Raw genomic sequence first — 262,227 nt, forward strand, 5'->3', positions numbered from 1 at the left:
TCCATCATTTGGTGGGGTTCTTCTATAAAGAGTAAAAGTAAAACACACAAGACAACGGGCGATCGAATTTAAAAGCCCTCCAAGAGATAAAGGGAATGGTGAAGAATGTCAGAACAAAGCCACTGTGGTCACCCCTGTCTTTTAGTTGAATTTAGAGAGGAACATTGGCTCAGTCACACAGAGCCGCGGTTGCGCCGTGCTTTCACAAAGAATTGAAAATATTTTCTGAACGGAGATGCTATGACCTAAAGGCTGCCTGTCGGTCGGATTATTCAAGTGGCTCTCACACGAGACTCTAGACAAGGCTGCATGGAATCGGGGCGGGAACTCAAGGAGAGGAACATGTAGGGTGCCTAATGCATAGCTCGCACAAAGAAAATGTTCATATTTAATGCTCATCATTAAGGCAGCGTTTTGAGCACGGAAAGACGCCTCTGCTATTTTCCCACACCCCTTGAGCCAAGTCCTTGTGACAGCCCTCCGCTGCATCCCCGGCAAATTATCCGCATGAGCTGCGGCGAACAAAAACCGCCCAGTGCGGGGGGGAGGTGAGGCCGGGCCTCAGCTCCACTCCTGTGATGGGGAGACACGTCGCTTCGCATCAGCTCCAGCCCTCCAAACAATCATCTGCAAGTGAGGAGAACAAGACCCCTCCGAGGGGAGAGGACAGTTGAAGAGAACAAGGCAGATACGATAAAAAACAGATAAGAGGTAGGTATGCTTGAGAGGAGAGAGGAGGGTGGGAAGAGAGGAGCGCTGAGGCTTTACCAGAGATTTTCCGCGTCCCTCCCCGATGAAGTCGCGGCGGCTAACTAGCAGCGCCGCGATGCTGGTGTCTTTCAAGTGTCTTTTTTTGCAAAATGGATTACAATAGCCTTTGGCTTTGAACCGCATCATGAACATAACATGAAGATTGGTCAGGGGAATACTGAGCTCATCTAAGCGTACATATGTTCTCAGTGTGAAAATAAATCATTTGACACGCAACTAAATGCATGCAGCATTTTCAACTGACACATTCATTATGCAAATGACATTAAGAATCGGCCTACCGATGTCTGAGCCTCTGAAATGTTTCAGCCAGTGGTTGGTGCTCTCTGCTGGACGTTGCTAAGCTTGTAGGACCTGTGATCTCAAGGTACAGTTTTGCAAAACCTCTGTTTAAATGTTTAGAAAAGTGCCTGTGAGTATGGCCTCTTTCTCAAGGATATATCCTGATGGCCAAGGAGACAAGAGAAAAATTGAGTTACACCAAAATAAACCTGTCTTCCAAGATGCATGTGCTCCAAGTCTAAATTGGCCTATTTAAAGGCATAACCATAGACAGCCTTTTGAATAATATTGACTTGCAAACTATGCTGAGGTCAAGGACAGGAAGCTAGAGCACAGTAGTTTGCACAAGAGTGATGGAAAGTAAACCAGGTACATTTAGGATCGCTGCAAAGTAAAAGGTCAAGCAGTCCGCTGCTTCTACAAACAATGAACAATTGGGTTTCTCACAAGAAGAAAATAATCTCACAAGAAAAAGCTTATCTGAGTATTTTGTAGCAAAATTCAATCAATGTTTTGATACTTATTTGCCACGTTGAAGAATGAATTACATTTCACATTGAAAAAGAATTAAACTGTCTTTTACATGTGTGCATCATTAACCTTTCACTTTTAAGTTGTGATCACAAGAACGATGTGCTCAAGAGGAGGATAAAAAATATTGCAGCATGTTACCAAATGAGGGACCTGCTTTTGTCTTGTGATACTAAATGTAATTTTCATATCTTTGAAAATAGAATGATTGAGTAAGCCTATAATTGTTGACACAAGAAAACTAGTAGCTTAAATTGCCAGCAAAATAAAAATGATTTCTATTTCTCAAGCAATATCACATAACACTGTTTCATTAATATGCTGTGAAAGAAGTTTTACGCTAACATTTTAATGAAACAGCACTTCAAAAGACGTGATGAGGTTAAAACAATCTTTTGTATTCTATTGTAATAACCTATATGTTTTAACCCTACAGGGCCTAATGAGACTCAACCACTGGTCCAGTATTTATTGAACAAACACAGGGTACGTGCAGCCTGTCTGTCTGAATCATTGCTCTCTTGCTGCGGACTACTCTATACAGCAGAGCGCACTATCCATATTCATGTGATTTTTGCCGGAAGGCACTGGTGTCTTCTAAAAATAGCGTGGTGAGAGAAAGGGTCTCACACTGTGTATCCTAACATTCATAAGCCCAGTCCCCGCGATTCGGTGTAAACAAATGTCTCTTTGCCGAGATACATACTTCATGTCGTTGAGTAAACAGTTGTAAATAATTGGTGTCTGACAAAATAAAGAGGTATTCGAGGTGCATAGCGTAAATCAACAGAGTCATGCATTCCTCATCTTCTTTTACTTGTTTTGCGCACCTCAATAAATCTTTAGTGGTCCATTACGTCTTTAAGTCTGTTTGCAGGTACTGTATGTCTGCGTTGTACATCAAATGTCTGTTTTGTGTATAGCGTGAAAAAATGAGTCCAAGTCTAAGTTAGGAGAATTGGTAATAGTCCATTTCTTTGTAATATATATATATATATATATATATATATATATATATATATATATATATATATATTTGAGGGGAAGAGCCAGTACCTTTGAATCCTCATTGCATGTGCCTGTTCTTCTTGTTTCCCAGGAAAACCAAGGAGTTGAGTTGGTATCACCAGTAGATGGCGGCGGACATCAATCTGCTGCTGATGAACAACCTGCTGACAACAGTCTCAAAGACTAAATAAACCATTTCAAAAGATTTGAAATGATTTGACCTTTTGAGCTATACCTGGGCATTTGGACAATATTGATTACCTCTCTGTAAACAGAGTTTAATTGATAACCTGTTTGCTTCCTTGTGCGAAAGTGACAGTTATCTTTCTTTCACGTTAAAGGCAAAATCAGGCTAGACTTCAACATCTCTTTCTTAACTGTCTAAACAAATAAACACAGATACGTCAGTTGGGCTGAATTGCTGTTTTTATGGAAATAATAAATCCAAAAGCAGTTAAAAAGAGAAAATGTAATTCTAACTGAGGAATGATAAAATGAACTGTGACGGTAACATCAAAAGTCATATTTAATTTAATTTTTGATTTGAAACCCTTAAAAAAAATTATGTTCTATAATTAGCTTGGTTCTCGATCAGTCAAACGTAGTCAGATGTAACTAACAACATTAGCAATTACCGCTAACAATCTGTAACGGAAGCCATTCCTGCTGGTATTTTGCTATTCTGAGCCAAATCATTTACATACAGATTGTCTTTGTCTAAAAGGAAAAGGAAATGCGTTGCAGTGTATGCAGGCCCACACTAATGTGCCGAAGAAGCAGGTCATTTCCTTTCTGTAGAAGTGAAAGTTTCCGCAGGCTCTCCTCGGACTTCACTAAAACCGGACATGGAAACTGTGACAGTGTTCACGTCATCCTGGGAGAGTAAAGAGGTGGCATTGTAGATTTGGCCTTCCCCGCATCTTGTTGCCGAGGGCGGGCACAGTACTCTGACATCATTCTGCGTGCTTAAGTATGGATTGCAGACACACACACACTTACACACTCACGCTTTCTCTCCCTTCTTCCTGAACTGTAGCACGGACATGTGTACAGACACATGCGGCCCCACATGGTGAGAAACATGTGCCCTGCTGAGATCTGAGCTTTGTGGCCTTTGAAAATGCCAGCTTTCAACTCGCTGCATGATGCAAAGGACGCCCAGCTGTGGAAAGCATGCAGCATTGTAGCTCTCTGGACCAACCAGGAGCAATAATTCATAGATTTAATCAATTATGGTTTTGATCAGAGGCAAATTGGTGGTTTATTTATCGTTCAGCACTGCTAATCATAACATCAGAACACGTTACGGCAGTAGTGCAGGGCAGCAGATGCAGCTAATGATTAAACAACACTTCATAGATATACCGAGTGGTAGGAAGTGATTTGGCATGGAGGCTTTGTTGACCTAAACCAGTCCACAGTCACAGCCGTTTCCGAGGCCTAATGTCAACAACAGACCCAGGCCGAAAAAAAACCAATATGCGCATTTCACTTTTTACGGGCCAGCATGACAGCTCAATTACAGCTAGCAAATGGCATTCGCTTCCCGGCGACCTTTTTAATGTACAAGGTGCGGTTAAAAAAACCCTCCACTTTTTAAACTTCTCATCTTTCACAGAACACTGAGCTCATAAAAACAGCCTTGTTTATCCGACAGACTGCTCATGTGTGTGCATCCAGGACTTTGTAGATGAAATCAAAGCACAACGAGACTTGCACATTTTTGACAGCACTTACTCAATAAGACAAGTCTACTCCTCCACACACGAAAAGTGAAATACAAGATATTCTACTGTAGCCTCACCTCTTTGACAAAAAGATCTTAGAGTTTCATTTGCAAAATAGGAGGTCTAGAAAACCCATTATTTTAGTTTCAAAGACACCTAATTGGAACATAACTTTGATTCAGCTGAACTCAGCTGTGATTTGTGCAACCCGCCCCAAGACAGTCAATCAACGACTGAACACGTTGCGCTCAGGGACAATGTTGGAATTGGGAAGATTGTTTATATTTTTATAGAGTAGTTTTTAAGACACTATGGTGCTTTAGATTAAAACTCTTTGTTGGTTCTTTGAAATTAACGTTGAAGACGTTTCCAGGTTCATCACAACCAAAATGGCCTTCAATGAATTTGCTGTCTGTGGAACTACCTTGACATTGGATTTCTCCTCTAAAACATGATAATTTAGTTGACAAATGATAAAGGATGAGATCATAAATTGACACTTCTCGAATAAACAATTTGCTCTACAGTCCACAACTTAAAATAATATCTAAAAGACAAGGACAAACTAAGTTGAGTTAATCGGGACTGTGGCGCTCCTCTGTGGTTTGGATGCTGGTTGTGTAAGTGGATCACAGAAAGTAGAACAGTTCAAATAACACAGACAAATCTCCCTCTACAGGAACTTTATAAAGCAACAGACTGTTGTTAGACTCCTCAGCAAAACTATACTGGCTGATATTCATTATATAATTCAAAGAGCTCTGATCTTAAGTAAGATTTCATTGTATGAAAAGTCATTTCAAGTATCAGAATTGAGGACAACAGATGAATTCAGTCCCTACTTGTTTAAGAGTAATTCATTGTATAGAGCTCTTTATATGTATTAAATTAGCCACAAATTTCCACCACAAACATGCTCCATCTGACAAAAAAGTAGCTATAACTACATATGAGCACGTTTGTCTCGGAACAGCACAGAGCCTTCACAAAGAATCATTAGGACTTTCCCTTTCAGATGCACAGGGAGGCTCTGTTGACATCAGGCTTTAGATGCGAGCAGCAGCATGACTGAAGCCGAGATGCATCTGAATCAAACAGACAGGGAGAGCCTCTATCAACTTATGTTTGAAATAAAAGCATCTCACACATGAAAGGCCGGATCTCCATGGTTTCCCTTGGAGCCGGGCCGCGTTGCCATGGGAGTGGAAGGCGCTATTGCTGGAGGTAATGACACAGAAAGGCAGGCAGGAACACCTTTCTTTCCATGGACCGTTTATTTGGCCATGAGTTTAAAAAAATCCTTGTCATCACAATTGAGCTCTCCAAAAGCGCAGCAAAAGAAACTAGTTTATTTGTAATTCTTGTTTCTGTATTTATTCACCGTAACTGCGTCAACATATGTGACCATGGTCTAAAGTTAGCAGTGATAAAACATGTCTCATGTCCTGCCTCATGACCTGTGCCATGGCAGACGGTCCGCTTCACTGTTTCATGGCTATTCAGTAAATATTGTGCAAGCCCCATCTTGATTGTACTAATGCATTTAAACATCCCATCATCACGCGCCTGTCCACGTGACCACTGGGGGCAACCGATAAATGAACACACGACTGTTGTGTAAGGCATCGTGATGAGTTATTATTAGCCTCGACCTTTTCAATGCTCAAACAGCCCGGACTTAAGCGAGTTAAAACACCTCTGTTCTGTTTATATAAGTCTGATCCGACGCGAGGAAGTCAAACCGACACTATGTTTGGTTGTTATGTGCTGAGCAGGTCACGCTTGGACTCGGCTCCATTCAGGTGCCGAAGGGGAATGAGTGGGTGGTGTAACACCGGGCAGGTGCACGGGCCCAGTGATGAGTCTGCTACGTGCAGATACGGCATGGTTTGCTCTCGACCTTATCGTAACTGGGAATTTCTATACAGATAACAATATGTTGGGCGGTTGCATCAGGTTGTGCTATTGTTAAAGAGACTTTGTGACCCTACTTGTCCGACCCGTCGGTCCGCTGATGTGTCAATAAGGGGGGGATATTTTTATGAAGCCATAAAATCACTTTATTCAATTGTAGGCAAACATTCAACTGCCCTTAATTAAATACTGCAAACTCCAGTGAGTTTAGAGCATCATCCAGCGTTGGCAGTGTGTGTGTGTGTGTGTGTGTCTTTTTCGGTGAGGTCTGGTATCATCTTACGTGATGTGTCCTCAACACGGCCTAATGACGCAACTCAAATACAATGCATAGCATGCTCGTGGCTTCTAGTAATCTGGTGCAAAGCTGACGATTTAATGCGGTGTTTACCAATTTAAAGAGATGGGGAATAAACAGCGATGTCATGACCCTCAAACAAATCACTCACAGCATCACCGCTGACGTCACGGAATATTTTAGACCTCTTCAGATCATTTGACAGATTTGTTTAAGATTAAATTTAGCTTTTTGAAATGATTTATCTTTAGTGTATTAAGTAAACATGACGTGTGGTGTGTGCAATATTCTTAACCAGTAGAAGACAATTCTCTTTTAAAGCTCAATCCCTTTCCTCAACTCACAAAAGACGCGCCGTACTGCAAATGAACATCAACTTTATATAACTTTATAAATGTTATGTCCACGCAACACGCCATTGGAATTTTTGACAGAGCTGGATAACACATGAAAAAAGGTCTACGTCATTCCAGTCTTAAAAGCAGCGGTTCCCCTGAGAACATTGGAAGGTGGGGTGAAAGACCAAGTGGTGACTAAACATGTTTGCAGTAACGTTATATGTTTTGGCACAATATAGAGGCCTGGTAAAACAGAAGACGAGATAAGGAAACTGGTTTGAATAGACCCATGTTCACTGGAAAATGGAAAAGTGAGATGTAGCAGGGGAAGGGGATAGCTCGCATTTCTTAGTATCAAAACATTTTCTTTACAATCAAAAAAAAAGCAGGGAACAAAATGATGAAACAAAGCTGTTGTACATACAGTTCAACACAACATTGCTAAATGGCTTTTTTGTCAATTCCACCCCATTACTTTGTAAAAGGCATCCAGGTGAATGAAGGTAACCAGGCAACAGTTTTCAGACACTTGAGATCAAGCCAGTGCACTTCCTGTGTTCTGCATTTGCATTTATGACTCACCGCTCCGAAGGACACACATGTTTCCTAAGGGTAATACAAAATAAATTCTACTAATCAGCTGTAAGTACAAAACACTGTACACTGCCACAATATTTTGTTTCCATTTCTCGGTGTTAAACTAATATATATTCTATTTAAATGGCAAATAGGCTTGTTCTATTCAGACTCATATGTCCTGCTGAAACCAATGTGATACTTTAACTAAGACTCAATGATCATTTTGGTTTTTTAAGAGAAAGGCATTTTAGAAAGAGAAAGGTGGAGTACCTCTAATGGTTGAATGTACAACGTTACAGCAAAAGGTCAAAACCGAAGACGCGCTGCATTTTAGGGGGTAGAAGTCGAGCAGGAATCGAAATTGCTTGTGGTTTTTCAATGCTTTCACTGGATAACTTTGTCGTATGGGTGGCACCAGCTTGGATCCAGGCCCGACTGCCGCTGTAACCAATGAGCTCCATAAAACCAACACTTCTGTTTGTCTGGAAGGAGATAGATCAGTGGAAATACCTCCCCAATCCTATCAGGGGTTGAGCAGCAAGGGCAATCACGGGTAAATTCTCATTTATTGCAAGTTATTTCACAGCTGAGTCAACACTCAATACAAAAGTGTCCAACAGTTCCCTGTCTCCGCAGACTGAGGTATTGTTAAAAATTATAGGTTGTCTGTGTGTCTTTGTCAGGGATGAGAGGCTCCTATATATTACACAAACACAAAGGGTTTTGTGTTAGGCCTTGTATTTTAGGAACACAAAACCCTTATTTCCATCAAAACAATTGAGAAGGGATTGCAGGTATTTGTGGCGACACTAAGTCTGTAGTTAAAAAGGGCTTTTTTTAGTGGCGCCAAATCCGAATAGTCAAATTTAGTAAAATATTGGCATGATAAAGCATGCACCATTGCAGACATTATGTTTTTCAAACCAATACCTCTTGCAGAAATGGATATTCTTCTATGTATTTCCTCACATGTATGTTGTTTTTGTTGCATACTGTGTAACCAGCAGCTGACACCCCCCTATCAGAGCTCTTCTGGGCCCTGAGGAACCGATTAATCTTTAACTAGCATCTCTAGTGAAAGCCGGGGCTTTTAAAGCCTGATCTTTAATGCTGAAAAAAGCAGGATATACGAGCCTGGAGTCTCCATTAAGGGCTTCCGCTCTGTTCTGTTCTTCAACATAAATTGAATATGTTCATTTATGTGCTGCCTGAATCAAAAATGGCTGTTTGATTTCAGACACAGTTAAATTCTTTTATTAGGCCATTTGGTTTCCTATTTGCTAAATGGTTTTCATTTTCATTGAGAGGTGGGGGTAGAAGTTTGTAATGCCTAGTAATGTGAACCAATGGGAAAAATAAAGTACTAAATCTAAAAGGAAATAAAGAAGGAAAATAGTTCTGATTGATATCTATCAACAACCCGGCCCTGAATGTGACAATGTGATTTTAAAAAAATATATATATATATACAGGTATGTGTATTTTTAAAAGCAGACAACAATGTCCTTGTGAATACAACTTCTGTATCATAGGTGGAGGGAGGCAGACGGTGCTTCTTTTGTACACAAACTGAAATCATGCATACGCAACAGGGAACTTAGTGAAATTTTTAATCATTGGAAAGGTCACAAAGAAAACAACGGCGGAGGGAGAAATACGAGACGCAGTTGTCTCTGATGCTGATGCTGGAACCACATTAACACACAACAGGTTTGTAAACGATAGCATTATCATTTGTGTGTTTGTTTGTAGGCAATTATAAGGTGCGGATTGACTTGTTATTGGTGGTTTTTCAAAAATGAACTTAATCCTAATAGAATTGGATGTGAAAACTGATTTGGCTGATGAAAAAAAAAGCTTGTTTGCATTGTCTAATTTTTGTAGACATGTATTAAAGACAAACAACGTTCATGCTTTCCATAATTTAATCATTATAAAAATTCTGTTTTACAGTACAAAAATGAAAATAAATAATTCAACACATAAATAAGACTTTAAGGAAGTGCTTAGGTCTATGATGTCACAATGCTAGAAAGAGGCAAATCACAGTCACCCAGGAGATAATCTCTTTTCAGGGTGGACATTTTATTCATCACTTTAAAGCGAAGGGACAGCTGGCAGATGTCTTCCTCTGATATGCCATCGAAGAAGAAGTCCTCGTTGAAGATCGGATTACGGCTCTTTCTGATCACCGTGCTGCGTTGCTTTTGGACTTTCCCGGGGACCAGAGAGAGGCTGACGCTGCAGTTGATGATCTTGGGGTCCACAGAGAGTGGATAGAGGCCTTCCGCGCTGATCAGCCGGACCCGTAGTCTTTGGTTATCCGTGCAGTACTCTGCTGAGAGTCTCAGGCTGCCATCTTTTCCTATGGGTGCCATTCTCTCCTTCATTACTCTCTCTCTGTGCAGAGTCATGTCCGTGGGGAAAATGTTGGGCGGCGCGAGGCTGCAGCTGCTGCTCGGCGGGCCTTCAGCTAACCCGTCTGATGCCCTCCTCATGACATTGGGGCTATTGTCTGTGGAGCTGCCTTCATCTGTGGACAGGGAATTGTTCCTGGACACCATTGCCTTCCTCATGTTCCTTGACAACAGCAGTTCATGGCTCAGCGCTTTGAAGAGGGAAGACTTGGCAGGGCACCTGGTCAGCAGGGGCGAGCTGAAAGGAGAGGACTCAGCGGAGGAAGCGGTGTCGCTGTCCAGCGTGGCTTGCCAGTTCAGGGTGTATCCCCTCGGGGAAAGCCTGGAGGTCATGCTGCTAAGGCTGTACGAGGAAGGTGAGGTGGAGGGCGAGTTGGAGCGGGAGACTTTGGAGCACGCGGCGGATCGACTCCTCGGCAGCAGCAGGGGAGAGGAGCCAGGATCCGAGTGGAAGAGGGACTCCTTTCTCCTGGTGTGGGGGCTCTCCAGTAAGGTGCAGAAGCCATAGCAGGTCTGAGCTTTGGCCATGTGTGGAAGGGACAAGGCAGCCTGGCTTTGGGGATCTGCATTGGTGGTCTCCTCATCACTGCAGCCGTCATAGGGGCTTTCGTCCACACTCTCCACCTGGATAATGTGTGGGTTCCTGGGCTCATAACGAGTCACCTCTATTTCTGGGCTAGGCCTCTCGCTGGGAGACCCCTTGATAAGGCGAGATGCTCGGCTCGGGTCCGGGCTCTTCATCTCCTGCAGGGATGGGAACGTGGGGGGGATGCAGAACTCTGGGATGTTGTCGGGGGTGATGACATTAGGACACAGAGAAATCCTTTTGTTTTTTGGGGGGTTTTCTCCAAACATGATGTCACCGATTTTAAAGCTGAGTTCTGCTGACGGGAAAGGCAGGTTAGATCTCTCGACCGACACTCGGATCTTCTCCACCACCCACATGGATCCTCTGGTAGAATTACGGGAAACTCTGTAAAATTAACAGAATGTGCTTTAAGGTTTTTGCATTTTTTTTGGAAATGACACATAAAATGATGTCAAAATATCTAAGATGGTCTTTTCGCAAGAAGGTTGTTTTGTCTTACCTTGTAGTCTGAAGATATGTCAAATCCACAAGGTTCTCCTGAACGGGACAGACTCACGGCTCCAGTCAAAAGGCTGTTTTGAACACTGAGAGGTTCTCTCTTGGGACAACCAACACATCTGTGGCTGTTTGAGAGATGAAGACAGTTTAAACGAAGCAGGAAACAAGTGGATGTAACACCCGCCCCCTGTGCTGCATGACCAGTATCCTCCCTCCCGCCTTGGCCACTGGTTACCATGGAAATATCTAAACCACAACATAGCTTACTGCGTAGTGAGATAAGCTTACTTTTTTTAAAGTGAACCACTCTATTTAAGCAAATTAAAGGCTTTCCATTCATGTATTCCATTTATGCAAATGAGATGGTGTCTAGAAGCTTCTCCTATAAACATAAATAAGGTGATCCAATAAGATAAGAATTCTAAGCAATTTTTAAATGTAAGTGCCATTTCCTTAAAGGCTAAAGTTGCTTGGCTGTATTTTGTAGAGCTACTGGTCAAACTTCAAATTGATAGTGTTATTTAAATAAATGTATCATTGGTTCAGTGATCTGGTATTAGAATAATGTATATTTGCTCATTCTAGTGCTTCATTAAAGTTTTATTGCACTTATTTTTTTTAAAGAAATATTTAGATGCTTAGCAGATTTCTATTGCCACGTCATTATGTCACATAGAACCTTCTACATAGAATGTGCATGCAAAGGGCCCAGTGCTGCATATGTCTTAAACCTTTGTTGAAAAAAGATCATGTCAGTGCTACCCTCTTGTGGTGGTTCACAAAGCAGCTCAGCTTAAAGAAAGCCTTTATTGGAACAGCTGTGACCTGGCAGCTCCACAACTGCTCAAAAAAATATTTTGAAACAGACTTAATCATCATTCCGTGATTTAGGGTGGGAACTGGAGCCAATCACACTTCAACAGTTGAACTAAAAATAATTAAACAACTGTGCGTCAGTGCGGCTTGTTTGAGTCTATTTGATATAAGATGCAACAAGGATGTCCTTTTTTGTCCCTTGGCTTTCCTTGACTCTCGATTGGAAAGTGACAGGAGGAATTGGAGAGATCCTGTTAACGAGCTCTGCTCTGGCCTGGCCGAGGTTCAAGCGGTGTACGTTGATTACCTTGCGTTCCGAGGCAGTAAAGAACAGAATGAATGAGAGCTAACAATACACCGGGAGCGTGTCCTAAATAGGGAACTTCTCAGAAATGTTTTTCCATTCAAGTCACATCAGTTGTGTTAGCTTCTATTCAGACATATTGCACCTTGCAAATACTTGACAATCATTTCATTTGTTCATTTCAGGTTAATTATTATTATGTAATACATATTAACCGTATTATTATAGTTATTATATATATATTATGATTATCAATATTGTTATCTTAACTTATATTATCAGCATGCGCACTAATGGGCCTGAGGAACGAGTTAACATGTGTCAAAGTTGGTTGTTGTCTGGTGTCACAATCAAGGTTTAAGAAATAAGAATACCAACGCAAACCATGTACGTAGATGATCATCGTCTGAAAAAGTGAAATAGTTTTTAGTATGAAATATCAACCATGCATATTGATGTAAAGGCCATTAACATTAACAAACCCTGATGCATTTTCTGAGCATGAGTTTATTTTTGAATGAATGCTTGAAGGATTCCACTAGGGGGCAGTATATACCCAGGTATTATATCAAAAATAACTACGGATGGGGGAGGGTGGGGGGAGATTTGGGGCTGATGGATTATTAGACACTCAAAAATGACGAGACTCACGGAGCTGCTAAAATGTGCTCTTCAAAAATCAATTGGAGTAGTTTTCATGGTTGAATGAATCAGTTTGCTCAAAATACTGTAAAATACCCGTTATTTCATAAAATGGTATCATCTTATTTGCCGAGTGCAACTATTTAGATGTTTAGATGCTATTTATTTTTATTGAGTGTCATGTCAAAGTGGGACACGGACTGCTGAGGCGACGTCTGCATTCGTCGCACAGAATTCCAGGCGTCTTCGACACATTGGAGGAGTCCTTTTCAAATCCGTGCGGTCACCGTAAAAACGCCGACGCGTATCGACGTGACTACCGGGCGCGCGCGTGCTGTCTCAACCAGCCCCTGCTCACGAGCCTTCAAAGCCCACCTTGATGTGACTGTACGTGATTGTCAGAGCCCCCGGTTACACGGAGGAAACCACGGGGGGCCTGTGACGCCGCTTCCTTTTTTTCTTTCGGCGCATAGATAATCTCCCCCCCCCCCCCCCCCCTCTTCCCCCCTCTTCCCTCCATCTCTCTCTCTCACCACTGTACGATAAACGAGGAGGGGCTTGACGCGGAGGAGGCAGGCAGGCAAGCAGGCAGCAGGCTCATCTGACCCGCGAGCCCGCATCCGAACCAGGTCGCATGCGTTAACGAGTGACACGCGGACAGGTAAGGATTTGACTTTTTAATTCCGTGGTTTTTGTTTTCTCTTCCGTGTGTGTGTTTTTAAACCTTGGCGCTGTTGTCCGTTCGTCCCAATAAAAGGGCTATAACACCGCGGGGGGGGGGGGGACGCTCGGCGTTGGCTCAGCAGAAAGCGCTGGAAACATTTGATATAAAACCAGGCGACCCGTCCTTCCCGTGATTAGTGCGATGTCTTCCAGCTCGCCGTCTCTTTGGATCCAAACACCAGCCGCTGTGCTTCATCTGACGTGCCGTCACAAGCCTGTCACATCTATTCCCTCCGCCTGATGTGTGGCTGTCTGCTTTTGACGTTGCCCGACGAGGTAATAAGGCAATACGTCGTTGACCTATTTGTTGCTGCTGCGTGTGACATCTTTAGCCACCGTGCTTCGGTGCAGACTGGACGGGCAACTAATGCCGCCCACCTCCGGCATCCTCTCTGCCCTGCGAACAGTAACTTGGACTTGACCTGAATGTTATCTGGATCGGCTCGGCATCAAAGCTGTGTGAGACCGTGGTGTGTGAGCTCGGATGCGTCCTCTGGTGATTTACAGTGGGCGGACAGAAATGTGGGCAGAAGAGGCAGGATGGGAGGGGGGGGGGGGCTGTAATGGTCAGCTTGGTCCAGCTTAAGAGCTTGCCAGCCTTCTAATTCTTTCCCTCGGTGATTAAAATCTGCTATTTCATGGATCCCTGTGGGAGAATGTCTTCTTTCTTCTTCTCTTATGTTACCCGATAGCTGCTTCGTTACTTGCTGAGGTCAGAGTGCACGCTCCCTCCAGGAGGGGAGGATGTGCATCCCCTGGGCCAAGGGCACGACTCCTTAACCGCTATAGGCCTGCCTGCTGCCTCGTGCAGATGTCTGTGTGTGTGTGTGTGTGTGTGTGTGTGTGTGTGTGTATGTGTGTGCTGTTTTACGAGCCGTGACAGCATTAAATGTTAACCCAGCATGTTTGGTGGCTGCACTGTGCACCTCAACAGCACACACGCTGTACTGTACATTCGTTTGCGGAACAAGCGTATCGGCGTTGGGCGGACTCGCAAGGCCGAACCGCATCACATCTCGGCCTCTTTCAACAGTCTAATTACTGAAAAAGCTCCTGGCGGCTTAGACCACAACTGTTGGAGTAGAACAATCCGCCCCAACCCTCTGTAGTGTAGAGCAGCGAGGCATCTTGTAATAATAAGGGTCAATTCAAGGATGCGCATGCCGTGAGGGGGGGGGGTTCAAACCGATATTGATGAGTGACATGTCTTGTCGGAGTGATTTAACTAGAAGAGTCAAGCCTCATGATTACTTTATACTGAAAGGCACCACAGAAGCGGTAGAAGGTGTAAGGCACCAGTGTTAATAAAATAATAAAATAAAATAAAATCAACCTACAAACAAATGATACTTAATGGTGTGTGGACAGCAAAGTGGATTTGTATCATTTCCTTATACGACGTCAAGAATCAATCAAATGCCTGACAGCTGTATTCTGGTTTGACATGTCCTGAAAACATGCAGCGTCCAAAACTAACATCCAATAGTGTGGACAGCTGATGGTGTCAGACATGCACAATTTTGCTTAGTCACTGAAAGGTATTTAATGCCTTTTACAATACTGGTCACAGTAAACTGATTTACCTTTAATAGAAGTACTAAAATTAAACATTTTTATTATTACAAACATTGTCAATTGTGCTTAATGCAATGTTCAGATTAACATATAATACAGTACCTTAGCTGGTAGCTGCTCATCGTCCTTTGTATTGATCCATGTGTGATTATCTGCTGCTTCTGACCTGACAGGGTTTAACGTTGTTTGTGTAGAAAGACTACAGCTACAAATGATTCACCCTTTGTGAAAAATAGTCTCAATCTGAATCTGAAATAGACTCAAGATACCAATACTGGCCGTACACGTTATATTTTAGTTCAGTATGTCATATTATCAATGGAGGTACATGATGACTCACGTAAGCATCCCCTGTAGCCTGTAAAAACAAGATTTGGTCAAATGTGCCAATTGGGAATAATCTCCAGATTACAGTGCTGTGGAGGTTTTATGTGTCCTAAATACCCTCCCTCATAACAGAATGGGGCTGGATTGTCTATAGGATTAATGTATTTATGTTTTTGTATGTTGTGTTTGTGTATAGCGCATTCAGATCCAATATTTTGTGGGAATACTGAAGGTCCGTAAGTCTCAGCAGTGGAGCACTGCACCTGTTGGTTCACAGGTTGCACCCTTTGCTTGTCCTTGTTTCATACAGAAGCGGACCGTCCCAATCGGACGACTCTGCAATGAGCACTGCACACTTTCCATCAACAGAATACGCCGATATAATTCGATCACAGCACCGGCAATGTCACCAGTTCACATGCGGCATGCATCTGCCAGCGGCATGCATCTGCCAGCGGCAGGTGATAAAAGCTTGCTGTCTTATTAAACCCAACACTAGATACTATTCACAAGACCCAAGGTTATAAAAGCCCAGTTTGTTAGCGGGTGCCAACAGAAAAAAAAGTTCAAACTAAAAGTATAGCAAAGTCATGGATTCTAAATCTTCTCCTGCCCAATCTTTTGAAACATTAGAGGCTGCACTTTGTAGTAGTAATTAAACCAAGCGCTATTTAAACGCGACCATTTTCCTACTCATTGCCTGCTATTGAGAAGGCCATTACCATGGTGATTCCGTATTATGGGAAGCTATTAAGGGTATCTCTGCTACAACAACTTTTCTACCCTCCTTTACCCTGTGCCTAATTCACCGGGATTCTCAAGTCTCAAACACGGTCTTTAAATGCACCGCATGCTCTAATTAAGTGCTTTAACTCGGCGTTCTTTGAAATTGTGCAACCCAGCGAGAAACATGCAATCCTTTTGCGAACCCTTCCATAAATAACTCTTAACGAAGTCATACATTCCCGAGTACATATTTTTGAGAACAAGCAATTGTTTAAGACAAAGCCTTGACTGTACTTCCGTGTTCACTAGAAGGTCTTCCTCTCAGCTGTTGCAGTTTCTTCGTCATCTAGAATACATTCCCGGTCGGAATTCCCCAAGAAATGTTCAGCGCGGGGGGGTGGGGGGGGTTAAGACACATTGGAGAGCGGGATTGTTGAACCATATTTCATGCATGAGGGTGCAGGAGGTGGAAACTAAAACACGCACCATGCTGTCGCCGTGACCCGCCCTTTGTGTTTTGGTGTTCGGGGGTGAAATAGATCTCTCCCATGTTCCTCTCTGCTGTATCTGCGTGATCACAGCCTCTTTAGGCCCTGGCGCGCCTCCAGATGCGTTTCTATAGAGCAAGAGGCAGATAATAAGCGTATAAGCGGGCAGCCGTGCTCACTCCTCCACCAGCACATCCATCTAATGTGCTTTAACCGCAGCAGATTACTCGGGCAGCAATATGTGCTCATTAACATTTGAACGCATTCCCAGATTTCAGCTTGATTTTTACATCAGATTAAATTGGCTGCACCTTTGATTGTGTTGGTCATTTAAATCAACGCACGTATGCCAAGTCATTCAACTCTTGATCGCGTTGTATCGACAGCTTTATTGTTAGCTAGAATTTTATTGTACTGCTTTCAACTTGAAGAATCGTTAAAATCGAAAGCAGCAAGTTTCGTCTTTCACTTTTGATCCAATCAGCCGATCAACTATGCTGGAATTGAGCATAATGCAAAGATCAAACAATAGGTGAAGTGCCACCGCGGACAACACGATCCTCACAAAGAGGCCCGTCTTGCTGGTCAGCAGCATCTTACTGCACGTGTGGTCTGCACTGACTTCGCTGCACTTGAGATGCTTAAGCAGCAGGAATCAAGAAGTGGGTCATTAAATGCCGGCGTGGGGTTCTTCGGGTCAGGGCCAGCGGGAAAGCCATCGGCACGTCTCATCAGCAGGTCAAATGAGATGCCAGTTTGAAGTCATACACACAGTTTATGGCCGCAAAACTGGGTTAGCGGCATAAAAGAAAAGTAGTGTGTACTTAGGGTTCCCTGAGCACCAGCTGTTGCCTGTCTGCTTACCTTTGAATTCATTTGACTAAATGTTTGTATATTTTTTAGTGTGGTTCATTTAATAAAAATGCACCTAAGCTCTTGTGTGCTTTGGGGTCGGACTTTTTGGTTGAATTTGATTTAGCCGCGAGCTAGCTTTTGGCATGAGATTTATTTGTTTTGTTGAAATTCTAAATAGTTTGCTAGTGTGCAGTCGGTGTTAATGCTATTAGCATTGAGTTGTTCTTGTGTCAGACGGTAAGTGTGCAACTAACACTGCGTCATTTGGTTGCGTCTCGGTTCTGGTGTTACGGAGGAACACTCAGATGATTAGGAACATGAGCCGCTCTGCCTGAGGCAAACACATTTTCCGTGCTAAAGATCATGGGATTTACCGCCTTCTCTGAAAAGGCAGTGTCTGGACTATTGTTGGATTTCTTTGTCGCTGACATGTTTCTTCGTGTAGCAGGTTGGAGTGAATACAATTCGAATCCATTTGGCCTTGTAGTGCATTTGAGTGTGAGGAGCTGATACTTTTTTACCTTCTTTTGTTAAAAAGCCAAATGCTGCTTTGTGCTGTGATAATCACAGAATCCATAGTGCTTGTTCAGTTATATGGTTGCCTGTGAAAGCCCATTGTACAAAGTCTAGTCTATGTCTAGTGCTTAGAGCATCGACCTGTCTCTTTGCTGAGAAGCACATCTAAATTAACACAGTTTTGTTAATTCACAGTATCTTCCTGCTGGTTATGATGCATAAATGAATCTGGAGCGTTTCTGAGCAATAAATTGTTGTTTTTTCATTATTTGGGACCTGCTTCTGGAAGCGTTTGTTGCCCTCATCAGCATGCTCGGAGGTTTTTTCACTGACAGGGGGTCTCCCAGGAACGCCACAGGAGCTAGAGGTCAATGGCAGTGGGGCAAAGATCCTAGGGAGCCAGGCACTTGCCATCGATCTGCATTAATGATGCAGCACAGTCAAATGAAGCTGAGTGGTCCTGCACCACAGCACGGCACGCTTAAGGCAATAATCACTCAATGAGACATTTTTCTTTTTTTTTAACACCTGTGACACAATTGTTTTGACTTATTGATAAAAACTCTGTAAAGAGCAGCTTTTGAATACAGTCATTTTTTCCTGCTGTGGCAGATTGAAAAGGGTGAGAGGCTTGCACAGTGTTCAGAGAGAGGGAGCAAAGGCACCGAGGATGGATGAAATAACCGGCAGATAAAGTTAACCCGATGGTGCTGCCGTTAAACGCCACCGTTGAGAACTCGGTAGCAACACATTGCGGTTAATTGAGGGCTGTCGGGTCCTGCGTGAGCTCACGAGCTGTCAGCCGTTTTCTTGGGACAGTGGCAAAGACTCTCCTGTCTGAACAGCAGCACTGCAATTACTGCTTTCCTCTGCCTGATCCTCTGCAGGCTGCACGCGCTGCTGACTGAGCAAGAGCTCCCTCCCTCTCTCTCTCTCTCTCTCTCTCTCACTCTCCATCTCTCTCTGTCTCTCTCTCTCTCTCTTCACACGGCTCTGTCGTGTCAGCACCTTGAGTCTCAAAGCAGAACTGTGGACTTCTCTGACACACTCTTGTCAGAATCATTTCACTTAGGCCTGGCGGAAGTGCTTTTAGCGGCTGGATGCTGCACAGCGTAAGTGATTGTGTTACTTTAGCCTTTTCCATCCAGCTCATCAGCAGGGCAGTGACCTTGTGTTGAGGGCCCAGGGACTCTCTGGTTACCCTCAGTGGAGGTCAATAGCTGGGATTACAATCTTTGCTCCATTTTTGCAGATGGAATGATAAAGTTGACCCAGGAGACCATGTAATGATTTATGCTCTTCATAAATCTTTTTCTCACAAGTACCATTTCGCCTAAACCTGGAACTAGAAAGGGCCAGATAACGTGTGCTGTGTTGCACAAAGCTGTAGGCCTCTACTAGGTAAGAAAAGGAATATCAGGTCAACCAGTATTCAGGGAAATGATTGGATAAATTGATTGATTCAACTGAAAAATGCATTACGTTGTTTCTGCAGTGTTATTCTCCTTCTACAGATGTTAGTCTAGAGCTGAAATGCATGCATTTCTCTTCTGTGATGACCAATAAGTATGAGGTAATCATCGTGATATCTTTAATAATGAATATGTTTTACATTGGAAATAATAAATAAATGAGCATTGTCAAAGGGGTTGCTGTCAACGACAAAGCTAAGAAAAGTGTGTGGTATTGGTGAAATGCAGAGAATAATTTCCTCACAGGGATTAATAAAGGATTCTTTCTTACTGATATGTAATGTAAGCTATTTCTTGAGGGTGTTGTTTTCACATGTGGGAACTTTGTCTTCATTTGACATGAAAAGAAGAGATTTATGGTTGGTGTAAACTATTTGTAATGATACTCAGCCCTAGTGACTAATTACTCACATTTGTTAATCGTATAACTGTCGCATTCATCTGCCCTCATGAACGTGTTGACTCAACCTGGGTTTTGTTACTCATCCTCTGGGTCGAGTGTGACACGTTGTCGCTGGCCAGATGGCACAAAATCACTGCAAAGGAAGACGGTTTAATTTGTGGCAAGTATTCATTATACAACATCTCGGAGTATTTTTGTTTGTCGGTACGTTGTTGTTCTGAGAGATGAACAAGAGCTGAATGTAAATGTTTCCTTCCATCCAAACTGACCGGGTTTGTGTTCAATGTCTTGTAACTGTGTCAGCAGCCACTGAAGTGAGAGAGATGTCAACATTCTCCTAAATCAAATTTGAATATATTATTTTTTTCATGAATCATGCATCTTTGCCTTTTGGTGATATTGTCTAATGCTGGGTTGGTATGACATGCTGAGAAGCTGGATTAGACCTTTGTTCATCCTGAATGTCGTGTGATTTTGTGCGTAATTACACTGAAAAGAAATCAGTGTACCATTTACAGAAGAAAAATGAGCCGAAGCAAGCATTCATTGACTTCACGTTAAGTATAATATAGCTGCATCTAATATATACTGCATCTTGTGACCTTTACAACGGAGCCAAAAAAGAGACTCCAGGCCATGTGAGCTGATGGCATCGTCGTTAACTAAGCCTATCGTATCATGTGTATATTTACCATTTGATTGTTTTCCGTTCTATTGTACACTTTAACTTCTTCCTTGTGGCTATTCTGCTGTAACACTAGTTCAACCTGCTTATCAATCTGTGCAGTACCAACACAAAATATTAATAATAACAACCAGGTTATTTCTATAACCGATGTTCAATTTTACCGAGAGCTCTAAATAATGTTAAAGTGAGTGAGGCGTCACAGGAAGTGGTCATTGTTTCGATGACGCCTTGCCATATAGCACAATATGATGGGACAGTGTTTTATTTGAATCATCTTGGAAATGCCCTAAATAGAGCAATCCTGACATGACTGCTCAGCTGATCTCAGCTGCTAATAACGGTTTGCAGTAGTAAAAACAGTGGCTTTGTTAACTAAGTAATGGCTCAGTAGTTTGGATTTCAAACCCTCAATGGTAAGAACTGTAGCAGAAACACAGCCGATCTCAAATTTCAAAGGAATATTTGGTTCACAGTGGGGACCACAAAATATTGAAGCGTTTGTCACGTTTCTATCAATACAATTGGCGTAGATGAAGGGGACGCTCATGATTTGGATTTACTGAGGACACTGTGTGTCACCTGATTCCATTACCCTTGAGCACACATGGATCAGGGCATTATATCTCGCCTTCTACCCAAGCGGCGCACAAAAAGCTTTGTTTCCATCTTCTGTTCAATCTGTGAATGCAATATGAGGGATATATTAAAGCATGATGCAATCTGCAATGTTAAAGACAAAACCCGAATCACTGAATAAGAATGATCTCATCTGAGCAATTGTCATTACTAAGTGGCTCTCGTACAATAAACAGTATTCATTTTCATCAAGGAAACTTCAAAACATGTTCTCTTGACGCATTTCTAGTGGCAAAAAGAATAAGAAGCGCATCTAATATTAGAAAAGGATTGAAGTTGCAAACATGTACCTTTTCCTCGGCCAAGTGAAGATGCCGTGAATAATTTTAAAGCATGACGGTGTAGATTTCGTGACACCATTACCATCTGTTCACTCCGCCAGTGACAGCTGTTAGCGTCTCTCTATGTCGAGTCTTCGCTTTCCTCGGACAGGAGATTGATGGACCTGCAGCCAATAGAGGGTAGCCGCCCACCCGCAGCCGACATGCTACACCCACGAGATGACATCCTCTCACTCCGCTCTGGCTGTGATGGAGTCATATAACATAGCCAGGTGTGTGCGCCAGCCTCAGTTCAAAGGTCATGCTCGGGCTAATGATCTTCCCGTCAAAAGCAGAATGAGCTGGCTGATGTGCAGCATGGGGCCTCTAGTTATTCTTAAATGCCTCTCATTATCCGCCGTGTCTTATTCGATATCCAGGCATTCTGCCTTTTTCATAATCTAAAAGCGAAGTTAGCGCTGCCAAAAATGGGATTATTGATGGCGTTTATTTAGTGACTGTCAGAATCAGGACGTGAAGAGGTCGCACTGGGAAACATGTACTGTTTACAGTTTGATTTTATTTCTCTCTGCCTGGGAAAAGGCTGTCATAAATGAGGGGAATCTCACGGAGTGAGACACTGTGAAGCTTTACGAATTCCCCACTGGGAAGAGGGACAAAGAGGCGGCGCAGGAGGCTGTGCTCTGAAAGGGCAGTCGGCACGCATCTTCAGGGGGTACACAGCATCCTCGACACATGGCACAGGCTCAGAACCATTGCTCACTCTGCACCGGGATGGTTTCAGCCTCCTCGCCCTCCTCTTGGTGGAGATAAGGGTCATAAAAGATATTTTAGGAGGAAATGATTGGTGTTGCCACTGCAAAGATTTAGTTTTTACCCAGAAGTCTTTTAGTGAGTGAGATGTTAATTCAAACCAGCAGCACTAATGCTGTGCTGCCAATATCTTGTGTGCATGAACCAGACCTGCACATCCTGGATATCTCAATGAGATGGAGCTGTCTGCATCTCTTTGGTGCAGAACTGGGGGACTAATTGAATTTACACATCCCCCTCTGTAGCTTCTCAGCCCTATGGGAGTGCACAACTAACCATTTGGAATCTCTGTTTTTCTGAAATGGGGACGTGCAGGCTTATCAATTGTTCACCTGTGCAGCCAACTGCATGCCACTTTTATTTGCTTTTCCATAACACATAGCATAGATAGATACGCATAGATACCAAAGGATTAGAATGTCGCCACTCTATAAGTTCCAGACCTTTTGACCTCTAAAGACTGTGTTCCCGTGGCAGCTGGTGCCCAGATGTACCACACAGAGTTGCATTACTGGCTAACGATAGAAGAGTTCAACATTAAAAAGCTGGCAGATGACTTTTCCCCGGGAACCAGAAATACTTGGATGAAGGTTAAGAAAATATGTGGACTCGCATAATTTGGGATGGGCTTGGATAGATTTTATTTCACATTTATTACAACATCTACTACTATAACTGAAAAATCGTCTGTTTTATAGACCTTTTCTTGTTGTGAAAGAGAGGTGTGAGTTTAAAGCCTAAAATTAAAAAAATGTCAAACCTGCCTAACAGTGGGAAAGGAAGAATACTTAACCCAATGAAACCCAGTTTACTTAACTGTAACGGCAGAAAAATGAAAATGACGAATGCACGCAGAAATGAAAGCACTGAAATGTGTGTTTCATGAGTATCACTGAAGGTCGTGCCTACCTTCCTTCTCTGTGAACACTGCATTCATTTGACTCTCGCTATTCAGCGAATAAAAATCAGTTACAAGCTCACATAATCAGACTCTAACTATATTTCACACAACATGGCTGCATTTAAATGCTAAACTGTGGCATCAAGGAAAGAAAGCTGAACATTCGCCCTCCGTCAAACATTGGTAAAGCTGTGGCGAAACATCGGGTGTCCCTATCGATGGTTATGATGAATCCCTGCATCAGTCTGGGGTGCTTCCGTGGTCCCATTCATAAATCACATTTACTGCTACATCTGTAGTGCCCATGCTAATGAAGTAACACATAGTGCAGGGACTCAGCATTGATTTCATTTCCTGCCTCTCTGGCTGCTCCCTCGGTAGCTAGATGGAGATTACACGGCGCTGTCATAAAAAATAAAAAAAAACAAAGAGATTAAAGAATCGGTATCCAAGTGGAGTGTCACAGCTGTGTGCGCTGCCTCACAATTAGATGCAGAAGTTGAAGAGAGCGAGAGGCAGAGACGGCACCCACTAGCACCGTGGGCCTCCTCTCTTTTCCTACAGATCTTCGGAGCGTAACATTTTGTCTTGTTAACCCGGGCTTGATGTGGGTGTTGGCAGCTTCTTTTCTCTCCCACACGTCTCCGCCAATGATCCCTGTCCGAGATCTGCGGAGAGGCAGCAATGAAACGGATGGTTGTCCAGTTGTTATAGAACAGAGGGGGGCACAATTCGTTGCCTGCATGCATGCTTTCTTGCCTTCAAACCCATGTGTTCAGCCTCTAGTCTGCCTGCCGGTCTTGTGCAAAATCAAGGATTTTTTGCTTTTTCTAACTATTTGAATTTATCTTATTTTAAACTGTTCAAAATGTAGTCGTATTTTTGCTTGTATCCAAATCATTTTTAAGTTTGCTGTAAACTTACTTTGGTTACATGTTTACAAGCATAAACTGTTGTTCAGCTCAGCTTTAAAGACGGTTTAAGGTCGGTTTCATGCAAATGCACTGTGGGAATAAACACCTTTTAACACATTTTATACACTAAATTATACCTTTACTAAGTGAAAAATAATCAATGTATTCATCATTAGAAATATCAAATGTCGATATAACAAGCAACATTGTAAGGTTAATTATTGGTGGTTTAACAAAATATTTGCACATAATCTGTTGATAGATAATCATTTGTAATGTAAAACTCTTCATGCAGGCAAGTGCTACAAACACATTACTGGTTAAAAGCCATAAATATGCTTTAAGGGTTTTTGTGAGATCCCATTCTTTCTGGAAATCATGTGCTGCTCAATTTGGGAATTGTGGTGTTTTTTTTCTACTTCTTACCCAATAAACTGCTGGGCAGTGTGCCTCCTGACTTACCATACAGCAGGAATGTCCTCATGATATTCACCAGGCCTGTCACCATTAGAATAAAACCAGTCAGAAGGAATGAACTGACACACATTTTGATCCGGATCCACGCTGTAGCTGAGGCTTTTCCATTCATCCGCTGTGTCTCCGCTCCCTCACTTGGGTAACAAGCCTTAAACTGACTCCTCATATGTGTAGGTTATTGTATTTAACAAATACATATGGATAGTTATTGTAATGTAAAAGGATGAAGAATCCAAAATGTTTACTCACTCGGCACGCCGTGCGTGCTTATGTCCTCTGTTTTGTGCCGATGAAGAGAACGTCAACAGCAAATTTACTGCATGTATTGGATCAAAGTGACATAGTGATATGCAAACCTGTCCCAGCTAGATATTTAAGGAATTGGCTTGTTGCATTTATGAATTTTGATTTCAGACGTATCAGACGTTTCCTGGGCTTATTTTCTGCCTTTCAGTGAATATAAAAGTTTGTTGATAATGTTTTCGACAAAAAAGTCCTCGTTCATTCTATCCATTAATAACTTTAAAGATCCCCAGTGGAAAAAACAAAAGCTACCTATAACGATTAATTGATCATGCAAAGATTATCTTCAGAACAGATGGAGAGAAATGCAGATGTTGGACTATTAGTGATATGAGGATAAATAGCATCACACCTCCTGTCACATCACATGTCCTGGGTAAATATATTTTCTTTCTGTTATTGCTTTGACATCCAGGTTTCATGCTTTCACCTGGTCTTTATTAATATTAAAATCCACACTCTCTGTGGGAGATGATTGCCATGTTCTCATCCGTGCTATTGCTGCATTCCTCAATTAACGATATGTTGCTAAAAGCTATCAGTGAAAACAACATTTTCTCCTAACCGACAGTTGATGCGATTGATACTGCTGATGTGTGTTTACTGCAGATAATGAAATGTTATTGCAGTTAATCAAAAAGCAGAAATAATAAGAATTCGTATTATCGGCTGAATGAATGCCCCCCACTTAAGTAATTAGAAGTCTGTGTCAGCATTAATGAGTTGTGTGGTATGGCTGCAGAATTCATTGAGGTAATCACTGAATCGCAGAAAGCATGACGCTCCATGAAAAACAGCTTCAGTTACACAGTCGCTGGGGCCACTCATAAGTGACGGCGATCAGCTATCTCGCTGCCCCGAGAACGACCTCAGGGGTTCACACTGGGACGACCGGACCAATTAGAATGTGTAATTTAGCGCAATGCTGAGACATTGTGTTGTCATACTGTACAAAATCATATTTGTGAAGTGTAAAGTATGTTTTTCTGCATGCGTGGTGGGAAAACCTGTTCAGCCGAGTGAGCAATTAACTTACCATAGCCAGAGATCACGAGCAGATGAAGAGAATGTGCCATGAAAGAGACTTTTGTAGACTTCTACATCAAAGTGCCATTCCGCTGTGTGAAGTAGGTGGAACGAGCTGCTCAAAACATTCTGTACCACAGGTCACACTATCTGAGATGATCGCTGTGAAGGAGAAGTATTTCTTTCAAGTTGTTGGTTTTATGCTCTATAGAGTCAAATATGTATCTACAGCCAGCCTAGTGGCTTGAGGATGTGTCCCTGCCGTTTGGTTAATTGGGAATAATGTGGACCGTTTCCATTTGACTCTTAAATAGATATTCAGAGTAAAGCTGAGGCTAGTGGTAATTCCTTCAGTTTTTTATTTTAAAAAAACAAATTATTGTACACATTTGGATTTTCAATTAATTTCCAATTAAAGTAAGATGAAAAGCCAGGGGTCACACGATTTAAGATTCCTCATCTGGGGACCATGAATAATAGTCCAATATTTCACGCCGGACCAAAGCGGTGGACCAATTGACCAACCTACAATGCTGTGAGAATGTTTAAAAATAGACTATATATTATTTGCAAGTACACTCACACATTGTAAATGTCATCTGGAAAATTCTACAATACAGTATTTTCTTTATATACCACATATTTTGTATTTCTAAGCGATAAGACCGTCGCTCCTACATTTTAATCACTTTGCCTCAGTTGCTTTAGTCGGAAAAGGCTTCAAAGCTCCTGGTCTCCTGTGGGCAGCACTTGATTAAGGAAACAGAAAAATAGCTTGACAATTGTGGCAGGTATTTGATGCTATTGTTCTATCACAGTAGGGAAATATCTCCAACAGAGAGGATTGTAACTACAGATGTCAGCTCTGAGGTTATTATAGATGCTAGTTTGACAGTGTATGAAACAGTTTGAGTGGATATTGTGATGAAAAGTGTAATTTGACTGCAAGTCAAGATGTCAGTGTTTGTTGCTCCAGAGATCATTTTCATTCCTTCAGGGTATATCGATCACTGAGTGGATTTCAGGTAAATAAACAGGCTTGGAGTTTGGTTAATATCAGGATGCAAAGCAAAATTATACAGGCTGATTTTTTTGTTACATTATTTGCGCCTGAACACACACACTTGCAAACAAAAAAGTGTTTTTGTACCACTCAGTGAAACCTGTTTCTCTCTTTTATGTTGAAGGGGAAAAATAGTCTGAATTGTGCAGATCAATATATTTCTTACAAATTTAGTTTTTGTTGTTAGCATCAATCGAACAACATCTTCGCCTCGCAGCCTTGTCATGAAGTTCCATGTGTATCTTCATATGGCCACACCAAGGCTGTGGGAATTGTTGCATTTTAATATATTCTTCTATCAGCATAGTGTAAGTGCCATACAATCCAAGAGAGGATTATTTGACAGCGTCTGTCAATTTGAGAAGTGTTCTTATATTTGCCTTGTCTGTCACAGTTTGGGTTAATTTCCTGTTTTATTTTGTAGTTTCCTGCCTCTTGTGTCCCTGGGTTAGCTTCACTTCCTTCCCCGTCCTGTCATCCCCTGTGATTGTCTGCCGTGTCCCTGATTGTTTCCACCTGTGTCCAATCACCTGCACCTTCCCAGTGCATTTAAGCCCTGGGTGTCTTTTGCGCCTTCTTGCGTCACTGTACGTCGTTCGTGTGTGTGGTCCACCCTGAATGTCATCGGCCTGTTGCGAGTTCTGGATCCCTGTTGGCGTTTGATTCAAGTGTCTTTGTTTGGAAATCTGCGTTTGGGTCCTGCCTACTTCGACTGTGACATTGTCCTCAGCAAATGACCCGTCTTTGAGGGGCGGGGAACCATTTTAACTACGGGGAGGTAGATCATTTTAAATTTTTTTGTCACTGGACCATCTTGCCCGATGCTCTATATTTGATCATTGTTAATCTAGTTCTGTAAAAGGGTTAGTTACTCGTTACTTAGTACTTATTGAGGAAAAATTGTTGTTCCACAAAACGTGAGAATATTATGAAAGTTAAAAACAGTGATTAAAGGGGACCTCCCAGTCTGCTGTTTACATTTTCTTTCTCTTCTGCAAAGTTGTTATGCACCGTAACTTTCTCAGTGTCAGCGGTTTTCCATCCAATTCACGAGAGAGGCACTTCCACAGCTTTGTCTTTAAATGCATCGAAGCCTTGGCAAATATGCATCCTTTGTTTGTGCAGTTTCATTCACCCTTTAAATCTGGTTCGTGCTTCCTAATAATCTGGCTATCGTGACCTTCATCAGCAGCTGCATCCAGAGAGATCTATTCATTACTGTGTATTTACGGGTGTTTTAGCCACCACACAACTGTTAATATAAAACATTGACTCTCTAATAATTCAGAGCTGCACCTGGAAGCAAATGTATTAAAAAAAACAACCCTCTCACACAGCGTCTTGCAGAGTAACTCCCCATGTTACTCCAGCAAAGTGCACCTGCTTGATACTGTGGAATGAGCCGCATGTGCGCCAGTCTGGGAATTTATCCATGACGAAATACTAGTTGGATGCAGGACATGTTCTTAAACTCTGCTTTTAAGCCATGTTCACTACAGATGTTCACTTATGCCTTAAAACATTGGGTACATCCCGGTATAGTCCTTAAATCAAGTTTTTAATGTCAAAAGTATTTACTTCAAAGTCACATGTGGCTATGGGCTTCTTTAAGAACACATTTTACCTATTATTTCCCCTTTTTGGCATTTGTCCTTGGCATTTGGACCACTTCTGTCTGAACCGCCCTTCAAACCTACTTAACCTTTGATCAAACTGCAATATCCTGTTCCCGGTCATTAGCTCTGCTGCGTATGAGCCTGACGATGGGCCTCGCATTCAGCCGCCAGGCAAAGTGCACGTAGTGAGTGAGTGCAGTGTGTGTTTGTCTGCATCCACAGAAGATGTTGCGCATCCAACGGCCTCTAAGCTCATTACAGTAATCATGTTAAAGAGAGGAGAACTGGGGAACGCTTGACCAGCAGCATGTTTGCTCTGGACCTCCCCAGCGAGACGGAGAACCTCTCGCAAGAGGCTCGGGCTGAGCTGCCGGGAGCCGGCCCTGCGCACGCCTGCTCCTAATGATCGGCTGCTGCTGCCTCTGTTTGTGTGAAACCCACACTGGGCTATTCAGCCGGACCCTTGATGTCATAATGACCGGCTTGTAACTGTAAGGCCCTTCTGTACTACAGTCATGACTTCTGATCCATTTGTTGGGGTTCACGCTCATTTAGTAACTAGCAAATCCGGCTCTAAGCAATTGACTCTTCTTTCTTCATGGATGAAGCACAAGTGACGGAGCACAGATAAAGACACATTATGCATTTCTACAGTTATCTTCAGAAAACTGCATAGACAGCTGAGTGAAACCACTAATTAGTGCAGGCATTTACAAATGTTGCAAGAGTGTGTACAAGAGGGGTCTTTGTTTGCTTTTGCTTTTATTTTGTCACAAACGCATTAACAATTGCGTCTATTTTGCATTTTGCCACTTCTGCTTGTGGCCTTGTTTTATTTAGTACTTTCCGTTGTGGACCATCTTCTGAAATGAGAATCTATTACTCTCCTTCATTTGATCTTCAGTAGAGACAGTTTGTCTCTTTAATCACTGAGTGTGTGTAACCATTAAAGACATTTAAGAAACCACTAATGGAAGGAGGCCATGGCCTCTTATCATTCAGTTGTTTGCTGGGAAACTGCACCGCTTACTTTTCTCTGGTGCTGACAGAAGTCACCTGACTCCGGGATTTGCCCAAAACCCGGGTTACTATGGTAACCAGCAGATGTGGGGCAGGAAATAGTGAGACTGAGTCCTTAACCGGGCCCGGCAGCAGCCTCTACATGCTCCACTCTGCATCGTGAGGCTCCTCTTCCTCAGTGTGGCTCCAGCTGTAAGAAAGGTCCAGAGGTCCAGCACTGTGTTCCCCATCTGTCGCCTCAACGCCGAGCAGGAAACATTCACCAAAAGAATTTCAAGCTGTCAGCGGGATGTTTCTCATCCCTTGACCCTGTTTCACAATATGCTAAGTAGGCCCATGTTGACTGTGGTTGACCAGATGTTTGTGTTGCGGATTTAGGCCGGAGATGTTATTTCCTATCAATCAGAAACACTTGGATGCTGTTTTTTTTGCCTGGCTTTACTTTATGTCTTTTACTTGGTCCTTTATTACATATTTTACATTTCCTAAGCAGATCCAAGGGCTTCAAAATAAACTGCTGCTGTTTTTTCTGATACATCAAAATGATCTTTTATCAGGTTTGAATGGAATCATATTATAAAGTCTTCGGATATCGCGATGGACATCTTCATACATCGATCATCTATCATACTAAACATACAAATCTCAGAAAATCAACCAGTGCTTTTAATGTTAATTTTCTCAAATGGATAACTACCAATATCCAGTAAGTAAAATGCATTTATCTTATAAATCACACTTTGTTGCAGCATAATTTACCAGAAAAAACTATTTGTTAAAAACATGTATGTCTTTGAAACATTCTTCAGAAAAGTCTTCTAATTCATTGGGAGGCCTCCTGTGCGCATCCCACTTTTGACAGAAAGCTGTTGCACATCCCTTCTCCAGCCAATTCAAACATTTGACTCCGCACTGCTTTTAGTCCTTGCTGATAGAAAAACAAAGCTGCAAAGAGCTGCAAGATGACACTGAGCTTGGAATGTACTGACTCCCTAGTTAACTAAATCATTTTGGGGGTGGTTGTTTGCTTTTGCCTCTCCACTTTTATTGTCTGTTCTAGATGTTGACTAAAAGTTGACGAAAGCTGTGTGGTTCTCTGCACATTCTCTCTGCCTTTCCTTGTACATACAACTGTTCCTCACTACTCAGTGGGGATCACTGCGGGAGACGGCATCACAGACAGCTTCTCATTCTCACAGCACAGTATGTTACAATATGTTTCTCTGCAGAACCTTCAAAGCAGTTCAACTGAAGTGACACACACACTATCTATTGTGACTCAAAGTCAACACCCTTAATCTCATTTCTGCACAACAGTTCCATGTAATTGTGACGGGATAGCCCAGAGGCTTTCCGTGTGAAACCCGGGGATTTTTCCAATATAGCAATGTCCTGTATATAGATAAGGCAGCCTCCAACATTGGCGAAGCTCCCTCGACATTTAAAAAGCCGGCTTTCGTTGAGATGCTGAAATCACTAACGAGTGCCCCCCTACATCCAGATGACCCTGGAAGCAGTTGCAGCCCTAAGGGCAGAGCAGACATGGCTGCTGCTGTCAAGCCTTATATGTCCAGGAAAAGGTGGGCACAGCAGCAGCCATGGCAACTGTGGGCGAGAGCTGCTGATCTGGAAACAACGGGCCAATAACACGGCCTCTCCCTCAACCTCCTCTAATGCAACAACATGGTTTCCTTCAGCGTGGACAGGTGATTGGTGTGGTTTTGGTAAGCGGTAAATCGAACGGTCTGCTTAGCTTTCTGTTTAAGGTTTCCGTCTGTACAGCATGCCAGAGGATATGAAACGCTTGCAACACTCTTTGGAGAGAAGCCAGCGTACGCTCCGTCCCACTGCTCTTGATACTGTAATCAGCATGCAAGTGGTAGTAAGCGGATGGCGAGAGGCTCAGTGATTGGGAGGCAGCGCCGGGCGTAGAATGGGCTGTCGCCTGATTTGACAGGACATGACACATCGGGGAGATGAACTGATTGTGGAAACCAGACGTGTGTTCTATAATACTCGTGCGATTTGAATATGAAAGGAAATAAAACCAGTTTGGTTTGAGTTTTTTATGATTTGCAAAGATTTCAGTCATTAACTCGCCCATGATTTGATATACAATTCATTCAATATGTTTTTTTTGGGACTCCGCTAAATAAGAAAGTATTTAGTGTATTGCTACTTTTCATGAGGAAAGGCAAGATCAGCGTAGTCAGCCAGATCAATGCTGTGTGCAGGTTTGGTCTGTGACCTGAGACCTTTTGCAACTGTGATGCAAGGATTTCATGAGCCTGTCTCTTCGTCTGCCTTTTACATATACGTATATGCTGTAATGAGTGTCAAATCTACTACGCCTTTGATCCTTTTTTATCTCTCTGTCTGAATTTGTCCGCCACCGCATTTAGATGACGTCATACTTCCAGGTTGTGTAGTAGAGAGGAGAAACGGCAGCATTATTACCTACTGTATATTCTCCCTGTAGGTTTAAGCGACACGACTGAAGGAAATCTATAGGACACGCTTTTTGATTTGGGGGAGGGGGGGGGGGGGGGGGGGGTAGTATCACTGTTCAGAAATAGACATTTGAAGATGAATACAGTGATTCTGGATTAGAAATCACAGTTACAGTTACTTGAAGGTCATGTTCATTTTGTTTAATTTTATTTTCTCTATAGCATCAGATCCCAGCAGAAGTCATTTAATACTCTTTCAGGGATTCATGGTTAAACAAACGGTTAATAATAATTCAATGATTAAGTCCCTTGTTGTTTAAAGCAAATCTGCATTCACCGATGCATGTGATGAAAGAGAATGTTTGGGCGGCATCTGTCCAAGCCAACAGTAACCATCATTCCCAATGAGTACCCCCCCCCCACCCCGCCCACCCACATGCACGGACTGACTGAGAGACTAGTTTATTGGTGGAGTGACTGCAGCTGCTGGGTGGAGCTCTCCTCCTAGAAGCGATTTCTGTCTCCATCTGTTATGAAGCTTGTTTCTCCCCATCTCTAAATGAGGGATGAAGAAGGTACGTATTAAAAATCTACACGAGCTGTCAGACTGTTTGAAAATCTAAACCATTAATAGCTCTGACATCACTGAGCCTACTTCATGTAATGCCCACTCTTACATTCTTCTAAATTAATCAAGGATTTGCCATCTAATCTGCAAGAGTTACAATTTAAGAATTGTTATAATTTCTTTAATCTTCTGCTGTTGTAGGTTTAGTGAGGACCATTTTCTTTATCGAGGGGGAAGAAACAGTTTCATTCATTGCACTGCTTCTGCTCTGCATCCGTTTGAAAGATTGCTGCTGGAGGACGCTTTACTTCCCCGGATATTTTTAGCGTTAGAGGAGCGGCTCTCTCCCCTCCCCGCGGAGGGCGAGATTCATAGATTCTGTCAGCATCCATACCCTTAAAATTGCATTACAGCAGCAGGGTGTGTCGCCAAAAGATCCAAAGACCGGTACATCGCGGAACGTTTCATTTTTAAATGGGGCTGAAAACGAGTGGCTCCACAATTAGTGAGCATGGGTTTGATGACTTTTTTTTATCTGGATTAATAACCACTGCTTGACTAACACCATATTAAGTGAAATAATACCACGCAAGCCACTTGTGACAGCTTGTTCATTGTAATCCTAGTGAACTATAAAAAGGGCCGCTCCTGTAATAGTTGTGTTGAGCTTGAACGAGGATCCGTGAATCGATGAAACGTATGGAGGAAGTGATGAGGGTGAATGCAAAAACCTTTGACTTATGAATTATTTGAGATGAATTCAGGTTGACTCCAGATTCTGTGGGTGCTCTTTGTAAGTAAATGAGCTCAAGGACATTTGATAAAGAGAATAATAAAGTCCCTGCAAGGCATAAGAAATTGACATTTAGAAATGTTCTCCTGGAAATGCTTAGTTTTGTTGTTTTAAATAAAATGTTAAAAGAAAGCAGTGCTTTAATAAATTTTTTTATACCTCCCGCTCCTCGTAAAATAAAATCAATCATTCTTTTGGCGGCTTACGAATAGTTGACTTTTCGCATCGTTGACCCTTAATCATATCATCCTCCTGTTATTAATGTGGTGAAGGCAGGATCATACAGAATAATGTCTCCGTGGCCCCATGTCGCTCCTTATATTACAGCCCCTGGCTATAAATATATGTATAATAATTTGCTATATGGTGGTTGTAAATCATGTATGCCTCACGATTGTAATAAAGATGTATTTATGCTGATTTATGATTGATTAATGCCCACCTCTTGTGCGCATTGATAGTGCTCTGGTTCACCCAATTCCAATTTAGAAGAGACACCGTCAACATTATAATTAGATTTTTCGATTTAGAAACGGCTTTCACATCCGGTGGAAATGACCTTGACACATCTCTCTGTTGTGGAGATTTACGGAAATACGGTTCCTGGGCTGCAGCAATATTGGATTTTAAATACGCCGACGATCACAACCACAAGTCTTGTTTGCTGTGATGGGACCCTCCCTCGTCTGTGTTCCAGGAAAACGTAATGGTCTCCAGAGACGTGCCACGATCCCACATCGCCGACCTTGCTTTCAGTCGGACAGGGATAATAGAAATGGCTGAGCGTCAGAGCAGGATGTAAAGAGGAGGAAAAAAGAGGTGCGTTGTGGAGCAGTTCGGCCAAGTGGCCTTTTCTCTACGCTCACATGACGTAATCCCGATGTTCTCAACAGTCCTGAGAAACTGCTGAGGTTTGAATTACTCTCAGCCCTCCATCCGATGCCACCGACATACTACATGCTCAATTTAAATAATAGTAATAGTCCACCGTTGTGGGGACACTGGGCGTAGTACACGGCGATCCAGTGAAGGCAGCCGCCACTGTGAGCTTTGGGGTTGGTTTCGATTTCATCACAGCTTGTTAAAATCCATTATTGTCTCTGCTGTGGAGTTGCCACACCGATCTACTTTTCACCCCTGAGTGTCTGCTTGTGTCTGCTGCCAGACGCAGCAGTTTACCAGGGCGTCATTACTGTTTCTCCTGTTTTCATTTTAATGGGCTGACCGTGAAAATCCTGTCACAATGTAAGGGGATTGTTTAGATTTGGCATTTTAAGGAATTATTAATTGATGAAAGAAACAATAGTGCCGTTACATCTGATATGCTGCCGACAGTCTCGCATAGAACGGATGACGATTTGTTCCATAAATAGCGTATTTTTCTTTGAACATATTCTAAGCAGATTTGAAGAGCGTGCGTGTTTCAACCGTTTGAAATCATGTCCGTGGATCCAAGCAGCAAAGGCGTGTCTACTTCAGAAGAACAATTGATCTCGGCTTTTGTTGTACTCTGCATGTCTTTGTCTCGTCATCCACACTGCATGCGAAACACACAATTATTTACTCTGGTTTTACAGGAAATTTAAAAAAAAACGCATAATTGAAGCACCATGCGCAGCATTGTTTGCATACATCCTCATTTGGACACCGTTGGGTGTATTCAGAGTCTCTGATGACCGGGGTCAACACTGTGGAGCCTCGTTGGTTGTTGTGTGACAGACTCGTTCAGCGGTTGCAGCGACGCGTCGCTCTCTCCGGCTCTTCGGCTCTTCGGCGCTGTTGATATTACAGTCAAATCATTAGAGCTGGATCCTCTCCAGATGGCTCCTGCCTTTCCCGGTCTCGAATTGAATTGTCCACATTTGGCTGCTCTTTGGCCATTTTCAAGTCTTAATATTTAGAGTTTTGGAGACTGATTCAATGCAGGACTCTTTCATGATGGACTTTGGATTATCAGGGGAGATTGTGTTTTCAAATTATATTTCCATGTCTACCTGGTGATGTAGAAAATGTAATAAAATAGATAAGACTGAACACATGGATCCATGCTGTAAAGAGCAGAGCTAATGAGGAGCTGGCTGCACTGGAGTGTTTGCACGAGGATCGTAGTGAAAAATGTGCTCTCACACTAGCGTAAGCTGGGGGATTATCCTTATCCTCTTGGGTTTCATCATGTGGTTTTTGCAGTGCTTACGCTCTGAAGTGACTGATGTTACTCACAACAGATATTAAAGTGACTGTTGCTTTAGCTGAGTACACGCACAGTCATATGTAGCAGATAGCAGTTGTCTGAGGTAATATTGGCCTTTGGTGCCCTGATGAAAAACACATTATTTGCACATTTTATATTTTAGGCATACCTTTTTGGGTGCTATCTTGTTGTAGTCAGTCTGTGTTTCTAAAACTGCTCGAAAAGAAGAAAATATCTGCATAAGCGCTGGATGACAAAAACTCCGAGGGGGAGAGAGCTCATGCAGCGCAGTTTGTCCTCCCCACTCTGTATGAGGAAAATCCTCCAGGCTGTTGGACAGGAACACATGGCTGTGACGGAGCCACAGTCATTGGCTGGCTCATTCACTCATTCATTATAGAAACCTAACCTTTCAGATTGTCTCTCCTCAATTTGAACAGGGGCCTGTGGATGAGCCGTGAATCCAGAGAACAAAAAAACTCTTTTGTTTACAAGTTTGGCTGAGGTTTTGAAATCGGGTCGGTGTGAATACCTGAACTTGAACCATGGAGAGGAATACCATTTTATTTTTAGGGTTGAAGTTAAATGTAAAAGAAACACACCAAAATCTATTTCTGCCAGTTTCTCAAATGTTAATATATGCTGATGGTTTTCTATGACACATAAATTAATATATTATAAAACATAGGAAATTTCAATACACCAATTTGGGTGTTGAAAAATTGTGGAGGGCATTTCTTTGACCATATCCTATATATGGGCAATTTTTCAATTAGTCGATACAGATTAAATGAGAATAATCATTAGTCACACTGCTATAATATAGAACTACAATACAGTATAGTAATTGAGAGGTCGAATCCATACTGATATACCCATCTTCTCCAATATACCTTGGTTAGCTTTGAATCTGTCTCATTTCTGCTCGTAAAGAAAATGTAATAAGTAGATTTTTGGTCTATAATTTGGTTAAGAATGAGGCAGAGAGCCCTTTGAGTATTGATGGCCCTATTTATCAGGATCATCCCTCCTCCTGTTGGAGTCAATGTAAAAAAAAAAAGCTCCACAGTATCAAGTCGCTTTCCCTTTTCGTGCGTTCCAGTCTCAGGGTATCTGAATAGATTCACCCTAATTGCGGTATGTGACAAAACACCCACTGATTTTCTCACAGTGAAGTCAGCTTCTGGGGGAGAGTGCGATCCAGGAGAAGAGAAAATAATGATGCGGCGGCGGCGGGATGTAATTTTCTTTGTTTTCACTTGGCTCCTGCTGACGATTAGAGAGATTTGCACTAATGTCCTTTCCCCTGCTGGAAGGTTAGGTTGCTTGCTTTAGTTCAGAAATCCCTCAACACACACATACACACACACACACACACACACACACACCGCAACCAGGCAGAGGCTGCACTTAACCCTTTAATATGGGCACGTAAACAGGGACGAATGAGTACAAGCGTAACACAGGCGGTGTATTTGGTGTTTCAGCCAGAAGTATGACTCAACACACACTTATATTATATATTTCCCAGGTGTGTTGGTCGGTGAGGCCATTGTACTACCTACCAAGATGGTGGCCCTGTCGCTGAAGATCTGCGTACGTCAGTGCAACGTGGTGAAGACGATGCAGTTTGAACCGTCCACGCCCGTGTACGACGCCTGCAGGATCATCAGAGAGAGAGTCCCGGAAGCACAGACAGGACAAGGTTGGTGGATGACGTAATCCGAACCTAATGCCTACCTAACGTAGTCCGCACGCTGTGGTTGACGCCGAACCTTTGTGTTTCAGCGTCAGATTACGGCCTGTTCCTGTCAGACGACGACCCGAGGAAAGGAATCTGGCTCGAGTCTGGTAGAACCCTGGATTACTACATGCTGCGAAATGGAGTAAGATTAGTCATATAGTTTGGGGGGGAGAACTGTCGTTGTCACTTATCATCTCTTAAAGTAATGCACATGTTTTATAGGGAACTGATATATTTATGCCCCACTGCGAAGGGGTTTTGGATGTCATCGTGCTTCCTCTCCTGTATCCTCAGGACGTTTTGGAGTACAAGAAGAAACAAAGGCCGCAAAAGATCAAAATGCTGGACGGTGCAGTTAAAACCATCATGGTGGACGACTCAAAAACTGTCGGGGAGCTGCTTGTCACCATATGCAGTAGAATAGGTCAGTTATGCTTCAATATGAATCCTGTCAAGCCAAGCTTGAATTATTCATTTCATTTTGTTTTTACTTCACACAACTCGACTGCATACTAAGCAGCATTATGTTGATGTGTTATTGCATGTTATTGAATTCAAATTCAAGCAGTACTTTGGAGCAGTCATACGCGCTTGATAAAGTCCTAATTACTATTTTACTTAGCGCACGATGGGCATGATTTACCAAGCTATAAAACAATCTTGTTTCTAATAAATGCTCGAGTGTTCTTCCTAAGGCCCAGAACGTGCCATCCTTTCCTGTCACAGAGGTGTTCCCTAAGCTGTTTATTTCAATCACAACGGGCCTGCCATCAAGCTCAATTGTGTGAAGAGGAGAGGGATGTGTGCCTGGAAGATAGCTTTATTGGAAAATGTTTGCTTGGAGTGGGTCTTTTCTGCTTGGCTTCTCCTCCTCCTCCTCGGCTCCCATTTTAGTTTGTTGGCTCTGTGCCAGCATCCCTTCACTTCTGTTTCAAAGCAGACAGAAAGAGATACAAAATAGAGAGTGCAAAAAGAATTGCAGGGGCGCTTCCTCCATCACGCCACTTGTTATCGTGCCAGTTTTGAAGCATCTCCTCCTCTGAGAATTTCCCTGGCTCATTTGCCCCCTTTTCAGGAATCACCAACTACGAGGAGTACTCCCTCATTCAAGAGGTGACGGAGGAGGAGAAGAAGGAGGATGGAATGGGGACGCTGAGGAAAGACAGGACGCTGCTGCTCCGTGACGAGAGGAAGATGGAAAAGCTCAAAGCCAAACTCCACACGGACGATGAGTGTGAGCTCGCTGAAGCCTCCAGAACTGAGAAATTCAAAGCTTATTCGTATTCTTATTCTTCATATCTTTTTGCATTCGAGTATCTGACTTAACACCATGATCTGGACATCTGCTTTATCTCTCTCGTTTAATTTAATGCATGGACATATCAAAGTTGAATGGAATTACGACTGTTATCGTTAGCCCAGAGGACGCATTGAACTATATGATTCGCATTTGAACTTCAGCTGAGAACTTAACTTACGTCTCAGCAGAAAAAGATTTTCACCTCCCTGTGATTGACTGGTTGATTGTCTGCTCATAGTCTCACTGCCTAGTTAGTATTCTCCTGCTGTGAAATCTTTATGAAGCAGATGTTGATTCATTTCAGCCCGTGTAACGGAGTGTGTGTATTGACTTGCCAGTGAACTGGCTGGACCACAGCAGGACGTTCAGAGAGCAGGGACTGGAGGAAAGTGAGACTCTGCTGCTCAGGCGCAAGTTCTTCTACTCGGACCAGAATGTGGACTCGAGGGATCCAGTCCAGCTGAACCTCCTCTATGTTCAGGTAAAACAATTATGAACACGTTCATGCTGCTGTAGCAAAACAGCTCAACTTCGACCGTATCTACTGTCCAGATTCTTAAAATCTCTCAAAATGCCACTCTGACTCATTTGGTGGCTTTAGAGACTTAAAAACAAACCACATGGCTACTTTCCAGACTCTGGGCTTAAGAATTGAATATGTTTCATAGAATTATTGTTGCTCATAAGGTCCAGGGGGTTTTCAGAGGCAGTGAGTCATGTCAGTATCCAAACATCCTAGCGTTGGCCGATTTCTCCAGCATGCAGCATAGACTTGGTTGGTTGGTTGGAGGGAGATGCATTCTACATTTGGAGTTAGGCGTGGTTAAGGAGATGTGAGTTAATTCAATAAGGCTCTTTCTCTCTCGCTCTCTATCTGTCACCATGTTTTTAAACCGAAGGCACCCTGCTGGCACCAGCTCTCCCACACAAAATCTCTGCCCTTATTCATATACATCAGGTCTGTGTAGTCGTATGAATGTGGCTCTTTTCATCCTTTCTATCCCTGCTGCCTTCCTGAATATGTTCATAAAAAGGATCCAGCAACCCCACCCCCCCTTCCCGCTGACTCCTGCTGCTGTCGTACCTTCGATCTGTCTCTCTGTTCCCGTTTTTGACTTTACTTTTCATACCCAGCGTTTCCTTCCCCTGTGCTCACTCTTCATCTCCCACACATTTTGACATAATCGCACATGTCTCCACCCTGTTACCCTGGCAAACATAACAGCGCGGTACATATCATGCTCTCTGCTCAGCACAGACTCATATTTCCTTTCACATTAACAACCCCGCCCCTCGCCCCCGCCTCCCCTTTGCCTCTCTGTTAGCCTTCCCCATCTATCTTTCCCTCACAACCGCTCTCCGAAACACACTGGGATCGTTACACGGGCACATCAGAGACTGTTCACATGGCAGAAGCTCTAATTTGTCACTGTTTTAAAAAGGGCAAACAGAGCCAGAGGAGGGATCTTCAGCAGAGTGGAACATACTCAGGATTGTCTCCCGCTTTGTGTCTTCTTTTTTTACACTGTTCTTTTTTTTCTCTTTTCCTTCTTCATTCACAATTCCTGTATTTCTCAGAAACTAAACTGGATTGAGTAATATGATTCAGATTGTGTGTATGATGACATTACTGCTGGCTCACCCTTTGACGGAACTTCCCTGCGAATCAGCCATGATGTCATATGTTTATTAGTGATTTGTGGATTTTTATGATATAAAACCAACAGCAACACAGACTGCACACACAAATACACACATAGAGCACATTTACACATTGCCTCCTGACATTTCATTGTGTTGACTTCCGTCAATAGTTCTGTAAGATCTTGTGAAACATTGTGAAAATAAAGGAACCAAGGATTAGAATTGAAACATCAAACAAGTTCAGTTACAGAGCTGGAGCTTAATGAGTCCCCAGGATGCTCCCGAATAATCTTTTATTTTGGATTTGTCTCCAGACAACAACTGTGTTGTCTAGCTCATCAATTGGTTAAGTCATTTAATCAATGATGCGTTCCATCCAGAAAAAACACTGTGTGCATTTGGTCTTCTAAGTCAGCATTCACTGTGAAGGCTGCATTATGCGTGCCTGCCCATGGTGGACTAGCTGAGGTCAGTGTTAGAGCCTCAGGCCGTGTCACGGCCTCCGATATCTTGTGCATCACTTGCATGCAAACCCTGAAATATACTAAAAACCCTTTATTGCTTGCCATATCCGCTTTGAGAAAAAAATCAAGGTCTATCCTTGTTTTCTTGTTAGTTAATAATCATGATTTGGAAATAATCCATCAAATAGTTAATTCAATGCTGAAACTTTATGGATGGAGCCAAATTGGATAATAGAATATATTTTGTATTGGAAGAAAGTATGTTGAATAGCCATCAGCATTTTGTATCTTTTCCAGGTTCTGAGTATATGGACAATGCTTTGCTCTGTATGTGTTATTTTTTTCTTTAGCTTATTGACATCAACTGTTTCATTCATGTTGCACTGTAACTTGCTCATTCCTATCTCTGTGATGATCACCTGACTGGCAACGTCCAATCATATTCAGTAGGTGTCATTCACATAGATTTTTTTACCTCCCTGTACATACTTCTAAACAGGCTAGAATCCATGCTGATGATCTTCTGTGTGTCATACCGTCATTTACCGACCGACTGACACAGTTTTTATGATGAGCCCATTTGGTTCCTCGCTGCCTGGTCACTGTCGCATTTACCACTCCATAAAGCCTGATGCTTTTGCCAGTCACGGAAAATAAGAGCATTTGCATTTACGTCATAGGTCATCAAATATTATACGTTTTATTTACATATGGAAACTGAAGTCGAGGACGCATCTGTTTGCATCCAACAGAACAGTAATTTAAATCAGATTTCAGCACGTCTGAGTTTCTTAAAACCAGGAAACCCGGACCTGGTTTCTGAAACCATATTTATTATGCAAATGCATAACTCCAAAACTCCAAAAACATCATGATTACTATGCACTTTAGTATCTCCAGCAGTGACCTGTGTGTAGCAGCGTGAATGGCATGTATGTCGTCTTGTGTTCAGTAAGAGCTTACTGTATGTACTCCACTGTGAAATGCACTGGGGAAAAGTACTTGATTGTGAGTGGAGGTGATTGTTGTCCTCATTACTGCACTAAGCTTCCCGCTTATTTTTTTGTTGATGTAATAGGACGCAACAATGAGCCAAGTCCACGCTGCGCAGTGATATGCTAATGCTAAAAATCACTGCTGGTGTCTTTCGGCTTTTGGGGCCATTAATTTTGCAGCAGAGTACTAGAAAGAGTGAGTGAGAGACGAGCAGACGGCCCCCTGGAGAACACACTGGCAACCATTTGAAAGATGCCTTGAAAGGTTTCTTCCTTTCCATTCACCTAAATGGGGACGATAATGTTGACAGCATTGTTGAAAAAGCATTGAAATATAAGTGATGTCCTAACAGCACCAAAGAAAAGCACAAGCCTTCTTTTTCTTCTCTTTTGCTTGCTAGAAAATGGATCTAGTCATTTTTTACATTCTGTAATGCAGATGGAATATTATGGAAGACTGATATAATTCTATATGTGTTTTTTACACTCAATGGGCTGTGATGACAAATTGTCACATTTGAAAGCCAACAGAATAGCATTTATTGTCGTGAACAAATCTTATTTGGCTTAACTGTGTGGTTGAATCTCAGTGATGATGTCCCTGCTCTAGAAATACACTTCGTCATTCACTCCGAAGACATCCTCGCTGAAGCAGCAGCACATTCAAAGCACTCAATAATGTGCTCATTATGGAGCTCTGTGCATTTTGGATAAGTCCCAGGCGTTTGTAGTACTATCCTTTCCTGGATGTGTGTTTTTTTGCCTCTCACTCACTAGCCCTCTCCCTCTCTCATCATGTCTCCTTCAGGCTAGGGATGATATATTGAATGGATCCCACCCTGTCTCCTTTGACAAAGCCTGTGAGTTTGCAGGCATCCAGGCTCAGATCCAGTTTGGACCCCATGTGGAGCTCAAACACAAGCCCGGATTCCTTGAGTAAGCTTTTCTTATCAAAAAGATACGCTACCACCTACATTCATAACTAATGTTCAGCATGTTGTCCTACTTTTCTATTCACAGCTGTGCATACACAGCAATTATATCCTGCTTCAGTACAGGCCTTTGCTTCAGGGATTTCCTCCAGTGGAAAGCTTAGGGATGATGTCAACTGTTTTGATATGTAGGCTGTAAGGCAAGAATGACCTCATATGTGAAGGCATGTTAAAAGAAAAGTAAATGTCCGTAACTGAAAACAGTGTCATGTCATTTATCTCTGTAGCCTGAAGGAGTTCCTACCCAAAGAGTACACCAAGCACAGAGGGTCAGAGAAAAAAATATTCCAGGTATGTACACTACAGGAATGTTGTTTTGAGGCCCTTGGAAATTATACTATTTGTTCTATGATTAGACATAAATTGACAAAAATACAAAAAATGTAGATTACTTAACGTAACATTTATATGTAATACACTAGAAATGCTCAGTCAATCAAGCAGGTGGAGCGGTGACTTGAATTGTTTTTCCAGGACCATAAAAACTGTGGAGAGATGACGGAGATTGAGGCAAAAGTAAAGTATGTGAAGCTCGCCAGGTCCCTGCTGACATATGGAGTGTCCTTCTTCCTTGTAAAGGTGAGAGCTAAAACCATGCTACTTGCTTACATTAACACAAAAAAAATCCCATTAGAAACTAATTACATCTTACATTTTGCTTTCCTATCATTATACAGAAGTACAACCACAATGGTAGAAAGAAGTTAGTCAAGGAATGCACAGGCAGAACATCTGAGAAAATGAAAACAAAGGGGAATAGTAACACGATCCATAAGGTGTTTTAGCTTTGACCTAGTTCAACTTTGACTTACCATGCTTGTTTTACCGCCATAAAAAAAAGTGGTGATGGCAGTGAGTGTAAGTCCGGCCACTTGTCTTTCCCTCAGTACATGAAGTACAATGAAATTATAACTGATATTAAGGGCTAAAGATTGAAAAATAAAACCGGGGTTTTCTTTTAGTAATTAATGAGCATTACCAATTGAATGATGCACCTGTTTATAGAAAACAGGTGCATAGTCCTGCTGTACTAATAAGAGGCAGCTGTGACTAGAAAGCTGCTCTGATATGCACAGTGCTGTCAAACAGGTGCGAAAGCTTATTGAACAACACAAAACCCCATTATCGCCACCAATCACGAGCCTCAGTGTGGGAAGCTCGTGCGTTTTTCCGTTCAGCAGCACACTCTGTGCCTTCGAACACTTGTGACAAAGGCAATTCTGTTCCGTTCTGGTTTGGTGGGCACGAAAGTGGAATGGAAGTGCAGCATGCGAACGGTATGAAGTCACACCGGCAGCTATTATTAAACGCTTTCTGACAGCAGCCGATTTGATTATGAACCAGGGAAGGAGAGCGAAGATGAAGCGTGCAGTTGTGTGCTGGGATCCTAATGGACGACAAATGAATCGTTTGACCCTGACGTGGAAGCAGACTGCCGGGTTCACATTATCTTTACGCGAGGGTGTGCGAGTGCAGGAGTGCGTGTGCGTCAACGCGTACGAGCGGCGTCTACACTCGATGAGGCGATGCAGTGATGGAGATTTCAAGACTGTTAAATAATTCACCCCAGCTGCACTCAGCTTTTGATGTCAGCAGAGGCAAAAGCACAGACCTGGCTTTGTTGAGGCACATCTGAGAGTTTATTGTAACCTTCCATTTCTCATGTGTCAGTATTTAATCACTGCAGGTTTTAGGCAGGCATTCCCTCTTGTAATCTTACCATATGGGGAAATGCTGTAGATCGCAGTAAATTAGCCTGTACATTTGTGCAATATACAGCCTGTCAGGATCGCGTGGAGGAGCAGGCGGAAGCAGGACTCAGGCGCAGACTTCTCCAGGTTTCCAAAAAAAAGTGATCTTTATTCTATACAAAACCCAAACGTGCTCCCACAGCGAGGGACATATAGACAATGACACGACAACGGACAACAGGCACACAGGGCTTAAATACACAAGGGAGGTGCAGGTGATTGGACACAGGTGGAATCAATCAGGCAATCACAGGACAAGGCAGGAAGTGAAGTTACCCAGGAACACAAGAGACATGAAAACTACCAAATAAAACAGGAAGAGAGACCAAACCGTGACAGAACCCCCCCCTCAAGGACCGAATTCCAGACGGTCCTCAAGGGGAACAGAACCAGAGAAACACAGACAAGGGGAGGGAGGGTGGGAACCCAACGATCTTGGGCCGCGCAAGGAACTCAGGGTGATGGCGGCCACTCGTCGGGTCCTTCGGGGGGTCTACCGCTACGGCGGCCGGGCTTCAGGGTCTCGGGGGGCCGACCGCTACGGCGGCCGGGCTTCCGGGTCTCGGGGGGCCGACCGCTACGGCGGCCGGGCCTCAGGATCTCGGGGGGTCTGCCGGGTCGGCGGCCGGGCCTCAGGGTCTCGGGGGCCCTGCCGGGTCGGCGACCGGGCCTCGGAGTGGCGGTGAGCGCCGAGCTGTGCGGCTGCGGCGTCGTCGCGGCGGGGGGCGCCGAGCTCTGCGGCTCCGGCGTCGTCGCGGCGGGGGGCGCCGAGCTCTGCGGCTCCGGCGTCGTCGCGGCGGGGGGCGCCGAGCTCTGCGGCTCCGGCGTCGTCGCGGCGGGGGGCGCCGAGCTCTGCGGCTCCGGCGTCGTCGCGGCGGGGGGCGCCGAGCTCTGCGGCTCCGGCGTCGTCGTGGCGGGGGCGCCGAGCTCTGCGGCTCCGGCGTCGTCGTGGCGGGGGGCGCCGAGCTCTGCGGCTCCGGCGTCGTCGTGGCGGGGGGCGCCGAGCTCTGCGGCTCCGGCGTCGTCGTGGCGGGGGGCGCCGAGCTCTGCGGCTCCGGCGTCGTCGTGGCGGGGGGCGCCGAGCAGTGCGGCTCCGGCGTCGTCGTGGCGGGGGGCGCCGAGCAGTGCGGCTCCGGCGTCGTCGTGGCGGGGGGCGCCGAGCAGTGCGGCTCCGGCGTCGTCGTGGCGGGGGGCGCCGAGCAGTGCGGCTCTGGCGTCGTCGTGGCGAGGGGCGCCGAGCTGTGCGGCTCCGTCGTCGTCGTCGTGGCGGGGGGCGCCGAGCTGTGCGGCTCCGGCGTCGTCGTGGCGGGGGGCTCCGGCCCAACCCCTGACCCCACCCCCCCTTCAAGGACCGACTTCCAGGCGGTCACAAGAGGGTGGGAGGGAGGGGCCATCGTCGGGGGCCGTGGGGGCGGGGGAGGAGACTGGACTCTGGGGGCCGGAACGGGCGGAGACTGGACTCTGGGGGCCGGAACGGGCGGAGACTGGACTCTGGGGGCCGGAACGGGCGGAGACTGGACTCTGGGGGCCGGAACGGGCGGAGACTGGACTCTGGGGGCCGGAACGGGCGGAGACTGGACTCTGGGGGCCGGAACGGGCGGAGACTGGACTCTGGGGGCCGGAACGGGCGGAGACTGGACTCTGGGGGCCGGAACGGGCGGAGACTGGACTCTGGGGGCCGGAACGGGCGCCGACGGGCGTCTCGGCGCAGGAACGGGCTGGGGCGAGCGTCTTTGGGCCGGGTCAGGAGCCGGGGCTGGAGGGGTTCGTATCCTCCTCCTCCTCGGGCTCTTCCTCGGGTTGAGGAGGTCCCTTATTTCCAGGCACGCCTTCTGATAGCCCCTGGGACCAAAAATGAAGTTCGTCTTGCGCTGGAAAAACGGGCTCCTCACATCCAGGTATTCCGGGCCCAAGTCGTACCAGGAGTCTGCTGAGTCCTTCCTTGGTCGTGTCATTCTGTCAGGATCGCGTGGAGGAGCAGGCGGAAGCAGGACTCAGGCGCAGACTTCTCCAGGTTTCCAAAAAAAGTGATCTTTATTCTATACAAAACCCAAACGTGCTCCCACAGCGAGGGACATATAGACAATGACACGACAACGGACAACAGGCACACAGGGCTTAAATACACAAGGGAGGTGCAGGTGATTGGACACAGGTGGAATCAATCAGGCAATCACAGGACAAGGCAGGAAGTGAAGTTACCCAGGAACACAAGAGACATGAAAACTACCAAATAAAACAGGAAGAGAGACCAAACCGTGACACAGCCTCCCACTTGTCTTGTGATTTCTTGCATATTTCCACCAACAATAAACAAGGTCAATTTATTTAAAGTAATATCATACCTTATACCCACTTCAGATTAGAAAATGTAACTTCCTGTTTGAAATCAGCCTTGATAATTATGACGTTCAAGTATCATGTCCTAAAACAATGGACGTTTTAAATAAACCTTTGTTCAAAGATATCATGAATAGTGTTATCTGTCCTTGTGTTCAAGAGCCCCGAAACCAGAAGCCGCTCTATTATTGGCCTTTTGCAAGGTTCTCAGGGTGATGAAAAGTATTTTGAAAACCCCCGTTTCTACAAACCGATAATTTTTGTACCGTCCTCTGCCCCTCTGGAGGAGAGCCAAGTGTAGGCTCCGGCTCTGAAGTGAGCTGTAATAGATTTTCAGTGGGCAGAGAGTGGAGGACATCGCAGCTTCTGAGGCAGCGAGCTTGTGGAAGCACCACGCTGTTGTGCTGACGGTGACTAAACCCTGTGGAGACTCTGCTCAATAAAGCAGCAGTTAAACAAGGCTGATCTCTGCTGGGTCAGTTCCCAGCTGCCCTTCTCCTCCTCCAATCGGGGCTGTGAGCCACAGACACAGCCTGTATTACAACAGCACATACGCACAATGGCGCAAGGTTTTTTGCATCAGCGCCTTGAATGAATCATCTGCGTAGGTGTAGGAGGCACCGACGTAAATGTGGTCTCATGTTTTCCCTATCTGACAGGAAAAGATGAAGGGTAAAAATAAGCTAGTCCCGCGGCTGCTGGGGATAACCAAAGAGTCAGTGATGCGAGTGGATGAGAAGACGAAGGATGTGGTGCAGGATTGGCCTCTGACAACAGTCAAGAGATGGGCTGCCTCCCCCAAGAGCTTCACCCTGGTACTGTGTGACTCTTTACATGAAGATCTCAGCATTACTCACTGATGTCATATGTTATACAGCCTACACACATACAGTACTCACTCATTCTGTGAGCAGCGTGATTTACAAGGCTCTGCATCCCGTTTTTATCTTTTCTCTTTCTTTTACAAAATACAAACAGCGTCCTAAAAATTGTTGAGACCTTAGACTCCAATATTGAATGTTTTCAGAACCCTAGCGATTAATTTCATCTGAGGTAACAATAGAAGCCGGGGGGAAGAATGTGCCAAATATGGATGGATTATTTATTTGGATGTTTTTATTTCCAGCTACTGGAAAGGAACACTCCATTTAAAGATTAGTTAATTATGCAAATTAAAGAAAAAAACATCAACATTGATTTGAAGGGAAAACTTTCACATATTTTTGAAGAATGCTTTGAGGTTAAAAGTTTCCTTCGCCAGTATTGCCAACCACATGCCATTCTGAATCAGGTCTGTGGAGAAATTGTTATTATTAGGTTCAGAGTATTTTAGAAATGCCAGATCGTGTTCAAATATTCCCCTGAATCTCTGCTTTGTTCAACACATTACACAGGATTTTGGAGAGTACCAGGAAAGTTATTACTCGGTCCAGACTACAGAGGGAGAACAGATATCCCAACTTATTGCTGGATACATTGACATCATTCTTAAGAAGGCAAGTAATACAACATTTCATTTGTGTCTTTTCGTTACACATGTTCAGCCCATATGGTTAACTGTAATGTTTCCCTTCTTTTTATAGAAGCAGAGTAAGGATCGTTTTGGCCTTGAGGGGGATGAGGAATCCACCATGCTGGAGGAATCGGTGTCCCCTAAAAAGTGAGTGGTGCTCAAGTATTATCAAGGACATTATTGACCATTCTGATTTAGCAAACGCAGTCTAGTTATTCTTCTCTTCTAGTTAACCATCTCTGTTTTTCATCTGCATCTGTTTACATCTCTGCCAGCAATAACTCCAAAGGAGGTAATGTTAGTATTTTAGGTATTTGTATTTGTTAAACATAACAAATGCCCTTTGAATAGAAATTAAAAAATATATATACTTTACACTGTTCTCAAAACTCAAGAATACAATTTGCTAAATTGCTCGGATTTGTGTTCATGCAGATCCATCAAAAAACCTACCTAAAAATCTCAGACTCAAGGCATAAAATGATCATTCACCCTTCACCATTGAGAACTTAAAAATATTGCACTGGTGAAGAAATCACCTCATTCAAAGCAATTGTTTTTATCCATTTATATCTCCCAATTGGAAGCCGCCTTATTTCTTGTGTAGCTTTTTAAATGATGGAAATTAATGTAATGCGGACGGACCGGAGCTCTATCACACAGAGCTTGGAAATTAGTTGTCACTGGAAATCCACATGGGCTCTTAGGGAAGCCACTTTCTGGCAGAATGGGGCATCATATTTCTGCTGCTTATGTGCCAATTGACTCGTGTTGTGGTTCTCAGCACAAAAACATAATTGCTCTCTCAAAACAAGCCATAATTTACCAATGGAGTCACGAGCATCTGTTGAACTGGGAAAGGAAAGAGATTAATTTTTTACAATGCTTACTTACCGTGTTAACAGTTTTTAGGGTAATAATTGTTTCAATTAAAATGTTGTCATTTAAATTAGAAACAGTTGCCATGTCCTCTGGGGCAATAATCTACGTTTAAAGATACGCTCACAAGTAACACAAAGAATAATGTTTAACTCCCATCTAATACATCTATATCTACTACATTATGTTTAAATGCAGAGTTTCACCTCTTTATTACTTATCCTTCCACTACGCACATGCTTTTGGACCCTTGGGTCCTTATCTTGGACAGCATCTTGCCCATGCACTCTGAAATTATGTCATAATTGAAATTGTTGAAATTTATCAACATGCACGTCTAACTTCTTTTCTTTCTGTTCAAGGTCCACCATTTTGCAGCAGCAGTTCAATCGAGTGGGCCGTGTGGAGCATGGCTCAGTTGCACTTCCAGGAATAATCCGGTCCGGCTCTATTGGCGGTCCTGACACCTTCAATATGGGCACAATGCCCTCTGCCCAGCAGCAGATTACCTCAGGGCAGATGCACAGAGGACACATGCCCCCCCTGGTGAGGAAGAGCATTTCCACTTCCACAACAAAAATGTCTTCTTCCTCTGTTTTCCCCATATTTGGAAATTAAATAGAACCATCCAGCTTTGGGCCAGTCTCCCAAATTAAAAAAACTGCGTTAACTACCAAAGACTAAGCCAAAGGAATGAGAAAATAATGTAGCACCGCAGCTGTTCCCATTTATTTGATCTTATGATAACACAGTGTCAAGGTACGTCATGTAAAATCATGTAAATGTGATTTGCAGTTTTTTAAATACTTGTGGTCCCTGCTCTCAACAATAGAACGAGGGCATTGAGCGAGACATGGAATGAATATATATACACTAATAGCACATCCGTGTCAATAAACAATATATTGCAAGAACGGGAGTTTCACAGATTTCCCAAAACAAAGTACATCACCCATTGTGTACTTACATTGCTTATGTCATTTACTCTTTGTGTGTCTCTGTTCCTTCATGTTGCCAGAGTCTGGCCCAGCAGGCCTTAATGGGCACCATAAACAGCAGTATGCATGCTGTGCAGCAGGCTCAGGCGGACCTGGGATATGTAGATAATCTGCCTCCACTGGGCCGTGATTTGGTGAGTCTCCCACCCACTTACTACAACGTTTAGAGAAATACTCACGAGTAGGTGCAGCATGGATAGATATACCGTACTATCCCCCTGAGTTACATCATCAATTACAGAAACCCCCTGAGGTACACAAGATTAGAAAGAATTAAGCATTTGCATCACATCAAAGTCCGTCATATTTGTCCGATATAATTAGGATACCACACTGACTGTAAATATAGAGGCTGTATTTAATACTTGAGTGTTTCCAAAGCCGTAGGTGTTGAACAACCCTGGTCCTTTAATCCTGCATGAGAAAGTTTATTTGAGCAGAAAATCACCCACTGTGATGAAAGCCAATAGCTCTTCTTTTCCTCCTCCTTCTCCTCCCAAAGGCATCCAGGGTTTGGGTTCAGAACAAAGTGGATGAATCCAAACATGAAATCCACTCTCAGGTGGATGCCATCACTGCTGGAACAGCATCTGTGGTCAATCTCACTGCAGGTGAGTGCCCAGGAGAATAGTGAACAGCATTAGTACTCATCATCAGCTGCTGAATTATGTTTTAGGATGTCTGCACTGGATAATATTGTAAAAATAAAGATGATCTCTGAATTATTACCAATGAGTTTGATGGCGGCCTTTTGATTAAAAGTGCATTTCCTTTGATAGATATTTTGAATGATGAATCTACATCTGAATTTTTTAACTGAAGCTCAACTTTCCTGGCAGTGTCTCTTTCTGCTCCCTTTGTCGCTGGATACAATGCCGGTGGAGTTCCTGCCAATCTATTGTAGGGTTTTAATCTCACCTCGCCATCTGTTTGCTTGCACTTAAACACCCTCCACTTTCTAATACAGATTTTTCTCCTCTTCACGGCCACTTGCTTCATCAAGTGCTCATCGCCGTGGAACCACCTCAAATAGGCACTAATTAAGACACTGACACTAATGTGTGCGTTATTGTATATGACACGCACGCCGCCCCATGTATTAGCATGGCGGCAGCTCAACAAATTGAGATGCAAAGCCAAAGTGTCCTTTTTTGTAATGATTCCCAGGTGAGCCCACGGAAACCGACTACACGGCGGTGGGATGCGCCATCACCACAATCTCCTCCAACCTCACGGAAATGTCCAAGGGGGTCAAGCTGCTCGCGGCATTAATGGGCAACGAGGTGGGCAGTGGACACAAGCTCATGGGCGCCGCCAGGATGCTGGCCGGAGCCGTGTCGGATCTGCTCAGCTCTGTTGAGCCTGCGGCAGCTGAGGTGAGACGCTGATGACTGCTGACCTGGGCTTCGCTGTAATCCTGGTGGCCACAAACCACAAAACAGCGGTGAACATGAAGTTCTGTTTTGTATCAGTGTCCCAATGAAGATTGAAAGTAATCTGGGATTGTTTTTGATCCAGAATTCTGTTTTACATTATTCATCGAGGCCTTGTTTGAGAAACCGGCCAAGCCAGAGTAATGGATGTGCTGATGTCATTCTCTCACAGCCCAGACAGACGGTGCTGACTGCAGCAGGAAGTATCGGACAGGCCACCGGGGACTTGCTCCGTCACATGGGGGAGGGCGAGACCGACGAGAAGTTCCAGGTTGGACGCCGCCCACTCACTGTTCCTATGACACGGCCGGCCAAACCGGAAGATACACACATAACCTCAGACCCCCATTAGTAACAATAATACACATTCAAGTAATCACCTCAGCCTTTATTATTAGACTGTTACTTCATGTGAATTTTACAACAAACGTTCACAGAGAGAGTTTATAGAAGTAAAACAACAGTACAGCATCTCCAGTAACACAATTACCCTAAAAAACTGATTATATGTATTATTCACCCTACCCATTATTACCTATTGTTTAAGATTTTTACTGCTGCACTACTGTAATTATTTTTGCATTAAATGATCAATGTTTCAACAAACGAGTTAAAAGCATTTGCTCTCTCCTAGTCCCTCCACTAACATACATGGCAGCTGTAGCATATTTCCATGAAGGACAATGATTAATATTTTGCAGGACACTCTGATGAACCTGGCCAAAGCAGTGGCCAATGCAGCTGCTATGTTAGTCCTGAAGGCCAAGAACGTGGCCCAGGTGGCCGAGGACACCATATTGCAGAACCGGGTGATCGCAGCTGCCACTCAGTGTGCCTTGTCCACCTCACAGCTGGTTGCTTGCACCAAGGTACTGGTCTAAATCTTGTTCATCTCTCTAGCCAAGTAGGTAAAGGACACGCCGAAATGCAGGAAATCATGAAATTAGGGTGTGTGACACTGGCCACTGATGTCCTGTTACAGATGTGCACCATTGGTCTTTGTGCCTGTGTCTTGAACAAAATAACTGAAATATTCATTATATAAATATCAATTTACCTTTTCATTTTTCTTAAGGGCTGATTTATTGTAGTTTACGGTGACTCGGCCCGTCTGATATCATAACACTCTTGAAATCATCCTCAGTTCCTGCTAATGACTGAATAATGCGTGTGGTGCAGGTGGTGAGCCCAACCATCAGCTCCCCGGTGTGTCAAGAGCAGCTTGTCGAGGCGGGAAAGCTGGTCGACCGCTCCGTGGAAACCTGCGTCCAGGCCTGCCGCTCGGCCAGCGGCGACGGCGAGCTGCTGAAGCAAGTCGGGGCGGCTGCCGGCGTGGTGAGCCAGGCCCTCAGCGACCTGCTGCAGCACGTCCGCCACTATGCCAGCTGCGGAGAGCCCATCGGGCGCTACGACCAGGCCACAGACACGATCATGAATGTGACGGAAAATATTTTCACCTCCATGGGGGACGCTGGTGAGTACAAAAATGAATGGGGTGGGTAACGTCCAGCTAAAGATGCTTTTTAGTAAAGTTGGTTGTCTCTTTAGTTTACCTTTAACAAAATTCAGGTGCTTTCACTCGACCTGTTGTAATGTGTTTTGGACAGCGCCGTTAGACATGTGAAATGTCGACAAAGCTCAGGCTATTTGTTATGGTGTGAGGCACAAGGCTGAAGAATGTCCAAACCCAGCCAACTCTCAAGGGGTTGTGAGAAACATGTCGACCAAAACCGCTACAGAGCTCTCAATCTGGTCTTAATCAGCAACAGGGAGGCTTTGAAACGTAAAAAGAAACACACGAGGAGGGGCATTTTTGGAGGGACAAACTTAACTTTCTATAAATCAACATTTCCAATGCCATTAAAAGCAGGACACCTAAATGTCTTGTCTTTCGCAGACTTTTCTAGATGAGCTATTTTTAAAGCGGATGTGTGGGGAGATGTTACAAATATTACAAAGACTTACTTACTTACTGTATGAGAGAGTACAAATCACCTTCAGTCACTTATGTGAAAGTTAAATAAATTGTGATAGCGAATAAGCAAAGATTGTCAACTGTCAAACAATCAATCATACCGTTTCTTGTAAAATGATTGTGCTTTTAATAGCTCTGGTTGTATTAAGCTCAGTGTACAGGATGTTGGCATAAATTCCACATACGGTGCATCCTCCCTAATTTACTCACTGTATGTGTAACAGGTGAGATGGTGCGTCAGGCTAGGGTGTTAGCCCAAGCAACCTCCGACTTGGTCAATGCCATGAGATCTGATGCAGAGGCAGAGGTTGATGTTGACAACTCCAAGAAACTGCTGGCTGCAGCCAAACTTTTGGCTGACGCCACCGCCCGGATGGTGGAGGCAGCTAAGGTATCAGTGTTCAACTAGTATTGTAATGTAAATTCTTCTTATTACTGTGTCTATTTGCTTTCTTTCACTAAAACTTTGCCTTTTCTCTAGTTTGATTAGTGATTTATACCTAATTCAGAATAATTGATAGTTAAGTTAACCCTATAATATAGATTTATAGCTATATAACTGTCCATTTTATTCTGTTTTTCTCTCTTTGTAGCAGCACTGCCATGGTGTTCATCTATCTTTAATGTCATATCCTGAATGCATGCAAAGATGAACTCAACTGACCTGCCTTCATTTGATGCCGTATGCAATACTTTTTTGCCATCAATGCCGACAATAAAAATGCTGCCAATGGCACAATAGATGTTTTGGATCTGTGGCGCATTAATAATTATATCACCATTATCACAGAGGAAGTGGGAATCTTGCGCTGACGGTTTCCTTGGTAACTGCCAGAAACACACAGATCCAAATGCCCATCTGCATCTATTGCACAATGATTAACTGCTGATGGGTCTGAATAGCTATTGTTATATCCTGTATTATATGTGTCATTGTCATGTGTTTATGTGCTCTCAGGGGGCGGCTGCTTACCCAGAGAATGAGGACCAGCAGCAGAGGCTTCGAGAGGCAGCAGAAGGGCTTCGTGTAGCCACCAATGCTGCAGCTCAGAACGCAATTAAGAAAAAACTAGTCAACAGGCTGGAGGTGAGTCAATGTGTTCTTGTCTACAGTGTGATGTTTGACCATGATTCAAACACAACACCATTCCATGTTTGTCAATATCAACAAAGACTTCACGTCTATCTTTCCCACACACATTGTTTATGTCTTTATTATAAAGATAATAGAGGAAAAAGGAACGAAATCGCACTACCAATAATGAAATCCCAATAAAATTATGGCCAATTTGTCTGCGTTATTTCTCCTTTTTCCTTCGCAAAGAGCTATGAATCCTATTAGTGCTGTAGTACCTGGCACCCAGGGTTCAATTTCCTACGCACACAAACTATATTTAGGTTTGTTCTGTTTGTCTTTTGATGCTTTTTATATGGAATCATTTTGAATAAACACATTATACAGAACTGGGATCAGCCTGCTATCAGACATATAACTTGCGTCAGATAGTAATGTTTCTAATGGTCGCCTCCATCAAGCAGATGTGTGAGTTATCGAAGACTGTGGTTACTGTAATCTGCAAGCGTGCACGTAACAACAGTCCCAGTCACCCCTTAGGACCCCTAGGGGCGTGACCCCTTTCAACTTACCTGTTGTCTCTTGACAGACTTTCATCCAGCTGCTGCGCAGATGTGCACATGCTTTGGATAGAAATTGCTTCTCATACGTAGCATGTCTCTTCTATATGCAGTTCAGTCTTGCTGTCTTTTTTCATCCTTGCCTCCTCATCGCCTCAGCAAGGAATGTCTTCTCCCCCTGTTTTCAATCTTCTCATCACTTCAAGGCTAGTGTCCTGTCTATGAATTAAAGTGAGCTCAGCAATGGGCTTTTAGTGCTTCAGTTGTGGAAGCATTACACCGGGAAAAGAGTCCCATGAGATAAATATTTAGCACCGCCCACCCACCCATTTCCCTCTTCTCAGGGTAACAGTGCACAGAGCAAAAGGAAATGTTACTCTCGGCCAGGCACCAATCTCTAGCTTTAGCTGAAATTATGTCCATTTGTATCATCTCAACAGATAGCCGCTAAGCAAGCAGCGGCTGCAGCTACTCAAACCATTGCAGCTGCCCAAAACGCTGCTGCTTCCAATAAAAACACCATCTCACACCAACAGCTAGTACACAGCTGCAAGGTATGACCACTATACTTATGAAATCCTTTTATAGAAGATGGGGGTAATATTTATTATGTGCAACTCTTTTAATCATGATGATCAAGAATTTACTGTTGGTATTTTCAATGCAGGCAGTAGCAGATAGCATTCCCCAGTTGGTGCAGGGGATGAGGAGCAGCCAGGCTCAGCCCGAGGAGCTCGGGGCCCAGCTCGCCCTCATCATGGCCAGCCAGACGTTCTTACAGGTGAGACCTTTCACCGTGACATAGTCAGCTACTATCATACTCTCTGCCATCAGATTCACACACAGAAACTGCTTCTTTGCTTCTGTCGGTTTGTCACCCTGGCGCAGCCTGGCAGTAAGATGGTGACATCTGCAAAGTCAACAGTCCCGACTGTGGCGGATCAGGCTGCTGCTATGCAACTGGGACAGTGTGCCAAAAACTTGGCTACCTGCCTTGCCGAGCTCAGGACGGCAACCCTGAAGGTATCGAACACCGTTAGAGAAAGTGTATTCTTAGTGATGTATGAAATGCGTTGGTATCCATGGTTGGTTGGTAAGCTCAGATCTCATTTGGAGATACCAAGCACAGCATATAGGCTGACATCCTGTCTGCACTGCACTGCATAATGGATTGGTGCTTGTGAATAACATTTGCTGTATTTGTGTGTGTGTGTGTGTGTGTGTGTGTGTGTGTGTGTGTGTGTGTGTGTGTGTGTGTGTGTGTGTGTGTGTATGTGTATGTGTATGTGTATGTGTGTGTGTGTGTGTGTGTGTGTGTGTGTGTGTGTGTGTGTGTGTGTGTGTGTGTGTGTGTACGCGTCGTTTTAAGGCCCATGAAGCCTGTGGTCCGCTGGAGATCGATTCGGCCCTCAAAACCGTACAGACACTGAAGAGTGAGCTTCAGGATGCAAAGATGTCCGTCATTGATGGTCAACTCAAACCTCTTCCTGGGGAGTCGGTCGGTAGATAACAGTAGAAACATCTGCTTTGAAGTTCAATAGACATACTTGCCGGAGGAGATCACAGCTAGGAATCAAATGGTTCATTTGTCTGGGTGTTTTTGCCCCCACAGTTGGAGAAATGTGCTCAGGATTTAGGAAGCACGTCTAAGGCTGTGGGCTCCTCCATGGCCCAGTTGCTGACATGTGCTGCTCAGGGAAATGAACATTATACAGGTAAGAAAAGTGCGTTCTTACGCAGACAGAACGCAGGTCTCAGCAGCAGGATTGCTCTCAGTACACAGACTGTTTCTTTAAATTGTGCCAAGTGTGTGTGTGAGGATGAAGCAGGCAGTGCAATTGAGACTCCTTTATTCGTGAAATCACTATTGTCTTAAACTGAGCCCTTTAAATCCACGGTTTGGATGTTTTGCCGTCATTTCTGGCCAATTGAGGATCTCAGGGGAGGAGAGATTAAGATAGAGAAAATAATTTCTTAAAATAAACGCTCACCCTAGCACTTCATGCTGTGTCCTGTGGTGCTGCTCTGTACTCATTAATCTTATTTTCACTAGATTTAACATTCCATCAGCAAATGGCTCCACTTGGCTGGTTAATACAATTTGATGCAATGTGCTGCTTTTCTTCTTGGTTCTGTTCATAATAAATTAAGGGCACTTCCCATGTGGAGCCATATTTATTGTATTATCTAATTTTTTTAAACAGTGAAGGCACTTTAGGCTCACAGTTTGTTGTCAGTGTGTCACAGCCCATGACAGCTGATTTTCACAGTGCAATTATAGAAAATACAAATACCTCCCAGTGAGTATTGCTTAAACAGGACTCCTGCAAAGTAAAAATAATGAGATTTAAGTTAATGTTAATAGTTTTCTCACATTTATACATACATATATTTTCTTTATATCTGTTGAGTATTAAACCATTTGTTTAATACTCAATGCATTCAGGTTGTCCTCATCAATTTCTAGTATTTACTGATCCTGTTATATACTGACTTGGATTTCCTCATGATTTTCCATCTATATTGGTTCCTGTGTGAAGTATAACATGTCATTTAATTACGGATGTTTGCAGGTGTGGCTGCCAGAGAAACAGCACAGGCTTTAAGGACATTGGCTCAAGCAGCCAGAGGTGTGGCAGCCAGCACCAAGGAGCCTCAGGCATCAGCTGCGATGCTTGACTCAGCTCAGTGTGTCATGGAGGGCTCGGCCATGCTGATCCATGAAGCCCATCAGGCCCTGGTTCATCCAGGTGACGCTGAGAGCCAGCAGAGACTGGCACAGGTATTATACCTCCTAGTAACATATATGATATTCATGTTCTGATCATATTGTTTGCTCTAAGCGTTGCTCGTTTCTTTCCTGCCTGTTATTCCTCCTTCAGAAGTGGCAACGTAAGACTGATGTTTCTGCTGCAGCCCTTTGGGGGACAAACATATTGTTTGGCTTATATCTGTGACAGCAGCATAAATTAGTGACAAGGATTACTGTGCAGCGCAGTGAGCCCAATTTACATCTGAGATGTTTTTCCCCTTATAGCTTTGCTCTGGGAATTTGTGTGTCACATTGTTAGAATGACTATTGGCAGTCCATGACGGAGCGCTGTGCTGTGTTTCAGGTGGCCAAAGCAGTGTCGCACTCCCTGAATAATTGTGTGAATTGCCTGCCCGGCCAGAAGGATGTAGACATGGCCCTCAGGAGCATTGGTGAGGCCAGTAAGAAACTGCTGGTGGACATTGTAAGTCCCATCTCAATTTACCGTTGCTTTTGATGTATTGGCACAAAACACATTAGAATATACCACCCCATAACAGAACAGGTTACCTCCATCTGACATTGCCTATGACCTCTGCAGTGTGCCCTAATTGATGCGCTTCTTGTCCTTGAAGCTACCGCCCTGCAGTAAGACATTCCAGGAGGCCCAGAGCGATCTGAACCACACAGCAGCTGAACTCAACCACTCTGCAGGCGAGGTCGTCCACTCCTCCCGTGGAACCAGCAGCCAGCTGGCCGCGGCCTCTGGGAAGTTCAGCCAAGACTTTGATGAGTTCCTGGATGCCGGCATTGACATGGCGGGACATACCCAAGTAGGTTTCTGGATCATACTAACCCCCAACACACTTGAAACAGTTCAGTGGTGATCCACAATCAGCAGTATTTTACAAACAGAGAAGAGTGTTTAAACCCTTTAACGGAAGAAAGACTTAAATGCAGAGTGGCCAAAATCACTTTCTTTCCAAAGCTGTTAGTCATTTTGTTAATCAGACCTTTTCCACAATCACAAAAAATGAGATCTTGTGACGTTCTTCTTATTTTGTTCATTCATTTGAAATGATCTTCTGGGATTGGAGTTGATGTAGCGTGCAGTTATAATCAGACTCTGCTGATTGAGGAAAGAGGATAGAGATGGTAGAGTCTGAAACACATTCTTACAATACTTTATCCGGTTGCCGATACTATAAATACTGTAACTTCCCGTTAACCTAAAGTGTGCTGTTTTATTTTCGTCCCTAACCTCTTGTCATTTCAGTTCCTGTCCTTGTGTCCTCCTGAATTCTCATTCACTACACCTGCGTTCAATCCCCTGCTCCTAGTTTCTCCCCCTGCCAAACCAACACAAATATACTCCCCTGCTTCCCCTGTTCTGGTGCCCGATTGTCTTTGTTCTACTCTGTATTTTCATCGTCTTGCAGCATTTTCTCACATGATAGTTGCTTGTGTTTATGAATTGGCTTTGTTGACGTTTTGGGACTTCTGCCTTCTCCCTGTTGACTTTGTTTGCCTTTTACTTATTGCCTTTGTGTGTATGACTTCCTTGCACCGAGTAAAAGATCTTGCCCACTCCCTGACCCCGTCTCTCCTGTGATTTTTCTCTGCTTATGAGTCTCTGCTTTCCCCCGAAACCGTTCCAAGACACCAGAAATCCATCTTAGAAATCACCTGTATATTCCCGTTTCTTGCTTTTGCAGAGCAAAGACGACCAGATCCAAGTAATTGGTAATCTGAAGAATATCTCCATGGCGTCCAGTAAGCTGCTGCTGGCTGCCAAGTCTCTGTCCGTTGATCCAGGTGCAGCCAACGCTAAGAATCTTCTAGCTGTGGCAGCAAGGTGGGATCTGAAGCAGATACCTGATACACATCCAACATTCTCTTTTCTCAGGGCCTGATGGCAAACTGAGCCAGATTGAATATATTATCAAGTTGAGAGAATTTCTGGTTTTATACTTACATTTCACATAAATCCTACCTGCTGTATCTGTATGTCCCCTCCAAGCTGTCTCTGTTTGGCAATGCTAGTTAAAGTATGCAGTGAGAAGCCAACAGCTGGTCCCCTAGGACTCTGGGCCTGACTGACTTCTCTCGGTCTAATTAGGAAGATGGAAGCCTCGGCTGCATGCCTGTCTGTGCTTGACAAAGCTGAACACAAACTCCACTCAATCTCGCCACTCCGGCCTTAGCCTATTGCATTCGAGAGGTCGGCAGTTCCGTGCTTGATTAGAGGAGCTTGCATCATGTGTGAGTGAAGCCAGGCTGTGGCTGCGTGAGGAGGACAAACGTGTGAGCTAAAATGATCCGTGTGGCCTGTGTGTTTCAGGGCAGTGACAGAGAGTATTAACCAGCTGATCACGCTCTGCACCCAGCAAGCAGCAGGACAAAAGGAGTGTGACAACGCCTTGAGGGAGTTGGAGGTAGCCGTCCTTGCATACACTGGGCACACCATGTGCCACACACAGACTTTCCTTCTCTTCAGGACGTTTTTTTTTTTCGCCCATGTTTGTATTCAGGGAAACTAGGTGCTTTTTTCCCTCATTCTTTCTTTCAGCTATACCCTCATAAAGCCATTAATGTTACATGGACATTAAACTTGTTCAACCAGAGCTTTTGTATTCTGAAACATACATTTAGTTATACTCAAAAAACTCGCTGTCAATAAGGCATTTTAAAGCTTGAGTATCATCATGTCCTTTCTCTGAATGAAGCGGCTGATGAAAGTGTAATATCATAGCAGGGATGTGTCGGGTCTGTTTTAGTTTGGGTCCCTATCATCTCTGTCTGTGTATAGGCGGTCAGAGGCCTTCTAAATAATCCAAACGAGCCGGTCAACGAACTCTCCTACTTTGACTGCATCGAGAGCGTCATGGAGAATTCCAAGGTACAGGCTTTTAAAATAATTGTGGAAATGATATACTTAAACTGTCAGATATTTTACTTAGTGGGCAGATGAGGATTTAATTTGCGTCTCCACATGCCTCAGGTTCTAGGAGAGTCGATGGCAGGTATTTCACAGCACTGTAAGACAGGCGATGTGCTGGCCTTCGGGGAGAGCGTGGCTGTGGCGTCCAAAGCTCTGTGTGGGCTCACGGAGGCGGGAGGACAGGTGAGATCAACGATTCACTCTAAATTACCAGGCTTCTGTTTTGGTCTGAGCAGCGTTTTTTCTTACCGTAATGTTATTTTTTTTGTATATTCTTGAATACTTGAATATTTTAATTCAAACAACACATGAGTAGAAATTCAAAGATCCTGGCTGGTTGGAATCGATTCATGAATTTAAACTGTAGCAGGAGGACTTGGCGTGACGGCGCCGCAGTGTCATCGGCGGTTTTACAGACGCTGTAATATACAGTCCTCACTTTCATGCAACATCCGGTTTGTCTGGAGAAGGGCATCTTCTGACGGAGCTTTTGTTCAGAGGGAACAAAAGCTCTGTCTTCTGCACAATGTAGACAATCTAAATCGATGATGGGATCTATTCATGTGTTCATCTACTTATGTTTGCATGTCAGATGTTGACTGTCTGTGGAGGTTGTTTGCTTGTCCGTGTCAACAAGGTAAGTCAAGGAAGACAATAGAGAACCTGTCTTGTGACATTAATAACCCTCTTCTTCTTCTCTGCCTTGTAGGCCTCTTATCTCGTAGGCGTGTCTGATCCCAATAGTCAGTCAGGCCACGAAGGGCTGGTGGATCCCATCCAGTTCGCAAAGGCACACCAGGCGATCCAGATGGCTTGTCAGAACTTAGTAGATCCTGCTAGTAGTCCCTCACAGGTAGGCGGCTCCATGTGGGGCGTGAAAACATTACAGGGGCCATTCCCTGCCATATGGAGACTTCTCTGTGTAGATCTCTTGTGATTAAATCAATGTTTTCTTTTCTCTTGTCAGATCCTGTCGGCAGCGACAATTGTAGCCAAGCACACCTCAGCTCTCTGTAACGCCTGCCGCCTGGCTTCTTCTAAAACCTCCAACCCCGTGGCGAGGAGACAGTTTGTCCAGTCAGCCAAAGAGGTGGCCAACACTACGGCCAACCTTGTCAAAACCATCAAGGTCAACTCCCCAACTGATCAAAACGTTGAGTGTAAATTTGTTACAGAATTTCTCCGTCACGTAAGAAGCTGTGTGTGTAACTCAGCCGCCTACACAAATATAACTGGAATGGGCAAATATTCATACGGCGTTTTCTTGTTTCAGGCCTCCGATGGGGATTTTTCTGATGACAACAGAAACAGATGCCGCGTTGCCACGGCCCCACTCCTCGGGGCTGTAGAAAACCTGTCGACCTTTGCCAACAACCCGGAGTTTGCAAGCATCCCAGCTCAAATCAGCAATGAGGTTTTCTTCCATTTTGATGTTTGTTTGTAACGTCCTATTTCCAACGTTTTTCTGCATTCACTCCACAGTCCCTGATTATTTATCTGAAACGAAATGAAAGGCAATCTTTCAGCAGTTCTTCAGAGGCATCGCACTGAGAATCTTGAAGGTTCTCTTAGAGAGATTTCCTGAGTATGTTTGTGACTTTTTGCACTCAATCCCATTCCAACTGATGCTTTCATATGAGTCAACACCGAAAGGTTTGTGCAGCGAACACAGGAGGAATTGCATTGTGGTCCAATTTTACTTTTTCTTTTAATATCAAGTAAGGAGTGGAAAGATGGATTTTTCTTTTCCAATCTGCGCGGAGCAGTTGTAGCACGGTCCTCTAAAAGCTTTATGGCTGTAATCTGTTGAAAGGCAGCGTGTAACGGCACTCTTTCTCAGCACAGCTGCTCTAATCTTCAGCTTGTTCATCTAATTGTCGAGGGAGGCTTAGGCTTGGATCATGAAGACGGAAGGTGTTTCTCCCTGCATCTGTGTAAAAGTTTCTAATCTCATCCTCCTCTTTGATTGCATCTTTGATCTCTTCAAGGTAGTCAAGGAATTTTAACAACTCATAGTGAACGTGTCTGGCTATTTGCTGTTGAGCTGCTACCTGGGATGTTGTTTCACTTGCCCCAATCTTTTCATTTCCACAGGGCTCAGCTGCTCAGGAGCCGATTGTGCGTTCAGCTCGCTCCATGCTCGATAGCTCCACATACCTTATAGAAACGGCCCGCTCGCTCGTCCTCAACCCCAAAGATCCTCCCACATGGTCCATTCTGGCCGGACACTCCAGAACCGTGTCTGACTCCATCAAGAGTCTCATCACCTCCATCAGGTTGGTGTAAATTCCACCGACCATAGTCCATAATGGTTCGCTCACGAATTTTAGTTTTTTTCTGAAGACAGAGATCTGATTCTCAGCTCAGCTGAGCAATAAATTGCCACAGTTGTTAATATGTGAGAGTTCCTGCTGTAATAGATGAGAGAATAGCGGTGGTTAGATGATGAGCCACAGTGGCTCTGCAACACATTTAGTAGTTCCTGACCCACTTCTATCTTCATTGTCATCCTGCCTATTTTACATTTAAGTAAACAAACAAGATATACCAGGTTACTCAGTGAGCTGTCCCTCTGCTTTTTGCCTGTATGCTGAGCTAATTGGCTGGTCAAAAGTGGGAAAGAAGTAATTCTCCAAATGTCTATCTATTTGTCTAAATTAAATGTGGCTTTTAGTTATTTATATATGTTCAGTGTATTCTATATTTATAGTATAGTAATGTATTTTTCAACATTTCTGTTGACAGGGACAAGGCACCTGGACAGAGGGAGTGTGATTACTCCATTGATAACATTAATAAGTGCATCCGGGACATTGAGCAAGCTTCCCTAGCTGCAGTTGGGCAGACATTGCCCTGCAGAGATGATATCTCTATGGAAGTGAGTTCAAGTACCCCATCAGCTCTATCTTGTTCGAGTGAAAGAACATAATGGGATTGCTAGTCTCTCTGTTATGATTTATACCGTAATGCTGTGCCGTCGTAACTCATCAGGCACTCCAGGAGCAGCTAACATCGTCTGTGCAGGAGATTGGGCATCTGATTGATCCCGTCTCCACAGCGGCCAGAGGCGAAGCCGCCCAACTCGGACACAAGGTGCTGCTGTGGCCGTATATACCTTCATCCCCTTTGGATTTAGGAGAGAAAAAAATTGTTCAGTCCCTTTTTTCTAACATGTAATTCATTCAACATCAGTCTGCATTACTCGTTCTATCAGGTGAGCCAGCTGGCAAGATACTTTGATCCACTCATCGTGGCATCAGTGGGCCTGGCCTCTAAGCTGCACGACCACCAGCAGCAGATGACCATCTTAGACCAGAGCAAGACCCTGTCTGAGTCTGCCCTGCAGATGCTCTATGCTGCCAAGGAAGGCGGGGGAAACCCAAAGGTACTGAGTAGTTCTTGAAGCTGCAGGTTGTTTAATCTACAATGACTACTATTTCAAGGGTGACCTGTGATAATATGCTACATTTCAGCAGGTCAAGACAGTGATGCTGTTCTGTTGGTCTCCTCTTGGTTGAATGCACTTATTGAAAGTCGCTTTGAATAAAACCGTCCGCTAAATGACAAATGTAAATGTAATCCAGTCATGTTTTCCACAGTTTGTCTTTTTTTTAAGAGGATCATGAAAAATGCCTGCCTCAAGTATAAATGTATTACATTTTGTACTTTTGTAAAATGGAGTAAGTTGTACAAGTCTTTACAATCGGAGTAGTCCAGCCAGTTGAAGTGTCCTCTAGTGAAACACTGCCTACTTACCAGCTGTAGGGACAATCTGTAGCTGTTGTCAAGCTGATAAATGTCCTCCTGGCTAGACCGAGAAAGTGTCACAGAAACGTTAATTAGCTGACTGTGTCCCCAGGCGTCCCATACCCACGATGCCATCTCCGAAGCAGCCCAGCTCATGAAGGAGGCTGTGGACGACATCATGGTGACTATGAATGAAGCAGCCAGTGAAGGGGGCATGGTCGGCGGTATGGTGGAGTCCATTGCTGAGGCCATGGGCAGGGTGAGTAAAGTTGTGTTGGTCTCTTGATGCAAAAAGTGCATGTTTGTGTCATAATATCTCATGAGAAGTCCGCTCAGGTGGTTTTTAATGGATCGCAGGTTATCACTTATTTCCCAACTTATTTGTGGAATTTGAAAGCAAAATGAGCCTTCTGTGAAAGTAAAACCATAGTGAGTGTGTTGAGAGTGTGTCAGTGACTCTCGTGAGTCCAGGAGATGACGAAGTTCTAAATCCGCAGCCCACTGGTGAGGTTATCTGTCATCCATCCTGCTGGGGGACACGTCACTGTGTTGACAGTAATGTTAATAATTGACGATGAACTGCTCAAACTCGCGCTTGCCTCAAATCTTATGCTTCATTTTTCTTCTTCATTTATTTTAGCCTCAGCTTAAACATAACAGAGCAACCATCATTAAAACGCCATTAGCATATATTAATGTGGAAGCATTTTAAAAGAATGGCAACATTAAAAAAAGGTTACATGTTCTCACTAATGTTTTTTTAATTGTAAGAAATTATATGAATTAACATGTCGAACTATAAAAACAATGTGGATTGCAAAAATGTTGCACATCCGATACATTATTTATCTTTTTAGCTGCCTCTAAATGCATCACCGACATTTGGACTAAACAATAATGTACCTATTTAAGATTTTGGCTGTATGGTGTCTAGGTCAATTTATTAATATGTTAAGTCATTTTTCTTATATACAATTGCTGTCTGGCTGAAAAGATTACAGCAACATTGCAAGTCTTTGCTACATATGAGCCAGCAATAGATAAATAACTTTACAATAGCCTATATTGGAGTGTATAGGGCCCCCTTCATGTTAGCTATCTACAATAATTGGTTAAGTACTAAAGAGCTGCTTTTCACAGCTGGAGGAAGGAACACCACCTGAACCTGAGGGCACCTTTGTGGACTACCAAACCACAATGGTGAAGTTCTCCAAAGCCATTGCTATCACTGCACAAGAGATGGTAAGATATTCAGACCTGACTTTTTGATCTACAGTGGTAATATTTGTCAGTAGGGCCACATAGACATTAATTTGCCTCTGCTGATGGTGTATTTTCTCTGTTGCCAGATGACTAAGTCAGTAACCTGTCCTGAAGAGCTTGGCGGCCTTGCCTCACAGGTGACAGTAGATTATGGTCAGCTAGCACACCAAGGACGCCTTGCTGCAGCCACTGCAGAGTCAGAGGAGGTGAGAAGACATGCTCTCTGTCCTATGAAGTACATGAAGAAAACTACATGCTTAAGATTTACCAAAAGCCATTAATTTATTTGAAATTCAGCACCTGAAATATCCGTTTACTGCAAATCTTTCATGTGTATTTTCATAGGTTTCATATGCATTCACTCACACATTGATCAGAGCAGATGGGGCCTGTTTTTAGAAATCACGCTCCTTCCTCAAGGCTGCTCTCCGACATCTCTGTGTGAGCTCAAACCGAAATGTATCCTTCTTGCACTCATTTTGCACTCATTGCTCCAATCACCGATATAGTGTTTTCTTAAAGCTTTTTTCTGTAATTCCGAAGACAAAAATGTGTGGAAACATTTTACTAATACGCACGCAGCGCTTACCAATATATTGTGCATAACAGGCTGCTAGAAACCCTGCTCGTTACCATAGCAACATTGTGGCTCTACAAGTCTAAAAGCCTATACTGTAGTGTAGCTCATAATGAAGTACCACCCGACCGTGAATCCCAGTCTGTCAATGAAAGGTTTAGTGATAGAATTCCCTCTCTGGGGGTGCTTGAAATAATTTTCATCCACCCACTGGATACAAGACACGCTAGTTTAGGACACTGACGGGAATAAAAAGACGTTTTTGGTGTAAGTTGATACCCGGGTATTCTTTTTAGGTCGGTTACCAGATCAAGACACGGGTGCAGGAACTGGGCCACGGCTGTATCTACATTGTCCAGAAGGCTGGAGCTCTGCAGCTTAGCCCCACCGACAGCTTCTCCAAGAGGGAGCTCATCGAGTGTGCCCGTGCAGTCACGGAGAAGGTGAGCCGTGTGGACTGAGACTGATACTGCAGCCGCAACTCAATCATAAGGGAGCTAATGCTAATGCAGTAAGGCGTATAGAGTTGGAAGAATATAGGTTTAATGTATGTTATTTTAGGTAATAACGTTATTATATTGTACCAGTCATGCGGGTGATGGGAGCATGGTCTCCTGATTACCCCCGCGCTGTGCGGCTAATGACAGTACTCATATCTTCCTGCTGCGACCCTGGGAGAAAATAACCATGCCGCTTACACATTCTTTCCACTTTGAGTCTATGATTGATTCAGGGCTCATACCAAAGTTGAACAATTTGTGGTGTTTTCTTTCACACACAACCTGTTCCTCATTTAAATGTACCTCCTTGGGGTTTCCTTTTATATGCAGCATTCTACAAGGGAGATGCGTGACTTCAGGCACAACTTAAATGTGATTTTGCCACAAACTGATTTGATGCGTGTTTAGCACTGGTGTTCAGCTTGTCCAGATCGTTCATTTTAAAAATTGTCAACCTTAATGAAAATGTTCTGTTAACACCCATCAAAGAGGAAAATCTGCTAGTAAATTATTGAAAATGTGCATGGCATACACCTGTGAAAACAGTTTGTTTGAAGGACCTCTGTGCATAACTAATGGTACCTTTGACTTGTTCCAGGTGTCCTTGGTTCTGTCAGCACTGCAGGCGGGAAACAAAGGCACCCAGGCCTGTATCACAGCAGCCAGCGCTGTTTCTGGCATCATCGCTGACCTGGACACCACCATCATGTTCGCCTCAGCTGGAACACTCAGCCCTGAAAATGAAGAGTCTTTTGCAGACCACAGGTGCAATGTCTTTGACCAAGACGTGTGTTTAAATGAAAACTTCTAATCACCAAAAAGATAACGATTTGGGATGTTGAGATGTGATTCATAGGTTGAGCTCAGAGAAAATATATCTGAATTTTTCAGTTATTTTTACACCACAGCTCAATTTTTATTTTGATGACTCACTCGGTGCAGTTTGCCAATGATGCTCAATATTCTGATACATTTCACATAATAAATGCAAATTGAAAATTTCCCTTACTAAATACACTTTCTGTTTGAAAAGCAACAGCATCCTTTTATATGGGTGGTTCTTGATTGTGTGACTTTGGAGCAGATTGTGACACAATGTGTCCCGTCCCTCAGGGAGAGCATCTTGAAGACAGCCAAGGCGCTGGTGGAGGATACCAAGCTGCTGGTTGCTGGAGCTGCGTCCAGCCAGGAGAAACTGGCCCAGGCTGCACAGTCCTCAGCCAAGACCATCACTCAGCTCACTGAGGTGGTTAAACTGGGAGCAACCAGCATGGGCTCAGAGGATCCCGAGACACAGGTGATTAAACTTTAAAACATCAAAGAATATATAATACAATACAGATGTTTCAGCCATATGTAGTCACAGTCGCACGCCTTTAATTTCAGAATAACAGAGCTTGGTTATTGCTTTTTAATTGAATGCTCAGAGCTTTACCATTGTACTATATTGTTACCCATTATCATTATGCTATTCTATTCTCCTATTCTCTTCCCTATAATGAATGTCTTCTATCTTTCACCCACCTTTAGATTCTCTGCGTAATTGCAGATTCATCTGATACACATTGGGCCTCCTATGTCCTCTGTGTGTGTGTGTGTGTGTGTGTGTATGCGTGCGTGTGTGTGTATGCCTCTGCCCTTTAAGTCTGAAGCATCATGACAGCAGTAGGAAGGATTGATAAGAGCTGCGGTGTTAAATCCTCTCCCCAGGGTGCTACTGATAAACCTATACTCTGACCCTTGTGCTGTATTCATTCCAGCTCTCTCTGTGTCCTCAGGTGGTTCTAATAAACGCAGTGCGGGATGTGGCGAAGGCTCTTGCTGAACTCATAAGCGCCACCAAATGTGCCGCTGGCAAGCCAGCTGATGACCCATCTATGTATCAGTTGAAGAGCGCTGCCAAGGTAAAGGATTAGAGAGATTTATTTTACCTCTGAAACAAGGATTTGGTCGTCTTCTGAAAACGTCGTCATAGTATTTATTTATTGTTCCCACAACTATCATCACAAGAACCGCACAGAACTATCTGTTGCATGGGGTGTCTGATGTTTTCTCATCTACATGGAATTAGGGCCACCCATGGACATGGTTCTGTTGACAGATGTTCCTCCAACATATGGTGCCCTCTAAATGGGACCCTCTCTCCTAGCGATCGTGTTCCTGGAATTCCTAACTTAATGTTGTCCTCTTTGCTGAATGCAGCACTGACAGAACAGAATGTATCACCATTAAAAGAACATCGTTTTTTTCCATCCTCGGTGTCAGATAATTAATTATTGGAAATCAAACTATTGTAAAATACTCTTAATTTGAAATGCATCCTTTTTTTTGAGCAGCCGTCTTCCTTTTACATTAGAATTTCACCTACAACACACATACCCAATTCTCACTGTATTGGAGCCAGTAAAGGAGGCTACCTTTTTAATGCAATGTTAGCTGAGGAGAAAGAGCTCCCTCTCCTGGTCTGACTGAGTAGCCTCTTTTCTTCCTTTCTTTCACAGGTCATGGTGACCAATGTGACGTCTCTGTTAAAAACAGTGAAGGCCGTGGAGGATGAAGCGACTCGTGGGACGAGGGCACTAGAAGCCACTATTGAGTGCATCAAACAGGAGCTGACGGTAAGAGCTCCTCCCGGGCCGGAGCGCTTCATGGTTATCTTTTGAAAGTCTAGGGATGAGACACAGCTTCTTTGCAAAATGCGCTCAAAGAGGGTTAGGGATATGTATGTCTATTATTCTAAACAGGGGAGCTATTTGTTCTTCTTGCTTTATTATCTGTCCAGCTCCTTTCCTCCTCTTTCCCTCTCAGCCCCTGTAGGTTTTTCACAGCTCTTATCAGGGTCTGGGTAGCAGATGCAGGCAAAGTGAGAAAGGAAGACGATTTTAAGAGCTTGTTTCTTGGTAATTTTCTCCTAATCCTTATCGAAAAGGACCCCAAGCCTGAGAGGAAGCTTTCCCAAGAGCCATATTCAACACAATCTACCCAGCTCTTGATTCTACAGCAAACATTGTTCTGTCTGCCTCGCATGTTCACTTCTTAATTTCTTTTCTTAGGACATTCCCATCGATTTTAAAACTACTACTAATTTTCACATAAAGCGGACTAAAGCGGTAGTGTTTGAAAGCACCAGAGTTGCTCTAGAAATACTCTCAATTTACTGCAGCGGGGCCAAATCAGTCATCGTTATGGTTACCCCTTGCTTTACTTTGTCGGTCCAGTCGGGCAGTGCAGCCTGGGCCTCCATCAGCATGCTACTGGTGTTGGCTCCCAGCGGGGACAGGCGGAGCAGCAGGTCCAACTGCAGTTTGGCTGGAGGCCGTGATGGAGTCTGAGTGGAGTTTGCACGTCCAGTAAAATGTCACATTTTTGGAGGAAATCAGACGTGACGACAAGCGTTATGAATGAATATGTATAACTAGCCAATATTCTTGTTCATAGCCTCAATTTCGTAATTGTGCCTCTATATGACCCAAAACCAGTTGAAACGTCCTGATTAATAACTTTAACATATCTGATCAACTGTCACGCCTGTTATGCATCCAACTGACTGTGTCTTCTGATCCTCATCTTCTGATCCTCATCATATCAGGTGTTCCAGTCCAAGGACGTCCCAGACAAGTGCACCACACCTGAGGAGTTCATCCGCATGACAAAGGGCATCACCATGGCAACGGCCAAGGCAGTGGCTGCAGGAAACTCTGCACAGCAGGAGGATGTGATCGCCACCGCCAACCTGAGCCGAAAAGCCATCTCCGATATGCTGACATCCTGCAAGGTGCTAATCCACACCGCCATGCCAGAACAGGCCTCACACAGACATCACCGAGCTGCCAGGGAACACGTGAGCCCGGCCTGCTAAGAGCAGATAGGACGGCCAATAGTGACTCAGTCACTTTTCAAATTCATCAGGGCTGCAGTTAGGATTTCCTCAGTGACTGCACTTATAAGACAAATGCAGCATAGACTATGCGGTTGAAAATGTAACTAATGCAAATAAGAATAATATATATTTATATATACATTAAATACAATAAATACAGTATATCATTATTTCAGGATATTAAAATGCAATTGTTGTGTACTTTCTTTTAGCTCACAACATTGTTTTCTCAACCTTCTAGCAAGCAGCCTGCCACCCAGAAGTTGGTGAGGAATTGAGGAGCAAAGCCCTGCAGTACGGCTCTGAGTGCACAGCCGGATATATCAACCTTCTGGAGCAAGTCCTGCAGGTTAGAATGAGACAGTCACGTGTTTCATGAATAAAGGATGAAAGTGGCTGGTTCTTTTGTATGTGTGTAGCAACAGTGGATGAGTGGATAGTGATATTTACTTTTACAGAGTGAGGTTTCACACGTCTTATCTGCAGGATTAATCCTATAATATTTTAAATGTGTTCCTTGCTTCCTGCCAGTTGTGCTTGGGTTTAATGTAGCATCACTTCAACTGAAAGAAGAAGGCTGGTGATATTCTAATGTTCTGGTTATTGTCAACAAACCAAAAATAAATGTACCTTCCAAACCGAGAAATGATCTGTGTAGCCAAAGCCCGCTGGATGGTATTTTTCTGTACCACAGACCTCTATAAATAGGCCGCAAAACTGAAAACTCGCTTTATGCCCACTTCACACGTATAACCACGTTCATCTTAGAAATACCTCTACAGAGATCTGATTTCAATTCTGAGCACGATGTTGCATAAATCAGCAAAACCGTCTTACCTAATAACTCTCCTCATGCGTTATGTGAAGTGTGTTAAAATGTACAACTTAGTTTAAAAAAAAAGGTAAATTACCTTGATTCATCATTTTCAAAAAATGTTTAAAAAAAAATTCATGGATGTTGCTATACTCAAGTTAATTAATCATGTTGCCACAATAGTCTTTACATACATTTTGTAAAATTAAAATAACACAGTATCTGTAAATGCCTTTTATTTCAGCTAAACTTTGCACTCCACCTCACTCCTGCCTCTAATTCCTGAGTCGGTGGGCTTTTGTATCTTCTCAGGTGCTGCACAGGCCCATCCCAGAGCAGAAGCAGCAGCTGTCCTTACACTCAAAGCATGTGGCGGCGTGTGTGACGGAGCTCGTCCAGACAGCTGAGGCCATGAAAGGTGAGGCCACACACTCTCACACAATGCACATAAACAAAGCTCAGGCTTAACAACCTTTAGTTACTGATGACCTCATTCAGACAGACCAAATGGCCCATTAGCCAAATTACATTTATGTCTGTTTAGTATTCCAAGTGTCTCTGGGATCTTATAAAACAGAATAATTGTGTTTTATTAGGAGACAGAATTTTACAGAAGCTTGTGTGCCGTCCATAAAAGGTTGGCAGCTGATTTAGATTTTACATTTAGACGTTCAGCCACCGCAGTGTCAGTCAGCTTGAAGTCAGAGGGGTTTCCATGAGAAAGCAAGTTCGTTTCATAAAATGTAAAAATATATATGACAGGATTGTGGAGAAACTAGAGATTAGTGAGAGGAGTCCTAATCCTCTTGTGCTTGAATGGTATGACGGTGTGATTGAGTCAAGCCACCAAACATGTATGCATCTGTAATAAAGATCATAACAATTATTACTGAATTTTAAACTGGAACAATAGAGCGACTACCGTGTTAATGAAGCTCTGCAGTTCGTCTTGAAACAGTGTTTCCCATGGAAGCTGCATTGCTGCCTCTGACAGGAGTAATAGATTGTGTTTGGATGAGAATTTGATTTCAGCGTACAGCCTGAGACCCTGCGGGGCGATCCACTCCACCTCTCTAATGTCCCATGTGCTCTCTCTCTCTCTCTCTCTCTCTCTCTCTCTCTCTCTTCCATTGCTGCCTCAGATGGAGGTAAGTGGGATGTGGTGTGTTTTGTTCCTCCAGATCACCTTTCACAGAGTCAGAAGGGTGTAGCGGAGTAGATGGCTTGGGGGGGTTGGGAGTGCGGAACAGATTTCCCCGGAGCTCAACATAATCTATGAAAACATCGTTCCATCTGCTTTACCAAGCTGTTCCCAAACATCTCCGTTTTACGGGCACTTAAAAAACAATAAAAAGAGAGAATGATCCATCAAATGTGTATTTCTTCTAACTTTTAGTTTATCTTGTTTAACTTCGAGGCATTACTGTCACAATGCAAACTATTCTTTGGACTGTATGAAGCAAATTTTCTGCAGCTGACGTAAGTGGAGATTAAGCATCTCTGTGAGGCCTGGATTGTGTGCATCTGTTATTATTGAAGCACTAATTTGACGAAATAACATAAAATCATCAGGGTCATAGGTTTATTATGAATTGGCTTGTATGAGTAATTCAACAATTCTCTGCTGTTTTGAAATTCTATTCTTGGATATAAGTGTGGGGTCTTGACCTTTTGGAGTCATGAGCCGCCTGCTGTTATCCAAGTTTTAGTTAATCACTAATGAAACGTATATATTTTACTACTTAATACTTTTAATTAGTATATATAAATTACATTTCGTAATTATTTTAGCCTTAGTTTGTAAGCTAATATAATTCTATTCATATAGCTTAACAATACAGTCACATTAATCTCCTCCTGTTGCAGGAAGCAAAGGGAAAAATAAGAATATGGAACTATTTTGCATCAGGTCCTTTTTACTTGTGCTTGTTTATACAAAAGCCAACGTCTTGGCATGTGTCGACCCTTTCAGGCTCAGAGTGCGTGGACCCAGAGGACCCGACGGTCGTCGCTGAGACTGAGCTCCTTGGAGCAGCAGCGTCCATTGAAGCTGCAGCCAAGAAACTGGAGCAGCTCAAACCCAGAGCCAAGCCCAAGGTAGAAGGGTCCCCTCGCACAGCGTTTTGCAATTAATCAGCGGGCCAAAGTTGGAAGAAAGTGACACTGCCTTTGAAGTGAGTTGTGTTTTTCAGTAAGCGAGCTGGAATCTTCATACCAGAGAGAATTAGTTTACACTTACCGTATTGGCTCAGAGGTGGGTTTAGTGAGCTAACGTATCACGCTGAGAAAACGCTCTTCAAAGGCACTTTTTTTGAGTTGTTGCCAGGAGACACAATTACAGTGATGGAACCTCAAGCTTTTTTTGGACAGAGTTCAATTGTGTGATGAACTGTTGTGAACCCCTCCAAAAGAGAAGGCCTTCGTCTTATTGAAGATATTTTCTTTATTTTACTCCTTATGTGCTCCTTATTGCTAACTTGAACTATGGGAGTATTTTTTCATTATTTGTCCCCCTGGGAGATGGTAGAGATAGTGCCTTTTGAAAGTGGCATAACCTTTTTATTGTTGTGTACACAACGTAGGGTTGTGTTTTTTGTGTGTAGTACTGCACGGCTGTGTTGTTTGTTTATTTGTCTCTGGAGACTGGATAGTTGGATCCCATTGCTCTTCCTCCTGTGCCTGTAGTGCATTCCTCGTTTTCTACACCTCTTCCTACACACCATGTGTTTTTGTTAGTTCACCCCTCTGCACATATAATATATATTATATCTCATACTATGATTCCACAGCTAGAGATTGCATTTATGAGGACCTTTTGTGTTTATGACAACGTATTAGTGAGTTAGGCTTTACCTCTTTTTAGCTGTCAATGTCTCCCTCTAGTGATCTAACAGGAAAGAAGCAGTGCAATATTGCTTTTAATGGGAGATGATCTCTGGGTTTTACGACATTTACTTCCTCATGTAATTACATCACCACGACTTACTATCGGCTATATACAAATATTAAAATGTAAAAGTGTTGAGCCCACTTGAACGTCTGTGTGCCAGCCCCTTAGATTGAAGCGAGTGTTATTTGTCTGAAACAGATTGGATTATTCTTCATTCTCCTCTTCACTCCCTCTCCTCTGTGCTCCTTTGTCCCATGCACACTTTGAGAAAAGCAGGGTTCTTCTACTCCCAGCATGCTCCCTTGTCCCGCCTCTCCACCCCGCTCCAAGCCCTGGTGTTTACCTGGAAGCCTTCTCTGCAGGGCTCTGTCTGATATGTTTGATATATTAGGTTGTTAATAAGTCCAACTATATATCAAACATATTCCTACAGTGTCCCGCCCTGTCTCCAGCCACATGTGCCTTGTGTGTTTGTGGAGATCTGTGGCCAAACACATGCTGTCAACTGCTGAGGCAGAGATGTGTTGGCTGTCTCTGAACTAATGCACTGGGATCGTCATAATGGTGTTGAGTTCAGGTTTGGGAGATTGGATACCATGTTTGATTGTGCTGATTGTGAAAGATAAAGTAGAACCTAGGTTATTATTGACTCTGAGGTCACTCACTGTTTTGTGAGTTTTAGAAAGATGGAATGGGCTACAAATACACTAAAAATATTATACTCGATGGATATGTTATAGTCTACTTTTAATATTCTCTGTTTGTAAGCCCTACTTCTTTAAAGCCAATAAACCGATTGTAATTTAATTAATATTTCCTTATTCTTGACAGTTGATAAAAGTCTTGTTGTGGAGTAAAAACTACAGTTGATTGGTTAACGAAAAGTTTTACATTTTTGTTCATGTTGTTAAAATATTAATGGCCCTAGTTGACACAGAGATAAGAAGCTGTTATTATTGTAGCATACTATAGTTGTAAGTCTAAATGAATGTGTGGTTTTATCTTCAGCAGGCAGATGAGACGCTGGATTTTGAGGAGCAGATATTAGAAGCAGCCAAGTCCATCGCCGCGGCGACGAGCGCTCTTGTTAAATCTGCGTCGGCCGCTCAGAGAGAACTGGTGGCCCAAGGAAAGGTCAGTCAGAACACGTAAGATTCTATGTGTTACCAATAATACAAAACATGATAAACAAAGTGTCTCTTATCCAATGTCAACTTCAGGTGGGATCCAATCTAGCAAATGCCGCGGACGATGGTCAGTGGTCACAGGGTCTGATTTCAGCTGTGAGTTCCCTTCCACACATTACGATTAAAACCAAATGTAGCCCAGCCCCAAAAAACGAATCCCTTTGTCCCTTGCTGTAGGCGCGTAGGGTGGCCGCAGCCACCAGCAGCCTGTGCGAGGCAGCGAACGCCTCAGTGCAAGGCCACGCCAGCGAGGAGAAGCTCATCTCTTCAGCCAAGCAGGTCGCGGCCTCCACCGCTCAGCTGCTGGTGGCCTGCAAGGTGAAGGCTGACCAGGATTCTGAAGCCATGAAGAGACTACAGGTGACGCCGGAACACACAGCCTCCGCATGTCCATGGAAATCGCGCACGGCACTGTTAGGTGCTAACTTTTGAGATTTCCTGTTTTTTTAAGGCCGCCGGCAACGCAGTGAAGCGAGCTTCAGACAACCTGGTGAAGGCGGCTCAGAAAGCCGCGTTTGACAAGACTGAAGATGACAGCGTGGTGGTAAAGACCAAATTCGTTGGAGGCATAGCTCAGGTAAGACAAAATCTATAAAAGTGATCTGGCTGGAAGCGAAATGTGGTTTGCCCTTTTACCTTTGTGCGTCTCGCTTATGGTGACGAGTTGTTGGGGATTAACAGCCCATCAGCTTCTGCTCAAAGCTGTTTACTAGACACCCAGCGCTGCAAAACAACATTTCTCTTAAAAACGGCCTTCTGTCTTCTCTGCAACAAATTGAAAGTTACTCCGAGGCGCCTCAGGAAGCTTTACTTTTCATCCTGATGGATTAAGATCCTGTTTCAGTCGGTGATGCAGCCTCTCTGGGCATCAATAAGGCTCACTGTCTCATTGATTTGGATGACTGTAGCTTTTGTCTAGTTTTCTTTTTAATGACAACAGAGTGAGAAGCATCAGTATTAGCTGTTGTTTTCTTCTAATCATGAGATCTCATGAATGCCTGGAGGGAATTTGGCAGGAACATCAGTGGAACTCATAAGAATTTGATGGTCACTGTGACCTCACAAAACTGTATTATTTTGCCATAACTACATGCCAATTTCACATTAGTACCTAATAAGATAAATGCAGTTGTGACATTTTGGACTTAACTGGTTGGCGGAGACATACTGTTATAAAATGATATAACCTAATGACGATTATCATATTAATGATCACTACTATTATTCATGTGTATTTTGATTGATATATACTATATAGTACAATGCGGTACGAAAGTGCTAATGTTTAAATACTTTCCTCTGCATGAATCCCCACCAATCATATCCACCTCAATTTATAGAGACACTATCATGAGATGATTTATTGTCTCCAATGGGTTGTGTTTTGAGTTCACAAGCTGTGGGAAGTTTGAGCTGATTTTCCTTTCCAAGCGATCCACAGAAATGAGATTATGCTGAGTGGAAGGGACATTTTCCTGTCAGCTGTTCTCGTCCTCCTCAGATCATTGCCGCTCAGGAAGAGATGCTGAGGAAGGAGCGAGAGCTGGAGGAAGCCCGAAAAAAGCTGGCTCAGATCCGGCAGCAGCAGTACAAGTTCTTGCCCAGCGAGCTGAGGGAGGACGAGGGCTGACGGGAAAACGGGTTGTGAGCCGCGCTGATGACACCTTCTGTTCCCGGGGAGATGTTGCCGACGTACGATTGGTTGCTTCGCTCTCATACTTCCGAGGAATATACAGCACTTGAGAAACAGGCCTGTTTAGTGAGAAAAACGAGTGCCTGTGCCCTGTTGTATATTTGTGCATATGTATGTATGTAGGTGTGTGTGTGTGACGTGTGTATGTATTTGTCAGTGAACGGCATTGGCATTCAGAGATCAATATGGACATGGTTGTCCCTCTAAGCAATTGAAGACGGTGGGACGAAGTTGTTCGATAAGCGTATCATTGCTTTGTCAGTGTCGCTGCATAATGAGCGTAATCGACTGTTAAAATCACCAATCGAAGATGTTGCACATGCTGAAATCCTCTATAATCCCTGAATGTCCTATAATTATTGAAGGTTTATTGCAAATATAAAGAAACTGATAATATCTATGGCAGAACAAACCTAAAGCTCCATAGCTTGTATTCTAAATGTAAAATAAATCCAGGGGTTCATAACACAGGCAGGAGGGGAGTGCCTCATTTCACCACTGGCTTGCACGTACAATAATGTTTATAGATTTCAATGAAATTACTAACAAATAGAGAAGGATAGCGCGGAGAGATGCTTATATTTTACTAATAACAATGTGAATTTGAGGTCAACAGTCGAAGTAGCAACTCCTTAGAAATAAAAGAATTACGATTGAACTATTTTGTCCCGCTTGACGCCGAACAATGAGGGTTTCTGATTGATTTTAATAAATAAAGAAAAATAGAGAATTATACTAGCTATAAAGAGTTATTCTTGGCAGGGTTTTTCTTAAAGAACAGACAGGTGTTATTTAGAGAATCTGGACTATATTTGACCAAATGTCTTATGCTGCTTAGAACATTACATGACATCATGTGACCCTACCGGTCCTTCCCCCACATACACGGAGCTGTTCAAGGAATACATGTTTACATTACTTGTCATGTTTGTTCTCTCTTGTCTTTGTGTTTTAATTCCTCTCATATTGACACTGACCAGATGTTGTTGGGGTACCCACTGTACAGTACACACACACACACAGTTATTCCCCACCAGTCACCGCCCTGCCATGGCAAAGGCATTTCCACTTTAGCGCGACTGTCTAGAGCAATACGTTACGTTGACTATCCCGGCGTGCTGAGTCTGCGCTGCTATTGGTTGTAAGATTGCTTATGTGCAATGATATTTGGCTGTGGGCTTCTGAATGAAGCGAGCACACATTATGCACTGAAGTTACTCATATGCATATAACATATGCACCGAAGACAGCAATTAAAAGCTTCCATTATATTACTTACGGGACTACAAATTAGGAGGAAATCGCCAATTGAGGACATTTGTTGAATCCTTTTTTTCCCCTTAGTATATTGATTTATAATATATTACAAATTAGAAATTTGAAGCCGTTCCTCTCCTCGGTCTTTCCATGTCAGTGTGTGGACAGCATTGTGTACCAGTGCCTTACTCAGTGTGCCCTGCGAGCAGCTGAACATCGGGCTGAGCCTGAGCCTTGTCCTCTCTGGATCGGAACATTGTGCCAGTCGATTCTTAAACTGTCACCTAGTCCTTTGCTGTACAATTCAATGCCTTGGCCGGCGGCGCACTTACAGACAATATTCAAATTCTGGTAGAAAAGGGGCACGTGTGGCACATGTTAGAGGACTGACACTAGACTGCATTCCATGGCAATTTGTGTTTGAGGTCAAGAAATTGTTCAAATAATTATGTCACGTCTCTCTTAAATGTTTGACTTTCTTTTTTCATTGTCTAACCACTATAAAAAAAATCTGTAAATGTAAGAATTACCCTGAAATATATTGTCTAACTGATTTGTCCGAGTATAAACGGAAATTAGAAAGATGTACTAGCTCTGTTATGAATAGGTGTTGTGCTTTCTTTAACAGACTGCATTAGTTTTATGATTTGATTGATGCAGTATGTATGATATCCATCTGGTCACAAAAGTATTTTTTGTATTCACCAAAAATAAAGAGTTTCAAACAACCAGTGCCATTAAGATTATGTCATGTCAACCCATGTTTAACAAAGAAAAAACGCCGTACCACATTCTTTCCAGCAGGTGTCAGCACTGTGCTTCAGAGTTCAGTGGAAAGGATTAGTGGATGTTTGGAGAAATATGTTCTAGTGGAAGGATTGGCAGTGTAAGCCAGGCCAAATATGGACATAGTGGATGTGCTTTTTTTTCTCTACCAGACCTTGAAGTATGCAGCGATTCCCGTTCGGATGCTTTGGTCTTGAATGAGAGTTCGCATCCATTTCTCACTCCGGGATCCCAGTTACACAGCCAAAAACCTCAGAGATCCCTAGAAGTAGCCTCATATTGACAGGTTGCGGATTGGCTGCTGGTGATTATTCATTAATTACTTTGCGTCAGCAGCATACAGATGGCAAAGTGCGTAAAGGGTGGTTATAGAGGGTTTGCTAATGAACACCATATTTGGTTGTTTGATTGTTTTGGTGCCATGCAAGGCCGGGCCACACAGTGGAGAGGGGAAACTGAAGCCATGTGCTTGACTGGGATTGCCCATCTACTGCTCGCCTTCTCTCTCCCTTCAGAACCACAAGAATGTTCCTCTGGTTTAGCTGGACATTTGTGTTGATCTACCAAAGCCTCGATACATGAATGATGTGAAGTTGACTGGTCCTCCTATTGTCCTCAACTCAGTGATTTGAGACTGATTAATATAGCACTTTTAAAGCTTTTACAACAAACATCTTTAATTTAAGCACTTTCCTTAAAAATGTCTGTTTTTCAGAAGAAGCACTGTGATGGTTCAAAATAAAAATAAAGAAAATTTTAGTTAGGATTTCTCACCCATTCAATAGATCCACCTAGCGGTTTCCAGAGCTTTCTCTTTGTTTTTCTATTGGTCGTCATTGACATGTCCTATTTTCCTGCTCATGGAAGAAGGTCTAGATGCACTTTGTTGACCCAGGTCTAATGCCTAATAAGTTGTATGAAGCATGTTTCAAACCTAAAGAGCTTTGTCAACATCCCATCGTTTGCAAAGATGCCAGAAATTTTGAGCTATATTACATGAAAATGTGCACTCGTGCACGAGGCTTCTTGCATTTTTAGTTTGAAATACAGGTGCAGATGCAAAAATTTTGAAATTTGTGTCATTCCTAATTCGCCACTTAGTTTCAGGTTCTCAAAACAAAGCCTTGTTAAGCCACGGCAAAGTCATCTATATCTAAAATCCATATATTGATGTATTTTCCAGTCTAAATAAAAGGCAAGTTACAAATTTTCCTTGAATTTTCAGCATTTATCACTTGCAAATTATTCCTTTTGAGGAATTACCTCTAAGCTCATATTACCCGACCCAGTTCTGTTAGTGCAATGATATTAAAATGGGTTTAGAGGGTATCATGTTCAGCGTGGAGAGAGAGAAACAGTTTTCTCCACATGAAGAGAAAATGATGAAAGAGGATGTGAGGTTTGGAAAAATGCACAATGGGAAAAGCTTTAGCTTTGGGTTGGGCCATTTCATGAAAGTATGCTACTGAAACTTCACAGACTGCATCGCAATCTTGCAAGTGAAATACCCCAAAAATATATTCTATAATAATAAAAGTGTATATATTTAATCTCCAGTTCAAGAACCCCTGCTCCTCAAGTTTTTTTAAAAATGTTTTTTGAAGTGCATGGGTTTAGCCAATAAATGACCGTTTGAACCAGCATTGTTCTTCATTAAACAGCTGTAATTAATGTTTGGCCTTGGTCCATTTGGACATAATCCAGAGCCAAAGACGTTATTGCAAAGTACCTCATCAACTCGAGTTAAAGTACCTAAACTTTTTTAAATGATTTAATTACCTTCTTTGTAAATTAAATTAAACTATTCTGTCAAGTTTCCTTTAGACTCTTCATGTTTCAGGGATGCACACTATGTAATAATGTGTGCATTATGGACTATGTGTAAGAATACTTTTGTGCATTTATATGCTCAGAAAAGGCTGAAGAAAAGCAATGGCAGCAACTAGGTTTAACTAAAGGTCATTGTGCGAAATGTGCCAGTGGTTTGGTCCTATTCACATACCAGGGTTCGCTTACGTAAACCTGGAGGACAGCAGCTGATAGATGTCAGAGGCGCATTTACCTAGGTCTACAGCACATGACTATTTTAGGTCATCAGCATGTTTCGTTTCAACATATTGGCTCCATGACGTCTCCACTGTACACCCTTTGATTTATTGAGAATAGTGACCTAGAGATATAACGTCAGTGCCGTTAACTTACATGGAAATGGTGTGTTCTGTGATTTTACAGAGTTAAAAGCCACGATGTTGCAGTAATATTCCCCCCTAAATGTTTGATCATGCTGTTTCAAATTAGCTACCAGAGAGATTATGTGAGAAACCAACTGGGCTGGATTTGTTTAGATAGAAAACATGCTTTCTATGGGATGGTTCACACACTGTTTCTGCTCATCCAAATGTCAAAGAAGTAATAGATTGAGAACAATTTTAATTGCAAATTGCAGGAAATGTCTCACATTCCAGGCCTTCGTGTAACAACAAACAGCCACGATTCCCCCGTGAGATAACAGGTGAGTGGTGCTTTTATGTGAAGCATGCGAGTCAGTGGCCATCACATTCAGGGTGTCCATCCACTGCTGAGTGACAGCCTTCGCTGTCCGTTTCTCCCATGACGGCAGGGCGGCTCCTTTAGCCTTCCTGCGAGGAGGCCAGTAATGTCTCAGTCAGCAGCGACAGCAGGGCTATATTGGGCAACAGCTGAGACTCGAACCCCCCGGCTGCTAATTTTGGACGACTCCACAAGTAACATCAGGAAGATCCATCAAAAGCACGTGTGTGTGTGTCCAGCGCGCCCGTTCTTCCAAAGTCCGGCTTTTTTTTCTCGAGTGATTCGCTGTGATTTTTTTTTTTTCTCGGTGTCTGGGTCTTAAGCATTCGGGGCCTAAGCTTCACGAACAGGGGGGAGCCGCCGGTCTCAGACGGTGCTGCCGACTGGAACTGATCCGCGGTGTTCCTGGGATTTAAGCTGCCGAGAGTGAAATGTAACACTAGTCCCTCCGAACCCTCAATCTTAATAAGGAAACTTTGCTCGACACCCTTTAGATGACGGGCCACATTTCAGCAGAAAGAGAAGCCCTTGTCTCCTTTTCTTCTCTCCATGCTGCGGCCTCCTCGCCCGCTATCGAAGCTGAATAAACACTCCACTTAGTGCTCAGCAGATTTCAACACACTGATGCCAGTTTTCCTAAGAAAGGATTCAGTGAGGGGACTGGCCAGATATTCAGTAAAACGTTATCCACACTATTGTGTCCTACATGGAGCGTCTGCCTGTCTGCCCTTCTTTTGCTTTATTTACTCAGCCAGAGTATCAGTTGATTACCTTTGATTGACCGAAAAAGGGTCTTCCCGGTCACGTCGAAAACATGAATATTTTAAAGTATACTTATTGGATAATGTCACACTTAATGATATATCATTTACAGGGCTGATTTATATTTACTTTTTCTAATAGAATGTTAAATTCAGTACCATTTTTCATGTTAGTGATTGGGTATGTTATCCAAAAACGTCATCATTTCTAAATTCTTTGATGGGAGAGATGTTTTCTTCAGGAAGACTAATAGCATAAAGACCCTCTTATCTCATCATGTGCTGTTATCTCTGACCTGGAGGCCTCGGATGTTGGAGCAGGATTGAACTAAACCACACCCGATGAATGTCTATTTATTCTTTCGTCCCCGCACTCAAGCAGTTGTTTCATTTTGGACTTCCGAAGTGTTGGTTCCCCCCCCCCTGGCTGTTTGGTGAGTCTAAGCCTGCCTGCACAAGGGCCACGCCATCTGATCAAATGTTGGGCTGCAGCTTTTTCATAAGGCCTTTATGAGAACGTAGGTGCCGCCGAGCTCCTGTGGCATTCCTCGCTGCAGGGAGACCGCTGTGACCCAGACATGCTGAACGTAGCCGTCGAGCTTTTTTAAACAGCCAAACAAAACCACGCTGGAATGTCTCATCAGCGTAGAGCCGCAAAAGCCTCAACCTGGTTTTGAAGTTGATGTGCTCACATTGACGCTGCTCTTTCTCACTGGGATTTGGTTTTCTTTTGACAAATATGTAACTCAAATTGGTCCTGATGATTATTACTCTCCCTGAAGGAGAGCTTGGGTGGATTATTGTTGTTAAAAGGGAGCTGTATCGCAAAAAAATCAAGAGAGGCAACATAACACACTCCCATAGAAGTCCAGCATCCTGCTTCTCTTGCCATTGTTTGGTTTATCTGCACCAGAGGGCTCTGACAGGCGGGACTGTAACAGTGGCTGAGCTGGAGGTGCATACCAAGAAGTTTTATAGCCCTGTGGAATGGAAAGAAATATCGAGTGCGTCTTTGGACCTCACAAAAAGCCCCCGCAACTTAGCCCTCTCGCCTGTGTGCTCTGCCCCGCTAACGCCAGAGAGCCCATATATGGACACATGTATCAAAGATTCTCCCTCTGTGTGCAAACACAGAAACATGTAGGCCTGTGACACCAGGGGCAAAAGATTGAAGGCAAATATTTAAAGAAGACTATTAACGAGATGCTGGGCAGCTGTGGAATAGAAAGCAACAAGCGTTATGTTGTTAGAGGTTATTAATAAGCACAAAAGAAAGGACACTGAGCATTTAAGTCAACATCTGGGCATTTTTAACATCCTCTGATCCCTTAAAGGAAGAATATCTGAGGTATCTGCTGCGCTGTGGAAGGAATCCCTGATCTGGAACAAGGAGAAGATAAAGCTGCCTGTAAACAAACATTTCCTTCCCTCGTTCCCTTTAGTGTGTAAATAACCACAAAAGACGGGCAAAAAGGGTGGTTTTACTGAATCAAAGGCCGATTGTTATTCCAGGATGTCAGAAAGATTTTCATCCAGTATTCCTGCTATGACATGTCTAACCATTTGGACAATTTAATTTGGCCAAATAATTCTGGCGTGGCTTCTTGCACGAGTCTGAAATGAGTCATGACGGTTCCCCCCGAAATGTTTTCTCTCCTCCCCTTTTTTAGTCTAAGCTGACTGAGCAGCATCAGATACGGCTCACATTCTTGCCTCTGTGTGTGTCTCCATCTGTAGAGGAGGAACACAAACAAACAGAGCGGAGGAGTCCTGCCGAGGCCACAAATATATTTCTCCATTATGACTTTTTCCCACATTTGTGTTTGAGGGTGCTGGAAGCCTTCATTTGGGCTATTTTTTCCCCTCAATGAGTCGCAGCTTCTCGCATTGAGCCACTGAGGCTTTTCTGCAAACTGGACATTTACGTAAATTGCAACTTTGACTAATGCATCCGAAGAAAGATAAGCCCAAACGTGGAGATTTCTATCAATGTGTGAAACAAAAACATGTTGCGCCCCATTCCTGGATGATCTGTATCACAGAGATGACGGATCCTGTCATTTAACAGCAGCTACTTGTACGGTTGGATGGAGCACCTGCAGCTAAAGTCTTTGACCTCAGGAATTTGACTAACATTGTGAAGCGTGTCCGTGGTACAGATTGGGAATTATTTTTTGCACTGCGCTCTCTCAAATATAAAGTTTGAACGGAATTACGATTTAGTGAGGAATAATTGGTTGTTGATTGATTTTAAACCCCATAGTCTATCACCCGGCGGATTACGTCACTCCGAGGTTTTGTAGCCGTATTACAACTGTCCATCAAGTAGAACACCGCGGCAGTTCCTGTGGCGAGGTTGTGGTGTGTGTTCCCACCTGTGCCCTCTTATACACCCGTTTGAGACGTATAAGCAGTATATGTCAGAGGAACATAACTGGGACTAAACCCAGCGACACTGGGCCGTGGACTGGGCTTGGGTTACAGCTCAGGTTACAGCCCTCTCTCTTCGCTTTCCCTACGCTAAATGATCATGCCCCTGCATGGAGCTATCTAATTCCAGGGGTACGTCCCGAAAGAGCCAAGGAGTTGTTTCTATATATACGTCTGGGCGATGTCTGCAGAAATCCTCAGATGGCATTTGACGAGGAGGCCGGCGGCTAGCACTGTGCTTCTCAAGAGGATCACGGGCCGCTCACAACGCGGAGGGACAGTTACCCTCAGAGCTCCTCTTCGGTGTCCGTCGCAATCATTAGAAAGCAGCCCCTAACATGTCAGAAGGCCTTTAGCTTCACATTTAATGATATCATTTTACTATTGAGCAAGGGCGTAACCTTAATGGTTTAGACATTGGGGGATCGGGGGGGGGGCTGAAATTAATACTCTTCCCCATATTTTTTTTTGTTAAGTGCATTGAGTACAATTCTATATTTCTATATGTAAATTTGCATTTAGGACAACAGCAGTTTCGAGGACTACATTGAACATTTAAGTGGACATCTAAAGGAATGAAAGGAGAACATATATTTTACATATTTTCTGCTGTAAATTGGGAGGGGGGGGGGCAGATTGATATTTTCTCAATATTAGGGGGGACACAACCCCCCCCCCCCAAAGAATGAGATTTAACACCTCCATTTTTTAATCTGACAGGTATTGTGACTGCGGCTCAACAGACAGACACACCGTCTCTAATGTGGTGACATTTTAGCCTGCGGACAAGGGGTCTCAAGGGGTCTCAAGGGGAGGTCTAATGCAAACACAACAGCCAAGCCCCTCCCTGGGCAGCGACCGAGGTGAAGCGGGCACTCCTTACGCATAGTGGGTTGTCACTGTCGGCCTAACAGATTAACTATGACAGGGTTACAGTATTAATGTTAAAGCTCCAGGAAAGCCGCCGTGTCACTTGATTTGGCAAAAGGACAAACTGCACCACCACGTCAAGGCCACAAAGTAGCAGAGTTAAAAGTTTGACGCTTTGCTTATTAAATTGCTGTAAATTCTTTCTTTTTAGGACATGATCTGTGTCCATGAAAAAGGACAATTGTTGTCTGCTTTTACACAAAGTGTGCAGCGGGTGATTAATTCCTCGCTCAGTAAGGTGACACTGCATCCTCTCAGCTGTTTGCTGCCTCGGAGGATGACCGGGGGAGAAGATTCTAGGCTTTTTTAAATGAGCCGGTGAAATCTCCTCATAACAGACAACCTTTTAAAGAGAATAAATGAGTCATGATGTGTCTGTTGGCAAATATTTGGGACAGAAGAAAATGGAGAGTTAAATGACAAACATGTATTAGTGCACAACTCAAATTGTTCCTGTGAGTTTCATATTAGTTTCAGGAACAGCTCAAATACGATAACATGCATATTGTACATAGGCGTCAGTGTTTTTCTCATGCTTTCATCAGCTCCTCTGGTCGGAGGCTTTGGAGGCCTTGAGAAGCAGATTTTTTTTCAGAGAGCACAAAATTATATGTGTGGAGATTGTTTTCACTTCAGCAGCCACGGAGCAGAAACTCATGTGTTTGAAACCTCACCACAGCCTGAAATACTAAAGACTTCTCATTACATAGAATGTGAACAAGAATACTTTATGTACTTTTGCTCCATTTTAACTTGCAAGTGCCTTTTATTTTTCAATATAACTCAGAATGAAGTAGTTTTTCAATAATGTCTGGACCGAGGGAGTGACTTGAGACTCCTTTAATCAAAGCAAACGCATTTGAACCTGTGCTATTTGTACTCTGCCACTCGTTAACGGAAACATCAAATCAAATAAAGCTTATTTTCATTCACAGAATGCCACAGCAGATCCAGTGTGCCACCGCAAACCTCCCCAGAGTCCATGACGTGAAAAGGCTGTTTGAGATAACTAAGATCTAATTACAAATCACGCTTTCTGTCAGCAGTGTAAGCACATTGATGAAGACCAGTGACTCTGAAGATGTTTATTATGACCACAGCATAAAGTACTAAATGCACACAGTATCAAATATGAAGACTCCCTCTACATTAAATTAAGTACATTCCTTCATTTGGTAAGCGAGGCGTTATCTTGGTATATTCTGAGACTTTTCTGTGCAGCATCAACCTACCATTTTATTTTCACTTGTAGCAAGAAAAAGACCTTTTCCAAACATGTGATCCAAAAGTCACATTCATCCACCAATTTTATTCTGCTTAAAGAGAAAACCTCATCTATCAAGAGTACGTTTCAATGCTAATTACAATTATTAAATTGTCAGTCTGTTATAACATGGACTGGTCCAAGATGAACTAAATAGTGTTTGTATTAACTAGCTGTTCAGTTAATACAAGACAAGGCCGATGTCTGAATTCTCAAGACAATATCTGCAAACATAGTGTTTACAATATTCTATGAGAAAATTGTAAACACAATAATACTGTGTAAAACAGACCAAAATCTGAAGGAGACAGGATTTATTTTAAGAAAGATATGTTTTGGACCGTGCCTTCTTGACACAGAGTCATGGATCCATATTACAGACGAAGGCAGGTGCAAGAAAGAGAAGGAGGTCCTAAATATATCCCTGAGGGTTCTTAAGAAGACCAGAAGACACTTGGTGTGTCCTCAGTCACTGCCGTTGTGTTTGGAAGTTTCATAAGATATAAGTGTATTTCTTTCATGTTTTTCAAAATGGCTAATGTACTAATGTAATTATGTCTACATTGTAATAATAGAATATCATAGAACTGAACTGACTATAATGCTACACACTCATACCGATTCAGATGTGAAACTTACTTACTTAAATGTGCTACAAATGAGCTGAAATATTCTTCCTCTGCACTTTGCAGTCTACATTTCTTAAAAGCCTGAAATTAGCAGCCCTGCTGCTGAAATCGCGGTATAAAAGTGGTCCTGGCCGGCTGGTACAGGCCGCCGTGCCACCTCAGTCTAATAACTCATCAACAGTTTCAGAGAGGATATCCGATACGTTATCAGGTAAACACTTCCCCAGACTGTGAACAATGCCACGAGGGCTCGCTGGCCTTATCGAAAGCATCTCTTCCCTCTCTAACGGCACACTTGTCACACTTGCCCTCAGCTTAAAAACCCACCCACCCAAACAAACTCACACACACACACACACACAGACGTTTTAACAGTGCCTAAATGTGAACTAAAGCCAGGTCAACTGTTACAGCAGCTGTGGTCCCACTCAGCCTGCAGGACAAGCAGTTCATTCTGTGAAGATAATTTACATAAACACCATGTATTATTCCAGCGTCCAGTAATTCAGTAGAAATTCAAAAACCTCAAAAGCCACTCAACATGGACACAAATACCACATGCTGCATTAAAAAAAAAATGTGTTGCCACGTTGGTAAAAGGAAACTAGCACGCAGAGAGTGAACTTCGTCCCGTCCGTGCATTAAATGGCTTCTGCAGCATTTGCATCAGGAAGCCTTTCCGTGGGAGCTGCCCGATTGTCCATCACACCCCATATAAAGGCGCATCAAAAGTCCAACGTTTTGCGAAGCGACGAATCGCAGAGCAGAGCCTTAAAAAAACGCCCGGGCACCCACACACGCCCCCCTCCGAAAAAGTATTGGATGTCCAAAAGAATGCAGTCACCCCCCCCTTGAAAGTACATATTTGACAGGGCACAGTCAGGCATAGCCTGTACTCCAGCTTAGTGTTCAGTCAGGCACAGACGCCCCAGCCGCTCTCCCGCTCCCTTCTCGCTGTTTTCATTTGGACGTTTTGTTGGTGCAGAACAGAAATAAGCAGCCATGGACGCCATCAAGAAGAAGATGCAGATGCTCAAGCTCGACAAGGAGAATGCCTTGGACAGAGCTGAGCAGGCGGAGGGGGACAAGAAAGCGGCGGAGGACAGAAGCAAACAGGTCGGTTCATGTGTTGTTTTTTATTTGTTTTTCTTTTTTTTGCGCAAAATCCATAAAGATCCATAGAAAGTAGCAGGAGTAGTTTAAAGCAGCTGTGGATCCATTACTTTTTATGGATAATCCCAAATTAGGATTAACGTTGAATTTGGAGTAATCAACCAACAGTTTTCGGCGGATGCAATTTTATGTTGGTAATTTAAAAGGTTTAATTAAAAATAATATATTCAATAATTGCATGCTAATGTTTGTATTGCTTTGTTAAACTTCACGATGTGTTTTTCTTTAATGTGCATGTATAGTTAGAGGACGATATAAGAGAGTTGGAAAAGAAATTGCGTATATCTGAAGACGAACGCGATAAAGTGTTTGAGGAGTTCCAAACTGCTGAAGAAAAGTTCCTGACCGCAGAAGAAGTCGCTACCAAGGTACACGATGCCGACGTGCATGAGCTTCCCTAACTTTTCTTCTCTCTTCCCTCTCTCCTGTCTTCTGGTGTCCTGTCCTGTCCTGTGCGTCCCTCTGTACGCGCTCTTGCGCCTGTGCGCGTTCACGCCACTCCTCGCTGATCACCTCTGATAATGCTCGGGCACTGAACCCCCCCCACCCGATCAGCTTGAAGACGATTTGGTAGCTCTGCAGAAGAAGCTGAAGGGAACTGAGGATGAGTTGGACAAGTACTCCGAGGCTCTTAAAGACGCCCAGGAGAAGCTTGAGCTGGCTGAGAAGAAAGCCGCTGATGTAAGTAAGGAAGGGGGTTCACGACGGCACCATATTCCCACAGCTTCTTCACAACTTCATTTTCTTCAGTTCAATTCCCCCCCCCTCCACCCCCTCCCCACTGATGAGCTATTTAAAGGAGCACATGCATAATCACTCACAAGTCTGCCCAAAGAAAGTCCGATTGGCGGTTTAACTGCAACACCTATTGTGTATTTCAAATCCACTGAATCCGTAGGATGACTCCTGGAATTGATACCCATAGTTTCTATTGCGTGCTCGTGGCCTCGGGTGCGTTCTTTCGTACAGTCTTAAGGGCTGGATTTAGTGTTTTTTTTACAGAGTGAACAGTAAAGTGACCCGATGCAGACTCGTCCGAGCGCGCAGGGAGCGAGCCGCGTGGATAAATATAGCTCCACCGCTTTATATGGTCAAGATCGAGCTCGCGCTGCGGGCTGCGCTCCCTCCTGACCACGGGGAGGAGGGGCAGGAGTGTGGAGGGGAGGGGGGGGGGGTGACACATGAAAACTAAACTATGTAAATGATTGAAATGTGGGCATGTTAGAGGTTGCCACGTGCTTTGGAGAAAATACGCTTTAGGTCGCCAGAGAACTGTTTTTCACTACAGTTTAAAACCCCGTGAAGGCCTCATGGTCGGTGTGACTGTGCGGTGCAGCAGATGCTTCGGTCACAAGAGTCAATCAGGGGAATCAACGTGGGAGCGTGGTTTAGTGGTTTAGAAGTGGCCACTCGGGATAAAAACAATCCTTTAATTGGATTCCCCGTGGCGAGTTACGCCTTGGTGTGACTACTTTAAAAAAAGAGTCAAGTGAGTTTTAGCCTGCCCTGTCATACATGATGCCGTATTCACATCCCTTAAACCCTGTGAGCCCATGTTTCTTTTTTTTCATAACATTTAATGTAAGAAGGTGTTTATATTGCTTCAAGCTCAAACGAGTTGAACTAATATAGTTTTAAAACTTGTTTTCCATTTTAATATTCACAAAGGGCTTTCTGTGGTTTTGACCAAGTCTAAAATGTAGTCTGTAGTTACTGTATTCTGGGACGACGCACAGAACGGCCTGTGGTCAGTTACAGTATTTTACTGCCACTTGCACCACACTGAGTTGACCAGCAGATGGCGCGATGGCTCCGGTAGACAGCTCCAAGCGAGCTAACTACATTGGAACTAATGGGTGTGTTCTGGTCCAAAAAAAATACATCGTTTCTTTGCATCAATTAAATTTTCAAATTTTATTATTTATATGGCATAACTGCAGAGGGTCAATCTTTGCACTGTAATTCATAATAGTTCATTTTCGGGTCTATTTGTTTTAATTTTTTTAGCAGTACTTCCTGGACAAATCGACAGGCATCGCAGACAGCGTCTCGGAAAGCTCTGCACGCGCCTCTCAGCGCAATCAAAGACGCCCCCTTGACCTCGTCCATTGACTCGGAAAAATCGCGCCGCGGCTCAGAGGAGCGTAGACTTGAAATCCTTTCTGAGACAATTCGTTCTTAAAACAATGGCCGGAGCTACATCGCTCGAGGCCGTCAAGCGAAAGATCAAATCTTTACAAGATCAGGCAGACGGTGCTGAAGAGAGAGCCGAGACGTTGCAGAAGGAGTTGCTCGCGCAGAGGGCAGCCAGGGAACAAGTAAGCATCCATAGATTGGTTTCGGGGGGTTTCTTTTCCATTTTACCGCGCTTGCAGACAGTGAGGAGCTGCTTATTAAAACGCAACATCACCCGCTCCTCTTAAAGCGCCCCCTGTGCGGGTTCGTTTCGCTGAGATATTGCGGGATTTCTGATGACGCACCGCGGCCCCGCAAGATGTGATATTTTTACACGGAGTAGCCCGCTCCGATAGCCTTCTGTTCTCGGCTAATTAAGCGTTTATACTTGTTAACCTTTACCCCCACTCCCCCCCATATTACTTTACTTTTTTTATAAAGAAAACACTACGTCAGCGCGTCGCCTTTACAATCGCCCCTCTTTTCTTTTTCTTTTTTCACTTGCGCCTCCTTCGATGCACTTTGCGTTCCCCGGTCCTCATTCAACCTGCTCTCCGGTGAACTCTCGTTTATTCGCCGCTGCTGGCGCGCCAACCGCAGGTTACACATTGCAATAAATCATTTGTCAGCAACCAGGAAGTCGAATAAATAGTCCGGGGCCACATGCAAGGTGCCAGTCTGCTCTGAGAGTTTGCGCTCTTTGACATGCCCTTATAAGGACAATAGGTGTTCACAGGAAGAGCGTGACCTAGAAAGGATACATACTATAGCGGTGTGAGCTTGTTAAACCATTTGAATGGAGATGGCAGCGTTGCTTCAGGCTCGTTGGTACTTCCTCGTTCCATCAGATGCACTTTGGTCAAACGCTGCGACGTCACAAAGCGGAAGTAACGTTACAAGTTTGAATGATTGTGACGCTGGATCGCTTCACCCGTTGGTTCGACAAGTGATCGGTGGGTTTTTAATTTGAAGTGTCTCCTACGGTTGTTATCTCCCCAGGGAGTCCTCTCCCTGCGTGCCCTGAGAGCACACCTATACCGATGTAATTGTCCCGTTCTCTCAGGGGTCTAGTAATGACCCCTGAGAGAACGAGACAAGAAGCGCCCATCAGCTTGGGACGTTGTTATTCTATATAGTCAATTAGGAGCTCTGGGACAAGCAGGGCTCCCCCCCTTCTAACGCAAGGTTGCTTTCAGAAACACTTCAGCTCACCGGTGATTGCAGTCACCCACATAAAATACAATTCCCCCACTTACCCTACCTTCTTTGGGCTCACTTGTTCCTAATTTCCATGCTGTTTGTTGAAGACGCCCCACCACTAGATGCCCACTCACTCGCTCCTCTCCCCCCCCCACAGGCCGAGTCCGATGTCGCCTCCCTTAACAGGCGTATCCAGCTGGTTGAGGAGGAGTTGGATCGCGCCCAGGAGCGTCTGGCCACGGCCCTGACCAAGCTGGAGGAGGCTGAGAAGGCCGCTGATGAGAGCGAGAGGTGGGTTTCTCCTCCCGTCTCTTAGGAGCCTCTGTGCTGTCACACTGGCTGTGTTGAATTCCTTAACGTCCCCAAATTCAGTACTTTGTCCCTTTGTCAGGCCAGGAAACATTTAGTCCTTCACTTTAGAAGGATGTGTTAAAGATTTAGCGGCCAACGCGACCTTTGTGTCCTCGTTGGCTGTGGGCTCCTGATTCTCTAACGTCCGTTGATACGTTTGCTCCCTCACACAGAGGCATGAAGGTCATTGAGAACAGGGCCATGAAGGATGAGGAGAAGATGGAGCTGCAGGAGATCCAGCTGAAAGAGGCCAAGCACATTGCTGAGGAGGCTGACCGCAAATATGAGGAGGCAAGTTGTTCAGCCATCGGGCAGACTTTGTAACATTCGGTAATTGTGTGACGGACTTGTTAGGAGGTGGATTTTCAAGATATTTGTTCAATAATATCTTCATTTTCTAACGATATTTAACTTTCACATTGGTCCTGCATTTCATAAATGCATGAGATAGCCCTTTGTTTTACTCAAGCATTAATAGGAAATATACATTTAACCATTTAATGCATTCTTTATAAAACAAAAAATACAATCGTAATCAGTTGTGGAATTTTTACTAATACATTTACCAAGAATGCATTTGAGGTAATTTTTTATTCAGTAAATCTATTTAACATTACTTTCTACTCTATTACATACATTTTCAATTGGAGCTGTACTAGTTGAGTCTTTCACTTACACTTCACCACCAGTAGTCGTAGTAATATGAAATGTATCTTCCTAGAAGAAGTTATAGTTGTTGACAAAAAGTTTACGTTAATAAACACATAAAAAATATTATAAAAACTTAAACTACATTATAGTTATAAAGCATTTGTTAAATATTCATCTTAATAAATTCCTGGGGGGCATTAGCCAAGTGTTACCAAGTACCACGTGCTCTTTTTGTCAGACTCATTCGTTGCATTGTAACACTTTGTTGTGCTGCACCTAAAGGTCGCCCGTAAGCTGGTCATCATTGAGGGAGATCTTGAGCGTGCAGAGGAGCGCGCTGAGCTGAATGAAGGGTAAGAGGTCCCACCTTCACACGCACTGAAGCTGCACTTCCACTTTTGCATGTGCACTAGCATTTCAACGGTTGAGGTCTGAGCACCAATACGCAACGTGTACGACTTGGTATCCATTCAGGCCGTGTGCCCTGTGTTCATACTGTATGTGCTCATTATTTGCATGCTCTCACTGGTTTGAATGGTTTTGGCTTGCACGCGTACGCCGCACCCATAAACAGGCGGACTCGGAGAGGGGAAGAAGAGCTAAGGGGCTTGGAGCAAGGCATGAAATCACTAAACTGCTCCGTCACAAAGGTACTGCAAACAGGAACTAACACAGATCTCTGATGCATAACTCCTCCCTCTGTCCTTCATGCTGTTAAGTGTCCCCACCGCTTCGCTTGCTGCACCTGCCTCTTCTTTTCTACTCTTATATTCAGAGTACTTGGACTCTTTTATGTCTCTAACATGCCAGAGACTGTACAAGAATAACACCACATACGCATGATATAAAGCATGATATCTATATTCATATATATATATACATATAGCTTTAAACCAAATTAATTAAACCAAAATAATAACCCACTACTTTTTGTCTCATCACAAAAACAATTCTCACAGTCCTGCTCCATTAAGGCTTGTTTAAAGCACTCGTTGAATCCCTGTAGTTCTTATTTGTCTTGTTTCCTCCCTCCCTCCTTCTTCCTCCTGGTCCGTGTCCACCTCCGGTTCTGTCCATCCTCGCTTCCCTCCTTCTTTCTCCACCCCTTCTCCTTATCCATCGCAACTTCATCCCCCTCATCTAAAACACCAGCAAATGCTCCGAGCTTGAGGAAGAGTTGAAAACTGTGACCAACAACCTGAAGTCACTGGAGGCCCAGGCTGAGAAGGTGAGTGCGGCCTTCTGGCCGGGTGCATGCTGTCAGACTCCAGCCTTCGGGAAGCCGGACTTCTTCCCTTGAGTTTTATTTCTTAACCCATCCATATCTGTAAACATTTATGAACGACGCAGAACCCATATGTCTGACACCTGTCATTGTTTTTTTTTTGTCCCACAGTACTCACAGAAGGAGGACAAATACGAGGAGGAGATCAAGGTCCTCACCGACAAGCTGAAGGAGGTAAAGTTTCATGAGTGTGGAGCTGCAGGCTGACCCCCCCCCCCCCCCCCCCCCCGTATGACACTTTGAGCGTCGGACTCACTCCTTGGTTTGTCTCTGTAACACAGGCTGAGACTCGTGCTGAGTTTGCTGAGAGATCAGTAGCCAAGCTTGAGAAGACCATTGATGACTTGGAAGGTAGGATTTTCTTGCCCTCCTCCCTGGAAAGCCACTTTGTTGGTTTTGAAAGGGTTATTGTGTCAGTGGTGGTGCCATGGCAAAAAGAAAATCTCTTAAGCCTCTTGTTTGCTTTGCTCTTAAACTGTATTTCTGCTTCCGTCTTGATGCCGTCATTTTCCAGACGGCATCATATTTATGTGTGGTGACCATTAGTGCAGTTGGTTTGTTTTCTAGTATTTTATGGTAGGACAGACCCGCTTCATGTTCATCAGCGATATCAGGCTTGAATGTTGACTTGGTGGTCAAGGAGTCACGCTTGGAATGAAACATATGGTCCATTTCTTCATGACGCTGAGGGATTTTTGCACTTCCATTCAGTCATTTTCTGGTGTAACTTTGTTTTCCTTTTTTTCCCCCCCCTTCGCCTTCAATTTTCTTTTCTGTCACCTCTTCCTATCTTTTTCTCTCTCGCCAATGTTCTGGATGCTTCACCCTTCACCTCCTCGCCCTGTGCTCCTTCGCCTCTTGCCCCCGTCCCTCCCCCTGCACCCCTCGGGCCCACCGATAGATGAGTTGTATGCCCAGAAACTGAAGTACAAGGCCATCAGCGAGGAGCTGGACCACGCCCTCAACGACATGACCTCCATGTAAATTTCAACTCGCTGCGCCTGCTTGTTTTTTTTCCTCCGCCCCCCCTGCACCGTAACACCAGCTACCTCGCCTTGCTCTCCACCCGTGTGTGTCCGTCTACTCGTAGCGACTAGCACATACACCCCCTCTGGTCTCACAATAGTGGTAACGCGTGTTTGGATGTAGTCTTAAAGTTGAATGTGTTCAGTCTGGTTTCTCCTTCACACTTCTGCATTTGTGTGGTTATGATACTGAAGGTCCTTTGTATCAGTATCATTGATGTTTTGAGAATAACTATACACTGGACGTGTACTGTTATGGATTGCCGATTTGGCATTCAATGCATTTTCTACAGATTCCAAGATATTTTTAAATATTATATTTTTACATTCCGGCAATGCATGGGAGTCGAGTTTTAAATTACTCGTATTCGAATCCGAGGTTATGAGTGTTTTGTCCCTTTTCTTCTACTAACATGGTCTACTTCTGTCCAGAAGAAAGCCCCCCCCCCCCCCCCCCCCCGGTGTGTTTTGCGAGAGCCCCCCTTTAGTTCTGCGGTCGTACCGGTTGACGGTTAACTCACAACGTAGCATCGCTTGAGCAACAAACCTCCCATTCTAATCCGAGGAAGGCGTTGGTCCGACCCCCCCCCATGGTCGTGTTTGCCGGCATGCGCTAACCTCGCGATGCCCCCGCCGTCGCGCTTTCTGGTGCGTTGCGGTGCACGTCTCCGGTTCCCGTGGGTCCCACGCCGACCCGCTGGCTCACTGTGCTTCTTCTCTCCCACTCAGATAAATATTTCACACCTCATCAAAGACGCCTCCTGCCGGCTGAGCGGCATCTGTCTGCTCCCTCCAGCCATCTCTCAACTTCCCCGTCCCCCTCTGTCTTTGCTTTCCTTTCCTCCTCATGTTTTCACCCTCAAGTCAAAGTCGATTGCATCCCATCACTTGTACAGACTCCTAGAATCTTTCTGCATTGTGTAAAAAATAAACGTCCTTCCTTCTATGTAAGCTGTATCTCTTTACTCTGTCCTTTTTTCCTTTTTTTCTCTTTAATTTATTTATTTTCAAGTGGCTCGAATTAAACTAAGTAGCCTTGATTTTAAGTCATGATCCTCATTTTTTTTCTGCATCTCAACGATAAGTTTCACACGGCTTTTTTGTGTTCTTTTTATTTCATTCAAATTCTTTCTGTGAAGCTGAGATATGAGGAATATCACAGTAGGGACAGAAACCCAGAACAACTACAGGTACTGGACTGAAAGCTGAGCCAAGTTGTCTTCTCTCTTAGCATTCGAGCCTGAAGAACGCAGGCACTTTTCAACATTAAGTAATGCCTTGAAAGACTTGAGAATTGTAGGGAGTTATTAGTGTTGGATTGTTATCGGGAAGATTGTGGTGAAGTAGGAGAGTAAAGAGTGGAACGGTGGAGTACAGAACAGTGTGTAAGATTTGAGCCTCATGTGGTTGCTGGAAAAAAATGGAGTTAATTGCTATTAGTGATTATGAGACCTGGGCTTTGTATGATACACAGTATCCTGTCATCTATTTGAATAAATAAACAATCACATATTCTGAGTGTTTTTATTAAAGTTGTCACCATTACTTTTGAAACGTCATAATTCAAGACGGACTGCAGGTTAATGAGTGAGCCTCGTTCTCACATTGTCAGAACGCAGTTATTGTTTCTATTTCGTTCCCAAACTCACCTGGTTCATAGGTTTTATTATTAAGCTGCCATTTGATCTTTTGACCTATTTGGATTAAACTTTCTCGTCCTTTTCACCCCACACACAAAACCGCCTCTCAAGAACAAGGACATCAAAACACTGCGTGTTACTTATTGGCTACTCAGCTAGTGTCGGTGTGTTTTATACATTTTAAGAGTTACTGATGGAAAAGGTAAGTGTCAACAGGCTTTTCCTCTTTTCTCCTGACTTCCTGTCTCTCTGTTTTTCTACTTGCTTTCTGACTGCAAAGATCGCCTCCACCATCAACTTCAGAAAAACCGCCTTCTCACTAACGAACTGCGCTTGGCCCTGAACGATGACTAAACTGTGTGGATGTCTCACTTGTTTGTTATGGTTTAATGTGTGTGTGTGTGTGTGTGTGTGTGACAATCTGATCCAGAGCAAGATCCAAAGTTCTTCCGTTGGCATCGTCCACGTACGATGCTCGCACTGCTTGAAATCTGTGTTGCTGTTTGTGGAAATGTAATTGAAGTATGGTGACAATCAGGGACATAAATGTACAATGTATTGTCTTGCAACGCGGTAATATAATCTAATACAATAATATATATTTTTAATGGATTTCTGTTGTGAACTGTTTGCATGGTGGCTTGCACATCCTAAAAGGAGCCGTTTACTCAAAGTGTTTCTCTCGTTTTCTGTGTGTGTTTAGTGACCGTAGTGATGTAGCCTGCTTGATTATTAATGCAAGCTAACCAATAACTACTGCTTGATTGTGTGAGATTATAACTTCTCCATTTGATGTTCTAACAGAAAAACTGTCACAAGCAAAGGAAGAGAACCTCGATATGCACCAGATGCTGGACCAGACTCTAATGGAACTGAATAATTTGTGAAAGCACGGTCTGACCCCACATGCACTGTGGTTTTTGGCTTTTTGTACATGCACCTTGCAAACCATAAACCTCTCTCCTCAAACCTTGCCGATGGTAGAGATGAAACGGCTAAATGCATTTCCTATTTCACCGTCCTGCCTTCAGCGGAAGTTGACCAAGGAGCAAAGCTAAGGGGAAGTAAAGCTTAACAATTCCCTTTGATGAGGCCTAAACCCGACAAATAAATGTCATTTTTCGCAAGCCAGTTTTTAATCTTGTAAGGATGTCCGCGTTTTGCAATCCTTGAGAAAGCTTTTTTTGACCAGTCATTTGGCGGTAACATTTGTAAGTTGAGTTTCTATTGCAATGTAGCTAATCTGGTCCGTTCCATTCCACCTAGATTATGCACATACATATGGACAAAGTGGAGAAATGTTGCACATGAATTCTGTCTAATATATGCCCTCCTCCCAGAAACTTTCTTAACCAGTCTTGGTATAACTTGGCCATGCCTGTCATCTTTTAAACTGGTGCTACTGCATTGTTAAATCAATGCATTGCAGTATATTCTTATCCTTTAAAACCATGGTTCAACATTTGTCCATCTTGTCTATACAGTCATTTGGTTGTGCATTGTTTTAGCATTGTATTAATGTAGATGTGTCATGTGATTATCATATCTGAAATTTATAAATCATGAAAATAAAAAGGCACGTTTTGAAAGTTTTCTAACTAGTCTACATAGTGTTTTGTCCATCCAGAGGTTACCTTCATGAATGACAAGTGATTGAATCAAACCTGATGCAATGCCCAGGAAACTGAAGACTTTTCGTGAGGTTTTTTTCCTTGCAAAAGAATTAAGCAAAGGGTGAAGCTAAGGACAGATGTGTACGATTTAGAGGGGTTTGCAACAGTGATAGGAGTAGTTTTTGAGGCCTGGTTAACATGGGCAGACAATATCAGGAAAATAGAGGGAAAATGCTGAAGTAATGAATGTGATAAGATGTGTGGCTGGTGTGTGCCTTTGATAAGATCTGTGTTAGATTACAACTTTATAGCATCTGGATCAGCAGCCAAATATCATGTTGGGAACTTAGATGGAATTCAGGCACAGACAAGAGGAGTATGCAGCACTTAATGGAACACATTCTAGGACATTTCTATACAACACATATATATTAAATGTGGGAGATGGCCAATTGTACATTTTCTTTAATTGGGCAGTTTTCTGGTATTTTCCCCATCATTCTGTCAACCTAAAATCCCACTGCTTATGTATATTTTATGGTTAGGGGGTAAATTTGTATGTTTTTTGATTATTTAGTCAAATGTGCCTCAACATGAAACAAACATCTGAATAAAAATGATTACGTTCAATTCATTTTAGACCATAAATACCAAAATCAATTTATCAAGCAGCACAGTATTCGTGTGCTAGTACCAGCAAACCAGTCCATTTCTTTCCACTGGCAGTTAAATGCTCCATGAACACAAACATAACAAAAACTTATTGCAAAATTAGTCCGAACCCCCATTGATTGAGCGTAGAACCCTAGTGCAGCCTAGTGTGTGTACACAGACAATAACATCACTATTGCACACAATATTTGGCTCTTAAAACTACTTCAAAAGTAAAACAAAAAATGCTGGCGCACCGGTCACTCTTCTACACTTAGCCCATAGGCCCACATCATCACTAAGGTACACTATCAGGGTATTGATGAGTGATAAAATGAAAGGTTGGACCATTGAACACTCAAATAATACGAATTATAATCAATTGTCCGAGTGTCACTCCGCAGCAGCAGGGGGCGCTCGTGCTTCATTAAGCTGCACGACACCCGCCGTAAAACCAGAAGAACCAGGATCAGTTGTCTCAAAAATAAGAAAGAGAGAATCCACACGTCCAACTATGTCCCGGTTGTTTTCGCCAAATGGCGTTTGTGCCAAATGTCCGCTGCTAGCGGCGCGCGGGCCTCCTCCGTTGGCGTCGCGAGCGAAGCCGCCGCGGTTCCGAAAGAGCGCTTTCAGTCACCAGCAAACACGCTGCGCCGCGAGGTCGAGCACGACGTTTTTTAAACACACGTCAAAGTCCACCATGTGGATACGCGGGGTCGCGGCGGCGGGCGTCGCTGTGGCCCTGGGACTGAAATACCGAAAAGACGCCGCCAGCGGCTCCTGTTGCGACGCAACGGCGGAGGACGCGTGCAGGACCGAGCGATACGGCGGTGCCATAAAGGCGAGCAGGGAGCTTGTGGAGAGGATAAAGGTAAGCGAACAGGTAACGTTAGCCTCGCTTATTCTATCCTGACTCCACCCCGGGTGTCCCGGTGCGTCACGTGGGTGTTTGTGTCCGGTCCCGCAGGCGGAGGTCGGGGCTCCGGGGCTGGTGGTCGGAGTCTCTGTGGATGGGGCGGAAGTCTGGAGCGAAGGTCGGTGCCTCTGAAGTCAGCTCTTCGCTTTTAAAAAGGGGCATGAGCATCGGCTCACTGCCCACAAGAAAAGTAAAACAAACAAGGGTTTTAAAGCCATGAAATCAAACCAGCACAAGCCTGACATCTATTAAAAATCAACTCTGTAAATAAGTTACAGTGGGGTTTTCACAATTCATATTTCATGTGTTTTCATGCAAAACTTTCAATCTCTCAATATGATCATTTAAAACCTCCATGTCTCTCAGGGATCGGCTACGCCGACTTGGAGAACCGGGTGCCGTGCGGCCCAGAGACCGTGATGCGCATCGCCAGCATCAGTAAGCCCCTCACATCTGCAGCCGCTGCACGACTCTGCGAGGAGGGGAAGCTGGAACTTGACGTCCCGGTCCAGAAATACGTCCCCGAATTTCCCCAGAAGCGCTTTAACGGACACGACGTAAGCCGCTTGAACAGCACCTCCGAGGTTTTCTTCTTTTTGTTTTTTGACAGGGAATGTTTAGCTCACGCACGCGCCCTTCGTTGCAGGTCACAATAACCCTGCGCATGATTCTGTCCCACCTGAGTGGTATACGCCATTATGAGAAGGACGCAAAGAAAGTGAAGGAGACCAGGGAGAAGGCCAAGCGTCTCTTAAAGCCGGCAAGGGGAGAGGATGAAAAGAGTTCCTCCGAAAACAAAGCTCCACCTGCAACGGAACCAAACCCCACAGGCAAAGAAGGCACCCAGGAGAGGAAAAAGGAGTTTGAGCATGAGGAATACTACCTGAAAGACAACTTTGAAAGTGTCACGGAGGCCCTGGACCTCTTCAAGGACGACCCGCTCATTTTCAAACCCGGTAAAGCACGTATTTGCTTGCCAAATCATTCAAATGTGGTTCAATGCTCTTGATGAGTTTTTTTTTCTTCTTTTTATTCTGCGCAGGCACCACTTTTCTGTACTCCACCCACGCCTTTACCCTGCTTAGTGCTGCCGTGGAGCGAGCTGCTGGGCAACACTTCCTGGACGTCATGATGGCCATGTTCCACGAGTTGGGGATGCTTAATACTGTGCCCGACAAGAACGACCCTATTATTTACCACCGCTCAAGGTAATATTAGTCACGGTAATATCAAGCTACGCCCATAATTGCTGTGTGTCACAAATGAGTAGAGGGGAGATTTATAGAGCTGTTTCATCTTTCCTTCCCGCTACTGGATCCACTACCTGAACTTCTGTGTTGTCTGTTTACAGAGTATTGATTCAAAGACTAAATGTAAATCTGATAAGACCGAATATGATTCATATCCTTATGACGTGCCTCATTTTTAACCTTTTGTGAATCATGGGTGAATACATACAGATAACTAATACAATAGAACCTTCTTTACTGTCAATTTAATCTTTTAGTGTAAAATATTACCATAATGAAAGCATTTTCTAACTCTGTTAAACGTTACATATTTAACGATGGGCGCTGGATGTAATAACCACACTGGTATCAGAACACCCTGTTGAGCCTGTTTACTTCTTTGAGCTTGTTAGTCACTCACGTCGGATTTGTTTCACGACATGAACTCCGACAATGAGACCGTTTCCACGGTTGCTGCTCCTCCACAGATTTTATCAACTCAACAAGAGAGGGCGCGTCGTCAACTGTCCGTATGTGGACAACTCCTACAAGTGGGCGGGAGGCGGCTTCCTCTCCACGGTGGGCGACTTGCTGCTGTTCGGTAACGCCCTGCTCTACAGCTACCAAGTGGCCCACCTGAAGGACGCCGGGGGCTTCCTCCCCGGCTTCCTCGGGCCCCAAGCGGCGGTGGACCTCTGGTCCCCGGTTGACAGGACGGAGGCGAGCTGGGACAAGGACGGGCGTTACGCCCAAGGCTGGCTGGTGGTGGAGAAGCTGCAGCAGTACGGGCAGTGCAGGAAGCGGAGGCACTACGTGTCGCACACGGGAGGCGCCGTCGGGGCGAGCAGCGTCCTCCTGGTGCTACCCAGCGAGGGCCTGCATGAGAACGACGGGCAGGTCCCCCGGGGAGTGGTCGTCACCATCATCACCAACATGCAGTCGGTTGGGCTGAACAGCACAGCGCTGAAAATTGCACATGAGTTTGACACTGCCAGAAGCTTGTAAGAGAGAGTGGAAGCCATGAAAGTTTGATATGGATCTTTGCGACGTGAACTCCTCTTACTTTCCGTTGCAACGCCGACACGCTGACACTAGGTGGAGGCAAGTTGCCGTAAGTCAACACATAGAAACAAGCCACTGAATTATGGCATCAGTTTGTCGGCTTGATGTCCTTACATTTCACTCACAATGGAAAGACGTTGGTCGTTTTTTTAAAGCTGCATAATAAACCGTGTCTCTACACCCCATTTAGTGACTTTTAGGGTGCCTCGAACAGCTATTTCCTCGTCTATTAATTATCAATAGGCTGACACTTTCACAATGTATCCACTGCTGAGCCGACTTTTATGATTTATATCGAGATTGTTGGTGGTAATTCACACTTAGTTTACACATTGGAGGGGGCACGTGTTGGAGAATACTTGAAATCCTGTCAAAAGGAAGACACCCACAAACCTTCGGCTCTGTGGTCCAACAAGGACCGCGTTTAACTATCTCGTAACCTCGCTGAATCCAAGCGGATTGGATGCATCCATTTCCATTAGAAATCTGCTGGGATCTCCCGTGCCCCTGTTTTTAGATTCAAGGGACTGGTGATTGGCTTGGGATCAGCTAATTATACAGACTCCCGACACACAGTAGAGTGAGGTCATCTTGGCCTGTCGTAGCTCCTTCAAGTGGTTTTGCCTTAAGAAACAATTTAGGATTAAGAATGGGATGAAGGTTACGCCTGGGAATAAAGGGATGATGATTATGGCCGGACAGTGAAATCACACAGCGGGCTTCATTGGATGTATTAACACAAACTTTATTTAATAGAATATTGAGTATATTCATCAATTGACACAAGAGGTTATTTCATAACTCAATATTAGGAATAATATTTCAGATACAATTAGATTACAACGCTTTGTAGGTTTCAGGCAAAGCACAGTTTGAAATGTCATGCGAGGAACACCAGTTCCATCTTTCAAACCAAAGGTTGTGGACTCAAAAAATCTCATGAGGTGTTCCGTCAGTTCTTGACTTGACAGGATAAACGTGGTATTTTTCAACCCTGACCCTATTTTCCCATTATGTAAACCTGATCCAGTATTGAGGGATAACGCTGCAAACACCAGATGCTAAACACGCTGCAATGGCATCGTTCTGGGCAACAGCTCACTGTCAATTTGGGTTTCAAAGAGACGCCGAGTTTGTTGTGTTTGAGTCAGTCAACGCTTGGCTTAGTGTTATTTAAAAGGTTTCTTTCTTCTTCGTGGACGTTAATTGACTGCGAGGAGTTGCCTCTTACGTTACAGCTGTTTGGTGGCTGCGGTCTGCAGCAATACTCGGCAAAAAGAGAAACACATCAGAAGATCATACTCTGGGTTTTACTCTCCAATACTCTGTCGGATGGTTCTGTTGGTTCTGTTGCCTGGCGTTCAACACCCTACGTGGGAACAAAAGTAATGGTTATTGGTTTATCGAAGTATACATTCCGCCTGAGTAGAAAAATACCAGCATTGTATAATGTGTGAAGCACTTATTTTTAGACACTTTTAGTGGTAATCCTTACTGCACAATGTATTTACCTGCGCATGAAGTAGATAACAACTGCCAGCAAGGCTAAGATTAGGAGAGCAACGATGACCAAGGCTGCAATTAGCCCTGCTTCTGTTGCATTGGTGTTGACGCTGAAGAGTTGGAACTGCTCACATCGGCTGCCTTTGTAACTTTCATTGCATCTGGTTTAAGAACCGAGGAAAACTCATCATTAATATGACAGCTTGTGACAGCGACAGATATTCCAAAATGAAATCCATACGTTCCTAAAGACATTATTTATATCAAGGAAAATTCAGAATGTAGGTGTGTGATTATTATTATAATTTTTGTTTTTACTTACACACAGGAGAGTGTGTTCATGGAAAGTATTTTATAGCAAGTCCCTCCGTTCATGCAGTACGTGGCTTCCTGCCCGTCGCAAAGGTCTCCGTGGTCTACAGACATAAAAAAAAAAAAAAATATTCCAGGAATTTAAAAATGGCTGAACAATCACTTCTTTAAAAGGATTGGTTATTTTTCGTGATCAGTTGTTTTATTACCTGCCATCATCTGGAATGTGGATCGCTTGCTGTTTTCTGCAAACACGCAAGAAACGTTTGTGTTTGAGAAAAAGGAAGAAATCCCCACTGAGGAAAGCAAGGCACAACAGTGAAATCAAAGCTGCTGGGTCTATAAAGCGTTTCTTAACTCTGAAATGTGTCATGGACTAATGTTGCGTGGTGAGAGGAATATATCATCACTAAATTCAGAAAGTCTTTCCTTACCAGCTCGTGAAATCCCAGCTCTTTTGGTAGTCAGAGCAGGTAACGCGGACGAGTCATACTGACGCTTCACAATACCTCGGAACTGCTTTTTGTTTTTACCCGAGGGCGCTTTCATGTGGGCGTGTCACCCCCCCCCCCCCCCCCCCCTTCCAAAGAAATGTTGTGATTGCAGTTTGTCTGCATTGTGAAAGAACGCTCCACGTCACGATACCTGGTAGTATTCGTTACTGTGGGGCGGAAGGTGTCATTTAACACGAGCTGCACAGCTTTAGACAACGTTGACATCTGACGTCAGACTACAACGTGTTATATTTAGCTTTTGTTCTGTGGGTTTCTCGGGTCGCATCATGGGACGAATGAGGAACTCACCTGTTGTGCGTGGGAACGCAGCGTACCTGGGGCCGGTGAGAAGAAATCAGAATGACTGGTATTTAAGAAAGCATGAATGGCTTCGTGGGAACTTACCTTCAGACTAATAATTCATGTTGTACATTGTGGATTGTTCACTGCGTTCCAGTGGTGGATAAACTATTCAAATGATTAACTTAAGTTAAAGTAATACGGCAGTATGGTAATATAAAAGTAAAAAAATATAAGATTCATAACGCAGAGGGGCTACTCTGGTTAAACTAGTATTGAATCATTTCATTTAAATATTAACACTGAATCTTAGTCGTACTTTGTCACTGTCTTTGGTGAGCTTATTTTTAACTACTTTCTATACATTTGGTAGTTTAATCAGTCACAATGGACCACATTTTAACTGATTTTTATTTTGAGGACATGACTCTTTAATGTCTGATCATTTGATGGGAAGGGATGTGTGTGTATGTATCACTGAAGAATATACATTATTTTGTATAAATCTATACTTATATGTATGTCACACTGCATTTAAATACAGCAGACTTGGTCATGAACACACCACTGAGGTCACTGTACGAGTAGTGGTGTTTTTTTTCTTCTTCCTTTTCGTGCGGATGGCGTGTTATCGCGAGGAACTCTAAATCTCAAGAGACGAAGTGAAGCGAGAGTTTCTCTCTTTTTTTTTATACGTTGACGCTTATGGGCCGACACAGAAAGAGGAGACGTCTGCAGGCTCTTTTTGGGCTCAATTGGAATCGAGACTACTTCTATCCGCAATTTAAAATCACCGTGTATGTGCGTGTGGATCAAACCTAGCAGCGCGTTGACGGCGCCGCGCGTTGCACATCTGGAACCCCTGGAATCCCTCCTCTCTTTCAGCACCTGGACAGCTCCCCGCTAGTGAACCTCTGCTCGTTATTTCTTTTTTTCTTTTTTTTCCGAGCACATGGAGTCCCCGTTGTGATTGTGGGGGGAAGCCCTGCGAGCGCATTGTGCCTCTCCCCAGCCGAAGATGTCGTTGCCCCCCTGATTCGGAGACGGCGCGTCGTCTCCTCCGCTGAAGGATGCTGCCTCCGGTCCGGAGGAGGTGTTTTCGTCGTGCGCTGTCTTCTGAGAGGCGATACGGTTGCTCGGCCAACGCAAAATTTAAGGGGAATCGCAGCCTACACACAGCAAGATCCGAGCTTCTCTCGCGCCGACCCTCATCATCATCATCATCATCATCATCAGCGTGAAGGGAGATATTACCCACATCACTGCGAGGGCGAAGGAGTCACGACCACACTTAACACAATGTAGGAAACATACGAGGTTGGTGTGGTCTCTTTTTTTGTGCATGGTGTTTTAATTTAAAATCGCGCTGGGTAGTTGCATCATTTGTGTTGGTTTTTGGTTCAGGGATGAGACCGTGTGGCCTCTCGGCACACTGGGAAGATGTGCCAGCACCATTAACTGTTAATGTAGCTACGACGGTGGGAAATGAATGCAAATACATTTTGATGGGGTGAAATGCAGAAAGGCTGCATGGCCCCCAGTGCCTGCTTTTATTTGGTGAAATAGAATAGTAGAAATTGCTGTCTTCGTGAGCAGCCACCTCTGCTGATGAATCACTGTAATAAGTGGCAGCTCAAGACAATGATTGTGAAGATCAATCTCTTATTTATCTACTCATATCCAGCAATACTTTACTCCGCATTAAATAACTTGCCTTTCCGTTCTCCTGACAGAAAGTCTAGCACCTTGTTAAGTGATGGCTGTGTGACTTGTAGCTCATCTGATGGCACCGCTTTTTCCTGATTATTATACAAAAACATGTTTTGGGGTTCTGCTGTGAAACGCTGTCATTCTCGGCCCTTGAATGACCCACGTTAATTTCTCCTGAGTAGCAGTTGATCTGCTGTGCTCCACTACATTCTTCTGCTGCGGCTGTGAATGCTGACTCCTCACCTCTCTGTGGCTCCGCGTGTCACACACGCAAGGATGCGAATGTATAAGCATTGCAGTCATGAATTTGTCTCTTTTTGAGAGCCAATTGCAGTATTACTTTTACTTTGCAACGCTGAGAGCCAAGTGCACATTTATGTGTTAAGCGTTTTGAGATTGGATTGGTCCGTTCCCTGCAAAGCAGCTGGACAGGGCTTTCACTGGAAAAACTTGGACATCAACGGCTCTCTATCCCGTGGCACAAAGGGCTAGCATACCGCTATACTTGCTATGCATGAGGTGTGATGTTCCCCAGTCCCTGATTCACAGAGCGGAGCATATATCGGATGAGATTTAAAATCCATTACAGTTTAGTGCCCCCCAGGAAAATAGCTAAAGCTGAACTTAGGACAGTTCGCCTTTGGAAGCAGCAGAAGCATGGACACTTCACTGATCATTTTTACATGCATTTGTGTTAAACACAACTATAAGCTACCAATCATATCTCCCAATCTTCCTTGGCAGATAGTTTTGATAGATTTGCTTAAGGATTTCACTCACTGTTCTTTGATATTTTCTAAAGGTGTGGTATGACCCAGGTCTCTGCAGTGGTGAACTCTCATTTCGCACTTGGGGACATTTAGTGTGGACGTCTGTTTGCAGCAACAAGACCTCAACATGAGCAACCACCCGTAAGTATGACACCGGCTTGAAACCGCGTCTGAGAGAGTGTGAAATCTCAAATCTCTATTTATGAACACGCCGTCTCACGCAAAGGGCATCTCAGCGTGGAAGGATATGATTATCAGGATGGGACCTGGATAGTCCCCTGACCCCCATGCGGATGGCTTCGGCTGAAACGCGTGGAGCCTCCTGCAGGGTCCACAGCGAGGGACTGGCTGGCCATCTCCAGTCTCCGCTGGCATCTCTTAGCATTCAAGAGGGACGTTCACTTGTCATCTTCTCTTATTAATAATTACTCGTGGTCGTCCAGACAGGCCCTGCATTCTGATGACAGCCGCTGTTGGGGCTAAGAAGAGGGGGGTAAAAAGGGAGCAGAGGGAAAGGAGCGGCGTGGGAGGAGGTGGAGGTGGAGGAGTGGGGTGAAGGTTGAATGCAAAATGGGTTCAGTCAGCTGCATTAAAGGCACAGGATGCCGCTTCCAAACCACCTCTTTCCAAGCTTTAAACCAGCAGATTAGGGCAGTTGATTCCATTTGAAGAGGAATGTAACCATATCATATAGAGAAAAGCATTGAGAAGTTGATGGTACAAAGTCATTATTTAATGCTGCTAAAATCCTGTGACAGATGGGAAACTCTCATGCAGAGAAAGGTCTTTGTAGTTATTTTCACCCCTGCTCTCTTGACTTGATACTGCTCTAAATCCCCCTTTTCTCTCTCTGCCGCTCTCTCTCTCTCCAAAGCCTTGTAGCATCTCTGATGTGGAAACAGTGGGAGGCGAGATGCGGAATTTATTAGATGCTTAAACAGAAAAAATTTGAAGGGATTTATCTTTCATTTTTCTGTGTATTTAAAAAAGTTGCTTGTCTATGTCTGTCTGTAGTTTACATTTAGTTTACATTTTAATACAGTTTGCAAAAAAAAGATAAGGGTAATGTTCTTTCTGTTTCTTTCCATTATCTCTTTTCATTTTAAAACAACTAAAGAAAAAGCACACCCTGAGGATCGCAGCAGCCTTAAAGAGGGCCAGATTAACTAACCTCCGTGTCACGTGATCCAGTGTCCTGCTGCTCTTAATTTCCCTCCATTTTGAAGGTCCCTCGACAACCACTAGAATAAGGTCTAATATTTAATGTAATGTGTAATGGCATTACAATGTATTTAGTGTTGAAAAGAGTGTTTAAACATCAGCATTTTATTCAGCATTTGGTTTTCATTTCCACAACCACATCTTTTTCCAAACTCAGATTCCCCTTTTTAGGAGAATACATGTGGTATTTAGAAGCAGACCAAAGCATTATTAATCCAAGCCTTTCTTTCTGGGACAATAAGAACTGTGTATTACTGTGTGTCCATATCCAAAGTCACTTGAATGCTGCAGTTGGGATTTCCCTGCCTGTTAATTGAGGTGATTCGGAATAAAACGTCAGCTGAAGCATTTTCTCTATTAAAGAAACCTCCAAAGACCAACAAAACACATTCTTTATTGATGAATTGGGAACTACTGATATTTCCCCAAGGAGTTTGTAAAGCGCAGGAATTGCCTAAAATATCATTGTATTGGAAGCTTTAGTCTGGGCTGCTGCTTTTGGGAAATCCGGACGGTACCAATAGAAGTGATTTGGCACATTGTTCATCAGCCCTTATATGCACAGGGGCTGGAGGATAGACGACGCATTTAATGTAAGAATTTGTGTTCCATGCCGCTTGTTGGGTTATACAAATAACTTTAAGCCACTTTTAGTCAAGAGATAAGTCAGGAAAATGTTCCTTTCCAGCCGTGCCTGAATGAACATCTAACAGGAAGGTGGGTCTGCTCAGTGAACTTTACAAACTGTCTCCTCCCACTTCGTTTCACCTCCAGCAGAGAGTCGCTGGATTCAACCAAGTCAACGGCCTCTGTTCCCTCTGCGTTGTAATCAATGCCTTCCTCCACTGTTATGCGCTGGAGTTATTGACGTCTCCACACCGGCTGCACTGGGACAGCTGCCAAGCCGTTTGAGACTCTTGTTCCAAGGTGACTTCTCCTTGTCGGCTATTGGCTGAGCTCGAATGGTCACAGCGCTCGGTTTATGTTTGAGTTTCACGACCTCGGTGGCAGATAAAGTGACAAATGCGATATTGTAGAAAATACAGTGAATATATCAAAATGGACAACGTTGTTTTCTTTCTGCACAGCAATCATTTAGTATTGATGGTTCACCATTTAAGTTGATATATTAGTATTTCCATTTTTGTACAATACGAATTACCATATTCACTGTAGCTTGAGACTTTGCTTCATACTCTGCCCTTCGAAATGTAGATCAGCTTCTCATTACCTGCCAGGTGCCCTTGTTGAGGGTCCCAGTAAATTCTGCAAACAAGGACCTTCACACCATGTTTGTATTTTCATTCATCAACATTAAACATAGTCCCAGTGGATGTTGTCAAACTCCACTACCTGGTGCACTTGTTAATTGAAACAAACCACACTAACCTACAACCTTGCACTTCACTGCCCTTTGCTGAAGAAAATCAGCAAGTAAAGTACACCGATGACATGACACTCACAAATCCACACTGACGCTGATGCTGCTCTGGTTGTGCGTCTGTGTCTGTGTACCACAGGGCTCCTCCCAAGGCCGCAGCCTCCGAGCTGGAGGTGATCTCCATGCAGGTGGAGGAAGACAACCAGGGCGCTGCACCTGTCCAGCTGGTCAGCTTTGCCTACAGAGACTTGCCGTTGGCCGCCCTGGACATATCCCTCGCTGGATCGCAGCTCATCTCCAACCCGGACGAAGAAGACAACAGAGACGGGTACGTCCCAGGCTTCCACTCTTGTCGTTGTGAGGGGTTCGGTCAAGCCTGAAACTTCAGTGTGCTCCATGTAAAAAAAAAAAAGTGTTTGAAGATTATCAAACCGTAAGAGTGAGCTCGAAATTAAAAAAAAAAGATGATTAATTGTAATCATGCTTCTCATTTTAATTAATTGATTTACTAAAAAGACCAAAAGGTTCATACATATTGTTTAGACAATAGAAACTGGCCCTGGATGTTTTGGTGAAATGCTACATATGTAATTAACGTGGAATCGTAATTACTACAATGCATAATCTACCCGAGCAGAGAAACGCTCTGCCGTCACTCTCCCAAGGCTCGTTATATTGCAGGTGGTAATTACACCTGGCGTAATGAATCACCCCTCATTGACATTAGTCCGGTAGTCGAGGATATCTGGCAATTCATTTATTATTCTGACCGCGTTATACGGGCAGTGTCTCCACTGATGTGTTCATTTCAGCTCAATGACTACCAGGCGAGTTTCTGTTCATAATGGCCATTTCTGGAAGAAAACAGAGTGCTGTTAGCACCATAGCTTTGCTGAGGTGTCAGAGCCCCGTGGCGTCGCCTCTTCTTTCCGTGAGGTCTGTTTTTATTCAGCCTTTGTGTTGTTCTCTTATCGCCGTGCTGCAGGCTCTGTACTCTCAGGATAGGGCACACCCCCCATTAGAGGACCCCTGTAGCAGGTGTCCATTGCTCTCCACTCAGGAAGCGTGACTCACAAGCCTTTAGCATGCTGGGATGCTAGCATCCATGCAACAAAAGTCGTCAAACAGTACACGCTTAATTGCCATTTTGCCATCCAAGCCCCCGGTGTGTCAGCTGACCAAGTGCGGCTGGACTTTGTCTGGTCTGGTCCGGTCCGGTCCGGGGCGATAGCTCCATGGGACGGAGGGCAGGGCCAGATGGGTCCTTACCCCAAACCCCACTCTCTCCATTCCCAATGTGACAATGCCCCCACAGAGCGCGGGATCATCTCAGTGGTCACTTTCATACAGAACCACATGACACCCGGGTCAACCTGGAATTTGGAGGTTTTTATCAATTGAATAATGTCAATATTCTCTGTGAAAAGTAAGTCAACATTCATTCGTATCACAGAAACGCCTCAGAGTCCAAGAATGGTGCAGGAAGCAGGCTGGTGAAAACAATGTACCAACTGACACCCATCTAAATGCTGCAGCTCAATGAGATTTTTCGGATGGGAATTCACGATTTTCAGGTTACAAGAATTCCAAGACATTCCGAGACATTTCATCACAGCGTCAAACACACATGTGTCTGTGTGGAGGAGCTCTTGTTAAAAGCAACGTAGCCAGCTTGTCGCCACAGAATCGGGATGCCTTTGTGACTCATGTGTGTGGCATGAGAGACACAAAGGGCCTAATGGCAAGGCATTGAACGGACTGGTTAACTTTGCGCTGTGGGATTTGTCATCATAGAAACTCCTCTGCAGACTGCCGACTAATTTGATCCCTTTTGTAAATGATTGTCTTCAAGAATCATTACCCACTTCATTTTTTTCTCCAGTGACTTTGTGCATCGATTTTGGTGAAGAGCAGGTGTGTTTTATAAAGCTACAATAACTTACGTTTGTGAGAAGGTTTTTAAATTCAGTTATTTGATTTTGTTGTGTGTATTAAGCTTCTGGTCATTGGTTTGGTTTTGATCGGGAAATGTTGAAAGGAGAGATATGAAGCTCAAACTAAGAGCTACATAGCAATGGTCATCGATGGGATTAGTAAGAGATTATTACCTAATGTCTTTTCGATTGTGAGGCCTTGGTTTGATGTTGTTGCATATGCTTGTGCCAGAGGTGCGCATACAGTCTTGCATGCCAGCTCCTTGTGGCTCTTTATCAGAAGATGTGGGCGATTTATGTAGGAGGTGGATGTTCTTGCGGTCTACAAGGGGCACATGCAGTCCTCTATGCAGCAATATTTATAGTTTTTGGCAATACCATCTCCTCCAGAAGTTGCTGGAAAGTCCAATATAAGGTTGGTGTAAATGTTTACAGAATATCCATTTTTTTAAGTGGATTCCATTTCTTTGTCATGTTGCTGTATTATAAAATAAAACTGTAGCAAACCAACCATCATAATATACGTAGCATGCCAAATGCCATTGATCTCCAGGGGTCAAGCCCAAGATGTTTGCTACGAGTCAACCAGCCGCTTTGACAGGAGGTGAAGGCAGGTGAGGGGAATAGAGGAAGGCCGAGTCTCCTCCTCACGAGGCTGCAGATCAGAATGGAATGGATCCATTTGCAGGGTTACCTATCTGTTCACGTTGGAGGCTATTGTGGGATTAACCCTGGGACAGGTTGCATGGTGACAGCCACAGTAAACCTGAGGGACCTTTGCAGGCGTCTAGTATGAATCTTGGCGCGAACAATATTTCACGGGGCTTTGAAACCACAGCCATACTACCTGTTCTTGTGATGGACGTCAGATAAAAGAACCAGCTTTTCTTTCCTCTACCCCGCCTGACTCTACTTCAAACCCAAAGAAGAACAGTCCTCTCCATCAAATTGGCTCTCTTGCCTGGCACCATGTGCAACACAATAGATGACATTTGAGTGCAGGGTATGAGGGTTTGTTAATATTCACAGACATGCAAAGTGTGAGATTGCTTTTTAGGCTGAGAGCAAGAGAGATCAAGTGTTGTGGTGAAAACCAATTCATCAGGGACAGCTTGTCTGCCGCTCTGCACATGAAGCCTCATCCATCTCCATCCATTCATTTCTCTGACCAACAGCGGCGCAAAGTCCGCTCTGCCGGGTTGGACCGTGGAGTTGGATGCAAGGAGTGGAGAGATGGTCGCACTTAAAAAAAATAAATAAAAAAAAGTGCTTGTCATACAGGAAAGCTGCCTGTATCTTAAAGATAAGTAAAAGAACAAGTTTGCCTATTACACAAAGGGAATGCTGAAGCCCAAGGTTTGTTTATTGGCATCTTTTAAACGTTTAGGCCTCAATTATTTAGAGGCATTGCACAGCGGTGTCTTTCGCAGCGACACCATTGAAGGCTTTTCCGTGGAAACACTCTGTGGGAGGGGTTGGTATTTGCAGCTGTTCATTGCTTGTGTGTGTGTGTGTGTGTGTGTGTGTGTGTGTGTGTGTGTGTGTGTGTGTGTTTATGTAAAAATCGATACCTCGGACGAGTTGATAGAGTCTTTGAGACTCATTACTTGAATAACTGAATTAATTTTTCCCTCTGCGGCCCTTCCGTCTTCCCTCACTCTACTCTCTTAACTCACAAACACACAAACAGAGCACCACATCTCTGATTTAATTTGCATCTGACTTGCACCCAATGACTTTGCGTTGTATTTTATTGCGTCCAGTTACAAGAGACAGTGCAGTGAAGGAGATGCAGCTTGTGGTTGTCTGGAGCCAAACCTCAGCGTGTGAATGGGCCCCAACAGAGCGACCCGTCACTCCGCCTGACGTCTCTGTCAGTTCTTTCGAGTCTGGCCAATCGGCTGCAAGGGGACACTGCAGCAGACGTCATGTACTGCATGACTTTACTCCCGTTTGTGGCCGCTATTGATCGGGCTCATGATCTAATCCCCTCGCTCTGCGCTGCTGTCAAGACCTCTTCGATCTTCCCTCAGTGCTGCAGCCGCTGGCCTGTTGGATGTCTTCATGAACCTGTCCACGGCACGAGCCACGTCGCGCCTCTCTTCACTTCCAAATATTACTCTGAACAGTGTGTTTGTCAATTTGATCCACCTACGCCGTGACCCTGGCAGGGAGTGAGGTGATGTCCTTGACTCGCTTTGCCACAGAAGCAGCGTCACTTCCGCATAAATACTTCAGGTCCTCAGCATTGCAGGTTTGAAGTGATTTTTCCTAAAATTAAGTTTCTGAGCATAGAGTAATCCATCAGTGCCATTTACTCTGCTTCCATCCAGGCGTTTTCTTTCTACGGGTTTATTAAATTGAAACCTTTTCTGCCTGGCTTTGTGGGAGAGGTCCGAATGAATTATTCCACACAGTTTGAGTTGAATCATGGGTCTCAGTCCTGGAGGCAAGTCAGGTGCCCTTAGAGGGTGTGAATTCTAAATAATAGTCCACAAATGTGCGATGACCGTGTGTTAAGCGTATCTTTCTTTTTCTTGGGTGTCCTCCACTGGCAGATGGGGTTTGACATTGTTCCATTGGAACGATTTGGTGCAGGGGAAGGTCTCCATGGTATCCGCTAATGATACCGTTACCCTCCACTACCTCCTGGTCACCCCGGGTGTTGGGCCCCGAACCTGTTGGCATTGACTGGTACCAGTTTGCTTCTGGGAGAGCGTTGAACAACTTGGCCGAGCTTTATTCTTTCTGCTGACCTTGGTGAAGGATGGAGATGCGTACCTCTGCTGCACCCGAGGTTCAGCTGCAACTGTAAAATGACACCACTAGAATCCCCTTTCTATCTTCCTCTCAGCAACGGTTAACTGTCTTTAGATTTCTTTGAGTTTCTTTTCTTTTTTTGACCATGAAGGAAGAAACCAAAATGTAGAGTGCCCATAATGGCACTGACTCATACTGCAAGGGCACTTGGCACTAGAGATTATATTAATTAATGCATTTCATATTAAACTCTAATTATTGTACTGTCAGAACTGGATATACAGGTGAAACGTCTCTTATTTTTGGCTGCTCATGAGGAGTTGATACTTTCCATATAAGTTTCATTAACTTGGGAGTTTATACCCGACCGCTAGTATTTTATTCCCGTTTGGACCTCTTTTCAAACAATGTTGCCACGTTCACAAATCTTAGCAGTTATCTTGTTGAGTGCAGAACTGTTAATTTGGCCATTATTTCTATTGGCAATATGATGATGGCAAAAAGCAGATGTTTTTGTGAAACCTTTTTCGATTCATTATTTCTCATTCTTCCTCCCCCAACTCGCCCGCTTTCCTCCCTGGTGCTCTCTCTCTCTCCAGTTCAGTTTTGGGTGATTCGCGATGCTTTTGAACCAGCTGCACCCTGCGTCCTCTCTGCGTTTGGTTGCTTCAGATTCAACTGAAACAAGAGGAGGGTAGAAAAAATGGCATCCTCTTTTGTTGTTGTTTGACGGACATGGCCAGTAGCACTGCCTTTCTCGGTGTTGCTTCAGAGTACAGGCAGCAACCCAACACACACACAGACTTTACTTTCTCCACGTCTGTTTTTATAAAATACGCCCGTGTGTGGAATGCAGAGCCGTGACAGGAAGAGAAAGCCCTCTGTTCCTCGTGAAAATCTGTCATTGCTTATTGACCTTAAACCCACAGGAGTCCCAGTCGGCCTGTTTGTGACTGGTGGAACTCGAGGGGTAATGGATTTAAAGCAGGTCCGACACACGCGTCTTCAAAACCAATGTACCTGGACAAGCAGCCAGCCCATGAGGGACAACAGGACATTCGAAATGAATGGAAAATTGATAGCAATTTGGACGCAGGTGCTTTAAGGAGTTTCTGCTTAACCAGTTCAGGAATAATTAGTGATGGTCCCTCAACAGCCAGCAACCAGGTGCAACTACACCCTCCAGATGGTGCACATGAAGCGACCCTGTCGTACCATGAGAGTTACATCACGCGGTCAGCCAGCAACTACTCAGTCATCCAGAGCTTCAGCTGACTGCCAGCCTGGTTTTCAGCTAAACAGTCGCCCAGATGGGCTTTCCACTACCGGGCCAGTTCTCACTCAGACATTGGTGTTGTCGCCCAGTGAGGCAACAGGGAGAGGAATTAAACACAGGTCACTCTCATCAAGCCACGCTTTATTATAAGGTTTTAAATGACATTATTTACAAAAACAAAACTAGAGGCTATGTCACTAGAGTCCGTTTTCACCTCTTCTAGATGTTCAGATAATTCCATCATTAAATGCATTAATGCTATATACAGCATATTCAGATACAAAGAAAACACGTTTTAATGCTGAAATTTGGGTGACAACAGACTTAATCCGTCTCCAAACAAAAGCGAAAGGTTGTTGACAGTAATTTGACTACACTGCCTGGTACAAAAGGAGAGGTTTACCTGGAAAGGGAGGGTTGCAGGAAAGATTAGAATAAAGGTTTTCACATGAGGAAAGGGTGGAAAAAATGAGACGATGAATTCATATGAATTACTTCATACCATTATATCAACTCAGTGCCAGTGGAACAATTATTTATGCTTCCCATCAAATTTACCAGAAAATGAATTTGAGCCCACACAATCTGAATTTGTATGCAAAACCGGGCCTATTATATAATATTTAGAACAGGGGTCTCAAACTCTCATCCGGGCCGGTGCCGGGGAGGGGGGGGTTGGAGGGGGGGTGTACGGCCGACTTTGGCTCTAAGCTGCATCTGGCTCGAACCTGAAATGAGTTGAAGACCCCTGATTTAGAAACATAGACGTTCAAGGTTGAATACATTTTAAGATTTCGGTTTCTTGTGTTTTATTGATCTCTCTCCTTACATACCAGTATTACACACTAAAAGTACACCACAACGATCATCTATCCTTGCACAGCTCCTCTAACCGCATTTCCCCCCCCCCCGTCAGGTCGAACTGGCTGAAGCCGTGCTGTGGGCGAAGGGCCGCGCTGTGGCAGGTCTGCCTGCTGTCGGCGGGCTCCAACTGTTTCCTGGTGGCCTGTGTCATTCTGGTGGTGGTGCTGCTGACGCTGGAGCTGCTCATAGACATCAAGCTGCTGCAGTGTGAGTGGTGGAAATCAAGACGATGTAAACCCGCCTGAGATGATCGATATAATAAGGAAGCAGTTTGGGGGACAGTGTAATGCTGATGTGGCTTGTTAGTCTTGTTCTGTGAGGTCCTGGCTTGCGATGGCGCTTTAGAGGAGGGAGAAAAGTGGACTACGCAGCACAATTGTGTATTACTTGCTATACAAAGGCATTGAGTCACTGCACCAACTAGAGGTCTACAGTACAACAAAGGAGTGTGTTTAATAGAACTTTAATGTGCACAAAAACAGTGATGTAACCCAGGTACCCGCTTCTACAAGTGAAATCAGGAAAATGTATGAAGGGCATGTATTTGAGCATGTGCAAAAGGTCCACATATAATTGGATAATGAGTTTGTGTCACTGATGAGCTGTCCTGGGACCAGAAGCTTCAATCAATCATGATCTATAATCCTCCCATTAGTAGTCCACAGGCAAGACGAAACGTCAAGTGGTCAAAAAAACCCTATGACTCATGTCACCCAGTATTGCCTCCATTGACATAATCTGATATGGTGGACACATTGTCCTTTATTATAAGCGGAGGGTTAAGGGTCACACCTGACTAGACTGGCGAGACAAAGGACAAGTAAGACAAATTTGAGAAGGGAGATTAGCGGATAGAGGAATCAGACAATGCATATGTGGCGAGTGGAACTCTGTGGGTGTGGAGCGCCTTTTTGGCCCGCTCGACACCGATGACACCGGCAACGCCACCCGGGGAATTTCACCCCGAGAATGGGATCGTACGACAATTAATTTAAATACAGAAAGCACACAAGTTCGATTTATGCGTGAAGCCAGAGACGTAGTTCCGTTATAACAATAATTTTATTTACTACAATTACTAAAACATCAAATATAAAATACCATTTAAAATACCCAACCTACTAAATATGGAAAGTAGGTACTGAGGCCTTACCGGTGGAGGGACAGGGCCAACGGGGTGTGGGGTCTCAGGGAAGGATCACCCCAATCACACGTGCACACGCAAACACACACTACAGCAAGCAAAACTCAAATTAAACCAAACGGGGGAAAACACAGCACACGAGAGGGAGACACCACCACCTGGGACACCGACACCACCACCTTCGGCACTCAGCAACTATGGAAGGAGAGCATACAGTTATTGGGAGGGAAAGTAAATCAATAAACCAAAAAATAAACGAAAACTACTTCAAGGCAAATCTAGGCAGCAAAGGTGTCTTAATGGCTGCCTAGAGCCTACCAACCCAAAATGACAAAAATAGACAATATAATCAACAAAATTAGTCTTTTCATTAGAACGTAGACAAAAGAAATATAAACCAAAATCACTTAAATCATAGTTTAACAAATAAACCCATAAACATAACAAACTCCATATACATAGTAGCAAAACACAGGCGACCCAAAAAGAAGGCAAACTATCATTCGGGTCGCAATCAGACAGCCCTGCCCGACACTTTGAGCGACAAATCCGGGCGCTTCAACTACAAGTTGTAGTTGGAATCAAATAAAACGGAGACAAAACAGCAGCGTGGCAGGGAAGGGAGGGGTTGGTGCAGATACCAGCGCACGGCGAAGCAATTTTACGACCCTGGTGTGCACAAAACCAAATTTACTGTTTTAGATTTCAAAACATAAACACTACAGCGCCACTGGTATACATACATACCAGTCAGGGAGTGTCGCACACGTACACCTGCCGCCCTCATACAGCTACACACAGCCTACAATAAAACGGCAGATTACTTAACAACTCATTAAAATACATGAGAGGAGAAAGGTTTGTCCGACCTACCAGCGGCACCGCTCAACCCGATTCCATTAAAGGAAAGCCTGGGTTGGTGACAGGGAGACACTGCAAAGAGACAATACACTCTAATGGTCATCCCAACGCAACCAAGGCCAAAGTAAAAGAGCAATTAAGCACACTACATTACCTGTTGCACAACCGTGAGCGCGCCGCGAACGCGAGAGGACCCAGAGCGGAATGTACCTCCAGCAACAAAGAGTAACGGGTCAAGATGTCAAACCCCCCGCCTATATAGCATGCAGTGACTTCATGATTGGTCCAAAGAGAATGAAGTGATTGAAACCACCTGCGACCAGTCAATCTGCTACAATCTACCCCAACTTTTGGATCGTCGCCCCGACGATCGAGCAAACCCAACAATTCTCTAATCCCATGGTCTAAAGAGGGCAGAGACAGAATTAACCAGCGGGTCCGGCCGGTGTACTGCACCGCCTGCCGGTAACCCCACGGCCCTCGGGAGGCGATTGATGTTAGAATGGTGGCCTGCTGTTGACCGGGCTGTCCGACGGACTGCAACTTCACTGGTATCTGAATGGATGGTTGGGGAGGCTGCGTTCGCAGTGCTGGGAACCCTGACAAGGTCCAAAACCGGGTATACTGGGTTGGTTTGAGTCTGTTCTACCAAGGGAGGCTCTTCCCGGAGGACCAGCAGATCCCCGTCACCAAAGTATTCCTCCTCTGATTTGGAATGATCTAAGGAGGGTGACAGGACGGCAGCAGGGCCACCAGAAGGGTCTAGCCCGACAGCAGCCTTCAGCAGGGCACGATTAACATGCCGGGACTTAGTCGGATTGTCTACAGGCGCTATGGTGTACACTGCCCCACCCTCGGCTGGTGCCCTCAGAACTCTGTATGACACAGGCTCATACAGATCCTGGATCTTATGACGACCTCGTGTACTGAGGTTCCGCAACCACACCAGCTGGCCTACATCCAGAGGGTGGTCTCGAACGTGCTGGTCATAGTTCCTTTTACGACGCTCTGCCGCACACCTTAACCTTTCCCCAGCTCCCTCAAAAGCAATCCGTAAGCGTGTCTGGTGTTCCTGGATCCACTCATGGGTACTGCCACACAGAGGATCTTTTACTCTGCCTAGCAGGAAATCAACCGGGAGCCTGGGCTCCTGCCCAAACATCAACAGAAAAGGGGACTCCCCAGTGGCCTGATGAGGGGTGGTGTTATAGGAATACAGCACCTGTGGCAAACAGGAACTCCAGTCCCGTTTCCGGGACACCGGAAAAGTGCGCAACAAGTTGTGCAAGGTTCGATTAAAGCGTTCACACTGACCATTACCACTCGGATGGTATGGAGTGGTACGAGACTTCTCAATGCCGTAGAGCCTACAGAGCTGCTGGATCAGAGAACTCTCAAAGTTGCGGCCCTGGTCCGAGTGTATACGAGCAGGAACACCAAACTTTGAGAACCATTCTGTCACCAAAACCTGAGCCACAGTGGAAGCTCTTTGGTCACGGGTGGGGACAGCAAGCGTATACTTGCTAAATACATCAGTCATTACGAGGACATTTTCCAACCCGTTATGAGTCTGCTCTAACACTGTAAAATCCATAGCTACAATCTCATTTGGCCGTGAAGCCAGCAAATGCCCCATGAAGCTGCGGGCAGCTGGCTGGGTGTCCTTAGCCACTTGGCACCTCTCGCAGGCCCGACACCATTCTGCGGCTGCAGAGGACATACCTGGCCAGTAACACCGCCGTCGCAAAAGCTCTGATGTTCTTTCCACACCCTGATGACCATGGTCTTGGTGAACCTTGGTCAACACTTCTTCCCTTAAGGAAGCTGGCAGAATTAGCTGGGACACTGCCTCCAGGCCATCAGGGCGGAAGGCCTGGCAGTACAAGACCCCATCCCTTTCCATCAACCGGTCCCATTGGCGCAGCAATGCCAAGGCAGGCTGTGAGACCGTCTTTCGCTCCTCACCATTGGGGCGATTGCCTCTCCGCCAGAAGACCAGAGCCTCTTTAATGACGGGATCTGCCTGTTGCAAAACACTGAGATCTGCAGGTGTATATTCTGGCAAGGCAGCAATGGCCGATTGAACTGCTTCAACTTGGTTCACTTGGGCATGCTGTAAGGAATCTGGGAGTACTGTACCAGGGACCGCGGCCTCTAGTTCTCGTCTGCTAGGCTGGTGTTGGCGGGACAGAGCATCGGCATTTCCATTACTCCTCCCTGATCGATATTTGATGTCAAAATCGAAGGAGGCTAGCTGTGCTGCCCAACGTTGTTCGGTGGCACCGAGCTTTGCCGAAGACAAGTGGCTAAGCGGGTTGTTGTCTGTGAAGACAACACATTTATGGCCTAGTAGGTACTCCCTAAATTTCTCGGTCATAGCCCACTTGAGTGCCAAAAACTCTAGCTTCATGGAGCTGTAGTTTTGCATATTGCGCTCAGTGGGCCTCAGACCTCGGCTGGCATAAGCCACTGGTCTAACCTTGCCTGATTGCTCCTGGGAGAGCACTGCCCCAAGTCCCCCATAGCTTGCATCAATCTCAAGAATGAATGGCAAAGAGAAGTCTGCATAAGCAAGCACAGGTGCTGTGACAAGTTTGATCTTAAGTGCATCAAAATTACACTGGCACTGCTCCGTCCAATGTCCCCTCACAGAGAGCTCTGCTCTTTTCCTTGACTTTGTGCCTCCTAGTTCTGCAACCAGCTTATGCAGCGGGGCCGCCAACTTGGCAAACCCCTCCACAAAGCGGCGATAGTAACTGGCAAAACCAAGGAACGACCGCAACTCTGGGATGGTGGTAGGTGGGGGCCAGTTTGCCACCACCTGCACTTTACTGGGATCTGTGGAGACACCTTTGTCCGAAATGACATGACCCAAGTAGCGCACCTCCTGTTGGAAAAATGCACATTTGCTTAGCTTTGCCTTCAGGCCTTGCTGCTGAAGCCTCTTCAGCACTACACCCAACCTCTCCAGATGCTGTTCCACTGTGGAAGAGAAAACCACAATGTCGTCAAGGTACAAAAGCAATGACTGGCACTGCTGATCTCCAAATATACGCTGCATCAACCTCTGAAAGGTGCCTGGGGCGTTGCAAAGCCCAAACGGCATACGATTCCACTCGAAGAGGCCGAATGGGGTGCAAAATGCAGTTTTGGATCGATCCGCCTCAGAAACAGGGACCTGGTTATAGCCACTGGCCAGATCCAAAGTGGAAAACCAGCGGGCACCCGTCAAGGCATCCAGGGACTCGTCAATACGAGGAAGGGGAAAAGCATCTTTCCTCGTTTTGTTGTTCAGTTGCCTGTAATCGACACACATACGTAAGCTCCCATCCTTTTTCTTTACCAACACAATGGGACTGGCATAGGGGCTGCTGCTCTCCCTTATTACCTGTGCCTCCAAGAGTTGGTTGATGTGGTCCTTAACCAGCTCATACTCTGAAGGAGGGATGCGCCTATGGCGTTGCCGAACAGGGACATCGTCCAAAAGAGGGATGTCGTGAGCAATCAGGTTTGTACAACCCAGGTCACCATCATGGGTGGCGAAGACAGGGGTATAGTCCTGTAAGAAGGACCGAACCTGGCTCTGCTCTTCAGCGGGCAGTGAGGACAAGTCCATGGCCTCAATCTGGTCATGCACTCCAGGAGAAACAGCTTGAGACCTCACCGTGGCAACCACCGATGGCACTTCGGTGACCCCTGCAGGCAAACTGACAACATTGACCTTATCCAGGGTGCCCACAACAGTGCGAGGGTACAGGATCACATCGATGGCCCCAACATTCACAATGGGTATGGAAGCAGTGCCCCCGACCACCTGAACCAGGGCCAGGGAAGCTAGCAGTCCAGCAGGCAAACCAGAGTCCAAAGGCTCGAACAGTACAGTACAACCGGAATACTGCTCTGAACAGGTTGCAGCGATGGTCTTCATCGTGCCACCAGGAATGCGGCAGGACTTCCTACCCCGAACCTTCACCTTGCCTGAAACATCCTGGGGAGACTGCTCGCTAGCCTGGTGACACCGTTGAAATGCCTTCACGACAGGCTCCGGAGCCCTAGATACAGAGGGAAGGTTGAATAAGGCAAAACCATGTTGACTGAAGAGCTCTCTGTAGCACCTACGGATAATATTCATTCCCAACACACCTGGGACGTGAAGTGACATATCACCGGGAGGGTCTTTAACCACCAGTACACCACACCCTGCTATTGACTTACCACAGAGTTTAACATCCAATTCCAGGTAGCCAATATAAGGGATAGCTAGCCCATTTGCTGCTCGGAGCTGTAGCCAGTGGCAAGATTGGAGTTTCTCTCTACCCCACGGCTTAAACTGCTGGAGGAAAAAGCGCTCTGTAATTGTAGACACCATGGATCCAGTGTCCACCAAGCACGGAATATCAACCCCTCCCATAGTCACGTCCAGATGTGGACAAGAGGAAATCAATTTAGGAACTTCCTCCAAAACACTTGGGATAACCTCCGAGCCAGTGGCTGCCCCCTCCGCATTGTGACTCTGCAATACGGCGGGCGCTAGTTTTCCGAAAGGTGACGCAATTGCCTACTTGACTGTTGGTGAGCAGACAGAACAGGCTCAGTGTGAGGTGGGGCACGTATCCCCTCACACTCCCTAGCAAAGTGACCTGGTTGCTGACAACGCCGACATATAACAGGGCCCTTATAAGGTGGACGATTGCGTGGCTGTGAGCTTTGTAGGAGAGCAATGCTTTGAGTAAGCTGGTTTAACTGCTCTTGCTGCAGCTTCAACATTTCTCTCATCTCACTCAGATCAGACGCTTGCGAAGTATTCAAACCCTGAGGACCACACTGTACTCCAAACTGCATGCCCAAGGCGGAGGGGACGGAATGACTTCGGCCCCTAGCACCCCCAGGCAAACCCTCACGCTCCCACCGGATGGCCTCGCCCCTGACCTCAAGTAGAACCATAGTAGGCTTCCGGCGCACCAACTGTTTTAGCTCACGGCGGAGAGCACCTTCAAACACGTGCTCTACAAACTGGTCGCGCAACAATACTTCAGAATTTGGCATGCCATTAGGGGCACTCTGTTTCACGGCTGCCATAAGACTCATTAGGGCAAGGGAAAACTCTTGCAGTGTCTCTCCGTCCTGCTGCCGTCTAGAAAAGAAAGCTTCCTGGAGGGCTACGTATGACTCATAACAACCATACAACTCCTGTAATGCCTCTATAATTTTGGTTGGGTCACCTCGCTCTGTACTAGGCCGATGCTTTATTTCTTCGCGTGCTTCCCCCTCCAAATGGTCAAACAAGAAAAAGGCCTGATCGGCAACAGACAGATGGCGCGCCCTCATGCAGGCCTGCACCTCATCAAGCCACTCTGTGAGCCCTATACCTGATCTACCCCGAAACGTGGGACATTTTCTATCTCGAGGTACAACAATCAGTCGCTCAGTTACGGGGGCATTAACTGTGGGAATCGTAGGGGCCGCAGAACTGGGACCAGGAGTATTGACATTCTGCTCCTGGCGCATCCTCTCATTATCCGCTCGTAACTGTGCAACTAAATCTCTCAACTCCTGTAACTCCTCGCCCATAACGAAGCCCTACTGATACAATGGGGCCGAACAGGAAATTAACAGCAATTCGTCGAGAGCCACAGAAGTGGGAAGAAGCCAGCTGCTGTTTTGTCTCAAAAATAAATAAAACACAAGAAAACAAGGTTAAACACAGTAACCCACAATACAATAGTTACACTATACAAATACAGTAAAACAGGTACAAACGTCTATGGCTTTCAAAAGTGCATATCCTGCCAGCAACGCCAGATTGTGGCGAGTGGAACTCTGTGGGTGTGGAGCGCCTTTTTGGCCCGCTCGACACCGATGACACCGGCAACGCCACCCGGGGAATTTCACCCCGAGAATGGGATCGTACGACAATTAATTTAAATACAGAAAGCACACAAGTTCGATTTATGCGTGAAGCCAGAGACGTAGTTCCGTTATAACAATAATTTTATTTACTACAATTACTAAAACATCAAATATAAAATACCATTTAAAATACCCAACCTACTAAATATGGAAAGTAGGTACTGAGGCCTTACCGGTGGAGGGACAGGGCCAACGGGGTGTGGGGTCTCAGGGAAGGATCACCCCAATCACACGTGCACACGCAAACACACACTACAGCAAGCAAAACTCAAATTAAACCAAACGGGGGAAAACACAGCACACGAGAGGGAGACACCACCACCTGGGACACCGACACCACCACCTTCGGCACTCAGCAACTATGGAAGGAGAGCATACAGTTATTGGGAGGGAAAGTAAATCAATAAACCAAAAAATAAACGAAAACTACTTCAAGGCAAATCTAGGCAGCAAAGGTGTCTTAATGGCTGCCTAGAGCCTACCAACCCAAAATGACAAAAATAGACAATATAATCAACAAAATTAGTCTTTTCATTAGAACGTAGACAAAAGAAATATAAACCAAAATCACTTAAATCATAGTTTAACAAATAAACCCATAAACATAACAAACTCCATATACATAGTAGCAAAACACAGGCGACCCAAAAAGAAGGCAAACTATCATTCGGGTCGCAATCAGACAGCCCTGCCCGACACTTTGAGCGACAAATCCGGGCGCTTCAACTACAAGTTGTAGTTGGAATCAAATAAAACGGAGACAAAACAGCAGCGTGGCAGGGAAGGGAGGGGTTGGTGCAGATACCAGCGCACGGCGAAGCAATTTTACGACCCAGTCAGGGAGTGTCGCACACGTACACCTGCCGCCCTCATACAGCTACACACAGCCAGCGGCACCGCTCAACCCGATTCCATTAAAGGAAAGCCTGGGTTGGTGACAGGGAGACACTGTTGCACAGAGACAATACACTCTAATGGTCATCCCAACGCAACCAAGGCCAAAGTAAAAGAGCAATTAAGCACACTACATTACCTGTTGCACAACCGTGAGCGCGCCGCGAACGCGAGAGGACCCAGAGCGGAATGTACCTCCAGCAACAAAGAGTAACGGGTCAAGATGTCAAACCCCCCGCCTATATAGCATGCAGTGACTTCATGATTGGTCCAAAGAGAATGAAGTGATTGAAACCACCTGCGACCAGTCAATCTGCTACACATAGTTGGATGGTGAAGGACTGTGGGAAGGACTTGAGGAAGATGAATGGACTAATGGACGGATCACTGAACACAGCAAATGGAGACAGATGGGGGGGGGGGAGGTAAAGCGTGAAGAGGAAGGCCTCAGCTGACATCAGAGTGCTGTTTCGGGCTGTCCACCATTGGCCTGACTAATAGACAGGAAGGAACAGACAGATGCACGTACAGTATGTTTTTTAATGCGCGTCTATTTGTGTATTTATTAGGGCCGGGACTTTAGCTCGTTACGATTAATTAATTACAATGTGAATTAAGAATTATTAATTACACAAAAAATAACACATTAAACATTTTTTACGCATTTTTACACTTATTTTTTGCACCGCGGAACGTTTCTCACTGGATGAGTTTTGGCGGACCGATTATACTGGAGCACCAACTAGCGTTCATGACTTTAGACAACAACAAACCACAGTGAACATGAACGAAGAAGCTGACGAGACCGTGTCGGGTGGCCCTGTGAATGGGACATTTTATTATGATAAACACACGGATGGAAGCGTCGATAAGAGCATGGTTGTGTGCAAGCTGTGCAACAAGGAATTCACATCGAGCCTCAAGTATCATCTCAGCGCAAAACAATTAGCAGCTAGCGTGGGCGTTAGCCCCACTCCGGGTACAAGGACCCACACCCAACCCACACTCCACCAGATGACTGGTTTAAGGACCAGGGTAACTAAGTCCACGTCTGAAAAAATAACCAATGTTCTGAATGTACTTGAAAGTATTGGTCTACTTAAAAAAACCTAGTTTACAGAAGGTCTACTTACCTATAGGCTACCTGAATTTCTGAAAGTACTATATTTCTAAATATGCTATTTCTACACTTGTGTGCTGGAATTGGTTGAACAAAAGTAAAAATCCATGTGAAAAAAATTACTTCTCACTGTTCTCAGGTCAAATATTTATGCAATTAAAATGCGATTAATTTTGATTAATTAATTACAAAGCCTCTAATTAATTAGATTAATATTTTTAATCGAGTCCCGGCCCTAATAATATATATATTATATATATATTGACCTTACATATATTTTTTATAATAATTTTTTACCTATTATTTAAAAAAAATCTTTTCTTTTTTGACCCTACATATTTTGACTTTTTTCACAATATTTTTTTCCCATGACATGACTGGAATGATCTTAGATGGAGCAACCTACACGTCCCTGTCACTAATGCCAAATGCCCCAAATTTCTGTACTTTAAACCTTATCTGGGTTCAACCCTCAAGGGACATGGTGGCTCTTCCTAAATCCTTTTTTAGTTTTGGGTAACTGACATTTATAAAAAATCATAATGGGATATTGCCCCAGAGACTGATTGGTGCATCTTGGAGGATCAACCATGCTATTCATCCTTCCTGCATTGGTAAAGGCACAAGTGAGTTGGATTTGAATGTAACAGAGAATTGGAGGGTGGATGCACTAAAAAGGGTAAACAAATCTACACCCTGTGCCAGACTGTCAGGTTGTCCACAGGACGCCCTGAAGTAGACAAACATGTGATTGTCTTGAAAAATGCCCTCAGAGGCTGTAATAAGTTTCATGTCCACTGAATGAGACACATCTGCTCATCTTTACTGACCTTCTCTCCCGTCAAAAAGGTGGAATAGGCTACGTAGCATGGCTAATAAGTGCTAAAAGCAAAGCAATTAACATCAAATTTAGTTACTTCATCATCATTCAAAAGATTCTTCATCATTCTTGACAATGCCATCATAACCCAAGTGAACGCGCCTTGTGTTTCTGCATAACCCCCAGGGTTCACTTCTCTGACACAACCAGTGGGGACAATGCCCCCACAACTACCTCCACAGTAGTGCGCTCAAGACTTGGCAGGAGCGGGATTTGAACCCACTGGCGGCGCTTACAGAGGCTTTCGGCTCCTTCTTGCACCCCTACACTACCAGTCCTGGTCACATTTTGGCAACTTTGATTCTCCTATTTAACCTTGAGCATGTGAGCTAAACCTCAAAAGTCTTTTTAAATGCTATTTCCACATCTGGGCTTGAACCCACAACCTTCTAGTGCAGTGCATGGGCTTATGTCAGCAGTTCTTCCGCTGCGCTACTTCACCACACACTAACCAACTCTTTCTTTGTTGTATTTAACATTGAGATTGCTACTCAAACCTGAAGTAAAGCCAAAGGCTCAAACCTAAGACTGGGCTTGAACCCACAACCTTCTAGTGCAGTGCAAGGGGTTATGTCAGCAGCTCTTCCGCTGCGCTACTTCTCCACGCACTAACCAACCCTTTCTTTGTTGTATTTAACCTTGAGATTGCTACTCAAACCTGAAGTAAAGCCAAAGGCTTAAACCCAAGACTGGGCCTGAACCCACAACCTTCTAGTGCAGTGCAGGGGCTTATGTCAGCAGCTCTTCCGTTGCGCTACTTCACCACACACTAACCAACCCTTTCTTTGTTGTATTTAACCTTGAGATTGCTACACAAACCTGAAGTAAAGCCAAAGGCTCAAACCCAAGACTGGGCTTGAACCCACAAACTTCAAATGCAGTGCAGGCTGGTGGCAGCAGCTCTTCTGCTGTGCTAATTCACCACACACTAACCAATCCTTTGTTTGTTGTATTTAACCTTGAGACTGCTACTCAAACCTCAAAAATCTTTCAAAGCAGGAGTGATGTCTGCATGAAGGGGCGTGAACCCACAACCTCAGACAACAGGTTGGAGCATGCAGCCCTTCAGTTGTTCCCTTGTGCTATTCAAGCACATGCCTCATTGTGTCCGTTTCTCATATTAGACCTTGGGATTGTTTACTAAACCTCAAAACTGTTTCAAAGTTTACAGTTTTGAACTGACTGCAACCAAAGCCTCCTTCTGAGAGAGGAGGTTTGAACTGAGGATCCTCCACACTTCAGCCTTCCTGCTATCTCCCTGCACTGTTCCACCACACACCTGTTGATGCTTTTGAATCCAACCTCAATTCTCATAGATTCTCAGGCTGGAATCCACAACACAACACACCTGCTGGAATTGGTTGAACAAAAATAAAAATCCATGTGAAAAAAATTACTTCTCACTGTTCTCAGGTCAAATATTTATGCAATTAAAATGCGATTAATTTCGATTAATTAATTACAAAGCCTCTAATTAATTAGATTAATATTTTTAATCGAGTCCCGGCCCTAGTATTTATATGTGTGTCCAGTTTACTGTACTTTGTTGGTGTAAGGCAGCAGGTAAAGGCTGTTAGAAACACCAACAAAAAAGAAAGCATGCATTACTTACCACCTAATGTGACAAAACTGTCCTTAAAAACAATTTGTTTTTCTGTTTTATTCCTCCAGTCAATAATGCATTCCACTTTGCAAGCATCATCCACTGGATCAGCCTGGCTGTTCTCTCTGTGTTCTTCGCTGAGGTGAGCCTCTGTCTTCCCCCTGCTCAACACAAACAGTCTCACTTACGGCTGATGCAGCGCCCCGCCGATTAATGCTACGTTATGCAGTATTTACAGCCGACGAGGTACACTGACACATCCTCATTAGAGTATTAACAACACTGTGAACCCCCTCCTTACTCCCCGCCGCCTCCGGTGCCCTCTGTCAGAGCTTGATTACATCTTGATGAGTTAAAGTAAAGTCACGTACAGCTCAAAAAGTTTACTCAACGTAAAATCAGACCAGTTTTTCAAAGAAATGAAATAACTGGCACAGTTGTTCAAGTGATACACAACACACACACTTTAAATGCAGATGGAGCGATTCTGTTCTGCTGGTTTTAAAGCATTTCTAGGCCTCTGGTACGTCGTATTGATTACCATTTTCTTTACAGTCGGCCCCATTTCTCTTACTTTCTTTTACTTGACCACCGCAAAGCTAACTTTTAAAAGAGCTGGAGTTTTATTCATCTGTAAAGGCAGCTTTTCCCAGCCCCTCCCAGTCCATGCATACACCAAATGAGTAGAGGCTGCAGGTAGGTAAATGCAAACCTTGAGTATCTGAAACCATGATGGAGGCCTGGGGGAAGAGGAACAGCAACAAAGGGATTGTGTTTGCTCTCTGCAGCCTGAATGCTATCACGCTGCCTGTGATTTGAATCAATATGATGTCATTGATGGAAGAAGTCTGAAGTGCATATGCCTCTTACTGGGACTATCAAGGTTAATTATTGTGAATTACTACCCAGTATATGCTCAGCCTACATCATCCGGTCTCACTCTGTTTAGCTGTTTCCTTGCATCTCACCCTGTGTGTAACCTGCTATCTGTCTCTGTCCCTCTGTCGGTCTCAGACGGTGTTCAGGATTGTGGTGTTGGGGATATGGGATTACATAGAGAACAAAGTAGAGGTAAGCTCCCACGGGTCCCATTAGTCCTGTTACCCCTGCGCTGCTTTCACTGCAGTGTCATTCCCTCAATGTCATACCTCTGTGGAAGCTCCCGACATAACAGCTGCTGTGTGTGTTTGTGTGTGCATGTTTTTCTCAGGTGTTTGATGGAGCTGTCATCGTCCTATCTCTGGCCCCCATGGTGGCCTCCACAGTGGCGAACGGCCCCAGCAGCCCCTGGGACGCGATCGGTCTCATCATCACGCTGCGCATCTGGAGGGTCAAGAGGATCATCGATGGTGAGGACGAGGAGCGGCTGATGTCCTTTGTAACCCATCCTTTACTGTCAGGTCACGCAGATAGATCGGCTCCATTCGATATTGAGGTTGTTTGCTAAATTATTTGTTTGTCTTTTTGTCCTTCATTTTTCACCAGGAAGTACATTGTCTGTCGTAGTGAACCCAAAGCTCAAGTATCAAACAGCGTTTAAATACTTTTTATTATACAGGTGCACAAAGTATTTCTTTGGAAGAAGGAATGCTTTTTCAACAGTGTGGCTCCCCCTTGTGGTTAGAACATGTTTAAACCGTTGATACATTGACAACACAATGCACTAAAACGCGGACATAAACTATTGCTTTCCCAACCATTAACAGAAGTCTCCCAACTTGCTGTTGTGTACAATATGTTATTGAAAGTCCTTTGTCATGTGCACATGAGTGTGATTGACTTGGAAATTTCAATAATGGTGTTTGCAATAATACACCATTCACTTTTGAAGGGGGAATTAATTAAGTCAATGTAAATTTCAGTTAAAATTAGGATAAGGCCACTAAATGACTTTTCTTTTGAAGACTTAATATAGCCTATTCTTTTAGCCTATGTGTTGCAAGTGAAGGTTGAGATGGAGATGGAGATCCAGCAGTCTGAGAAGGCGAAGGCAATGAGGGAAGAACAGCTGGACCGTCTCACCCAGATCTGCCAGGAACAGGCCGTATGTCATCTCATCTTTTTCACATCTTTGACCTTACAGCAGACATGTGGACAGCACTCACACTGCACACATTTAATTGGATCTGCCCCTCAAAGAATTGAGCGCTGACTTGGAATTGTCAGCATCTAAGGATTTGAGAAGCTAGAAGGGTTCTGTCTTGTTTTGTCTTCAGATAAAGTCGAATATAAAATTCGATTGGTTGCAGATTACCTGTAATCATACGATAACACTTGTTCTCCAGTTATTGAACCATAGGTTACAGTTGATATTATTGTATCTATAAAAATGTTAGTAATAATAAAGATATGTCTATACCAATTTTCAGGGCCAAAATAGTGCTATTAAATTTGCACACATACCAGAAAACCATAAGGGAATGGTAATATTACAATACAATAAATACCTCATATATGGCCATTCAATTCTCTGAGAGAAGAAGGTATGCAGCAGATGCTATTACCTTTAGAGACTTGAGACCACTTCAAATGGCATCAGGTCTACGATGTGTAGCTGCATGTGATCAGTAGAGGGCAGCAAAGCTCTGCAAGACAAGAAATACTCAGAAAGGCATAAAAGATGTATAAAACGAACCCTTTGTATATCCAAACATATCGCAAATGTTGGAAAAGTCGAAAATGTGCACTTTGGTATAAGCTGTAATGTATGTAAAATTCAACTGCAAAGAACATGGTAAATGAGGTGTTAGGGAGTAGAATAGTTTTCCACACTCATAAGATGCATCCTTCTTTCGTTCCAGTTTGAAATCCGGCAGCTGAGAGCCCACCTGGCCCAGCAGGACCTGGATCTGGTAGCAGAGCGGGAGGCAGCCATGCAGATCCACCACATGTGGGGTAAACAGAGCAGCAGTTTCCAGGAGGTGGACGGGGTGGCCTCCGGGGCCTCAGAGCACCACGGGCCAGTTAATGCAAGAGAGCCCGGGGTTGCTGCAGGTAATCATCCAAACCCCCAACGCTGTTGTGTTGCAGGTAGTGAGCTCTGTGCACCATCAGGGAGGATCTAAGCTTTAGATGTCCACTCAAAGTTCATTGTGGAATACAAGGCACTCGTCTCTGGAGCTATTATTATTCAAATGAACTAAAACAAAAATATGAATTACCTGCATTTCTAAAATTAGCTAGAATGAGGTTTCAGTATAACTTTTTTTTAGCAATTTTTAAAAGTTTAGTTTTTTTTTTTAGTTTTAAACGCGTATTCAATTGTTTAATACAACATTCTGAATGTAGTTGTTAGCAGATGGAACCTTACGCAGATATAGAATTTGTCATTAATTAATCTCACATGAAGATCTCTCAATATCATTGGTGTTTTACTATACTATAATTCATTGTTTACAAATCATCCCCCACTCATGGGAGATTTAATTAACACATCCGTTTACAACTAAAGTGTTATAAGTAATGTTTCCCCTTTTTATTGTGTATTTTGTTAAACATTTGACTCAGTTACATCGCCTCTGAGCCAAATAACGGCATGTGTCCCTTTTTTTTTTTTTTTTTATAAACTCTTCAGTTCACCACGGTCAGGATGACATGAACAACTACATCAGCCAGTACTACAGTGAGCCGAGCAGCGGTGAGCATGGACGCCGTCCCGCTTCACCCTTTCCCCCCCGCGGGCGCGCTGCCACTGTCTCACAGCCGCGTGCACTGTGCTCTGTTCTTGTAGACATGGGGATCCCGGACCCCGCGCGAGTCCTCATCACCACAGCGGCCATCGACGTGCACCTGCCCAACAACTCCAGCCAGCTTCCCTCCACCCTGGTGAGCGCGGACGCAGTGTCGTGCGGCCGCTTGCGGCGCACCGGCAGCTCCGTCAGCGAGGCGTCCACCACCCCGGCGTCCCGCAGCAGCTTCGGCGTCCGGCAGCACAGCGTCAGCAGCCACACGCTGGGCTCCACCACGGATTGCAGCTCCACGGTGCGCGAGGCCTCCACCTCCACGGACTACAGCGACCAGCGGTGCTACCCGCCGCCGTACAGCAGCCCGCTGGCCCTGGGCGGCGCTCAGGCGCGGCGGGGCAGTCCCTGCGCCGTGATGCAGGAGCTGCTGTCCACGCTTTCCGAGAACACCCGTCTCGCCCAGAAGGGCCTGGACCCGGTCAACTTTAAGCCGCCGAGCCCGGCGGGTTCCGCCAAGGCCAGCCCCGAGCACAGGGTGAACCTCTTCAACAAGAGGAACCAGGAGAGCCGGGTCGGGCTGCACTCCAGGCCTCTCATCCATCTGCAGGGCACAGAGCCCTCCCTGGAGGAGAAGTACAGGATGATGGAGCCGGGAGATCAACCGGTCAACCGTCTGTCAGAGACATAGGACATACTGGACTGTTGGGTCCTGGTGGGACGGAGAGGGTAGGACTGGTACTTGCCAGAGCAGCACAAAAGCAGAGGACACAGAGAAAGCTAATTTGTTATCAGGAAACAATTATCAGGAATCGACACAAAAAAAAAAAATGTTTTCTGAAACATTTACCAAAAGAAACTAAACTCACCTTCTTGATGGGACTGCTGCAGGGTATTGGATCAGTCGCATCTTCTTTCCAATCTTTGTCTTTCTATATTAGCAATGTTACATTTTGTATCTGTAGTTGAGTAAAAAGAGTGTGGCAGACTTTTGGGAGTTTTTATCCAGGTGCAATGACTGGAATGGTTTAAGATTTTGCTAAATGATATCCCACACATATTGAATTAATTGGAACGGGGTTGTTACAGACAGAAAAACTGAGGGACTTAAGGTGGAGCAACACTAAAATGTCAAAAGAAGATATAGCATGAACCATCAAGATTTGTCCCGTCGACAGACATTTTCTATCTTGATTGTAGAAAGACGCCATTGCGAAATAATTCTAATAAAGACAAAACAGTCAAATGTCATTAGTTTTTTAATCTAATACATTTACCTCTCCGAGTTAGCATTAAAGAGCAACATATTACAATCAACCAGGTCAGAGACCAGTCAGGCCTTCACACAAATGCACATTGCTGCACCAGAAAATTAAATACAAATTTCCCCACCTGTAGTACTTCCGCTAAAAACACCGTCACCAGGTACGTACAAATGTACAAAATGAAACTGGTATTGAATTATATTGTGAGAAGATCTTCTATTTCCAGTCTGAAGGTGTAGGTCTAGGTCTCCATGCACACAGCTTCAGATATTTGTTGAGGCAGTGGCTGAGGGACCCGGTGGTCTCTTTATTCTTTTCCTCACTTGCCCAGTGCTTTGGTCATCTCAGGAACCGCCTGAAGAGAACACAGTGCAGAGACTTTTAAATACAATATTTAACATTTACAGTTTACACTGAACCAAACTCAGACCATATTTGAGAGTATTTCATTTGTTTAAATGGGAATACTAACTTGAGATTGAGAGTTTGTAAGGTTGCCTGATTTTAAAAGGAGCGGCATCAGGCCCATAAACAAACACACTGGTGATGCCAGTGTGTGTAGTTTTGAGGAAGACACAAACTAAAACACAGTACCAAATCATTCAAATGGCAATCCTTAGGCGCCCAGCCACTTCAGAACCGACTCATCAGTCACTGCCCCAATTTGTCCCGAGGTATCAACTGTCCATTCTGGGGTAAGGAGGAAAGCCCATCCATTTAATCAGCTATCTGAGGACTCGTCACATGTAAGGTGATCTCACCCTGCAGGTCACAACTCTATTGCCACTAGCTATTACGACTCACTTCTACAGAGTTTTTTTTAGGACACCTGGGCTGCTCAGAAGGAGCTAAATAAAACATGTGAAACTATAATCTACTAGCCTGGACTGCAGTGCGAGTTGTGCCAACACTCCTGGCTCGCTCTCCTCAAGTACCAGCTAGATAAAAGAAAGCAACTAAGCGTGTAAGAATCCTGGCAATTAGAAGCTCAATACAAAACTGAAGCCACTTTCGAGTGACCCGTAATCGCTTTTTATATATTTTGATGAGATAGTGTTTTTCTTCACGGCGAGCTCAGCTACAACTCTCCTTTGATTAATTTAAGAACTTAATAATTCAACAGGCATCTTGCAAAATGTATCAGTGAGAGAGCAGATGTTCGACTCTGACTCCAACTCAACCCCAAAGTCCAGCAGATGGTGAACGAGTGGTGTTTTTGACTCGCTGCTTGGTTGTTTCCTAACGTCGGGCCGTAGTAACATTACCACCTTAACACCTACCTTAAAAAGATCAGCGACCAGGCCGTAGTCAGCCACCTGGAAAATCGGAGCCTCTGGGTCCTTGTTGATAGCAACGATAACCTGAATAGAAAAATAGAAAATTAGGTAGATCAATGAAAAAACTGTCTGGGGGGGGCTCAGAAAGAGGAGGCCGGTTAATGTTTCTGCACTGACTCTACCTTGCTATCTTTCATTCCAGCCAGGTGTTGAATAGCTCCAGAGATGCCAACAGCAATGTACAGCTCCTGAGGGCACGAACAGAAGACAAACGGACAAAGTGTTACTCAAATGTCAAAGTAAAATCTCAGGCCTTTGGAGGGGGTGTACCTACGAGCGGACTGCTGACTTTTTTCTTTTTTCACAAAATAAACCTCTGAAGATTTTATGTCCGTGGAAAATAAATAAATTCATATCAGAATCCAATCATCAGGGTTCAAAGTCAGTATCTGCATGTAAGTGACCAGCATTTTAGCGGGTCTATAACCAACAAACTGCTGTGTCCAATACATTTTAAAAATGATGAATAGAAAATAAATCAGAAGACAAGATTATTTTACATGTATACATATATATTTCAATCAATACACAACATAAAAGAATAAAATCATATTTAATCAACTTAGCCAAATTCAACAAGCTAGTCATAACATTTGGAAAATCAAATTTGGACAATCAGGCCCGGCCAGACGCGATGCGCAGACATCAAGTCGGCTTTAATGGATCAGCTAAATCATTTAGGCCCCAAATGTGCCATCGAGTACATTTTACCAGCCCTAATGTGTGGATAATTACAGCTGGGGTAACCCGGCTCAATCCCATAATGGGAAGTTAACCTTTTTAGAAAGGGCAGAGCAGCTAACCTTATCACACTGGATTGCAACCATTCTGTGAAATAGTAAACAGGTATTTGTCAAACGCGAGAGAACCATCCAGTCTGATCAGTGTCAAAGTGTTTCCTGGCGTTAAACATTGCTTTTAAAAAAAAAAAAGAAGTTGCATTATTCATCGCTTCAGAAAAACAAATAACTTACAGGTGCTACTATCTTGCCCGTCTGTCCAACCTGCATGTCGTTGGGGACATACCCAGCATCCACTGCTGCTCTGGATGCACCAACTACAAAAATAATACATGCAATTTGAACTCTATTAAAAAATAGATTTAAAAAACAAGATTCTAAAAAAGAAAATTAAATAAATTTTACCTGCAGCATTCATCTTGTCAGCAAGGTCATAAAGCAGCTGGAAGTTTTCTCCACTCTTCAAGCCTCTTCCTACGAAGAGAGAACACCATCAGACTACTTAGCAAAAGAAAACTGACAGAACACACAATAAAATTCACAACAAAAGACAACAACACAAAGAGTGCACAAAGATTTCTCACCTCCTGACACCACAACTTTAGCGCTGGTCAGATCTGGGCGGTCGCTCTTTGTCAGACTCTGTTCCAGCCACTCAGAAACTCCAGCAGGAGAAGTAGTAGCAACTACACGCAAGTAATGAGAGGACCAAACAAACAAGGATGATCATTGCGTTAAAATGATGAACAATAATAATACTTTACATCAAGAAATTTGTTTACATTCACTGTCTCTGAGCTTTCTGGATGAATGTGTAAGCTACTGTACCGTCTTCTGATGCAGCACTTCCTCCCTCTGTTGGAGCCGCCTCAAAGGATGTGCCTCTGACCGTGAAGATCTTGACCGACTCATTACATTTCACAGTGCTGAGAGCATTTCCTATACAATCGAAATATGATTAACTGGTCATATTTGAAAAGCAGAGATAAATCACTAACAAACGTCCCAGCAAACATTTGAGTTGCAAAAAAGGAGTTGCATCTTATCCAGGAACCATGATTCAAGACGTCTTCTGACGTAAAGCATTGGTTACCTCATTACTTTATCATGAGGGCAAAAACAAGCTTACCAGCATAGATTGTTCTGACAAAAGTGTCCGGCGACTTAATCTCAATAATATCTGAAACTGGAGATACATCCAACTTGGCAGCCACTCTGGGAAGCAGGTTCTGTGGAGAAAGAAAATGCAAAAATGAACCTTGTTGTTAGAAAAAAACATATCTTGATGAGGCCATGACAAAATAAATAAATCAATATTTTCATGATACTATACTATGACTTTTTCACATACTATACCTTACTAAAACTTTGAAAATACTATAACGTGAAATATTTGTAGAGTATTATTACTTTGTATGACATACTCTAATGTGACTGGCGGTGTGGCGACATAAAGGATACTGACAATAATTGCGATATCAACAAATTGAATATTGGTATCATGTTTAGAACCTAAATAATCTTGAATATATCAATAGTTAAAAAATAGGTAAAAATGCACAATAAACTATTTTGACATTTTGGCAATACTTATTTTGATTAAAATAAGTATTGCCAGGATAATTATGAAGTGAAAACGTAATTTCAACATCTACAATTTGTGGAGGAATCTCTCTCCATTACTTACCTTTCCAAAGGCAGAAGCACCAGCACAGATGTGGGTGAATTTGAATTGCTTTTGAGTTTCCAGGATAAGTGGAGTCAGCTCCTCTGAGCCAAACAATTAAAAAAAATGTCATGCATGGTTTTCGCTCAGCTAGTTTTATACAACTTGAACATAGTTCACATACAAACATCCAATGTGTCCTTGAGCACTACATGAACCAGCTGTGAATATACGTGGGACGGTGCAAACATACAGTTCCATGTTGCTAGTCAAGTACAATTACAAAAGGCGTGAAATATCTGTAGTGTCACATACCTGGCAGGGAACCTTTGTAAGAATCATGTTGAGCAACCAGAACCTTATTCACACCTTGTACTTTTTTGATTTGCTCTACAACCTGAGAAGACAAGATAAGCATATGTTTGGTTGATTTGGCATTACCATATTTCTCCATGTACATTAAGAATGCATTGTATACATTGGTCACTATTCTGTGTTTATATTTATCTATATTTGCTATATGCAGTATAACAATGCCAAAATAACAGTTGAATCTAAAAAGTTCTGCCTACCTGTGCACAGTTTGTTCCAGCAACAAGACACGACACATCTCCACCCAGCTTACTGGCAGCCGTGATGGCATTGAGTGTAATAGGGGTCAACTTTTCATTGTTGTGCTCTGCAACCACCAAGGTGCTTTGAAACCTTTGGAGAACACCAGCCTGTAAGAGAAAATGTCCACATCTCAGCATCAAATGGACTACTAACCCATAGCTTTAGTTTTTAGCGTACTAACCCATAGCATATATTTTATATTTTATTAAACTTTTATTTTATTCTATTTTTATCTCATTTGCACTATGTTGTCTTTATTGTACTGTCTTCATGCACCTTCCGCCAAGACAATTTCCATGTATGTACAACATACTATGGCAATAAACGTTAAATAAACTGATTCCTGACTTATGGACCAGGAAAACCAACAATCTGGCGAAGCTGCTTTTTAACATGACAATTCGTACAAAAGTTGTATAAATTAACATGGAGACCAGAGCTTGTCAAGGTATCACTCACTGCCAATGTGTTTTTACTAAACTGAAAATATAATCCAAAATTAAATACATTAAGAAATATTTGTATTTCCGTGTCATTACTGCTGTCAGTGCCTCCATTTGTTTGTATTGCAATATGTTCTAGTGCATTTGATTTGTACAGTGTTTTTATAGGATTTATAAAGTTGGGTTGGTGCAAATCCTCATTGTTAAAGGGCAACAGTAGGCAACAACCTTAGAGACTGTCAAAGTAAAACAGCATGGTTCCAGCTTCATCTGGACAGGACTGAACGCTGGCACTATCTGAAGGTCGTTTCAATAAAGTCAAACAAATAGAAACAGGAAATCTCACACTCATTACTTAATGAGGTATCGGAAGATATGGCGTTACTGCCACACGTCCAAGGGGAGAAGCGATGCCTCGGGGAACATTTCAAGGAGTTTCGTAACTGCTGTTTAACGTTGGTTGCATAAATGCTAGGCTAGGCTAGCTGTGCTAACACTAGTAAGCGCAAACAAAGGACAAAGGCAAACCGAACCATATTCTTGCAACATCACAATATGTATACAAAGTTTAGGTCGAAGTAAGTCACAAAACGCTGCCGCAAAGGAATTGCTAAAAACCCACGGCTTGCCAGATGAGCACGCATCTAACGTTAAGTTAGCTAGCAAGCTAGCAGCTAAAACAAACAAACCACTAAGCTTACGTTAGCCCGAGGACACATCAGTGCAACATCTGTATGTTGTCGAGTTGTAACTGTCACACCCTTACCAACTGCTTCAGACTCGTTTTGTTGAAAGCTCTGTTCATCTTGGACCCTTCTGGCTGCTTCTCAGTTGCAGAAACAAATCTATGTCAAAGGTAACGTGACGTAGGCATTGAGTTCTCGCGAGGTCAAAGGGGACGGCTTCCGGTCACTCTCAGGTATCTCGCAACAGCTGCAACACTTATTTTTTTATTAACAATACTTTATTATATGCTTTATTATAATGTTGATCAGTATAACCCTGCAATTAGTTGCAAATGCTTACAAAAAATCCAATATGGGACGACGTTTTCCTGAATTTTAAGATACTATTTTTGCTGTCATTATTATCATCATTATCTGAACGTATCATGCCCACGTCAATAGCTGCCCTAAGCTATTTAATCAAATCAAATATTTAATGTACCATTTTCGAATGTTTTGCAAAAAAATGACATAATATTTTCTGGTCTGTTGAATCTAGACTTCCTTCCATTTTAAACTGCTTTATTAGCAGCCATTTTTAGCATTAAAAACGTGTGTAAAATGTGTTTCCAGGCTGTGACTTCTCACTGCTTCCCTGTGTCTTTTTTATTGTATTGGAGTTGAATAGCTACTTAATAGTAGTTACTTAAGTGTGTGTGATGGTAGAGGAACTGATCCGGCTCTTCCAGGTCCTTTATATACAGTCTTTAATTATGGTGGGCAGGGCTCTGTGTCAACTATCAATTTAAATATATATATATATATATTTCCAGATCTTGTGGATTGTGGAGTTTATTGACCGCTCAGTGGAGGATCTGTGTGATATTGTATCCAGTAGAGGGCTCTCTATAGTAGCGCGAGACTTTTATTCAATTTAAACATGTTCAATTCATAAATGTTCGTATTAATACAAAATACTTAACTAAATTGTTTTTAGACTAACCCAGACTGTAATAATAATCATTGTTAAAATAAGAGTTATTCTTATTATAGCAGAAATAGTAATAGTATAATTTTCATAATTTCAATTTAGGTAACAAAATCATGAATAGCAATACCAAACATTTTACATGTCCAACTCTGCATTTTTCTTGGAGTCCAAGCAAAATGCGACTGTTTACAAAAAAAGAAACAAAAACACATAATATCCAGTAATAGAATATTGTCACAGCTAAGCTTATGATCAACAATGTAAGCACATAGGTAAATATGATTTGTATGGGATACCAAAATAAATAACAACATCAAAACCCTGACTCATAATGATTCCCAATTAGTGTTAACAGAGAAATGGCTTTCATGTAAGGAAATAGAGACAGCAGCGCTGTGGAGCAAAAAACAATTAAGAAAAGAAAATCCCACAGCCAGTCCAAAGAGTAAAAAAAAAAAGAAAGCAGGGGTCCAGGAGATTTGCATGGCTCCCTCTCCGCGGACCAACAGAGGTCCAGGTCTGCAGACGTCACTGGTCGAGGATCTTTGTTTTCTCTCCCCCTCTCGGTGGAGGATTACAAGTTTATCATCCAGCCAGGGACGGGACGGTCTCCTCTAGCGCTCCTCTCTTCCATCTATCGGCTCGCACTGGGCTATTCCTCCTGTATGGTGGATATCCTGCTCAATTCTTCCTTCTTGGATGATATGGGGGATCATTCCAAAAGTAAGTTCTTTCTCTCGTTGCTACTTTTTTTTGTCATTCCGGGATTTTGTTGTGAGATTTTCATTTCCTTTAAGTATATACCCGGTGGGTAGTCCCTTGCAATTGATGAATAGTTGCTCGATTTTTTTTAGCATCTCTAGAATAATGTACGGTATGATCAACTAACCACAAAGAATGGTTTGACTAATTTGTATATACACCAAAATCCTTTTGAATATTGTATCTGTGATGCGGTTGATGTGACTCATGTCGTAGGTTACTTTATTTTTAGCTCGTATGGCCTCTTTATAACAGGTTTGTAATATTCTTGGAAGAACTCTAATGTTTGTTGTGATACGCGCAAAGATTTTCTCTCCTTAAGGTGGAGGGGCGAAGGGGGGTTTAACGGGGATGTCATGGGGATTAAAAGACCGCGCGCACTGTTGCATTAATGCATTCCACTCCTCACACAGAGAAGTCGGGATTCGCAATGTGTGTGGGCTGTGGAAGTCAGATACACGACCAGTACATCCTGAGAGTCTCCCCGGACCTGGAATGGCACGCAGCCTGCCTCAAGTGTGCAGAGTGCAGCCAGTACCTGGACGAGACCTGCACTTGCTTCGTCCGAGACGGAAAGACTTATTGTAAAAGAGATTATGCAAGGTAGAGTGCAACAGTTTTCGGGATTGTTTTTTTTTTTTTTTTTTGGTTTACTCTCCTTCATTTGGGTTTGGGTTGGTAAAAAGAAAGTGTATAAAGCGGGCTTCTGCAATAATATAAATAACGTTCTCATTAAAACAATTTCCATTTCAAAAACAAATGTGTGGGGTGTGAATGAAAGTGGGAAATGCATGAACTACAGCCCTGAATGAGATTTGCATCGAAGGCATTCAGCTCGCTACTTATTAGCGTTTCTGTTGATTGTAAAACAAGAAAAGAGATTTACGTCAGATTCGTTCAGCCCGCCACCTTATCAGGGCTCCTGCATGAGACCAATGTAGTCTCCATGCTCCTTTTCAGGTTGTTTGGCATCAAATGTGCAAAGTGTAACATGGGCTTCTGCAGCAGCGACCTGGTGATGAGAGCTCGGGACAGTGTGTATCACATGGAGTGTTTTCGGTGCTCGGTGTGCAGCCACCACCTCCTACCCGGGGACGAGTTCTCTCTGCGAGACGACGAGCTGCTGTGTCGGGCCGATCACGGCTCGCTAGCGGAGCGGGCCTCTGCAGGGAGCCCGCTCAGCCCGGGGAACATCCACACCAGCAGGCTGCACATCTCAGGTGAGCTGCACAGGCAAATGATTGGGATTATTACAAGTGCAATGATCAGTTTCAGCTGTGATATTATGTTAATCTTGACTTTGAAAGTATTTTCCTTTTTTTTCAGTTTTCCAGGCAAATTCTAAACAATCGACTGAATGATAACAATATTTTGTGTGCGTACAAGCTTAAAGTAAAACATATGTATATAATTTTAAAAAATGACTTACAGACCCCTAATAGATGTTTTATGCAGAATTTCATGTTTTTCAGTTTCATACAACAGAAACGGTTGTAGGCCTTTTAAGTCGCTTTAAATTCTCAGGCATAAAACTATTTATTTTGAGATTCTACTTTTCCCTCTTTTGCAGAACCGGTTTCTGTCCGACATCCTCCTCATCACCGCAGCCACGTCCACAAACAGTCCGAGAAGACCACCAGGATCCGGACGGTGCTGAACGAGAAGCAGCTCCACACCCTGCGGACCTGCTACAACGCCAACCCGCGGCCGGACGCCCTGATGAAGGAGCAGCTGGTGGAGATGACCGGCCTGAGCCCCAGGGTGATCCGCGTCTGGTTCCAGAACAAGCGCTGCAAAGACAAGAAGAGGTCCATCCTGATGAAGCAGCTCCAAACACAGCAGCACAGCGAGAAAACCGTGGGTGATGTTATGTCTTTCATATTTTCAGGGCACAGCTAAACAATAAGAATGCATTGTATTACACCAGTTTCTCATTTCCCAACATCTGCTTGTTAGATTTTTTCCCCTAATTTACTCAATATTTTGATCCGTAAAACGAAAATTGTCCTTTAATTAAAAACACCTAAAACGGTTTGTATGAACGATAGTAAGATAACGTTATTATCTTCATAAATGTGTTTTTAAATGGAAATATTGCCGGATAAAAATAACAGATACCATACAAATATTTTATACTGACTATTGATAATAAAAAAATGCAGAAAATAGGCAAAAAATAATTGATCTGGTGAGAAACAAGATCCTGGTTTTAATTTATTCTCATTTTAAATATGCAGGTACATTTCTGTATCAGACAATACTAAACAATTTAGTAACAATACTGAGCTGAAATCTTTAAAAAAAATTGAATATCAATTACATGTTTTTTTAGAACAGACCACCTTCATTATTTATAATTATTGCAAAATTTAGATAATATTTAGACAATTTTAAAGGCTCAATATAACGTAATGTGCATCCTAACAGAGAAATTGTGAATTATCATGAAAATAATACTTTTCCTGCACTTTTTCTGTTGGTTGTTGCTGAAAAATGGCTTTTAGTTGCTTTAAATTGACAAAGAGAACCGATTTGCAGATCGGTGTGGCTCATCAGCAGAATGTATTGCATGGTGAATATTTGGGTGGAACTAACTGTTTCGGTGCTCTTGTAGAATCTGCAGGGACTGACAGGCACACCTCTGGTGGCAGGTAGTCCAATCCGGCACGACAACACCGTGCAAGGGAATCCTGTGGAGGTCCAAACCTACCAGCCACCGTGGAAAACTCTGAGCGACTTCGCCCTGCAGAGCGACCTGGACCAGCCCTCCTTCCAACAGCTGGTAGGATGACATTCAGGGTCTTATATTGAAAATAGCTCCTTCAAACTTATACAAATGGACTAGCGTAGAAAGAAGAAGGAAATATCATTTGTTACAATTCTAGCAGAGCATAATTCAGAGGCAATTTGCCTTAAAAGACTCAGCGTGGGTAAAGATACAATTATTTAATGTTTACACCTTGGATTTTCTAATTATTAAAGTGCGAACTTGCGCACAAATGTTTATCAACCTTTTGTAGATTCCACGTGGGGCTGACGTGATCTCGCGGGATTCACAAACCCCGAACAATAGATTTGTATTGACATTTTGTAAATGGGCCTGATACTCTTGAAAAAAATAAAATAATACAAACGTATCCATGCCACTACTCATGACGGCATTCACATGTTGAGGGCACCTGAGACGTTTGTTTTTACCCTACAGAGTAAATCTGTAAAGAAAACAATCAAATCCCTCTTAAAAACCATTTTGTTCCCTTCTGCAGGTGTCTTTCTCCGAGTCGGGCTCCTTGGGCAACTCCTCGGCCAGTGATGTGACCTCACTCTCGTCTCAGCTACCGGACACACCGAACAGCATGGTGCCGAGTCCCGTCGACACGTGAAGGCTCCTCGAGGTCAGCCGGGAAAACCCCCACATGCGCGCACCCGCGCCCGCTGCAGGGGACGCGCACAGACCTCAGTGACATTTAATCAGAGAAAAACGAATTAAAGGACCAGGGCGGATTATACTCGAGGATACATCCAGGTTACCAACTGGAGGATGGGAGGTCTGACTATTCCCTTCAATTTAGCCATTTTAGCTCACCGTCTTGCTCAAGGATACGTCGGCAGGATCCCCCGCTGGTGATGGACATCATGGGCTTTTGAGACCTTCTACCATGATGCCAAAGTTTGAACGGGCCAAAACGTGTTGAATGTGTAACGGGATCTAAACACATTGTGCTGAAGTAGACTTCTGAAGGTCACAATGCTTTATCAGGAACCAAATTGTGTTGATGTGCATGATTTGTTTCAATATCGACTCTTGTAAATGAATGAAACAGGAGCGATGTGCATTGTTCGCGTTTTCTCCAGGAAATAAGTTATTATTATTTATTATGACGACAGACATAGCCAATCTTATCAATAAATCCCACAATTTAACTGATTATTGCATGCAATATTCCATTTGTTCTGTTAATCATAAGATATTTTCTTATAATTATAGTTGGTAAAATAAATCAGTTTTACGGGAAATTGAAAATCGATTCTTGGAGCTGCGCTGTTCAGATTAAAATTAAACTTTTAGACTAAAAACTAAAGACCAAGCTATACGACTGCCTACAGTTCATAAAATAAATGGATAAATACGTTTTGGGGATCAGAAATTGAATATTGAGGTATTGAAATTGTTTTCCCACATGTTTGCGTACCGTTCTGTCTGCGAGCCTCAGGTAAAGGCCCTGCTTATATTTTGACCTGCTCAGTTTCGGAGCCAAGTGGATCAGTGACTGATGGCCCCTGGGTCAAAGGTCATGAAAGCAATGGGCTGAGGTCTCTTCAGTTCGGGCCCTCACGCGATTCGCCTTCTTGTTCTTTTTTGGAAAAAGCTCAGCCCCCCCCGACGGTCTGTAGCAGATTTCGCATAAATTCTTCGCGCCAGACTGATAAAAAAAAAAAAAAAAAAAAGATCAAATTGGTGTTATTTAGACAAACGTCACAGAGCCTTGCCGACCCGAGGCCCAGTGTTACAAGTCTAGACACGGGACAGGCAGCGTCGGCCGCTTATCTGCATCTGGCATCACCTGCAAAGGATACACTGAATGGACCCAAAACAAAACGCGCAGCCGCCGCGCAGCGCGGCCGGGACTCCAGCCCGCGGACGCATCCTGGCGTGTCTCGAGTTTATTTTCATTGCTGTAGGAATCCTGAACGGCAAATAGCCGCTGGACAAGAGAGCACGCAGGTCAAGCCGGGACTGACACACTACACCTCCGCAATTTGTTGGGGAGGATCGCCTTCTATCAGTGAAGGAAGTGCAGAGTCGTTTCAGTCTAAGAACTATAGAAACAACATATTTAAGAAGACGTTGATTAGAAAAATACAAGGCAGGGCAATACACAGGTCATCTGATTTTGAAAAGTTGTATACACTTAGAGTTAATAAATTAAGCAGCTCCCAGTACCTTCATTCTAAAAGGAGAACAAATTTAGCAGTTTATCTCTGTGGAAAATGCAAAGGACATCGATTATGAGTTTTATTTTAATTCCCATCAAATCCTTTAAAATCTGTTTCTAAACATTGCCACAACATGCTGGTTGATCGTCAAATAGGAACCAGATCAATGCTGTATGAACTATTTGGAATACAAAAAAACGCAATCATTATTTGACTAAAAGGTATTAATAAATGCAGGGTAGGTACAGAAGATGGTTTCCTCTTACAAAAAACATTTTGTTTATCCAGAGTGTCGGTTTATGGGGACATCAAGGGCATTAAAACAGATTTGACAACAGCTCATATTCACATTTCTTTCAGATTTAATAATCTAATTTGTTTAACATGTCGCATTTGTCCACAGACTAAATAAGGGAATCTTCATTCAAGTTCATGAGTGTAACTGACAGAAAACACAAGAGTCACCACCAAGTGTTCATCTTTGTTATATTTTAGTCAGGATATCAATGTATCAGTTTACACTGATTACAAGTGAATGACAACAATAAACAGGCATATTTATTATATTTAACATGAAGGTAAATAAGTCAATAAATTATATTAATATTTAAGTCTGCCTCCTGATAGAGATAAAGGAAAGAAAAAGATGTGAACTTGAATATATAATCCTTAGCTGACAAGCAAGGCTGGTATTGTAAGGAATAACATTCTGGCCATTCAGAAGTAGCCAAAGGCAATATATTAAACACAAACAGTTTTTATGAGACATGTGGCAAATAATAAATTACAGTATAAGTAAATGTTTTAGTTTTAGATAGTGACTGCTCTGAAATGGATATTTTTTCCATCTTAAACAAACATAAGGCTTGTATAAGCATTACATGGAATAGTTTAGCATGTTTTCTAAATGCAATGGACAAGCAACATTTTGTGCAAATAATCATAAACCTCAAACTGATTTCAAAGAAATCAAAACGGATAAACCAACACAAGATAAAGCTTCACAATCTTTACAATTCAACACATTTGCTCATGTGCAGGCTTCAAATTGGGAAATAAAAAATAAAATTCACAAATGACTCCACATGGCTTGTTTATTTTGCTGTGTTCACACTGTGCTTATCCATCCTGAAGACAACTCCCTCACTCTTCCTGCTTTTTGAGAAAAAACTGCAGCGCTGAGTCCCACTGATCTCTTGGAAAGCGGTTAGACAACTTGTGGTAATCCAGCAGCTGGGAAACTGTAGACAGACAGAAAAAAAAAAAAAACTTAATTACTATGAGGGAATAACAGGAACCCTTTAAAACCATTAACAATCAACCAATGTTAGACGTAATGTCAATGAAAATTAGTAATAATGAAACAAAAGTAACTCAATACTACTATTGGAAATATTCCCTTTGATTTTGGAACAATTATGCAAGTCTGTACATGAGGCGCTGCTTTTTTAAAACAATAAAAATATGAAAATCACACAATCAATACAATTGCTTGTTATGCATTTGATACATTAATCAAAATAACTTACCTCTGTGCTTTATTTTGTTGTCCGAGTTGCTCTCATTTGCAGCAGAGTCCTAGGGAAATGAACACAAGCATGACATTATACTGCAGGCGCTATTGGTCTTTCAGTCACAAAAAAATACAAATATCATTTGTTTAATAGGATCTAATTGTATTTTCTAGTCAAATGTTTTTAGTACAACAGGTGATAAGGAATCATACGGGATCAAACTGCTTCACTCCGAGGAATGCTCCTGAGGTTAACTCAACAATGAGGGCAGCGGGGCAGGACGCCATGCATTATTGCTTTGTTTGAAAGAAATGACAATAGCCTGTCTCCCTTTGAATGGAAGTTAATCGGTGTCTAAACAGTGGTGGTGCAGAGTGGTGAGGGGCGGGTTGTCAGAGGAAGATGAAGGAGACAGGCTGTTTACTGGGAGTTGAACCAGTGGCAGGTAAATCCACTGTGAAGGAAGCCATTTATCTTGGTAAAAGCCTGCGGGGTTACAGATTCACACGAGCCAAGATGAGCAACTGTTCATCAACTGAGGCCGAGACGCTTTCCCTCCCCCGTTTTCATCCACAGGCGTGAAAATGCCGAGCCAAAGAGGATGTTTTGGATCATTAGTACGTCCTCGTGTCATCTTATCGTCTCAGGGATTTCCAAACTGAATTGTTCACTTACTGGGTGTAAAACGGTGGTCTACGAATGCGCATCCATCTCCCGCATGGGACGCCGTGTCCTTAAAGTTACCTGAATGAACGTAGCCAGCAGCACGCAGCTCATCTCCTGCTGCAGGATGGCCTTGTTTTGGGAGTTGTTGTAGCAGGCCGAGATCAGGGAGGGGAAGAGCACTCTGATGAGGCACGGTTGGCTGAAGTACTGGAAGGGCAGCTGACACAGTTTCTGCAGCACGCTGGGCTGGCGGCCAGACTGCACGATCACCTGGAACACACATGGAGCAAGGCCACTCAGTCACTAAGCCGGTCAGGCGGCCAGTCAGTGGCACTGTTGGTTGTAAATCACACACACACTGTCCCTCCCACATGTAAATCTGCCACTAAAACAACACACACGCAGCCATTAGGAGGAGACCTGGAGGCCACAGCCTCCCACCACGCAATTATGGGCTATAAAACACCGGGATGGGATGTTTCGTTCTTCCTTTGTACCAACAGCAACAGCAGAAATTCTGTTCCATGGGAGGGAGACGTCATGTCATCATCAGCGGTTAGAACCTCTCTTTCAAGTTCTGTGTGGAGCTCTCCGAGCAAAACATTGGAGCAAAGAATCAGTGAAAAAGCTTGCTGCAGCCCCCAAAGAGGGGAGCTCAGGTTGAGAGGGCATTCAAAGTGCAAAAGAGGGAATGAAGGGGTGGGGCGGCGGGTGAAAGGCAGGGCGAGCAAACCTCCGCCAACAGTGTGGCCACCCCCACTTTGAGAAATGAGCAATACCATTAATGGTATTTTCACCCTGCCGACGTCCTGCTCCTCATCACAGCCTGTCAATCACACACCATCACATCCGGGCCACCAGTATTAAAAGCAAATCCCTCCCAGACTTATTTGATTAGAAAGGGGACTGCCGCAAATGAAGGGGTCCTGGCCTAATGCTCTGGTCATCTCCCACGAGCCCGAGAAGACCATGAGCACCTCTGAGGGAGCCAGGGGGTCAGCATGCTAAATCCTGGCTGGAAAAAAAAAACAAAAAAACACGAGGCGCTACTTTACAGTTACAGACTGCGTGACTTGGGGGGGGGGGGGGGGGGGGGGGGGTCAATGCCAATAGAAACCAGAAGGGCAAGGTGAGGTCCCAAAGTCACAGTGACATAAATTCACCAGATTTACAAGATTTTAAAAATACACTCTCTAATACTCTTCCATTGGCTTCTCCTTTGATGATGCACTCCAAGTTTCAACAGCAGGATAAACAAAGTGATAACTCATCGCTTTTATCAGTCCAAGGTGAAGCTTCTCAGAGCTGCCCTCTACAGCGGCGTTCAAAAGGGACACAAAACAGTGCCACTTCCTATCATCCTCTGTTTAAAGGATCCATATGGATAGGTCAAACAATATGAACTTTAACGCATTACAAAAACTTGAGGAGAGCACCGAATTTGTCAACGTGGAATATGAGTGTTGACTTTTGAAGCAAAGAGAGCGCGATTTCTGCTCTGGAGCGCTGCACTGAATTAAATTATAGTCTGGAGTACATTATTAAGATGTAAGGCGTGCTGTGAATATGTGTGTGCAACAGAGGAAGAATAAAATCCCCAGTTTCACGGACTCATTAAGTGTTTTTCACGAAGGAATGTGGGACTCCGACAAATTCACCCACTCACGGAGGGAGTAAGAAAAGAAAGGCAAAATGGCTGTTTTCAAAAGTGGAATGCTTTTCTTCCCCACTTCATGTAGTTCTAGCATTTTCCATTAAATCCTAAATCATTGCATTTATCTCATCTGTTGCAACATGGCAACAAACTGGCATTGGGGAGGAATTGATGCAGCTGAATTAATCAGGATGCTAAAGAATATATTCATCTTGGGGTCTTAATGCAGGATATTTATGGTTTAGGTATAATAATTTAACACCAAAGCAAGTGTTGGATATTTGAGCCGGGGCTCTGAGAAGATCCAACCCACAAATCACCCGGCGATCTCATAATCCTCCGCTACACGCAGTTCCATCTTCAGCTGCCTAAACAAATTGTCCTCCCTCAAGTGCCTCCCGACGCAGAGAGACATAAAACAAACCTGGTGGCAGGACGAGTATTGATGTTACAGAAACTCAAGTCTCCTGCCAACTTTCCACGCCTCACCCAGGTGTAGGGCAACACCAGGGCCCCCGAAAAAAGCTTTCCAACTGGAGATTATGCCCCTCAGAGTATCTGCAGCTTAAAGGCTGACATCATAAAACTAACAACGAGCATCTGAACCTGTGCGTCTGGCCCACGTTTAACGCACAGCCAGTAAAAACTCAAGGGTCTCGGCTGGTGGGCTTTTTTTTTTTTTCAAACAGTGCCGAGTTTTATGACACCTCCGTTACATAACTTCCTCACTTTCCACAATGACAACAAAGAGAGTGTGTAAAGTTAATGTTCTGAAACGCAAACAAACTCTCGGGGAGAACCCAGCGTCGAAGACAAAACCGAAGCCAAAGCAGATGTAAGAACTGGGAAGAAGAAAAAAAACTAAAAACGAAGGGCTGGTCATTTTCCTGCCAGGGAGCAAAGCACAACATCAAAATAGCACAATGACGCTGCAGCACCGGCGGGTGAAGAAAATGTATGAAATGTATGAATCTCCATTCGTTGCATAACGTCTAGAGAGCTCGAACGCCTCAGAGAGAGCCCGGCGTCAGAGCGGGGCAGTATAATCCGACGGCAAACCCGCTAAAAACAAACCAGATCCATCAGAGTGGAACCGCCTCGCTGATAAGACGAGCGGCACAGCATGCGCCACGACGTAAAGTCAGTCGAGTGGCTCGGTGAGGGCCCCTTTACAACATTTCCAATGGCCGACTGAGACGTCCACAGGACGCTGCGTAAATCACTGCTGGACAATCAGGTGCTGGCGAGGCAGACATTGACATAGACCCTCCAACTTGACTTTTAAGGCTATTGTCTGTTGTTTTAAAATCCCATAAAAAAACCCTTGCTGTTTACACAATGAAGCTTAATAACTCTTTATTTATCTCAATGAGCTGACGCTGTCATTCCACCCCAGATCTCCACCGCAGATAATGCTTAATACCCAAAACTAACCTGATGACAGTGTTACAGACAAATGGAAACTCCTCTCTGAAAGGTCTGCAGGGATAAAAATGTCCTCGGCTTCACTTAAAGTCCGTTTGGACCTGCGCTCACCCTTGAAGCGGAGTGTAAATCATCTACCGAGTTAACAATCAGGCCCCCTCCTGCCAGTCAGTGGAGAGTGTGTCTGTCTGCTTTACCCTGCCTTTGTTTACTCCGCTGGGTGACACACGGCGTGCATTCCCTGCTGCTGGCTCCCTACGGTCTGCACGAGCTGCACTTACCCTGCAGGCAGCGAGGGCTTGGTTGCCTCGGCTGTAATGGAGGGCTGAAGGGAGCGTTTCAACACCGGGTAAACAGGAATTACAGGCCCGGAGCTCGGCTTGGGCCTTCGGGGCAGAGGAAACGCCCTCGTAGAGAATGGGAAGGAGAGGAAAGACCCCACAGATAAGGCTGAGCTCTGAAGATGGTGTGTGGGATGTGAAGTCTAAAAGCTCCCGTGATTCTTACGGGTCCAGCGAAAACTGCTTATGAAATATAAGCACAGAGGAGTCAGGTGATCTGATGAGATGGTACAAGGAACACGACTCATTATGACTACAGTTCTGTAACGTCCATACGCTACCTGGAGTTAGACCCACGTCTACGTGCAAGTGTGTGCGGTTGTGTGTGTTTCGGTGTGTCGCTTGCGTGTCTCTGGCTGATTTTCCATGTACTGAAAAGAAATGTGAGGTTTTCTTATGATTTCCACACGCACTCAAATTGCTTGTGTCTTTCGAAAAGGAGCAAGCAGGAATCAGGTGGGTTAACATGTCAACAGTTTGCAATTGAAATCTCGTCAGCTCGAAGACTCAACAGATCATCACCAAAGAGGATTCACAAATGAATCACTGTGTTCGTAGAAGGAGATTACCGGCTCATACCGCTTGAGGCGAAAAGGAAGTATTGTTACTTGTCAGTTGCAAAATAGGTGTAATTTGTTCTTCATCTTTTTTTTTTCTTCTTTCTAAAACATCTCTAGGGACACACCCGTGAGACAAAGAAACATATGGCTACACGGCTCGCTCGCGCCCACAAGCAGTGACACACAGGCCTACATATGTTACTCTACCAATAGCTTTTCGTGTGACAAGGTGAATTATTCATGCTCCCCCGGAGCAGAGGGAATACATCACCGCTTATACTGCTGCTTCAAAGCCCTGCTTTTTATGAGCAGCCTTATTTCTATATATACATATATAAATATATATATATATATTTGTGTATATAAACAAAAGCTGGCGTGCAGACAGTGAATCAGCAGTCTCCACCAACGCACAGGCCTCGGGTCGGGCTGCTTTTGTGTTCTGCCAATGCTTACATTAGCTTGAGAAAGGCTCAAGCTGCTCTAAATATTCTCCTTAACGCCATCCATCTTGGTGCGGAACTGAGTGGACGCATTCCAGGAACTGGACCACTGGCAAAGATCAACTCTGTGTGGACGTTGTGTGGGATCTTGTTTCCTGACAAAATGTACAATAACATGATGTACATAACATTTCTTTTAAACAAAATCCTTAACTCGTAAGCAAGTGAAAGGATTTTTTTTGTTGTTGCTTTTTTTTTTTTTACAAAAAGTTCTTATAGGCAGCATCAAGGTTGTGGATTTTGCATCACATTAGCAACGTGTTTTTTTCACCAAACAGTCAGGCGTGACCGCCCTGTTCACGCCGCCCTGCGCGTTCAAAGGGCGAATCATCTGTCACCCGCTTAATTTAATCTTCAGTGCTCATTCAATTATTCAATATAATATGCAAATTAAATCTAAAATGACCAACAGATGCTAATTCTATACATCAGAATAATTAAATTGCATAAGACTGGGAGAAAGAGCCTTTAATTACAAGTACAAATCTGGTAAAAGTGAATCAGTGATCAGCCTATAAATAGTTCTTGTCAGGGTTGACTACTGCTGTTCGGCATATATATATATATATATATATATATATATATATATATATATATATATATCTCAGGAGTTTTGAGACTGAAGCTGTGGTGGCTGCCTGTGTGGGTCAGGATTTAACATAATCAAAGCCCAGCCAAATGTAGCATGGCTAATCAGGGGCCCGGTAGACGGGCCATGCATGACAGCCAATTACACAGCAGCCAGGTCTGCTTCATCATATCCTGCTCACTTCCACAGAGCCCCTAAGTAGTTGTAACACCGGGGCCAGCTCTGCTTTACCAGGAAGCAACAATGGGTCACTGCGGTACAATAAACGCACACAGACCAAAAGCAAGAAGGTGCCAAGTCATGCATCTTTGAACAGGTGCTCTTTGTTAAAATTACAAAACTCCTTTCCTGACAAATTATACATGAACTGAGCAGGAGAGATATGATAAAAGGCTCACCCTCACTCAGATGACAAATGAAAATACAACTTGTGCTGAAACAATTAAACAATTCGCACAAAATGTATTTGCAATTTGATTAATGGATTATTTGTGAAAATTATTTCTTAAGCAACAATCTGTTTTACTTATAAATAAAAAATAACTAAACGATAACTTAAAGATGACTAATACATTTCTGAATTTCATTTGAATAGGATTTTATGCTCTATGCTTCCTCATGTATAATTAAGTGTTTTAGCATTTAAGAGTGTTTATTGGAGAAACCCCCCCCCCCAAAGAACTATCAGTTTACGTTATGTTGGATTATCAAAATTAACATTTGCAATTCCATTTAAGAAAGGAATTAAACAATTGCCAGAAATAAGGTGACTGATTAATATCAAAAGCAATTGTAAGTTACAGCTTAAACAAAACATATATCAATATTTATACTTTAAAAAAAATCTGACCGAATGTTTAATAATTTCTATGCAGTCAGGTGTTCAAGCTGGTTTACCTGGTTGTCCGTGTGGTTGACGGTAAAGTATCCCACACAGATGATGACTTCGTGCAGAAGATCTTCAGAGGAATGCTGGGTACAGTACCAGAGCAGCGAGCTGACGATGTGTCTGAAAGCTAGAGACAGGCCTTCGGCTCCTAGAACAGACTGACGGGTCGGAGACAAGACATGTTTTACAGCAAATTAAAGCACACATCCTCGACGATTGTGATTGCAAAGAGCTCAACACCACAACAATACAAAGTAACCAATGACAATATTGTTTGCCGCTGGGAACAATACATGGTGTAAAGGTATAAGCAACTCAAGTGTCCCACCATAAAAACAGCCTAGTCCCGCTCAAAAATAAGAGCAGCTCACAGACAGTATTTAAAAAACATGTCAGTGTGACGGAGCACTATAACATAGCATTGTAACATCCATTAATGCAATACCTGAGCAGCTGAAGGCCGTTTTCTGCTAACTTAATATTAAAAAGAAATCCCATTTTTTATTTCGGAAAAGAAAAACAGGAAACATTGCTCGTATGTGAAGCGTTCCTTCTTCCCATTTCTTTTTCTCCCTGTTATTCACACTGCCTGAACCCATTTCAAATTACTCACTAGACAAATTATTGGGAGCTGATGCCGCGGCAGAGAGCATTAACGGCCTAAATTCAGATCATCCATCCCCGGCAACACTTATTAGCCGGTGCTATGCAGGTAATGTGAAACACAAGGTGATTACAACCCGAAGCATTATTTAAAATGTTCATAAAACTGCGGCAGGGAAATGCTTTCATTTCCAGCTGTTTTGAGTTGCCCGAGTGTGGTGGGTCAGGGAAAGGAAGCCGCTTCAAAGTCATTACCACAAGACATTAAAATAATTAACAGCATTCTTGCTAGGCTCTCGTGGCTTTCCGCCTATGTGCTGACTGGGAACAGTGAAGCTGTCGCCCCCTCCTCTTCGGGGTGGGTAATGTACGGCCCGGCATACAATGATAATCACTCGAGCTCCATCCTAACTGCTGACCCACCGGGCTCAATTGAACCCCAACCACTGACCTGGGGTCAGAGGGCAGCCGTGTTTATGTCCACAGGTCAGCTTTGTCTGAAGGAGAGTGACTCCTCTTCTAATGTCTCTTAACAAATTAACTAGCAGCAGTTATATATTTTTTTAATTAAATCCAGGGAAGATAATTTAAATGTTTGTTTTTATATTTTACCCATTTAAATAGCTCTTTCTGTTTGTATATTTAATAAATGGTTTGTTAATACAATAGGTCCTAGCTATTCCTTAAAAAAACAAAACATGTACTGTGAATGTTATTTAGTAAAATATATACTGTATAATAATGTACAATACAGAAAAATCTAATGTAGTCACTGTAAAGGAAACAAATATATCTTTGACCTTCTAAATCTGCTTGATTTGTTACAGAGTTTTTTACATTTGTGAAAGTGAAAACAGTACATTTCTGAATGATACCTGAAAGGCCGACAGGTTCAGCTGGGCAAAACTGTTGAGGAAGCTGATGCCTTGCAAAGCCACCTGGATGACCCCGGGGCTGTACGGTTCCTGACTCTGGGAAGAAGACTCTGGCGAGAAGCTGTGCAGCAGGATACAATACAGCGTGTGCACCACTCCCACCAGGTCTGTGGACTGCAGCAGGGCTGTCAATCCAGTCGGGTCCTGGCGTTTATTGTCAAATATACTGGGAGTACTGGAGAGGAGGAGTGGGTGTGGTCAGCAAAACCAAAAATGCAAGTGCTTATAAATACCCACTGGTATCATACTATATAACCATTTGTAACATTTAGGTAATTATTTGTGCATTTTTCAGCTTGTGTCATGCAAAAAACATGAAACTGAACTTCCGAGACATTCCAAGACTACGGACCAAAATAACAGCCGAGACCTTGGCGGCTTCTAGATTTACTCACCAGACAAGGGCTTAGAGATGACCTTCCCTTTAGATAACAGATACTACCCTGTTGGTGCTGCTATATTACCTGACATAACTCACTGCTGTGAGTGGAAGAGCACAGACTTTAACACATGAATGCATATTCACATATATCAAAACGGCTCCTTAGGTCCGTCTTATGCACCTCATGTGCTTCTGTTTATTTATGGAATAATAGTTTTTCAGTCTTTGCATACAAGAGCTTTTTTAACTTGTAAAATTCCCAGCCAGACAGTTTGGGTGCCGCTGAGTGGGACGGTTAAGATGGTCTCTTCCGCTCCCTCTCAGGCTACAGTAAACATAGTAATGCCATGACGTGACGCTCATTGCAGCTACTTGAATCTGGCGGATGTACAGAGCTGCCTGACAAGGTGCTGAGTGCTCCAGCACATTGAATTAAGGCTCTCCTGAGAAGACTCGAGGTGATTTGTTTGTTTGGTTACAACAAGATGCTGCCTTGTTGAATAGGGGAGCTGTAACATTATGCTTTCATTGAATATTACTTTTAATAATAACAGGAGGAATAGTTCTGCTTGGAAAGAGGAGATAGGTCAATAAAAAGTTGGAGTAAGGGCCTCAGTCAAGTTACCGTGTTTTAAAGATTTCTCATTCAGCAAGCTTCAAAAGACATTTAAGGGAATAACAGTTACAACATTTTTAAAGTTTAAAAGTATGATCTAATTGTATCAGTACCTGCGGGGTAAAGTACACCACACACTCAAATTCACACCATAGTTTTGACAAAAAAAACAAAAACAACCTGTAATGATGGAAAAAAAAGTGAGAGAAATGAAAGCAACGCAGCTATTAATTATTTACAGTAGCAACGCAGAAGACACTGTGCAAACATTCGGCTAGCACAGACCAACAATCTTAGTCTACTGCAGCAGCACCAGCTATGATTTGCAGCCATGTAGAAAGGAGGGTGCGTGACCTCTGGATGGAACCTACAGCGCATGCTGATACTTGATGTTAGCCAACAGGCTCTGCATGAAATATGCTGCAAGGCAAGAACACAGCCTCCTAATGCCATTATAATCCCCTGACACAGCAACTGGCATGGCCAAAATATTCTTCAAGCCCATTGAGCATTCTTATATACTTTGGAGAGTTTTGGCAGAGCAGAGCTCGCAGGCTGCTGTATTGATCACAACCGTAGTCTCATTAAACCTGCAAAGTCTGACACTCTGTCCTCTCACACATATTCAGTGACAAACTACCGTGGCCGTTTTCTCCTCTGCTGGTGTGAAGCAGCTGGCCATTGTTACTGCAGCACCTTGCGGCTGGCAAGGTACAGCAGCACACTGGGCGACACTTCAAATGAAGTGAGAAGATTGCAGAGTATTGCAATGCCAAGTGGTAGGATTGATATGAAAGAAAACCCAAATGGCTCGAAGGACACCTAGATTCTGCGTGACAATTATAATGCGTAAAGCTTAATGCAATTTAAAATGTTTTTGTAATGCACAGCATCAAAGCAAGTCTCCTTGCGACCATGGTCGGTGTATCATTTCCTTTTAAGAGAGGAACTTGGATACCGACGTCCCTTGGTGTGACTGTGTGTGTCGCCTCTGTCAGCGGCACCGCTGAACCTCTCTGAATGGAGGTCACTTTAACGCACGTGGGTGGGCTCCCCCCACGCTGCAGGCTAAGGTTTATGGTGAGTGACAGAGCACCGGGTCAAGTAGATGCTATCTCTATCTGAAGGAACGACAGCTCAGCCAGCTCGCTGGCTGGCTGGAGGAAACGACCTGCTGGCTGATTGCGGAGCCACCACAGTTTTTGTTTGAGGAACCAGGATTCCCGTCTTTATGGGTCCTTGTGACATTAAAGAACTAAGAGCGACTCGGGCTCGATCAGAGAAGATTGGAGGAAGGAAGACCAGGAGATCATGTTTGAAGTTTAACGCATGTAAGGGCAATGCTCACCGTCCGGTTACGACGAAACACAGCTTACAGCACAGCGTGCACATGCTGTGCAGCAGAGCCGAGGCTTGCTGGAGGAAAGCTGAGACCTTAGGCTGCTCGTCTACGGGACCTTGGATTGACAGGAAACACCCGTACAGCTTGTCAATCAAACCCATGTTTACGACATAGCTGGAAGACACACACACACACACACACACACACACAAGAGAAGAAAAAAACATGCAGGGGTTAATATAAATTTCCCCAATTTACTTTGGTAGACTCATCTCACAGAGGCAAACAAAGGCCGTTACTGTGCATACTTCCACAGCACTGCAACTGAAAACAGATACCCCTCCTAAGCCCCTCCACCCCCTGCTATTACTGCGATATCTCCAATTTGTCTTTGCCAATGACAGGTCTCATGATCATGTTCCCTGTACTCTTTCAGCCACAAATCACTGCTAATAGTGTCATTAGGGGGCTGTTGTGGCCCCTGTGCCAGCCCAGCTCTAGGGCCCCTGACAGTGTGCTAACCTGGGGCCGTCGTCTCAGTGCCCCGGTATGCTTGCACCTTCGGGCTCCTCTCAGGCACCAACAGCTAAATAAAATCTATACGGCTCTATAGGCTCACAACCACGGCTTTCTAGTAGCCGATGTGGTCAGTGCGACGATTTAGGTCGTCCTCTAATCACTGTCTCGACTTAGCTTCTTTCAAATACCTTTTTTTGTTAGACCTGTCACTCATTGAGGTCCTCTCAAAACAGGTGATTACGACCGTTTTCAACCTACACTGCAGGTCATCTGACACTTGAACCAAGCCCCATTGTTTTGACTTGATCCTCTTCCACAGCTTTACGTGGGTTGAAAGGATCTTTCCTCACACTGACTGCTTTGTGCATACCGGCTCTCTTTTTGACAACCTGCCTGGTGGTCGAACTTGCCACTTGGTGTCTCGACATGTATAACAATCGATAGGGAACGAAAAGCGGGAGAAACTGGTAATTAAGAGGAAAGGAAATAGCCATCTCGTGTCTATGCGATATACGGATTTGGTAGAGGGAGAGTGTTGCAAAAGCTAAACATGTTTTTGATTTTTTTTTAACCCACTAGCATATACATTATGAAAGGCAGTTGAGGTAAATCTTGTGCTCGTACTTGGGATTACCAGTCTGACGACACTATTTTTCTCAGGCCCTCCCCTGTCTCCAGGGTTACGACTGGGTCAGTGGATGAGAGCGGTGGGCCTGTGCAGCTGCTCCGTCCAGATGAATAACTGCTTGTGGGAGGGGTGGTGGAAAGACTGCACTCTTCCACAAGGCTTCATCAGGCCGGGCCTGCCTTTCCTCACAGCCCACATTTCTCCAACCCAACCCCAACTCCTCCAGCCCAGACCCACATGGCTAGCTCCAACGCCAGGTTCAAGGAGGCCTTTCAAAGCTTGGCAAGTGCTCTTTGTTTATGCTACTTTGTGACCTCCCCCTAAAATGGATTTTACTTGAAATGTGGCGCTGAATGTGTGGAAAAAGTACAAGCTGGAAGGATGCCAGAATACACGCTCATTCTCACACTATTCCCATTCTAACAGGACACCAGTTGGACCATTTCCATGAGATCTGACATTTGTCAGCCAATTCTTTACATAAGGCGCGCTGTTGAGGACATCGCAGGTTGACCGACTTTCAACCCAGCGAAGAGGAGTGGAGGAGGGACTTATTGAAGACGGTAAAAAGGTCGTAAAATGAGAAAAAGATGTGCCACGTTAAAGGAGTAACAGTGTCCGTAGAACAGTGTGTAGGAAGGAAAATACCTGATTAGGTCTTGTGCGCGAGTGTTAAAGGACTCTGCGACAGAGCCTTTGACCTTGGCATCCGGGGACAAAATCAAAGTGTTCTTGTCTTTGCCAGGCTCAGAGTCATCCGGCCACAGGGTAGCTAAGATGGTGGCAATGGTCTGCAGCAATCCTGCCGTCAATCCCTCAAAGACCTGTTTGTTCACACTGCGGCCAAAAATGGAGTTGTCCTCATCTGGGACGTATAGCTGCAAAAATGGAAGAAAATGTACGTTACCGACAGTAGACTACCTTTATACTATACTTTCATAAACATGCTCTAATGTCAAAATCTGACCGTCTCCAAATGCCATTAGACACAACAGTGTGAGGGATTAACACAAAAGCGGTCAATCTTACATTAATGAGCATTCAACCCAGAGGCTAATGTTGAAGAAGCGCTTTTTGTTCTGGAAAATTATTTTCCCACATTGTCTGCACAGTAGTATGGATATTCTCATTTAATTGCATACGGTAGCAGAATACAGAATCTGTGCGGTTTGTTACAGCTTAAGAAAAAAGGCATTTCACACACATTTCAGGCATTTCAAGCACATAGGTCTAAATAATTTAAGATGTACCAAGAACATTTTATGTGGGGACAAGATGAAGCCGAAATAAAAAGCCTGAAGAAAATTAAATGGCGTAAGTGGTGTAGCACATCTCATTTGCACTTCTAGACAAACTGCGTTAAACACACAAGCAGAGGGCCACGTTTCAAATATAGTGCTGCTGCGCAACATGGAAAACCTGAGATCTACTCATTTGGTCTGATGGTTGGGGTGCATGCTGACAGCAAAGGTAAATCCACCGACATTCTCCACAAATCTAATTAAAAGGGTACATGCTCATATGGCAGTGCAACCCCCACTGCTTTACTCTATTGCTTACACACATGCATACCAGAACATTGACATACACACTCAGTCAAGCAATAAAAACATTTAAAAAAGAAAGCTGTGTGGTATTTGAAAGCGGTATTGTCTCACTTGTAAATTGGATTATAATTTATCAAAGCATGAATACGTTTTGAGCCCAATTTTTAATGTGCATTGGACACATGTAGAACAGCAAGGTCGTCTCCTGCATTGCTGTTGGATATGTCAGTCAGCGGAACAGCTGCTGGGATATGTTTTATATAAACTCAACCAAACAGGCTAAACTCTCCCTGTGCACCCTAAGGAAATATGACTTCTTTGGATTGGAACTCACTCGCTGGAGGAGGAAGCCCCAGAAGAGTTCGTGCATGTACCACAACCGTGAGCCTGTGCCTTGTCCTGTCTGTGTTGTGAGTGTAGGCGGCCCCAGCGAGCCACCACTGTTAGATGTTTGGAGCGGTCCTGATGTTTACAGTCCTTCTTACAGAGTGCTGAAGGATCTGGGCTGACACGTCGCCGCAATGCAGCCCGCCTGCCTGCCTGCGCCCTCACATTCCCTCAGATAGGAGGCCTCTGCGGAGAGGCTGGGCCAACGCTTTGTTTTGCTCTGTGTTTCATTAACACTGTAGCAGGAACCGACACTAGCAAAAAAGGCAGGGTTTTCTCAGCGGTCAAAGCACTGTATATCAACAGATTAATGTAAAGAAAACAAGGGAAGGATTTACCAAAATGAACGTGTGGCTTTGCTAGAAATACTTGATCACGCCTTGAATAACTTTTATCTAAACGCATCCAAACAATTTCTTCACATTTACTGAACTTTATAGAAATTGAAATAACACTGCTAACAATACTAAAAATGGTCTGTGATGGCTTATTCGGTCTCATAATGTGCTCATAGACTTACTGTTAGCTGATGCAGCAGCAGGTCCATGAGGAGAACTATCTTGTTGCTGAACAGCACATCGAAGCAGCTGGCGGGGCAGTGGGAACATGCCAGGTAGTAGGTATGTACAGCAGCGCAGAGGGATCTAACACAGAAGGAGAAGGTTATTGATAAGGTTATCGAAAAGTTAAAAAATGAAAAGAAACGCACCTTGATGCAGGCTGCTACTACCCTTGCAATCAGCAAACGAAAAAGTATTACTGGGATGCAAATGTCTCCCCTTGGGCAGTGACAGGACTATCTGCAGTCATCAGGAAACCAAACACACTCGTCCGTATTTGTGGCTCCTTAAGGGTGCAGTTTGTCTTGGCAAGTCAAAAGCATATCTCACTGACAGCGCGAGTAAGGGAGCCAGTTTAGTGAATAAAACACTCATATCAGCTACTTATGTGGAGACTCTCCCCCCCGCACTACAGGCACCTTCAGAGCAGCTAAGCGCAATCTCGGTCCCATCTTTGGCTGAGATAGCTCAGTATTTCCTCCTGAGCAGATAGCACTACTCCGCTCAGCAGCTTCCCGGTGCTGAGGCACGGGTCTAAAACAAGCCTCAGAGAAGATTAATGCTTCAGATAACTGGTCATCGTTGTGCTGTGACTACTACTCCCCCTCTCCCCCGTTTCATCACTTAATATTTTCTGACAACTGTATATTTTAGTCATTGGCAGAATGGCGTGTCCTATCTGCTCGCTGGGGGAAAGGAATCTGCCTCTGCAGTGTCTAAAGTAGGCCATGTTTATTTCTACTGGTAAACATTTTGATATCTCCCGAAACCTTCCCATCTGCTGCACGTTTTCGGTCGAACCGCACTGGCATAGGAAAGGAAAATAGATTAGGTCGAGGCAGATCCCAGTCTGTCAATAACTTCCTATACGTATGGTGTTGAGAAGCACTTTAATTATATATATATATATATAAATATAAAACAATAACAGCACAAAAAAGCACAGCCTTCCTGCAAATTGTGGATGTGGCAGCTATATTGGCAGTAATTTAATTAGTAAAAATACAGTGGAATAGGTGGTACCAGTGGTTTTGTGCACTGATTGAGCAGTCTGTGTGGAGCAAGAGGTGTGTTAACATGAGAACCCAAGTATGCCTCTTCCATGCCGCGTCAGGACTATTTTGCAATGAACATGGAGACCAGTTTCTATGCAAAGATCAAAATAACAACTGAACCACTCTCTCCCCAAAATACTGTGCTATCATATAATGTTTGAAGCAGCTCATGAAATTCAAGCTGTGGTTTGCCAACAAAAGACAAGAACTACTTTATTTACTTCAAGTACGATACAGATATTTAAGACCATATGCCTGTAAAGTAGACTATGATAATAGGGATATCATATGCCCTGACTGAGATAAAATTGACATGGCAGGACTGACTTGATTACTGAAAAGAGCAGTTTTCTGGACAGCCGGATAGAGTTCATCTTGCTCAACGGTTGTTTTGAGGAGCTTACCTGTGACAACTGAGCTCTGATGCGCATTCATTCAAACAGCTTCTGCCCTTTCTGGAACATTGACACGCAAATAACTGTAATGGGATATTCAACCATTGCTTCAAGAATAAATAAAAAAGTAGTCATCTACATTCTCTCTCTCTCTCTCTCTCTCTCTCTCTACAAACTGACAGGTATATTCTAATTAAACCACCTGACTTCTGTCAAGAAAGATTGGGCCCTCTGGCTTCACAATCGACTCACCCAACTATTCGTGTAATGAGCACAGAATTGCTTTGTAAGACAACTAATCAGGCTCGTCTTTAGTCGTCTCTGAACAAATGTGGATGCCGCCAAAGACATGTCTGAGTTATGCCCTCACACCGGCTCGTACAATGAACCATCACAGTGATCTGTCTTTGGTTTCCTCCCACCTAATTGAGCTTGATGAGCACGACACCTGATAGTCTGCCCTCCCTGGGATTCTCGCCATCTCAATACCCCTCACGACAGCTCCAGTCAAAGATTTTGTAGAACAATTTGGTAAAGTGCCACACCACCCTGTCTCATGTTACACAAAAACTTTGTGTGCCAGTTCACCTCCGCCTACACCAATACGGGGATTTTCATTACTCTGAGAGACCTGTGTTTAACATCTTCCCAAATCCACTATCTATTCAGTGCATTATCACTCCTAAAGCAATTCCGCTTTGAGGTTGGACTCGTGAATGGAAGTGGGACGGGAATATTGACTGCTCATCTACACCATTCAGTTTAACCGTGCACAGCCAGGGAACAACAATTTAATTGCAAAAGCTATTGAGAGACATTGAGAAAGGAGGGAAAGAGGCAGAGGGTTAGAGCAGGGGTCCCCAACCACCGCATAGGCAAAAAAGGTTGGGGACCCCTGAGATACACATCTGATCCTGTCCCGGCGCTCTGCAGCCCTCTGGGGGCTCTGTGTGGGTGGCCAACAGGCCCATGCATGATAAGGTGGAGGCTTGGGTGGAAGGGGGGGGGGGGGGGATTAGAAGTGCAACTGGCTCAGAATTTAAACCCTCATATTCGAATATACTTTAAGCCATTTTAGTAAAGGCTGGTAGAAAAAGCTAAGAAGAAGAAACTAATCCTGTGAGTCATTATTTGTTCACAACAGGATTAAAAAAGCATCCATTTCACTACGTGCTTAACTCTCCAGCAGACATCGCAAGTAAAACCCACAAACAAGGTTTTCCTTACAGAGAAGTATATGGTTATGGATTTACTCCATCTTTCAACATAAAGCCATTCATTATAGCAAACGGCCAACTCTCAATTCAGTTGACAACAGGACAACAAGCATGTAAGAGGGTCTTTATGCTTTTTGTCACTGCCTTCACTTATCAAGCCAGAGATCTGTGCTCCTCACCCTGAGTCTCACATTTCTCGCCCCCTGTGTGCGTTTCCTATGTGCGCAGTCGAGCCTGACCGGACCGACGCTGCAGAGATCGGACCAACTTCCAGATCGGGTTGAGTCCCTTCTTCTTAAACAGGGTAAATTTGTGTTCAGGAGAAGAAAAAGAATCCTAAGACAAAATAAAAGGTGAAGAGGCAAATCCATTTCCTTGTGCTGTCAAACAATCCCTTCATTCACTTCTATCTAAATGACATTTAATTTGATTCTGCTGTTGACTCTCTGATACCCTGAGTGCTTCCAAGACGTCTACTCTTGCTGTCGTGCCACACCGGCCAGGTAGGAAGCGGGAGAAATCTGATGAGCCGTCACACAGCATCACGCACAGGAGCTAAAGTGTGTGCAACACACACAGACGCCACACACACGCACACACAATCACACACTCTCTCTCGTAAATGGTGGTAAACATCCTGAAATAAAACCACAGGTAGCAGGTCTGATTTCACAGGATACACCAGGTCATGTGAGACAGTGGTGGAAATACAAATTAGGTTAACGCGTAATGGCCAAAGACTCCTAAACCTTTCACAGTAGTTCACCTGTTTAAGTTACCTTCAAAGTTCTGCTATTATTTTTTTCGATCAATGGAAATTGTCAACATACATTTCTTTTAAATACGATTTTAACTCCCCATGTTATTGCAGACATTTATTCTGTTGTGTTGGTTTAGTGTTCAAAAGCATACGTTGTTTACAGGCAGATGGTAGTGGTCTTCTTTTTAAGTAACAGTGAAGTTACGTTATTAAAGCTCATTAAACCCATGAATATGAATTGCAGGACAAATAGTTAACTTAATGAAAAGCTAATTAAATAATACAATTAATGTGAAGTAAAATCAATGAGTTGCATGCAAACATTTTGGATGTCGTTGTGCAATGCGTGAAGAATAATTTCTCCAGGTGAAACTAATCGACGGGGGAAGCATAAACCCTGATCTAGACATTCCAGTGACCACAGGGTTACACCAGGACATTAACGGAGCCTCGCAGAGGAATAAGCTCATTAATGTAATGGTAACAATATGGAATCTGCCTCCCCGGGGGGAGATATGCCAGGAGCATCTCCGCAGCCGCCTTTTTTTTTGTAAATCACTCAGCTTATCTGGTAGGAGGAGGTGATCAATACGGCAGCATTGCTGTAAACAGATAATGTAGCGCACTCTGGGGCGAGCGTCTACACAGCAGCCCATTAGGCCACACAGCCATCCAGATGATTGATAGTGATAAGTAGACAGACGGGCTTCGTCCTTGTGTTGCATCTCGTCGCCCACTGCGCTGAACTGACTGAGGTGCATGGCAAGGTTAAAGTGTGAAGGTTTACAAAACATGAAAAATACAGATTTGTTTGGATTCATAGAAATAAAGTGGCTTTTTATCTACACAAAGTTGAAGCCTAAAGCTGTGATCTAATAACCAAAATGAGTTATTATGGTACAAGCTGCTATAATGTACACAAGAGCACATCTTGCATACAATACATGCGATCGGTAAGAATGTCTCCACGGTGCTGGATTGACTTGTTCATCAAGGGCTTATCTCCGGGTTAGTTCTCGGCTCTCAGTTGGCAAACTCTCCAGGGTCCAGCAGTATTAGCAGCACACGGTGAAGTGAGAAGCGAGCCGGTGAACTGAGGTATTCAGCTTGATTCTAAACAAGCTACTGAAATAATCTATTTAGGCGTTAAATATACTGTAGTATGACTACTGCTAATCCCATGCTCGGCTTCTGCAGAGATACCCGTCAAGCCATGGGGAAAAGGTTTAGATCAAGACCTTTCGTTCATCGTGATTTAGAACTCACTCCCAAGTTTGAATGGGCTGGAGTGCAAAGGATAGAAACACAAATGGAGGATCTCCACCTCCTGTTCCATCACCACAGCATGTCAAGAAGAGGTCTTTGAAGCCAAAAAGATGCTGCCTGAACTTTGGATAACACAGCGACATGCACAGATGTGAAAACAAACGCTTTGTGCAAGTCGTTCCATTTAAGATAATAACATTTCTTTAAATTCAAAAGTATCCTAGAAATTCCCTCAGATTACAATGATTGAAGAAGAGGGAGTAGAGAAAAATAAAATCAATATGCACGTGATGCCCTTTAAAAGCCTTATAAATATAAGAAGCATTTGTCCATTAGCCGAGATTCAGAGACCAGTAAATGCTAATGAATGGGAGTGCAAGGCCATTCGAGTCCATTACAGAGTCCCACTAGTGAGTACGCCAGCCTCTCTGAGGTTATCTACTGGCAGGCCATGCAAACACCAGACCCACCAATCAAAAATACTCTGCACTCTAAATGATAGATGGAACACACATGGTTTTTGTGTTTCGAGAGAAAAGAATGAGCACAAATTGAGTACGGAAATGGAAAAGGGCATCGGTGTTACTCAATAATACGTTGAGGATATTTATTAAAATGCAGTTATAAACTAACATAAAGTTGGTTAGTTAGAGACTAGCTCACTCACTTTGAGCAATTGCAAAAAAACAGAAATAGGAAATAATGTCAGTAAGGTCAGAGAAAGGATATACTCAAAGATAATTTTCTGGGATGGACTGTAACAACTATTTGAGGCTTTGTGAATAAATAGCTCAGAGTAGCCTGACAATAAGCAGTATGTAGTGTACCTGTACTTTACCTTTTGTAAACTCTATTACATACAATAATAAGCATTGGCTAAAACTTTTAACAGTGGCGAAAATGTGTTCAAGCACAAAGATGCGTTTATCTATATATCATAATTATAATGTCATGAGATAAACATTATGGGTCAAAATTTAACTAAAGAGGAGATGTGATCATATATTTTTATTTTTTAGTGCGGTCGTGTTGCAGTTGCTGTTCATTATAGATCATTCACAAATACAAAATCACAAGGAACATTTGTCAATGCAGAACCTCACTCCACACTTGTTTCCATCCCGGCGATGATACTAAATTTAGACTCGCACGTAGTCAACGCGATCACGTCCAATCACAGCTAATGTCACAACTGATCTAAAGAACAACTGGGCAGAGTTTCAGAAGCAAACTGTCTGCTTTATAAGCTAAAGAGACAGCTCACCCTGCTGGCTTGAAACAGAACCTTGATTAGGTCATTATAATGAACTTCAGGGCACAGCACTATATTTAAATTTTATTCTTTTGGAGTTGTTGTGTAATGATCATAGAAAAGTCTCAGAGCAGACCATTTACTTTCATCCATTCTCTGTTGAGCATCATTGCATCAATTGAAACCTAAGTATTTTCATTTGTTAACAGTACTCACTTGAGAGGAATACGAGGAACTGCATTGGGTGTAGAGGAAGCAGCGACGACCTGCAGAATTTGTTCCAGAGCCGACAGGCCGCCGCCTACTTGGAAGGCCACTTGGTCTGCATTGTTCTGTTGAGGCAAAGGTAGAGTGAGAGGGAGGGAGAGGGAGAGAAATGGTGAAACAAAGGTACAGTCAGGGGACAGGGGGACGGGGGGATTACATTGCTCTCACCAGGGAGAGAACCGCTCTTTCTCCAACAGGGGCGAGGGATACAAATCTAAAACAAAGTGATCCCAAAAGTATTCCTGTTTAATCTCAAAAGTGCACAACTCGACTCCGCCCTACAACAGTCGAGTTTCAGTGGAAGGAAAATGCTCTGCAGGCTCCGGTTAGCACAGGGGTGGTCTCAATGGATGACCACAGACTGAGTGAAACGGAGAAAATGGCCAAAAAAAAGAGGAAGGCAATTAGAGAAATAAAATTAAGACAATCACTCTAATCGGATGGCTTGCTGAAAAAAGCATGACTACTGAGGTAATAAAGCAGCAGACTTCAAGACCTTAAACACTATCCTGCCTCACACGCCTGCAAAGGAGCTCCTTTAACAGTTCTACTTACTTTAGATCCAAAAGGGTTGTACTAATAGCAGACTTTTCTTAAAACATCGTTGCAGTGTGTTTAACTAAATGGTCCAGCGTCAGAGTGGTGCTTCGGCTCTTCAGCCTTCTCAAATTCTGATTTTCTCCTTATCGTATTCATTTAGACTGCAGACCGTATGCAGACAAAGGTTTATCAGATTTACATCAGGGATCAACAGTGAAGAAGATAAGTCATTGAATACATTATTGACCAAAAAAAAATTAAGATTAAGTCATATTTTAGAAGGGTTCTTGGACATAATATTTTTGTGAACATCAGGTAAAGGCATTATTTTAGGCCCTTCAGACTGGAAAGCAAAAAGAAACGTCATTAGGTTATTCTCGTTCAGAGATGAATTCAAAATTTCGCCCGATAACTCAAGTCAAACAAACAGTAACACGTGTGTGTTGCTGAATTTCAACATAAGTTTTTATCTCCACATAAGAACTTTAAATATTCTTTTAATAGTCGTCTTATTTTGTTTATTTCTTAAATCTAATGGTCTACACCTGTTTGAGCTTTTATTAACAACCCTGTCACAGATTCTTTCTAATCAATCATGCAGACAATTTGTGAATAAAACCGCCTAAAGATTATACTTAATGTCCCTAATAAAAAAATAAAAATAAAAAGAGAAAATGCCATGCTACCATGTAATCATCACTATTTTTGGTTAAGTCCATTGGTTTATGTGGTTTTTAAGTTACATTCTTTTCTTTTTTCCACTAGTACTGAAGTAAGGGGGAAAAGTCAGTGCGGTACTTTAGATTTATGAACACATGTGTGTAGTTAGGTCCTGTGCTCCTGTGATGATAGAGTAATTGGCAGCAGGTCAGATGCTGTTGCCACAGTGTCTTATAAATCAACAAGTACAAAGGCTGGTAGCGGGCGCCGACTATCAGGCGTGTTTGTGCCGGGGTACGACATGGGAGGAAAGGAGCTGGACGCGAGCTGCTGATGGAGAGCCTTCTTCGCGCAACTGCAGCGGGACCGCGTTACACTGCAGGTCACTCCTACACTTAATGAGGTTACGGGCTCCTCAGCGCCGTGACAGCACAAAAACATCCAGCCACTTCACAGCGCTTTTGTTCCACGCATGGGAAGTTGCCAACAAGCCTGAACACATTGAGGGAGATGTTCTTTACTAAATTACAGATAAGCTCTTCATCTGTCATTCATTCCCGCTGCTGAGACAACGGCTCCTTAATTCAGGTGTCTCACACTCACACTCTCTCACACACACACACACACTCACATACACACACACTCACACACACACGCACACGGTTTTGAGCAAACACATTTTTTAACACGCCAAAGACTCTCTTCCTTTAACATTATAAGAAATATCTCAAAGATGGTGGAAACAGTCCGAGCAGGCTTTGTGAAAAGACTTTGTTATGACTGTATTTCTGTACGTAGTCAGCAGTTTCCATGCCTAATCAATAGGGTCTCAGTCACTGAGCTTGGCTTAACCCCTCTCTTAACCCTCCCATCAACACACCTACCTAAAAGCTTCTAGGCTAAATGAGAAGAGGCAGCTCTTTCATAGCAGCTTATCAAACGGTATTAAAGGGGGTAACTGGGGCCTGCCCAGTCCTGGCTGGGTTTCTTGGCTAGTCAGTGACTTTTCTGCCCCGCTGACAGATTTATCTGTTGAGATGACAGAACAATACGAACAATACGAGTGAAGAGGATTAGGTTCAAACTACCTGACATACTATCTTTAGGTGGTCTTTGCATGCAAAGGTCGACAGAAAAAACAAAACAAAAGCACCGGAGTCTTGCTGCGAGGACGCACGCCTTACTATATACATAATCTTTAAAGTCAAGGTTTGTTTTGCAACAGGTTGTGCATTTAATTAAGGTTACAGTGGACACATCCATCAACCTGAATTTGCTTTTCAAACTTTATGAAGCAATTTTACACAGTCTTCTTAAACGGAGACTAAGAACAAAACAAAGATCATTGAAGCATAAGTCGCCAACCAATGGTGGCATCCTAAATAGAATTTGTGTACTACTTAGCCTTGGAAAACCACTGCATGATGTATTTAGTTGTTGGTGACTAATCGTTAAAATTCTTTGTGCTGAACATTGAACTTTACAATCTCTTTCGAAAACACATGGATTCAATTCAGATTGTGACTGTGGGTAGGAGAGGAGTGTCCCTTTAACTTCCTTTCGGTCAGTGCCTGGTCACACCCCAAAAGAAGCTACAACCAAACACAGTAACAAGGTTAGCAACTAGTTTTCCCCTCAAAGAAGAAAAAAAAAGAAACCACTAAGGACTGCGCATTAAGACTGAAGCGAGGAGGACACTCCTGAATAATACAACAGTGGGAATTCTATCCAATTATTGTCCAGGGTGATCATTGTTAGCCCAGCTGATGTGAGGCCAGAAGCAGCTGGTAATTCCTGCGACAGTGTCCACAGACCAGCAGAACAGCCAGATTGCACTTCGTAGCCTCCTCCCACCAGACAATTTAATTAAAGCAGAGCGGAGGGCAAAGCCTCAGTCCCGCCCCACCAACAGATGGACAACAACTGGAGGAGTTCATTAAGGACTGCGTTCATCTTTAACCTGTACCTTCAAATCAGGAGTTCACTCCTTCACAACTAACACAAAAGGGACGGATCGTCCTGTCCTCAAACGGGTTTCATCATTATACTGCCTCATTAAAAAAGGCAAACAAATGTCCACAGTAAACCACAACAAGGTTGCTGGAGTAAACATTTTAAGGTTGAATATAAACTTGTGTTTACAAGACATGATACATGCATACAATTCAGTAAACCATGTGAATGCTGAGCAAACATGGAAAAGGATTATTCTACAAACTTTGTTCATCCAATAAACTGAGCTAAGATTAATCAAAGGCCAGTGTGGCGCAGAGCTAAAGCCTGCCACAGAAACCACAGGCAGCCTCTAGTTGTAACCAATTCACCAAGAAGCTCAGAACCATTTCACTACCTATTTGTCTTGTGGTGAGCAAACAAACATAGCACTGATGCGGAAATAAGTACAGTCGACAATGAGAAAATAGAGATACTTAAGAGCTGAAACTTGTAGGTGTTTTTCCAAGAAACCATTAAGCACATTTTTTCATCAATTCAACATCAAACAACACTATCAGGATTGATGGCTTTGAAAAGCTTTGTTCATCGTCAATGATCGACAAGAAATATTTTGTTATTATTGCCAAAAGTCATACCGCGATACAGTAACACTTTAAATCAAGTGTTACCGAAGAATATTTTGCTTCCAAAACTTGGAAACTGAAGAGCACGTTGCTCACGTCTGCCTTCTGGGACGCCGATGTGAACCTGCTGCTCTGGGCTGCATCTGTCAGTCTGCTAGAGGCCCAAACAAGAAACCTTAATATCCTGCCAATACAAGATAACCTTCACCTTCCCCCATGTCCCAAGATACAACTCCAACCAGTCCGCCTGGTCGGCCCAACCGGGCTCCGACAGCTGGCAAAAGGACAACGTTAGGCCTCGGGTCTCAGAGCACCGTGCTCCTGACACACTGACCTGTTGTGAAAGGACTGAAACACTGCTGTGAGTACAAGTGCCCTTCAATAAGGCAAGAAGAGAGCAGAACATTGGGGAAATTCATATTCTCGATCACTGTGTAAAGAATAAAATAAAATAAAAATCAGGTTGGGACATAAAATAAACCCGTCGAGGCCTCAGAGGGAGAAACACGCCGGGGTCAGAGACGTAGCCTAGAAAGCAGGGAAGGACTGAGGGGGTGGGACCCGAGAGCAGTGCAGGAGGGGGTGTCGGGTGTTGTCTAAGGAATTAGTAGAGAAAGTGGAGACTGAATCAGATATGAGGGAGAAAAACAAATCTTTAGGTGAGTCAATGACATGAGAGATGCTCGTTAGGTCAAATAATCTAAAGGGTCCTGACTCAATGTGACTCTGGGGCCAGACAGCCATGCTGACGGAGACTCTATTTATTTGACTTTGTCCAGGGATTACAGAGAGAAGTCCCCCCTCGGCTACCTCATGAGCCAATCACTTAGCTCCTCTCAGCTTTAGCTGGATATTTCTCCAAGAAGCTGGTGGAGCAGAACCTGACAAATCTTGCTTTTTGTCCCATGGTCCAAGTGAAGAAAAAAAAAAAAAAAAAAAAGGCTCCCCGAACACTGCGGCCTCTTTCACAGCGACACCACTGTTCGACAGAGCGCATCTACTGTGGCCCACTGACCTCCGACCTTCCCCTGGGACTGTGTGGAGCTGAGGGGAGGAGCCCTCGCATGGTGGCAGCTTGTGAGCTACTCACACATCACACGGGTCTCCTCCTCCTCTCTTTACAGGACGCCGCGCCACCCACCTCAGCCACTTCTTTCTCTGCCTCTGGGGAAATTGGGTGATAGCCTCTCCAGTCGGCCCCCTTGTCGCCGATGGTACACCATAATCTCTCAATCCTCACGCCCAGAGGCGTGCACAGTGAGATGCTTTGATGGCTCGAACCACAACTTGGCAGGAAATTTATGCCTCATTACAGGAAGTGGGCTGTATATTCTCCTAATCATAAACACAGTGGCAGGTGTTTTAATATCTCTCAGTCTAAAATTGATGTGAGTTTTACTGTAAAAAAACAAAAACAAAACGTAATGCAAGACAACCTCTGACAGATGTTTCAAATCAACTATAGTTATAAATGTCTGACGTTAAATATATTTATACAGCTGTATCAAGTGTAAGAGAAAAGCAACATCTATGACATTCGCTTGGCTTTGTTCAATAAAGTCTTGTGAATCCATGGCATTTCATCTGGAAATCCAATTGACCATTGTCTAAACCAGTGACATCTGAGTCGTGCAAGCCGCCTACACGCGAGACAACGCTTGCTCTCGTGCTTGGAAGCTTCTCTATTGGTACCATGTGCACAATGAAAACACAGTTAATCTGGTCTTCATTAGCCAATAACCAAAGGCAAGTTGGTTTGGAGTAAGCGATACTCTACATGGGGAGGGTGAGACACGGGGCGACGTACCCGAACACAACTCATCACAGAGGAGACATGCCAAAGGGCTGGCATGACCTGTGCACTGCTGCAGGCTGTTGAGTGGTAGACAAGCAACAAAGCAAGCCGGCACAAAACGCATCGGCGAGGATTGAGATAAGAAGGTAAAGAAAAGTAACAGGTTGGTCACAAATATACAACCAATATCTTTTAAAAAATAATCACCACGCGTATAGAATGTACACATTCCCACTGTATCTATGTAACGAATTTGTTGGTCTACCTCTCTTTCCAAGATGCGAGAGATCTCTCCCAGAGTTCTGTCCAGACCCGACATCTTGTTGTTGGCGCTCTGGCCGCCGTCCTGACCCTGCAGCTGCTTCAACAGGTCCTTCACCAGCCGCTGCAACCTGAACACACGAGAGCCAGTAGATGTAAGAAATCTGTTCTCAAGTGTCCATCTACTTCAGCCAACTTCTATCCTACAGTAGAAACTGTAGAAGCTGAAACCCTACGTTGGTTGTAAGATCGTACAATTAGAAGCAAACTAAACAATTTTTTATATTTTAACCGTTTCACATTTTTCATAGAAATATTTTTTTAAAAGGCAGTTTAATCTCATTAAATGTAAAGTTGTTCTTCGTACTGTAGGACAAAACACAAATTATCATCAATCTGTAACTATTTGGATAATTTGCTAAGCAAAATGTAAAAGCCCGTCATGTTAATATTTATTTATATATGAAAATATTTATCAAGGATAAATATTAATAATAGTAAGCTGTGAATACACCATGCATTCTGGGTTCTATTGATAAGCATTTTCATTTTTGACTAAATGATAAAACGAAAATGATGTAAAGAAATTGGCAGTTGCCGCCCTACAAAGAAGTTATCATCATTAGGTTATCAAAAATGAAGAAAGCGTATCAAGCTATAAATAATTTAAACACTCACTTGGCCTTGTATGGGGAGTCAGAGACCTGTGTCATCGCCTGTATTGTGCCAGTCGTTGACTTCTCGTATTCCTTCGCCCTGCAGAAGGAAAAGTAGGAAAAAGTCTTTGAATAGCAGGAAAGAAATGTTTGCCCCGTCAGTAAAGAACATAAAAGTGTGAAGAGAGCGAAAAAGTTCAAACGGAGTCTGTTTATTTGGCCAGTCAGTCGTCCACCAAGCAACTTGGCTTAAAACAATCAGACACCAGCTCTGTGGGGACGAGTGTTTTGCTGCCATCGATATTACAAAGACCGGATTCTCCCTCTAAAACCGGCCGGTCTTGGAGTCTTTTTTAACAAGGGAGGCTCAAGTTCTTCACTTCACTCATTCTCAAATAAACAGTTAAAGGGGGTTACAACCAGTGTTTTGAATGCCTGACCTTCTGAAAGGTCGTAGTCATTAGGGGACCGCTATCTATGGGGGCACCACTCCAACAGCCAGACTCAGAGAAACACAAACCGTGTGCTTGTGTGTGGAAAAATTGGGTTGGGAAGGACTGAGGGGGTGGGCGATTCTATCCGTCAGTCAGGTATTTCCAGACACGATACGCAACTATTGATCAGAAGCAGATTGAGCGCCTTCCGGTTACCCGTCTCCACACTGATAGGATCCAAAACCTCCTGGAAGACGACAGGTGGATTTGTCCCGGCAGGCGATACGTGTATTCAACCGATACCCCACTTCACAGCTGGACCAGGACGATGTGTAGACTAGTATTTAGAGATATGATAAGTGTTATTACTAAGTTTGTTGTTTTTTGATTGTTTGCCATTTGTATCTATAGAGATATTGGTTAAAAAACACAAGACTGGAAAAAGTCAGATCAGATAACAATCTACTTACATAGCATGGTAAAAATCTGCAATCAAAAAGACCAGATTTAGTAGTATCAAAAAGAGAAAAAGAAAACGGTTCACTATACAAATCAATCTCCATAAAGAAAGTTGTGACAGTGGAAATTAATATTTAATCCCTTTAGATAGGTATTTCCTACGTCTGGTGAGTAACATGTAGTCGTAATGGGTAACACAGAGTTGCTTTCAGAAGGGCGTGAACTACATAAATCCGGCCCAGGTTTATCATTTATTATATTAAAATATCAATATCAGACAGGTTTACACCTAAACAGGTTAAACAGCGAGCAATTCATTACTGTCAAAAGCAGCCCACGTTGGGCCCCCAGTAATAAATATCAGTGATCAGCAAGAATTGAAAGCACCATTATATAATCAATTTAAGCAGTTCAGAATACAACAAATCTCAAACCTTGTTTTCCCTTTACAGGAACATATTATTCTAACAGCGACGCACAGACGCAGAAAGGACACTGGCCATTGGTTCACCAGCAATAAATAAATGAAGAGCCTACATTAACCAAAAGTTATACTAATAATTGAATAACTCAATGCGCTTAAACTCCATTTAGCTTCCATGTGCATTGTTTAGGCTGTAAGTTAATTTACGAGCGGGGCATGTTCCTCTTACTCTAGGGTTGCAGACGGTAAAGGGAATTAGGACCATGCTAACCACCTCTTACTCTTTACCATTCTGCCTACAGGAGTTTCTTTGTATACACGCACATACACTACCTTCTGAGCTCCACACACACACACACACACACACACACGCGCACACACACACACACACACACACACCACAAGCAGCCGGTTACAGACACGTACCAGAGCGTAAGTGGAGACTTTCAAAGTTCAAAACCCATCCTGACACTAACTGACACTTTGTGAAAAGTCTATAGCATTTTGTTCTTTCTAAAACACTGCGTATTATTAAAAAGGTTAGCCAAACCGCAAAAAAAAAAGAAACTCTGGTTAAAAAGCGTGTTTGCCACTTTGTGACAGAGAGAGGGCTCAACGTTGTCCTGCGGAGAACCGACACCATGCGGTGTTCTGATGAGACGCTTCATTTCCACCCAGTGGTGAAGCGCCTCACCTTTATGTTTACTGGGGCTCTGTGTTATTTATGACCTCTGAAGGCCTGTGAGTGCTAGTCTCAGCAGGGTGACAGTGAACAGAGACGGATCATGTTGTGCCTTTCTCCGTAGAGCCGAGCCTCACAAAGCCCAAAGCAGCAGCACTGAGAGTAAAACACTGTACCAGCTACATGGAATGATCTATTCCTTTAGAAATCTCACTCAGGGTGACATGGCCAATGCTGAAGGTTGGTGGCTCTATTAGGATCAATTAGTCTGCCTACATTCACTAACATTTATTTTTACCGCTCTATCCAATAAAAATTCAACAGAATGAAAACTGCCACAGGTGAATAGAAATTGTCTTTTTGTGGCTGATGTACACAACCGTGGTGATTAAAAGAACAATATATGGGACATGTCCAAAAACACATTTTAGTTCTTAATCATAATCCCAATAAAGATAATGAGGAGCAGACTCTTTGGATTAAGTTAGTCGGTGTGATCACCTCACACTGAGTCTTGAAGACGCACTACTGTAGCGTAACCATAGATATGTAAATGATGAATGCCATGATCTAGATCCCTTTATGGAGCTTGTAGTTTTTGCTTATGTCAGTGTGCAGATTGGATGCAATAGAAAGGGTTGTGAATGGTAGATGGACGTTACATTAGAAGTGGGACACAGCTGCTTCACAATGCCTCTCATTGTGGAAGTGGTTTGTCATGTCATACTTTTTGCCTCTGCTTTAGTTTTTTAGTATACAAGGGCACGTCTTAAATATTAATGTTTTTGAGGGAATACTTCCAATAATTTTTTTTATTTTTTTTTAACACAAGTATTGTCATGATTGTGTATGTAGTCAAATTGACCAAGCCCGAGCCCCAGTTCTGACACACAGCAGCTGTGCACTATTTGTTGATTACTATTGATTTTCAGTTTCGAATTCATTTAAAAATCAATAGTGGCCAAGAAGAAAAACAGGCATGGCTCATACATACTTTAACATACTTCCTGTACGGAGGTAGGCTTCAGATTTGGCAATGCCAGGGCAGCAATTTGGAGGAAAGCTCTTTACAGGTGAAAGCCGGGGCCACTACGGATCGATTTGCAGTTTTGCTCCCCAATCACAGAAAGTGGTCATAAATTAAGCTCATCAGTGTTACCTCGCTGACAGCCAGGATGCTCATAACATCTGCTTTCCATCTCCTTGTCACTCATAAAAAAGTCCTGGCAAACTTTTATCCCCTGTGCCACTGAGGATGCAGAGGAAGAAACAGAGAAACAGAGAGAGAAAGAAAACGGACGCATTACCTTGCGTTCATTCTAGCGCGGATCTTCTTAGCTTTCTTCCGGGCTTTTTGTCTCTCTTCTCCGTCCTTCATGTTCTCAGAAGACACAGAGCTGTCCGTCACTATGTCCACAATGTATTTCTTCAAGGAAAGATGCTCCTATAGTAGACACATTCATTACATCACATCATTAGTAAAACATTGCAGGCAATTGATATTGCTTATTACTAAAATAACTATTATGTCCGTTCTCAGTTAAAAAATAAGCTCATAAATCACAAGTGGAGAGGAAAAAAGGAAATAATTGCACTTTTAAGTGTATCTTGAAATTTACAAAGACAGTATGATGCATCATTAAAAGGGGCAACGAACAAGGTCAGCTACAACATTATAATGCAGCTTATTGATTAAAGTAACGGATACTTCCAACACTACAGACATAATAACTTAGTAAAAGTAAAAAGGGAGACGTTTTTCTCTAAAATGAGGATGGAAACAGAACAGCTAATAAAATTCCTGTTGTTCTATGTCTTTCCGTAGAGGTTATACAATTTAGATGTGGCACTAAATACATTGGGTGACATTTAGAGCCATACGGCTCAATAACACCATTGTATCCTGTAATTACCAGCAATGCTCTGCATGGACATGCTAAAAGGCTGGAGGTGTTGCCTCCTGTCTTGCTTTGTCAGAGGATTCTGATATTTCCGCTTGGCGACGAATGGGAATGTAACCCAATTTAAACAATACGATGCATGTGCAAAAAAACAATGAACCAATTATGCTGTCATCCAGCCCCCCCAGAGGATAGGGGGGCCTCACTGATAAACGCCTTCCATTCAGCCACCAAGCTAACCTGCGCGTGGGATGCAAAACCCGCAGGCCTAGAAAACCCGTTTTCCAAATTAGCCTCTTAAAAAAAAAAAGAGGCTAATTAAAAAATTAAATTGAACCGTTGTTGTTAGCTTACATGACAAGTATTGTCCGTGTTTAATATTTTTTTAAGTAGGGGGGCTACCAATTGTCTTGCCACGCATTTCCATGCACAAATCAAAATATGACGACATTTGTGACAATGTTTGTTTGTGATCCCAGCTTTTTCAATCAAATCATGCCACACAAACACATTCCTAATGCTGCAAATTGGCTAATGATTGAGTTTTTTTGTTCCATTTTATTGTTGTGCACTTAGTAATGCATATTCAATATAAAGGATGTGTGCGTGTGTGTGCGTATGCGTATGCGCACACCTCTGCCCTCTACTCCATGACGCCACAGGTCAGTCATGACTCATGACTGTGCCTGTCCCTCTCATAGGAGGCAGCTGTTCAGTAATTTCTCTGAGAGGCTATCCAGTGCACAAGCCATTCACTTAATGGAATTTCTCAGTGACACATCCAAAATCACACCGGTAACATAAATGGCAATCAGAAATAATGCTGACATGGAGACCATGATACTGACAATGAGAGCAAATTAATATATGATAATAACATCCATATCTTGTTGCTAGGAGGTGGGAGAGAATGGTAGAGGTTTTGTATTTTAGTGGTTGAGACCAGAAGACTTCACACACACACACACAGGTGGTTACCACTGGACCATTGTAACCAAGCAACTAAGAGGCTGGCCTCTGGCTATTGCCCCCGCATAATGCCACCGATGCCTCTGGTGGGAGGAACATGATACCGCTCTACACATCTCGCCTTGTCCCCGACAAGAAAAATGAACAATACAGATGTAAAAGGCTCCCACACAAATACAGATAACATGAGATATGTTCATCCACTGCCTCCTTTGTCACACACAAAAGCGTGAAAGGTAGGCTTTCAATTTGGCGTGAAACAAATTGCTAAATCTTTGGCTACTAGATAAGATGGGCAGTATTGAGTTGCCATCCCTAAAGTGGTTTGCATGACGTTTTTGTATTGAATTGTGTACTAATTGACATTTAAAAAGACAAAAAAAAAAAAAAACGATTCATCGGCTCGCTCTTTCAACAGCAGCTTCACTGCTAGAACTGGACAAATGTCCCATCTCAAAGCAGTGTGGGAGGGAGAGGCTCGCTTCAGCTGGCCGTCTGGATATTTCATCGGGGTTCTCAATTTTGCAGCCATCAGCGCAGTTTTGGCTACGAGAACTTCAGCGGCACTATTCAGTACCTTTGGGAGGTCGGCCCTGATACCCTCTGGTGCCTGGTGAAACACAGGCAGGACAGAAGAACAGTTTTTTTCCTAAGAGAGGGCCCTCGGTTTTCTTTTTAGCTGCCATGTATAAAGGTGATCAATAAATAAAGTCCTTGTGTCAGTAGCCATGCGTCTTGAATATTACTTTGACCATATAAAACCAGGAGAGATGGTGGACGAAAAGAGTAATTGCAATGTTCAAGTTCGCTCCCCATCCATCGATCCTACCCTGCTGATCATTTTTGTGTTTTCAATTTAATTCACAAGTCAGAATGAGAGGGAAGGACCAAATATGAAGGCACAGGGCATCTGTCGTCCGCTTCTGTTGAAAAACTACGGTGTGACCTCTGCACAGTAGAACCAACCATCTTCATTTTAATTAAAAATCTTTCATTGCAGGAAGAGTTATGGAGCCGCGGTCTGGAAAATAGTTGGCAGAGGTACGAATAAAATGGTGGCCACCAAAATGAGGTTTGATATAAATAACAAGGAGCCACATAAGTCTATATAAACAAAGTATCCAGGCGCAGAGCTATTGGACAGCTTAATGTACTTTCATATAGAAAAAGAAAAGAGAGTTCTAGACATCTACGCGTCATCTGTTAGAGATTCTACACTGAATAATAATCCAACGATAACATCTAGCAGAAGCAGAATAGGACAAGGCCGACTTGCTTAAACTCACTATTTACAAAAAGACAGTATGGAAAGTGGAAAAAGAGTAAAGCCTCAACATTATGGTTATTGCTAAAACTATCATACGGAAAGACGAATGATATAAATAAATGTTTATGAATTAGTGCAGTTTATAGTGCCATATTGGTGGAGTGCTTCTCTATGTTGCCTTGTTTATCATACTGTCAAACAGAAAGAATGACCTGCAATTTGGAAAGGAAATGATTTAGAGGAAAGGAAGGCGGGGGTATCAATTATTCCTTGCTGAAAAAAAGCTTTGAATGAAGGAGCTGCTGGGGCCAAAGGTGCTGCGTATAGTACCAACAGTTGTCAGCCTCACAATGAGTACTGCTGAAAAGCCAATCTCATATTGCAGCCTGAGAGGTTACCTTGCATTAACGAGCTGCCTTCCCATGAAGAAGCGCTCCATGGAAAAAAAAAAAAAAAACAGCCTGGAGACAAGGGTGTGATGTCACCCCTCCACTGATGCACTGAACCCTAACTGTGTACATTTCAAGGCCCATTTGTAAGCGCACAAAGCCAGAAACGGAGCCGTGGCAGTATACAAGGGAATGCATAAACAATAATAAGAGCCACATCATAAAAGGCAACCACGGTGTCTTTGTCTTTTAACATGACGCATGCAGCGGTAATCCTCGACAGGATGAGTGGATGTTTGTTCCTGGCAGGGTGTGGGTGATACGCACCACTTCCTCGTCAGAGAGCTCCCGTCCTTGGATGCTGCTACTGTCTCGCACGGCCTGTTGGTGCCTCTTGCCCTTGGTGTGGCTGAACAGGTGCACCTCTGAGGTGATCTACAAACACAAACACACTGGTCAGAGGTCACTTCTGCGGACACAATGGAGACAGAGGCAGGAAAGGGTCAACAGAGCCCCTTGGGATTTTGGTGAAACAATATACCACATTGACTTTTTCTTCCCCCCCAATGGGACATAACCTGTCTCTCGCTCCTCAACCTCAGTTTAAAGACCTAGACAAGGAAATGGAATAATATGTGAAACTTTGCTATCCAAATCAGATACCCTCATGAATGTATTTGCTTGTTTTTATAATACTAATTGAGCAAAAGAGTAAAGCTGGGTAAATCACTCAATACACTTGATTCAAAATAATATAATAATTTTCTTACAAAGTTTGCAAGCAGTGTTGTTCTCCCATCTCGGGAAAACCAGGCCATTTAAAATGGTTTCTGTTTAATGTCATTAAATGAAGTGCTTGCTGCTGACCCACCCATGACCTCTGGTGTCAGATGCTGGCCAAGGTCATCCGACATTTTAACAAGATTCCGCGTTTGACTTCCAACTCTCCTCTTTATCTGATGCTGGTTTGAAGACTCAAGGTGTCCCACCCTTGTTGTCGGGGGAAGCCCGTCTATCAGAGATAAATATGTCTGCTTGTGGATTTGTTGCCCGGCACTTGAAAAAGAATAACCATGCCCAGTAATAAATCTTTGTTTAATAGTCTGTGTTTAAATCAATGCGGGTTAAATGCTCATTTAAATGTGCCCTCTTCCAAAGAATCACCTTCCTCAGCATTTGTGTGTTCAAACAGTCTGCCAAATAAAATTGTTTGGAGTTTGGCCAGAGCTGTTGTGCTGCAGCATTTGTGTCTTCTTCGTTTAGGACGTTGTATTGTATTTGGGTCATGCGGGTTGTGCTGCAGAGAGGTTAGGGACAGCGACATGGGCTCTGACGGGATGAACCTGTACATACCACAACGCAGCACAGGGAACACTGTTTCTTGCGCTCATAGGGTGTCAGTTTGGGGGCGTAGTCTGTGTTTGCGTGTCGACCGCTGCTCAGCTCAGCAGCCTTCTCCTTCCTCTGTTCGATTTGCTCCATATGCCTGCGGCTGCTCTCATCATGCTGAGGAAGGAACCAGAGCCAAAGGATCATCATCATATGGGAAACGGGGGTTCCAGGATGGTGTCCAATGGAAATGTCATGATTGAAACTCACCTTCAGCTGTATTTTTTTCTGTAGCTCCTCCATGGCCTCCTGTTGTGCAGCACTAAGAGCAGCCAGACGCTCTTCTCGATCTCTTTAGATATCACATAAGACATAGAAATAGAAGTCTCACATTTATCAAAAGTAATTGTAATCAAATCATCCACCATGTGTACAACATTGAAGGGATTTGGGAATACACACCTGGCCCTTTCCCGTGCTGCATCTTCTCGAGCTTTCTCTTTTTCCTGCTTCTGTTGTTCAATACGAGCCTCCTGCTCCTTCCTACGCACCAGCAGCTCCTCCACCCGGGCCTGCCGCTCAGCTTCAAGGACCCTTTTCCGCTCCTACGCAGGAAAGATGATTTTTTTTTTTTTATGATGATGACCCCGAATGGGATACTTACAAGTGGAATTATTCCATTCAAATCGTTGGTTTGAGTAGCACCTGCACAGCCTCATCTCTGGCTTGCTTCTCTTCTTGTCTCCTCTGCCTCTCATCCTGCAGCTCGTTGAGGCGTTGCTCATACTCATTTAACTTGGCCAGGGCATCATGCCTCTTGTTTTGGGCTTCCAGAGTGTTGATAAATGCAATTTCATTGACCTGTACAGACATATACTTATCATTGAGGATATGAACAGACAAACAGCACATCATGTGTAAGTAAACATAAAGGGTCGAGGAAGTACCTAACATAAAAAAATGTTAACTCTGCTTTCAGTATGTATGAATTCATTTTAAAACATGAAATGTATAAGTTTGACTTCAAATGTCTATTTGCTCAACGGTCAATTCCCTTCTCTACCTTGGCCTCTTCTTCTTGGGCCTTCTTCACAATCGCCTGGAGCTGAATCTCTCGCTTCAACTCTGCGTGCAACAGCTTTTCTTCCATCATTCGCCGACCCTGCTCCAACAGCTCCTCCTTCCATTTCCTCACCTCCTTCTCCTGCAGAAAATAAAGACGGAGGGAAAAAAAGGAAAAATGTGAATACTCATCACAGACAAAGGATTCTCCGTTTTTCAGTTGCTACCCTCACCAGTGTGTGACCATGGGGAGTTATGATTTTATGTGGTGTGATTGATTCTAGGTCTCAATCATCTTGCCACGGCTTGGGGAACAAAAACAAATTTCATGAAAGGCTGTTGATTTTGGCCAGGGTTCTCTCTCATGGCAGTCTGCGGCCAGCTGGCCTGGATGTGACTTTAGGGGGTTATAATATTTAGTGATTCTATCAGGCGTGCTGACAAAACCTCTCGTTACGAGCCAGGCTGGGCTTGCATGGAGATTCTTCAGGGTGCTTTCCGTCAACTCTGCACGTTATACTCACCCTCTCCAAAAGCTTCTGCAGTTTGAGCGTCTTCTCCTCCCGGAGTTTGTCCCTCAGCTGCTGCGCTTTCAGCTGCTTCTCCTCATGTTTCTTCTTAGACTCTGCGATGGTTCTGTCAAAAACATGGAAACAAATCATTCAACTCAACCTCCTTATCGACAAAGGCAGACATAGACTCGGATAGGCACTAGGGCCTGTTTAGGCGTTCTGGGTGGTAACCCATGAAGAAAAAGGTCATATGTAGTAAGTGGGCCTTTGACTGGGTTAAAGCCATGTCAAAATAAGGTGAGGGGATTGTAAATGAGGTGGGCAGAAGCTAATTGTACTCTATGGATATTGTCAATGTTTGTTAGAAATAAATTAAGCTGTTGGGGGGAGGGGAGAAAAATGTGTGCTCAACCACTCACTGCATCAAGAAAATGCTTTGCACCTTTTGCGTGACGGTGAGGACAATTTCTCGTGCATGTGGATTCCATGTCCGGGAGGCCGAGCCGGTTCTTCCTCTACTATGTCCCCCCATGAGTTACTCTGACGCCATGGCTCCCGAGCTACAAGGGACAGGCAAGGAAAATAAACCGATCAGTGTAATGTTTGCCATCACAAAGAATAAGAGCCTGGTTTCCCCTTCAGATGTTGACGTCCATACCGTCATAATCTGCCAGCATGTCGCTCCAGTCGATATTGACACCACCAACTCCATTGCCAATGCTAGCCTGTGGTAAACAATTGTGTTGTTTAAAAAAAAATTGAATGGCTGTTAAATTAGAAAGAGTCCAAACATGTGTTAATGAGCCTAATTGATCTTACAGAGAAGTCACTTTCGTTGTCGGTCTCCAGTTCGCTGTTCTCGGCCTGAATCTCTCTGGTCAGCTGCTCTTCCTCAGCAATGGCACTGGCTATAGCCTCCTCGTTGGCCTTCTCCAGGCGGTCCGCAAGCTCCTCCTTTTTGGCCAGAACCTCGGCCATGGACTGTGGCTGAACACATGGCACAGGCAAAACCTCACACGTCATACATGATGAGTTCACACAAACAACCACTGAGTATTACTTATTTTGATAAATATAATTATTTACATTCTATCAAAAGGGCCGTTTCAATACTTTTGGCGCTCTTTATAGATGGGCATTTTATGGTGACAAAATATTTGGAATCCCCTTTGAATTTAATTTCAAATATCACACCAACTAAAACAGGGCAAATGTTTTAGTTTTTTTCTCGTCAACTGGTGCATTTTATAAAATATTTTAAACCAGACTAATGTGGTAAATACTTTGTATTTAATTGAAAAATATTTGTTTAGCATCTGTAATGCTACATTAGCCTCTGTGCAGTTGGTCTGATTTAAACTTTGATTGACAATCCAAAGACTCACCAGTAACACCATATCAAGCCAACCGTCTGTACCACACAATCATCACAAGTGAGGAAGCATTCAAGAGTCATGCAGGGCACATTTACTGTGAAGATGATGAGACGGAGAAAGGAGGCGAGTGACTGTTTTGCACTAGGAAACTGTATTTTAGGAGTTTTTATGACATGCCAATAATCAACAGATTCCTTCAGAGGAGCAACTACAAACACACAAGTGCTTGACGGACAGTCAAATTTGAGGCCAATGAGTGAGATTTCTGACAGATTTCTGAATCTGACAGTATCCCACTTAAAAGAGTCGTAGTCATCCGTTGTTAGTTATACAGAGCTCTGTGTTTACACACTTCACAATGATTATTAATACTGACCTAATGTAAGCCGAACATTTTTTGCCTAAGATTTAACGCTTGGTTGAACTGCAAAATCAGTGGGGGTTTCGCAGCTTTTTTTGCACAGAATTTGGTAGTGGCCAACTGTTTAAGTTATTAATTTTTTTTAAGAGATGAATTATTGATACGGTTTTAGGCTACACCACAGGAGCACATGCTCGAGTACAAACGTCTACTCACAGCTATTCTTCACAGTGGGAGGTGCTATAACAACACCGCACAGAGCTCTGCAGTCTTTCCTGCAAATTTGGACTGGAGATTTTTAAAGATTGACTTTGTTTTGGCGTTGGAAGTACCCTAGGGTGATCCCTCCCCTCCTCCATCTCTCAGCACTCACAGTGGAAAGCTCTGTGGGGTCCGACACACTCTCCAGTTTCTCGGCTGTCACAGCAGTCTCAGCCTGTCGTGGAGCAGATGTGGCCGAGCCCTGCGACGCACCACCCTCAGCCGCACGGTCCCCAAAGACCAACAGTGCAGCGAGCACATCCGTCTGGGGAAGGCCTGGGGACGTTGAGAGGACCAGAGCGGGGGCCGGGACTGATAAGGTAATGTCTGTCGTTGGGGCTGTGGCTGAGGACGGGGCAGGCTCTGGGGCTTGGGGAGGGGAAGGAGCTGGCACGGGGGGAGGCACGTCTTCACGGGGTGAGTCGACAGACTGCCCCGAGTCCTGTACACGCTCTGCTGGCGGCTGCACCGACAGTCACACACGAACTCAATTAAAGACATGCATATTTCAAGCAATTCATGTTGAGGAATAAAAAAATTAAAAATATACATCAAAAAATAAGAAATCAAACCAGTCAATACACAAAGCTGAAAACACATATCATGCGGGAAAGCTGGTACAGACATGCCCTAAATATCCAATTATGATCTAAATAAACTAATAATAATGTATATATGTAAATGATCAACTGATGGCTGTAACACACTCTTACCATGTGTGTCTTCAGGCATCAACAAAGGATTTATTTTGTGATAGAGAAAATGGATTTTCCGTCTCTGAAATGCCAGTCTACAATCAATCTCCTTCAAGTTGATATGCCTGTCTGGACAGTTGGTCTATGAATACCAAGGAGCCCCAAACAAAAACAAATGTGGCTGATCAAATGGTGTAGGATTACTAGGATTACGTCTTGTGAATAATTGATATCAAGGGACTGCTTTTGGAGAAAAACATCCCACGGTACTGAACCTCAGTACCTCCATCACATTCCCGTTCACCGGACATCCGTCTTCCACCGGGGGGTTCGGCTCCAAAGGGACTTGCTGCTCATCGTCCTTCTGGGACGTGTCCTTGTTGGACGGACACAGAGGGTCGAGTTGTTGCTCCTCCTTTGGCGGCAGGTGTGACTGGTTACACTTGACGCTGTCCTGCTTCGGGGTGTCTTTAACCGGGACGGAACTGACTTTGGCAACTATGGCGGCAGAGCGGGGCTTGGCGGTACGTCCTCGCTGGACCGTCTCCCAGCCCTCTGCATCCTTTTTACCTGGAAAACACGAGAGGGAAGAAGATGCGTTATGAGCTCTACATGAGACATGCATTCTCAAAATATTTTTCACAAACTTCTTCTTGGGGATGCATAAGGTATCTATCTATCCATTCTCTTGTTACAGTGCATCTTGGTCTGTGCAGGGGGGAATTCTTACCTGTTTTTTCTGCAGGTGCACTGGTTTGTTGACTGACGGTAGGGACGGACTGAGTGGACTTCACTCGGTCCGCCCAGCTCAGGTCTGTGTGAGAAAGCCGGGCTGCAGCCAGTGTAGGTGGGGGACCTCTGAATAAGGCATACAACACACATCATGCCGGAGAACGAACAAAGGTTAAAATGAAGCCTAAAAATGAAGCCTTCACTTTCGGCAGGTTTGATTTTCAATCATATTATACAAGTCTGTCTATCTAACGCGGCAGCAGCACTCTTCACTGAGAGGAGCATTGGACTATATTGGACAACACGCCTGCGTTATGATCAATATCCATTTCCTGCAGCATCAGATTTCAGAGCAGTGCACATATTGAACCGATGCTTCAGCAGTCTTTAACTGACACTTTCATCTACACCCTGCACTGATTCTATGGCCAGAGAGTGAGAGACACTGAAAATTGCATTAAACAAATGCTTCACCACCGGGAATCAATCGGTGTATTGTAAGATAACGTAGTCTGTGTCTTCTAACCTCGTTAGAAACCGGCACCATTTTAAATATTGATTGCTCAATAACAGGATGCATTGTGATACAGTTTGAATCAAATAAAACAATGATCTTCAAACAGATAAAATGTCTAATGGGGTTTCGGGGCAGCGGACAACCAGGAATGCGGTGAGAGACCTTACCCGAAGTTGAGGACGCGACGCGCGCCTGGAGACGGAACCATTCGGTCCGCTGACGGGCTCGGCATCACATGACGTCCAGGAGACATCTTACGCACCTCCCAGGCCAAAGACGTGGGCCTGAAGTCAAAGTGGCCAACATTACATAAATAACACTCATTTTAATTCTTAGTTGCCAAAAACGCACAGACTTGGCTCGCTTTGGCAAATCAGTTAAACAGCTGATTTACATGTAGCAATTTGCACAATAAATGGAATGTGTCAAAGTTTCAGCTTGTCTTATTGATTAACAGTATGCTTTAAATGAACAAATCAGGAGGGCACACTCTTTTTTAGTCAATTTACAGTCACAGTGGTCACTGTATTAAAGAGAAGCCAATAAGTCACGGATCTCTTGGAATTAAAGCAAATGCTATTGATCCGTTGTCTTTGTAACTCAAAGCCAGGTACCAGACACCAGCACTTCCAGTTTCACCTCAGGGAGCAATTGAAAAAAGGATGTGAATGAGTGAGCGGTAAAGCAAAGGGGTGAGAAAAGGAAAATAAAGGTCACCTGTTCTGGGCGTCCGTTTTCTCCAACTTCTCCTGGAGCTGGATCCAGTCTATGAGAGCTTTGAAGTCTCGCACATAGTTGTCCAACATCATCAACACCTCCTAAAAACAACAGCCAGGATGGAGGACGACAGAGATCATCAACACAAACATGGAGAAAGGTGCAATGCACAAACCAATTGAGAGGTGAGTCGACACATGCTTTGGATTATACTATACAGATTATATGCCTAGCAAATATCAAGACAATAACTATCTCGGAGTTTACGCAGCACTCAAACACTTAACCTCTAGTAATCTTTCAAAGCATAATATAAGCACAGAACAATGCTTTAAATCTTTGTTTAATTATTTCTACTTGGGTCATTTCAATAGTTTGATTAATAAAAAATAAATCTGGCTCTTGAAATGCTTGTTGAGTGCGCAAATCGGTTCAAAAACTGAAAGAGACCAGAAAGATTAAAAGGGTTACTGGTAAGCAAGATCAAATGTTGTCATTCACTGTCATTCATTGCTTAATTAATTGTGATGATATTTTATTACATATTGTTTATATTTTGTCTACTTATGTCAAGGTTTGTTATAAAAACCTGTGACTCAGAGTTGGTTCTCCTGAGGTAGTGGCCTTGTAGAGCTTTTTCCCAGAGCTCTAATGAAACGAACACAACTGATTGATGGGGAGCGTGAAGGGAGTGGTAATTGAGAGTAAAGCTTCACAGTGCTTTTAGTTAATAGACAAGTCAGGCCAGTGAAAGATGTCTCCAGCAGCAGGTCTGCTGATTAGAGCTGGTTAACAGGCAAAGACCCCCACTATGTCGTGGTGTTCATTTGGTAATGAAGGCTGAGATGGAGAGCGGTTTGCTCTTCTCTCGACAGATAAACCAACAATGAGTGAAGGCACCGTAAAGTGGCTTTCAGCATGTTAACAGGCACACTTACCTAAATACAACACTCACATAACATTTCATGAGGAATGACAAAATGTTTAACCTTCCAGGGGCATTGCCATTACCTAGGATGGCCAGTAAAGGATGTGGTCCATACAGAAAAACAAGAATGAACAGGTACACCCCAAGCTAGAGGGACTGACCTCTGGTAAATTATTCAGAGTTCAAGACAAACCATTCAACAGCCGAATAGCCTGGTTTGGTTTAGAAAAAGAAAAAAGAAATATATATATATATATATATATATATTAGGGCTGTCAAAAATAGCGCGTTAACGGCGTTAATTAGCTGTTTGTTGTTAATTACGTCAATTTTTTTGACGCATTTCACGCATGCGCAGTGTGACAAATTATTCAGGTCCGGAAAGAACCTCTTCTTCTAGGGAATGCACTTCATCCTATACAACACATTACTGCCACCTGCAGGCATACGTCAGGCCGTCAGGTTCAGCAAGTCGTTTGCGCAAGAGACCCGCACCCCCCCCCCCCCCCCCCTCCCCCTCCCCCCGGTTCTCGCGCAGCGGAACAGAGAAGAAGAAAAGCTCCGCCCAGCAGAGCTTTGCTAAGAAAAATAAATAAAGAGCAGCGCTGAGATAGAGGAAAGACCATCGGAGAGACCCGTAATACTGTTCTGAAACATGCGGAGGAAGAGAAGCCAATGCGATGTAATTCCTCCCAGGTATGGGGATATTTCACACTGAAATGGGGGTGGTAGCGGATTTCTTTGCAGCGCCAGTCGTTCTAATCGCCGCGCTTGACTTCAAGGTGTAACCTTTATTATTGTTCGGTCTGAAACGGCGCGCCCAGTGACGGGTGGTGCAGCAATATTGTTGTTCGGGTGGAAATCGGGAGAAAGGTCGGTCCGGGAGATTTTCGGGAGGGGCTTTGAAACATCGGGAGGGTTGACATGTCTGGTCATGTCTGGTCATCGCAGGAGCAGAAACTCACAGCAGAGTGGGATAAACTGCAGAGGCTCGAGACCCTTCTAGAGCCATGCAGGGAAATCAGTCTAACTTATCAAATAACATTGATTTGATTATTTTCTGGAATGAATTAAAAAATCAAATATCAATAACATGTATTTATGTAAAAAATAATAATTATGATAATAATAATGATAATTATGTATCTGTGTCCTGTTATTTATCTTTATTATGCATTTCAGAAAGAAAAAATTGTTAGGATTCAGGTGATTAATCATGATTAATCCACTGAAAATTCTGATTAATTTGATTAAAATTTTTAATCATTTGACAGCCCTAATATATATATATATATATATATAATAATCTACACATACACACACAAACACACACACACACATATATATAAATGAAAAATAATTCAAATGCATTCATTTACCCCCAAACAATCTGGAATGCCAAGTACATCCCTTGCCTGGCCCGGGTAATAACTAATAAATCAGCGATGGGATAAAGAACAGTTGATAGGAACTAATTGGGCCCGAGGGCTTGGGTTAAAGACGTGTAGGCATTGTTAATAAACATATATGAATCATTCTGCTGGGTGAACAAATTCCCTCTGAGTGTGAAAACATTTGACATCAGCACTGAGGTTCTCAAAAGTATACAAAGCATTACAGAAACAAAATATAGCCTTTATAACGAATTAGGCATCACTTCCTGACAATGATCATGTTTATGTCCATAAGTTCTTCGCTTGGAATTTTTTTTGCAATTTGTGTGAGAGCACACGATGCAGATTTGCCCACAGCTACACTGGGGGTTTGTGGCTTGGGGATATCAGAGCACTCTGCTTCCCCTCCAGATGACTCCATCATCTATCAGTGTCCATTAAGCCCAAGCTGGGTGGGATAGAGGATTAAGAACAGCAACCAGCTCAATGGCCATTAGACAGCATTAGGGTGTAGGGATACAGTGGTATGAGTGGGGGGGGGGGGGGGGGGACACACCAACCAGGCAGATGTCTGACACAGGCCAACTGGCAACATCCTGATCACACCACAGGGAACTGCACCGTGGCACCGACAGCAAGCCAACCAGACCACAGGGAACTGGGCTACGGCAGCGACCGCAGAGCGTCACCAGGACCACGCTGGGCGTAATGCAGCACGCGGAAGAATCAATAAAAACACAGTACCTTTGGCATTAAACCAATAAGCTCGGGAGCAACTTCACGGTGTCCCGGACACGCCGAACACGCCGATCCGCAAAAACAAACAGTGATGCAGTCGATGAGATTTGCAACAATTGGCCGAGCCCCATTTAACCAGATACCTAAGGACCAGCGGCGTGCGTGTACAATGATGTCTACAGTCCGTCGTTGGCATTCAGTCCAGCCGGGGCCCGAGAGAGTTCTGTGACGCTTCTCTCAGCATCGAGCCGTCAGAGAGCCCTTCTGACACGAAGCAGAAATGACGAGGAATGCGAGCTGTGAGGGAGACATTGTGTAATGATCCTAAAGCCCCCCCCCCCCCTCCCCCTAGTGTTCATAAATCAGGTTCCACAACCAGGGAACTCCTTTTGGAAGATCCTGATGCCACTGAGCCACAGTTTTCCACCCAGGCCACTGCTTTTGTCTTGACGCAGACTCACCTTGCATTCTACGACGCTCTGATCGGATTCACAGGTGACGTAGATCTCGTCCACGGCTCGCCGCAGGTTGTCAAAGAGGAAGGCCCAGTAGCGTGCTCGCAGGTCCACCTTGCGGGGCTGTCGGGCTTTGGTGGGGCTCTTCTCCGGCCCCTTTTCCAACAAGACACCAGCCGTGGCTTTATTTTCGACTCCAGCATTCTGGAGAGGCAAAGTGTGGACCACAAATGACGGGTAACGATTACAAACGTATCGCAGCGTTATGCAAGTCTTTTTATATTGCAACCACAGGACATATTTCCTGTTGGTTAAGACACGAGGTTCAGCTTGTATCTGCATCGTGTTACCAAACATGCGTTTGTAGTATGAGGGGAATAACGGGAATTTAAACCCCTTGTGGTAATGTTGGCCATCCGAGTGGTTTCAAGAAGTATTAATATTTAAATAGAAACTTAGGGGACTACAATAAAAAATGAAATTAGCTTAAACCACAATGCAATTGCAGACTGGGATTGGTGAATATTTTTCTCCTTTTCTTTGAAACCTCAGGTTTTTCAAAACGAGGAGTTTTACAGCGTTACAGATCCATTGCAGATTGCAGTATGTGGCAAAACAAATGCTTAGTACTTGTACTTAGCTTGGTGAATGGTGCCCTCTAGTGGAAGAAGATGACACACTAACCTGTCTCTTATTCCTCTGCGGACCAGAGTTGATCTTCTGGGTCCTGGAATTGCCACTGGAGTTGCTTTTGGACTTGACTATGGGGAGGAGAACCATTAGGCTTATACGGTGTATAATAATGGATGAAATAATTATTATAATAACATTCAATATGCAGATGAAATGATCAGGTGCTAAATAATATTCATAATATGGAGTTGGCTAAATTAAAGGATTAGTTTTTTATTAGAGGGCTTTCCCATTTTTAATAATCATGTAGCAGCTGACAGAGAGAAATTGTGTTCCTCTCTTATGAAGGCTGATTAAAAAGGCTGTAACTAAAAAATCTTCTTTTACAAGCCGGATAACTCATTGATTATAAAATAAAAAAGTAAAAACTACCAGACAGAGACCTTTATTTACATTTGAAGAAGAATAACACTTTTTATCATTCAGAATTTCACTGTGAAAAACTTGTGAATCAAGTTCTGCTGTGTAAACACCATGAACTACAGCGAAGCACTGAGCTGTGCCAGAAGAAAAATGTTCTTCCACATAACAAAGCACTGGGTATGAGTGTAAGCGCTCTCTTAAGAGATCCTCAGCACTGCGTCATTTAACAGTCTAGCCTTGAGATGAGAAATGATCATAGAGTTCCTTCACAGACTGTGACTTTCCCAAGGTTAGTTAATGGAATACTCAAAATAAATGACAACATCTTCCACCGTCCCAAAGATATGATAAGTCAAATAACCTAAAGCAAACATGTGCTGCCCCACTTACCAGCGCTTAATGAGGACCTAAACTATGCAAAGGTTACATCCCATTTACCCTCCGATCTCAATACGGCAGAAAATAGATCATATTAAAAGTGCACAGAAAGTCTTTTGAGCATGCAGCTACCAACCTTCCTCCTCTTTGTTCTCCAGAGGTACATTCCAGGCGATGAGGTTTCGAGCAGCGCGGCCTTCTTCAGCAACGATCTTCCTCACCTTGTCATGGCTGTTGGAGCGCTGAAAAGATGCCTGCACAAGAAACCGATTCAAAAAGAACTCAATGAGCCGAAAAGCCAAAGAGCCGAGCCAAACAGCATCAGCGTAATGAAATGTGAGCACAGACAGAATAGAGAATATATGTTGGATTCATTAAAGAGTGCATCCTTAATTAACTAGTGTCCCTCGGGGTAACAACGTGGAATGACTCCTTGTCTTTATCTAGGAATGCAAGAATGTGTGGATCGATAAGGATGATTCATTTTTATATCTTTGTGTAAAGGCCTTTTGCTACGATCATTACTATAGTCGTGTGTGGACAGTTGCAACCCGCTGCAGAGGAACCGCAGGTAGAAATTTGAGGTGGATGAACCGAGAGGGCGAAGAGCAGAGACCTGAGCATTGGGAAATTGGAGGGGTGTTTTATATTTTGTCTTAGGATAATGTATTATTCATACCAGAACATTCTTTAATTGTTAATGAAGACGTTGGCTTCATGGGGTGACCTTTAATATGATATTCACAATAATTAATCTTTGGTTTCCAGTCAGTTCAAAAGATAAGTTACGCAATACTCGATAAATCAACAAATGCCACAAAAACATCAACATGTAGTTTATTTTAGCCACAACTGAAAAACTGCTGAACTGCATCTTATTCTTGTGTGCCACAGTACTTCATTGTTATCAAATTTACTTTGTCATGGCGAACCCAGGCAGTTTGTAAAAAAGAATAAAACCTGTGCCCATGTGCTATTAGGAAACTAAATAGCTTTAGTGGTGAGCTAACCAATAACACAGCCCGCATGGGGAATAAGTGCTGTTGCTATGGTTACCTCCAATGTAATACATCATGCACAACATTATTCTCTAGAATGCTTAAAGGATTGTTTACAGCAATACAGCTTGTGATTGTAGACCTAAATAAGCTGAAACGTGTTTATACACAAGCAGGCCGGTTGTAGCCATGAATTCAAGCTATGATGAATTTTAAAACAAAACTGAATCAAAGTGTGTGTGAGTGTGTGTGTGTAACAGAGCGCCTAAAAATACATTATTCAAATCTGAAACAGATGTAAATGTCACACAACACATGTTAACTGTTTGTTGGAGAAAGAAGCGTCTCATAGCAACACAAACAAAGAGCAAAATAAGTTGAACAAAATGTCACAAATAAAAACGACTAATTGTTATCACAGATGACCTGGAAATACCCAATTGTGTTCAATCTAAAATAGCGTGACTGCATTGCAATAACATGACAAATGTATTTGTCCAAACCAAAGCCACAATGGTGCACACATTAAGTGGAAGGGAGAGGTCTGCTGGCACAGACTGTGACAGGGAACAGCCAGCGCCGGGAGCTGTAAGCGCGCTGCGTGGCTGGCATGCGTCATGGCTCACCTACACATCCACCATGCATCAGCACAGTTCACTGTCACCCCGGTGGTGAAGCAGACATCCTTTTGAGCAGTAAGATGTCCCGTGATGCACCGCAGCTCAGCGGTCAAACGTTCATGGATTATTGCAGAGAGCAAATCTGTGCAACCCCCTGGAAGCAATACCCTCCACAACTCAATTATCAAAGTCACACAGACGAAAGCACACAGTGTAACCGGCAGTCTACAATAATATGGTGAAGCTTGCCCTTGTTAATCTAATTTTTCAATTTTCAGACAAAAATTACACTGAACCTTGTCGCAATAGTCAGACCCTTTTGGCTCTTCCTCTCCCAGAAGAATGGCCTGTTCTGCACTGTTCAGACTTCATTTAGTCCAACAGTGACTTGAGTCCTGATACATATTCTTCAGTCGGACAACTAGAAGATGTGGTTCCAGACTTAAGTACGTTGTTACCTGAAACTACACAAAATCGGGAGCCAGTTCTCCTCTTTATAGCAAATGAGTCATGGAACAAACTGTTCCCCCTCTTTTCCTGGCTGCCTCTCACTACCAACACTGTTCAGACAATACAAATACAGATTGAATCATTCCTTACGCAACACACTCACAATTATGGGACGCTGTTTAAGCATTATCAAAGGATTTGAACCATTAAGTCAATAATTACATTTTGGTTTATTTGACTTAATATGTAATTATCTTTACAGGCTATCATTCACATGACAGTAAATGTGAGAATGGCTCACATGCAGAAGCAGCATGCATACATGGGTCTGATGCTATTTAACGTCCCTAAGGGAGATACCCAGCTGACCTACTTTTGCTCTTTGCACATCAAGTGGTCCGGGCTGTATTCGGCCAAGTAGAAAAAGTACAACGAGATAAAAGAACACAGGCCAATTGTAAAATGAGCAAGAACTAGTGGCACAGGTCGGCATCAATGCACCGTCTCCCATATACATTGTGTAAATATTTACTCAGCGGTTACAGGGTTTGGCAGCCCTTTGATGACAGATGAATGTTGTGGGAAAAACATGCCTTCTTTCAGCTGATGGCTGGCAAACTACATGCAGCAGTCCGAGGTTGCATGTAAAAAAAGGCCAACAGAAACATTCTATTAAACCACTTAACCAGCTGTAAACAAGCCGTCTGCTGGGCTGCACGGTAGAAAAACAAGACTCATTGTGGAGGATAACTTCTGTTTGATTCTCTGGCCCGGCAGTCCTTCTCCGTGCACCAGAGAGAAAACTATTTCCCGAGACTGAACAAGGAGGGCAAGTGTAAGGTTTCCCTTTTGGCAGGAAAGTTCACCGACATGCAAGCAGCGAGATAGTGGGTGAGATCTTGCTTATTAGGAGAAACACAGATAAAAATCAAAAGATAAGAAGATACATACAGAATAGAAGTACAGTCTGTAAGCAGGTTCCTCGTCCTTATCCACCCCTGACATAGTTTTGCAGCACACTTCAGGCAACCTGTTCCCCCACGCCAGCCCTGCCACTTGTGCAAGGGGACATCGTCATCTGACAGCAGCACCAAAAATAGACTCCTACTGTGTAGTCCACACTGCTACAGCAACTTGCCCAGCTGTGTCAACTCCTCTCCCAGTGGCGATATAGAGAGACAAGTGCTCCCACAGTCCGACAGCCTTGCCTTCCACTAATCTAGCCTGAGCCCCCAGTGCTCTGCTGAGTTAGCAGCCATTTCTTAGGCCTGACTCTCTGCCCACTGCCGGCCTGACACTCTTCTACTCTCCACTGCATGGAGCTTCATATATTTACAGCTTCTCTCCTCTGCATCAGAGCCCTCCACCCTCTCTCTCTCTCTCTCTCTCTCTCTCATATCTCTCATTCTCCTTCTGCCACAGAGCTGCGCAGTCATGTGCACACAGCAAGGCTGCTGCTCTGTGCCCCCCCCCCCCCCATCCTGTGTGATGCCAGTGATGAGAGAATAGCTGCAGGCTAAGAGACTGTGTATGTGTGTGTGTGTATGTGTATGTGTATGTGTGTGTGTGTGTGTGTGTGTGTGTGTGTGTGTGTGTGTGCGCGCATGCGCAAAGGAGAGCCTGTGTATGTATCAGCCTCTCAGGGTGATGCTCTGTATCTGTATCCAAGTGGACCATCCAATAATTTAATTTAAAGCCTGCTGGGGGGCGGGGGGCAAAACACAAACACAAGCCCACATGGTCGGGCCGCCTGCAAGTTATATACAAACAAACAAACTGCAGGAAAAATATGGGGGTAAACGAGGACAGCAGGATAAGCAAGATCATCTGGTACAGACGTATCCATCACTTGATGTAATACTGACAATGGGAGATTACACTAAAACACAAAAATCCCACGATGCACTAGCGTGTTCACAAAAATCTCACAGGACAGGGTATCGTCATTTAGTAAAAATACACAAGAGGGCGGACAACTTGTTAGTAAAGTAACTTAACACATGGGCTGAGGGCATCAGGCAGGTGTCCCCGGCCAGCTGGAACCGTCAGCTGAGTGAACCCATTCTCAGTTATAGGGCATTTAGCTCAAGCTAGCAGGGACTGCATGCTCTTGACTAACGTAAAATCAACGGTCACTATATTTCGGTTGTGAGCAATCGGCTAGGATGTCGTAACGAACCTTTAAAGCGGATATAGATGTATTCTTGCTTTTGCCTCCTCCATGCGAAGAGCCTGAGCTGTTGCTACCAGACCTCTCCCTCCCGTCCACACCTTGGCTAACCCTCGGGCCGAGACGGTGCTGCCCAGCTCCACGCCGTCTTCCATCATGGCGGTTGTCTTTGGACATCGACCCCGCGGTACGTTCGACGCGTAGCAGGTGAGATATACAAGTCTACTGACACAGTTGTCTTGTTGTTAGAGTTGATGGAATAACATGTCAGATAATAAAATGACAGAGAGGACAACCTAACGACAAAAGCAGGAAGTCTGTTAAATTCAATGTTGATTGAAAATGGGATTATCCAATGAAATTGCTGAAACATTGACAAAGCATTTGGGGCACCAATCACATACGGTGCAGTTCGGGTTAAGGGCGGGACTTCAAACTGCGTACCATGGCAACCATGAAGACTGAAGATCGGGCGGGACGTTTGTTTGATTACTCATGTTTGTCAAGCATCTACGGACCCAAAGAGCAGCGTACCTGCCTTCAAAATAAAATCTTTTGGGAGCACCTTTCTCTATGGAACTATACTGTTTGTTTACCTGGCTATGTGGGTCTATTAATTAATCTACTTGACTGTACACAGAGTATGTTCACTTGATTACTGTTTAAATGTGTTGCGCTCAGTTTAGCTACATATCTATCCTCCCGTACATTGTTATTGATATTGTGTGGTAAATGTATTGAGAGTCACTGGTTCCATTTATTTATACTCCCAAAACATGCTTACATTACAGATGATTACCTAAATGTGAACATAACACGTGGTTTTAGTATATCTAATAACACCCAAAAGTGAATAAATACACTTGCATTCATTCAGAAATCTCTTTTTGACATAATTTTATTTTGTCTTGCCCTGTCTTTACAAAAACCTAAAAATGGCATGCAGATAACTTCTTAAATAGGTCATGTGAAACGAGTCTGGGTCATCCCAGTACAGTCCCAATATACAGTTAGGTTCCCTCTTATCTTGATTATGAAACGCTTGCAGGCTCAGTTGGAGAGAATTACATTGGTCAACTGCATAAACCCTAAGTTTAACACACATTGTCAGACACGTCTGATTGTTAAACTGAGTACATTGCCTGACAGTCTTGACAGTCCTCCAAGCACAACAACCTAATGAGATTAACCTTATCAAATCAAACACAGAAATAACCAAACATTTACTTTGAAATTTCTTTCCGGAAGTACCCATCTCCTCTAGGGTGAAGAGCATTTGGGTCGACATTTGCACAGAGGAGTTTTTAAAAACAAACGTAAGTTCCCCCACGGTCTTAACAGCTCCTTCCATTTTAAATATAACAACCGTGTGACAGGTACATAAGGTAAATATTGACTAGTGTGCCATGTCTTTTACTCTCTGTTATTTTTGATGCTGTGGATTTTGTCCCTGGTGTTGGTGAATCTGTCTCATTTCCTCGACCACATAAAATGTAAACAGGTTCTCATTAAATCGTTGACTCTTAGACCTCGTGTCCCCCTTATTTTTTACTCACTATTTCCTGGTGGATTTAACAGGTTTCATCCAGCACTCATTGTTTTATCATCATGCTAGATGCACATACAGTTTAGTACAAACATCCACCAGCTGACCACGACCACACGGTTGCACAGTTGCCCTGCAATTCATGTTTTAAAATGTGAAATAATTGTGTTATTCAACAGATGGCGTCCTCTGCATTGTGGGTAATACTGGCACTTCAATTTGGATTAGGACAAAGCTTGCGTAAGAATCTCCATGATGATCATTATGTTGGCCAGCAGCACAACCCTGAACATGACTTGAACATCCTCCTGGGAGATGAGGTTTAGAGAATATTCTTTACTAATTTTCTAATCTTCAGTCATTGCCTGCTCACTTTCCCCTCAACTTACTTCATGTACTTCCAGGACACCGAGGAGATAAAGCAACTTAGCCCAGCACAACAGAAGAAAAAGATGATGGAAATTGTTAAGCGTATTGATACAAATGCTGATAATCAGCTAAATGCGGGTAAATTGATACCTCTTTGTCAACATTATATAAATAAAAATAGAGCAGAGATAAACCGAGAGGATGAAAGGTCATACTTCCTCTGCTGTGTTTTTATCTACAGAGGAGATCACGCTGTGGATTCAGCACGTCTACAGAAAATATGCTCTGGATGACGCCAAGGAGCGGTTCCCTGAGTTTGACAATGATAAAGACGGTGTTGTGACATGGGAGGAATACAACATGGTCGCCTATGACCAGCTTATTAGTTTAGATGAGGACGCTGTTCTGGAGGATCCAGAGCAAGAGTCCCTCAGAGAAGTTTGTATACTTCAGTTGTCCCGTTAAGAATTGCACAACTTGATTTATCTGTATTCATCCAACATTGGCATGTATCCCCATTAGCTCCACCTGAGGGAGAAGAGGCGCTTTGACTTTGCTGATGTGGATGGCACATCTGGGCTCAATGTGACGGAGTTTCTTGCCTTTACCCACCCATCTGAAGTGGATCACATGGCTGTGAGAAGAGTTCAGCTTCGGCTCCTGCTAAACTAGATGTTAAAATGTATTGTTCTGCACATCATACAGGTGGCCATTATTTTAATCATTTAATCTTTTTTCCTGACAGGACTTTGCCATTGAAAATGTGTTAAATGAATATGACACCGATAAAGATGGACTCATCAATCTGAAGGAATTTATTGGAGACGTTCGTGGTGAAGGTAAGACACCACAGAAGGATTTCTTTCTTTCTTTTTTGTATCTTCTGCAATGCCCAATTTTTAAACGATGATACTTTATTCTGTTGCCAGATGATTCCCCTTCACAGTGGGAGATTGAAGAAACCGTGCGGTTCCAAGACCTTTACGATAAAGATAAGGATGGTATGTTGAATCGAGACGAGCAGCTCCGCTGGGTTGCACCTAACAGCTACGGCTCGGCAAGAGAAGAGGTACGCAACTACTCCAACTTTTTCCTGGATTTAGTTGCCACAATATATATGTAAGGCTCGGTAGGATTTATTTTGATGGAATGCCAACATTTTCACTGATTTCTTTCGCTTGTTTTGCTCTCGTGGTATTAAAAGGCTCTTCACCTCATCAAAGAGATGGACCACGATGGAGACGGAAAGATCTCCGTGGCCGAAGTCTTGAAGAATCAAGAAACATTCATGAACAGTGAAGTGACCGACTACGGCAGACAGCTGCATGAGTCACATGATGAACTATAACTATACTTCATGCTTTCTCATTTGATTTTATGAAGATGTGGTGTGATTTGTTACTTTCACTGGATTGAGTCAGTGGTGACTGACAACACCAGCACAATACAACACACACTGTTCACATCCCCCAAAAAGGCAAATGTCATGCAAAATTGTTTCAACATTCTGCTATTTCCCTATAATTTTAGAAGAACTAGTCTTATCTGTCAGCCAAAATACATAACATTTCCACCTGAAAGCGCTATATCATTTTCAGAGTCAGATCCCCGGATACATGATAAGAGAAGTATTGATTGATTTGTGTCAGGGAAAACGTTGTAAACACACCCCGGTCATGTCACATGAAAGCGAAGGCAGACTGCGTGGTAATGTAACCTATGTTATCCTTCGAATGTAAATATTATTCAAATGGTCGCGATTTTTAAGGAAGTAAGAAATCATTTTTAGTTATAGCTATAGATTAGCTCATTTTAAATAAGACCTCTAGGGAGGGAAACATATTAGTTGATGGCAGAATCCTGTCGCAGCAGCTGGACCCTCAATGAAAATGTCATGGAAAAGTCCTCATATATTGAGAAAGTCTAGAAAGTAGTTGGAGCCCTACAACCAGGCACACGTTGCACAACTCTTAAATGACCATGGTTTCATCAGACTGTTGAAGAGTTTCTATGTTAGATTCCATAAGATTGTGATCCCGGTCCACTGCCTATGTGATTGTACCACTTTTTAAGGAGAACAAATGTGGAGGTGTGACTATCATTCAGAGTTTTCCATTCACACGTTCCAAAAGCAGTGACTCTAATCTGACCACCTTTTTCAGTAACGAGTAGTCTAACACGTTAGTATGTCCAAACGTCCAAACCAGTAATCAGATTAAAGTTACTTGTCTAAGTCACTGTGCGTTACTATTTTGTCATTAATAGTAAATATATATATTTGATTTCTTGCGTCTCTGTGAGTGAAGCCACGTAGATGCGACATTTTAGTCACGTTTACAGCACGGGTCACGTCACGTGTACATACATGGACCTATCACGCAGCCACACAAACACCAAAGGAGGAGGAGAGAGATTTTGGGAGTCGGAAATACTTTCACTATTTCACTATCACTATTTTGAGTATTTGTCAGCTAAAGATGGGAATATCAAGGTTCGTTGTACACTCTGTGCTGGTGGCGACAAAGTGCCATCAAGCCAGTGTTTCCCCTGCCATTATAACAGCGGGGCGCGTGTGCGCATATGTCCGTAAATGCGCTCACGTGTACGTGTTGGCATCTCCAGTTGTAATGTTGATGTTGGGGCGGCGGGTGTTCTCGGCTGCTGCTGAATGTAACTAATAAAGTAACTTGCAATCTCACTTAGTTACTTTTAAAACTAAGTAATCTGTAAGGTAACTAAGGCACTTTTCAAAGCAGTAACCAGGAGTCAGTAATCCGATTACTTTTGCAAAGCAACTGGCAACACTGGCCAAGAGTGAACCAACACGAGTGTCAGTTGTGTTGAATACTGACATGTTGAGGCTCTTCCTCATTTAAATAAAGTGAGTGTTGCTGTTGGCGGCTGTTTCCTGAATGTGTCATGAGCAGTTTCACTTGCATCAAGTAACAGCCTGTTAACACTGCAGGTCTTAAACTTTTGTGGTTTTTCAACCGTGGACATCTTTCAACCACTGACAAGATGGCACTACTATTTAAAGATGCCTTTTGGGTGAGTTTGTGTGATCAATACGTTTTAACATATTTGTCTTATTACTATAAAGTTGGTTTTGTATTAAGTTGGTTCACTGGAGTTTTTAGGTGATTTTTGTTATGCACCCTTTCCACTTCTACTGAATGTATGCTTCTCATTGTATCTGGAAGGCAGACTATCCATAAAACAAATTGCTTGTAATGGTTTTGTGTTATATAATGCATGTATTTGTCTACCTAAACACTGTCTTCAGACAGATTATCTGCTCAGATTTATTTTGAAACTCACTGAACAGGTAGTGACATTTTGTTAACAAAGTATGCTGTATATTGTTGACCTTTCTGATATCTGGTGTGTCATACAAACCAAACAGCTATTTTCCGATGCAAAAATAGTGCTATTAAAATAGTGCTTTGACATTAACAATGTGTGCTGTTGATGAGCACAGACCACAACAAAATGTTAATGAAACTGAAAGAGTATCTATATCATAACTGTAAGCACAGCCTTAGGAGCTGATCAGTGAGAAACAAACTAAATAAAGACATTTTTACATCAGTTAATGTACTTACACTTCATTTAAAATTCATCACAGATGGAATACCTTTTGATGGGAGGGGTTCTCCTGTTTGGCAGCTTTGCATACTGACCGTAGCATGTTAGGATTTCCTTTCATGATAGAGAAACATCTCTTTGTGTAAAAATATCACAAGCTACCCAAGTGAAACGTACTCTTGGGTATCATTTAAATCAGCAGCTGTTGGCTTAAGGTATCCTCGTCATTGACCGATTGAGTAATATGGTTTTGTGTTCATGGTTCTAGGGAGTGGACTTCATCAGTAACATAGGGTACGAGACTATCAGTCTGAGGCTGAATGACGGTCGACGGACATGCAAGGACATGGAAGAGCTCTTGAAAATGAGGTGGGGCCTCACATTTCTGGTGTAATGTACTTGACGAATGATCAAGGTGACCTGAGTATAATGTGGTTAAGTTCTGTGGTGTTATTCAGGGCATCGGCAGATGAGAAATATGGCAAGGAACTCGTTACTATTGCACGCAAAGCTGGGGGTTTATATGAGACCTGGTAGGTATGTGTGTGCATTGGAGCATTTATGCCCGCCTCATGTCCATGTCTGCCTCCTCTAAATACATCTGATCTGCACCATATAGACTTCATTCATAATGCATTTTGTTTTCACAGCACTATGAGAACATCTTTCGATGAAATGAAAGCGCGTAAGCACTGGATATATTTATTCCATTCAATATTTTGTGTGCAATGCATGAGTGAAAAAAGTTTTTATCTCTACATTTTGGTTTTTCAGAAATTGAAAACGTAGGAAACTTGCACATTCAGTTATCTGCATCTCTAAAGGAGGAGGCAAAGAGAATGGAGGAGTTCAGAGAGCGACAAAAAGAACAGAGAAAAAAGGTACCAACTAAAATCATTTTTTTTGCGCAGGAAATCGAAAATGAGTTGCTTGTGGTTTTCTAATGACATTGGTACTTTTTGTTCTTGTTCTTCACTTAGTTTGAAGTCATCATGGAGAAAGTCCAGAGGACAAAAGTCTCTCTCTTTAAGAAAACAATAGATGTAAGGACAATTCATATTATCATGATAATCTATGATTATTAGACCTCATGTTTGTGTGTCCTTGTAAATAACAGTTTTATTGAGATTTAACTTCCATCTTTATGTAATTTTTGCACTAGTAAACTGCACCCAGGAGAAGTTTTAGTGCAGCTACATACTGCTCGTATGTGCAAGAAAAGGGCCCTTTGAAAAGACTTGAGAAGAGGAGTATGGCCGTCTATATTTAAGTTGTTCATAAGAGGAAGATGATTTTGCAAGACTGGTCAGTAAGAGTGTCAGTAATAACTCACTGGTGTGATGGACACATTAAGGAGATGAGCGTATCCCCTTTACCATTTAGAAGAGGGAAGTAAGGTCTTGCGACAAATTGATGTGACTTCCGATACGTTGCATTTTTGTCTTGACTGAACTACCAGCCGTGTCCCCCCCCCCCTCAATGTTCCTGTCACGGCTTCATGAAGCAAAGTGCCGATGACAAAGGCCCGGGTGTTATTTTTTCATATGGTTTCTGTTCTCATTCCCCTCTAGTCTAAAAGATCTTATGAGCAGCGTTGCAGAGAAGCAGATGAGGCAGAGCAAACTGCAGAGAAGATGGCCATCGCTCCCACAGGCACTCCCAAACAGATCGAGAAGGTAAATCTGTACGGTAGTGTGGCTCATTAAAGGTAGAAATCTTCTAAAAGGATCCGTGGTGTTTCTTCTCTTACATCAAAGTCCTACTAATGAATCTCTAATGGTCCTCATAGGCATGTTGGAAGATTTGCAGCATTTAATACAAATCTGTGATCATTTTTTTCCCACAATATTTTCAATTCCTTGTTTGCACAACCTTTTGTGACATCTACTTCCTTCCTGAAAAATCTAGAAATATACACTGCACTGTGAAACAGGCAATAAAATATGTTTTGTGTTTTGGATGTAAATATATATATATATATATATATATATAGTCTTCTATATAGACTTCTAACAAAAAGGCCTTGTCCCTCATTTTTAAAACACCATTAATATTTATGGTTTTGTGTTTGTAAAATGTTTTTTGGTTTCAAGACAAGAAATAAGAAAATAGTTACTCTGGCTTGGACTGACCTTTTCAGTGGGCTTTTTGTCTACCATAACTGCTTTTTGTTTGTTTTCTGAAAGTTTACTGTGCACCTTACAAATAATGTGTGTTATTAACAAACACTATCTTAGATATTCATTGGAAAGACATGTTATCAGGTAGACAGACGAATGTGTATTTAAAATGGATTGCAACAAGAGATGAGAGTTGAACTATTAAAAAAGCAGTACTGACAGTTACTCCACAACACTGATATATGGGGAAATTATTATCAACAATTATCTTTGCCCTGGCCTTTATAGCATAATGCAGTCTTATGTGTGCGTGAGTTCCTGTTCCCATTTAGAATGTTTAAAAAAAAGGGATGATTTCAAAGCAAGTACACAGTAAATGTTATTCGTAAAACTAAAAGTTTACAGGTATAAAATCTTGCCTAATTTTGCAATATTTACATTTTCTTCAGATGAACAACAAATCTAAACAGTGCAGAGAAACCGCAGTGGAGGCTGGTAAGGACAGATTTTGTCATTTTATGGGGAAAGCCTCTATGATTTACAAGAAACATTTGTTTTGAGGATAGTGGCTTTTTCATTTCCTTCTTTAAGGAAACACAGTTAGATTAAGTATGGAAATAAACTCAAAGTTTATTAAAGCATTACAGAAAATCTTTCATTCACTTTTAATTCTTGATTTTTTCTTTAGAGAAACAACACAGGCTGAACATCCAACAGCTTGACAAGACTCGTCAAGAGTGGGAATCGACACACATCAACACGTGTGAGGTAAATTAACACAAGACGCAGATTTGTCAAGTAAGGGATGTACATTACAGCATGCTGCATTTCCGAATGTACAGACTTAGACCAAGAGCGGCAATACCCAATGCCTGTTTAGTCAATGAGGATGTATGAAACTTACTTTCAGCAGACTATAAAGTTAGTCATCGATCTGCAAACCTTTCGCGTAGAACTTTTCTAGATGGGAAAACATCAACAAAAAGGTCGGTGCCAATTTAGAAACACGGAACCAAATAAAACAAAAACAGGAAAGAAAGCACTCAAACAACCTGAATTGACATATAACACAGGAACAAGAACCCATGCTGGATGCTTGAGTTGTTGAAGAGGTTGTTGCAACAGTATATTTCAGTAGTGTACACAATAGTGCAGAGTGTTGTAAATGTACCGTGCTAGATTACTTATACACGTTCTATTAATTTTGTTTTGCAGATATTTCAGCAGCAGGAGGAGGACCGCCTCAGCGTATTAAGGAACGCTTTGTGGGTGCACTGCAACCATTTATCAATGCAGAGTGTTAAGGATGATGAGGTGTGTGCAGCTGTTCCCGCACATCTGTATGTTATAGATTTACAGAAAGCCCTTCCAATGCAGTGAAGTGTTTATTCACGACGCAAACTTCTCTTTCAGTGTTACGAGGCTGTGAGGAAAATGCTAGAAAATTGTGACATCATCGCAGACATTAATAGCTTTGTGGCGTTGAAAAGCACTGGCTCCACCCCCTCGGGTAAGCGCCCGCCCTGCAACCTTTTCTGATTTGGCTTTAAATATGTTCCAAGGTGGAAATGTTAATACTCGATGCTGCTAAAACACTCAACAAAATGTTTGATAGGTTCAGAAACTTGTGACTGGTTGTGTTTTTTTTTTACTTAATTCCAATGGTTCTTCCACAGCTCCAATTGAATACCAACCTTACTATGAAACAAATGCTGGTGATAACAGAAATGGCAGTAGTGGATTTGTAGGAGGAGTGATGAAAAGGTCAGGAATACACCATATAAAGCTTTCACTAAATTTGAAAAGAATATTTCTTCTTTTTGTGTATCTCTTAATTATTTCCCCAATTTGTAGGTTTTCAAATCTTCTGCAGTCAAACTCTTCCAGTGGCTCAAAATACAACATCAATGAAGTTCCCCAATCGACTGGTAAAGTACCAAGTTACCGATGACAGACATATTGAGCCTTGCAACGCAAGCGGCAGAGCATATACATATATTTTCAGGTGTGTGTATGTATATGTATGTGATTCAACTATTATTTTTATATACAGTATATACACACATCTCCAATGAACACATATAGGATTTAAAAAATTGTGTGGAGAGAAGTTATATAATATTCTTCAGGTGTGAAACAACAATATCCACCTGTACATTGTTAACACTGTCAAAAAACCTCAAATGAAGACATTTGATGTGTGAGGGGCGATGAAGGGATACTTGAGATCACCTGATATCAATCGCTATTTTAGGTGGTTGCTAGTTTCAAGTGGCATCACACAGGAAAATAATTATGTCTGAAATCCTGTCAACTCCTCAGCAGAAGGCTCGGAAGGAGTATATGCTTCCATCCCTGGGCACAATGACGGCTACACGGTCCTGTACGACTATGCGGCACAGGTCAGCTGCTACATGAGGCGCATTTAAATGTTCCATTTCTTTTTCCTTTCAAGTGACAACTGTTGACTGGATGTTTCTGTCCTTGCTCAGGGGGAGGGGGAGCTCTCCGTGTCCGCCGGTGATGTTGTGGTCGTCTTAGAGCAAGGCGAGGATGGCTGGTGGACGGTGAGGACAAACGGCATATCTGGATTGGTCCCAGGCTCTTACCTTGCAAAAGAATAAGTTACCTCACAACCATAAGTAGAACTACTACTGTTCCTCGTGTCATATTTGTTCAGGCCTATTCATTTCAAATGTCCTTGCATTAGCTTCTCTGTTGTACTTATGTCTTGAACAAACCATTAAAGCCCCTTTGAGTAGAATTTGAAAATTCGACTGTTACATATCATAGCACGAGAGTTTATTGCTGTTATTTATTGTTATGGCACATATTCAGATTAAGTTATCTCCTGCCAAAGGTCTCTGCACTAAGTCTATTACTATCATGTGGCTTTCTTGTACATCTGCCATTTATTAAATATGAAGCGAGTGCTTTATTTCTGTTGTTGATAATGTATGTATCATTTCTCTGTGGTTATTATCATTCTAAAAGTAGCTGAAATGACACCAGGCTCTATTCTAAGTGTTTAGGCATCTCAACTATGGTGGTCACCAAATATAAAGAATAAAAGATTAGACACAGAATGAAGTATTCCAATAAATTTGTGAACTCTTACATCCCCACTTTGTAACAAATTGTCAGAGAAATGTAGAAAATGCAATCTTATAATTTCAACCTTCCCCCAAATGTGATTGACATTGCTTAGTCTTGCTACATATCCGCACATCAAATCACTTAAAACTACGAGGAGTGGACTTCTGAGACTAAAACCAACAAAACACCATAGGAAGTCAAAAGCTTGAGTCTTCAAATATTTCGACCGACTTAAGCTACATATTCTGCATTTTTTTGTGTCCACTATTTAAAGTTGAGCTGTAAACCAAAGCTGTAAAAGTAGTAAAATAATGATGTGGAGGTTAATTTAATTTAATCAAAATTTCAAATTTAAATACAAAATTGTCAAAGCCATACACAGTGCAAACTAACATAAGGAAACATCCCATCGTTATTTTGCTCCACATAAGAGGTTCCATTTCATCCTCACTGGCGCAAGAGGCAGTGCTTAACTCTGGCGGTCCTCCAGGATTCATAGAACAGTTGCAACTTTTGTTTTATGCCCTTGTGCCATCCTAAGTATCAGTTTTCTATATTTCCTTTAGATTGACCATTTAACAATTTGGTCTTTAGCTTTTTTGAAAAAACAGGTCAAATATAGAACTTTAGTGTTGTTGCTAGTGAGGTAATATATTATTGTCATGCTCTCACCAATGACACCTTAGTTCTAAAAGTGTGTTATGGTAAGAAATGTGTTCTCCTTTAGGCATAGGTGCCTCCTGTAATAAGAAGCTCATAGGCAGGATCTCTGGCTCTGCGACACAGCACGACACATGCACACAACATCCCCAGCATCTAGAAGAAACAGACAGATACCACATTAGTCTATTTATACTTGCTGGCCAGTCACAGCTCTTCAGAAATGTCTGTGGAGCTTCACGGTAGATGGTGCCGTGAAGGTCGAATAGTCAGAGTTACACACAGACCTTTTGACAGGCACTCTACCCCCAAAAAAGCAGTAAAACACTAACAATTTTTGGCTATGACGCAGTAGCACTGCTAAACTTGACTAAATGCTAAGCTAATCAGCTGCTTAGAAATAGTTGTTGTTGTTGAAAAAGTATGTACAGCGTGCCATGATTTTTCTAAAATACAGCCATTATCTCTCTGCGCCAAGAGCTGCTGACATTAACTATTTCACCCGGTTGCTTGTCGAGAAAATATGGCGACTCGTTAGTTAACAAAGAGAAAACAGCATGTACAGAATACAGGGGATGTCCTACAAAAAAAAGCTATCTTCATTGGTTACATACCTGGATTGTAGCAAATGTCAGTGCGGTCCAAATGACATACATCATGATCTCCTTCAACTTCTTCACAACCATAGCTTCACAACCCTACATACACACAGAAAGAATATATTTAAGCAGTGTGAAAAGTCCCTCCTCTTTTAAAAAAAACAAAAAAGAAGTGTTTGATTTATGTAACGTTCAAAGTTCTCATTACTTCTTGGTAGAGATCTTCAGGATGTGTGAGAGACCCCCTGCAGCTTCCAACGTTTGTTTTGCAACAGCTGATGGGTGCGCTGTTGTTTTTGGATTGTTCATACCAGTGTGTATTCTGCCAGTCTGAGTAATTGTGGATCCCACAACACTGAAGCTGTTGGAAAAACAGGAAATATCAAGATTACACTCAACTACTTAATCCGTCCGGTCTGACAGAAATACAAAAAGATAACAATATTAACATTCATCTGATTTACAGAGGAGACAACTTCTGTCCTCACCTGTCTCTGAATGTAGTCGATGGCACGGCTCTGGGCATTGCTGTTGGTGCCATTGTACTCATCATACACCTTCTTGATGGAAACATTTACTTCCTTCTCAACCTGCCGATGATTAAGAAGTGTGGAACTTAACATATGTAAACACCTTGTTAGTGTTGTTAATTACAACATGATTGTGAGCATTTTACTTTCTCACCTTTGCCCTATAAATATAACCAAGAACCACCACAGCCACTTCAGTCATGAACACCAGCAGGAGAATAACGGCAAACTGTAAATTAAATTGAGAGATTTAAGATGCACAGATAATGCTAGTTAGAAAAGATAAATGCGTAAAAATGTTGATTTTGAGGCTTTTGGTGCAGTTATGCTTTAGTCAAATTTGTAGGTAAATGTCCTGTTCTAATGCATGCTGAACGCCTACTTTTCTGTTCATAATGTTTCATAATTCAACCGTGGTCACTTTAAAAAGACTGACCGTTGCCAGACCACAGGAGCTCTCTCTCACAGTAGCGCAGCATCCAATGAGCCCAATAATGAAAAGGAGGGCTCCAACCGCAATAATTGTCACCGCTGGGATGAGAGTGTACACATCTTCAAAGAAGTGATCGTAGTCATCGTATGTAATGAAGACGTATGCCCCAACATAGCACAGGATGCCAGCAGCAGCCTGTGTGGGGCAAAAAAAGGAATCAACATTTTAATATTACACTTCGGCCTATTCACAAATGGAAAGTCAGTTGTCACAAAAAGTATTGAAAGCACTTTTCAGATATTTTACTTCAGTATAGAAAGCAGTACCACAGTGTAATAATACTCAGTAGCAAGTCAAAGCATGACATTCAGAACCCTACTTAAGTAAAAGTCTAAATGTAATAGTGTAAAAACAGCTTCAAAAGAAAAAGACAGTCCTACTGAACTATACAAATTGGTGGTTTAACCTATAATAATGCATCATACTTTATCTGTTGGTTATATCAATAATCTTATTGTGCAAAGTAAATAGTAAAGTTAACTAAAGCAATCAAATACAAGTAAAAGTCAAAGAATCTTAAAAGGGAAATAGTCATGTGAAGTTCAAGTCCCTCGAAAAAGTAGTTAAGCACATCGCTTTAGTAAATGTAATGTTTCAGATATATTACAGGCGAAAGGATTTTATAAGCTAACCATACACAAAATGCAGTTATCGCGTGTTAGCAGTAAACTGTAAAAACAAAACAAAATATATAACAATACAAAATCAATATATGATGCAGTGTCTTTCGTACTGCAAATTATTCCCTCCCTCGATAAACAGAGGTCGGCTTCTGCAGCTAGTCGAGCAGCTGACGGAACACACAGCTGTAACCATATGGGTGACATAGCTACGCACAGCTAACATAGCTACAAACAGCTAACATAACGTTAGCTACTCTCAGCTAACATAGCTACCCCCAGTTAGCTTAGCTACACGCTGCTTACACAGCTGATACAACGTTAGCTACATACTGCTAAGTTAGCTAGTGACGCACGTCTCAAACCGTCCATAAGAAACTCCTAACTTACCCAAAATATTAGGTTCAGAAAGACCAGGACCGTCTTTGACGACGTGATGCCACACTGCCCCATCTTGAAGAGGGTTTAATGCTGTATGTGTTGACGGGTATTGCAGGTGTCTACTTGGACACGTCCCAGCGGTCAGCTCCACCACTCATCCCAGCGCCGTGTCACTGGATGCACTCAGCCTGTGGTCGCAGCCACGCAGCGCCACCAACACCACCAGAGAAACGACTCCAAAAGCTCTACCAAAGAATCCCTCAACCACCCCAAATTGTAGTGAATGTTATTACCAGAATACGATGCATTTTTTAATATTGCTCTGTTAACTATAGACATAGACTATACAACATTTATTTGTTATGTACAGTAGGGTTCGTTTTGCGACATCTAGTGGTGGAAAACGTAAGTCAACATTTAATTCTAGTGCATTATACATTTGAGAGGCATTATTATTGTGCATGTAGTAGTTCAATGATCATCATCATTAAAAAGATAAAATCCTATTATGATTACAATACAGCAATGCACCTGACAGAGGGAGACTGAAAGAACATAAGACATAAAAATAAAACACAAGCCCAAAATAAAATAGCATGAATAAATATGTAGTGTTTCTGTTAGGTCAGTATGTTTAATGATGCAGGTCTATTTGAATACAAACCCAGTGAAAAATCTTGAAAATGTTTAGTCAAAAATAAATATAGTACATATACAACCTCTGAGCAGTTACTAAATCGTCATATAAAAAATTGTTAAGACCTGTGGAAAGATCAATGCGATGCAGCAGTCTGTACCTGGCCAGGATCGACAGCCAAGGCAGACAAGGTTTGTTAAAACATCTTATTCATTTTCTTTGTCATTTTCAGGGGAATTCAGAATCCTCCTCAACTGAGTTTAAAAAGTAATTCATTTCTACGGCTACAACTCAATTTAACAATATGCGCTATAGCATGTAACACAACAAATGACATGTAATGTAGTAATCCAATTAAACAAGCTGTGGTAGCGTGACCTGCACTGCACTCTTGGGAGGAGGTCGTATTGAGCAACGGATCGAGGGGGCATGGAGTACATAAGGAAGAAATACTAATCTTAGTCATTGATAGATCATGATATCAGATTGTTTTTACTGTCTCTGATGTTCTGGATTTGAATTTTAAAAAAAACCCAGAACAACAACTTCTAAAACGTACATTATGTTTATGGTGCTGTACCCAAAGTTGTTATCCTTACAACGTGTTCTCAGCGGCTGTTTCCAGGGTTCTTCACACTCCCAAACTGTAGAGGGCGACAGACCGAATTTATGCCAAGTTTACGACAGACCCGACCGTCTGTTACTCAATTTTCCATCGCCTTTTCACATGAATAGATGCCTTGGTTATATCACGGAGAGGATCGTTACCCCAACCGGTCTTTGAAGCGCGCGCGTAGTGCCGTAAACCGCAGCGCTGTCGTTAAAACTGTACGTTTCCTGCAACACTGAACGGTGCAGCCACTTCTGAGGTAGCGACGTGAGGCGGCTCTAAAAGGGTATGAGAAGCTTTTTGTAATTTAATTTTAAAGTGGACAGTTGTGCTTTATTTGAATTTATACGGCAAACTCTGACATCAACTCTGATCTGACTAAAACACTTCCCGCTACCAACTGACGTTAAGTTCCTAGCTTTAGCTAGCGAGTCAGATTGCTGACGTTTGTCAATGTGTGACAATATTAAAGCTAACATTAGACCAAAATGCAACCTCGCTGGTTGGGGGTTACTGAAGTGCAACGTCAGATGTTCTATGTCAAATGTAACCATTTCCATTATTTCAAATAGCGTTTTACGTTAGAGCCTAACAAGGAAAAAGCAATTAAACAGGCGGTCAAAGTCCATTTATTGGCATGTCCTTATTATGGCATGGTCAAAAACAAGCAGTGCTCTCAACTCTGGCAGCAGTTTGGGAAAGAGCCTTATCTCAAAGTGTATTTAGAAATGGTTGTTCCCAGTTTGGGATAGAAGAACCTACTCAAAAGCTTAGTGATGCCCAACTTTACTAATACTCGTGGCGGAATGAGTGAATTAATCAAAACACCTGCATCCAAGTACCAGAGGAAAGTCTTCTCAGAAGAATGGAGATTATTTTGCATCCCATATTGGCTCTTTGTCTATATACTATAGCTCAATAGTGTTCACATAAAATTAAATGAATACTTACTTTATTTATTGACTATTCTGTAGTGTTTAAACAGAAAAGGGCTGCCTAAAACCCCTGCCATGAGGATGGAAGAACACCGTTGTCTAAAACATATCTGTGTTGCTTTTTACGTTCATTCGGGTGAAGATACTGATGGAGAATGGTGTGGGAGACGAGACGGGTGAATCGGAGCGTGTGCTTCAGCCACAGCAGCGGTGTCGCTTCTTCTCTCAAGGGAGACACTGCAATTTTGGGAAAAAATGCAGATTCTTACACATGAGAGAGGATACCAAAGAGCAGGAGAAGAAAACCGTGACACACAGCCAGCCACATGTCCCAACTTCAACCTCCGACATCCCTGGAGAAGATGTGGGACACAGGCCCTCTCCTAGAACCTCTCGGGTCGCCCCGGCAGCTGGCCGTCGCCGCCCCTGTCGCTACTTTATCTCAGGCGACTGCACCATGGAAGACAGGTGCCGCTTTTGGCATCCACTAGAGTTCCCCCCAGTTGATCAGCAGCCGGTTCCTGTCAATCACCCAAAACCTGCACAGAGGATGCCACCAGTCTCCCGCCCCGGCACTCTCCAGGAGGTCAAGCTGTGTGACCTGACGGAGGATGTCGCCAAGCAGCTACGTGACACGGAGATCAAGCAGATGAAGAAGCGCTTTCCCAAAGATCAGCTGATTATTCAGGAACGTAGTGATGGCATGGTTATCTATTACAGGGCGACTGTGGAGGCCTCTGATCCAGACTGGGTAAGCATTTCTTCCACCTTCTTAGCCTTTCGAGAGTTTAGAGCAAAAGTCCACCCTCACAATCTTTTGTGTAATACTGCACAACTCTGAAATAATTATGTCTGTCTTTAACTAATTGACTGAAAGTAAGACTGTATTTGCAGAGAAATATAAAGTTCGTACTGGAACCAGTGCTAAATTGTGGCAACCCCCATTGTTTGAGAAATGGAGTAAACCAGGGATTAAAAAAGTTAGCAATCTTGGCTTCTTGTAACCATAACAATCAATATGTCTACTACTGACTAAAACCCCTGTGTAGGGCAGGGGTGTCCAAACGTTTGAGGTGTGCTTTGGTCCGAAGGACAGCTGGCAGGTCAGGAGTAAGTTTGGTGGTTGAGACACAAAGGACATCAGAGAGATGACCGTCGGTCATTCTCAGTTTGCTTTTGTTAACAGAGAGAATGTCTGCTCACAGATGTATGTTGAGCCGAACAGACTCCTCATTTGTTTCCCCCCCACGTAGAAGTCAGGATGGGAGAGAAGCTGATGCTGATTCTCCAGAGAATCATCGCTCTGAATTTTGATCAGATCTAATTGCAGACTCTCCTCCACTTCTTCTGCATCCAGCTGCTCTTTGCCTTCTTGTCTCTCGTTCAGGTTGTTGAGATAATCAGTGAGTTCAATTAAAAAAGCCAGGTCTACCAAACCATAATGAAGCAGTGAACTCATGGAGAGGTCTACCCTTTTCTTTCAAACGTGTTGATATTTGATCTCAGGAAATACCAATTAAAAATGGATGGCGGGCCGCAGTTGGCCCGCAGGCCGTAGTTTGGACAGCCCTGGTGTTGGGTCAAACAGGGCCACGTATTTAACTGAATGAACATTGTCTGTCAAATTAAATCGGTTAATCCTTTTTCAACACTGATAAAGTCCTAATCCACATGTTTCTACTGGAAATCATGTTCACCATTTAACCAAGTTTTCTCTATATTTGCCTTGCTTTGGTTCGTAACTAGCTGACCGGTGCAAATGACCCTGCAGTATTATCTAGAAATATCCTAACCCTGCATTTTAAATTACAGCCTTTTGATCTGAAAGAAGTCGACATCATGGTCAGCTTCCCAGACACTTACCCGCAGGAGGTAAAGTCCACAGCTTGCATTTTCACTACAGGTTCTGTAATATACTATGCAATAAATGGTTGTTGTGGAAAGAACAGTTCCTCATCACTTTGATTCATTGTCTTAGATTTTCACATTGGACATACCGTTGGACCAGGAGCTTCCACCAGTAATGGCAAGGTACAAAGTACATTTAATGTTTAGTATTGTTGGTGTTGCCATTTCTCTAAATCTTTTCTATAAATCTCGCTAAATAGACACATACAGCAAGCGTCAGTCGAGTGGCTTCAAGCCAAGCATGCAACCAATCAGCTTCTGGGAAAGATTGAGCTGCTCTTCAGGCCTTTTCTCCGATGGCTCGACCGTAGCTTGGAGAGACTTTTCACTGAAGGAGCCCGGCAGGTGAGACTGCAACGTGCAATCACAGAAGATTTATGATTTGTCTGCCTGTCCTTTAAATCTACTTAACTTACCTGTGAACAAATGCTTTGGTGCGTTGAACAATTCTCTCATAAATGTGTTTGCAGTTGAAAAAAGACGTTGACTTAGAAAAAGCTGGATTGCAATTCATAACGTATCAGGAGCTGCAAGCAACCGTGTGTGAAAAATCTGCGACCGACCGCTCTAACGACCCGGCGGATGCAGATGGGGATGTCAGTGACGGTGGAGAGCTGGAAGAGACGGACGTCGAGCGCACAGTGGAGGGAGGGAAGTTAATGCAGCAAGAGGGCACAGAAGTGGGAGAGGATGAGGAAGCCAGTCATCTGGTGGAGAACATTAAGATCAGCAATCCCCGCAGGGGCACGGAAGTGAAGCTGCAGGGACTGAGGATGGGAGAGAACACCGCAACAGTCGTGGCCCAACAAATCACCGTCTGTCTTCAATGTAACAGGTGAAGAGAGTTAAATGTCCTATCAGTGTCTGCAGTAAGATTGTGTCTGTTTGAAAGCTGGACCGTTTGTGTACCGTCTGGCAGGTGTAAGGTAACTGCAGATCTGTCCCTGAGTGGAAGGACAACCTGCACAGCTCAGTGTGAAAAGTGCAGCGCGAGCATCACTGCTGCATTCAGGCCCTGCATGCTGCACCACTACAGCGATGTCCTGGGATACCTGGACCTTCACAATGCGGTACCTGCCGACCTGGTGCTTCAGGAGTGTGAACTCATTGTGGGCTGTCTCAGCTGCTCCGAGGAGTGCCCTCTGCAGGTGATGAAACGTTAAGTCCCACTTAATACTGCACACATGTTCGGTCTAAAAATTACAATTGGGAAATACCTGCATTAACTTAAGTATATATTTATAATGATGAGCTCTGGCCTTCTCTGAAATGGCTTCTTTTCTTTTGTATTCTTACCAGAACCTTTCCTATGGTCAAACAAAAGAGCTAAATTGCGAACACTGCCACAGCAAACTCACTATTCTGGCTGAGAGCACAAGATTCCAGTACATTCAGCCACGCGTCAACCAATCAGGTCAGCGCTCTGCCACATGAGCTACAAAGGGATCAGCAGAGAATTAAGATTTTACATCACCACCAGCCCATATGGCACCCTCAAAAATGTCATTATTAAAAAAAAGCTACTTTTCATTGTTATGTCAAATGTTTACTATACCCAAACAGATCAGAAAGACTAAATGTAGATTTGTACTTTTTGCAGGTCCAAGTGCTGGCGCTTTTAGTTATAAGATGATAAGAGATCCTGCTGTGCAAAAAGGGAAGCCACTGCCAGAAAAAGGAGGATGCAAACACTACAAACAGAGCCATCGCTGGCTGAGGTAATACCATCTCTGTGTCCTTTTGCAGTTCGGAGATGATGTCGAGCATCGTGAAGTCTTGTGCCACTGTGTTCCCTCAGGTTTCCCTGCTGTGGACGGGCTTACCCGTGTGATGTGTGCCACGATGAGGACCAGGACCACCCCATGGAACTGGCCAACAGGATGATCTGTGGCTACTGTGCCAAAGAACAGGTGAGCTAAAGACTTAAAACAACATGTTAGAGGAAAGTAGGTCTGGAATCCCACATCAACAACCTCAAGCCAACACTTGCATAGATGTTTGTATCTGGATGGATATGTATACCAGGATTTTCGCAGGGTTTCGCTACTATGCTGTTAAACTTGCTGGTCAATAGTGGCCCGTGGGGTGTGGACCCACCAAATGCTCTGAACGGAATTTGATTTGGTAAAATGTTTCTTCAGCCGTACAGCAACGGAAAGCCATGCGTGAGCTGTGGAAGCTTGATGACCAGAGGTGCGCGCTCCGCTCACTGGGAAGGAGGACTGGGATGTAGAAATAAAGTCAAAATGAGCAGGTATATCTATGTAACGACTTTTAAGGTTCACATTTGTTTATTGTCAACATTACTGATGAAAAAATGAATCTTGGCACTTTGATTAATGGAAAAACCAATGATCTCAATTCTTTTGTTATTTTTTTCAGAAATGATCGACATAAATATGCCAACACCAACAAAACAGTTTCGAGGAAGTCAGTCGCTGAAAAGAAGTAGTTGACAAAGAAAAGCATTATTGCCTTAATTAGTGAATTATGAATTTGCTAATTGATTTCAATAAAAATGTTGCATATTTTACCCTTATTACTATGACTATCAAATGCATGATATTCCGGGTTTTTGTTAATCTTTTTGTTTGTCGAGTCCAAGGGTGTGTGTGTTCTTGATCTGTCCGGTCCTCCTGTTGAACTCGTGTATATAAAAGGCAGAACTTTGTTGATCCTGAGACTTGCAGCAGTAGTCAGTGGTACCACAGCAAGATGTTGAACAACCGTGAACTTCTTCTGCAGTCACCTCCCTGTGGGACCTTGGGCTGTCTCCTGCAGCCAGTTCAGGATTATTTGCTTTTTCACCAGCTGCCTCTCATCTCCTTTGTTCCCTGTCCTACTTTCCTTTTCCAGCTATGTTTTCTTAATGTTTCTTAACGCCCGGCGGGGACCAATGACATTATTTTGCATTATCTCATACTGTATTGACTTTGCACTTTAGTTCCTACTGCCCGAGGTGCACCCATGACGTAATGCATTTCCATCCTTGTGGTGGTGGGCGTGGTTTCGGCTCGGCTGCAGAGGGGGAGAGAGGGGGAGTGGCTCGGGGAATGGTGACAGCTGGAGGTTCATTACCTCCAGCTGTCACCACCGAACAATTGACTAGACCAGTGGTTCTCAACTGGTGGGTCGCGACCCACTAGTCGTTTTTAGTGGGTCGCGACCCACTAGTCGTTTTTAGTGGGTCGCGACCCACTAGTCGTTTTTAGTGGGTCGCGACCCACTAGTCGTTTTTAGTGGGTCGCGGGCCGTTGCATGGGAAAATAAAAATTAAATAAAAAAATTTGAAGGGACTTTTTCTAATGCAGCGGAGTGTCGGGTTTTTTTGCCGGCTCGTCCGTCCATGTTTTCAGTTGGCGCCGCAAAGACAACCGCTCGCAGACAACCCCCCCCCCCCCCTCCCGTCGACATCGCTAGCAACCCCCAGTTGACAGATCGATTTGGGTCGTGGCTTGTCATTAAGGGGTGATGGTGGGTCCCGGAGCCAGACCAGTTGAGAACCACTGGACTAGACGACTCCCGGTCTATTTAGGAGTGAGACGGGAGCGAGTGCAGAAGGACGGAGAAACCTGTGAGAATAAAACTATATTCAAAACGGTGGACAAGAGTCCGTCTGTCATTCCGATCCCCCACAAACCCAGCGGTTACAATCCTATTGACAGTAATGTGTTGTAACCACCAAAATATGCAGGAACTTCCCCTGATTGTGAGACAATGAGAACAGGAAATTCGATTTTTTAAACATTATTTTTTAACATAAATTAGCAGAGGTGTGGACTCGAGTCAGACTCGAGTCATGAATTTTGGACTTGAACACCGATGACTCGTGACTTGGACTCGAGCCTTTTGACTCGAGAAGACTTGCTACTTCCCATGAAATCTGGGGGAAACATTTTCACACCAAGCTCTGTTTATCTGCATCTGTCAAAAAATGTACGCCACCTGTATGCAGAGAGCGAGCGCTGCCTGCACGACATCCAATCACTGCAGTCCATTTGACCGTATCAACGAGACAGCTCATTCATGGTTACAAAAATCGGGATTTTTGAACCCGGATTCAGACTCCGATGGAAATCCTGGCCAACATTATGTCAACGTCCGTTTTAAAGTAGTGTAATGAGCTGAGGTAAAGTCACTCTCACAGGGAATTCAGTATAGTGTATTAATGTATCCATCTATCTATTGACCTATCCATCGATATCTAGAAACAGCGCCACCAGCCCAATGGCACCTGGTTGTGGTTGAAAACGGTATTGCACCTGATTGACGTTGTGCGTGCACAACTGATGAGAATTCCATTCCAGACAAGGTGACGTTTGAAAACATAACAGACAAATCTATTGGCTTGTATCACCTTAACACTTAAACAGTGGTATAATGAGCCCTGTGGCTGGGCCAAATGTCATCTAGTCTGTGGGCCATCTTGCCGATCAGCACAGAAACGGATGCCATCGACTTTTTTATGAATATGTCTTGATAAGTCCTAATACATGTGTATTTACACAGTGGTTTGGGTGATTACCCACAATGCCATGGGGCAGCTTTAGCCTCTTTCAGACCAAAAATTCAAACAACTTGAAAACTAAAGCAATTTCAAGTTGGTAAACGGCGTCTGGGACGTTACCAAGCAGAGGGCAGCCTCCCAAGACCTCAAAATAGCCTGAAAATATCAGTGACCGCCATAACTGAACCAACTATTGCGTAGATGTGCCTTAAATACCTCTGGAATTCTTGCTCTAATCATAGTGGTATATCTGATGTTCCATGGTGTCAGACGGGGAAAGGCAGGGGAAAGAATGGGGTGTTTCAAAGCCTAATGAGCTGATACTGTTGGAAGCTATACCAATCTTTTTACATCCTGTGTTGTACTTACTCTTGGTACAAGCGTTTGCCTGTAACATCATGTTTCTGGTCCTTTCTTATTACATGTTTCATGCTGTTTTAAACTTGTAATCATTCTAATTGTTCTACTTTCTTTACACTGAGCTGCCAGTTTTAACACTGGACATTGCCTCTTTTTTCAATTGAATATAGCCTAAAATCAAAAGAATCACACTATTATCCAAACGGTGCACTCAAGGAGCGAAACTCAGCCCAGATTTGCACCACTACAAGCCCAATGTCAGCCTCCTCACACTCAGTTATCACTTAACATTTTGGCTGACCGGCCGCTGGGGCTTTAGTGGTTTTCCACAGTTACCAGCCACTCAGCCATTTCGTTAGCCGCAATTATTGTTGTTGGGAAATTTTGTTGAATTGAATTAAGACTTTTGCTGTGTGTAAAACGCCTTTGGTGTAAATACATATGCAACTCCTTAAGACAAAGACAACAACAGTACTTTATTGCATACAACTGGTGCCGGGATATTTTGTTGTCCGTTCAGTCCAGGGGTGTCCAAACCTTTTGCAGAGATCCAAATTTGATAAAGTGAGGATGCCCTGGGGTAAAATAGTTCATTCTGACATTTCTTTAACCACAAAGGAAATATCCTGACAACGAAATAAACAGATGTCTCTGCCTCTCCTTTTAGTTCTCCCAATGGCAATTGAAAGATACCACTACACCCACAGAAGAAAAGTCTCTCACATCCAATTTTACTTTAGATTAACCCTCAAAATATGATTTAAAACAATGTAAATACAAGTTTAACAATCTTATCAGGGTTACTCTCACAGGGAATTCAGTATAGTGTATTAATGTATCCATCTATCTATTGACCTATCCATCGATATCTAGAAACAGCGCCACCAGCCCAATGGCACCTGGTTGTGGTTGAAAACGGTATTGCACCTGATTGACGTTGTGCGTGCACAACTGATGAGAATTCCATTCCAGACAAGGTGACGTTTGAAAACATAACAGACAAATCTATTGGCTTGTATCACCTTAACACTTAAACAGTGGTATAATGAGCCCTGTGGCTGGGCCAAATGTCATCTAGTCTGTGGGCCATCTTGCCGATCAGCACAGAAACGGATGCCATCGACTTTTTTATGAATATGTCTTGATAAGTCCTAATACATGTGTATTTACACAGTGGTTTGGGTGATTACCCACAACGCCATGGGGCAGCTTTAGCCTCTTTCAGACCAAAAATTCAAACAACTTGAAAACTAAAGCAATTTCAAGTTGGTAAACGGCGTCTGGGACGTTACCAAGCAGAGGGCAGCCTCCCAAGACCTCAAAATAGCCTGAAAATATCAGTGACCGCCATAACTGAACCAACTATTGCGTAGATGTGCCTTAAATACCTCTGGAATTCTTGCTCTAATCAGAGCGGTATATCTGATGTTCCATGGTGTCAGACGGGGAAAGGCAGGGGAAAAAATGGGGTGTTTCAAAGCCTAATGAGCTGATACTGTTGGAAGCTATACCAATCTTTTTACATCCTGTGTTGTACTTACTCTTGGTACAAGCGTTTGCCGGTAACATCATGTTTCTGGTCCTTTCTTATTACATGTTTCATGCTGTTTTAAACTTGTAATCATTCTAATTGTTCTACTTTCTTTACACTGAGCTGCCAGTTTTAACACTGGACATTGCCTCTTTTTTCAATTGAATATAGCCTAAAATCAAAAGAATCACACTATTACCACTACAAGCACAATGTCAGCCTCCTCACACTCAGTTATCACTTAACATTTTGGCTGACCGGCCGCTGGGGCTTTAGTGGTTTTCCAAAGTTACCAGCCACTCAGCCATTTCGTTAGTCGCAATTATTGTTGTTGGGAAATTTTGTTGAATTGAATTAAGAATTTTGCTGTGTGTATGTACCCCTGTATACATACATAAAAGGAGCTTTACCAAGTATGTAAAACGACTTTGGTGTAAATACATATGCAACTCATTAAGACAAAGACAACAACAGTACTTTATTGCGTACAACTGGTGCCGGGGTATTTTGTTGTCCGTTTAGTCCAGGGGTGTCCAAACCTTTTGCAGAGTGCCAAATTTGATAAAGTGAGGATGCCCTGGGGTCAATAGTTCATTCTGACATTTCATTAACCACAAAGGTTACATAAAACTACACACTGTTATGAAACCACTTGCATTGTCACAATTGCCTTAATTTCCAAATGACTGTAACCAAATATAAGCCACTCAGGAAGACGTGATCAACTCTAAAAACACAATTCAGCCAGATCACATTGAACAAACTGTAGAATAACTTACATTTCAATGAGTGAAATATCTTTGCCTCGTGAACATTTTAAACAGTAATGCAAAGTGGTAAAAGCAACAGTTTGTGTCATATCTACATAACATCAACAGTTATAACCAAATCTTATTCAAGAGTTTAATACAATAAGTGCCTTAAGTCCAAGTGCATTCGTCTGCTGTAGGCCTTTTACTGTAATTGTGACAGATGTCACCATTCAAAAAACTCGATTAGAGATATATCAAGGAACAGATATCTTGCTGACACTAATGAGAAGTGTGGTACTGAGATCGAGATTTCAGTAAAGTGACAAGGTCCGGCTTGAGGACAGTGGTTGAGATGCGTAAAATGTCACGCAAGTGGGAGTCATTCATCCTTGAGCTCAAATCGGTTCTTGTTTAAGTGCATGACTGAGAACGTTTGCTTCCACAAATATGCGGAGACGAATAAGCTCAGCATTTCCTTGGCAAGTGAGCGCATTTCTGGGAACCTGCTTTTGTCCGGCTGCCGGTAAAAGTCAACAAGATAAAAACTGCTGGTGTTTTCCGCGGCACGCATTGTCACACTGCAGCTCAAGGAGCTCCAGCTGCAGCCCATGGAGGAGCATCATCGGGGTTCTCGGAGAAGGCGAGAAAAGAAAAGTAACATGTCATTTTCAATAACTGCAAAGTCCCGAAAGCGTTTGTTTCTAATCCGAAACAACTAAGCTACGTTAAGCAAAAGAAGCGCACGCTCGCCTTGTCGCGATCGGCGTGTTCTGCTCACGTCACCATTACCGTCACCTACTTCACTGTGCCCTGACCTTATAAGTCGCTAATTTGGGCCCTTTGCGGCTACTTCCGTTGTGGCCGAGCGTTTAGCACCACGACACTCACTTGCAAGCCTCACTACGCATGCGCAGTAGGGACGCAGGTTCGAGGTCGCAGGTTCGGTTCCCACAGGCACACGTCACGTGGTGTCAGCTCTCTGCTCCCGTTCGTGATATCGGCAGACTGTCCCGTGCGCAATGATTCTCGTCTTTCCCTCCAATTTCTTGTACAGTCCAAGGGATCCGTTCTTTGTAATATTATTCACTCTTTAAGCAAAAGAAGCGCACGCTCGCCTTGTCGCGATCGGCGTGCTCACGTCACCATTACCGTCACCTACTTCACTGTGCCCTGACCCTATAAGTCGCTAATTTGAGCCCTTTGCGGCTACTTCCGTTGTGGCCGAGCGGTTAGCACCACGACACTCACTTGCAAGCCTCACTACGCATGCGCAGTAGGGACGCAGGTTCGAGGTCGTAGGTTCGGTTCCCACAGGCACACGTCACGTGGTGTCAGCTCTGCTCCCGTTCGTGATTGCTGGTATCGGGAGACTGTCCCGTGCGCAATGATTCTCGTCTTTCCCACCAATTTCTTGTACAGTCCAACGGGTCAAATATCCATTTCCTTGGCTGAGCGTCTTTGTAATATTATTCGTCACTTTTTAAACCTTTGTAATATGGACCTACACAGACACCCTACAGGTCGTCCTGATAAAGATCCTTCACCACTTTACGCATGCAGCTTCACTCTGATTAGCGGCATCTGATAAATCAATAAGGTGTCTGGATGGTAAATTTCATTGTTACAGAACATAATGCTGAGCCATAGATTACAAGGTAGGAGCATGCTGTTTGGCTCTGATTATAAACTTGACTCTGAATATATAAAATAACAGTGGTTCATTTCCAACAATGAACCTGATAAAAACATATGGGAGTTGTCAATCATGTCTCTTTCCTGCAACTTTCTCTACAATATTAGTTCTAACTATCAAATTTCCCACTCAATGTCCATATTTGGCCCATTTAATTGACAATTTTGCAATGCATTACATAAAATGGGGATTTTTAAGGATGATCAAACTGGATGCAGCAGACACGAGATATCTTGATGTTTTGCTATGTGTCAAACTCCAAAACCACTCAAATCCCATAATGCAACTCGATAGACGTTGACAGTAGATGAATCATTATAAAAGCGTTTTCATAGGCTGAATAGTGATACCATAATCAGTCAATAATCTTCATGTGTACAATCAGTAAATTCCCCCTTAACAAAAAGTGAACTTTTGTCAAAATGAACAAGAAAACACAACAATGTTTTACAGTGAAAACCTTTATTAAGTGTTAATATATTCTAAAGGAATCTCATTAGTCTAAGTTAACCTCCTCAATATTTGATCATTTTTTGGTATCTATAGATTATCTATTTACACAGGAACATATCCACAGGTGATGCTGGGACAGCCTTTACTAATCCAACACCAGAGGAAATCACTCCTCGGCCACATTAGTCATTATACATAATACTCCATCATGTTACCCTGTAAGTCCCAACAAAACAAAGCGAAAAAGGGAGTCAAAAAGTCAAAGAGAAAATCAAAAAGAGAAAACTAGACAAAAAGAGAGAGGCAGACAGCTATCCAGCAGGACCGTTGTGTGTCAGCCTGGCGTATTGGTTCTTTAAGCCAACTGTTGCACACCAACACTCACAGATGTGCATGCACGTACACTCACTCAGACATGCCCACAGACCTGCTTACTCTCTCTTTCTCTCTCTCTCTCTCTCTCTCTCTCTCACACACACACATACACACACTCATGCACATACAGAGGTACCCCCACACAGCAGCATAAAAGTCCTGCAGCACACAGTCCTAATAGCCTCCGTCACAGTGTAGATACCACAGGCTATAAAATACTATATTTCTTCTCAAACTGAAGCGCTGTGCAAACTTAGCTAGCAGGGCATGGAACAGTTAAAATTCCTAAAACATCTTTAATATCCACTGTACATACTTTTAAACTCCTTTTAGATACATGTTTTTTTCTCTTTTGGATGACCATATTCTTATAAAATATCTTAAATATATATTTTGTTCTTCTAGTAGTTGAAGAGGAACAAAGGGGTGTTTGAGCAAAGAAAAAAACTAAAACTTTCATTGTCAAACTCCACATATGAAACACAACAGATTTACGTCCACCCGATATTATCTAAAAGTGAGCAGTTTCTTCTTTTCACAAATAAAACATGACACACATTCTGACGGTGGTACACACGGCTAAGTGTTAACATAGTTTAATACTTGTAATTACAGAGTATGCTGATGTTTTGCTCGAATGTACTGTGCGTGTGTTGAGTTGTGTTTGTGCATATGAGTGAGTTGTCGGCGCGTGTGTGTGTGTGTGTTTGTATCTGTGCTCATATATTGCAGGTGTACAATGTAAACCCTGTGCCTATTTGGGTAGGTAGTGGGTAGTCCATACATTTCCCAACAGAATAACAGTCTCTGCCCATGCCATGGTGTATTCAATGTTACCGAAGGGTTAGACAGATTGGGATAAAAGTGCATTGGGCTCCATCTAAATGCTGGGGATGATTTAGGGACTGCAAGCAAAATGTATGGGCTTTCATGGCAAGCTACGCTGGGGTTTCTGGCAGGAAATTGTGAAAGGCAGGCTGGCTGTTTCCAAAGTATTGCTTTCCTCCACAGACTGGGAGGGTTGACTGGTACTTCATGAAAACAGAAATTTAGGAACCTTGAAGGGAGAGAGAGTTGCAAGTTTAAAGCACTTTAGTATAACTTTAAACATAATGCTCCTTCAAACTCTTCCAAATCTAATCTAATGTAATTTATGTCTGCAGATATAATGCATTTGATTACATTTCTGTTTCCGTTTTATGATACTTTAAAAAGTAAAGTATTGTACCATTCTCCACTACATTTACTTGTAAGTTATAGACTAGTCAGATTATGATTTTACATTTTTCATTGATGATAAACTCATAGATTGTAAAAGATTATTTTAAATTAGGCAGTCAAAAGTTATTAGAATTAATAAGCTAACGGCATTAAAATGCATCTGATGTATTTACATTACACTGCACATTAATATTAGACATTAAGACCAATGTGCATGCCGGCTTACGTAATGCCATCGATGGACATGATCAGATTTCATGTTGATTGTGCCCTGTCCTGACTTACCTAAAGATTTTGTTAGGCGTTGCCTCCCTCTGCAAAAACAAAAAAACAGAGTAAAACATAAAAATGCCACAACAGGTTTTCAAGGTCATGCTATTATTAGCCTCCCACTTTCACACATTGCCACAAGCATCCATCCCTCACTATGACTGGTTATGTTGCACACAGACACTAGTAGATGGCACCAGGGATGAGCTGATCGCTAAAAGACTGAAGCTCTCCAAAGAATCAGAAATGGTACATCAGTAAAAGGGGGAGGCGGTTTATTGACTGCTGAGACTACAGATGATCCCGTTTTGAGTTTAGATATTGTCTCCCTCTCTCATTTCTGTCATTTAACGGTAGTTTAAGATGAGATAAATAAAATTACACTCATCTCATTTTTAGAGCTTATGAGACCCTGTAAATGACATTGAAGGCCTCACCCACAGGTGATCCAACACGACACCATGAGGACGTTACATGTTTACTTCTATCATATCAAGACAGTCATACTCAAAGCGTCTTCTACCACTCTAGAACATCGCCTTTTCTGTCCTTCATTTTGACTCGTTCGCCATTCTTTTTATTTATTGGGCTGTTGGGTGGTCATGCCGGTCCAGTTACTTACTATAAACTGCGGTACACATACAAACTAATCCAATTTCCCACCGGGAGACATAGTTGTTCTGGACCCTGCCTCTACACAATATTTCATACGTGTGACAGTAAAGCATATAGGGCCTTTACCATGACTAAATCATTACATCCCTGATCTATCAGTAAACTACTTTCTATATAAAAACATTTGGAAAGCATGATTTGGTTGTTGTTAATACAGAGTATATTCTTAAATCAAGCTTTTAAGTAATCTCTTTTAATTTAAGTATGATTTAACCAGCCAACTATGGCAGAATTTGCCATGACAGTGCAGTTTTTGAGTGAATAAATCATTTTGAGTCCCAACATGTTCCTCAAGTGTTGCTCTGGACTCAGCTCTGAAACAGTGCACAAGAGATGACTGAATTCCCCAAAGGAGATCAATAAAATAGCACATTCAATCCGATTGGAAAGGACATTCTCACCTTTGCTCTCAGCCAACAGCTCTTCGGTCATGAGTCCGTCCTGCCGGTTCCCCAGGACGAAGGCCAGGAAGGACAGGATGAGAGCGTCCAGGATGCCCATAATAGCCAAGATGTAGGCCCAACGCACCGAACAGGCTCCCAGGCTGTACTTGTCCGTCTGCTCTCCGCACATCCGCCGAATCTCGTCACTGTCCCAACCATCAGGATAGATCATGCAACCCAGCACCAGACAGACACCTAGTGAGAGGCAGAGGTGGGGGGGGGGTTAAAGAGGGAAAAGCGAGATTGCAAACATTAGGACGTAATGTGGGTAAAAGAACGGGGAGCGGAACAAAAGGTGCGAGCAGAACGCAAATGAGTTTGAGGAGGAAAGTGCAGTGTAATAAATGGATCATCGAGGATAATGAGACTTTCAGGGGAAATGAAGGATACAGAGGTACATGGCCAATTACTCTTTTTGCTGTCTTCTATTGCATTTATCATTTGTTTTTTTTCCCACTGCATTAGTAGAGCAGTAAACATCCACGGCAGCAGTCAGAGCCAGACGTAAAAGAAACAAGTTATTAGAGCAAAATAGCTGTTGAAAATCCCTAAAAAACGGCTAGGGATTTACTCACATAGTTAACTGTTTTTAACATTTTTTGCTGTCTGTCAACTTATTGGATTATAAATTGTGGTAATATTAGATTTTACTCTCCGATTTTTCTCAGTTTTTGGCCACAGGATGAAATCCCTCTAAAGAGAAATGTGGGTCTCTCTAAGAAATATTCTCTAAGGTAAAGCAGAATAGTGCGAGAAAAAATAAAGCCCATGAAAGCTCTTGATGCCTTTTTTCTTTAGATTTTCAACTAAGCTATCTTCATTCTCAGTTTTTGCCCCAGGGGTAAAATCTCGCTCTCTCATCTTCATTTAGATTAGGTTCTCCTTTGAGGTGATGTTGCAGCAGAACTGAAGATGACCTGGAAAAAGAAGCTGACTGCACAATTATCGCCCATGCATTGCACATCATTAATAGAGTAATGCTCCCCAGGCTGTTTGTTTGTAAACTGGATTTTGGATTTTTTAATTTATTCTAGTCTGCTAATCATGTAATCGGCATCTTTAAGGGCCTGCACGTTGGTCATATGTGTGTTTATTTAACTTACTTATTATTTGTCATCTTCTTTAGAGCTTCTGCAAAGTCTTACAACCAAAACTGAGAATAATATACTCTTTTTTTATGAATACACAATCAGCCAACACATACGCATTAAAACACCCACACCCTGCAGTTTTCTACAGTTACACTGCCATCTTTAACAGTGCTGAGAGACATCGGGGAGGTGCCGAGAGACGTCTTGATGAAAGGAAGTAAAAATTACAGAGCATCAGAGCAATACACGCTGCAGTCAAATTGCATACTTAACCCAGCAGAGAATCCCCTCAACTCCTCTTCTACCCCCCCCCCCCACAGCAGGTCAAGGACTTATTCAGGCTCAGGTGCACACAAAGCAGAGCACCGCAGTGAAATGTTCTACTTTCAGTATTTCTATCAGGGCTGTGTATTTGCGAGATTTTGACGGACTGATTTATGATTCAATAGATGATGCAAGATATTGAGATACTCAAAAAGAAGAGGCTGCATTTTATTCATCATATTATAAACACCCTTATTCCCTACAGCTAATCAAAATTCGGTATCAATACAGTCCCGTAAAACATAATGATACATTTCTTAATATTTTTCATCCCCAATTTCCACGCTATTCGGCACAGAAAACTGTACAGAGTCACAGGTCAACGTCTACCTGCGTCACATGAAATCAGATCAGTGGGCCTGTTTGCCTGTGGCAAGTCTCCGGTGACAGAGGCGTCGATTGAGTCTAAAGAGGCTGCAGAGCGGCTCCTGATTCAATACATCACATAACTGTGGAAGTGAAGTGAATCACCTATTAACTAATCAGACTGCAGCTAATAATCTTCTGGTTTGTCTTGCAGTCACTCATCGACTAATGAGCCTGTTTGTTCCCAGCACCGACAGCATTATCTTTACTTCATCCGTCCCCTTTATTCTGTGTTAGGAGAGGCTAACTTGGTACTTGGTGAAACACAAGGTCAAAGAATATCCACGATTATTTTCAACTTCATCCGCGACGAACAGATACAAGGGGATTTCTAATCTGTGTAGCCTAATCTTTATTGGCAACTGTTCCACAGTGCCAGGGTTTAAACAGAATGAACTGACCTGCAAAATAAATCTGGGCTGCATTTAAATTATGAATGAATTATTTACTAAATCAGCAGTTCCTTAGCAACATTTCCTTGGAGTCGTATTTCTGTTGAATGTGTGTCCAATATTCATTCTATTTTATTCTATTTTAGCTTTTAGCTTTTTTGTCTCCCAGGGGAAACATATGTCTCTTCTGCTGCTAAATAATCCACTATGTTCACCAGTTACTTTCTAACTGAGTACGTAATGTAGGCCTTTAGTGTTTCTTTTTTATATCATTGAAAGAAACATTTTTCACAGTATGAAACTTTTTTCCCCGTTTTCATTTCATACATTGTTTTTACAACAACAGAGACAATTTTTGAAATGATCTGCATTGGATTGTTGGGCTTTTTTTTAGAATCATAAGTCAAACCCAATCGTGGGCAAAGGCTGGCTTTCACAGCAGTGAGGACTATAACATATCAGACAAATCAGATATAATGATGGTGATAGAAGTGACTTTGATGCAGCTCTTTGAGAGGGAGCTGTCCACCCTGAGATGGTTCTTAAAGCTGAACTATAAGGCGGCAGCTGTGCTCCAGTGGCAATACGAGCAATCACGAATAGTGGTGTGGACGACTGAGACTCTACCATCCGTGCTTCTCCAAACAGCAGCAAAGCTAAGCAGATCATCGGGTTTTGTGGAACAGCTTTCACTCAACAGAGCGAGTGACACGGCAGACCAATTTCCATTTGATATTTTATGTGTCAATCCACTTTTGTTTTCCCTTTCCCCTCAGGATGCATCTACTACGAAGTTAACCAGATCCTTTTGGGTGTGTCCTTCATGGACATCTTCAACGCCATGGTGAATATTACACTGAAAGTCAGAAGGAGAGAAAAGAGGCGCACGGAGGTCTGGGGCAGTTGAGAGAGAGTGAGAGAAAGAAGAAGAAATGAATTCGACGAATGCGAGCATCGTGAGACGGAGACGAAGGAGAGCGAGATATAAAAGACTCAAGGAAGAAGCTGTCACCGTCATGAATGCCATACCCCACGCCTGTTACTGCGGAAAGAAATCTCAGGGGGGACGCAAAGGCCGGGATTAGGCCACATATGCTGCTCCTGTTCCCAGAAACGAAACATGTCCCCTGTACACGCTGTTACAGTAAGCCTGGAGTGGACTAATCCAGAACCGCACAATGCAAGCCAGAAGGCCCGTTCCAGCATCCACTTACATAACAGGGAGCATAATCAAAACTAGAGCACCTTACAGCATACACACACGTTAATAACACAAGCCTCTCAGATGTACACAGGGAATCAAAAATAAGTAAATTCCATATAGTGCATGGTGCATTTGTTAAAATACCAATTGGGAAATACTACTGTCTGGTTAGAGTATAAAAATCAACATAAATACAAAATGTCAACCAATGCTAAATAAATGTATTACAGAATGTATTCAGCAATAACTCATAACAATGAGAATCTTTTATATGCAGTATTGATGGGTCAATTGTGTTTTCTATTGCCACAGATAACAGGCCAAACATGGCTCTGTTTATCAGGTAATCACAAAAACACAATAATTTTGTTAATCTTGGTCTCTCACAGTTGAAAAAGTTGGCAAGATCATTGATTTTGTGTCAAAAACACCTACAACAAAAGAAAGAGGTTAATTATGAAGCAGTTGTTGTCCCTCATTACAGTCATTCTGGTAATTGTAATAAATCAGAGACCATCCTGAAGGTACATTAGGAAGTTGGAGGGAATATAATGGCCTTGTAGGTGCTAACAGATACATTAGGGTGTGTTAAAAACCAAAATGTTGCTTGGAATGGCAGATCTGGGACACTCAAAGTTAAGTATTCCCAAGTAAACATTTTCTCATCATCTTCTGGCATCAAAGTTTCTTCACCCACTCACACTGCAGAGGGGCAGAACCTCATGCTGCATTAATAAATGGTGTGCTCCAAATCCTGACAACAGAAATAGCAGCACACCCGACCGAACGCGGCTGTCAGTAGGAACCAAGACGAGACATTAACGGACGACATTCGCCACCAGCAATTACCCGGCACCCAGCTAACGTCATCAATGCAAAAATTATTATTTCACAAAGAGACAACTAAATCCCTGACAGAATGACAAAATGCACACTGTAATCTCTCTTCATAATTTGCTAGTATAGGTGACTGGACCTCCAATGTGACCAAGAAAGAAAGAAGTCACGTCTACTGTACACTGCATTTGGGGTTTCTCCATAGCATCTGGCTCATGTTTTACAAAAACACTGTCGGTGCAGTTGCAATTTCGCTAAGTGTGCTTCAGCGTGTCATTGATTGCACTGGGTGGCAGATGGAAACAGAGTTATTTTCATCACTTACTCATCTGCGGTGCATCCAAGCAGCCATGAAAAGGGATTTGGGTTTTTGTAACTCGTGCAGGCTTTTGTAGATCACATTTTCTCCTCTCTAGCTGCGGCCAATGAATTATGCATACACACGTCCCATACTGATCTCAGAATGCATGTGGATCCTGGTCCTGCATAAACACGCACAGATATACTGGTAACCACTGGTAAAACACACACGGTGGCTAAAATGCTGAGCATCGTCTGCCCTATTTGTCACAGTAGCATGAAGGCTCAGAAAGGACAATCGTTTGCTTTAATGCAACAGCTAACGTTACATTCCTTGGATGATTCGATTAGCAAAGCACAGCAAGAGATAAGCACGGCAAGAAGCTGTTGGGAGCGGGAGAAGAAGCCTAAAGTTTGAATGACTAAAAGCTTGGTTCGGCAGGTTTTAACAGTTGGATGTCAAACCAAAATATTTTACCTTGCTGGTGATTTTTTTTTTCAAAGCCTAGCAGATGCTGGACCTTCTTGCAAGCACTTGAACGCATCAAGTGTGACAATTATCTCCTACAGAGCTGCAGGACGTGCGTTTACATTTGTACTTTTCCCTCACTTCTTGGTATTTATGACCAAAACGATACACATTTTTGTTTTTCCTTAACTGGTTGAATTAAAAATCACCATTTTCACCAAAACCTTAAGCGGGTCTTGATCACTAAAATAAAATATCAGTACCAAAGGACCTGAGCCAATTGGCAGTCATCACATTTTAATATTAGACTTTAGGAATTTGCCTGCTGTCCTTATATAACAAATGATCTCTTTATAAATGTAGAAGTTACATTATTTTTGTATTATTCTGCTATCAAGGGAGCCTTCTTTTCTATGCTAAATTCTAAAATGATTCACGTACTATGGCTCCCCAGTTTTTCTGGTATTCTTCAGTCGTTGCAGTTTTGTGTTTGCTTTGTATTATAGCCGTCTAAAATCATTTCTGTAATTGCCTTTCCTCGTCTAATTATCATAGCTCAATAAAGAAAATAAGGTCCCTACTTCACCTAGAGAGATACTTCTGTGAGATTTACAAGGTCCAAGGAGAGGGCGTAAAATGAGACTGATTAATCTAATCTTTCCCATGGCCAGTCCGTCTCTAACGAAGCGTGGGCCGCACACACCCACTCTCCAAACTCTCACTATTACAATAGGGAATGATACGCGGCAAGAATTACGTCTTTGGAAATATCATTTTCTTGGCTTGATACAAAACAATGACACAAAAAAAACTTAAAACTTGAGAAATGTCTCAGTCCGTGATGTGAAAACTGGTTGCTAAGATACACCTCCATCTGTCTGTTTGGCTCATCCATTGGTCTCGCCGAACTGTCACATATTTCATGATGTGTCGTCTTTCCGTGACTGATAATGTCCACACACACACACACACACACACACACCGTCCGGTGAGATGGCGCCTCACTGTTACACCATCGATTGAAGTCGGTGTTAGAAAAAGGAGAACAAGCTGCAAATGCCTCCGGGAGAAGCAGAACGTGGAGCACGAGGCACACGGTGTGCTCTGAAATGATCGAGCGACTACATCTCAAGTGATATAAGGCCCGACACGCCAGTGCCTCGTCGATAAATGTAGCACCTCGGGTCAAAGCAGAAGCGGGGATGCGAAGGTAGAGGGTGGAGGAAGGGGGAAAAGAAAGGATTTGAAGGGTGGGGGGTGCAGTGTAAACCGCAGCGAGCAGGCTGGGGTGGAGGCTTATGTAATAGTTCCAGATGCCAACTGTACCTTCACAGAGGATTAAGATTGGCAATGGGGCTCAAAAGAGATCTTTTGAATTATGAAAGTACCACCGGTACAGAGGCGACGGAGGCAAATAGCTGCAGCCGGGGCGGTGCTTTCTCAGGGAAGCACCAATGATGTAGCAACGTGAAAAATGCCAAAGTAAGAAAAGAAATGTATTACGTAAGATTTCCTAAATGCTCCCTCCAGACAGAGCCTTCTAACATAATGATCGAGACCTTTGATGTTCTTCTGACCGACTGTATTTAAAATCCAGGAAATGACAAGTGAGCATCGTGTTCGATTGGGAAAGTGGGTGGAACTATAAAAACAGAATGAAATGTATATCGTAATTAAATGTGCTACGCACGTCACACGGGAACAAGTGCATTACTGTCACTATAGGATAGTTTTTTTCGTACAGGTCACCTTGTCCTTTGCCTTCTCATCTCATCCCTCCGCCCTGCGGAATAAATCAAAATCTTTCCCCTTTCTTTCTTCGATCACATGGATTAACTCAAATCTATAGGAGTCGGTGTGACGGGTTGGCTGGTTATTCAGGGTTTACACAGTGTGTGGCTCAGTCATCATCATTGACCCCAACGGGTTGATGTCCAAAAACATCCTCTCGGGCTCCTTAAGAGAAAACAACTGCTCTGCGGTAAAGCAGCAGCACACTTGAAGAGCCGTAGTAAGTGATTACTGGAAAGAAAACACATGGACATTACGTGCTGTAAATTAGCTTGAGTTCGTACGGGTGTGTGTCGATCATCCATCCTCTCCTCCTGTTGCATGAAGAATGTTGTGTCCTAATCAGACGCTTCAACAGGCTCTGTGCTGTTCTCCTTACAAAAAGGAGTGAAGGGCTGTTAACGCAGGTGATTTAAAAAACGAGATGAGAGATAAAAGGGAGACAAGCACTCAAGACGGAAAAAGAGCAAAGGAAAGCCCCAGTAATGAGTATGTACTCAGCTGATCATTACCATCTAGCCTGCTGGGACGATGCGTGTGTGGGTTAGTGTACAGGGGACAGTTCTGCATCCAGTTGATTGGATCCACAAAAATAAATGAAAGGGTACCGGGTCAGCACATTCTGTTTCAGTGCTGCTCTGAAAAAGACCCGGCAAGAATACGGATGGGTTCTCATTCTCAGTATTTCTCTGCAAAGCACTAATCAACCTAATAACAGAGCACAACGCTCTCCCCCTCCTGTTATTTCAAAATCTGGCGTTGCACACGTCAGCCCCCGCTGGGTGTCTCACTTGCTGTGCTGCAGGGAGACATTTACCTCGAACGTCGTAGATGCAGCAACACGAGTGACTGGATGCATCAAACTCTTTCCCAACGTGACCAGCAAAACATTCAATGCTTTCACAAGAGGGGCCTCTTGTCACAGAGTGCAGCGCTGGTGCAGCATTCATGAGGGTTTCAGGATAGGGTCGATTCATACGTTGGAACAATTCACAATACATAGAGCGTAGAGCGCACACTTATGAATTGGGGATTTAATCTGGAATTGAAAGGCGTCAAAGAGCAATACGACCATTATTTTTTCATTTGCTGAAAATGGAGAATGCTAGTTGATCGCTTTTATTAGTTTCACTAGAATTATAAATTAATTTAACCCCATTACATTGCTTTCTTGAACCTGAAAATGAACATTGAGCAGTAAACAGTTGAGGCTCAGCTATGATCGGTCGAGTCAACTGAAGAGGCAAAAACTCATATAAGGATGAATGACAATAGAGCTGCAAAAGTGGTTAAAAAAAAGAGTCCCATAAAGCTCCTAGTAAATATAGAACATCTCATAGCCTTTTGTTGGTTTCCTACTTTGGGATTATAGTAATTATGGACAAACAGTGATTCATCAAATGCATTATTTTCTGCATTTTATTGAAAATTGGTTTAATTTATATGCTAATTTCTGCTATAGAATAATACGTTTTTTGTCATTGCCAAGTTGAGGAATTTGTTTTTCAACAAAGACGCTTTGTTGGCAAAAAAAAGTTAATTAAGCCCCAGGCACTGACGGTCATGTAATAACAGGCAGACAAAGGAAGCGAAAGAATTGAATATCGCACTGTAGCGTGAAAACATACACAAGAAACAAAAGGCAGAAGTAACACCGTCACCCTTTTCCTCAGACAGGCTCAGGAAAGTCACATAGGTTTCCATACGAAGGGCTCACTTGCAGCATTAACTCTGGAGACCTGCTGCAGGGTGAAGTGCAGCTGCACCACCCTCCTCCTCCTCTGCATTCAACTGGGCTAACGCTCGGCTCCGAACAAGCCTCTCGGCTAATGGACCACAGGAGCCCTCCAGAGAAAAACCGATACGGGAACGTAGTGAGAAAGAAGGAGGTGACCTGTAGGATCGATCAGCGTGTCTTCTCTCGTCTGTACTACGGCTCTCTTTCCACAGACCTCAGACTTCTATGTTATCTCAGTTATTTTTCCTCTGTATTTTCATGTCTTTTGTTTCCCACTGTCAGCCAATACAGGTTTAAGCTTGTCCTGATTTTCCATTATCCACATTTTTCGAATAAAACTAAATGCTCTATTTGCTGTCTTACAACACTGTTAGTATACATATTCACTCATATTAATACAATTAAAAGAACTTCTTTTCTTTACAAAGGGAAAGACACATGTCTTATAGTTTCAGTTTAAATGCTGAATGAGTGCAGTTGTTCATTTCCTAAGATCAGTCCAAGATCAGTAGTAAGTTACAAGTTATATATTATATTCTGGTTTGGATCTAAACCAACTAGTCAATTAATTAGCTGTTTACTTTTTTGATAATTATAGTTATATTCTAACGCCAGCTCCTCACTTGTGAGGGATGTGTCTTGTGTGAGAATATCAATATTTTAAAGCATGAAACCCCTCATTTCATAAAATCAATATATCCAAAAGTCGCCCATCAGATGGTATGTAAATGGATTTTTACACTGAAATTGTCTGACAAAAAATAGGCACCTGACCCTAAACATCTTGTTTTTTCACAGGTATGACTCAAATGTTTTGGAGAAGAAATTTGAATCCTACAAATATAGAAAAAAGGCTGGTAGACGTCATAGCATAGCAGAGGATGCAGACGGGGTAAAAAAAACAGAAAAGTAATTAGAGTTGACCTCAGTCTACTTGTTTATTGGCGTGCAGACCCCGGAAAATCTGCGGCTACAAGACAGAAAGGAGGGAGAGAGAAACGCAACAACGCCATTAAGAGGAAAGAGGAGGACCACAGCAGGATTGAGTGAAAGGAAAATGTAGGAAAAGAGAGTTGAATTGTAAACCAGACGAGGTCAAAATAAGATGCACAGAAAGATGAAATTGTGTGGAAGTAACAGAAAGAGATAAGGGAAAGGATCTCGTGCATCTTGCTGAGCTCGGCTGGACGGGGAAAAAAAACTCGCGCTCACATCTGCATCTCGTGGACAGAGCAGATGCACAGACGGAAATAGCTCTGTTTAGGTATAAGAAACATGCAATTCCATCTGAGGCAGGATGGACACCGGAGCGTTCCCTTTTTTCTTTGGCTGAGGAAGACATGTCGGGTTCAAAGGTTTTTCTGGTGCTTTGCTTTCTCATCAAAGATTCAGCCTTTTCTTTTCACCTGAGCGTCACAGAACGCCTTTTCCTGGAGATTGTTACTACTTGCTCTCGCAGGCAGATTCGGGGATAGGTGCTCTTTGTGACTGTTCGAATACCTTTTCTGGTACGCAACCCTCTGCACTCAGCCCAAGGGGATTTGTGTTAGCTGCTGCTGAGTGTAGCGTCATTTAAATTATATATATTGGGCCCCGCATGCACAAAGGCCAATATCGGTAATGGGCCTGTGTAGGGTATCGGAGATGATTGGGATTCAATTGAATTGTATTTGTATACCATATGAATTACATACTGAAAATTAAATTGCTATTTAAGTTTTTTCCATTTTGTTTCTTCATAAAAAAAGCATCAATACCGAGTTGCTGCCGTAGTTTCATTCATTCATATGTATGTATCAAAGAAAGCTGTTAAAGTAAAGCCTGTTGCCTTAAACATAAAGGAATGACCCTGAGTGAGTGAGGCATACTGCTTATGAAATAAACTGGCTCTCAAATCGGTTTATCTGCACCAATCAGTGCATCGCTATACTGTACGTTGCCAACAGATATGACCTTGATATTGAGTCTGTGTATCGGAAAAAAACCACTTGATTCAGTGAGGCATGGTGTGGTTATATGCGGTTCTTCATACAATACAATGTTTGAATAAAGATGGAGAAAGAACCATGTGGATAAAAATTTAGCCTTTCTATGAGGAAACAACATTGGTGTTCATTGGGTTGAGAGGAGATGTTGCATCATCCTCTGTTGCTAATTAAAGTGGCTTCTCATTCTCTTTTTCTCCCTATAACATTGATGATTTGTACCTCTGTATCAAAAATATCAGCTTGACATGACATTGGGCCACCTGTCCTCCAGAGTGAAGGCAGCGGGAGTTTAACCTTCAGCAGTTAGACAGCGCCTGCGTCCCTCATTAAGCGCCCCCTGCGCCGGCTTGCTGTGGTCAGGGTCTCTTCTCCCGGCTTTCCCTTTCATCTCTCAGCAACAGTAGCACAAAGCCCGGAGGTCTCCTCATTAAACAGGATTATTGCATTAATTCAGCCCCAACATAGCACACTAAGCTGGAGCTTGTCCAAATATCTCCCCCCCCCCAACTAATTTGTTTTTGTTGCCAGGAGGAAGCCGACTGCTTCAACCACTGGGTTCAGGTGTGCAGACGCGATGTTTGGCAACGAGTCCTTTCAGGTGATGGAGGCCTCCGTTCGCACTGGATGACAACGGGTCACAGTTACGGGAACAAAATGCAGACAACAGCTGAGCCACTGACCTTCATTGCATTTCAACACCCCCGGAACGACTGACTCTATCACAAAAACACAATCGCACACAGCTGCTGGCAGATACACTGGAAGTCAAATAAAGAAGTGATAATATCATTCATGGCTTTATTGTAGCTATGCCTTTTCTTTGCTACAAAACAAGTCTCATCATCAATGAAGTGCATATCTGATGTGATAACGTCTAAAAACATCTTCAAACATCTGGAACATCATTTTTCACCCAGAATGAAATTAGCTTTTTCAGAGGTTTCATCTGTGAACTTAAATTGTGGTTATACATTTAGAGAAAGCTTTATGATGATTTACAAAATAAACTCAAGATACCAATGGTTCTGTACTGATGAATAAAGACAAAATGCATGTTCCCTAATCTTTCCAAATGGACCCACCACAATTCACTGGACTGGAAAAAGAACTGTTCACAAACCAATATTTGCATCATTGGTTTGTTATGTATACTGATCTAATACAGTAGTGTGAATACTTTTAATTAACCATCATCACGCAACGGATTGAGAGGTGGATGTAAAACTGCAAAAAAACGTAACAAAGTAAGTGATTTGAAAAATGACTTAATTACAATATAGTTAATATGGCTTGGTGACTTCATTGCCAACACCTGTTCTGTATATTAAAGAGCGGGCATAATTAACCTGTTTTTCCTCTCAAAGGGGAAAAATTATCAATGTTTTCAGTTACTTATATCAATAATATTTGTGAACACTGGTATAATGGCTTTTAATTTAGAAATCTGTATCTTTAACCAGCAATACACTCAGCAACCCTTCATCACCATGGACAGCACTGTTTGATCCTGGACGCTGTCTGCATAGCTCCTCTATTTGGCTGCAAACCACTGACAACTCATTGATCTAATTAAATGATCAACCACCAGTTCAAAGCTTTCCAAAACGTGTCGTGCCAAAGACCTTATCAGAAAGAAACACTTCGGATGGGATCGCTTGAGATAACATTTGAGATATTAATAACATAAGCCTGTGCACAACCTGCTTTTTTTGCAGCTGGGAGAGTAACAAGTTAAATGTCATCATATCCATGCCCCCCACCCCTCGCCCAGCCCCTCCTGTCCCGCTTTAGGTGCTACTGAAAGCCACTTACCCGATAACGCCTGCATCCAACCGCAGATCTTGTACACGGTGGAGGTGCTGAGGAGGAAGAAGAGGCTGAAGCAGCCGATGCAGGCCCACACCAGCATCATGGACATTCCGACGAAGAAGGAGGCGGCCTTGAACGCGGTGGAGGGGATAGCGGCAAACTCGGTGAAGGTGCCCTGGCAGGCCAGTTCCCTGGCGATGCCGTCCCCGACGCAGTAGTGGAAAAGGCCGAAGTAGCCGGCCTGCGGCGTGTCCATGCCATCCCCGATCCAGTAGGGCTGAGAGAAGATGGTCACGTTAACGATGCCGAACAGGATGGTGAAAATGGCCCATAGAAGTCCGATGACACGCGAGTTGCGGACGTAATTGGTCTGGTACAATTTCGCGGCTTCTGCAGACGGTAGCATTGATGCGGCGGATCCAGGTATCATTTTACGGAAAAACCCGAGGGCTTAAACGAGCGTCGCGATCCGTCCGAGTGCGGAGCGAGGACTTTGCATGTATTGCACGAACCGTTCTCACAGAATCATCCCTCCGGGAAAAAAAGAGATGCGTGCGGCTGCAACACGGCAACGTCCGTCAGGCGCGACCGACTCAGTGACGTCGCGTCCTAAAAAGCCATGGCGGTGAAAAGGGAAGCAGGGAGCCCAAAGTGGAGCACTCGCAACACAACACCCCTGTGTGTGACCGACAACTCTGCGAAACTCAACGGCACAGCGGCAGAGAACAAGCCCCCCCCCCCCCTCCTCCTCCCTCCCCTTCCTCCTCCTCTGGATCCGTGCGCAGCGCTGCCGCACCGTGTCGCCCGCGGACCACAGAATGCAAGATGTTTAGTGTTTGACCGTATGTGCTTATACAATTTAATATAAATATAATAACCATTAACACAAAAATATGACCCCCCCCCCCCTCCACACACACATACACTTGACGATCATTAAAGGGGAATTTATTCTCTGGATGATAACAGCACCATCGGGGCTGCTAGAGATGTTGGCAGAGAGGGGAGGGGCAGTGGTGATGCAAGCGTCTATCCGCGCGCACAGAGGCGCGCACCCGTTTAGGTAGCGCGCTGCGTCAACAACAACAATAACAACGAACTGACAAATAATCTTAATAGATCTAAGGAAGGGTAAAACAAAACAAGTGGGGTATGTCTGCCAAATCATGGCAGTGTGAATGTGTAAGCTGCTGTGTGAATGAAGCAGAGAGTGCGCGCGACTTCATGACGAAGCGCGCGGCCTTGCTGTCATTGGGTTACGTAACACTCGATGGAACCGCTCATTCTGACCTGAAAAAAACGCACAGGCTGAGTACACTAAAGAGTGAACACTTTCTTGCAGAATTAATTAAATGAGAATTGTCTAAACAAAAGCCTTCGTCCTAAAAAGCTCAAGAGAAAGAAAGGGGGGAATAGCAAAATGCAATTGTGTTTGTTGTTATTCATGCACACACAGTAACTCACAGTAACTGGACATAAGACACCAATTATTTTTGCAGGGATAAAAAAAAGAATATATGGCATCTTCGGTAAAACATTTCATACGCTAATTGTCTCCTTCCCCAAAGAAGATCAACATCTGCCACAAAATAAACTGACTACCGACAAAATGTTTTTAAAGCAACCATAAGAGGTCAGCAGAGGTTTTAGAATATGAGCATAACACATTAATATGGAGAAAAAAGTGAGAGAAAAAACGGTTCTCGTAGATGTGAATTGCTTTAGAGCTTTAGTGGCTTATAAAACCAAACATAATACATTTTACACTTTTGAAGCAGTTCCACTATAACTGATTATGGCTTTGATGACTTATTGTGGGTTAAATCTGCCCATTATTTCTCCCCACATTGCAGGATAATCATGAATACTCCCTATAAGGGGCTGCTCACCACTTCAAATGGTCTGATATCTGCGTCAGATGCATCATCCTTATGTATGCCTCATCCATCAGCTAATTATTTTCAGCTAAATTAATGTTCAAATATTGAAACCAGCTGTGCTGATGAAAAACCACTCACTGCCACAGTAGAGGCCTGCATGTGTCGTGTGGATCGCTCCTTGCTGGTCCTGTCCTTTCATTTATTGCCAAATTCTCCAGCAAAGAGTGAATTCCTGATTGCTAGCTCCAGTCCAGCCTTGTTTACTGGCATCAATGTGAATGGGCAGCGTTTCTTTGGTGAGGCCTATTGAGTTTCTTCGCAGGTCAGCCTCACCAGAAAGGGTTTTACCAACCACAAGGTCAATAATAATATTTAAATACCTTTGATATTTAAATAGATTTTTTAGTAGCCTGAATGTTCACATGCAATAGGTAGTATGAAATGTAATAATTATTGCGTTTTCTTTTTCTTTTTACAAGCAAATGAGGATTTAGTTTTAGAGCGGTAAAAAACAAACATTTGTTTGCTACCTGGGGGTAAGCTATTGTTTTATTAACTCTTAATTCAACAACTCTGTATCTCTGTTTGTACACATACAGTCTATGGTTTGTTCCAATTTCCACTAAACTCCATGCATGCATTTCACCTAACAGATATACTTCCTCCATTTGGCTGAAGTAAAACTGAATCACGTGACTACCAGGAGTTTTAAAGTGACGCGACCCTCTCTTTCCACCGCTCTGGGTACAACCGGTAGCACTTTGGGAGGAAAACTAACGTCACAAACGTAATTTATTTGACAACAATGCAGTATTGGGGTATTTCTTTTGTTCCAGTACATGATTCGTTTAGGAATCAAAGAATTTCTTCGAAATGAAGATAAGAGTTGAATCTTAAAATTTTATAGATAAAATGAAGCCTAAAATAATATACTTGACCTCAGAGTTTGGGAAGGCTCAGTGACTATTCCAGTACATCATGGAGGAGCTAGCTCGCGCTAACTAAGGTTCCTTATGACAAGCGAGGAGGTGAGTAGGAGCCAACTTACTCTGTGTATGATAAACCACACCTCGAAATCTCTGTGCAGCTATTATTTGATGTCTCCACTATCCCCTATTTTTTTTAACTTTAATTTAGTTAAACTTATTAAACACTCATTAGAAAACACGTGTTTCTCATATGTATTACATATGAGAAACACAATGCTAATGACTCACAACACACCAGGGCCTCAAACTAATTCAATTGAATTCTGAGGCTGAATGCTTTGACCAACTATCATGCTTTCTTCTCTTTATTTTCTTTTTTTCCACTCCTATTAATACTTGTTTTTAAGCCCAATCTCCTCCAGCTCATTTATTCTCGACCAACCCAGTTTCTCCTAGGTCTTCTGCTTTACATAACCTCCTTAAACTATTCAGTTAATATGGGTAATAATTACTATTAAAATCAATGCGAATGCGGACATTTGTTTTGTATTTGTTTTGTATAAATTATAGTACTTTTTTGTACCCGGAGGTGGCGCTTTCTCATTTTTTCATGGTGCTTTTACCACAGATCCCCATTTCCGAAGAGAATTTCATATGGCAGATTTTAACTTTTTAATTTTTAAAATCTTTTTGCCAGATTTGATATTGATTACATATGTATAGTAAGACTGGAGCAAGGCTTTTCTCCTGACACCGACCTAAACTCATTATCTCGGATTGATTCACAGTGAATGTAGTACTTTATCTGACCACTAAGGGGCAGTGCAGCCCCGCATTAGACTGTGGTCCAGGCCGGAGGATAGGAGTCACAAATGTATGACGCAGCATGAAAGCTATCGTATATTGTTCCTTGTACTATAAATCTAATCTATCAGTGGTTTCAGAATAATTTTGATCGTCTTTAATGCACCAAAATGTTCTGCAAGATAATTTATTATGTCACTAATCTGTTGTCTTATCCCTGAGGCCCCGTTTCAAAGGCCATGCTTCTCATGATCTGGTCCCCTCTGTACCACAGATCTCACTAAGCCTGCTGCTGTACACAATTATATTAGAATTAAGGAATAAAGAACAAATTTGGGAATCCGCTTTAGCCTTCATGTTGCAATGCATAGTGATCCCTAGCGACTCAGAGTGGATACCAATCTAGGTTATTACTTAGTCACTACGCATCATTATTTAACATCATATATTTTGAAATTGTAAGTTAGCTTTGCCTCGTTTTGGCTAATGAGTGTTGTTACACACTTGCTTGGGGGGCTTCCTCATTTGAACTAGATTATTTAACTTGATTATTTTAAGAAAAATAAGCCACTGGACTGAGACGAGGTCAGAGAAATGAGAGGATGCAGTCACATGCTGTGGCTGTGATTTGCTCAATGTGTTCCAGAGAAACGGGGAGATTTCGGAGGCATTGCTGGGACAGAGGAGGGAGCATTGCTCGTGAGAGATGCAGCGAAAGAATGGTTGGTAGAGGATGAGAGACATCTGCCTCCATGAATTATGGGATGAAAGATAGGCTTGTGTGTGTGTGTACATCAGTGTGTATACGTTTGACGGAACGGGAGAGAGAGTGAATGCCAGTGAGAGGAAGCCTGCGAGTGTTGAGATAAGCACGGTTTTTGAGAGGTTGTCGTGTGTGTGTGTACGCATGTGTGTGTGTGTGTGTGTGTGTGTGTAAAGGATTGTTTTTATGCTGCACGTAGTGGTTATGACTTGCAGTTGAGTAGATATTTGGGACTACACACCGTGACAAAATAAATGGCGCCACTCTCAATAATTGTCTTCTTCTCTCCCTCGGTTTGCAGCTCTTTCTTTTTTCACCCCACCCTATTCCCATTTTTAAAAAAAAGGTCTTCCAAAGAAAATAAATCATGAACAACTATACCATGTGCCAATAAGTAAGTTATTCTTTCCCTAACCAATCAGAATTGTCTCGTGGTGTTAAAGGCCGAATCACCAGCAGCCTGCTGAGAGCAGCCTCGATGCCTGAAAGGGCCACTTGGATTGTCAGGAAGTTTCCGGACTTTTTATTTCCCAGTTGAAACTCGGGCATGTCCGTTGTAGAGGTGACCCCCACCGAGTCACACAAACGCTGCCTCTCAGGCTGTTTACCATCACAATGCTGACACTGGCACTTTCCCTCGCTGTCGGGGGGGACTCATATTTATGTATTTTCATTGTAATTACACGGCAGTGTTTTTATATTTCCAAAATGCCCTTGTTTTTTTCCCCCAGTGGCGCTTTTCAACCCCAACCGCAGATCAAACCGAGCTTCTGCCAACACTTTGCTTTCCGCTGAGAATAAAACCCACCAGTAAACAAAAGATAAAGCACCCGAATGAAAGCTGAAACACAATGAGAGGGGCTGTTGAATAGTGACTGTGTGTGTGTGTGTGTGTGTGTGTGTGTTGGCTGGTGGGGGAATTTGTTGATTAAAAAGTGGAAGTGTGGGTTTTTTGGTTGCTGCAATTTAGTAGAATTATCTGCAATGTTTTGGGAGACTAAATTGGCAGATCATCTAGTTAGCATTTTCATAGAAAAATATTTCCATGGAAAAAATAGAAATTCGGTGAATTTAGCCCCAAAACCAATTATGCCACTACAAACATTCGTCTGGTGGGATGTTGTTTGTATATTTGTGTTGCCAAAACAAAACGTGAACAGTCCTAAATATTCGACTCGAAACCTTTGTTACTTCCTCTTCTGACCAGTTGTCTACCTGCTAACAAGCTCTGTAACATCTGTGAGTGTGTGCACGTCTGCGACTGTGTGATCATATATTTGCATATTCCTATATGACACAGGTATTGGTCTTGAAAGAATCTATGGGCACATGACTGAGGCCACGCATCATTTGCTGGTCTTGATCATTAGGAATCCACTGTTGTTCAAAGACACGTCTCAGACCTGGCTTTGAATTGTCCTTCCCTGAGGACTTTGTGTCATTTATCACACGCTGAGAGCCTTCAGTGTGCCCCGTGTGTCTTGTGATGCACCACTAGATGGCATCCTGAGAAAGGTCTGTTCACCCCAGCAGCTCCTTTCTTAGTGCAAGAGGAACATTGTAGAATCCGGCTTTTCTCCATAGGTATTCCTTTAATCTGTTACTTATATGGTCTGAATGTATTTGAAGCAGTTCAAGATGTTTTTGTGACAGTTTAATGTATGGAGTACTCATTTATTGATTGTATCTGCATCTGTTATTATTAACCATGAGAATGTCAATTTGAATTCCTGCTCAGTAATCCTACATGTGCATTTCCTTCTCTGCAGTGAATGGAATTGGACCTGGGACTTTTTTTTGTCATTTTGAGACTATGGATATTTTATTACCTCTGATTTTGTGTTTCCACGTACAAGAACGTGTGTGAAACTGCTTTTAAGGGTTTCCCGTCCCCCACATTGTGTGTAGCCAAGCATAACTTGTTGCTACAATCCAACAAGACACTCACAATAGCTGCGTTGAACCTTTAGGAATGTTAAAAATGGGGAATTTCAGCAACATTTTTCTGTGACAAACAGGCTCTTGAGCAATAAGTGTTCTTTTACAAATATGTGCCCTGTGCCAATGAGTTGATGAGAGCTCTGTGTGTTTCTGTGTGTGTGTGTGTGTGTGTGTGTGTTTGTACATATGTGTGTGTATAGGATGTTTAGCATTGTGAGACACAACAGGCTGCGTTTGCTGTGCGTGACTGAGAGCCGAGCACCAGGAGCAGCCAGCTGTGTACATCTGTGAACATGGCTGCACGAGGAGGAGAAATGTGCCCCCCACCAGGTCAGATCACGAGACACAAGCTCAGCGTCCTCAGCGTGCTCCTCGCCCTGCAACGGAAACACCGGTCAACAACTCACTTCTGCCTCAGTCCGTCTCCATCTGTCTGGCTGCGTCCATGCGTACAGCACCCCCTCCTCGCCCCCCCCCCCCCTCCCCTCCCCATCGGCTCAATCGCACCACACCGGCTCTCTTTTCTTAGCAAACCTTTCTCTCATACATTATTGAGACTTGTTTTTTTTTCTTGAGTCTCAGAATGAGGAAGCAGGAACGGATCTTTTGAAATTTTAATGCCCCACATGAAAAATGTAGCATCAGTCATTTCTCAACGATACGAACTGGTAAACTTTTAGCAGGACACAACACCCCGAGTCACGAGATGATGTCACACAATCAAGGGAATCACCCCTCTGGTATGGAGAGGACCAAATGAGATGGATGAATATAGAGGAAAAATTCGGAGGTGCCCATTGAACGCATCGTCGACAACAACCTTCTCAGGCATACGCGCATTTATACATGTATACATTGGACCACCCGCCAGAAAAGGAAAAAGGAGCACAGGTGGTCAGAATGATCAAGTCGGGCAAATAGGACATTTTTACCAGTGAATTTTCATCTCAAGAACGAAGAGATAATCGTATTCAGTGAACACCTGGAATGATTTGAATCCCAAAGGTGAGCCGTACTTTGTAGTCTCTTGCCTGGTGGTATTGCTATTCATCAGGAACCCCCTGTAAGAACCCCCTCCAGTCATCCAACCCCTCACCTGAGCCACGGAGCACCCTCCCCAGCTCTACAAAACGGCAGCCGGGTCAAGGTCGGTGTTGTGGAATGTTAACGACCTTTTGTCAAGAGAGACTTACTCGCATCAATCAAACCTGGATCCCACATCCCTGCATCCCAGGATGGAATTCATCAGGACTCCACCGGCCGCCAGGACGCACTGTGACGGGAGACTTCAGTAGAAAATGGGGATAGTATAGTAGACCATACACATAATACATTCATCCTTCGCTCTGGTTTTGCACCCGTTCTTTAATGTTGAAAGGTGATTTATGCGCCTAGTGAGATGCGTAAAAAGCTGACACTGTTATACGTCTGACAAGAGATGAGCTACGCGGAGCGGGGGAAGTGGAATCCAGGTAATGGGTTCAACACTCTGTCGCTCTGTAAGCCTTCTGAGACATACACGGTGCCACTGTGGACGCGACAGGCTGATCGGCCCTCATCTATTTATCCAGATCATAAATCTAACTCCCTGTTCCATAAATGCATCTCAGAGCTCAAGGTGGGGGGAAAAAAAATAAATGGACCTATAGCCTGAGGGGGTCGTATATTCCTGCCACAAGCCTGCAGCCTGTCATCTATATTTATGCACTCATTTAGTTGTTTGTGTCTGCAAATTGGCCACAGCTTGTAGTGGCTCATAAATAATGTGGAAGATTGATGTAATATATATCACCCCTATGCCCCTCCTTTACGACCTTGCATCATCTCAAATGGGAGATTCATGCCGATATATATACATTACAAACCAACGAGTTGATGGATCGACATGTGGATGCATTAATGTGCGATCAGTCCCCATTTGCATAGTTATGTTCAGAGCCCTTTTTAGGGAACCACCTTGTTGATCGTGTAGGATTGTCTAGAAAAGTTTGCATTGTTGTATATTGAGCGGAGCGCTGGCGTCACGCTCTTGTTTGGCTCTCTAATGGTGGTTTTACGGCATGTTTGCTGTCTCCAGCAGCCTTGGCCGGTTTATCACCCACTGACGGCCATTGCTCAGCGGGAGCGAGGTAGTCTGGAGGACAGGGACAGGGAGGGGCCCACCAGTTTCAGGAGGATGGTTCTGCCACAGGAACTGGTTATAGCAGTCTGGGGGATCCATTGAGCCTTCATCCATAACATGGTCTCCCTGTGAACCCTGTTTAGCCAGATGTGCGTTCCTGCACAAGCAGCAGCAGCAGTAGCAGCAGCATGGAAGAACACCTTGTTGGATAAACAAACATCACTTAAGCAAGGAGACCAATCACAGGTATCTTTTAGCTTCTAGTAGGTAACTTCTCATTAATTTACCAGGCTTTACCAAGTCTTTTGTTCTCTCCATTGCCAAGGAACCACATCGTAAACTGCTGAATGTAATATTGTAAAGAGAGCGCCAAAAGCAGGTGTTTCACATGCGGGTTTCATCTGTACATCCACAATATGCAGAATGTACAGCCTGCGGCCATGGACAGAAATAGAACCAAACAGCCTGGCAGTAAACTGTCAAGAGACAAGGAGCAAAAAGGTTAAAATGAGGAGGAGGAACAGCACAGAACTAGCTAATGAAAGACGGACTGTAGTACAGAAAATCCTCCATGACAACAGGAGGGAAACCAGAGCATCTATAACCTTATGTGATAAAGGTGAATGTATTCTGTCTTCATTTGAACATAAACTTCCAATCCCTCTTTGATACTGATGAAGCTCTAATAAGGAATTGATTTTTTTTTTTAGGGAGACGAAAGGCAGCTAGGATTGTGACCTTCTGACCCCATTGCTCATGTGTCCCTCCTCTTCCGATTGTAGAGGCCCAAATGTGTCACCAACGTGTCATTGAGCATACGTCTTCTCACCAGAGGCGACAGCACACTGCCCCCTCCACTCTCACACACACACGCACACACACACACACAAACCGCCCTTCAGCACCCCCTCCCTGCCCTGTCAGATAAGCGGACGGAGAGCGGCGTTTACCCCAATTCTGTGAAATGGTGCAGAAAACAGGAGAACGAGGGGCACGCCCCGTAGTGTCTATCAATCCTGAGTCTGAAGCGCTGACCTCCTGTGAAACTTCCATCTAGACGCCCTCATCTATCTGACCGTGAATGGGGACAGGCGGTAAAGAAGTAGGGGGGGGGTGGTTGGGGGGGTGGTACCGCAGCCAGCAGCCAGTCTCCCCTCCCTTCTCTCCGATGCATAATTCAGTGTTTCTCTCACAACAGCCTGCGCTTCGAAGGGCTCAGCTCCCCCAGCCATGCGGCCGGCAGTCTGCTAATATGAAAGAAGCTCGGAATCCACTCTGTTGTTCCTTCAGGCTTTCTGGCTCTACATCCTCAGTCATACATGTATGATTTATTCAGCTTGTTCATCCATGGCGTGAGACCTCGGACCCCAAAGGACGAGTTGGGGGAACATTTTTTGTCCTTGTCGGGATCCAGCCGCAAGAACTTGGCAGAGGAAGTGTGTCGGCATCACTGTGGGTTGTCAGAGTGACACTGGAGTAGCTTAACCTCCCACTGGTGGTTGGTTCTACGGCCCCTTCGGAGAGGCTCGCTGCTGAGCCGCTGTACAGCGACCCGGCCCCGGCCTCAATCGGCAGCCCAGGGAGAAAGCAGAGAGGACAAGAGCACAGGGTGACTCTTCCTGGTCCTCCAAACACTGTCCGTTTTTTCACCAGTCACTGAAAGTTCACTGAAATATCTCCAACATGCAACTCGGTATTTAAAAAAAAAAATCTTTCCCTTTTCCCAATAACTCAAACAATATGTACACGTCTCGTGCAGATACAATACGTTGTAATTGTGGTTTGTATTCACTCACGCTAAACATTTAGTGGTTTGTTGGTTGAGGGACAGAGGCCAGCTGTTTATGGGGTTGGACCTCTGGTTGGTGTAATAAAGTAATAAAGTGCATCCTCACTGAGCCACCAGACTACTTTTTATCTCCCTGGAGGTCTTCATTATTGAAACCTGGCACCACCACGGCCACGAAACACCTTCTGCTACTACAGGGAATTGAGCAAGAGGAAGAGATGCTAAACGCGCCATGATCCTCTAGGTCAAGGGTCATCAGTCGGCCTGCGTCCTTACCACTGTCTTGTCACATTATGTCTTGAATCATTTCATTTCTTTTGCTTCTTGACAAAATGGTTTCGGAAAATTTAAAAATAAAGGGTTATGAAGGTGTTTGTTTTCTTGCTGAATTTTTCTCTTGGCAACACGCTGCAAATCTCCGCCGGTTCAATTTATTGCATTTGGCGGCGTTATGTGCTGAGGTTGCAGTTTGCGGTGAGGTTGCAGATTGCAACCAACATAAATTTCTCCTTCATGCCAAGCTCTTAGGATTTGCACTCTTGAAGTACCGTTCTTATTTGTGTCATCAGGGGCCTGCGATGTTCACTTGAATAAGGTCTTTTGTTATTGTTAGCAAAATTGATATTTTCCTTACTTGTATAAAATGGGGGGGTAGTTGCGTGAGGAACAGAGCGAGGTTTTGCAGAGCAAAGGTCCCTTGACTATTGGAGGAAAGACCCTTCACCTAAAGGGACGAGGGTGACTCATCTCGCCACGCTTCCACAGTTGTATTTATTACTTTTGGCCTTGGGGATTTATTTAAGTTGGATTAAGGAACTTTTGGACTGATGTGACTGGGGGTACAATTCATAAATGTTAAATGTGTTTATTGTGCTGGAGTAGAATAGCCTCACAGCTTTTTGTTTGTTGTTAAAAAAATTAATTCATTAGATTTCATTATTAAATGTTTAATGCAAAAAGTAGTGTGTTTAATTTAAGATGTGTATTTTATATTTTAGTTAGAAAAAAAGAGAGCCTTTCAGGTGGTTTTTCTAGCTTACAGACCTACATTACATGTCATTATGCCCTATTGGGATTTGGTTTCAGGATATATACCTTTCCCATAGGCATTTCATAGTAACATAAATGCTACCAAAAGGATTCACTTTGTATGTATATGTCATGTATAGGGCTTATTGGATGGAAATCAAAACACATGTTTAGTGGCCCAATAGGTAAAAATCTGAAAATTAATGAATACAACATTTAAATTCCCGTGACAAGGTACCAGATTGCAGAGGAGACGAGAATTGTCCTTGTTCCCCTGCGTCTGGGTTGAACTTTTATTCCTACATTCAATAGCTGTCTCTCTTGTGCATGTGAGGTTTTAGTAAATCTTGTGGAAGGCCTATCCAAACATAACCTTAACCAGAATGATCCACCAGCCTCTGCTGATGATGAGATCCTCTCTCCAAATTCATGATTGGAGATGCCATTTAATTTCACGGAAAGTTTTGCACCCTGGTTGAAGCAAATGTGTTTGATCTCCCTCCAACTCTTATCTCTCTTTCTCTGGTGTTCTCTTCATCTTCTCTCTAATAGAGGAGAACGTAGCTTGGGGAACAGGTTAATTATAATGGAGCTCATTACTCATGTTTAATTATTGCAACTAGATTTTTAGCTGATCAAAATGTGTCTTCTCTCCATTGTGGAGAGTGAAATTACTCCACTGTGTGATTTACCGCTTATGGGACTGATTTCATTTTACCAGAATATTATTTCTCTTTCATAAAATATCTCATTAATCCCACTGGGATTATTTGAGCACTACAAAGCATGTCGAGTAAAGTATTTGTTTGATATATTTAAATGGACAAAATCTCAAAGCAGATCGGCATTCTATAAAAAAAAAATGTCACACTTGCCATCCGCACCTGTAAATAAGTGGATTTTCGCAGACTGTAGGTTATATAGACGCTTTGTGTAAGCTGCTATTGTTGAGTCATTAGCAAACTCGTTAGATTGAACTCATTTACAGGCTGTGCTAATCTGCTGAGGTGACCTTGATTCTGAGGGATGTTTTTGCAGTGCAGCAGAGTGTGTCTCTTTGTTTGCTGTTATGATGCATGCGTCCCCGTGCGTGGCCGTTTACCTCTGCACTTCATCAGTCATGATTACCTGACTGCTGTTGCCCAGAGAGGTGATGAGTGTGCGTTCCCTTACTAGACTGATGCCGGGAGAACTCATCAGCTGAGGGCCCCACCTGCTAAAATCTCAGTCTTCTTCTTTTTCTTTTTTTTTTGGTCTTTAACTGCTCATCGTACATCAATCTAACCTCCGCCGGTGAACAGAGAGGTAGTAAATCTGGCAGGCGCATGCGGGACAAGTTTCAAATTTATAGAGGGGGAGAGGAGAAGGGTATGAGAAGGTGCTTGTTGAAGTGATAGATAAATGAGGCTTGGCCTTGTGTGTGTGTGTGTGTGTGTTGCCCTTATGGACTATCTAAGGTAAAGTTTTCATTCAGTCCAGCATATTCTTTGCACACTTTGGCCACACACCATTTCAAACAGCACTAGTAAGTGACCACGAGTGAAGATGAGTAATTTGACTGTGCTCCGCGTCATAAAACCAGCTCTATGTTGACACAGTGACACAGTGACTACAGGATAGCCATCCTTGGCTTAGTAACCAGAGACAGAGGAACAGATTTTCTTCCCTCCAGGTCCGGCAAGTTGAAAGGGACCGGTTCCCTCAAGGCGAGACCAAGCGCGTAGAAGAGACAGAGTGAGTAACGTTAAGCGTAGGAGAGAGGGCAATGATTGAGGAAAGGTCAACCACAGAGAAAATAGATTAGTGGAGCAACTGCAGCCACACTTTGCAACAGGAATAGCCAAAGAGAAGAGCAAATTAATGAGAAGAGCTTTTAGATAAGACACTACTTTTCTGTTCCTATCAGACATGTGATTGTTCAGAGCAGGGAAGTGAATATACAAAGCACATGCGCCTGTGATTGGCAGACACAGACAAAGAAGGAAAGCTCTGTGTGCAGTCAATAGCCATTTAGAGGAGACGAAGTGAGAGATGACAGCTGAGCAGAAGGGTGTGAAGAGAGGTGGATAAATGAATGAAGGCGAATAGTGGGAGGATGGTGAGAAGTGAGTGGGGGAGGTCCTATTGTATATTGTGGTAGGATGGGATTGTCTTGTGACCTTTGCCCTGTAATTGAATAAATGAGTGTTTGGAGCACTGGGCTGAAGGACCTACAGTGAAGGTTCCAGCAGGCCCGTTTTTATTTAGTATGAAGGTGTGTCTGTGTGTGTGTGTGTGTGTGTGTGTGTGTGTGTGCACACAAGTGCCCTCCTGTAAATGTGTATCCACACCTCGCTGTTAATTACAGTCTCTAACCATCATGATGATGATGGTGGAGCAGGTGTGCTTTGGGCTCTGTTCTCTTTGTTATTGGCACACTGCAGTGGAAAAGCTTTTGTCCTTGGTTTTCATTAATGTGCTTAGTGCACAGCATCCTTTTAAAAATATGTTTAGGTCTACGGACAAATTCCTTTTACTCTTATCGCATTTATTATTTTTTTCTCTTGACTCACAAATGCTCAGAAATATTGCCGAACCCCACTTTATTTGCATTCTGGTAGCTGCCACGTTAATAAACAGGGCCTCATATTTAATTGACTCCCATTTTCAATCATCTGGATGTCTTTTGTCTGACGCGTTGATCCCCACCATGTGGGACCACCAGCGCCGGATCCGCTGACCCATATGATCAAGGGCAAAGGCCTCCCTCCTTCTATTTGTAGCCACCAAGATGAAGTGCACATTATCATCTGTATCATCTATCTCACTTGGTCTCCACTGAGACCCCTCAACCTTTTACGTACCGTTTCTTCCTCCATTGGTGTTTTTTTTAAAAGATATATCATTTTTTTTTTTCTTCATTTGAGGAGATGCGACGTCTGACCAAATCCTTCTGGTTCGCCCCGCTCAGGGCCGGATGTTCATCCATCTGTGTGGGGTTTACATGCCAAAACAGCCGTGATCCGCCGGGTCTTTCCAGCCTCCACACCCACAGAACGTGCATGCCCAAAGCCACCACTTATTTACTGCCTGTTTGCACAATGCAGCGCAGTATGGATTCGGCCACGACTCCTCTCAAAGGAGGCGGTGGGTTGCAGCGTTTAGCCTGTGGAGTTACAGCAGGCTAAACCTAGAAGTAAGAAGGTTAGTTCCTCGCCCCCCGGGGGCCTTTAGTGAGGAACTTAAAAGCTCCCTCCGACCACAAAGTTCAGCATAATGAACTAGGAAATAGGACATTTAAAAAGAACCGGCACCCTCTGAAATTTGATTGTGGGGCTGTGCCGTTTTTCTGCTACTGCCGGTATTCACGACAGGAATAAAAGGTAGAAGAATAGAATAAACAAACAAATAAATAAATAATGGAGCAGAATGAACCCAGTCGCTGCGTTGCTGCTGGTGCACGTCTCTGGAGGCTCCGCGATAGGTGGGCTGGAGTTGAGGAGACGATTGCTGGGTCTTTGTGCTTCTCCAGAATGAAACCGTGATCAGGGATATGAGGAGGAGGAGGAGGAGGAGGAGGAGGGGGAGGAAAAGGAGGAGAGCAGGGCGGAGGAGTGGGCTCCGAGACGGGTGAGAAGCTTCTGGTTTAAAATGAGATTTTCCCGTATTTATTTATTTATCCGAGCTCATAGCTCAAGGCTGTCTGCTTGCTTTTTGTTGTATGTTCCGTGGCCTCAGTGCCCCCTTCCCCCTCCTCCCTCTGTGTATTTGCAAGTGTAAAAAATGTGTGTGTGTGTGTGTGTGTGTTTGCACCTCGATTTGCTGCAGCCTGTGTGTGTGTGTGTGTGTTTGCATTGTGTGAGCTGTGAGTGTGTTTGAGTTTATATGAGCGTGTATTTTTTTCTTTTCTTTTCTTTTCACTGCATGTGTGTTCATGCACCCTCTGTCTTACATGAAGTGAGAGCCTGAGCTGGTGTCTAGGGAAGAATGGGATCTTTTGGGATAGATTTGTTTTTTATTATGCTTGTGCCAGACATGCTGGGCATCCACTGCACAAACCAGAAAAGCAGCCTCTCCCAATGGCCTGAAAGCGGCTCCGATAACGCAGGACGCAGCAGAGTGAGAACAAGAGCTTTTTGTCTCCGTTTCTCGGTCGTTGTTTTTTTTTTTTTTTTTTTTTTGACACGTTCATGGACATCTGCACTAACCACACTAAAATCAATTTAGTCCCTATTAGGCTAAAAGAGTTGTCCGTGAATGCAGTAGATTTTCTTCTGAGTGTGCGTGTAGGATTTCAGATGTGAGGACATTTCTCTATCATTTATCTCATTGATTTTCAGCCACTCGGATAGCGTATAGTCTGTTGAATGCAGAACAAGTGAGGGAGGGGATTCGCAGCTAGCGTGCTGGAAGGTTTCGTCCCAGAAGGCCAGCCCATGATTTATTTTGTTCAGGAAACTCCCCCCCCCCCCCCCCCCCCCCCGTGCCAACTGAGAGAATTAAACCCGAGGACCAAAAACACAAAGACGTGCCTTTTCGACGATGCCGATCAAACGCTCTCCTTCCCGTTTGTCCTGACATAACTCCTGCCCCCCGTCCTTTCCTATTGCCTGCATGCTGCAGGATAGGATGGGGGGGGGAAATGGCTGTCAAACCACTCAGCGTCCACTCCGTCTGTCTCTCCGTCACAACGTGGCCACGTGTCCGTCCTCTCCCGCGTCTCATATTCCTCCGCTTGTTCTTTCACAACTCCGTTACCATGACTGCCGGGTGGGGGGGGGTTGCTGTCACGGCAGTGGACCTGGGAGCTGTGCTGAAAACGCGGCGTCTCTGGAGGAAAGCGCTGTGCCACGGTCAGACCTACCAGAGGACTGTGACTCACAGCTATTGAAATACGCATCACACTTAAATTGTCCCAGGCCGACGAGCCATTTTAAACACGGACGTGCCCCGTGCAGACAATGATGTCCGCTTGAACCCCATTTGTAATTTGACGGTTCACAATGAAATTGAATGTGAGTCACGAGGCAGACCGTTCTCACAAGTCCACCGGGACAACAATGGCCTCCTGTACTTAACCCCTGCTTATTTCTGGGTGTGTTGTGCGGAAATGAGCTCACACAGTGAAGGAGGACAGGAGGAACTTTTCCTACATGAACTATTCTTATGTTGATAGTACACATACACAACCTACCGGAGCCCTTTCACAAATCCCTACCCTACCTAAGGAGCATGAGGAGCAGGAAAAGTGCACTCGGTGTGTCTGCAAGGAACAATGTAATGTTTGTTTAAATGAACACAATAAAGAATGTGTTCCATGCAGATATCTGCAAAGGGCTCTGTGCATGCAGATCTTACCTTTTATTTAGGCTTCAGGTCTATCTTTTCAACATAATACGCAATAATCTAAATGTGAGGTTGATGCCCAGAACTGCGAATTGGGCTGGATGAATTCTTTAGAGACGGCATCATCAGCTTCACCTTTTACGCTACAAAAAACAATGCCCGTGTTCTTTCATATATCGTTTTTTGTTGGATCGAAGCGAAAAGGAAAGACTGGTCCCAAACAGCGAGCCTTAAGGGCATGACTCACCTGAGGAACAAATGGGCTTTGCAGGCCGCTGGTCTCAGGGGCGAAATCGCAAAGGCAACAACTCGAGTCCACTCTTCTGATTTCCTGCCAGTAATAGCTAAACAGTTCTCATGACCATGATGTTTTAAGGATATTTATGTAGGCGATAATACGTTTTGGGGAAAAACCTTGTGTCTATTTTGAGGAATAAAGCATTGTAATGATTATATCTGTAAATACTTACATGTAAGTGTTCTCAAGTGAGCGGTAAAACGGTGACACACACACACACAACAGTTTGATGATTATCTAAACATGTCTGCCAAGCTTCCCAGAAGACACAATTCCACTCTTTCAACTTAAAGCCCAGACAGTCTGCATGGCTTTGTCCAAACAACAGATTTGGGTTGTTTATGTGAGCGAGGAGGAACACCGTATGTGGGGAATGTTGATCCTACTGTTTTTCAAAGGATGATCCTGCACTTAATCTGGAGGACTGTTGTAATTTGTCAAGGTGTCAGTGGGGCCGCTTCCGGAGGGCAGAAGGCCTAATCCTGAAGAGAGAAACGTTGACCACACCTTTAAGAAAAATGAGAAAGTGAAAACGTCAAATATTCAACTGACCACAACTAATAACACGGTTCTGTGATCAATTTGACATGTAAACATTCCGCTGGTTTTAGGAACTGCAATGTGTCACATTCAGTGTGATGGTTGCATCAAAGATGAAGTCTGAACACAATGTACAAAATCAACTTGAAACCTTTTTAAATGTCAGGTGGTTTTTGCGTCGCCATTACACGACTAACCGGCCATGCCGAGGAGCAGCGGCGGGTTAACGTTTCTTCTTCTCTGCATCCGACGTAGAATCATTATACAGAGAACTAGTGTGAAACATAAAGATAATTGGTGCATTTCAGCACTTTGTTTCCACTGCGTTGTTGTAGTCGAGGAGTCAAAATACAGTTTCTCTTCTGGAATATTGGCACTTGACTTGATGACTTTTTTTTTTTTTACTGTGGCAGCAGTGCTCATGGAAAAAAAAAACTCTGATGTATAGTGGCTTCAACTGTGGCTGGGCTACAATGGGAAAAAACCTGACTATACGTCTTACTTTTCTTTGGTTCTCGATGTGTTCATCCGCAGCGAGTGTGGACGAGCTGTTGAGTGTCAAGTGTCTTCCCTTTCTATATTGCATTCAGTGTTAGGGACGAAAGCAGCACAGACGGCGAAGACGCGTCATTTAAGATCTCGAGGCATTCGAGTGTCTCTTCTCCTGACATTTGGTCGGTACCCTGTGTCCATGTCTGTGACTGCAGCGCTCCCTCTGCGTCGGGGCATTGAGTTTTTGGGGTGATCCTGGCTGGTTTGGGTTACACGTTGAGTAATGCGCCCCTCCTTTGACTTCTTTCTTTCAGGGAGGGGGGGGACAAGCTTTTCATGGGACTAATTGGAGTGTGCGAGCCATCACAGCTGAAGTGCTCCCGCAGGGCCTCTCTTTCCTTTTTCTTTTTCTTCTTTTCTTGCCTTCTCCCCTCCTCCAACTCAGGCTTTTATTATCATTCGCCATATCGAGTAAACAACCTGTTAGTGTAAATTAGGGTCCAGTGAGTGATGAAGCGACACATCAGACCCCTCCTGCCTCCGCTTCCCCCCCCCCCCTCTCCCTCGCCATCACACTCTTTCCGTCCCTTTGAGCTCTTTCCTCTTTTGTGCCCCCGCCCTCTGTTCTGCCATGTATGGCACGCAGCCCTTTCAAAGACACTGGTTGTGATGGTGGTGTGTTTGTGTGTGTGTGTGTGTGTCTGTGTGTGTGTGTGTGGAAGCAGGGGGTCTGAAATGAAGATTGAAGCGGACAAAAATGCCCTGGCGCAACCTTGAGGTAGAAATTAATAATGATAAAAATAATTACTGCCCCACTCCCCTCACCCAAGCCCCCCCCTCTCCCGACCTAGTTTTCATAATGGAGAACGATAGCCCCGAGTCGCACACTTATGTGTGTGTTTAAGTGTGTGTTAGTGTCTCTGTGTGCGCATAAGGCCATGGTGTTGTAGGGATGGATGTAGGACAGGACCTACATGAGGAAAAGCCAGAGGCCTTGAGGCACCGCGAGACACAGCTACAGGTAAAACAGATGGCTCTCACAGTGGTTCTGTCCCTCTCCTCCGCGTTGTGCATCAAATACATTCACGCTGGCGCTCACTTGGCGCCGTACTCACCTCGTCAAGGGTGTGAACGCGGTGAGTGCGGATGACACTGTGATGCTCACGCACACATTCTGTAATGATGTAATGGTGAGCTATCTAACAATTACTGTCTTTTGACAGCGATAGTATTTTTATGCCCTCTTATGTCGCGGATCAGATGCAGATTTCTAGTTTGCGGAGGTGTCACGATCGCAGCTGAAGCCGGATGCAGGGAGGACTCAAGCGCAGAGTTTTTCCAGTCAAAGTGCTCTTTATTCTTTAAACAAACCAAAGACGTGCTCCAACGACGAGGTACATTTAGACAATGACGCGACAGGGGACAACAGGCACACAGGGCTTAAATACACAAGGGAGGTGCAGGTGATTGGACACAGGAGGAGACAATCACGCAATCACAAGACAAGGCAGGAAGTGAAGTTACCCAGGAACACAAGAGACATGAAACTTCAAACTAAAACAGGAAGAGAGGCCAAACCGTGACAGGAGGGCTGCGACTAAATGCAATTTGTTGGCGAATAAAAGTTTAGCGGCACGTGCCTTAAACTACAATATGGACACATTTACAGAGTAGAATGCTATCGAGGCTGCGCATACTGTGAGGGCTTAAGCTCTTTGAGAAGTCTCACCGGTGATTTAATGCAGTTAGATTAATTAAAAGTGCTTAATTAAGGCATTGAGGAGATGAAGCGTCGCTGTAGACCGGTTGAGAAGAACAACCGAGGAGGGCTGCGATAACCTCTGACCTCAGTCTCAGCAGAATAGTCCACTGAGGTGACCTCATGCAGCAACTAGGCAGAACACAAAAAAAGTTACTGCCTCAGTTGGATATCCGTTTTTTTTTTTTTTACTGTACTTTCTTCCAGACATTAAATCAGCACACTAAAACTAACGCACCTGGTCCGCGTGAAGCCTCCGTCACGCTCCCAGCTCGCTCCATTCAGCTCTCTGACGTTGTGTTGTCCCACGGGCAGCAGGCGCAGGGGGTCGGGTCACTAGGACCGTGTTACCGTGGACTCTATTTGATGAAAAGAATTGCTTTCTCTATCTTGCAACTGTGACTTCTATAAAGTTCTATACGTTTTGATTGTTTTTGAAGGGGATCTCAGCAGGCATTACCTCTACATAGTAGAGACAGAATTTGTGAAAAAGTCAATGATGACCACAGTTTTTCAGAGATGGTTAAGCTAAAATGTTCTTCGAAATCAGATTGTATGTATCTGCATTCGAGGAATGTTTAGGCGGCGGATGTTGTCCGACCTCCGTGGATTGATTAGTTTGGATCCGACTGACCCCCTGTGAAATCGGCCCACAAAGTGAGGCTGTGAAGGTATTTAAAGTTGCATAACGTCCAGCCCTCTTGGACGTGAGGACTGCTGTGTGGATTCACGGAGCTGGTCTCGGCTCAACAGCTGGCCTGGCCTGACTGTTCTTCTACAAATCATCTTAAATACTCAGTAAAGGTTAGGGATTAGGTGTGGTACATATGCCTTTCCTCTCCTGCGTGTATTTTCAGCCATGAATGTGCATATAGACGTGTGTGTGTGTGTGTGTGTGAGAGAGAGATTCAGGGTTTAGACTGTGAGAGCATCTGGCCATGCCGGCCTGGCTGTGTGCTCCTCCTGTGGGTCAGTCAGGCTGTTTGGACGTGAAGTGGCTGTGAGTGTGTGTGTGTGTGTGTGTGTCTGTGTGCAGCTTGCTGGCTTGGGACTGTTTATGTCTGTAATAGGCACTTAACCACACAAACCCAGCAGGCAGCTAAAGAGAAACGCCAGAGGAGATTCTCGGTGGTGTTAACAGAGAGTTCTTTAAGTTCGCCCCTCCACCGTGATAATTT

At 43.4% G+C, this 262,227-nt stretch overlaps 14 protein-coding genes across 36 annotated transcripts; 8 read left to right on the forward strand and 6 right to left on the reverse strand.

Moving 5' to 3' along the window:
- Positions 1-9,359: 9,359 nt before the first annotated feature.
- c2cd4a (C2 calcium dependent domain containing 4A) lies at positions 9,360-11,197 on the reverse strand. Its single transcript, XM_037451614.2, has 2 exons — positions 10,954-11,197; positions 9,360-10,838 (listed from the first exon to the last, which is right to left on the reverse strand). Exon 2 carries the CDS (start codon positions 10,808-10,810, stop codon positions 9,461-9,463), a length of 1,350 nt encoding a protein of 449 aa, XP_037307511.2. The 5' UTR covers positions 10,811-10,838; positions 10,954-11,197; the 3' UTR covers positions 9,360-9,460.
- A 2,054-nt stretch (positions 11,198-13,251) lies between these two features.
- On the forward strand, positions 13,252-79,435 carry tln2b (talin 2b). Of its 3 annotated transcripts, XM_062562859.1 has the most exons (58): positions 13,253-13,375; positions 13,591-13,713; positions 37,071-37,244; positions 37,328-37,425; positions 37,578-37,707; positions 38,359-38,517; positions 38,922-39,064; positions 42,495-42,622; positions 42,906-42,969; positions 43,153-43,257; positions 47,429-47,584; positions 48,164-48,265; positions 48,353-48,429; positions 49,524-49,707; positions 50,180-50,293; positions 50,662-50,770; positions 51,327-51,535; positions 51,765-51,863; positions 52,294-52,461; positions 52,772-53,066; positions 53,792-53,958; positions 54,526-54,654; positions 55,643-55,756; positions 55,870-55,983; positions 56,091-56,225; positions 56,572-56,700; positions 56,815-56,917; positions 57,776-57,984; positions 58,319-58,438; positions 58,590-58,787; positions 59,670-59,809; positions 60,296-60,389; positions 60,764-60,853; positions 60,956-61,078; positions 61,605-61,748; positions 61,863-62,048; positions 62,169-62,309; positions 62,990-63,171; positions 63,641-63,773; positions 63,887-63,988; positions 64,110-64,280; positions 64,755-64,901; positions 65,783-65,884; positions 65,992-66,111; positions 66,779-66,925; positions 67,581-67,747; positions 68,096-68,279; positions 68,761-68,886; positions 69,484-69,600; positions 70,572-70,757; positions 71,104-71,211; positions 71,989-72,094; positions 73,649-73,773; positions 75,575-75,700; positions 75,787-75,849; positions 75,931-76,113; positions 76,205-76,330; positions 77,255-79,435. In XM_062562859.1, the coding sequence occupies exons 3-58, from the start codon at positions 37,109-37,111 to the stop codon at positions 77,381-77,383; spliced, it is 7,662 nt and encodes a 2,553-aa protein (XP_062418843.1). In that variant the 5' UTR covers positions 13,253-13,375; positions 13,591-13,713; positions 37,071-37,108; the 3' UTR covers positions 77,384-79,435. The 3 variants fall into 3 exon arrangements, with proteins under 3 accessions (XP_062418844.1, XP_062418843.1, XP_037307150.2); XM_062562860.1 differs by lacking the exon at positions 13,591-13,713 and having other exon boundaries at positions 13,252-13,375; positions 75,578-75,700; XM_037451253.2 differs by lacking the exon at positions 13,591-13,713.
- A 9,494-nt stretch (positions 79,436-88,929) lies between these two features.
- tpm1 (tropomyosin 1 (alpha)) lies at positions 88,930-99,147 on the forward strand. 14 transcript variants are annotated; one of them, XM_037451983.2, is made up of 10 exons: positions 88,931-89,169; positions 89,469-89,594; positions 89,782-89,907; positions 92,759-92,892; positions 93,126-93,243; positions 93,886-93,956; positions 94,756-94,831; positions 95,000-95,062; positions 95,170-95,239; positions 98,358-99,147. In XM_037451983.2, the coding sequence occupies exons 1-10, from the start codon at positions 89,056-89,058 to the stop codon at positions 98,438-98,440; spliced, it is 981 nt and encodes a 326-aa protein (XP_037307880.1). In that variant the 5' UTR covers positions 88,931-89,055; the 3' UTR covers positions 98,441-99,147. The 14 variants fall into 14 exon arrangements, with proteins under 14 accessions (XP_037307872.1, XP_037307873.1, XP_062418793.1 ...); XM_037451971.2 differs by lacking the exons at positions 89,782-89,907; positions 98,358-99,147 and adding exons at positions 95,790-95,868; positions 96,643-96,859 and having other exon boundaries at positions 88,932-89,169; XM_062562811.1 differs by lacking the exon at positions 98,358-99,147 and adding an exon at positions 95,790-95,872 and having other exon boundaries at positions 88,932-89,169.
- A 131-nt stretch (positions 99,148-99,278) lies between these two features.
- Positions 99,279-103,454, forward strand: lactb (lactamase, beta). Of its 2 annotated transcripts, none has more exons than XM_037451984.2 (6): positions 99,279-100,700; positions 100,785-100,851; positions 101,100-101,290; positions 101,380-101,689; positions 101,776-101,941; positions 102,451-103,454. In XM_037451984.2, the coding sequence occupies exons 1-6, from the start codon at positions 100,140-100,142 to the stop codon at positions 102,965-102,967; spliced, it is 1,812 nt and encodes a 603-aa protein (XP_037307881.2). In that variant the 5' UTR covers positions 99,279-100,139; the 3' UTR covers positions 102,968-103,454. The 2 variants fall into 2 exon arrangements, with proteins under 2 accessions (XP_037307881.2, XP_037307882.2); XM_037451985.2 differs by having other exon boundaries at positions 99,696-100,688.
- An 807-nt stretch (positions 103,455-104,261) lies between these two features.
- On the reverse strand, positions 104,262-105,388 carry LOC119196366 (pro-neuregulin-4, membrane-bound isoform-like). The gene is made up of 5 exons (XM_037451991.2): positions 105,274-105,388; positions 105,049-105,084; positions 104,850-104,943; positions 104,536-104,688; positions 104,262-104,393 (listed from the first exon to the last, which is right to left on the reverse strand). Exons 1-5 carry the CDS (start codon positions 105,386-105,388, stop codon positions 104,321-104,323), a joined length of 471 nt encoding a protein of 156 aa, XP_037307888.2. The 3' UTR covers positions 104,262-104,320.
- A 28-nt stretch (positions 105,389-105,416) lies between these two features.
- On the forward strand, positions 105,417-134,892 carry tmem266 (transmembrane protein 266). The gene is made up of 11 exons (XM_037451986.2): positions 105,417-106,950; positions 108,146-108,254; positions 110,855-111,043; positions 117,602-117,756; positions 130,030-130,103; positions 130,976-131,032; positions 131,172-131,310; positions 131,890-132,005; positions 132,763-132,955; positions 133,536-133,598; positions 133,692-134,892. Exons 2-11 carry the CDS (start codon positions 108,241-108,243, stop codon positions 134,330-134,332), a joined length of 1,641 nt encoding a protein of 546 aa, XP_037307883.2. The 5' UTR covers positions 105,417-106,950; positions 108,146-108,240; the 3' UTR covers positions 134,333-134,892.
- On the reverse strand, positions 134,888-140,614 carry etfa (electron transfer flavoprotein subunit alpha). Of its 2 annotated transcripts, none has more exons than XM_037451987.2 (12): positions 140,474-140,614; positions 139,222-139,371; positions 138,965-139,046; positions 138,671-138,753; positions 138,113-138,212; positions 137,812-137,922; positions 137,568-137,669; positions 137,389-137,457; positions 137,218-137,300; positions 136,366-136,431; positions 136,187-136,267; positions 134,888-135,261 (listed from the first exon to the last, which is right to left on the reverse strand). In XM_037451987.2, the coding sequence occupies exons 1-12, from the start codon at positions 140,510-140,512 to the stop codon at positions 135,226-135,228; spliced, it is 1,002 nt and encodes a 333-aa protein (XP_037307884.2). In that variant the 5' UTR covers positions 140,513-140,614; the 3' UTR covers positions 134,888-135,225. The 2 variants fall into 2 exon arrangements, with proteins under 2 accessions (XP_037307884.2, XP_037307885.2); XM_037451988.2 differs by having other exon boundaries at positions 140,409-140,502.
- Positions 140,615-141,554: 940 nt separating this feature from the next.
- isl2a (ISL LIM homeobox 2a) lies at positions 141,555-146,504 on the forward strand. Its single transcript, XM_037450491.2, has 6 exons — positions 141,555-142,086; positions 142,539-142,728; positions 143,086-143,345; positions 143,696-143,982; positions 144,740-144,907; positions 145,392-146,504. Exons 1-6 carry the CDS (start codon positions 142,029-142,031, stop codon positions 145,506-145,508), a joined length of 1,080 nt encoding a protein of 359 aa, XP_037306388.2. The 5' UTR covers positions 141,555-142,028; the 3' UTR covers positions 145,509-146,504.
- A 1,027-nt stretch (positions 146,505-147,531) lies between these two features.
- scaper (S-phase cyclin A-associated protein in the ER) lies at positions 147,532-199,028 on the reverse strand. Of its 3 annotated transcripts, none has more exons than XM_037450887.2 (31): positions 198,710-199,028; positions 194,599-194,716; positions 193,713-193,789; positions 193,035-193,232; positions 189,514-189,614; positions 188,964-189,080; positions 188,278-188,405; positions 187,831-188,117; positions 186,965-187,315; positions 185,674-185,841; positions 185,513-185,579; positions 185,297-185,414; positions 184,867-184,978; positions 184,344-184,484; positions 183,986-184,141; positions 183,743-183,885; positions 183,551-183,632; positions 183,305-183,457; positions 182,279-182,386; positions 178,733-178,869; positions 175,449-175,526; positions 174,775-174,901; positions 168,885-169,000; positions 162,684-162,807; positions 160,878-161,107; positions 159,089-159,256; positions 156,683-156,917; positions 155,213-155,362; positions 149,322-149,513; positions 148,593-148,641; positions 147,532-148,304 (listed from the first exon to the last, which is right to left on the reverse strand). In XM_037450887.2, the coding sequence occupies exons 1-31, from the start codon at positions 198,875-198,877 to the stop codon at positions 148,207-148,209; spliced, it is 4,497 nt and encodes a 1,498-aa protein (XP_037306784.2). In that variant the 5' UTR covers positions 198,878-199,028; the 3' UTR covers positions 147,532-148,206. The 3 variants fall into 3 exon arrangements, with proteins under 3 accessions (XP_037306784.2, XP_037306785.2, XP_037306786.2); XM_037450888.2 differs by lacking the exon at positions 198,710-199,028 and adding an exon at positions 197,482-197,905; XM_037450889.2 differs by lacking the exon at positions 186,965-187,315 and having other exon boundaries at positions 198,710-199,027.
- Positions 199,029-199,953: 925 nt separating this feature from the next.
- Positions 199,954-202,852, forward strand: rcn2 (reticulocalbin 2). Of its 3 annotated transcripts, none has more exons than XM_037450870.2 (8): positions 199,954-200,016; positions 200,426-200,566; positions 200,651-200,753; positions 200,857-201,053; positions 201,138-201,251; positions 201,361-201,454; positions 201,545-201,684; positions 201,820-202,852. In XM_037450870.2, exons 2-8 carry the CDS (start codon positions 200,426-200,428, stop codon positions 201,961-201,963), a joined length of 933 nt encoding a protein of 310 aa, XP_037306767.2. In that variant the 5' UTR covers positions 199,954-200,016; the 3' UTR covers positions 201,964-202,852. The 3 variants fall into 3 exon arrangements, with proteins under 3 accessions (XP_037306767.2, XP_037306765.2, XP_037306766.2); XM_037450868.2 differs by having other exon boundaries at positions 199,959-200,085; positions 201,138-201,260; XM_037450869.2 differs by lacking the exon at positions 199,954-200,016 and adding an exon at positions 200,207-200,278 and having other exon boundaries at positions 201,138-201,260.
- A 127-nt stretch (positions 202,853-202,979) lies between these two features.
- pstpip1a (proline-serine-threonine phosphatase interacting protein 1a) lies at positions 202,980-208,969 on the forward strand. Of its 2 annotated transcripts, none has more exons than XM_062563105.1 (15): positions 202,980-203,663; positions 204,469-204,569; positions 204,659-204,733; positions 204,851-204,885; positions 204,975-205,081; positions 205,181-205,243; positions 205,772-205,876; positions 206,770-206,815; positions 207,009-207,088; positions 207,536-207,634; positions 207,734-207,830; positions 207,997-208,084; positions 208,175-208,248; positions 208,643-208,722; positions 208,813-208,969. In XM_062563105.1, exons 1-15 carry the CDS (start codon positions 203,634-203,636, stop codon positions 208,942-208,944), a joined length of 1,212 nt encoding a protein of 403 aa, XP_062419089.1. In that variant the 5' UTR covers positions 202,980-203,633; the 3' UTR covers positions 208,945-208,969. The 2 variants fall into 2 exon arrangements, with proteins under 2 accessions (XP_062419089.1, XP_037306764.2); XM_037450867.2 differs by having other exon boundaries at positions 208,646-208,722.
- A 764-nt stretch (positions 208,970-209,733) lies between these two features.
- LOC119195711 (tetraspanin-3-like) lies at positions 209,734-213,042 on the reverse strand. The gene is made up of 7 exons (XM_037450871.2): positions 212,709-213,042; positions 211,642-211,833; positions 211,360-211,434; positions 211,164-211,265; positions 210,884-211,036; positions 210,691-210,774; positions 209,734-210,232 (listed from the first exon to the last, which is right to left on the reverse strand). Exons 1-7 carry the CDS (start codon positions 212,769-212,771, stop codon positions 210,140-210,142), a joined length of 762 nt encoding a protein of 253 aa, XP_037306768.2. The 5' UTR covers positions 212,772-213,042; the 3' UTR covers positions 209,734-210,139.
- A 1,036-nt stretch (positions 213,043-214,078) lies between these two features.
- Positions 214,079-219,952, forward strand: si:dkey-24l11.2 (uncharacterized protein LOC100034462 homolog). Its single transcript, XM_037450865.2, has 12 exons — positions 214,079-214,232; positions 215,024-215,632; positions 216,694-216,753; positions 216,860-216,912; positions 216,990-217,134; positions 217,260-217,624; positions 217,709-217,937; positions 218,089-218,203; positions 218,390-218,507; positions 218,588-218,699; positions 218,931-219,043; positions 219,172-219,952. The coding sequence occupies exons 2-12, from the start codon at positions 215,030-215,032 to the stop codon at positions 219,239-219,241; spliced, it is 1,983 nt and encodes a 660-aa protein (XP_037306762.2). The 5' UTR covers positions 214,079-214,232; positions 215,024-215,029; the 3' UTR covers positions 219,242-219,952.
- A 6,122-nt stretch (positions 219,953-226,074) lies between these two features.
- LOC119196476 (LHFPL tetraspan subfamily member 3 protein-like) lies at positions 226,075-242,120 on the reverse strand. Its single transcript, XM_037452200.2, has 4 exons — positions 241,382-242,120; positions 229,028-229,264; positions 227,967-227,995; positions 226,075-227,517 (listed from the first exon to the last, which is right to left on the reverse strand). Exons 1-3 carry the CDS (start codon positions 241,806-241,808, stop codon positions 227,979-227,981), a joined length of 681 nt encoding a protein of 226 aa, XP_037308097.1. The 5' UTR covers positions 241,809-242,120; the 3' UTR covers positions 226,075-227,517; positions 227,967-227,978.
- Between the last annotated feature and the right edge of the window lie 20,107 nt (positions 242,121-262,227).

The sequence above is a fragment of the Pungitius pungitius genome, chromosome 6, assembly GCF_949316345.1.
Source record: "Pungitius pungitius chromosome 6, fPunPun2.1, whole genome shotgun sequence".
Taxonomy (NCBI): Eukaryota; Metazoa; Chordata; class Actinopteri; order Perciformes; family Gasterosteidae; genus Pungitius; species Pungitius pungitius.

What these genes read in the sequence shown, in the direction of transcription:
- LOC119196476 (XM_037452200.2), bottom strand. Translation starts at nt 241,808, where the DNA reads ATGATACCTGGATCCGCCGCATCAATGCTACCGTCTGCAGAAGCCGCG. An exon ending in TTGGATGCAGGCGTTATCGG is followed by an intron (nt 229,265 to 241,381) that starts GTAAGTGGCTTT and finishes GCCTCTCACTAG; the next exon opens with GTGTCTGTCTGGTGCTGGGT.
- si:dkey-24l11.2 (XM_037450865.2), top strand. Translation starts at nt 215,030, where the DNA reads ATGGAGAATGGTGTGGGAGACGAGACGGGTGAATCGGAGCGTGTGCTT. An exon ending in CAGACACTTACCCGCAGGAG is followed by an intron (nt 216,754 to 216,859) that starts GTAAAGTCCACA and finishes TCATTGTCTTAG; the next exon opens with ATTTTCACATTGGACATACC. An exon ending in CCGAGGAGTGCCCTCTGCAG is followed by an intron (nt 217,938 to 218,088) that starts GTGATGAAACGT and finishes TATTCTTACCAG; the next exon opens with AACCTTTCCTATGGTCAAAC.
- rcn2 (XM_037450868.2), top strand. Translation starts at nt 200,426, where the DNA reads ATGGCGTCCTCTGCATTGTGGGTAATACTGGCACTTCAATTTGGATTA. An exon ending in ACATCCTCCTGGGAGATGAG is followed by an intron (nt 200,567 to 200,650) that starts GTTTAGAGAATA and finishes ATGTACTTCCAG; the next exon opens with GACACCGAGGAGATAAAGCA. An exon ending in ATCACATGGCTGTGAGAAGA is followed by an intron (nt 201,261 to 201,360) that starts GTTCAGCTTCGG and finishes TTTTCCTGACAG; the next exon opens with GACTTTGCCATTGAAAATGT.
- LOC119195711 (XM_037450871.2), bottom strand. Translation starts at nt 212,771, where the DNA reads ATGGGGCAGTGTGGCATCACGTCGTCAAAGACGGTCCTGGTCTTTCTG. An exon ending in GTTATATTTATAGGGCAAAG is followed by an intron (nt 211,266 to 211,359) that starts GTGAGAAAGTAA and finishes AATCATCGGCAG; the next exon opens with GTTGAGAAGGAAGTAAATGT. An exon ending in TGACATTTGCTACAATCCAG is followed by an intron (nt 210,233 to 210,690) that starts GTATGTAACCAA and finishes TGTTTCTTCTAG; the next exon opens with ATGCTGGGGATGTTGTGTGC.
- scaper (XM_037450887.2), bottom strand. Translation starts at nt 198,877, where the DNA reads ATGTCCAAAGACAACCGCCATGATGGAAGACGGCGTGGAGCTGGGCAG. An exon ending in CGTCGCGTCCTCAACTTCGG is followed by an intron (nt 188,406 to 188,963) that starts GTAAGGTCTCTC and finishes TGCCTTATTCAG; the next exon opens with AGGTCCCCCACCTACACTGG. An exon ending in CAACAAAATAAAGCACAGAG is followed by an intron (nt 148,305 to 148,592) that starts GTAAGTTATTTT and finishes GTCTGTCTACAG; the next exon opens with TTTCCCAGCTGCTGGATTAC.
- LOC119196366 (XM_037451991.2), bottom strand. Translation starts at nt 105,388, where the DNA reads ATGAAAGCGCCCTCGGGTAAAAACAAAAAGCAGTTCCGAGGTATTGTG. An exon ending in AGCTGGGATTTCACGAGCTG is followed by an intron (nt 105,085 to 105,273) that starts GTAAGGAAAGAC and finishes GCGTGTTTGCAG; the next exon opens with AAAACAGCAAGCGATCCACA. An exon ending in GTTATCTACTTCATGCGCAG is followed by an intron (nt 104,394 to 104,535) that starts GTAAATACATTG and finishes GTTCCCACGTAG; the next exon opens with GGTGTTGAACGCCAGGCAAC.
- c2cd4a (XM_037451614.2), bottom strand. Translation starts at nt 10,810, where the DNA reads ATGTGGGTGGTGGAGAAGATCCGAGTGTCGGTCGAGAGATCTAACCTG.
- etfa (XM_037451987.2), bottom strand. Translation starts at nt 140,512, where the DNA reads ATGAACAGAGCTTTCAACAAAACGAGTCTGAAGCAGTTG. An exon ending in TTACAAAGGTTCCCTGCCAG is followed by an intron (nt 138,754 to 138,964) that starts GTATGTGACACT and finishes TGTTTGGCTCAG; the next exon opens with AGGAGCTGACTCCACTTATC. An exon ending in CGGGCAAGATAGTAGCACCT is followed by an intron (nt 136,432 to 137,217) that starts GTAAGTTATTTG and finishes TCGTGCCCTCAG; the next exon opens with GAGCTGTACATTGCTGTTGG.
- isl2a (XM_037450491.2), top strand. Translation starts at nt 142,029, where the DNA reads ATGGTGGATATCCTGCTCAATTCTTCCTTCTTGGATGATATGGGGGAT. An exon ending in TATGGGGGATCATTCCAAAA is followed by an intron (nt 142,087 to 142,538) that starts GTAAGTTCTTTC and finishes CTCCTCACACAG; the next exon opens with AGAAGTCGGGATTCGCAATG. An exon ending in AGCAGCACAGCGAGAAAACC is followed by an intron (nt 143,983 to 144,739) that starts GTGGGTGATGTT and finishes GTGCTCTTGTAG; the next exon opens with AATCTGCAGGGACTGACAGG.
- lactb (XM_037451984.2), top strand. Translation starts at nt 100,140, where the DNA reads ATGAGTGATAAAATGAAAGGTTGGACCATTGAACACTCAAATAATACG. An exon ending in GGCGGAAGTCTGGAGCGAAG is followed by an intron (nt 100,852 to 101,099) that starts GTCGGTGCCTCT and finishes CATGTCTCTCAG; the next exon opens with GGATCGGCTACGCCGACTTG. An exon ending in CCCGCTCATTTTCAAACCCG is followed by an intron (nt 101,690 to 101,775) that starts GTAAAGCACGTA and finishes TATTCTGCGCAG; the next exon opens with GCACCACTTTTCTGTACTCC.
- tpm1 (XM_037451983.2), top strand. Translation starts at nt 89,056, where the DNA reads ATGGACGCCATCAAGAAGAAGATGCAGATGCTCAAGCTCGACAAGGAG. An exon ending in CAGAAGAAGTCGCTACCAAG is followed by an intron (nt 89,595 to 89,781) that starts GTACACGATGCC and finishes CCACCCGATCAG; the next exon opens with CTTGAAGACGATTTGGTAGC. An exon ending in TGGAGGCCCAGGCTGAGAAG is followed by an intron (nt 94,832 to 94,999) that starts GTGAGTGCGGCC and finishes TTTGTCCCACAG; the next exon opens with TACTCACAGAAGGAGGACAA.
- tln2b (XM_062562859.1), top strand. Translation starts at nt 37,109, where the DNA reads ATGGTGGCCCTGTCGCTGAAGATCTGCGTACGTCAGTGCAACGTGGTG. An exon ending in ACATGGCGGGACATACCCAA is followed by an intron (nt 58,788 to 59,669) that starts GTAGGTTTCTGG and finishes TTGCTTTTGCAG; the next exon opens with AGCAAAGACGACCAGATCCA. An exon ending in TCGTTGGAGGCATAGCTCAG is followed by an intron (nt 76,331 to 77,254) that starts GTAAGACAAAAT and finishes CGTCCTCCTCAG; the next exon opens with ATCATTGCCGCTCAGGAAGA.
- pstpip1a (XM_062563105.1), top strand. Translation starts at nt 203,634, where the DNA reads ATGGCACTACTATTTAAAGATGCCTTTTGG. An exon ending in GAAGAGCTCTTGAAAATGAG is followed by an intron (nt 204,570 to 204,658) that starts GTGGGGCCTCAC and finishes GGTGTTATTCAG; the next exon opens with GGCATCGGCAGATGAGAAAT. An exon ending in TTTCGATGAAATGAAAGCGC is followed by an intron (nt 204,886 to 204,974) that starts GTAAGCACTGGA and finishes TTGGTTTTTCAG; the next exon opens with AAATTGAAAACGTAGGAAAC.
- tmem266 (XM_037451986.2), top strand. An exon ending in GAAGAAGACAACAGAGACGG is followed by an intron (nt 111,044 to 117,601) that starts GTACGTCCCAGG and finishes CCCCCCCGTCAG; the next exon opens with GTCGAACTGGCTGAAGCCGT. An exon ending in AGACATCAAGCTGCTGCAGT is followed by an intron (nt 117,757 to 130,029) that starts GTGAGTGGTGGA and finishes TTATTCCTCCAG; the next exon opens with TCAATAATGCATTCCACTTT.